Genomic DNA, 275,760 nt, shown 5'->3' with positions numbered 1-275,760 from the left:
GTGAAGGACAGGAAAGAGGAAAAGAACACTTCACATTGCGGGCTAAAAGTGTTCATAATACCATATTAACCAATTACACCAAATGCATTTATTTTAGATGATCATTTTCAGAGCAATTTAGTGAAATGTTACTGATTAACCTTTCACCCACCGGAAGGCCTGGTCTGGACACACCATGTCCACAACACGACGACTGTGCCCTCCCACAGTGCATAAAATGAGCAGAGCAAATATTCAAAGACAACAATGGACCTCTAAAGCACTTTTGAATGAAAGCGGCCACTGCCAGATGAGACACAAAGGCAGCGTTTCATGCAGACACAACACTCTGGAGAATTCTCATTGGTGTGCATAAAGTGTGTATGTGTGTTAGTGCACAAAATGTGACGTCACGAATGCCCTAACGTGGACCTACGCTGCCGGGCATCTCCCACAAGATGCGTAAGCGCATCCATTGACTGACAGTTGGACTCATGGATGCTATACACTATTACTGACATTGTAAAATATGGGACTTTTAGATCCATATTCTGCTTTTAAGTGGGATCACTGGGGCCAGATTTCCCATTTCTGGATTATTCCCCATACGAGTTTTAGTGTCACTTCAATTCCTTCCTTTCCCATGTTCACACTTGAGATTGGGCTCAGTTTCCTGCCATTGTTTTTGCACATACAAGAACACATATGAGGAAGCTGTCATGCAGAATCAGCAAAAACTGCATTCAGCCTTTCACATCTCAAATAAATGACAATGTACTCTAATGAGTTGGGTGCTTGAGTATATTTGTGTAGTAGAGATAATTACGAGATCAGTTTTCTTTTTATAATTAAAAGATATTCCATGAAAAAATATTCGAAATTCCAGGACAAAATACATTTCAACAGTTTAGTGTAAATGAGGCAGTCATTGCAGGGTTGCAACATAGCATGAAGGAAATGAATGAGCTCGTCAAAAGGATTTAGTTGCAGTACTTCCTAACTTGGCATGAACAGGAAGATGCAAAATGCAGAAATATAATATAGCCATTGGCCTAAAAGCTCGCGTTTGTTCATTAAACAACTAGAACCGAAGTACACTGTGTACAACAACATATAATGCACATTTTTATTATTTTTTTCGAGTATTTCAAACTAAATATGAAATCATCAACAGGCTTATGTATTAGCTGTTATTAGCATTAGCATATCATGGACAAAAACACATAGCGAACATAAGCGAACAATGCCTTCAATGAACACAATGATAATTGCTGAAGAATTAAAACATAATAGACACATAAATAAAAGTTTAATTTGTGTTTGTGTTGCAAATTAGCGAATATTACACATTTGGAAGTTGGAACTACAAAACAGTAGTTTTTTTGTTTGTTTGTTTTCCATCAGGCATCATATAAGGCAACTACAACAGTTGCTGGAAAGCTTTGCGTTCTTTAAACACAAACGGTGAACTCTTTGGACTTATACATATTGCAACAAATTATTTTATTTTTTGTTGAAAATAAATAAACCACCCATCAAAATTAAAGCAATATTCTCGTTAATGTCTTTGTGGGAGGGTGACAGGCCGATGTCACGTGTGTACCCACTGTATGTAAACTGCAATACGGAAATATTAAACATAACTGTTCAATCTAAAGTTTATCATAATACTGTTTGATAGATTTATTGAACATATAAACACAATTCAAAGGGAAATGAAAATAGAATAAAGAAACTAAAAACAAAATAATTAATATAAACGTTCTGTAATTTATATGTTCAAAAGATGTAGGAAATTCCTTGTTTTTGCAAGATTAATGATATTCAGACACTAGGTAAATTATATACAGTAATATAATGTAATACATCATAAATAAAACTTAACAGAAATACAAATATCACTTAATTCACAAATTTCTACGGAATATCAAGTTTCATTCATTCAGGAAGGGCAGAAGCCTGCAGTGTCTTCCATGCACATACATAGGCGTTTCGTTAATAAGGCGCAGACATAACTTTAAAGCAACATTTCGTCATGAAAAGAATAAAATGCATTTGTCACTACGTAATATAAACGGTACGCACTACGTTTTTGGTCAGGCATTACGTGAGACAGCTACAAAACTTGTAAGGAAAACGCGCACTTTCCCTTTCTTTTCATTCAGGCATCAAGGTGGGGCACCTAACGGGAGCTATTTGGAAAAAGTGGGTGGTCTGTTAGTGTGAGTGAAGGCATGGAGGGCAGACCCGCAAAAAGACAAGTCTGCTTCCAACACCTCTGACCGCCTGATCGGATGACAGCTTCATCGGCCGCGACACATGACCGACTGCGCCGATATGTTTTTACCCCAAAAGAACAGCGTCTTTCCATCTTTACAATGATTGTTTCCAATCTGCAGTTTTGTCGCTAAAGCTGCTTCAGGAGTGCCAACACATCATCAGCAGGCTGACGAAAAGTTGCCTCGTTTGACTTCTTGGATCATCAAAGTCGTTGTTTCAATCATCCGAATAGGTGAGATTTGATTTCACGCCTTTTACTTAAAATATAAAGAATATTCATGCGTTTTGGAGATGTGTAAGTTCCTAATAACATGAACCTTCTGCCACCTAGTGGAGGAGCAGTTACTCGTTTTGCCTGTCACTGTAAATATGTGGCATAGATAGGAAAAAAAAAACAATGATGCATTTCCACTGATTGGCAGTCTCTACTATAAATGAGTGATGGCCTGGAAAAGAAGTGCTCAAGACCCAATAATCCGTCTGCTGTCTCTCACCTGTCACTTGTTGATACTGTTTGTGGTTCTGCTTAGCTGCACTCAGAGATCTTGAGCTTCTCAAATTTGGCACATAAAAGACTCGCTTTTGACTGAGAATTTGCCTGAATAATACCTAAGAAATACCTGGCAACCCCTGCTCTGTTGTCTGTGTGTTTTGCTCTTGTCACTGCAATTGTCAAGTGAGGTGAGGGATGTCATGCTGCAATATTCAGTGCCAGCTTTAAATTATTCACCACCGCCAATGGGGTATTATAACGAGTCCTTATTGACAGTTGAACGGAAGATCCTTGGCTTTGAAGTGCTCGGCTTTGTCTTTAATAGAGCCCAAATTATTTTAGTGCCTGAGCAGATGAAACTACAGTGCATAACATCCAGGTAGAAAGAAAAGCTCTGTTCCAGTATTGTTTTGTGTTTTGAAGCATCATTTCTCCATCACTATTTTACACGTTACAACAAATTCTGTGTGAATGTTTAATTCCATTCATTTTGTTGCTGTAATTAAAGCTTATCCAGGTGTCAAGTTAAGATTGTGAGGAAGGAACACAGAACATGATGTAAGACAGTTATGCTGCGGTTATATAAAGAGTTCCCATTTAGGCATGTGCATTCCTTAATATGATTCATGCGGTGGGAAAAAGTCCTCTTCCTCCCCCGTTTTTTGACCAGCTAATGTTTTTCAAGACCTAAGGGGGGCTCGATTCTCCTGTGATAATTTAGCTTGAACTGCATTTTACTTGGAAGGTAGTCAAACCTCTGATTACATTATTCCCATTCTACTCCACTAAGTCATCAAGTTGGGGGTGATTTTGTTTTTTTCAGATGAGAGTTTTAGTACTCATTTAAACTGTTTGCCGATAATTCATATTTTTTTTTACAGCTTTCAATTGTGATAAATGTGTTAGGTGCCATTGACAGCTATTGACCTCAAATATCCATTTTAACTGGGCTAGCAATGGATGAGTTTGTCAAATATTCTTCAGAAACACAAGCTTAAACATGACACATGGTTCAAATAGAGTGAAAATGGTAACTAAAATGTAAATGGAGAATAAAAAACAAATAAAATATACAAACCAATTTATCAACTTACTCACCACATCAACTGACAGATCATTCATTCATCCCCGTCACTGCCCGAAAAGTTCATCATGCATTTTCAATACAATTTTACAATTATATGTTCTATGTGCCTGCACAGGTGAGGTCAACCCAAAAGTGTAATGTACAATATGTGCCCCCGCTAGTCTTAACACAGCATTCTGATTAACTTTTGAATTATACAGTAAAACGTTTTGCACATCTTGCTCATATAACAACAGCTTTGCACATCTCGCCCAGAGAACAGTTTTGCACATGTTGGTCCAGTAATTTCTCAGTAAACATTATGATGCGGATGATGCTTTATGACTTGGAATAGCTTTCACTTCACAGATAATAGTTTTGCACATCTTGCCTAGGTATCAGTTTAGCACATTTTGGTATTTTCTCAGTCAACTTCATGAAGTGGATAATGCTACTGACTTGGAATGGCTTTCACTTCACATTTAATAGTTTTGCACATCTTTCACATATACCAGATTTGTACATGTTGGTATTTTGTCATTTAGCTTTATGAACTGGAACGATTATAATTTCACAGATAGCATTTTTGCACATATTGTCCAGATAGTTTTTCACATCTTGCCCAAATAAAGGTTTTGCTCATCTGGGTATTTTCTCAATCAACTTTATGATGTGGATAACATTTTATGATCTGAATCTTTAACTTCACAGATAATAGTTTTGCATATCTTTCCCATCTAACAGCTTTGTAAATCTTTTCCAGTTAACGGTTTTGCACATCTTCTCCAAATAACAGTTTTGGAAGTTTAGATGTTTTTCTCAGTCAACTATATGATGTGGATCATGCCTTGTGACCTCAAATGACTTTCTTCTCACAGAAAATAATTTTGCTTTTCTTGCCAAGCATTATGATGTGGATGATGCTTTATGACCTGGAATGACTTTCAGTTCAGAGCTGTGCTTTTTCAAGAGCTTAAATTTCTTGACCTCTTACTGTTTTTGAGAACATGTGAATTTGAAGATGTTCCCAAACTCTTTCTCTTTGTGATAGCAGGGCCTGAAAACCTTGTTTCTGTCCAATAAGACAAATGGCCCCTAAATCCAAACAAAACCTCTACCTAGCAATCCCCAATCTACTTGTTTGCACATTTTCTCCTCCTGGATCGATCACGCTTCCGCAATCTTGTTACGAGTACACCCCCCGAGGAGGAGATGAGTTACATAACGGCTCATATGTAAGCTATTAGGGCCTCCGCCGTCTTTTATGGGTGCGGCCAATCCCCGGGCATCCTAGTCGGTCCTCTTAGGGAAAACCCTCTTAGCCGTTTCCCAGGCGACGTGAGCGCAGACATCTGAGCTGTCCTCATGTTTATGCAAAGGAGCAGTCCCCCTCGGTATGTGTGTCTGACATTTATATTCAACACGTGCTTGGGAAAGGACATGGAAAAGAGGAGGAGGAGGACTGTGCGAGGTTCTGGCATTCTCCTGTGGAATGCCCTGACGTTTGCTCACCAAATATGAAAAGTGTGTGCTGTATACAAAACCTTTTTTTTTTCCAATGGACGCACCCTGAGTTTCCTCCTACGTCCTGACACATCCTTTAGCCGTTATTTCCAGCTAGACACCCAACAGAATGATTCATCGTTAACTGAAGACATGTTGTCTTCATCCGCCAGCATTTTCCGCTAAACTTCAAATTTTATCAAATAACAAGAAATTATCAATACCAATTTTTCAGATTGAGACCAGTACCGAGTATTTTTGAGCACTGACGGATAACAAGCACTGATAACAATTTTGGTAAACTTTTTGACAAAAGGAAACTCAATTGAGGAGCACCATCGACGTCATTTGACGGCGATCATAAAAATTGATCAAAGCGGAAATGATTAATCCAATTTTTTTCTCAGACCGAGACCACGATGAGTACTCGAGTTGAGTAGTCATTGATAACAAGTACTGATACCAATAGTACTGTTCACAAACAAAATTACCCCAAACCAATGACGGCTCATCTTTAACGATTTGAACGCCATTGACGAGAAATTACGTCACAGGAAATCTTATTGAGGAGCTTTTGATCAAATTATTGATAGAATTTTTTTTCAGACCACTACAATTACACAATGCCTAAATAGTCACAGGTAAGTCATTTTAATAAATAAAATCTCCCACCACCCCAAAAAAATGTCAGCTCATTTTTAACACTTTGAAGTCCATTGACGTGAAAGGACGTCAAATGAAACCCTACTGAGGAGCACCATTAGTGCCAACTACTTTTTTTTTTTTTTTTTCTGTGGGAATGGGTGATTTTTTTTTTTTTTTTTTGGGGGGGGGGCACAAAATAAGGTCACTCCAAATGCATGAATTCGGTTCGCAGGTTCTTTTTTTTTTTTTATAAATAGCTGCCATTAAAAGAATTAAATAAAGATCTTTTCCAATATCACACTTTCCTTAAATTTTAATGAATTAAATTAATGGAATACTCAACTGTTTTCTGGGTGTGGTCATGTGGTGCTTGTAAACTGAGCTGGGATTGGTTGTTATCTGAGCCGTAAACACGTGATGTCATTTTCAGTCAGCAGGAAGTGGGAAAATGTGTTTTTAAACGTAATAATTATAACAAAATTAAGATTTTGAGAGGAAATTAGGTAAAGATAGTACCGTCTTATAAAAACGTTTTTTTCTTTTTAATTATAGTTTTCCAGCTTATGACAACACATCACAACTACACCCTCATTTAATTTTATTGATTGCAGGCATTTTACTTAGTGATCCAAATGCATTGTCCAATTGGCGGAAGTCACGAAGTGCTACATCACATCGGACCTCACATTTCATTCTCTGTCTCAGAACTCATATGTGTTGCCTTGGCTGTTTTGCTTCTGATGCTAAATCTCAGCTAGCTAACAATTAGTCAAGTAGTTTAGCCTTTCACATTGATGACGTTGCTTTTACAAGAAGCAGTCATTTTCCCTGCTTTTAAGAGAAGACTGTTGCCTTTGTTGGGCATTCGAAGAGCTTAAAATAGATTTGTTTCATCAAAGTTTTGAAGCATGGCCTCTGTATTGCAGCTGTGTTTGGTTAAAACTGGGAAGAAATGGTGAGAAAACCACATGGCCTGCTTGACAGCTGTCAGGAAGGAAGCAAAACCCCTCAAATGACCCCCTCCCCCACCACCTTACAAAGCACGTGCTAAGAACCTTTCTTTTTCATTTCTAGATCTCTCCTCTGGCGCTTTTGGGGTATTGTTTACAATTCCAGCTGACTCAGCAGTCTGAGCAAGCCACGGAGTCAACAAATAGTATCAAAACATATCCAGCCCTCTCCAGAGGCTTCTGCCAGCTTGCGTGTGTGTGTGTGTGCGTGTGTGTGTGCCAGTTTGCCACTGCGGCGCACTGGATCGGGGATGAATGGGACAGGGCTTGTGCGTCCTCATGGATGGCATTGACTCAAAGGATACAGATTGTCAGCAGCTGCCGACTGCACGCATGCATTTACGCGAGGGATGGGAATTTGGCTGTTACCGTGACAGGTGACAAAACTTTCCAGAACAAAATATTTTCCGCATCAAAATAACCCCCAAAATGTAACCCTTGCACAGAATTTTGTCTACATGTTGTTGCAAAGAAGACACATGGGAGCTGAAATTTCACCCAGAAGGTGATAACATATCAAAATTCAACTTGGCATGACCACTTAGTTATCACACGACAAGGAGTGTGCCATCCCTTGGATAAACTATTGCATGAATGATGTGGAGGAACATAATCCAAAATTTTTCAAAATACTGCACAAAGGTTAACTGCTTCAGTGCCAAGCGTTATCAGAAAAGGCAACCTCTTGAGGGCCAGTATATTTATCATTTTCACTTATCTTTCAAGCCCCACAGAATTTTGTGTGCTATGTCTATGTCAACATGGGTGGTATCATATCAAATATTGATTTGCATTCCTTACGTAGATATACAAGTATGTAATACGTGTTTTTTATGTATAGAAACACTGCCATCCAATGGTCACAGTTATCACTATAGTGCTCAATTGGCTTAATATTAGAGAAGCACTAGTCAAGGGTGTCCGCTACCTTCCATAAAGAAATCTATTTGATCAGAATCTTATCACTTAATATTTTTATTACTATTTTAACAGACAAGTATTCTGGTCCATGGCACTGAAAAAGTTAAAAAAAAAAATAATGCTTTATGGATTTTCTCAGATTTCTCTCCATTTTTTTTGGACCCATTCAAGCATTTTAACTTTAAGCAGATCAACTTTCTGCAATGTGTGTCGAAACTTTCCACTTAACAAGAATTCAACAAACCCCAAATAAAGAAATATGACAAATTCACCCTTGACAACTTTATATAGATTCTCATAAAAGATGGCCCCCAAAATTTGTAACCAATACCAGAAAGTCACACTTAAATATATTTCTTTCAGCACCGAAATACCCCCCCAAATTTCACTAAAAGTCAAACATTCCAACTTTACACAGTTCAGCTTACCATAACAGATGCCAAAAATTCCCACTAATCAAATATTTAATATTATCAACATCAAAATTCTTTATCTGTAATTCTATAATTTCTATCTTTTTTGACTAATTCATTTTTCAACTATAAGCTGTTCACTTTACCTGACCTTAACAAATGCCAAAAATTTCCACTTACTAACAATTTAACATTTTCACTATTAAAATACCAATGCATTTTTTAAAATTGTTTTTTTCCTATTATGATATTTTGACCTATTTAAAGCATTCCAGGTTCTCAGGCTCTATTTAAAAAAAAAATGATAAGGACGACTGTCCTAGGAACATGAGACAGCTGGGGTTTTGTCCCACTGTCAGCTGTCGTACAGTAGAAGTGTGTGTCAGCCGTAATACGTAATGTCACTTAGCGGCTCACGTACACTGCCCCTTTCACTGCTGTGGTCCATTTGGGAAGATTGGCAGTACGAGATCTCAAATATTTCCTGCAAGACAAGAGTAACCAGAATACTTTACGTTAGAATGTGCAAAGTTCATCCCGTTATCAAGACTTCGAGGAGACACGCCTGTTTTGGTCTTCCCGTGGAGATGTCGAGCTTGAAGGTTCATAACAAAGTTTGCAGAGTTGTTTTGTCTTTGAACAAGGATCTCGTTTCACTTTTTTTTTCCATTTTCAAACCTAAACAAAACCGGCCTCCCTCTGATACTTTGGGTGGGTCAGAAACATCTGACACATTCAACAAGTTTCCTTCTGTATTTAAGTCCTGTAGAAGAACCCTCAGAATCTTTTCATAATCTCTGCGTGGGGTTGAATGTATTGGCAGTTCTATTCAAAAGTATTTGCGTTAATTGCAAGTATATTCAAACATTTGCAAGTACAATAGACAAGCGTTGCGTGTGCGTATACGTGCTTGTAGGCTAAAAGCTAAAAGCATAGCATTTTGCTACAGGTACATTTGAACATATTTTCATGTACTTTTGAATGTATTTGTATTAGGCATACATATAAGTAGCCTATTCATATGTTATAGGTACTTAAAAATTCATTCAAATGCAAGTACATGATACAAGTTTTATGTACCGTATTTTTTAATACCTTTGATTGTACTTTCAAACACGCTGCGCATTGGCAGCTCCATGCTTCTGAAACTCTGAAATTTCTTTGTGCCCTTTCTGTTAGACTCCAAGATTTCCTTATATTGTCCCGGGGACAGAGTATTGTTTACATCGTGAAAGCAAAATGGAAACTGTTAGCTTGATGAGCGAAAAAACATTATCTGTAGTAAATAACCATTTTCGGACCAATGAGTAAAATTGTGTAATTTTCCTTGTTTGTGGTACTTGGGAATGAAACCAGTGCGCAACCATTGAACTGGATCCATGAGATACAGCTCTCCGCATGGCTGGCAATAAAAAAGCGTTGCCATCACGCCTGGCCCCCGCTGTCGCGGTTTTGTTGGGCCTGGCGTAAAAGTCACCAGGCAACGCTGCGACACACTCACCCAGACCCATAAATAACAATAAGTAGCTTGTCTGGCTGCATGCAGATCTGGATTAGCCGGCAGAAAGCGGCTGCAGCAGCCCAGCGGCTCTTTGCAAGCCCAGGTGAAACACAAGCAGTTTGTCCTTTTGGCAAAAGCAGCTAAAGGCGCCGCCCAAATACCCATTTTGTTCACGTGACAGTTTTTCGACAAACATTCTGCATGTCAAGTCAAAATGTTACAACTTGTAGTCCCCTCCCTTCTACAAGGCTTGTTCGTAATATGCTTTGCTTTTGTGCATGTCAGGACATACACAGCTTCTGGCATGGAACTCTTGTAGTGTGAATTTTAAGCTGTCTCGGAATCTGTTTGACCAGCTTTTATGAGCCCTGTAGCACTGACCTGGTCACATCTGGTTCCATCTTTGTTATTTCGTATGCACTTCCAGGATAAGATGAGCCCCGCAAACTGCCCTATTGAGGTTAGCACTTAATGGGTCCTGAGTTCTTTTTCTCCTTACTCCGTCATTCCTAACACAGAGACCTCATTGATTCTCTGTGAAATTGCACCCGTCTTCTCTTATTTCTGATTTTAAGGCCTCACCATCCCCACCTGGAATTAGTTAAGTGAGTCTCATGGCATTTGTATGGAAAGGGATTCGGGTCAGTGAAGGAAAATCACAGTTGACACTACTCTTATTCTTATCTCTGAATTATGGTTGTAAAGTGAGAATTTTCATTTTAAAGTAATTTAACTTCAAAGTGAGAGTTGAGTAAAGTCAGAATTTAGAAAATTGTCCCTCCAAATTAAGAATTGTGATGAGAATTCTCACAATTTTGAGAATAACGATAAAAAAAATCCACACTTTAAAAGTTAAATTATTCAGACTATAATTCTGAGTCAGAATTCTGAGAACATTTAGAATTCTGAGCTAAAATGTCAGTTCAGGAATTTGACTTTTAAGTGAGAATTTCTAGTGAGTACTTATAAATTCTCAAAATTCTCAGAATAGTCAGGATTCTGTGATTCTTTTTATTTTTTTCAGAATTTTATGACAGAATCATCTCAAAAGTGAGATTTCTCAGATTGCTCCATCAATCACTTAAAAATGAGAATCCTCATTAAATTCAGACTTTTTTTTTCTTGGGATTCTCCCTAAAAGTCCGAATTCAGACTTCAAAATGTGAATTCTCATAGCATTCAGTCAGAATCTTGACTTCTCGTATTTCTGATGGACGTCTGATCGAATAAAGTTGGACTTTAAAGTCAGAATTCTGAGACATTCAGAAGCACGCACACACACACACACACACACACACACACACACACACTTGCTTTTCATTCTTATTTTGATGACTTGTATGCATGTGGGCGTTTTTCTATTAGCGACACAACTTTGTGACTTTGTGTTTTGCAGGTGATGAGTAATGGAAGCGGGTTCGCTGGTGCGCGCCGTCTTCGAGTTCCTCCCCAGCGTCTCAGAAGAGCTGCCTCTCTTCACCGGCGATGTCATTGAGGTGCTCAGCGTGGTGGATGACTTCTGGTTGCTCGGCAACAAAGATGGCGTCACCGGTAAAGTGTCCAGAAAACAAATCTCGACACAAGCTTGCAACTATGAAACCTAGATGTCACAAAGGGGATTTTTATACGTTAGTTGTTGCGCCGCCGACATCGAGTTGCTGAAAATATGACAGGGATGACTAAAGATCATGAAGGAAGTTGGGTTTTCCCCCATATGTGCTGTCTTGTCTTCAGGTCAGTTTCCCAGCACCTTTGTGGAAGAGGTTACCATTCCCAGCTCCAAGCCTGGCGACCCGCTCTACGTGTGCATCAATGATTTCTGCTCCACGGAACCGGGGACTCTTTCCCTAACGAGAGGTACGCCATCATTTTTTTTTCCAATGTCAATATCTCACATTGAAACTGTGTATTGCAAGTCTATTGATTGATTAGTGAAATGATATCTAATTAATGGTGTTTTCTGACTTAGCAAAGCACTACTAATTGATGCCACTGCAACCAGGTAAACTGCTTTAGTTTTATTGTGGTCCTGCAAATGTAGTTTGAAAGGGATTCCTGAAGTGGGTTACACGTACCGATTTGGAATATCGTAGTCAGCTCACTCGGCACAACTTGTTGTCGTCGCTAAGGATTTGCCAGTGGAAACATCCAACAAGTTTATTGTTTAATGATTGCTCCCTCAATCATTTTATGGGCATATCAGATAAGAAAATGACTCATCAGTAAGGATGTTCCAATCCAGATCATTAATGATGGGCAAGCGAAGCTTCATGAAGCAACTATGTGTGTGTGTGTAAGTGTGTTTACTATTCTAGATGGCACTCTTGGTCAAAGAGCCAAGGGAAACAGAAAGCATTTCCACTGCACTAGTGTTTATCTTTTTTAACCAAGAGCCCCCATCTAGAGGAGTAAAGAAAAAACAAAACAGCTGCTTCATGAAGCTTCATTGTCCCCTCACCACTGATTACAAATTTAATTCATTTTCACTGCACACATGCTTTGTGAAGCTTCCCCATCAATACCAATCACACATTTAATGCAACTACTACTTTAGTGTTTATCTTTAAACAAAGCACACCATAAAAAAGAAGTAACAAAAAAATACACGTCCTTTGCGAAGCTACATTTTCGTTTCACATCCAATCACATGTTCAGAAATATGTTATTATCAGCTGATTGGAATCAGAGGAATCAAAAGGTTAAAAAAGAACACGTTAATTGATTGATTTTTGTTTTTATAAGCGTTTATGGGCCAGGAAGCAACAAAATAATCAAATCTCGAGGTGCACAGATATTGCTAGAAGAAATAACTACAGTATTACATTTTGTATTACACAGTATCGTAACACAACCGGAAACAGCTGAAGAACACACACCACTTTACCACTCATATATATGAAAGATGTCATGTGAGGATAGTTTGGAAAAAAAAAAGAAAAATAAACACATTGCTGAGATATCCGACTCAGGTGACCATCCCTATTCATCACGTCTCACACCACAGAGAAGTCACTCATGATAATCATTGAGGGACATCCAAGAAAGGATGAAAGAAATGCCACATTTTGGCCTGATTGTTGTGTACCCACTCTGTAGAATCCCTCTAGTTCCCTAAAATCCCCACTAGATGTCCTCAGATGCTTAGATGAAACTAGTAAACGGATTTTAATTTATAGTTTCCCTGAGTTGTTTTAACATAATTACTTCTGTGTTATTTAAGTCTTTTTATGTCTATTTTTTTATCGACATGCTCAGGACTAAAGACAAAGTCTGTGCAAAGATGCTTCACACGGGTAAAACTGCTGTCATTTATTTAACATTTGATGTTAGCAGTGGTTCTAGTTGTGGCAAAAATAATATGCATTGAAAACCGAATTATCATATTTTATTATTTTTAAATAGATACAGCAAGTGACATTTCCTGCAAAATAGGAAATTGTCTGCCCTGCGCCGTGTTCATTTCCAATAGGGACTTCCATGCACCTACTTGTTTTTTGCCAGGTTTTGCTCCCAGACACAATGGGAGGTGGAGCTGCAGGATCTTTGGAATGTGACCCTATAACTTCTCGCTGGCCAGTCGTTCCCCTGAGCCTAGATGCACTTTGAAAATAAGCAGAACAAAATAGTAGCATGACAAGTGTTATTTTGATTACATTCAGTCTCTATTGATGGTGAGTGCGTTTCGGACATTAAAGAGTAGGTGGTTTTCTTTTCGATTTAAGAGGAAATTAATTGGAACATGAAGCAACTTGTTAAATTGTTTTAGTGACTCTTCTTCAAATGGTTGTATGATTTATTCGTTTGCTTACCATTTAGTTGCTAATAAATACCTTTCTAATGAGTTATACAAAGTGTTTTAGAACAGCAGGGGTACATGAAGGAACCGGGAGTATGTGAGATTTTGACAGGGTTTCTGCTAGCAGCAAACCATGGTCAATATTTTTTGCCGCCTGGATAGGAACAGTAGCTCTTTCTAATACATTTCTTTAATATATATTTCAAAAGAAGTGCTTTAGAATAACATTTCTCAAATCGGGTGCAATGAAGGCAATTTTGGTAAATATGAGCTTTGATCAGGGGTTCTGATATCAGCAAATCCAATTGAATGTTTTTAATTTCCTGGACTGGAACAGTGCTGTTTTCTTTTCGAATTAAAAACAAATGAATTAGAACAAAAAGTGTCTTATTGCTATATTGTTTGATTGTGACTCTTTTGCAAAATGTACTATTCCTCTATTTGTTAAAGGAATAGTAGATTACAGATGTAGTTGAAAAATCCCAGTTGTAGATATGGAAAGTAAGTCATCGTTATTCTTTGTTTCCACAGGTGATTTGGTGGTTGGCGAGACCGGGGAATCCATGGACCCTGGGAAAACCTGGCTTCGTGGCTATAATGCTTGGGGGGCCAGAGGTGTGTTCCCCACATCCTGCGTGAAGGAACTGCATCTCTCATGCCGCTCCAGGCAGCTATCGGAGCGTTCGGCCCAGGCTCAGGCTTCAGACCTCCCTGCGTACGCCCTTGGCCAAGCCCGGGCTCTCATGAGTCTCCACGCGCAGCTCAACGAGGAACTGGACTTTCGCGAGGGGGACTTGATAGTCATCACCGGGTTACCCGAGCCGGGCTGGTTCCAGGGCGAGCTGGACGGCCGCAGGGGGATCTTCCCCGAGGGGTTTGTGGAGCTCCTGAGTCCTCTTCGGTCACCTCAGGAGCATGCACACTGCCAGTATTTCAGCAATGCTGATGCTGAAAAAAACACTGAAGAAGACGCCTTAGAAGATGTGGAAATTGAGGAACAGAAAGAGCCGGTCCAGGAAGAAGACGATGTGGAAGGTGCTGTCTATGGAGTGGCGCTGTACGAATTTCGAGCCATGGAGCCCGGTGAGTTGGACTTTGATGTGGGCGACCGCATACGGGTTATCAACACCATGGAAGATGGCTGGCTGGAAGGGGAACTGAGAGGGCGGCGTGGTATCTTTCCACATCGTTTCGTCAAAATGGAAGATTCTGGCCTAGCAACAAATCATGATGAACCAGAAGAAGAGAAGGACAGTTTTGAATACGCCAATGGTAATGACCTTAAATTGACCTCATATGAAGATCATACAATTTGGGACCTGGACTACTTTGAGAGGAGTGACAAGCAGCCATGGCAAGCTAAAACGATGAATGCGGCTCAAAATGAAAGCCGGCAGAGCGATCCGGGCATCGGGATTGGCTCTCAGACAAAAAAACTTGTTGCCCCACAAAATGAAAGACCTCAAAGACCTAAATCGATGCCACCGCCGCGGCCGAGACTCCCACCGCCGCGGCCTAGCTTACCCGCGCGTAGTCAAATGAACCGCGTCGCTAACGGAAGAAGCCCACCTCAAAAGAAAGTGTCTCATAGCCTCACACTTCCCAGCAACACCCAAAACTACCACAGGCCGAGCGGGAACGCCGTCGCCGCCTGTAGCCGAAGCGCAACGCTCGGCCAAGCGTTATTAAGCCTCGTGGAAAACCATAAACAAAAGAAGTCAAGTTTCAGTGATACGGAAAGCCAATCGTGTCGTCCCCAGCAAAAGGTGCGCTCCAGCTCCAACGGCTTCACGCCATCTTCCCTCACCTTGGATGCTTTTTTGACATCGGCCAGCGATTTGGAAGCCAAACTTTCCCAGCAGCTTTTCGAATTTGAGAAAAGCCTAGCATGTAGCGACGCTAGCATACGCGCCGGCTCTTCTGCGGGGTCTAACCAGCAAGCTCCCATCTCCAGACACTTCTCCATTTTGGGCTACAGCGACGAGAGCGACATCATCCGGGGGTCCGGCTCTGTTTCATCCTCGTTGGAGAGACGCAGGACCCTCCGCCCACCGCCTCCTCGTCCTCAAGTCGTTCGTCCCCAAGCGCCACCTGCCAGCAGACCTGCTCGCCCGGCTCTGCGTCCACCTCCACCTACCCCGAGACCCGCCGCTTCCCACAACAACACCCCTACCTTCTTTGCCCCCGATGAGCCTCCTGTAGACCTACTTGACCAAGCCGATTTCACTCAGGAAGATGAGGTCCAATTCCAGCCGGAACCCGAGAAAGATCAGGAAGCAGAGATGGAGCAGGAGGAGAATTACCATCTGTTGCTACGGTTACAAGAAGTAGAGAACGACATGGAAGCGTACGCGCGCACCGCGGAGGAACTCCGAGCCATGCTGGAGGAGGAAGAGGAAGAGGCGGACCGTGTGCAGATCATGGAGAACCTGGAGTTCTGCAACTACACCCTGGAGACACTGGCCTTGGAGCAACAGCAGTTGCAAGGTGAGTTGCTGTGATTAGCTGCTTTATTACCAAAACAAATGGAGACATAACCAAATAGCTGTCTTCAAATATGCTTTTGTTTAATTGTGTTTGCTGCCTCCAAGTGGCCAGAAAAAACACTTTTTTTTCTATTATGCACTGTGATTTTTTGTTTTATTTTATTTATTTATTCAAGGATTGGCATCATTTTGTTGTTCATTTCAGGCACTAATGCATTTTTTTCAGTTTTAGACTAACCTGTAACCTGCATAAAAAAGTAAAAATAAAAATAGTAAGATCATTTTCTATCTTAATTATTGTCGGAGCAGCGATTAGAGGGGCGCAAAAGGTTTTCGCTTCACTGCTCTAAGTCATGTTCTTAATTCACCAGCCGTTTTAGATGCTCCCTGAGCCAAACACTTAAAAAAAGTGTCAACATTGAATCTCTCAACTTAAAAAAAGGAAAAAATGTCTGTGATTGAATTGAGTTGTTTTACATAGTGCTATTAGTAAATAATTCAAAATGTATTTATTTGATTATTATTTATTTTTATTTTTGTCACTCATTACTGCCTTGGGAGTAATTGAATTACCTTGATATATGTCACGTGTGCATTTCGGCACAAGAATGATTTATATCGTTATATTTGTAAACTGTATGCGTAGCTATACCTACATTATGGCTAGTATTATCTTAGCTTTAGCGGCTACCTTACTTGGTGACTGGCTCCCAACGCGTGTATTCGAATGGCCAGCGTTGTGATGAGGCAGGTCCACGTGTTGTCACATAGGTACCAGATGCAGTCCCGCACATTCTGCGAATCCGGGCCTCTTTCCCCCTTCTCGCCTTTCTCACTACTGACAGTATAAATGGAATAAAAAGAGAGAAGACTCAACACTCGGGCCGCTACGAGTTGAGCATGACCCGTTATAGAAAAGGATCCAAAGTGTGGTTGTGGAGAACCATAACGCGGCCTCTGGCTTTTCTCTTTGGACTCTCTGAGGGAAATACATCCAACGGAGTGGCAGGTAGGGTGAAAAATTTTGGACTGTCAGTGTAGTTATAAATTGATGTGGTACTACTGAAGCAATTATATAACGTTTAGCCAACTTTTACTGAGAAATGGTTCATATTTTGTAGTAGGAAATGTCACTCCATCTCAACTAAGTCAAATCGGATCGCTATGATCTGTCGTATCACACTGGTTGGAAATCACATGTTAATTAAAAGTATAGTTGTGTAAAATTTCTTAAGGCACGTTTAGTTCTTGGGTTGGGCATTGAAAGTGTGTATCTAACTTCCAATAAAATGTATACACGAAAGAGCTTAGCAATAATTTCAATTATTTGTCATTTTATGATCGGAAAATTAGATCACGCTGTGGCAGAATGCAAGTGGTTTACTAATTAGCATTTAAGCAAATTATGCATAAGCTATGTATAGCTTTTTTTTTAACGGCACACGGAATGTATGTTTACATCAAAACAGATTCAAAATCACTTTTTCTTCCTTCAATTTAAATCTGAATTTGCCAGAATCATTGAATAAAGAAATAATTAGATGAAACTAGTTGATTTTTGGGCCATATCGCCCAGTTCTGCTGCCAGCCTTTAATTAACTTTACTTTGATTAACTTAAGAAGCCCCGGGTGCCCAATTTTTCCCAAGGTTCCCATAATTTTGATATACAGTATGTGATTTTTGGGCCATTTTTACATTCAGGCAATATTGTTAGAACGCTTGATACCTGCACAAGACCTTTATTTTGACTGCATATTTAAAGTTATACACTATAATAAAAATGAATTATTTTATTTCAGCCTGATACTTGGCTACCCCACAGGGAAAAAATTCTGGCTAACGCTCCTGCTTTAATGACCAAATTGTTTATATAAATAAAGGATCCCAGATGGAATATCTATGACTTTTTGTTGACAGATTGTCTTGCTTTTGATGCCCGCACATGCACATGTTTCCTGTTCTCAGGCATGTTTACAATCTATTCACGTCATGACTGCTTCACTCAGATTGAGGCAACTCATATGTCGTTGATTGCATGTCACATTGATTAGCAATCCATTTGAGACTTTCTGACTTTATAACACGAACATGTATTACCATATACACCAGATATTTTGTTCCAACTCAGTGTGATCGGATGAGTCAGTTTTACATGATTGCCAATGTATGATGACAGGAATGTGCTCAAGTAATTCGTCACTGTGCAGGAATTCTCACACCTTCCTGTAAAATAATATCAAACAATACCTCCCCACATCCGCTTTCATTTTACTATTTACTATAATGGTTGCTTTGTTAAAATGGTCATATTAGGTTTCCCATTTAGTGCGCAGCAAGGCGTGTTCTCATCAAGTTAAGTGGCAGCAAAGGTTTTTGTCATTCATACAAACACACACTCCTCCAGGAGTGTTTTTCCACGCTTCAGTAGGGCGTGGAGCAAAACATGACGTTTGGGTGAACAATGGCAGCTTAGCCTAAGTAACACAGCCAGCGATTTAGGTTCTGTTTCTCAAAATCTATGTATTTGTTTGGGCTTTCTAAAACCTCTTGTTGCTGGCTAACTTGCTAAAACTACTGTACAGTTTATTTATAGTTAAGCCTTTTTTTTCCTCAACAAGTCAGGGTTTTTTTTTTCTGGGGACTAATTATATATATATATATATATATATATATATATATATATAATATATATATATATATATATAATATATATATATATATATATATAATATATATATATATATATATATATATATATATATATATATATATATATATATATATATATATATATATATATGTATAATATATGAGAGAGAGAGACTTTGAAAAACGACCATGCATAGTAAGTTTTTGTTTGCGCACCCCCCCCAAAAAAAAAAAACAAATTTTGAGTTCAAAAAAGAAAAAAAACAACCACGTAAATCAGGGCTTTCGTTTTCTTGTTTTGGCAAAAAAAAAAAAAAGTATAGAAAAGCAAACAATCGAGTGCGACTTTTTTTGCTTGAAAAACTTCAAAAATGTATACAGTGGTAAGGTTTTTTGGTGAAAAATTATGTAAAAAATGACAATTCACTGTAAAAGTGTAGGCTACGGTTCCATGGTACCAGCATTCCTAAACAGTCTTTGTTCTCTTTTTTTTTTTTTGTGTGTTTAAGCTCTTTGACCTTCAGCCTGCTTTAATTCTTTGAACCCCGCTATTAAAACGCCCCCGTCTCGGCTTCCATGACACCGTCGCCCAATGTATTTAACGCTGTTCTCAAGGTCTTTTGGCAAGTCTCTCTAGGAAAACAAAATGGGACACTTTAAGACGGCGGGCAGTTTGATACATGATCTTATTACATGGGCATCGCTACCCCTTTTACTCTATGGGAGCCCACGACAACTTGATTTGCATAAGCTAACACCCCCAGAGGAATGCTGTAGTACACACACAAACACTGTTTCGGTCGTGATTTGGATCTGAAAGCTGAGATGCGGAAGACTGATGATTAGAATTGTTTTATGTAAGAAGTGGGAGGACATTTAAGGTTTTTTTTTTTTTGCACTCTAAAAACAGATCCAGTTGGTTAAGATGATATCGATTACATTAAACAGTAGATTGTAAACAACCAATAAAATTGGTTACAGAAAAAAAAAACTGGTGTGAGCTTAGTTGTAACATTGTGTATATGTCGTCAAATTCCATCTGGTATGAATTCCACTTCTTTGTGTAGCCCCCTCCCAATTCCAAGACCCAGGGATCAAATTTGGTCAATTTGATTTTATTTCCTCCCACATTCCAGTAGCAATGCCCGTTATTTTGACCGGTATTTTGGGCACTCTAAAGTGACCCTGTGGTTAGCTTTTTTACGGCTGGGCAATAAATCAAAATAATTTGATGAATTCCGTATTTTAAAAATCAAAGCTTCGAAAATCAGGATTTTTACAAAAGTGTCGGAATGCCGAATGGGTGGTTTATAAGATATGTTTACAATAGCTACTAACTTAATTGTGTCATCTAAAGGTATGTTTCTCTTATTTAGCCAATTCGACCCATAAAAAGTTTATAATTTTTCTGTAATTAACTTTTTTATTACCAGCTATTTTTAGACACACATTTAGCCCAGCACTTGAAAATATTTGAAAGATTAATAAATACTCGGGATTGAATGTCTGGACTCATTAAAAAATGTGAAATTACATCTTTTGGATTGAATAAATTAATTTGAATTCTCAATTATTTTTCATCTTCAATTAATAACATTTGAAAACACATTTCTTTACTTACCGGTGACTGAAAATGGTGTCATGTGCTGAAGGCTCTTGGAAAGACCAACCAATCACAATTGAGCCTATATTAACGTCATACAACCAACAGGTGAGCCATGATTGAATGTTACCTTAAGTAAAGGTGATGTCATTTTCATTCGATAGCAAGTAGAAAGATTTGTTTTTAAAGATGTTATTTGAACATGAACTATATATATATATATATATATATATATATATATATATATATATATATATATATATATATATATATTACTATTACTATTTATTTATTTATTTATTTTTATCCTTAGTTGAAGCCCTGCCTTTGTAGTTTGATTGGTTTACCCAAAGGATTCATGGGACACAATCTAGTTTAGAGTGTACCTCCCATAATTAGCCTTTCAGATGTTTATATTTTTGTAAGGCAATTTGTACTCATGGAAAAAAACTCAAATGCCAGTTTCTTATCACTGTTCAGATATTTTAAATTGCTGGTAAAATGACACTGTCCCACGGGTACGCCTCAGAGTTTCCCATCTATTTGTGTTGTTTAAACTAGTCTTTGTAGTATAGAGATGAGATTGGGAGCAAGGGGGGGGGGGTGTATAATACCCGAGCTTTATGAATAGCCCTCAGTTTTTTCTCACATGAAAGTTTGAGGTTGTCTTTGAGAGTGAGGACAGTGTTAAACAATAGCTCATTGTCCACTTCAGTTTCTACTATTTCTGCCTAATGGTCTATTTTTTCTCTTTAACTATCTTTGTGTTTAAATGATTACTTTCAAGACAAGTCCAAACTGTCCAACTAAGAATTAATGTTACTGTGTTCATACTACTGTTGAGGATCATCAGCATACTCTAGTTACTACAAGGTACTACAGCCAAGTGACCAGGAAATTGCACAACAAAGCAAACAGGATAGAGTGGGGGTCATGCCACTGTCTGTGGTTTTACTCAGTAATATTGTGGAATTTGTCTCTATCTCCCATCAAAGACTTGTCCCCAAGGACAGTGTTTTCCTGCAAGCTGTGGTAGTAGCCAGTTGAAACGATGGGAGTGGCTACTGGGCTAATCCACCACTCATGTGACTCCACTGAATCATTAACTCAAGGATGCCCCTCCTTCAGTCACCCCCCCCCCCCCCTCCCTTTCTGCCTTCAACAATTCGCTGAGATGACAGCAGGGAGGTTATGATTCAGTTACGCTGAGAGCTGGGAGGCGCTTGAGCCAGGCAGTCCTACGGAGGCCACGCAGAGGAGAGCGAGAAAACAAGTTGGAGACACTTGTTCAACAAAATGCCTGACAGGTGGACTCATCCGCGGCGCTTTGTAAAGGAATGCCTGAATCTGGAGCAAAGGAATAAACCTCTTTGAAGACCAAACCGCTCCAGCTCTGAGAGGCTGCTTTGAACAACAAAGAGCATGAAGAGCCCAGTGGTTTATGGCAATCCTGTCATGTTTGCGCCTGTGGATTGGAACTTCGCTCCCGAGGCTCCGGTAAGAAGGGGGAAGAGTGTGGAAGAGCTAGGGGATGCCGGATGGGCTAAGGAAAGAGAGAGAGTGGCTCATCTTCAACATTTACAGCAACTCCACCAACTTCAGCTTCAGCAGCAACAGGTTGTTTATCCCGGCTATGGAGCTGCTCTTTCCGGGCACCCGCAGCAAGCCATGATGGCAGCAGTGCCCGGTAACCCAGTTCCAATCCCAATGCATGCCGGAATGGTACCTGTGCAGAGAAGCCCGGTAGCTCTACGGGGGGCAGTGCCATCTCCTGTGCATGTGGCCGCTCCGTGGCCAGTGCAATGGGATAACCAAGGCCAGGTCAACCAAACAAGCTGGGAATATGACGAACATCAGAAGTCACCTTACAAAGAAAAGAGGTCCCATGAACAGAATGTTTACTACCATCCAGGTTCACAGGACGGTCATCTAGATGTGAGAATATCAGAATGGAAAGGCAAACATTGCTTCTACCAAGGCCCAGAGGATTACAACCAGGACTACGACCAAGTGCCACAAGAAAAGGACAGCAGGAGCCATGAAGGCTATGCCAAATTGGATGAGGAAAGAAGACGGGACAATAGAGACAGAGACAGCCAACGTAGCTCTAACAGTTATGGCCACAGGACTCGCAGAGAATTTGAGGACTATGATTATAAGGAAAAATACAAGTACATGGATACCTATGACCGGAGAAACCGTGATCGCTATGATGACAGAGATTATTACGAAGAACGGAGACACCGCAGACATGACAGGTACAACGATGAATTTGAAGACTATTATGACGATCCTCGCAGAGAAGATACTCGCAGAGACGATACTCGCAGAGACAACGCTCGGCGAGACGATGCTCGCAGAGATTATTCTCATAGAGATGATGCTCGGCGAGACGATCATCGTAGAAACGACCCTCGCAGAGATGATGCTCGGCGGGACGACGCTCGGCGAGACGACGCTCGGCGGGATGACGCTCGGCGAGACGATCCCCGTGATCGTTATTATGCTCAAGACAGGGACTATTACGCTTCTATAGACAGTAAACGCTATAGAGAAAAAGACCAATATCGAGATGAGGACTGTTACAGGGAGCAAAAATACAAGGATAATTACTATGATCGGCGTTTGGCAGATGATTATGACCGCAGAGAAGATCGTTACAAAGACAAGGAAGTTTACAACCGAAGAAGTGAAGAAAACTACTCAAGTAGACAACGGGACCGGTATGACTCTCAATTGGATGAATGCAACAGTGATAAACAGAGGGACCGCTACTCGAGGTACAAGGATGATGACAGGACAGATGAGAAGTACGACCACAGACGGGGCGACGACCCCAGAACAAATGAACGCTATCAGCGTCAGAACTCGTACAGTTACGAGAATGAACGCCGCCACGACCGGACAGAAACAGAACCCTACGACTATAGAGATGAAGAACATTCCCACCACAAACCTAGAGACAAATACCGAGATTTAAGGTCTTTATCTGTGGATTCGCGCCACGAGGAATATCCCAAAAACCAACGCAAAACCCATTGTGAGGAATGGGTTGAACAACAAAACAAAAAGCTAGCGCTCAGGCATATGCGCTCCTTTGAGGATCCAGTCACATACAGACACAACGAGGAGGAAAAAGGATACGAGTCAAGCACCGGGAACGCCGGTCCGAAACGTGGCCGGAAGCCTGTTTATGTGGGCTCTCTAGATCGCAATAGCTTCTACAGGAAGACGGCTCCCAGTGCCCTGAGAAAGTCGCCCTTCGCCACTAACAGGAAGACAAACCAAGGTAAATATCTGGATGTTGTCATGTGACACAATGTTCATTGAGTGTTTGTAAAATCTCTTCTGAACTAATCACGAAACAAAAAAACGAGGACTGATTAAAGGCTACACGGATAACTTCACACACAAACTCAGTCGATAAAACTAGGTCAAGACGTCACGTGACCTCGTCAATGCCTGAGGTTTCAAACTAAGTGGCCAGACTTATCATTCTTCACATCAAGATGTCTTTTCATGAACCAGTCTGAGTTAATATGCGTATAAGCCTGAGCCATCCCACAGGAAGAGAGCATTTACTTCAGTCTATAGACTTGTGGAACTTGTTTTGCAGCCTCTTGGTTTTTGTTGTCCTTGCCACTCAAGGTAGTTCTCAAGTTTACGAAAGATGTCTTCATACGTAACAAGTCTGGTTAGTTTTAGCATCTTTTTCTTACAAAATTGAACCTTAGTATCCTGACCATCTTCGGTCTGAGTTCGTTCAAAAAACTCCTGACCATCTTCGGTCTGAGTTTATCCGAAAGAAAACAGTCTTGGACAAAATACCCGAAAGTTTTAGGGTATCGTGTTAGTTGATGTTTTCTCAGTGGAAATAAGTTCTGATTTGGGTCTATCTGTGACAAATTGCTAACCAAGACCAAGTCCTGTTTTTGAGAGCCAAACTAGCTTTGAATGTATTGTGTCTGAGAAGAAGCAGGTGGCGCCCCTCACGACCCCTCCCCCAGTCACCTAGACACACATGCACGGCCGCACACACAGTCCGCGGCGGCCCCCTTTCAGGAGCCCGGGTATTAATCCCTAGCGTCAGCATGGCGAGTGGATGGCGGGGGTCTGTCTGGTGCCAAGCAGTGGCTAGCTCCTGACTCCTATGCTTAAAGACTGATACTCGATGTGCGTGCGTGTGTGTGTATGTGGGTGTGTGTGCGCAAAGGGGACTTGTTTGAGAGGTGACGCCATTTTTCAAAACACTCACATGCACGCTTACCGGCTTGTCATCCTTTAATCCTGTTAAAGTGTTTCAGCCCTGTCAGGAGTTTGTATTTGATTGCACGGCTAAAAACATTAGACCATCCCGTTCCAACCCTTTGTGGATTTGAAGGGCATTTTGGTGACATTGAGATGAGGAGTGATGGGACATATTAGCTGTTTTTTAAACAAGTTGACCATTGACCAATCAAAACACTGAAAATAAAAAGTCTACACACTCCTGTTAGAATGCAATGTTTTTGCAATAGAAGAAAATTAAGACTTGGATAAACCATTTCAAGGCATTTTCTACAATTATTGTGCCCTGAACTCGGTACAAATAACAGAAATAATGTGTTTGCAAAAGTGTGCATACCCTCCTGTAGCTGATGCTGCAATGGCCAGAATTTATCCACACTATGTCCCTTATGTGGTTTGTAGATTTTGTTATGGTCCGGGCAAACCAAGATTGATCATTCCAAAAGATATGTTGGGGTTAAAACCAAAAGAGCACCATCCTTACAGTAAATCGCAGTGTTTTGAAATCACAGTATCATGCCTTGGTGCTGTAGGAAGGAGTTTTAAAGAGAGTTCTAAGTATAGTGGTCATTGTGAGCACAAAACCTTCAGGAATTACATTTAAAGGAAACACATAAAGGGATAGTATGTAAGATTTCAACCGTTTTTCATTACGGACAGCAGGCGGTGCTGCTGGTGCTGCATTTACTATTGTCCGTAGCTATAGCAAACATGGCTGCCTCCAGAGACGTGTCGCCACCCATGTAATATAATTTATTGATAACTAGACCTATGATTATATAAAACATACTGTTGGTCAATGAGAACACATTCATTTGCAAGTCTTTGAAATTTACAATCATTTATTTCTTTTTTTTAATGAAAAACGGTCTAAATCTTGCACATTGTCCCTTTAAAGGAAAATCTCAAATGTATGTGTTTTGGATCAAAGGCACATTTGATTTAACATGAGTTTGAATGTAATGGGCTAATACTGAACACAGCTTGATCCTAGTTATAAGAGAGTTATTTCCACTTTTGCAACATCATTATATCAGTTTTATATTTTACTAATTTTCTATAAAATATTTGTAATTAATGCTGAGTTTCTAGTTATGAGGGTGTGTACATTCGTATAACTTCCATTATTGCAGTTGTTTACTAATCCTAAAATATTTTTAATTTAATTTAGCTGTTCTGGTTATAATAATAAGACTAATCGAGCTTGCAAAAGTATTCGCACCCTTGAACTTTTGGACTTTTTGTCACATTTCTGGCATTCAGATATACATTTGCAATAATAACACTTTCATAGGGTATTTTATCAATTATCTTTGAAATTTAACCTGCACAGGAGGATGTCGACTCAAACAAGGCATACAACTATGTTTGGACTCTGAAAACAGTCACTCAGACTTTTTAGTGTCTTTTTAGTGTCTGGCGCCATTGTGTCATGCTGGTTGTCCTGGCTAATCCGTTAACAATCATCACCATTACTCGGGGGGTGGTGGGGTTAATTAAGCAAGCACATCTCGCGACCATATTTCAAATCGGAGCACAACATTGTACCAAAGTCTTATCACACCCGCTGGTTAGCATGTTGATAGTCCAAAAGTCAGCGTGAGTCAGTGCACATGTGATGCCACAATGAAAGCTTACGACATCTTTCAAGCAATAATAACTGTATCGGTTAAGAATTAAAGGTGAAATACCAGCTTTGCTTTGCTTCGCTGTGAAAATGTTATTGAGGAAATGAATGTGCAAATACTGGAGGTATTTCAAGTTGGCCCCTTGGTAGTCGTGGCGGTTCCATAATATTTAACCTTTTTTGCACACTTTACATTTGACTCCTCCTGCTTTCATAGTTTTCGAAACCTGCCTCCAGGCGTCCACATCACACGTGTCTCACGTGGCCGGTTTTTCATTCTGCCTCACAGTCTACATGTGAAAACAAAAAAGTCAGGCTATGGATTTGAAGTATAAATCCATCATAATGCAGTGCCAGTAGAAACACTGATAAACCTGTTGAAAAAAAAGTGTGTGTGTTTGGGGGGGGGTAAGCAGTACAGTACATTCACTTGAATGTACTGTGAATGTAAGCAGTACAGTACATTCACTTGATATGTTGTATACAATCAAACTTGCTTGCTGAAATTTGTTCAAAACATACAAGAGACTCGTATGTAAATGAAGTATTTTGTAAAAGCTTGGAGACGCCTTCAAATTCATCATTGATAATGCACAGCTGTGACTTTAAATTTCAGGTCATAAAGCATTATCCATATCATATTAGAAAAGTCAAAATATGCAAAGTAGTAATCTAAGCAGGTGTCTACTTTGAACAATCTAAATTACAAAACAAGTGATTAACTCTTGATTATGCACAGCTGTGAATTGAAAATTAATGTCATAAAGCATCATCCACATCATATGAGATCATTCCAAGATGTTCAAAGTGTGTATCTGGGCAGAAGATGCCTACTTTAAAGAATCAAAATTAAAAAACAAGTGATTTACTCTTGATTATGAACAGCTGGGAACTGAGAGTCATTAAATGACAAAGCATCCTCCACATCATATGAGATCATTCCAAGATGTGCAAAGTGATTATCTGGGCAGAAGATGCCGACTTTGAAGAACCTAAATTACAAAACAAGCAATCAACTTTGTGATAATGCACAGCTGTGAACGGAAAGTCTTTCCAAGTCATAAAGCATCAGCCACATCATATGATGATTCCAGGATGTGCAACGTGTTAATCTGGGAAGATGTGGGTGCCTATTTTGACGAATCTATATTTCAAAACAAGCGATTATCACTTGATAATGCACATCTGTCATTAAAAGCATCATCCACATCATTCAAGATCATTTGAAGATGTGCAAAGTTTTGATCAAAAAGTGGCTACTTTGACAAGTCTAAATTACAAAATAAGCAATTAACTTTTGATAATGCACAGCTGTAAATCGAAACTCATTGCAGGTCTTAAAGAATAATCCACATCATATGAGACAATTCCTGGATGTGTAAAGCTGTAATCGGGATCAAACGTTACTTAATGATCCGAATCATCGTGAGGCTTCTGCAGGGCTTTCTGATGAGCTCAGTATTAGCTGAAATTCTGTTTTATTTTATTTATTTATTTATTTATTTGAGGGGGGGGTGCTAACTGATTAGTAGTCGATTAATCGTTGCACCTCTATTTAAATACACAGTAAACGCTGTATTGCAGGGTGTTTCCAAACTTATGCCCGGCACTGCCTTTGGCGCTGGAAGAAATGTCGGCTTTTTGGTGCCGTGTAAAAGGAGCCTTTGTCGCCAACAATTATCATGACAACAGATTTGGCAAATCTCTCCACACACATGGGCCGTGTACAAGTAGTACTTTACTATTCAGGCAACGTCTTCATAGCATGAAAACTAGCTGTAGTAAAAAGCCCCAGTAGATGAGTTTGCTTTCTCCTCATATGCAAAACTGATGGTCTCTTCAATCAATTGTGCATGAAGCGGTGCAGCCAAATGAGAAAATTCCTTCGTTTTACCCATGAGCACTTTATTTAGTCAACCTATTGCAGCCGCTCACAAAAAACAAAAACCTGAGCTCAATAAGCTGCTGCGTTTGTTTGCTTGAACATAGCGCTTACTGTGAGATTTGATCGCTAGCTGGAATGTGACCCTTTAACATTTGACCCGAGAGATAAGCAGGATGTGGTCTGTCACATTGGAACTACATTTTGGTGGTAATTCTAGGCGTATTTTATTCAGCAACTCCACAATATAGATTGTGTAACAGAGTATGTTTTGCTGGGAAAAAAAGTATCTCAAATGACAGTGTGCATCCGTATAAAAGTGAGCAAAAATAAAGGCATGCAATATTTTGCAAAGCAAAATTTGCTAGCTTCATGTTTCAAGTGATTTGCTCTTAATTTGAAAAGTAGAACTTCCCATCGTGTAACCCCGTTCGAGAACACATGAGGACAGTTTGACGGGTAAATTGAAGGGCTGCAACGAATGCATTTTTTCACAATCATTTAATCTGCTGATTAGTCGAATAAAAACAAGTTTTAAATTCACATTATATAAAAACAACACATTATTTCAAATAGACGACACAATAATAAAAGTAAACTAAGAGCAAATTGCTGTTTGGTCTGTTACATGTTAGAAAAAATAGCAAGAATGTTGGCAGTTTTATTGTGAAAATATTAAATTGCTTGATTTGGACAGTTTTAAATTGAACTAGACCTCAAAACCATGAAACAATGATCAAAATGGTTATTGTATGTGATTCGTAGTCAATTAAATGCTGCAGCTCGGGCAAAATTGACCTTTTTGATTTAGCAATAAGTTGCGTAATTTTCCAATTCATTTACTCTTTATTTGAAAACAAACTAACTGTTCTTACCATTGAATTAAAAAGCTTTAGATTTGCTACTTCCTGCAAAAACTCTTAAAATCTTATCAAACACCAGAATTGCCTTCGTCTTACCCCTTTTTGAGAACCACTGTTTGGTGGGATGTCATCTTGTGGAATCTCCAGTGCCAATTTCTCAAGTTTCCCTAATGCGTTTACTTAAAAACTGAAACAGTTTATATTTGTTAACAGAATCACAGTTTGTTCTGGTACATTCAGGACTAATTGCAAGTTCGAACTCGCTTAAGTTTCCATGAAGCTTCTCTCATGTAATATCATGTCCTAACAAAAACAAAATGTGATTGCTGGAAGTCACTCCCTCACTGCTCTCCCAAAAACTTTGGCCTGATATGAGAAAGGGTCCTCACTTCCCCCCTGCTGGCTTGGTTGCCATGGCGACTGTGCATTGTCTCGTGGACACGCTTGCATGCTTTGATTTAGCCTGACCTCAACTTTGACTTTTGATCGGCTGCTTTTTTGTTGTTAGTTTTAAAGTTTCCCATGTTTGTTTTAAAGTTTCCCATTCGGAAGTAACTTTGTAGCATTTTGGCTTTCTTGTGATGTTTTGGCATTTCAAGCTGAGGTGGAGTTGGGTCAGGTGTCTGTAAAAACATGAATTGGTTCCAGCTAAGACCTGGACTGGAACTTGCCCATGGATTCTGTCACTAGCTAAACCACATTGCATTACATTACAATATATTATGCGAGGTTTATCTGTTCCCTTTTTTAAAAATGTGGCCTAAAAAACAAAAACTAAACAAATGAAAGCAAACCCTGTTATAACCTTACTCCACTTACAGCTTTTATGAAACACCGCAGAGGTCATCTTCACTGGTGTGTGCAATCATGGTGGCTTCCCATTCTTTCTCATGGTAATTAGAGCTGTGGAATGGCGATTGCACATATTGGGCGAGCGGCCGTGGGAGCCGGACTCTAATCTTGACAATGGACTATCTTAAAATGGCTAGTGTGCTTTGAGCTACTGTAGTGTGCATGACAAAGAAAAGTTGGGGTAAGAGGGCTTGAGGAAAGTGGCTTGCAGCAGGTGGGTGAAGATCTAATTTTGTCTGAAATGAGTCTTAGAAGTTCCAGATGCAGCTCAAATTTGCATGACACCACTTTTTTTTTGTTATAGAATTGTACTTTCAAAACCCTTCTTTGCAAAATTTGTGCAACAAATGCCCGTGAGTGTGATGATGTGATGTTTGCGGTTTGCGTGCCGCCGGTTCTCTCAAAGAAAACCTCTGAATCACTTTCACAAGTTGGCGTTTTGTGACACTGGCGCAATCTTGCAAAATATTGTGCTGGCAATTTTGTATGAAATGTTGGAGTGGTGCAGCAACTAGTCCATTATCAAAGTAATTGACAACTATTTAATAATTGATTAATCATTAAGAGATTTTAATTGTTCAACTGTTCTAAATTTCACCCTCATGATTTCCAGATTTCTTTAACAAACATCCGCTTTTACTTTTGGGAAACTCACTGGTTTATAACAAAGGCTTAAAAAAATGTCAAAAAAATTCTTGTGGAACTCTCCATATTCATTTTGCGTGTGGAAGTATTTTTGGAAGTTGTCCCATTTATAGTGTAAATAATTGCATTGTGCAAATGCAAATGTGTGTGTCAGACCCTTTTGATTCCACATGGCGGAGCAAATAAAAGTGTCACTTGATAAAAGTGGGTCACCTCAAAACGTGATGCGGCTGATCAAACGTGGGAACGGGCCCTATTGATTCCAATTATACGCGCGAGTCTTTGTTTGGCCCACTCTTTTGTGCCTTGTCGTCCGACTCGCGCCGATCCATGAGCCAACTGCTCGCTCGTTGGGCGCGCTTGGCTCGGCTCGGCAGTGGACGGATGGCGGGGCTGGAGAAAAGCTCCCTTGAGCTGAGCTTTAGCTAAATCACGTGAAGGTGGAGCGACAGAGATGAGGTCAAGCTGGAAAGGAGACAAAAAGCAGGTGGACTATCCAAAATTGACCTGTTGGCACATTTGGGATTCCCAATATCGATTGATATTTTTTTAATTCATTATTAGAACTGTGTAATGTGTCTATTTTGCACCTTTTTTGTTGTTAATCCTTTTTGTGTAATTTAAGGATATTTAGTCATAGACGGTCAGATTGTGTGGGAGCTTACAATTATAATTTCCTGTGTTAGCACGGCTTTGCGTTGAGGATAAGTGGCGTTAACGATATTAGCGTCCAGCGGCATCTGTTAAGAACCGCAATGGTGACGTCACCCTCATCTGTCAAATGCAGCGCTGTTCAATTAAGGGTTCTCAGTTTTTATTTTTGATTCAGAGATCTTTTACGTGGGAAGAATTAGAAACAAATAACTGGTATTTTGAAGCCAACAGTGGCACAACATATACAAAAAATGCAAACTACAACTTTGTTGAAATCTTCTTAGGAATTTGTTTATTTCGCATATCGCAGCAGAAATTTTCAAACTGCTTCTAGACTCAATTTTCTTTTAAAATTCTAACAAGAAAAATGTAGGGACTTCCTACTCCCGGAATCTTCACCATGTCTTAAAAAGTTCATTTAAAACTTAAACTGGTAAATAGCTCCCTGTCGTAGTCTACATTAAATAAAGCGCTTCAAAAATTTCAAATTAACAGAAATGTTAGCTTTTCACTAATCTTGTTTTTGATTTTTCACAAAAAACGAAAGCGTGAAAAAGTGAGGGGAAAAACGGTGCAGTCTTTTTTCCGGGTCAGAAGAGTATGTATAAAAAAATCTAATATGAAAATTCAAGTAAAATTCAAGTTCCCTGAAGTTAACACCATTTTTTTTTCGTTAAATGGACAGATTTTTTTGTAAAAGCCAATGTCGATATTCATCAATGTCGAGTATCCGCAACAATAATCATCATGTATAAAAATGTGCCCATAATCAACAGAAAAACATATTTGTGCCCGTAATTGACAAATTGCCAAATATCAGCATTTATAATCATCAAAATGCAGAATCTCTGCACCATAATGGTCAAAACACAGAATGTCTGCGCCCGTAATGATCAAAATCACAAATCAAGGTACCAATTATCAGCAAAATGCCAAATTCGGCACCAATTATCATCAAATATCCAGATATCCTCACTTGTAATCATAAAAATGGCAAAGGTTTGGCACCTGTAATCGTCAAAGTGCTCATTTCTGTATCCCTAATTATCAAAGTTTTGGACGTTGGTCCCTAAAATCATTGCAAATAATCATCAAAATGCCCAATATTGGCGCTGATTATCAGCCAGGTTGGACTTGTCTATTTCAGTCCCATCATTAGAGTTCTACTATCCCACCCTCCCTTCTGGCGTCTTAGGCTCCCTGCAAGCCACCAAATCTCCGCTCGCTGTCACAGGACATTGTACACACACAAAGAACCAGAGTCCACTCGCTTTTAGATCCATTCATGAAAAGCAGTGGCGCGTGAACGGGGCTCTCTCTGTGGACCTTGGTACCCTGAGAAATGCGGCTCGGTTAGATTGATATCACTCGTTGATCAAACAGGCAGATGTGGGGAAGAGTTTTTTGCGTTTGATGGTTGGTAAGGTGGTTTGTGTGTGTGTGTGTGTGTGTGTGTGTGTGTGTGTGTGTGTGTGTGTGTGTGGGAGGGGGGGCGCTTTGGCCCTCCTTTACACGTATACAGTGGACCCCCGTGTTACGAGATTAATCTGTTCCGCGGTTGGGCTCGTAAGGTGAAGTCGCCGTATAGCAGGCAATCCAAAGTTATGTTCAATAGCTAATGCGTTTAGAACCCCAGGTAAAAACATCAAAATTGTACATACATATTAAAAATTGGTATCAATATAGTATAGTAAGTGCTACTTATATATCATATACATGTATACAATCAGAAAACATCATAAATAAAAAATATAGAAAGGATTTATTTACCTTTGAGTGGCGCTTGTTATGCCCATATTCTTTCATAAAGGTAATAGGCTACTTTCATATTTCTTGATTATCTCCAGGTTTGTTTCCATATAAATCATCATCTTACTTCTCTCTTTAACATCACAAGCAATCTTGAGAGCCATGGCTAACCCATTCAAGTTTGAATTAAGCAGTAAAATGCACTTTAAATACGTTTTTGTAACCACTCACAATCGCACAAAGCTTTACCGTTCCGCCATTTTGAAACGAGTGAGGTCGACCAAAAGCAGACCAGCATTGTAGTGACTGGTTGCATGGAGGCATTGACCGCAACAGGAAATGCCTGCAGATGGAAACAAAACAACACAAATACAGCCAAGCCCCTAGGGTCATGACAGTTGTTTTTGTCACAAAACGAGGAAAATACCGTAAAGAGGGGACAAAAAAAACTAAGTATTCCACATCACAAAACGAGGAAAATACCCTAAAGAGGGGACGAAAAAACTCAGTATTCCACGTCACAAAACGAGGAAGATACCGTAAAAAGGGGACGAAAAAACTCTGTATTCCACATCGCAACATGAGAAAAATGTAAGCCAGGGACGCTGTAACTCGGGGATCCATGGTATTTGGGTGAAAATAAAAACTCAGCATTAAATAGCTGAGACTGTCTATGGGGTTCAATTACCATAATCTACATGAAACTCTACAAATGCCATCTCACGCCCGCAACCCAAGTTGGCGCCCTTCACATAATCCATATTCAATGTCGTTAAAGCTATCTTCCTTTTGATCTTCTCAGAGATGACACAGCTGTCATCGCAACCCAAACCCTCTAAAGCCACTCCAGCCGACGACGCCACGCCCAGCGCCGACGCCGAGGACCCCGAGCTGAGGATGCTTGAAAAGCGGTCCAAGGTGATCGAGGAGCTACTGCAGACGGAGAAAGACTACATCAAGGACCTCCAAATGTGCGTGGTGGAGATTGTTGAGCCTCTGCAGAAGAAGCAGGTCAGGACCAGTTGTAATTTAGAATGTGCCAAAAGGTAATTGGCACAAACGAAGTAATAAGATGTCATTTTTGTTTGAAGGTGAAGAACGTGGATTTTGACGGACTTTTTGGGAACATCAACGCTGTCATCGATCTGTCGCAGCGGCTCTTTGAAACGCTGGAGGAAACGGATTCTATTGGTAAGCTTTAAAAGAGAGCTTAATATTGTTTTCAGTTTTTATAAACTCAACTCTTTTGACCTCGTGACTCTCCAGGGAAGGTCTTCCTGGACTTTAAAGCCGAGCTGGAGGCCGTGTACAACGTGTATTGCCAGAACCACGACGAAGCCATCTCGCTTCTGGAAAGCTACGAGAAAGACGAAAGCATACAGCGCCATGTGTTGGAGTGTCTGGAGAGGCTGAGGTAAGAAAAAAAATAAAAAATAGAAGTCTGTCGCTTAGACTGGACCCTGGATGTGTTTATTTTTCACTCTGTGTGGGTGTGGTCAGAAAGTGACAAGGCGTGGCCATGGACAGTCTTGGCCACCACGTAGCGCCGCCCCTGCATGACGCAACATTGGTCACTGAAATATGTGTGTCTGGATTAATAATACTAGAACAGATATTTCCTGATGTTGACTAGTGTTGGAATGCATGGTGGGGTTGGGTGGGTGAAACGGCAGTCAAATAGTCCCAAAATTAGCTAATATTTTTTTTTCAACCCAGATTTTATTAGAAGATAGTTCTCAATAAGTCAAACAAGATTTGATAGCTCTTTAGCTATTAATTGACAAGTAAACAATTATCAGATGAATTGATAACCATTTTTGTAAACTCCATGTAACCAGTCTTTATAAATCAAAGCAGTAATGGAATCATAGTTTTTTATTATTGCATTGCCAGTTTCAAATAATGTCTTATTTTTGGATAGTGGGATGGAAATTCAACTTTTTTTTTAATATCTGCAGATTATTATTGAAATAATTGTTAGATGCAGCCTTATAATAATTTTCTGTTCAATCTGACCTTATGAGTGACTTAAGTCTCCCAAGAATCTCACTCCAGGTACCAAAAATAGACCTTTTTTGAAGTTTTTTTTTTTTGTTGCAGTGGTTCTCAATCAGGAGTATGTGAAGGCACTTCAGGACAAACATACAATAATCTATTATTAAAGTAATTGTAAGACGCAGCCTTAAAATTTTCTGGTCAAACCATCTTCATGTGTGACTAAAATCTCACAAGAATAGAAAGATGATAGCAGTGGTACATGAGGAGGGGTACATGAAGGCACTTCCGCTATTAGCAAGTCTAATTTAATGCTTTTTAATTTTTGTGACAGGAACAGTTTCGTTTTCAAATGAAGAAAAAAATAATTGGAACAAGGAACAACTTACTGTTGCCTTTTAGTGATTCTTTTGCATAAAAACAAAGATTTATAGGGTGCATTATCAAAAATAATGCAATATTCAAGCATTGTTTTAATATCTTGAACTTTGACTTGAGGCAAGTGGAAATAAACTTCCTGTAAAGACGCCTTCCTTCTTTTCCATTTGTCTTCGGGTTGACAATGCTAGCCAAAGCTCAAAGTAGAGCAGCCAAGGAATGTGCCCCACCTTGTTGCACCTGTTTGGCCCGCAGATACTTGAGTTGACTAGTTGATAGATACACAGCAGAGTTGGTTTCGAAACAGAGGGCGCCGCTTCTACTGAGAAAAGGGATCAACAATAAAATATGCAATGGCATCAAGTATGTGCACTGTAGCTAGCTTATTTTGCTAAGAAAATATCTTCCATCAACCAACCTGGGGCTTTCGCTCAGCTCTGAATGTATCCAAATGTAAGCATTCATAGGCTGACGAATCCTGTTATCTCTTCTCGCCCCCCCTCAATCCACAGAGCCATATATCGAGAGTGGTAAGTCTCCACAAAGAGTGTTGCAATGAGCATGTCAATCATCCTGATCGCTAACACCCTTTGATTGACCCGTGTGTGTGTTTGTGTGTTTTTCGCCTGTGTGTGTGTGTCATTCCCCTCCTCGGATTGAGATGGCTGTTATTTTTTGCATGTGGATGTTGGAATGAGATGGCTGGTCCTGCTTATATGTGGCATAATCTGGGAAATGGGGAACTAACGCCATCATGTGGACTAAAAACGGCAAAACAATAACAAGACGCAGCTTCGGTGCTTTTTTTTTTTTAAGTTATTTTGTAGCGATGAGAATATGAGGCTTTGTGAAGCCCCTGTGTGTGTGTGTTTTTTTTTTTATTCCTCTAGGTGGTGCTGTTGGTCTTAAAAAAAACAAAAAAAACACTGGCACAGCGGAAAATTATTAAATATCCCCTTGGTCATTGACCCAGAGTGCCATCTAGAGATGTTCAAAAAATATCACAAGTGCTTCATGAAGCTTTGTTTTTCCATCGCTACTATTTTGTCCTGTTGATGGTGTTGGACAAGTTAATGTTTTCCTTATTGTGTTTGTTCTATGATGCTTCCGTGAATTGTCTTTTTTTTTTTCTTCTTCATTTGGTCAATTTAGCTTCAGCTCTTCAGTTTGTTTCTTGTTGATTTATTCAGGGGCAAAACAAACTACATCAACCTTGGCTCGTTCCTCATCAAGCCGGTGCAGCGGGTCATGCGCTACCCGCTACTGCTTATGGAGCTTCTAGGGGCCACGCCCGAGAGCCACCATGACAGGCTCCAGCTCACTCAGGCCCTACAGGCTGTCAAGGAAATCAACACCAACATTAATGAGTACAAGCGCCGGAAAGACCTTGGTGAGAACTGACAAGACAACGGCAAAACAATTTTGGGGGGGTTACAATGGGGAAATGAAAATTAGAATTGAAAATTGCCCTTATTTTGATGTAATTTTAGGGAAAATGCCATTTTGGGATGTATCAATCGAATGTTATGTTTTAAAAGTGCTAGTGGTATCGGTACTTGATACCAGTATGGGGGACTACTTGATTACTCTTACTGATATCAGTCGAAAAAAGTGTTGTTAATCGTGTTTTAAAATAGCAATAAAATAAAGAATATAATTCTCGTCACATTAGTATGTTTTTTTTTAATGGAGGGTAGCTGATACCCTTTAATAGTGCTTACTTGATACTAAGCCAATTGAGCACTGTAGTGACAACTGTGACCATTGGATGGCAGCGTTTTCATACATACAACACATACATTACATACTTGTAATTCTAAGTAAGGAATGGAAATCAATCTTTCATACGAGACCACCCGTGTTTACATGGACATAGCATGTATTCTGCCGGCCTTGAATATGAGTGAAAATGGTAAATATAGTCGGCACTCCGATAACGTTTGGCACTGAAAGAATTAAACATCCCTAGTTTTTCGCATTTAGCCTATGTTCCAAGAATACTTGCAAATATGATCGAACCTATTTGCAAGTACATTGAAACCTGTTTGAAGTTAGGTTATGCATACCTCGTGTATGTATTTGTACCTTTGCAAATATGTATGAATCTATCTGATATTTTTTCACAAGCTTACGTTTGAATGAGTTTCTGTTACACTGACAGGATTTTGTGCTAAAAATGGGAACTATTTGATCGGTTTGAAAAAAAGGGGGATCGAACATCCCCACTTCTAAACAGAGCACAATTTGATTGGCTGTTTGCGGAGTTGAGTCAGTGAGTTGCCTCTTTGAAGGGAAAAAAGTGATACTGCACTATTTTTACTCACCGTTATCAGTGTCAGAAATAATAAAGTATCAACCCATGCCCAATCAGCATAATCGGCTTGACATCCACTGCCAATCCTGTTCAAATGGATCTATGACGTCCATAGCGGTCATTGGCAGTGACCGATGTGTCGAAGCAAACTCATGTCTTCTCCTTGTCCCCTTTTTTGTCCACAGTGGTGAAATACAGAAAGGGCGACGAAGACACATTCATTGACAAAATCTCCAAACTGAGCATGCATTCCATCATCAAAAAATCCAACCGTGTCAGCAGTCACCTCAAGCACCTGACGGGAATTTCACCCCAGGTACAAACGAGGTTTCCCACGGGTGCTCGAGAGCCTTAACGCCGCTTGAGTTCCGGAGTCAAGTGTGGGAAATCGGCGGCGCTGAACTTCCCGTCTCTGCGCAGATCAAAGACGAGGCGTTTGACGAGGCTGAGAAGAAGTTCCGGCTGCAAGAGCGACTCATTAAATCTTTCATCAGGGATATTTCTCTCTATCTGCAACATATCAGGGTATTTACATTTTGACATGGATCTCATCAGAACTACAAGTTAGAAGGTTGTGATGGTATTGAATCGTCCGCAGGAATCGGCCTCGGTGAAAGTGCTGGCGGCCATCAGCTTCTGCGACATCTACACGGAGCGAAGTATTCCCGACACGGAGCGCTTCCAGAGAGCCCATCGCTGCATCAGCGACAAACAGTTTACCGAATTTGTAAGTGAAGTCCAAGTCCAAAGTTAAAAAAAAAAAATAAATGTAAAAGTAGCAGTCATGATTAGTCGCTTGTACTTATATACAAAATTACAGACTCTGAAATGTACTTTTAAATTCAAAAGTAAAAATAAATCTATTATGTATGATTAGCACAAGCTAGTGTTCTACTTTTCTGCTACATCTTCCCATAGCTTTGCGAACATTGTGGAGTAATAGGAAAAAAAAGTTAAATTATATGAATTCTACATGAAAAATAATTAATTGTTAAATTATTCAGTTAATTATAGGAAACTATTTTTTTCCAGCAGAAAACGGTTAATAAGTAAGGTATCCTTTAGCATTGCTTCATGTGTATGCTATGTCTTCCCACATGCTACATGTTTCCATAGCTTTGCTAACGTTGTCAAGTGAGTAAAAAAAAAAAAAGAAAAAGCTAAATCGGCTTTTCGCAATTTAAATAATTTAAATAATTCTGCATCCCTCACAACTTGGATTCTTTTTTTTGTTGTTATTTTGTGCCTCATTTGAATTTCATAGCTTTAAAATAGAAGAAGCTAGCATGAAAAAAGGAGCCCTTAAAGCGGGTGTCAAACTCATTTTCATCGTGGGCAATATCATAGTTCTTTCAGGGGTGCCGCTATGATTGTGATGTCAAATTCTCAGTGTGTTCGTCACACATCTAGTTTTGAAATCAGTCAGCAAAAACTGTTCAAAAGAGAGATATTACCGTATTTTCCGCACTATAAGGCGCACCGGATTATAAGGCGCACCATCAATTAATGACTATTATTAAAACTTTTTCCATATATAAGGCGCACCAGATTACAAGGTGCAGCCTCAATTAATGACATATTTTAAAACCTTTTCAATCACAATATAGTAATAACAATATACAATACAATATAATATACTTATAATATATAAGTAATAACAATAATAATTCATATAATAACTCAAATAATAACTTTCTTCAACTGTAAACACACAAAAGAAACGGGTAAAGCTTACTTTATCAGTTCATTCCCCATCTATGAATCCCAATCTCAATATTGATCCATATATAAGGCGCATTTGATTATAAGGCACAGCATCAGCTTTTTCAAAAAATTAGGACTTTAAGGTGCGCCTTATAATGCGGAAAATATGGTAATTAAAAAAAGAAAGCTTGTTTGTTTTTTTTCCCTCAAATTTGTACAAGTTGAAGACAACTTGAAATTTAGTATTTTAGCTAGAAACTTGAAGTCAAACCAGCATTTTGCTGGCCACATAAAATGATACGGCGGGCCAGATTGGGCCCCCGGGCCTTGAGTTTGACATCTGTGCTTCAAAGGGCTACTATAACTGAATATACTAATGGCTAAATAAGTTGTTTTTTTTTAACTAATAAACATGGCTAAATAAAGTAAGAACAAGCTGTTATTGATGCTACTTTGATACATTTTATCATAGCTTTGCTAACATGAAGTGAGTAATTAAAAAAAAAAAAACCTAATAAAGTCTGAAGAAAAAAAAAAAATAATTACCTGTACAGTGGTTCCTACTTGGTCTATTGTTTTTTGTGGTGTAAGTCAGGGAAGAATTTTTGACTTGTGGTTTTAGCGTATAATCTGTATTCAAAGCTGAATTGCCTTCCCGCCATCTTGACTCGTTCTCTTTTTGTCGAGCAGAAGGAGCGCACAGAGACTTTGGTCATCAACCCGCTTACCCAGCTGCTCCTCATGTTCGCCGGGCCTCACAAGCTGGTCCAGAAACGTTTCGACAAGCTGCTGGACTACGACAACTGCAAGGAGCGCGCCGAGCGCCTGAAGGATCGACGGGTTCAAGACGAGCTCCATGTGGCGCGCAGCAACTACGAGGCTCTCAACGCCCAGCTCTTGGACGAGCTCCCCAAGTTCCACAGCGCCGCCGAGGAGCTCTTCACCGGCTGCGTGAAGGCCTTCGCTCAATCGCAGAAGGACTTCATGAAGACCACCCTCGGAGAGCTGAAACCTCTCCTTCAAGTTGTGAGTACAATTTGGAAGGGTTGGTTTCACCATTTCTGAAGCGGCTTCAAAACAACTTTCTCTGGATTTTTTTTTTTCTAGTTTACTTGCAAGATGGGCACTGAGGGCAACTTGGTCGCTCAGTTTCAAGAAGAGCACAGTCGCGTTCTTCAGCTTCTGCAGAGCTTCAGCTTCTGCCCTGAAAACCTGCCCCAAGCTAGCACCACCACAAACACCACAAGCATCACCCCCAACAAGAAAACCCTGGAGAAGCAGAGCTCGAAAAAGCAAATCCAAGGACCTGTGAGTCATTTTTCAGTCAAGAACAAATAGCTTCATGTTCCAATTAATTTGCTCGTAATTTGAAAATGTACTGTTTCCGTCATAGTATTAAAAATCCTTAAGTTCGATTTGCTGATAACTTGCAGAGTGCCTGTTAAAATCAAATGTGCCGCATGCCGCAGGTGCCTCATGAAGCTTCATTTCCGCATCACTGTTGACTGGTGGTTGTTTCACGGTCTTACTCCTTATTTCTATGTCCAGCCCAACTGCATCTTACAGACTGATGAGCATCGAGCCGGCCTGATGTCACGCTACGGCCCTGGGAAGCTCTTCCAGGCTGAGAGGAACTTCAATGCGGCCCAGGATCTGGATGTTTCCATCCTGGAGGGGGACCTGGTGGGCATCATCAAACAACAAGACCCAATGGGGAGCAACAATCGCTGGCTGATTGATAACGGCGGTAGGTTGGACTTTTAGGTGAGATTCTCAGTCGTCCAGCTGATCGGCAAAATTTAAACGGAGGAAAATGGATTCTTCTGGATTGTTGAGAAGATTTCACCTCTGTTAATTCAAATACATTTTAGACATTGATCTTGAAAAAGTCTCATGGCTTAGTGAGTTCCCAGTCTCATCTACATGTCTTAAAAAGTACATTTTAAGTCAAGTTTTCTTAAATTTCAAAATAACAACATATCAAAACTTCCTGAATATTTTCTTTCCAGGTAAATTTCAAACAAAAGCAAAGGTGCAGCGTTTTCATCAAATTGCCAAATACCAGAGCAGATAATCAGCCCAGCCCACAATTGGTCTATCCCTAGTGGAGTTGTCCTCTTTATGTCTTTGCTGGACATGTCCACAGGAATAAACATTTGTCATTGCAAATGACAACAGTCATTAGAAAAATGGTGGGCAAATTGTTTAACCAGTAATCTGAAAATGAAACTTCATGAAGCACCTTTTTTTTTTTTTACTCTTCTAGCTGGCACTTGGTTTCAAAATAAACACTAGTGCAGTGGAAAAGTATTAAATTTCCTCTCTTCAAACCAAGAACGGCATCTAGAGGAATAAAAAATATCAAGTGCTTCATGAAGCTTCATTTGTTGATCACACTTTTAACTTTTTTTTTTTTGATCCGCAGTTACCAAAGGCTTCGTGTACAGCTCCTTCCTCAAGCCCTACAACCCCCGCAGGAGTCAGTCGGACGTGTCCATCGAGAGCCAATCGTCCAACGAATCGGGCTACGGCGGCTCCTCGCCCGTCTTCTCGCGCCAGAACAGCAACAGCACGCTAACCTTCAACCAAGAAACGGCCATGGTCAGCTTCTCCACCACGCAACCCCAAAACCACCCGTCCCTGGACTCCACCCCGTCTCGCGGGCCTCACCCCGACTCGGCCGTCCAGAGCGACTCCTCGCCGCGGAACGCCTCCGACCGCAAGGAGGTCGCTGACCGCCGCGCCGCCCCCGCTCGCAGGAAAGCCGAGTCCTCCTATCAGCAGCACTCGGGCCGCCACAGGGACTCGTATGACGCCGGTCAAGCCAGCCCGAGCGAGCAGTCGGAGACGGACTCTTATTCCTCGAACCGAAACGGCTCGCAACAGAGACGCGGCGACAAAGCTTACAATTCTTGCCAGTGGAAGAACGGCGCACGCAATAAGGCGGAGTACTCTGTGGACGATTTCAGCGAGCCCGAGTCGGAGCAGGATGTCGACTCGGACGGACATCAGGTGAGCTTTATCTTTCGATGCTTTTGTGTTTAGGGCGGTGATGGGAACGTGCTTGTCTGCTTGAATAGTTCAGCTGTCGCTTATTGCTATTTCAGTTAAATGTTTTTTTTTCCATTAATACAAATGTATTTTTTAGAAAATATTAGTACTAAATCGACGTATGTATGTGTATGTGTATGTATATATATATATATATATATATATATATATATATATATATATATATATATATAGATATATAGATATATATATATATATATATATATATATATATATATATATATATATATATATATATATATACAGTATATATGTGGGTGAACAATATTTAAATTTTACATCCACATTCTGCTGATTTTGGCATCCATTTAGCTCAAGGAGGGACTAAAAGACTTTTTTTGTTTTGTTTTGTTTTTTAAAGATGGTAAAAACATAACCTAAGGCCGTACTTGTGCTTTTCAGATCTACTTTGCCCTGTACTCCTTCAGCGCTCGTTGCGCCAACGAACTGAGCATTTCCGCCAACCAGCGTCTGCGCATCCTGGAGTTCCAGGACATGAACGGCAACGAGGAGTGGTGGCTCGGCGAGGCCGACGGACGCCGAGGCTACGTGCCTTCCAATTACATCCGCAAATCCGAATACACCTGAGAGCTTATGACTGGCGGCGAGACCACAAACGAGCGGCGTGGTTTTGGCGTCACTGACTTTTCCTCCGAGCATCGTATGCCTATATATTGAGTATTAAAGAGAATAGCACATCAGGGAGGCTTAAAAGAAGAAAACGTTTTTTTTTTTTTTCACTGTTCATTGCACTTTCTCCATTTGGCTTCATATGAATGGTGTGGCTGTGACAAATTTACGCTACGATCAAAGTGTGAGGCACTTACAAGTGAGGTTGCAGTTTTGATGACAGTTGTGATTTTAAAACCGCACTCTTTGACTTTTTTTTAAGTGGCCTATTTTTTTTAACTTGGAGTGACTGTGAAATGATGTGCAAAAAGAGGTTAAAAAAACGTTTATCAATAGGGAGAGCGTATTTGCTCCCTGTGTACATAGTGTATGTAATGATATATATGAAATGTTTGCGTTCAATTTACACCTTTTTGATTAAAACAACAATGTGAAAAATACCATTTTGAGCTGGTGTGTTTTTGTGTGTTTTCCCCGGGCTGGAGTTTAGACACCACTGAGTTCAGTAGTAGAGGTATCCCTTGGCGTGTGTGATCAATCGTGTAACGTGTTTCGTTTCTGGTTCGTCTGTTGGAAAATTGTGTCACGGCTGCGACTAAATAAAAGACAATCATTGTACGAAAGAGTTACAATTGCACAATTATAATTAAGTTAGCTTCACGTTCGAATTTTTCTGCTCCTAATTTAAAAAAAAAAAAAAAACAGTCCTGCTCCTGTCATGGCGTTAAAAGGCATCATCAAAGTGGATTTCATCCCTGTAGAAACCCTGTTAAAATTTCACATTCTCTCTTGAAGCTCTTTCACGTGCACTCTTTTGATGAGCGCTGGTTTAGCTTTATGTCTTATACTGCCCCCAAGCGGCCAAGGCAGATTGAGCATCACAACGGAAAGTGGTTGCTTTTTAGCTATTGTTTTATTACGTTGGGGAAAATGATTTGCAATACAAGGTTGTACCATACTTTAGTCCTTATTTGTTCTTTCACTTTGGTTGTTATTTTGACGGACCCGCTGTATGTAAATAAAGCAAAGATTAAGTAAGCACCATGTTGTTTAAACACAAATTGTTGATTATAGTGGGGGGGGGCAAAACTATTTTAATATTTTGTTTGGGACGTATCCTCAGGTTAAGTGTACAAAATTGAACGTTTTCGTCTTCTTTTTTCTTCCTTTAGAACGCGATCCTTGTCACCCAAACCCGTGTTTTAACGGTGGCCACTGCCACGTCCATTCTGACAGCAATGTTACATGTTCTTGTCTCGAGACTTTCATCGGAAAAAGGTGTAAACAAGGTCAGTTCATTTCTAATTTCACTATTCGAAAAGTACTCTTGTTTGTTTGTCGTGTGCATTGGTACCTTGATTCGCGAGTTTGATTGGAAATGCATTTATCTGTGTCATCCCTAAATAAGACCAACAAATTTGAACATGTTTTAAATACGAAAATATATACGTATATATATTTCTTTGTGTTTTGTTTGTGTTTGTTCGTCCTGACACTAAAAGAGCGTGATGCTGCCCATTAAGGTGTGTCCGTTTTGGCCACTAGAAGGCAGTGGATTACCAACAATAAACGTAGTTGAGGACCCGCAGCTTCAACTGAACTAAACAACTGTCTTTTTTTTTTTTTTTTAAGATAAGGGGATAATACACTGGATAAATCACTGTGATTGTTGTTCCACGCTTTGCCCGCATGCGTTGTGGCACAAATTGTGTTCAAATATGACTTGTTCAAGATCTGTGACGTCACTTGGGTTGGTGAAAAAAAAAAAGCAAAAACCAAGAAAAAATTGATAGTTATACAAAATACGCATCATATTGGAAACTGAACACCGTAATGTGATTTTTTTCAACCATCCATTCATCCATTTTCCCAAGCAGCTTATACTGACATGGGTCGCAGGCCTGCTGGTGCCTATCCCAGCTGACGTCGAGCAGAAGGCGGGGGACACTCTGACCTGGTTGTCAGCTAATTGCAAAGCACAGAGGAACAAACAACCGTTCACCTACACAGTCAAACCCAAGGACAATTTAGTATGTCCAATTCACCTGCCGTGCATGTTTTTGGAGTGCGGGTGGAAGTCGGAGTGCCCGGAGAGAACCCACGCAGGTTCGGGGAGAACATGCAAACTCGAATTCCTGAACTGTGAGGCAGACACGCTAACCATTGCTCCTCCGAGCCGGCCTATGCATATTTTGTCACTTCAAATTGCATATATATCAAAATTATCGCCATCGTTCAGGGTCCAACAAACCCCACCTGTACTATTTTGAGGTTCCACTCGGCACAACTTCATGTCACCTTGTTTTTTGTTTAGTTTTTTTCGGGGTGGTGAATGACATTTGGTTTATTGCACAGGGAGACTCTGGCGGGCCTCTAGTGTGCAAACGCAACGGAATCCAATACCTGACTGGAGTGGTGAGTTGGGGAGATGACTGCGGAAGCCCCAATAAGCCCGGTGTCTACGTTGGTGTCTACAAGTTTGTGGACTGGATTCAACGCACGATCAGCTGAGCCTTGGTCAGGTGAACCAGGACGTGATAAGCTTGCAATTATGCTTTGCTCCAAAGAATAATAAGCAATGTGTAAATCCTGAGCCATGAAACAAATCGAAAGAAATGTAAACGTCTTGAAACCTGGAGACCTGAAACGTATGTCAGATGCCAGCGACGACGACAAGAAAATACCCCACCAAATTTAGAGGATGCTTTTATTTTGAAAGCAGTAAAATGAAACATTTACTCCGAGTCCAGCTTTGAGTTTTCGCGTCACAAAAGCTGAACCTGCCAGTCTTAGATGTCTCGCTCCAAGTGTACGACATCATCAAGCCGAAGAGGATAAAATATCGTCATCAAACAAAAAGCAGTTTACATGAAAAATATTCTTCTGTGATTAAATGGCCACTTCCTAAATGCAACCATGAACTCAAGTCACATGTCTGTTCCACTCAATCCCTCCATTTTTGGATTCATTTTCATTTACAAAGCTCCATGGAGCACTTATGATACTTTTTAACTCCCCTATGTCACTGTTGGTTCAAAGAGGCTGGGAGAAGACCTTTCCACTGCACTAGTGTTTACAAAAGCACCATCTAGAGGTGTAAAAAAATTCTTCATTTCACTTCACAAAGCTTCATTTTCACAATATCATCAGTTATGAGACAGTGGCGGTTTTAGCAGCTGGGCAAGTGGTTGATGCAGCATTTGATGCAGCATTCAAATCAAATTTTATAAATAATACAGAACAGCGGTGGAATGAACTCATTCACTGCCATTGACGACTATCGAAGTCATTTTGCACTGGCATTGAACAAGTAAAATCATTCACTGCCACTGATAACTGTAGACTTCAAATCCATTTCATTTGAGCTAACAGTAAATGAATTCATGCAAATGAACACACTCATAATCCTTCCAATGCCTTGTGGATTTAAATGAGTTTGCAATTTGAAAGTAATTTTTTGTCACATTGGTAATACTGTGAGGACTGTGAGTAAAATTTCAAATCAATAACAATTAGATTTATTAAGATGCCACTATTTATTTGTTGTGCTTATCTGTGGCTAATGATGGCTTGTGTACATTGCTAAAGCTAGCATAACATTGCTATATCACGTATCACATGCTATCGTGTACGAAGATGTTTTAATTGTGCTAATTAGCATCTGAGGGTGAGGCTGTATTCAAATTTTAATTCCAATTGCCAGCTCTCCTTTAACTTATTCAATCTCAAAGATTTATATTTCCTAGGTACTTTTTTTTTTTAATTCTTCAGAAGTTTGGCTGAAGGAAGGTCCAGCAATCAATTAATTTGAACTTTAATCAATTACTTCATTTAATATATATATATATCTAAATCTATATCTATATCTATATCTATATCTATATCTATATCTATATATATATATATATATATATATATATATATATATATATATATATATATATATATATTATAGTTTTTATAGTTGTAGCCGAAGCAGTTCGCACAATATTGTTTTCCATTTACTGTAAAGCCGCCACTGTATTCGGGTTTTTTTTTTTTGCTCAACTTAACAAGTCCCATCTTGCTAAAACATACTTGCATCCTCCATCGATCATTCTTCTAGTGTCAATTTAGTTCAGTGTGGCCATACTCTCCGAAACCTCTAAGCATCTTTGATGGCTTTGGCCTGACTTGACGTCTTGAGCGTGCTGTGGCGCGCGGCCGACGAGGTGCTGCTGGATTTTTTCTCCATTGATTTGAAGGTGGCGCTGCTGCTACTTGTGGTGGTGGTGGTTGTCGTCTTTTTCTGCACGGTTTGGTAGGTCTTTGTCCTGTTGACGTGAAGCACTTCTGTCGCGTCCATGTTGACTCCTTGCCGGATCTCCTCGCTGGTCTCCACCTTCTCAGACGTATGTTGTTGCTGTTGCTGTCGTTGTTGCTCTTCCATTTGCTGCTGGTAGTGGAGCTGCAACATGGAAAGGATTTTTAGAAAGCAGTTTAGTGAAAATGAAGCTTCATGAAGCACCTGTGACTCTGAAAGTGTGGTACATGGATTACCTCTAGTCACTAGTATGGATGTACTATAAAAGTTCTAGAATTAACGAGGAGATTAATTTAAATCAATTTAATATAAAATGGTGAAAAAAAATACTGTTAGCTGATTTCGATTTGCTTCCTGTGGCAGCTGGACTTTGCTAATTCCAATCAAACATGGAGGAGTCACTGGCCCAAAGACAAACAAAGATGGACGTTTTAGTGTAAAGATTTACTTGACAGTTCCTTGGAAAAAAAAAAAAAAAATCGCACTCTTTACAAAACCAAGTTCAAACACCGTATTATTTATGCATCTAGTTAGAAAAAAAATGAATAGTTAGATTTAGTCGTTTTGTTCACCAGTTGATTTTACAGAAACATGAAGGTATTACAAGATCAAAGAAAGCTATTACAATAAATATTTTAATTTAATTGTTCTGTTTTAATTCCAAGATTTTATTATAGTAATTCAGTGAAAAGCTTTGTAGAAAGTAGTTGTTAGAAAATGCAAGTAATCACAATAAATTACAGAAAATTTGGTGATGAATTAATTTAAAAAAAAGTAATCTTTTGACAGCACTAATATACGTTCACTTTTCTGTGACATGGATGCACTCACAACCCACACCGGGGCACTCTAAAAAGGCCTATAGTCGTCTATAGTCGTCAATGGCACTGAATGAGTTAATAAGTGAACAGCGTTTGCCAATATTAAGGAACAGACTGAAGACCAAATTTGATCTCACCATTATCATGTGCTGATACTTGGCGATAGCTTCATCTGTGGTCACCCCGTCAGCCAGGCCCAGCTCGGCAGCCCGGCGGGCCAGCTCCACCTTGTGGGAGCCGGGAGGGGTCCAGCCCGCTCCCCTCATCCGGTTCAGGTCTGACTTGTAATTAACCTGTGACACCCATCACAACAAGAAGCTCAAATTTCAACCAAATTCTGCAGTTGTGAGAAGATACTGGACTTTGACAGAATGTCCAGAAACTCACGTCACTCTGCAGCTTGTAAGCCTGCTTGGCGTGCTTGACGTGGAGCTGCTCCGAGTCACACGTGTAGTCGTGGAGCTTGCTTCGGTACGCCAGGTCGCTGGCCTGGGCCTGACTCTTCTTGGCCAGCAAGAACTCAGGCTGGTCGGCGTGGATCTTGTAGTTGGAGCGCTCCTCCTTGGACTGCCGCTTGTACTCCAGGTTGCTCTGGAGCTTGCTAGCCGCCAACGAGTGCATCATTTTCGGATCGTCCTCCACGCAGCGTAGCCCCACCTGCTGGCCTTTCTCGCGCAAGTGAGAGTCCTTGTAGAGCACCTAGTCAAGGGAAAAATTACCTTTAGTGATGCTCGACCACTGTGTGCATGGAAAAACGATCTGATTACCAGTACTTAATAGAACTGTTAACGATTGTGTATTAACATAACTAATGTATCTTTTTTATGGCAAGCTCTCTGATAAATGCTTTAATAGTTCTTCAATGACTGAATGGGTCTAGTGTAAACCAATTTTAGCTCCCCCTGGAGGAGAATTCTTATTTTTGAGATGAGAGTTGTTGTCAAGCCTAGACAGTATTGAGACAGAGACAAGACCAAGACTTTGGAAGTCAAGATTGAGTCAAGACCCAGACTTTTGGAGGTTGAGACCGAGACAAGACCAAGCTTCATGGAGGTTGAAATCTTGACAAGACCGAGAATTTTGGACATTGAGACAGAACCAATGCCAAGATTTTTGGAGGTCGAGACTGAGACTAGACTAATATCTTTGGAGGCTAAAACAGACAAGACAAGACTTCTGGAGATTAAGACTGACACAAAGAACAAGACCTTTGGAGGTCGAGACTAAGACAAAACCAAGATTTTTTGGGGTGTAGAACAAAACAAGATTGAGATTTTTAGAGGACGAGACCAAAACAAAACAAACACAAGCTCAAGACCTCCGGAGGTTGAGGCTGAGACAAAGGCCAAGATCTTTGGAGGTCGAGACTAACATAAGACCAAGATTTTTGGAGGTGTAGAACAAAACAAGATCAAGACTTTTGGAGGTCGAGACCAAAACAAGACCAAGGATTTTGGAGGTCGGGACTCAGACAAGACCAAATTTTTTTGAAGTCGACACCCAGACAAGAGCTAGATTTTTAAAGTTTGAGACTAGACAAAACCAAGACTGCATATATCAGAGGGGAAAAAAAGAACTTTTTTTCATTAGCTTTGCCACAAAACCAAATCCTGCGATGTTGTTTTTGCAATATAATGTTACAATTAATCTCAAAACGAAGCAATATTTTTTCTCTTCTACAAATTATGCAGTTTGTCATGTAGTACAACGAACCCAACCAGTTTTGATCAGAAATCCTGAGACCTTCCTGTCCGAGACTGAGACAAGGCCCAGAAAAAAGACAGAGACCTTTAAAAAGTGGTCTTCCAACCAAGGACCATCTCGAACTGTAACACTATGAGAAAATTAAATTCTTCCAATTTTGTGTGAACATTTTATTGGAAGGCCCTTTTCTGTTAATTTCCAAGAAGTGCAAAGTACACTCACATCACTGGCGATTTCCCTGGAGGCCTTTGCCGTTTGGAAGGGGATGGCGTCCAGCCTCAGGTCGTAGCCCAGCATCTTCAGCTGCTCTCCAGACGCCTTATACACTTTCTGCACCACGAAGATGAAAATATAGTCATGTACATGTTCTTAAAAAAAACTGTCAGGTAAACCTTCATGAATCAGACCAACTGAAAATACACTAAAGAACATAGTTTGACCTTTTGTTTGTGACCAAATTACAGGTATTTAACATCTCTTACACACGTCTTTAAAGATTGTCTGTTTCAGGTTTGTGATCAAGCTTACATCGCTAATGTGCTGGGCGTTCATCCTGGCTCGGACAAAGTCGGGATCATCTGGATGTAAGGTGTACTTGTTCATATCATCATTCCTGCCAGATTTGTACAGCCTCTGCAAAGGCAACCAGAAACGTGTTGAGAGACATGGAAAAAATATGCAATCAACAGTTCCTTTTTCATGCAATTACCTCACTGCACTGCTGATAGCTGGCCTTGGCGTGAACCATATCTGGGGAGTCTGTCACTGAGGTGAATTTGAAGCTGCCAGGCAGTTGGCGGTATCGCTTCTGCGTAGTAAAATAATACAAAATAATAATAAAAATTGACTGTACAGTGAAGTTAGCTATCTATCAAAGGTCATTCCTTTTACTGTAAACACGAGGGGGTTCCCTACCAATCTGCAGTAATTGTTCTTACCAGAGAAAAAATATACATTACTGTAGCCTATATTTGAGAATATGAAGTGTTTGTATGTATTGTTGCACTGTGTGTTTTGAGCTAGCTTTGAAGGCGCCTTAACATCTATGCTAAGTTGGCATTACATTGAGATAGCAGACATTTGCTAGCTGAATAATAATCTTGATAGTATATAATTAGTTTTGCTTGAACATTTTGGGTGTTAAAAATGCAGTGTAGCGAGGTATATAGAAAGCTAGCTAGCTGAATACCTAGCTTGCAACGTATACATAGTATGTCGGAGGGCCACTCCTAAGTCCTGTTCGTTACAGTGGAATTGCCTAGACTGCCTTTGTAAGATCTGGTCTTTAACGTCTAATTACATCATTCAGATGAGTGTTGCGCTAAGGCTAATGCTACGTTGGCTAAACTATTCCTAATCCTCCAACTTTTTGCAATCCACTGTTTTTTTCAGAGGGAAGTTCTTTCTCTTCACAAAAGTATATCACTTTGTTTAACCTTCTTTCAACACTATCGCAAACTTACATCACTGACAAGCTTCCCAGCTTTCTTGGCCGACTCCAGCTGTGGTGCCCCCACGCCATCCCACGCCACACCCTTCATGAAGTTCAGGTCCGACTTGTACAGCGTCTAGACAGAAAGTGGTCAAATCACTCAGTTGTCATGTTCTTTGGCCCTCAGACGGTTTGCCTCACCTCACTCTGTAGGTTATAGGCCTTCTTGGCCCACTTGACCTTCATGTCGTCCGGAAGCACTGTGTACTCATGAAGTCTCTTCCTGTAGTCCTGCTCGCTGGCCAGGGCCTGAGCGTTCTTGGCTGTGACTAAATGAATCATGTCGGGTGTCAGGTGGTAACGCCCGCTGGCCGTCAGGGCATCCTTGCGATACTCTTGGTCACTAGCCAACCGATTTGCCTGCATGTAGTGCAGTAGGTGCGTGTCGTCCAAAACGCTTTGGGCGCCAATGTGCTTGCCTTTTTCCATCAGGTGGTTATGTTTGTATTTGTACTGCAGAGGGAGATACAAAAGACCTTTATTTTAATCTGAGTGACGTGTGTCAACTTTTCTTATTTTTTGTTGCAAATTGCTGCTTGGTTTATGTTTTTTGTCTTGTGTTGCAAGAACATTTAGCCTAGTCTTAAGTCTTTAATGTTGGTGACTGGAATGATAATAAGTCGAGTAGTGTCTGTATTTGTAAGCTTACATCACTGGCAATGCCTGTTGAGCTCTTGGCTGCCTGGAATGGGATGTCCTGCATGGTCAGTTTGTAGCCCTGAGCCCTCAGATTGTGCCAGGAGTCCCTGTATCGGATCTGAAGAAACAACCACCTCTCTTAAAATGTCCACTGGTTAAAACAAGTCATTGGCCACAGAAGCCAATCTTACCTCACTAAAATTAGCCGCGTTGATCTTTGCTTGAGTGATCTCTGGTCTCTCGGCCGTGATGGTGTAGCTGTGCTGGTCACTCACGCCTTTTTCTTTGTACAGACGCTAGAAAAGAGGCAATTTTAATGAATATCAGTACAGTATTACCGCATTGAGCGGAAAATGATACTTACCTCATTCGTGATCAGTCCACTGAATTTAGCGTGGACCATGTCAGGGGAGTCTGCCACAGATGTGTGCTTGAAGTTGTATGGCTGCTGGCGATACTTTTTCTGAAGCAGGACAAATATTAAATCATCAGCTATGATGTACGGTCTAATTATGCCTGTTAGTAGCTTGTTGGGTAAACCGGTCTTACATCACTGATAAGGTCAGTGGCTTTCCTGGAGCCTTCAATTTGCAGAGCCCCAGTTGCGATCCATGCAGCACCCCGCAGGTAATTGAGGTCTGAGCGATATATCCTCTGCAACATTGACAAAAGTGTTAGAACGATGTTGTGTGTGGGATGGATTCCTAATGCCTTGGTAGTGTTGGGTGTGATTTACCTCGCTTTGTAGCGCATATGCTTTCTTAGCAGCCTGCAACTTCATGTCATCTGGCAGAGAGGTGTAGTCATGCAAGGTCAACCTGTAGTCCTGATCACTGACCAATGATTGGGCCTTCTTGGCATGGGTCAACTCCATCATATCCATCGGCAGGTGGTGCTTGGAGAGCTGGCTGGCCGACTCCTTCTTGTACTTAATCTAGATTGTGGGAGGAGAAGACGTGCTCTTTAATAAGTTAGGAATCGTACAAAAAAGAGAAACTACCCACATCGCTTTGCAGCTGGTTGGCGTAAACCGAGTGAGCTATGTTTATGTCGTCCTGCAGTCCTTTCAGTCCAATCATCTTCCCTTTGGTTTTCTCAAACTCCTCTTTGTATTTTTGCTGAAATGACACAAATTTTGAGGACTTTGGCATCATATGTTACATTCCTCGTCATTTGACCAGAGCGGTTGTCACTCACATCACTGAGTATGTCAGCAGAAGCTTTGGCCGACTGGAATGGAATAGCATCCAAGCGAAGTTTATACCCTCCATCGCGTAGTTTAGTCCAAGATTCCTTGTAACGACTCTAAAATGGAACAGTTTAAACTTGTAAAATTCAAGACAAAGATCAAATGGATCGGTTGAGGTATTTACCTCACTCAAGTTCAAGGCGTTAATCTTGGCCTGCACAAATTCAGGCAGCTCCTCATTGAGAGTGTAGTTGTGCTTCATGTTTTCTCCCTTCTCTCTGTATAACCTCTGTAAAAACATATCAACCACCATTCTAACTTCTCTTACAAAGAAATCTCATTCCTTACATCTGAGATCAGAAGTACTCACGTCAATGGCCAGTTTGTTGCTGAGTTTAGCTTGAACCATCTCAGGTGTGTCTTCAACACTCGTAAACTTCAGGGCGCTCACATTCTGGCGATACTTTTTCTACAGTAAGAGAGGTTTAAATCATGAATTTCCTTGGTTAAATGAAACCGTTATTCTATATATGTCTGGTCTGTGTCTTTGTCTCGGTTGTTTTGTTGGTCTTACTGTCAGGCCATAATAGAGATTGTACAACTTTCAGCAAGTAGCCTACGAAATTGTTAATAGAATCTGACACTCAGGGCTGATACCGTTCTCGGAAAAGAACACTAATAAAACAAGACAAGGAGGAAGAGGGTATCACGTAATCTGTGATACAAACCCTTGCCATAATTGTATGTCCAAAAATCATAAACCACGGAAGTTAAAATGCAGCATTTGAGAAAGTCTTTTAGACAACCAGACACCAGACTTTGCCATGTCCCTAGGCATGGTACGTAACCTCATTTCAAGAGTTTATGAGCTGTCCCCCAGCTCTTTAAATAAATTCTGACCTACAGTGAGTCATAAATTTTGCTAGTTTATAGTGTCACACATGCTAATCGTACTTATAACTTTCTCCTCGCCATATTTGCTTAACAGTACGCTGCATGGATTTCTTCCAGTGGTCCTAGGTTTTGCAAATGTGGGTTTTCTAATAGCCAAAGGAATCATATGGGTTACATAGTCGGACTTTACCTCACTGACAAGCTCTCCAGCTTTTTTGGCCTGCTGGACATCCAAAGACTTGGAGGCCTCCCAGCCAACACCCTTCATCCAGTTCAGATCAGATCGGTACAGTTTCTAAAAAAACACACACACATAATTGTCCTAAACTGTTTCAAAATTAACAATAATCATTTGAATTTCTGTCAATTGGGACTCACATCGCTCTGCAGTCCATAGGCTTTCTTTGCCCAGGCAACCTTCATATCAGTTGGCAATGTGGTGTATTCATGCAGGTATGTTCTGTAGTTGTAGTCAGCTGCCAGGTCTTGGGCCTTCTTGGCCTGACTGATGTTCAGCATGTCGAGAGAAACACTGGAGGGAAAATGCATTTAGATTAATGGAATTCGTGTCAGAAAATGAAAAGTGTAATCCTGTTTGAGGTGATAGTGCATTTTGAAGTGCCAGTTAGTCTATCAGACACTGTGTTCCCCCTTTGAGGTATTTTTGATCAAGAACATTTGGTGCAGGAACAGAACACATGAAAAAACCATAGCACTTTGGAAATACTTGGCTAATGATCACTGATTTCCAAGCATCTTATTATTTTAGTAAATACAGTAGAGAGGCTCACTTGAATTGTGTCTTAGTGTCCTCATAGTGCTTCTTGTAGTCACGACCACTCTGGAGTTTGGTGGCCAGGGCCGAGTGGGCCATCTGGGAGTCATCGCTGACCGACTTGATTCCGATCACCTTCCCTTTGTTTTTCTCGTATTGCTCTTTGTATTTGACCTGCCAGGGATAAAGAGTTTTTTTTTTTTTTGGTTGTTAGTTACACTTAACTAACATTACGTCAGTGAATCATTCTCAATGGGACTATGTTCAGTTTATAGTAGACACACACGTAGTATGATATTTTGGTTTGGACAACAAGCAACTCAAACAAGGTCCTAGGCTTAGGTTCCAGGCATGTCTACTGATCTTGAGAAAAAAAATGGAACCTACATCACTGGCCAGGTCTCTCTTAGCTCTGGCGGTCAGAATCGAAAGTGCGTCCAATCGTAGCTCAAAACCTTTTTCCCGTTGTTTCTCCCACTGACTTTTGTAGATTTTCTGGAAGGAAAAAGATGTCAAAGTAAAGAGATGAGGGTTTCCATTTGAACACATGATGAAAACCATCCCTGAATGACCATCTTTGTCTTGAAGAAGAATGTATGTCTAATGACATTAGGTCCCTTAAACAACTGAATTCTGCAGATTTTCAATCCTAATTCAATTTCTTCTACTTTCAATCAGTGAGGTCACTCTTTGGTTTAGGTAAACATGTTCTTCAACATTACCATCTTAAATTGGTGGTCAGCAAACACTTAAGTGAGAGGGAATGCCAACAGAAAACAAATTTTGCGGTGCACTAAGGACCATAATTTACCAATTTACAGTCGGTCATAAAAAGTTCAACTTTCAGGTCATCACTGTTCTCATTTCCAGGACGGTCACCTCACTCACCCCACTGAGAAGCTCAGCGTTTGCCTTTGCTTGCCTAAACAGCGGCTCGTCCTTGGTCATGGTGTACTGGTGGATCATCTGCTCCGTGTTTGCTTTGTATGCCAGCTAAAACACACAATTTGATCAACCAATGAATGATGGTGAGCCGCAAAAACACAAATATGCCTTCATCGCTATGACTTACATCGCTCTGTAGTTCCTGGCTCTTCTTGGCGTGCGTGAGGGACAGATTGTCAGCCACTTGGGTGAACTTAATGCGATCCACCTTCTGCCGATATTTATTCTGTAAATGGGTTACAAATGCCAGTAACACAATGTGTCACTTAATCCACAGCTCATTCGGTGATTAAGCGAATAACAAAGAACGAACATCACTGAGAAGATCTCCGGCTTTCTTGGCTTGCGTGATGTTGAGACAACCATCAGTATCCCAGCTCACTCCTTTCATCCAGTTCAAGTCTGAACGATACTGGTTCTGATGAGCAGCAAAGGAAAGAAGGTAACTAGAAAATTATAGTTTCAAAGGTATGTTGGGTTTAGGGTGAAGCTGAATCTGTTCGGTATGTTTAGTAATTGGTTGGACGTAAATTTGAAGATTGACTGATAGTAGAAGAGTTAAAAAACAGTATGCTCATGTCAGGAATGTCTAGGAACCCTTACCCAAACCTCCGATTTAATTAGTTCAACCCTCATTTTAATCATGTGGCTTATTTCTCACCTCACTCTGCAAGGAATATGCCTTCTTGGCCTGCTGGACCTTGATGTCATCGGCCATGACCGTGTAGTCGTGCAGTCTTGTACGATATTCCAGATCGCTGGCCAGAGCTTGGGCCTTTTTCGCATGACTTAGATTGACCATGTCCATAGATAAGCTGTACTGGCCCTGGTTCTCCTTGGACCCCTTCTTGTATGCAATCTGCAGGGGAAGCACAGCAGCGTCAGGGAATTCATAGATTACCAGGTTAGGGGATTCTCTCAGAATGACTTACGTCGCTGAACATCTTGGCCACTTGAAGCGAATGTAAAGTCTTGGAGTCACTCACGTTGACGCCCACAGCCAGTTCTTTGTTCTTCAGATAGTTTTCTTTATATTTGAGCTAGAACATATCACATATATTGTGGATTGCTTTGCGGTTTACGAATAACTTGAGGTATGTTGGTTTTCTCACATCGCTGGCGAGGTCTCGTGAAGCCTTCGCCGCCTTGACAGTGAGATCATCCACACCTATGTCACACGCTTTCGATTTGGTCTTCTCCCATGCCTCTTTATATTTAATCTGGAATGAGAATTGTGTGAAGTGTCATTGGGTGACTGTATAGACCTAAAACTTGAGAAAATGGCTGCCTACTTACGTCACTACACAAGACTGCATTGTCTTTAGCCTTTTTGATTTGGGGCAGATCCTCGTGGAGTGTGTACAGATGCTTCGTCTTCTCATAGTCTGCTTTGTAGTTTAGCTGAATGATTGCGAAAAGGTTTTTTTAAACGGAAGAATTGCTCACAACCTAAAGGATTGTGCGAATACACTCCAGAGGTTCACCAAAATAAAAGAGACTCACATTGCTGATAAGATGAGCGTTTTTCTTCGCCAAGAGGATCTCTGGCGTGTCCGTCACCGGGCTGTATTTGACTTGGTCGATGTGCTGCCTGTAGTTCTTCTGCAGAGGTGGAAGCAAAACTGAGCTAATCTCTCAATTCAGTGTTTACTCAGTAATCAGAAAAGAGAACTCACGTCTTTAAGTGGGTCCAGCTTCCTCTGGCTGCGGTAGCCTGGTGTCAGCGTGGCTTGGTAGGTGTACTCGCCTTGATCTTGATCGTGACCTTGTTTGTATGAAATCTGAATCACATAAAAGAGACCATAGCTTCTTAAACATTAAAGACGAAAGTGTCAACACAGTCAAATAAATATAGTCGTACACATGGTATATGGTATAGTTGTATAGTATACAGTGACTTGTTTGACTAGTCAGTAAAAGACGAGGCTTACGTCACTGGCCAGCGTCCGAGCTTTCATGGCGTGCATGGTCTTCGTGTCCATTCCTGAGCCTTCATAGTGGCCTTTCATATCAATGTACTTCTCTTTGTATTTGTTCTTGTAAACCACACGGACAAAAACAGCATGTTATCCCAACTGTCGATATAGTGTATAATTGTAACTGCATGATACATAATTCTCTAGACTTACATCACTGGTGAACTTGGCTACTTTGGCAGCATTTTGAAACTGGGGCGTCTCACAGAAATTGATGCTGTGGCCTTTGCTGTTCTCCAAGTCTTTCTTGTATTCTACCTGTTTGTCATTGTAGGGAATACACTTTTAAACACTTAAATACACTTAAGCACCACCTAAAAATATTCTTAGCACTCCAATATGACGATGACATGAGGTCTTGGCCGGGTAAAATCTTAATTATGGCTTTAAAAATTTAATTGTGAACATTTCGCACTGAAAGTAAAGTGAAGGTGAAATGAACGCAAAAAATGTTTTTGCCTGATTTGAAAACTTGTTTTAGCCACTATAACATTACACGCACGTTCAGTAATTTTCCACATTCAACTCTCGAAGAATCACTGATCTAGAACCTAAAATATAACATTACCATCCCCTTGTAATGGATACCAAAATGTTCACTGTTCAGAATAGAGCCACAAGCGCATGTCGTGACATCATCGGACAGATGCGCCGTGTGGCCTTAGAGGTAAAGCTGCGGAATGCAAGAGATGCGAAACACCCCTTTCGCTGGTGTCGCGTCAACGTGGAGGCATAAAACTAAGTGACTGTCTCACCTCACTGACAAGCTTGTTGATCTTCCGGGCGTTCATCAAGGTCAGGTTTTCCTCGGAGGTCAGGCTGTGGAAATGGGATGTACCCTTCATCTTATTTAGATCTTTTCTGTATTTCAGCTGCAAGAAAAACAGATGAAGGCAAGTTGATTTTTAGCCGTCTCTACCAACATCGGCCTATTATCTTCATTTCATAGTGTATCCTTTGGCAGTACTATTTCCTGTGGATTTTTTTTTCTTTTTATCCAAACAGATTGTCCTCTCTTTGGACAATAAATGTCCAAAAAATGGACAAAACAGAACCAATGTTTGCCCTTTATGAAATCATTTATTTTGGGTCTTTTGATTGGTTGATCAGAGCAAAACTTGATGCCTGGCAATAATGATGAACAGCACAAGTTAATTTTTAACTGATCCTAGCTCTGTACAACTTGTGAGAACCTAAATTCGCACGACAAGCAAAACACCAAATGAACTTTATACTCACATCACTTGCATTTTCCTGAGCTTTCTTGGCCAAGTGATATCCAGGCGTTATCATGGCGGGGAAGCTTCCCTTGCCCCGCTGCTGCTCATATTCTTCGGTGTAGGCGATCTACAGAAAGTAAATCGCATGATAAAACTTGGAACAAATTCTCAATAGAAAAAAAACTATAGCGACACAAATGTGGTTTTACTAGTTTACTCATTCTACCAGTGTGCTGAATTATTAATTACTCTTATTAGTACACGAAATAGAGCATTATTACTGGGACCTTAAGCACATTTAGCAAGCTTACGTAGTAACTATTAATTACTAGAGCATTGTAAAATGCTTAAGAGTAACATATTGCTCTACTTGGAATACCTTCAGCACCAATGCGCAGATGACTAGTATACAAAATTGTCACTCGTAACATAAACTGTAATTTTCTTTCCTATTACTATTCCAACAATGGCCTCCTTGTATGCAAAATTGACATACAGTCAAATGACTTTCCATACACCCCGTTGACTTAACGTTCTTCCTTGTACAACTGTTCCACTTAAATTCTTAAGGACCAAAAAAAAAAAAAAAAAAAAAAAAAAGACCTGGCTGAAGTTCTCTGCATTCTCTCTGGCGTGGACCATTTCAGCCGCGGCAGCTTCAGCACTGGCTTTGCCTTTTATCTCCTGTTCGTATACGTGACGGTACTTTATCTGCCGTAAACCACAGACAATTCTGTTAAAAGTACTCACACTATGTTTTAAGGTAGCAGTACAGATACTTATATGTGTGTGTGGTGGGAGGAGCTCTGTAAATGTAGAATTACTGTATCAACTCCTTTTAAGTGAATGACTTTGTAGTTTGTAACATTGTAGCGTTGCCATTTACAGATATTCAAAAAAGCTGATTTTGACAAAGTAAAGAAAAGAACATAATACACACAATATCAATTTCAAATATTGGGAGTAAAATTAAAAACTAAATTCAAAAGTAAATTAAACTAAAAATCTACTTAAATATACTGTACTAACAAAATATATGTAATTTGTCACTTCCCACCACAATGAGTGTTTTTAATCTTACGTTGCTGGCCTGTTCGGAGGCCTTTTTAGAAATCTTGTATCCAGGTGTGAGATGTGCGGGGAAGCTGCCTTTGCCTTTGTGCTGCTCGTACTGTTCTGTGTAGGCATACTGCAAAAAAATAGGATATCGGTTCACAAAAATTCTGCCGTGATGAATTTGTATAAAATTTCAATTTCCCGACTGAAATAATGGGAAATGCCAATGATGACAAAGACTCACATCGCTGAGAATCTGTCCTTGTTTCTTGGCCAGGAGCACCTCAGGGGGGTCCACAAAGGCGGTATACTTTGAAACTCTCTCCTCGTGTCCTTTTTTATATTCAAGCTTTTTTTGAAACAGAACACAAAAAGCTCAATATGGCCACATAATGGCGCACCAATTTGGGCATTTGTTCCCTTACGTTGCTTGCCAAGGTGTTGGCGTTTTTGGCGGCCTGGTATCCTGGTGTGATCAGGGCCGGGAAGCTGCCTTTCCCTTTGGACTGCTCGTATTCTTCCAAGTACTTTACCTGTCATCAGAAGTAGCAAAGGTATTCACATTCTGTACGATACTTGTGTTAAAAAAAGGCCGGCAAAAGTAGAAGAACTGATTAATTTCTTGTACTCAATGAATAATCCTATATAAATGTATACACAGTTGAAAAACTAAGTATTAATACTTTGTTACTTCATACAGTACATGAAATAGTCAACTTACATCACTGATGTTTGTCTGAGCTTGTGAAATGGTCACCATCTCCTGGTTGTACCAAGTTTGTTGCTGGGAAAACTCAGACTGAGATTTGATGGACTGTTTGGATGAAAAAGACATTTGAGACAAAAGCTGAGAAAAGTAATGCGATTTAGTGGACAAATGCCTCATTGTCACTTTTTCAGAGTGCTGAGGTCAAAAAAAAATCAAAAGATAGCCAATGAAATGCTGACTGAAACTCCCTTTTTTGGCCGGATGCTCTACTTGGGAGCTCACCTGGCCGGCCATCTGACTGGCTAGACGAGCCCTCTCCAGCTCCATGGACTTCATATCATAGTGGAAGGTGGACATAAAACGATCGCCATCCTCGCGATACTTCAGCTACAAATGCACATAGACCACAAAACGTTAAAGCCAAGACCAGCACACGTTTGCACAAGCGCAACACTGGGCATGTGCCTACTCATACGAAATATGTTGCTGTTTAAGGCCGTGCAAGATTATCTGTGGAGTCACGACGGAGTCTTAATTAAGGCCTTGTAATGTGTATTATAATGCAGGACGTCCGAGGCTGACGAACTGTCTATCGGTCCGCCATTGACAGACACTTGTTTTGCCAACGAAAGAGGAGAAACCTACAAAAAGACGAACTAAACAGTGACTTAAAGTAGGTTTTCATCTGTCAATGATTCGTAAGTCACCGGCAGGGGTGAGGACTGAGATGGACACTCCGTCAGTCCATCACTAACAGAGACTCATTTTGCCGACGAATGATAGACCAACAAAAACGTTTAAAAAGCCCACATTGTGGTGAAAAAGTAATGACGGAGGCTTAGGTAAAACAAAATGACAAACTGATGATTGCAGTTTGGTTTGGGTTGAATAAAATGGTAGATTGATGATGGCAGTTTTTTTTTGATGGACAAGGTTTTTGTGGACAAGCAAAAATCGATAAAATTCCCACCTTGTGGTAACAAAGTGATGACAGAACCGCAGATGTAATAAAAGGTTGAGTGCATTTTGGTTTGTCTTGAATAAAAATGATGGCAAAAGGCGAGAATGAATGACGGACAAGCAAAAATTTGATGAAAAGCCCACTTCTGCTATTGCTATCACCTTTTAAAAGACTGTCGAATTTTTGGCGGGAGATAATTCATTCATTAAAAAAACCTATCTACAGTTGTAAAACTGACAAAATTAAGTAAAGTTTAATATTTCAAAGAGATTATAAAAATTTAATAGCTAACTGCAAAATCTGAAACCTTGTGTCATTACTTGTGGAGCTCCACAGGGTTCTGTGCTAGGGCCCCATCTTTTTGTATTGTATTATATAATATGCATTTACAAAATTGCTTTCCCTTTATAGTCTTTTAAAAGTGAAGCTCAGCGATAAAGGTTTTTATTCAGACAAGAATCACTGAAAGCATACTACTCTAAATGTTACAGACTATGGAAAATAAGCTAGGACATGCAAGCAAAAGCGAGATTTGATCACAAGTCAACGCTGGGATCAAATATCAAAATGTGAAGACCTCAGTCTCTCTGGGTGCATCTATCAGTAGCGGATGAGCTTGCTAGCCTGCTACTAATATAAGCTGTGAGCCTTGCGCGGACTTTGAGACGCAGACGAAATCCAACAGACGGCAACAGGTGAAAGAGAGGAAGCGATGCCGGGAGCCTTTTTGCGGAGTTTAATTTTAGCCGGCTGAAGCGTAAAGCTGGTCGGCGACGAGGGCGAAACACCGAAATAACCCGAGGCGCACTCTCCATTCCATAAGGCTACCGTCACTAGATACCCAACCCCCTTTCTGGGAAAAGATGGAATGGAGTGCTTTTTAAAAGAAAAAAAAATGAATGGAAGTAATCTGACCAGCTAATTCCTACTTTTTTAATGATTTTTTTATTAAACCTGGAATCAACCGATCTTCTGCCTGAGGAAAGCATAACAGCCATCTGTTTCATGTTCCAAATGCTTTGTAAAGACAGTAGCTTGTTTCCTAAAGCCACCGTGACATCATCTCACCTCACTGCTGGCTTTGCTCTGCTTTTTCGCCGTGATGTTAATGGGCGCCTCATAGACGCTGGTGAAGGTGTTGTTCCTCGGGTTGTGCCTGAAGGTGGCAAATAGACACCTTTAGAATTTGCTTTGTGAAGAAATAGAAAATCTAGATAATGGTTGAATGTACTCACACTGAGCAGTAAGGCCTCTTCTTGTGGCTGACGAAGTTATTGGCCGTCAGCACCATTTTACAGATGTCGCAGTGAAAACATGCTTTGTGCCAGTTCTGACAAATAAAAATCATTTGATGATTTCTGACAGGATACGGTGTTGATCACATAGTTTTATATGAGCCAGCGCATAAATTTAGCATTAGCATACAGGTTAAATCTGACCAACATCCAGTTCTGATTTATCCAAGATTATGTTTTTAGTTTGTTTTGTTTTGTTGTTGTTTTTTTTAGAACAGCGTCTGATATTTTATTTATATTTTAGATTTGGATATAAAATATTATCATAACCCTTTTTTCAGGCAAATACCCCCTTACCAGCTTTCTAATCCTACAAATATTGATTATCATTACTAGCAATTTTTAGGGTTAAGGTAGGTTAGGTGTTTTATAGGTAGATTCTCAAACGTGAGTTTTCATACACTATACCAGTGATTCAAAACTTTTTTTTGAAAAATGTATCACCTGTGTTTTTTTTTTTCAGTCAGGACACCCTGAATCAGACAAACTTCATTTGTAAATAAATAAAAATGCTGTGCCATTTGTGTCTGAATTTTTCAACTTTGGAACTACAATTGTAGCGGTATCTTTAGGCGTATTTTATTCATCAAGTCCCAAAGATGCCAATTTAACATCATCTGTTATATTTCTGGCTCATCTCCCAAAAACTTGTGTCACTCATGACAATGCGCATTTGTAACAAATCTAATAAAATAAAGGCATACAACATACAAAGGAGTCACTATCACAAAATTTTGCTATAGGTTGCTTCATGTTCAAATCAATTTGCTCCTAATTTGAAAAGAAAACTGTACTGTTCCTGTCACGGCATTCAAAATTATTAAATTAGATTTTGCTGATACCCAGTTAATCTCTCACGTACACCCTGATCTCACATTTCTCAATTTGAGAACCACTGTTTGAAAACAGTGCCAACGTTGCCACACCTTTACCATTTTCATCGACTTTCATTAGTTCCAACAAATAAAAATAAAACAGAATACAATAACATTGTAAATACGGAAAGTATGAAACAAAATATGGAGACAAGTTCTAAAAAAAAAAAAAACAAATAAGCTTGTAATACCTGATCAATGCAGTTGATCTTCTCCGCTGGGTAAACCACAAACCCACACCTTGCACAAGACTGCATTTTGAATCCTTTGTCCTCCCCTCGTAAAAATCTTCAGACAAACTTCAGGAAACGGTCAACTAACAGGCAGCCCCCTCTTGAGTGTTTCTCTGCTGGTGGTAAACTTAGCTCTGAGACTGTGTCACTGCTGTCTCTTACTTGACACGGTGTCCCAAGATGGACCTGCCCCTTGTCACAAAGCATGCTCGACCACTGGTGGCCACAGTTGTCTGTCTGCTGGACATGTCAATGTATGTGTGTAATGATCCCTTGCTGGGCAATTAGGTCAACCTTGTTATGACACATAGTGAGTGACACAGCGTTACGGTACACGTTGAACAATAAAAAGCTATAGATAGAAAAAAGATCAACGATGGAAATAGTTTTAAATGCTGTATGGCATGCGTGATTTATACTGTATAGCTATGAATTTACATGTTGATTATTCTTTCAAAGCATTTGTTTGCAATATATATATATATATATATATATATATATATATATATATATATATATATATATATATATATATATATATATATATATATATATATATATATATATATATATATATATATATATATATAATTTTCCTTTCTTTACCAATGTTTGGTGTATTTTACGACATAGACATTTTGTCTATTGTATAGGTTTCAAGTACAAACCTTCACTGCAATAACATGTTCTGACATTTCTTGGTTTTAACAACAACCACTTGTATTCTGTTTGGTAATTCATACAAAGATAATACAAAGACATAATTCTCATAGAACTCTATATTATCAAAATGTTTATGGTATGCAATCTTATGAATACAAATATAGTTTAAATATATTATGAATATAATTAAAATTAATATTTATAATATAACAAAGATCTTTATTGGCAACACAGGCTTTAAGGTTTTTCTGTTATCAACCCTTTACAATTTTTCCATAAGCCAATATTGTTTGTTGTATACTGAAAACTTTAACAACAACCACTAAAAAGAAAATGACATTCATGAAGAAAAATTTATTTATGTATTTATTTATTTTTTAACGTGATATCTATTTGTATGGTGAACGTACTACAGTATTATGCCCTTTCGTGAAAGACTGTACCATTCCAATATGGCTGCTTTACACACGCATTTTGACAAGGAAGTGCTCCAGGTGACGATTACGTTCTGCCGTGACGTAAGACGCAGCGACGCTCCTTGGAGATTCCCCAGTCAAACTTGACTGAAGAACTTTCAGCTGTTGTTTTTAAGGAAGTGAAAGCGTGTCGCTGGTGAACAAACGAAATTTTTTTAAACAACTTGGCTGACGTGGCGTAATCCTTCTATAACAACACAACGTGAGTTTATGATAACACTCCTATGTAAAAAAGTTTTTTAAACTACATTGGAAGTAAACAGCTAGCAAGGTGGAGTCAAACTCATCATTACGTTTGCGCATTAAAAGTCAATTTACTGTATCGTTACTGAAATAACTTCCAGTGTGAATGAGTACTCTTGATAAAATAACCCTTATTTTTAACTGTGCGGTTATTGTTTTTTTAATGCAAGCACAATGAAAATTTGATGAAATGTAGCTAACAGAGTGCTAACAACAGATGGCTGAAGAACCTGAGAAGACCCAACTTGGAGATTTAGAAGATGAAGAGATAGCGATGGATGATACAGACGCCAAACCTGACCGCAGGGGGAGGTTTTTACTCTTTGGGTGAGCACTTTCACTTCCATTTTCTTAATATGGAGGCCTCGAAAACAGTGGGTTGAACAGGGGATATGAATTTGCTAAAAAAAAAAAAAAAACTCACTGTAAGGCACAAACGTTAAAAAAGAGTTATTTAACTTGGAGTCCCTTATAAAATTCATCCACTCATTTTGCATTCACACATAAATATATTGCACATACAAATACAAAAATATCCATACAATATCTAGCACGGTCAAAATATACACACAAGATATTTGATAGACCCTATACTGTATTATTAGGCACACCGACTATGTTATTAGATACAACCCAACAGATGCTTATTAGGTACAAACAATATTGAGTGTCGCAGCACCCCCCCACTAAAGTTGACACTTTTACCAATCATTTTCTTTCTTGTTCCTTGAGCGTCTTTGTACATACAATTTAACCCAAATGTGCAAACTCAAAAGTTCCTAAGCAAACAAAAATTAAACTACTTTAAGTCCACATCATGACACCAGAAGTGCAAAGAAAAAATAAAAGCGTGTTACACAAAACCGGTTCTAAGTTATAATGAATGCTTCAAATATCATAATAAAATACATGTTACCTTTTGAAAATATGGTTATTTACATTGGGCAGACCTTTGGTCATATTATGAGGTACAACTAAAATATTAGGGACAACAAAAAACACAAAGAGCAAACTACCAGAATCGAAGGTGTAGTGTACTCCCAAATATAATGTTCATGTTTTTATTAGTTATACGGTGTCCCCTCATTTAATGCTGATGTCATGTTCCTCCAAAAAATATATTCAGGAAAGGAAATAGTTGTGGTGAATTCTTTTTGTTTTGTTTATGTTTTTCAGTTCATTGTGTATGTTTTTTTGTGATGTTTTTTCATTCGTTTTGTTCATTATATTCTGTCATTTCATTTCTTATTTGTTTATTGTACATGTTTCATTGGTTTTTATTTAATAGGAGTTTTTGTTTGTTTTTTATTGTGGTTTTGTTTGTTTTTATCACTACACTGCGTGTGTTTTAATTTTTTATTTATTATATTGTCTTAATTTGTCCATTTACTGCTTTTGTTTTTTTTCTATATAATTGTTTATATTTATAACTATACTGTATGTCTTCATTTATGTTTTTCATTTTACTTTTTTTTGTTTTGTGTATAAGTTTTAAGACTGTAAAACCCTTCACCACAAACTTAATATGCTGTATGTGCGTTAATATTTTCTCACATTTCTCAGTTTAAACAGACTCAAAGTTCAAACCTACATAAAACGTGGGCAAGAAAATACTAATTGAAAATCTGAAATAACAAGCTCGTGAAGCGCCATAGCGAAGGGATACTCTACACAAAATTTTAAACCAACAAAATATTAGCTACGGCATGTATCTGTAGTAATCTGCACACATGAATGAATTAGGGGATCTCTTCTGAGTAAAATGTAATATTAATATCTTTTGTCACATGAATAGATTACGTAAATATTGATTTTAAGACGCTCCGGATTCATGGCATGTATGCTGTATATTGCTGCTAGAGAGTGAAATGTGCCACCGTTCCTGTGGTAATTGCTTATATAGAACATTTATATGAGATTTAGTGCCACCACAATAATATGTGTTGAATTAATACAACTCCAAATTGATCTGTAGCCCCGTTGACCCCGCGTGTGGTCACGGCGGCGTGAGGTTCGGGGGGCCCTGGGCTTGAATAGGCCTTTAGAAAGCACTGGTGCAATGACGAGGTTGCTGACTCAGGGAGGAAGAGGGCGGGGTGAGGGAGCTCACAACGTGCCACCCCCCTCCCCTCCTGGAGGCAGCCCCCCCTCGCCCCGTGGGCACGCGGCGACCCAGTCAGGTTCTTCACCCGGCGCAGAGAGCATGTCAACATCCTAGCACCCAGCCCCCCTAAAAATCAGCTGGAGAAACAAACTCTTTTGCAGATGCAGAGTGGCGTAGCACTTAATGACCAACCCGGGTAAGTCAAATCCACGTCATCCTGCCGCCCTCCTCTTCAGCGCCGCGCCCTGCCCACCGACTGCTCTTTGCTGCCCACCCTCAATTGTTTGGTATGGCCCGGTGGCACAATTTGTAGGTGGGAGGGGTGTATGGCGTCAAATCACACCTTTAATAGAATATGAGTGTGCTATACAGCGAGGCCTTTGTTGACCCTGTGGCCAGGCCCTTCTGGAACACGCAGCTCATCTGGATGAATCGGCTACAGAATGCCAACATGGCAGCCGTGCCTGAATAGCCACAAGGACATTTCCTCTCGCTCTAGCTCTAGTTAATCTTCAAATTCTTCATACGCTACCTTCTACCTCCGTTTTGCCGTTTACGCTTTGAAATGTGTGAGGATTGGATTCAGATTTAGGCTGGAGTACCGCGACCATATTTGGCCGTCACGTTAATGCCTTATTGGAAAGCATATGTACTTTTTGGTCTCTGAGTAAGTACTTGGTCTCGTTTGTGATGTGTGCTTATGTATTAGGGCAGTTAAGGGATTCGACTTGGAGGTGAATTTTATTAAGATTATAAAATTAAATGGCAGACTAAGGCAGACATTTTTGTAGTTTTACTTGAAAAGGCTGCTTGACAGCTCATTAGAAAACAAATAAATTACTTCATTCAAGTAAATATGTCACAAAAATCGTACAAAACAGATGCTGAAAAATGTGATTAATCGTGGTTAATTATGTAAGATAACTCACAAAATACTTATTTGTTATGTAGAATATCCTTTGTTACAAATCCATTGACAATTTTATCAAGTGCCATCATGCTGTCGTGATAATAATTGTAGATATGTTCATTTATTTGCTTTTGTAATAAGTCAAAATTGAAAAAAGTCGTAATGGACACCATTTTCCAATAACAGTCAAAAATGTGGAAAATGATTTCAAACGCATAACGGGTCAACAAATTCAAGATAGTAATGCTTGATATTGCACAGCTGTAAGATGAAAGTCATTTCAGGTCATAAAGCATCATTCACAGCATAAAGCTGATTAGGAAAATACCAAGATGCACAAAATATGCCTATTTTGAAGACAAAATTATCAAGGTTATTCTGTTTTAATTAACATCATTTTTATTTACCTTCACAAGGGAGAAGAAAATCTTGCGGGTGTTTCCAAACGCTTGACTCCTGTTGTATTCTGCAAATTTGAATGCAGCCACTCCTTAAAAGTGTTTTCCTAGTCAGGTTAAAATATTTGTTTTGTGTCCAGCAAGAAGAATAAGGATGGCCAGACGCGGGAGCAAGACTACTCTTCTGAAAGCCATTACAGAATTGTCTCACCAACATTCCAGTATAAGATGAGCCACGGGCGAGTGGGCAAGTGCATCATCATCAACAACAAAAACTTTGATGAAAAGACAGGTAAAAAAAAAAACTAAACTAACGGCATTTGGTTCAAAAGTGATGCTTCCGAGCACGCGCGTGTCTCCCGACAGGGATGAATGTACGCAACGGGACTGATCGTGACGCTGGCGAGCTGTACAAGTGCTTCAAGAGTCTGGGCTTCAACGTCTTCATCTATAATGATCAAACCTGTGAGAAGATGGAGCGGCTCCTCAAAGAGGGTGAGGGCTGTTTTGCACTCAAGTTTAAATGTGCCAGTCATCGTCTTGGAAACACCTTTAGAACAAACGTAACATTGAAGTCAACAAATTCAAGTTAATGACTTTTGAAAATATACAGCTGAGAGTTGAAAGTCATTCCACGTCATAAAGTATCATCCGCACCATACAGCCACTTTATCTCTTTTCATTTCAGCCATTTTGAAAAGCAAACCTGCCAGCCAATTTGAAGTGATTGATTTGACTGAACATGTTTTTTTTCCCAATTCCCAAACCTTTTCTTGCCCATTCCCATAATAATAATGAAGAAAAAGACACAGTTTGTCCCTCCTTGGTAAGTTTTTCCTTGACGTCAAAGACACGCAGTGTTAAAAAATCTTAAATTTTAAAACATTCTGTTTTGTGGAGGTACAACAATTGATCAACAATTAATTTATCAATTATTATAATCGATTAATCATTTGGAGACCATGATTGTCCAAATCCTCAGAATTTTTACCTTTCGACAGTTCATATTATTAGATTTGTGTAGAATTTCACGTACCAGGCTGGTTGTGATGTATCAAAATGAAACATTTTGAAAAAACAGTTTTTTTTTTAATTGCAATAGAAAGCAAAATATTTTGTTAATTTTTCATCATTACGGACTAAACCACAAAAATAAAAGCAGCCCAATTTTTCAATAAAGAGATCATCAAAGTAGTCAACACAGTTGATTATAGCAAATTTTCTTTTGCAGCCCTACTGTTTTGATTCACGTTTATTTGTTGACCATCGTTATTTCCTCATAATATCGACGACTTACGTATTAATTTACAATTCTGAAAATTTCCTTCCATCCCCAAAAAAATGACTGAATTAGAAACTGTTTCAAAACTTTCAACTGGCAAAACATAGTGTAGTCTAGTCGTCTTCCGACCGAGAGAGGCTGTGGGCTCAATCCCCCAACCATCGTGACCCTGTCGAAGTCTTCTAGACTAAGATACTTGTTGCTATAAAGCTAAGCGCAGCGAGTCTCTATCAAAAAAAAAAGGTACAAAAGATCATTGCTAAGTGATTCTCACAATATCAATACTCTCCTACACTCTGCTACTTTTTGCCATTTTCACTTGTTTTTGTGACCAGCTGTTTGACAATCGCGCCATGTTTTTATGGTTCAGTCAGTATGAATATACCGTATATTGTATATCTGGCCTCAAATAGCGACACAGGGATTGGAGTGACATGTATCTGTGTGTGTTAGCTTCAGAGGAAGACCACAGTGACAGCTCATGTTTCGCCTGCATCCTACTCAGCCACGGCGAAGAAGGCATGATCTACGGCACGGACGGCGCCATGCCCATCAAGACCATGACCTCGCTCTTCAGGGGCGACATGTGCAAAAGCCTGGTGGGGAAGCCTAAGCTCTTCTTCATCCAGGTAGGAGCCCACGTCATCATAAGACATCCGGAAGACTTCCCAAGTTCTGGGTTTATGTCACCAGGCCTGTCGGGGTTCTGAGTTCGATGACGGCATACAGACGGATTCGGGGCCGCCCAACGACACCCTGGAGACCGACGCCAATCCGAGACATAAGATCCCGGTGGAGGCCGATTTCCTCTTCGCCTACTCCACTGTGCCGGGTGAGTCGTTAGTTCCGATACCGGCGCCGTCCCCGCAACGCTACAAGTTATTTGTGTTCGACATCCATGAAAGGCCGTTTTCAAATCCAGACAAATTGGACTTTATTCTCAGAATCCTCCCTTTAAAGTTAGAATTCTGTTTTTAAGAAGTAGTTACAACTTTATTATCAAATTTCTCACTAAATTATTTTTCTCAGAATTCTGAGTCATATCAGCATTATCGGAATTTTGACTACTTTGGAAATTCCAACTTTATTCACACGATTCTGACTGTATTTCATGAATTCTCATTTTAAAGTTAGAATTTTGACTTTAACATCATGAGTCTGACTTTTATTATCAGATTTCTCCATTTATTCTCAGGATTATGACTCAGCTCAGAATTCTCAGCATTTTGGCTGGTTGAAATGCTGACGTTATGCTCGGGATTCCGACTATTGTCAAAATTCTGACAAGAGTGATTTTTTACATTAAAGTCAGGATTGTTAGTTTGATTTCAGAGAGGAGTCTCACTATTATCACAATTCTGACTTTATAATTTTGACAGTTCTGAATTCTGACTTTAGTTTCAGATTTCTCATTTTATTCTCAGGATTTGGGCTATTCTAAGAATTCTCTCTTTATGGAGTATTCCGAGAGTAAAATTCTGATTTTAATGTCAAAATTCTCACTTTAAAGTGTGAATTCTGGGAATAAAGTCAGAATGAGACACTGTAAATGGCAGAATCCTGCCAACCATTTGCCAACCAATCCTCTTCCATAATTCAAAATATCTGTTAGTGGCATATCTGGTGTGATTCGAATCGCAATTTGAGATGAGTGTAAAATGCAGCCAATCTGACCCCCGCTGGCGTCCACCCGGGCAGGCTACTACTCGTGGCGGAACCCCGGGCGCGGCTCCTGGTTCGTGCAGGCGCTGTGCAATGTCCTCAACGAGTTCGGCAAGCAGCTGGAGATCATGCAGATCCTGACCCGCGTCAACTACATGGTGGCCACCAGCTTCGAGTCCTGGTCCGAGGACCCGCGCTTCAGCGAAAAGAAACAGATCCCTTGCGTGGTCTCCATGCTGACCAAGGAGCTTTATTTCAACTGAGCGCCGCCGCCGTTGCCGCCACCACCTCTTCAGGGACGGATGGAGCAGTCCGAGAAGCATTCAGGGATAATTCCGGCCCAGCGGGAACAAGCGCTGCACTTTTTTTTTTTTTTTTTTTACAGCACATGTTGATTGGGCCCGAAAAGGATTTTTGTTTTTTTTAAAGTGGCACTCAGCATTCACGTGTTGATAGTGAAACCTCTTTTTTCCCCCCTCCCCTTTTCTTCAGGTTTTTCTTCACAACAGTGGCGTCACGTTTGATCGGATCTTTGTCGACAGGCATTGTGAGATATGCATGTTCTTCTACTACCACTTCACTTTTCTTCACGCACTTGTCGCTGCCATTTTCTTGTCCAAAATACTCTGCGTGGTTTCATTTTCACAAATGGCCACAAGAAGATTGCGCTTTTCAGTCGTTTAGCTAAAACTTGAAGGCAAAACAGTAGTGATGGGAAAGCGATGCTTCAAGAAGCACCTCTGGTATTTTTTTACTCCTCTAGATGGTGCTTGGTTTAAAGACAACCACTAATGCTGTGGAAATATATTAAATTTCCCCTGACTCTTTGAACCAGGAGTGCCATCAAGAGGAGTCAAAAAATAGCACGTGTGCTTCGCGAAGCTTCGTTTGCAAATCACAACTAAACTGCAACTTCAAGTTGAAACTGAACATCCTCAGGTTCATTCATGTCCCGTAAAATGGCTGAATGTAACGTCTCTCAAATATATTCTTACTGTGTGTAAATGGCAAGAAAAAGGTCAGCTTTGTGCATCATATTCACATCACAGACACTAGTTGGGTCAAAAATAAACCAATTATGGGTCAAAAAAGGACCAACCCAACATTTGGATATGTTTTCTGAGTTGTTTTGTGCAAAACAACACAATTTTGAGGTGGTCTTTTATTAAACAACCTATTCCGGGTCAAACTGACACAAATATTACGTCGGTCCTTTTTTGTTCAAATTATTTGTCTTGTTTTTGACCGAACTGTGTTTAGAGTGTAATGATCACAATGCCGCTCCAGTTTTAATACTGATGTTGACATATTGTGTGTGATCGGAAATGGCACATACAAGGGTTGCATGAAAAGTTTTAAGCATTAAAAAAATGTTGTTTAAGATAGTCTCTTTGCTTAAAACCTTTCATAACACCCAGTGCACATGCGGGTCTACACACGTAGACCAAAAAATAAGGGCAAAATAAATTATTTCAAAATTTTGTCCACCATTGTGACCTATAGCCAAAGTGGCATGACTCAGTTTAAAAAGATAAAAGAATGTATCTTCAAAGGGGGAACAAAAAAAAACCCTACTGAGCTTGTGATTGCAAAAGTGTAAACACCCTCTTAGAACAGGGCAATAATAAGCAATAACCTCCAAATTTGTGTCTAATGACATTTTACCTTTATTCTGCAGCCTGGATTAATGACATTTCAATAAATTGATACGTTCAAATATACACTGATGATCTGCTAGAAAAATTTTTCACTAAATGAGTTGTAGGGGTAACGGGTCACACTAATGTTAGAATATGTTTGCATTTGCAATGATTCTATCCCACAGTAAAATACTTGTGGATTTTCTCTATAACCCTCCAAAAAAGCCCTTCAACAGATTAAATACAACATTATGTTAAAAAAAACGTGTTGAAACAAGGTTTCATATCATTTTTGCAGTTTACGCTTAACTACCTCCCTTTGTGTAGCCATTTTGAAACTTGCATTTTTAAGGGCGATTAATTTCTTGTCTATAAAATAATAATATAAATATATAACAATGTAAAAAACAAAATCATTTTTTAAAAATTGTTTACATGAATACATTTGTGGTTCAATTTGGTCCAATAATTGTGAATGAATGAAACAATTATTAATCTTATTAATCTATTTAAACCCAGTTTGGCATTTTAACTAAACAAAAAAAGCAACACTTCATTAAAAAAAATCCTAATAATACAGTCAATTAAAATCTGAGGCCATATTTACCTATAAATTTAATTATAATAAATTGAAATAAAACAATTAAAATAGTTTTTCTAACAATTATGACTTTTAAATAGATTGGTTTGACAAAGTTTCAATTATTTTCATTGATTATATTGAACGTAACCGAATGTGATTTTATTTCTTTCAGAAAGATTCAAGAACTTACTCACAAAAATAATTACCGTTTTAATAATTATGATTTTAACAGGATACATAAACAAAAAATGGTAGTCTATGATTTAGCCACATTAAGTGTCAATGAGATTACTTTTAAATGAATTACATATTTGAGTTTTCTCATCTGGTCGATGCTCATTTTCCACGAATGAGAACCTCACACTTAAAACACTGCTAAACTTGTTCTTAACGCCTAAAAATCGTGCCTTCAAAAACACACACAAAATTCCCGTTTAAATGTAGAAAAATAACCATTATATATCCAAGACAGTTGTTTGTTTATGTCGCGGTGTCAATCACAGAGGCAGCTATTGACGATGGCAAGTGTGTACCACACAATATCCTTTCTCCCTGTTGCCGCACTCATTCTCACATGTTCTTTGTTTTTTTGTTTTTTTTTTAACTCAGTCTTTTAAGAATCAACACACAAATGCAACTTGCCATTTTCAAATCCAAGTACTGATCCGTCTCGACACATGGATCTCTGATCAGTGACGTGGTGCCCAAACTGTGCAGAAAAGAGTGTTTGTGCCACTGTTTTTTTTTGTTTTTTTCCATGATTATTATTAAGGGGTTCAGTTTTAGATGCTTTATGGTGTTAAATGCTGTTGTCCTCATTAATTTATTGGAACGGATTTGGATGCATGCATGGATTAAAAAGAAATATAATCTGAACCAGTGTTTAAATTGTAAAGATTGTTAAAAAAATCGAAGGAAAAAAAATGCTTAAGTAAAAATTTCTTGTATTAAACATGGATTTATGGTGTTATGAGCCGAGTAGTTTGTACTCAAGCAGGCACATACCACGCACATAATTAAAATGTTTATATTTTTAAATAATTGTTTCTTGTAAATAAAACGTTTGTGAGAAAAGCAGTTGTGCATATACATCTACTACATTTGATATCAAATGACTGGTCAATTTATTGTAAATAAAAGCAGACATTTTTTACAGATCTTATCTTACATACAGGATAAGATTGTCCCCAAGAAAACACAATTGAAAAGGAACAATAAGAAATTAAAAAATCAAAAAGCAAACATGGAGCTGTTTAAAAAAAAAACATTTATTGTTTGACAGAACATGAAAACACAAGTGCAAAACAATTAAAAACTGCAGCAACATAATACATTTGCAGTGTTGTCACACACATCTGCTTCCTGACTCGTTTTATTCCATGACAGTCTAATTGGATAAATTTTTTATTGACATATTTTTAGTTTCCGCTCAGCCACTCGCTAAAGTGCTTCTCCATGGCCTTTCTGGCGGCCCAGCTGCCATTGTTCACCGTGGGGATGATCTTGAGCGGTCGCAGCCACTGAACGAAACGCTTCAGCTCCACAAAGCTGCTGTGTTCGCTGTATGGAATCCCTGGAGATAACGAAAATAAAAACGCTGCGATCATTCAACCAAATTGTGACTATTGAAGAGAAGAAAAAGAATTCAAACTGCAGACCATAGATTGAGACGTTGCCACTGACAACCGGTTGAATGTCTGCCACCGTCGCCATCTGCTGGCTGAAAGTCCAGCCAGTGGGCTTGAAGGCCACCAGATGATCATACTGGCTGGAAAACCTCCCAAGATGCTCCCGGAGCTTCTGTGAAGACGTAATTGCCATTTCAATGCTGGGAAAACATGCTAAATAATCATTTGTAAGCATGTGTTCTCCTACTGTGACGTTGAGTTGCATCATGGGAAGCACATGAACCTGCGCCGCCTTCCAGTCGGTGGTTAAATGCCGCTTGATGTTCTCCGACTCAAGACAGCACATGGTGTTGTATTTGTCCCGGGAGAGGCATACTTTGGAGCCCAAAACCTCCGCCAAGGCTATCAAAACAAAAAACTATTTATTTCCTGCTCCTGTGAGAAAACAACTGCATAAAAACCCCATCAAAGGCTTACCCAAGAAAACTTTCTCCTTCCCCACAGAGTAGGATCCACACACCACGAGAGTGCCAGGGTGCAGCGTCACCAACTCAAAGGCGGTACTAGCGGCGAAGTTGATGACTTCCTGTTGCCTGGGGAAGGTGTACTCGGGGCTGCAATACCTAAATGGACCATGTGGTTAACAATCTGATTATTCATTCGAGGATGCGCATTGAGAGTGTTGCATACGTCGTGTCAAGGTAGAGCGTGTGCACCCGACATCCAAGTAGCTCCGGATATGTCTCCATGGAGGGGTCGGCTCGGAAATCGCCCGTGTGGAGGATGGTTTGTCCGTTTGGAAGGAAGAAGAGCAACATGGCCGCTCCTGGACAACTGAAAAAGTCAAGTCGTTAGGCCCGCAAAAAAAGTTTAAATAAAAAACCTGCCAAATACCATCTGCCCTGAGAAAAGTTAGTTAGAATGACGTAAAATCAATAGAAGAAGAAACTATGCTGATGAAGTCAAGAATGATGAAGTGTAGCAAAAAAGAAGCAAAGCTTGTTTAGGAAAAGGTGGTGAACATTAGAAGAATAAATCAGCTATGCTGGCGAAGAAAGTAGAAAAGAAAAATGAAGTTGAACATACTGGTTGGCATCGAGAAGGATGACTTGCGTTCCCTCCACGTTCACTTTAGTGTTCATAGGGAGGACGTGCACGTGCTCCTCGGACACCTTCAACTTGCTCTTCACCAGGTTTCCTGTAATCTGAAAACTCCCAAGTATTAACACACAACTCAGCCATTTCATCTGATCTCCAAAAAAAACATCCCATCTTGGCTTACTTTGTTACAGTAGATGGGAAATGTGAACTTCCTGGTGAGCCCTCCGTAGTGGTCCGAGTGGAAATGGGTCAGGAAGTAGGCGGTGATGCCTTCGATGGCACCGTACCGAAAAGCGTCAATGGCGAACGTGGTACCTGTGTAAAGTTATGTTTTTTTTTATTACTGAAACTAGGCACAGAAGAAGTTAACATACCTGGAATCTTTTTATAAAATGGACACCGTCGTTGTTCATCTCCATTGTCGTTTTCTCTATTCCACCATTTGTTTCTCCTCTCTTTAGTCTGCCTCTTTTTCACCTCCACCTTGTTGCCACGTTCACTAACATCCTCTCCGCCTTGGTCTGCATCTCCAGCCAGGTTCCTCTTCCAGTTCCTCCTGGAAGAACCCCCGCTGGCCGCACTTCCGGAAGCCTCCACTTTCTTCTCCGCCTTTAACGCCTTGAGGCCAAAAAACACACCGATGTCTGTTTGCTTGAGTCCAGAACCTTGACTTGCCCCGCTCTGACCTTTGGGAGGAGGCATCATGCAGGACTGGGACGGTCGAAAAGGTGACGCTGGAAGACTTTCCTTCAAGCGTTCCAAAACCATCCTCTGGGGGGAATGAAGATTTTCGGCAGCAACTGGCGAGACTTTCCCAGTGCTTTCAAGGTGATCCGTCAAATCCGGAAGCGGCTCATCATCACTGAAGAGAATCATGGAGTCTTCAGATGATTCTTTATGAATTGTGTCTATCTCAGCAGGGAGCTCCGAAAGAGGCGAGTAGGATATCAGATCCTCAAAGTCTTGAGAAGCTTGGTTTTCAGTTAAAATGTCACAAGGCGCTGGCGTCTCCGTCCTGCTTCCCTGCGAGGAGCTAACAGATGAACGGCCACTGGAGGACCAGCCTTTCTTCTTCTTCATGTCGTCCGGCCTAGGTGAGCGCAGCAGGAGGAGGCCATTTGTGGCTTGGGATGGTGGGAGCGAGGGCGGTTCCTCAGTGTGGTCTCCAGAGGCATTATAGTTAGGAATATGTAGCTCGCTGTCTTGTGAGCGGATCGGTGCGACGTAGCCGTTGGCTCGAGCGTGAGCCAACTCCGTGTGGTTGAACTTTTTGTAGTGGGTGGGAATGGACGACGAGCACAGGGGACCATCAGGACATTCTAGAAGATTGACAACACAACCACAACAAAGCTATTTATTTCAGTTAAAAAAGGCTGTGGTCTTCTCAAATGAAGGTCCTCATCACTTCAACATAATACGACAAGATGATGGGATCAAACCAAAGCTTTTTTTATATCAGTTTTTTGGCCGTAATATTGCCACTTCACCCCATCCCTAGAATGCATCCATACCTTTGCAAGTGTCCCTTGACGTATCCAGGCATTCGGCAACATGCCATCTTTGCGACTGTCCCAACAAAATATAGAATGGCATCTGGCAAATGGGACAAAAGTCCTCTTTGGATTCAATGGCTGCATGTTTGTTCTCCTTTAGAAATGATGACGAGCAGGCATCAAATTGTCCATTGTTTACATTAGCAGGGACGTCACTTGGAGTGTTTGTACCATACTGGGTTTTTCGTGACTTTCTCTCCGTCGTGCATCTTCTCTTGGCCACTTTTTCACAAGCAGGCGATTCGGGTTTCTTCTTCTTTTTCACGAGAGGTTTATAATCCCACACGTCGCTTTCAGACTCGGACATTTACGGCAAAAGGGAAGCCTTCCGGGCGTCACAAAACACGACGTCCCTCAAGCCCTTGTAATAACAAGATAATTAACTTTTTTACCATTACAAATTATCTGAAGGTAGTAAAGCATAATACGGGTAGCTAATTGTGGGTCGTAAAAATCAATTTACTTAAACGGCGTATCATTAGCACCCGTAGAAAATAGAATCGGGTTGACGTAAGACACTTACCGCCACAGTACCAGGTTGAATTTGAGTAAACGCGGTATTTCACACGCAGGCGCACTTTCCAACAATTTACTCCGTAATATAATATTTATGCAAGATTAGCAACCTGGAGATTAGAACATTTATGTTTTATAATAAAAATATCTAAGTAGTGATATTTCAAATTTTAATTCATATTTTTACGTTTTGTCGAAAGCAGCGGCGCGAATCTACATGACGAGTTTACCCAACAGGCGTAGCTGGAGTTCCAAACATGGCGTCTGGGTGCAGTTTGTCAACTCTGTTTCCTCTTCAAAGTGTGCTCGACGGCGCCTTAAATGACGCCTCGACACAGGAATCGATGGAATCGCTTGTCTATGAGTATCTGAAAGACCTGGATGAGAGGGAAGACCTCAAAATGCCCGAATTTGAGACTGGTAAGCTGTTAATGTTGGTACACACTCACACCAGCGTTTGGTTTAACTTACAGCTCTCCGTGCGTAAAGTTTGACTATGCGGACAAAACGGGACATGTTTGTCGCTTCACTTCCAGGATTCATGAGAGAAGTCGATTGTCTCCTATCGAGATTCGAGTGGATACATTCTAACCCCAATTAACAGATAATGTTCACTAGTTGACGTTCAACGCTTTGTCAAGTTTCAAAAAAGGTTTAAAGGTAATTGTTACGATCCCATGGAAGGATATGTAGGATGTGAAGACATGAATAAGGTTGTAAATTAAACATTTGAAGTGCGATTATGAGTATGTATATTTGTTGACCTAATGAAGTGTTACAGTACCCCAACTCACCAATAGATGGCGTATTAGAGCCGACCGTGTAACTACTAACCAGAATAAAACAATCTGCGTGGGACTCAGCAGATGTCCTCGTTGCATTATGAATGATGATTTTATTCCTTTGTAATTAATTGGCGGCAGGTCTGGAATGGCTGAACACGGAGGGCCCGCTGTCTTTTAGCGGGGAGCTGACAGGAAAAGTGGTGTTGCTAGACTTCTTTACATATTGCTGCATCAACTGCATGCACATCCTGCCGGATCTTCACCATCTTGAACAGAGGCACTCAGTCCAAGGTACTGTAATGCTTGTGCAGTATTTTCCAGTGCAAACATATTAATATTAAAATATGATGCGTTATCTTAGAAACAACTAGCTAGTCTGTAAAATGGCAGATACCTCAACAACATGAAACATCACAGTAGTAGGCTTTTATTTGTCCAAAATGCATGTCTGGATATCATCACGGCAAAGAGGGAGCCACTTATTTGAGGTCTGGTGTTTATTTTTCCAAGTTGATCACACACCTGAGATGTAATTGTGAAAGTATTTCCAGCAACATGAAAAAGATTACATTTAAATTCAAAAGAAGTGCTGTTCTTCCCCAAGTGGATGATGCACTTGTGAGGCCAAAGCAAATATTGATGCAACCACTTTAACCACCACTTGGGATGCCAAACTTAAAGCAACTGCAACCACTAAAACAGCTGGCCATCTATTTGAGATGTTAGTCACTTTTTTAAGGAGACCAGGTACCAGGAATCTCATAGTTAAGGTAAATTTAGGTTTCTGTAGAAAAAGCATATTGATGCATATTGATGAAAAAAAAGGGGGGGGGTGGGGCTTTTCTTTGAGGTGTGGTACCATGCACCTGGGATACCTTTGCAAAGGTACCCATAATCACCTAAAAATCCGAGGTGTTTACTTTCCAATGGGCTACATACATGGTATTTCAAAAATGAAGGCAAGTATAGCCACTTATAGCCAAAATATGTTTATCGAGGTCGGACATTTATTTTTTTTTCCCATGAGAACAAAGTAGGAGTATTATTAGTAAATGTATGTAATGGTAGAAATAAGGTGTTTATTGAGGCACAATTTTATTTTTTAAGCGAATGATGCACTTGGGTGCCATTTTAAAGTTTGTTTTTTATTTGAGATCGAACATTTACTATCTCACATTAATGAAACAATGTAAAACCAGCAACAGCAAGTATTTATTGTGGTAATTTGTTTGTTGTTGCTAGGAGACTAAAGACCTGTCATAATACAATATTTACATCAACCTAAATTGACTTTTATGGACAGTGCACATGGGATGCCATAGTAAAGGTAATTGCAACCACCATAAAAAGGAGATGCCAAGTAAAGGAGAGTTTTGTTTATTGCCCCTATTTGGAAAAATAAAGAGTATATTGCTCCAAACATCATGGTCATTAGATCACCGAGTGTTATTTAATCAAGTAGGCTTTACCCTACGTGACACTATGCCACCATCACGTCCGCTGTCGTCTGCACAGCGCGTGGATGAGTACCTAAAAATATGTCTCATCTTGAAATTCAGCTACCAGCCAAACCGGACATTGGTTGCAGCGCACGCACGCACGCACACACTGGAATAAAGTCGGCACCCACTATCAGACAAGCCTTATCTTTGGCACGGCTTCGGGTACATTCTGTCTGCCTCTGTGCTCCATGAGGTGTGGGAGCCACCCACTTCAGTCACTCCCACAGTAAGCGCCCCCACTTACCCGTCATCACTGCAATATGTCTTTAGCAGAGGATGAACACAGGCAACATATGTTGCATAACATATTTGGCTTCTCTTAAATCCTTGCCTGGCACACCAAAAATGATCCAATTTGCTTCAAAAGGCAACAAAGCAATTAAATATCAATGGCGGGCATGTAAATGGTGGTAAAAGCGTTTGGCAAGATAAAGTTGGCCCTATCAAGGGATCTGCTGGCTAAGGCTTCTCTCGCTCAAAGCAGCGCGCTGAGCCGAACACGAGGCCGGGAAACATGTTGTTTTCGACAGCAATTAGCTTGCGTAACATCGGGACCATCAGCTGATTTCAGGGAAATCGTTTTGCGGAATTTCTAACCAGGGTAGAGATGCTTTCTTTGACAACAACCAAGTTGTTGCAAGAAGTGCTTAAGGGCGGGCCGTTGAAGACATGAAAGCAAAACTTGTCTTCTCAGAGTTATGCAATTTGTTGTCGCTCGGGTGAAAAACGGAAGGCTTAGATCCGTTTCCTCATTCAATCTCAAAGACATAATTTTATGTGTATATTAGACCAGACATTAAATTTCTAGCACAGGTACTTAATTATTATTATTATTATTATTATTGTTATTATTATTATTCATGTAACACCAGTAAACAGCAACTATAAATAATCCTTATTGGCACTTTATTGAATAATTTGCTCAAGTAATCAATGACTTTGGGTAATTACTGAAATAATCACTTTAATTAATTAAGGACTAAAGTCATCAATTACATACTGAAGTACAGTACTAAAGTGATAACTCTAGATATTGACGTAATTCATTACCGTAGTTACCTTACTTTATTGTCTTTTTCAAGTGTTTTGCTAAAGAAGGGTCTAAAAATGACTTGTACTAAATGGGTAAAGCACTCAATCAATTTATTTTGGTAAATCCTGAAATAAGTTATTTTAGGTAATTAAATGCTAAAGTCATTGACTGAATTACTAAAGTAATAGATTACCCTTGGTTTTAAAGTAATGCACTACATAATAGTACATGATAATAGTACTTTATTCAATACTATTATTTATTTTTTTCAAGTGTCTGGCTAAATAATGGTCTAAAATTGGCAGGTACCAAATGGAAGTACTCAACTAATTAATTATTATAGAAATTTACTAAAATAATTAATTCCTTCGGGTAATTAAGGGCTAAAGTCATCATCTAGCACTGATTTACTACTCTACTAGGTAGGTAATTTATCACTTAAGTACTTTATTGACTTTAGCACTTTTATTTTTTCATATTTAAACCCTTCCTTTTGTCACACTCTTGAATAAAACTGAAAAAAAAATACTTTGAATTAAATGTCTGGACTCTGAAAAAATGTAATATGCATTTGTTATTATATGCATGGGCTGGGAGTTCATTGCTGTTTGTAATGCACTTAAAAATCCCTACACTTTAACAGTATTATGGTTTTTGTATTTTATTTATTTATATATTTGTCTTTGCAGAGGGACTGGTTATTGTTGGCGTACATTCAGCCAAATTCCCCAATGAAAAGGTACCTTAACTTGCAAAATGCACAGATTTTTAGAGGTGATTATATTCCTGATTGTATTAGGTTTACAGACATATACCCTGGGCTTGTTGTCAGCCAGTCAGCGGGCATGTATTCAAATGATTGTTAATAAAAAATACACAAGAAGAGGACCTTGGAAAAAAAAAACACATATTACATTGCAAAACTGAGGGGGGGAAAAAGCAAAACACACACTTTCTCACAATTATGTTGCACTGATGAACAGCAAATTTTAATCAAAGTTCCTCTGTGTCCCAAAGCTTATTTTTAATCTTTTTTTTTTTTGCTTAAATTTGATCAATCTAAGGTTTTACAATGTTATAATTTATTTCTTGAACTGTGGTTCTCAATTTTTTTTCAGTGATGTTCCCTTGTGAAATATTTTTTTCAGCCTCGTACACACAAACTAGCGCAAGGCATTTTTGCTTAAAAAAAAAAAAATCAACATTCAGTAAAGTTTACCCAGGACTATATCTGTTCGAAAAAAGTCGTTAACTTAAGTGATTGACAGGTGACGCTACTCTGACAGTTTGACTAGCTCACCGACTGTAAAATTGTTTTTATGAATTTACATCACATTTTCTTGAAACATTTTCATCAATACATTTTTTTAAATGATTTTTGAATTCTTTAATACATTTTAAGATCTCACATACCCCCTGAAATGCCGTCACGTTCATCTATTTCAAAACCTCCAAAATATGGGCAGGTTTTGAATGAGTGCAAATAAAACCAAAACATAACAGAAGTTAAGTTGCAATCTCATTAAAAAAAAAACTCAAAATTGTTGACCAATGTTACACTACTCAGCACTGTGTGTCGTTCCAAGGTTCTGGACAACGTTCGCAGCGCCGTACTGCGCTACGACATCCGCCACCCGGTGGTGAACGATGGCGAGGCGAGTCTCTGGCACCAGCTGGAGGTTTCCTGCTGGCCTACCCTGGTGCTTGTGGGCCCGCGTGGCAACCTGCTTTTTTCATTGGTGGGCGAGGGCCACCGCGACAGGTTGACACTTTTCGCCGATGTCAGCCTTCGTTACTACCGGGAGAAGAACCTGCTGCGGGAGCACCCGGTGGGCGTCAAGCTCTACCGAGACTCCCTCCCTCCAAGCATTCTGTCTTTTCCCGGGAAGATCTGTGCGGACCACGTTAGCGACAGGCTGGCTATCGCCGACACGGGACATCACAGGATTCTAGTGGTGTCCTCTACTGGTCAACTGTTGCACACCGTCGGCGGTAACGTACCTTACTTCCTTTCGTAATACATGTGATAAATTAATCAGAAATACAATTAAGATTTTGTTGAAATTCATTCACTGCCTTTGATGGCTATAGAGGTCAAAGGTTTTTTTTTCTGGGCCTGCCAGGAATTACTGAATGCTTTTTATTCCCACAAAGTAATAAAGGTAATATTTAATTTATACCCAGGTGTTACATTTGTTTCTCTGGATTAGTAGTAACATCATACGTCAATCTGACCTGGACTCGTGTGATATCCAAAAGTTTAAGAATTTTTTTCTTGTGTAATCCTGCTAACTATAATAATAATAATTTCATAATAATAAATAATAATTTAAATCATAATAATTTAAAAAAGAAGACACACACAAATGCCATTTTAGGATTAGATTGACCCGCAGGAGGGTTAAAAAAAATTAAGCAATCCAAAACTTTTGAATGGTAGTGAATTGTGTATTATCCAACAATAATCCGGAGTCACACCTAAATGTAATGCGGTTTTGCTTAGCTCTACTAGTGATGAACAAACGAAGCTTCATGATGCACTTGTGATATTTTTGGACTCCTCAAGATGGCACTCTTTGTTCAAAGAAGCACATGACTTCAACACATTTGCACTGTGCTTGTAGTCTAGTAGTCAAGAAGAGTATAAAATAACACAGGTGCCTCACGAAGCTTCATTTTCCCATGACCAGCTCATACCTTTCTATAAAGTGCCATTATTTAACACCCTCAACTGTGACCATTAGGGGAGGAAACAGCACTTTGGGATATTTTTAGCTCATTCCCATGCTTCAAAAAAAGCCTCTGAGGAGCCACATGGCGGCCACTGCTGTTCCCAGGCCAACGTAAAAGTTGGCAGCGTCCAGGACGATGCGCACACTGGGAACTGGCACCGACCTCCATCATGGGGACAAAAATGCCCAGTGGGACTTTTATTTCTGTCAGCTGATCTCATTTGGTGGCTGCTGTTTGCTTTGGGCTCTCCAAATACATGCTGGAGTTCTACTTTTTGGCCTTTGGCGAGCAAGTTATTTGGACATGAACTCACATGTGTTCCACTTCATGCCTTCCGCTGCCTCACCGAGCGTTTAGGTTCTCAAGAGTCCTCTAATGGTGCTTGTGTTAATTTTTGTGTTTAATTTTTTCCCAATTTCCCATTTTCCAATTAATTCCTGAACATCTGCATGTATTTTCAGAATCAAGACATTCATTGCCTGGTACTTATTTAATAAATAAATAAATATATATATATATATATATATATATATATATATATATATATATATATATATATATATATATATATATATATATATATATATATATATATATATATGCGCAGTGAACTGAAATTAGAATTCATGTATATTGTTACTATATTTTTAATACATATGTGTGGAGTATAAGTATTATACTTATACTTAGTGGCACATGTATGCATATGTAATTTTTTTTAAGTTAGTAATATATTAACATTGGTAAATAAAATATGTTTTATTTATTTTCTTGTTAATATTTGTGTACTTTGAGCACAGATTTTGTTTCCTGATATTGCAGAACTAATAATTAAAAAGTGAGCACAGATTCTGTTTACTGATATTGCAGAACTAATAATTAAAAAGTGACTTTTTATTTATTTATTTATTTTTTGTCTGCAGGTCCTGAAAGTGGAAGACGGGATGGCTCCTTCTCAGAAGCCTCCTTCAACTCCCCTCAAGGCGTGGCCATGAAGGGGGACGTGGTCTACGTTGCGGACACAGAGAACCACCTGATCCGAAAGGTTAAATTTTCTTTTTTCTAAAGAATCCGCTCTCTCGCCCAATTGACACGGGCACGTCCCTTAACGCAGATCGAGCTTTTGGAAGGGCGGGTGAGCACACTTGCCGGCCTTGGCATCCAAGGTACGGACAAATCCGGCGGCGCCATGGGAGCTCAGCAGGCGATCAGCTCTCCCTGGGATGTGGCGCTTGGCTCAGCCGGTGAGTTTTGGCACCCAAATTTGAGCGTCGGCTATTAAAACCTAATTGCCTTGAACTTCAGTGCCTATTTATACTGGCAAAACCCAAAATAATCCAAAGGGAATTGTGTGAGATTGCTCTTTAATATAGGGCAGCCTTGTAGGTCAAAGTAGAGCAGATGGGATACTGGATATTAAGATCAGAACCGCATATAGGCCCACGTCCTCCTTGGCTGACAGAACAATATGAACATCAAGGAGCAATCTTTATTTTAAATTGTCCTAACAACATGAAATTGGGGCTATTTAATTTAGATTTAGTTTCACCATTTTTTTACTAACATTTTTCAAACCGATTTCTTTTCCTTAGTTCATTCTAAAGACAATTTTAAGAGTCCAGACTTTCAATACCAAGTGCTTATATTCTGTTTTGTTTGGCTCAAAGGATGTTCTAAAAATGGCTGGTGACTTAGGAAGAACTGAGAAATAAATTAATTACTAAAGTACTCAATTACCAAGGTATTTGATTACCTGAGGGACTAAAAGTACTAAAATAGTTCATTACTTTAGGTCATGTTCAACTAAAGTAATCAATTACTTAAGGTTAGTTAAAATACATTTACTTCTGATTTTGGACTAAGTGTCATTAATGCTCTGAGGCAAGTTTTTTTTTTTTTTTTTTTAAAGATTCCAGACAGTGACCTGTGTGTCCTTGTCTTACATGTGTGTCTGTGTGTAGGAGGCGTGGAGGACAATGTGCTGTGGGTGGCCATGGCGGGAACCCATCAGATTTGGGCTTTGTTCCTCGCAGATGGCAAACTGCCCAAAGGAAGGTGAGCCATGCTTTTCCTAAACAATTGAAATTGCAAAATTGCAACCCCCCCCCCTTAAAAAAAAATGTCCACAGTGAGTCCAAGGCAGGTACATGCGTGCGATGGGCTGGCAGCGGCAACGAGGAGAACCGCAACAACTCTTACCCGCACAAGGCGGCCTTCGCCCAGCCCTCGGGCCTGGCGGCAGCCCCCGAGAAACCGTGGAACTGCCTTTTCGTGGCTGACAGCGAAAGCAGCACCGTGCGCACGCTGGCGCTGAAGGACGGCGCTGTCAAGCTCCTGGTTGGTGGCGAAAGAGACCCCATGGTTAGTGAATTCAATTTTTTGTGTCCCCCCCCACCTTTTTGGCATCACAAGACATTCAAAAATTTCAAAATAGGTGTGCATCCATTTTTCTTGTTCTGAAATCTTCATGGATTTCCCAGTAATCCATATTTTTCACCTAAAATCTCGATATACATTTCCAGTGGCACATTCAATATTACACATTTACATCATTCCAATTTGAAATCCAAAATTTACTACTCATTCATTTCATCTTGGGATGGACTGTCAGCATCACAAAAATTCCCACTCACCAAGTAAACATTTTCTTCATTAAAATAGCCAGAAAATTATGAAAAAAAAAAAAAACTTTGATTTTGGCATTTTTGGCCAATTCAATCCATTCCAAACTGCAGTTTATTCTTAACAATAACAGAAATTCCTACAACCCAAAAATGTAACATTACCACAATTCCACAAAAAATACTATTTGTTTCTCTTTTTGTCTTATTTAGACATTTTTTTCACCATTTTCAACCATTCCAACTTCCTGCTGTTCAGGTCCCTCTAATGCCAAAAATTTTAACTTACCAAAAATGTACCATATTGACAATTAAAATACCCTCAAAAAATATTATTTTGTTTCTTTTTATCCCTAAACTTTCTTTATTCGCTTTATATTTAGATCCAAAACTTGAAACTTTCTACATATTCTTGACTAATTTCCACATTTTTGGTGATTACTTCAAATCATTCCAAATGCAACAAGTTTAACTCATTGTGTGATTCCTCATGTTTTGATTTGATTCCAAATCCTTCCACGATTTTTAACACTGCCTCTCAGCCTTCGCATGCTATTGTTCCCAAAATTGCTTTTTCGAGTTATGTAATAATCCCCAAGGAGAGATATGGTATCTATTTAACACTCTGATGGCTTGGGGTGTCTTCCGTGTTTTTTTTGTTTTTGTTTTGTTTTTTTTGTTTGTTTTTTTACCCTTTTGACCCTTTAATATAACTTTTCTACGAATCTGGGAATCGTAATTGGAAAACGATCACTTCACATCCGTTCAGCAAACTGTAGTGCTTTGTGCAAGTTTATCTGCTGTTGACAAGCCTGTTGAATTATTTTTTTATTTGTGAAATGCAATGAATGGCTTCTTTTTTTTTTTTTAAGCTGTTATTGTTTATTGTATTTACTGAAAGGGAAATTTATTCTGCCTTCAAATGTGGAAGAGCATTTAATAGTTAAGCCTGTTGGTAAGTCTGTGGGCATAGATAGATTGATGAACAAAGATATATTATTTGTAGTATTATTTTTTATTATATTTATATTTTTTATAGTATTATTATAATATGAAATTATATAATTTCCGGCAGAGCACATGATGAGGCTGAGTGGTTGTGAATGATTATTTTACGTGTATTCGTTTTACAATAACTCTGCTGTTCAATTGAGCTGAGTAAGACCTCGATGAATGGAAATGTCACATTTTGTCACCCGACACTCTTTTTACCTCATTTGAACCAGAACCTCTTTGCTTTTGGGGACGTGGACGGAAAAGGCGTGGACGCCAAACTGCAGCATCCGCTCGGAGTGGCATGGTCCCCGCAGCAAAACTTGCTCTACGTGGCCGACTCCTACAATCACAAGGTCATGCTGTTTATATGATGAAACCTTTTTTTGATTTTCCTCTTGGGCCTTTTACATAATGTCCCGTAGGTGAGATTGAAAACGAAAGGTTATACACTGCAATGGTTATAAGACTCATTTTAAAGGGGTAGTCCACTCATGCAGCAGTAAAATGAATATTTTGTCTATAAATCAACCACGTAAGCCGAGTTTTCTCGGATACTTACTTGCAATAATTACCGTGGGCAATTTGGTCCTCGAGGGCTGGTGTCCTGCATGTTTTCCAGTTTTTTCTCTCACACACCTGATTCAAATGATTAGGATCCAGCAGAGCCTGTTGATGAGCTAATGGGTTATACATATAAATACTGTATATGTGTGTGTGTCTGCGTGTGTGTATGTATGTATGTATGTATGTATGTATGTATGTATGTGTGTGTGTGTGTGTGTGTGTGTGTGTGTGTGTGTGTGTGTGTATATATATATATATATATATATATATATATATATATATATATATATATATATATATATATATATATATATATATATACACACACAAACACACACCTGTATTTGGGAAAAGAATTAAAGTTGTGATGGCACGCAAATATAATAATAAAATATATAAATTAATAATAAAATACAAATGAAGTTTTTGCTGCTGTAAAATCGCTAAATGAGTATTTTATCTATGTCTACAGATTAAAGTGGTGGACCCCAAGTCAAAACAATGTAGCACTCTGGCGGGCACAGGAGAAGCGGGCGACATTGCGGGTCCTGATTTCGCCGCGTCCCGTTTCAACGAGCCCGGCGGAATCTGCGCGGGCGCCAGTGGCAAGCTCCTCTATGTAGCCGACACAAACAACCACCAAGTCAAAGTACTGGACCTCCACTCGAAAACCGTTTCACTGGTAAGAAGCTTTGCAATGTTTCAACGGGCATCGCCTGCCATAAGTGACTTTAACATTTTCCATCCTCCTCTAGTTTGTTATTTCCTCAGACTGTACAGACTTGACTGATGCCAAAGCGAAGGCTCCCACCAAAACCCCCAAGATGCCTCGAGGGGCCGTCAGGATGGACATGCCGCCTGTGTCTGTTTGTGCCGGACAGACCGTAGTCCTGTCTCTCGCATTGTCACTTCCAGACGGAGCCAAACTCACTGACGAGGCGCCGAGCTGCTGGACCCTCTCGGCCGAAGGTGAGAAGCGTTTTGCCTCCATTCTGAGGATTATTCAGAATATTAATTTACACTCTGCGTGCCTTGTTAAAATGAAGTAGTGATTTTCACCTCTCAGAGCGGTGAATAAATCAACTCATTCACTGCCTGTCCAGTAAAACTACATCTTTGACGTCTCTAACTGTCAATGGTGGCGAACGAGTTAGTTAGTGAACTGATTTTCAAGCCATCGCAAAGCCATCGCAAAGCATTTTGGGATTAAAAAAAAAAAGGACATAAAACTGTGCCCTCTGTAAGTGATGTACAAACGACGCTTCATGTCACGCAACAGTTATTTTTTACTTCACTTGACAGCAGGCTTGCTTCAAAGAGGCTAGAGAAATGTATTTCATTTCCACTGCACAAGTATACCAAGATGTACTATATATATATATATATATATATATATATATATATATATATATATAAACTATTATGAGGGGCATTTTTTTTGGCTCACTTCCCAGAACATTGCCTCCGACCTTAAAAAAATAATAACATTTGTAAACTGTATAGCTATGTGTTGCTTTATGTTCCAATTTATTTGCTCTTAATTTCTCAAGAAAAAGGAACTCTTCCGGTCACGCGCCTCCTCAAATGCTTTTATCTATCCAATTTGAGAAACACCGTTAGGGTAATCTTTTTTTTTTTTTCCTCCTCAAGTGTATTAAGCAAACAAAAAACAAAAAAGAATTTGTCTTTTACAAGCTTTTTTAATTCATGGTTGTCTTTTTTTAATTGAAGTTAACCTTGCCCATCTCAAAATAATTTTTTGAAATAATTTACCCAAATATGTCTATATTTCATTGGTTGATGTGCAACAAAGTAAATTTAAAACTTTCTCCATTATTCCAAGTCAAGCAGCTCCCTCGCTCGTCGGCAGTATCAGCAGCACGCCGCTATTCTTCAACTCGATAAGAGCGCAGCCACTTGCTACACATAATTAGCAACCAGGCTATGTTACATGATCCCTGAGTCGGTCTAGACTAAAGCTGATCCAATCAGCCAGTAGCGACTATTTCAATGTGTGCAGTTTGGAGTCCATACCAGGAATAAATGGTGGCGTTTTAGTCGCATCTCTCCTGGGATCCCTGTCCGAGAAATCGGAGTCATTAATCAACGGAAGAATTAGCGCCTCTCAATCTACTAGTCACTTCCTGATTCAATGAGGCCAATCAGATTCTTTTTTTTTTTTGTGTCATGTTATCTCTCCAAATTAGGTCTTTTTTTTTTTTCACCCTGTAGGTGACGAGTGGCTACTAGATGCTCAGGTGCTCACCGGCCCAATCACGGATCTGTCAAAGCCGCTGCGCGTCTCAGCCAAACTCCCAGAGGTACTGAAAAAACAACGTGCAGGCCTCACACTGAGCATCTGGCTATACTTCTGCATGGCGGCGGGGGCGGCCTGCACCATGAGGGCGGCGGCTTTCTACCAGCCTCTCCAGCTAAGTGACATTCCAGCCACGGGGGAGGTCAATGTGACTTTGACACATTCCCTATAAAAGAAAAAAATAATTCTGAGAGCCATAAATTAACTATACCAGTGTTTGAATAAGTAACCGCAGTCTTGTTATTGTTAAGACATAAAAGGAATGGTCTTTTGAAATGTACCATTTTATACTGTCGAGCGTGGAGAAAATTAACTCATTCACTACCATTGATGTCTATAGGCATCAAAAGTTGTTGGCTGTCATGAAAATCCTGCTCGAAAATCTGAACATATTTGGGGGGTTAATAATCGGTCCCTTAAATGGTGGCATCTGTTTGCTGACTCACATTTTACATGAGACTGAATTTGGTTAAATCTGAACAACACATCTCACAATATTTTAGTTTTCATTTGGGTTGTATGGAAATTGTATGATGGAAAAATGAAGCTTCATGAAGCATCTTTGATTTTTTTTTTCTACTCCTCTAGAAGGCACTCTTAGTTTGAAAATAAACACGAGGTCAGTGGAAATATTGTATAAAATCTCCTTGCCTCTTTGAATCAAGAATGTCATCTTGATTAGACAAAAAAATAAACGTGCTTACTGAAGCTTCATTTGTCCATAACTCGTTAAGGTAAAGGTTACTTTAATGGTGGAATTTTTTTTTTTTTTTTTTTTGTATATCATAAATCATAGCATTTAAAAAGGGTATGTAGACTTTTCATTGCCACTGCTTTAATGAGGCTTAGCTCATCTGGGTGGTATTTATTTTGTTATTATGGTATTGTTAAACAACGCATCAAAAGTTGACCGGATTTTTGCACTTGACTGTTTTCTATATTTACATAATTCAAATGCAAATGAAAATCTCACTGAATGATATAAGCTTTTAGTTCTGAGCTTCAGAACTAAAACGTCTGCTCGGGTTTTCGTCGGTCATCTGACGGATGAGATGAAGATGCTTTTTGACCGCGTGGTCCATTTGAGTAAAAAGTGGGACTCTTTTAAATCAGATTTTCATATGCTGCAGAGACCACTCTAAAAGCACTCTGTTACATCACTGTTGTAATGGACGTTTATGGTTACAAATCAAAGCGCTAACACTCCTTGAACCAGAGCTGCCACTTGAAATATGAACACAAGGTTTTATTTATGCAAGGGCATTTTGCAAGAATTAAGTGAAATGAAACCTGAAACTGCCAAAATTGAACAGGGAAAAACAATTTCAAAATCATGGTTATGTCACACTGGCTTCTAATAGAACAAATCGAATACTCCATGTTTAGCATCCACAGCCAATGCTACTGTTCATGGTTGTTAACTTGTTTAGAACTGTGTCCAAATACTGTAAATTGGTTTGAAGTAGCATCAGCGCTAACTTTACTGTTCAAATTTGTGTACAAACCAGTTCGTGTTAGCATTTGAGCTAATATTACATGTCGCAATAATGTAGAAATCCCAGCTAACGTTACTCTTCAGAAGTGTGGATAAACCGATTAGTTTGTGTTAGCTTTCATCACGAACATTACAGTTTGGAATGTTTTACATATCGACTGTTCTTGAGTCAGCACCAAAACTAACATTTTTTTTTTCCAAAGTGCTGATACCAAAGAGCAGGCATGAATAAACGTGTAAAAAGATAAACAAAAAAGCAAAGGGAACAAAATGTCACAAGCCACCTGGCCTTAAAGTGCCTCAAAAATTCTTGGCAATAAATATGCAAAGGAATTTTCGCGATTGAATTTTGCATTTCTTTCTTTCTTTTTTTTCGGAAGGGAGGGGGATCCTCTCAGTTAACTTTGTCAAGTTGTCTACATCTCAATGCTGCACTTTAAAGATGGAAAAGAAATAAAGTATTTTTATCCATTCTTCTCACGAAGCTCTTGTTTGTTTCTTATTTGTCAATGCTGGCCAGTTAGGGACCTGTTGCTCGTCTAATATTGTGAGACATGGGTAGTAACATCATTCCTGGGTGGGGTTAGATCACTGAGATGGGCTTACAATGGGTTTCTGGGCTGGAACCCCTCCGCCCCCTCCCCCAAAAACAAGCACAAACTCAGTGAAATTTTCATGCTATTCAATTTGTCCTAATCACAGTGATGGTCTCATGGGGGACAACACGCCCTCTGACCGAAGCATTTATCTTTTGTGTGACGCAAGCACACAGGCAGCCGGAACGGTGGTGCCTTTGCCTCCTGAGAGATTCGATATGGAAGAACTCTGTCTCGCAAAACAACTTAAAGGGACAATGTGTAAGATTTAGACAGTTTTTCATTACGGACAGCAGGAGGTGCTGCATTTACCTTTGTCCGTAGCTATAACAAACATGGCAGCCTCTGGAGGAGTGCCACCCCCCCATGTAATATTATTTAAGAATAACTAGACCTACGATTATATTGGAAACATACATTGGTCATTATGAACACATTCATTTGCAAGTTTTTGACATTTATAATCATCTAATTTATTCCTTTTTAACGAAAAACTTGTCTAAATCTTACACATTGTCCCTTTAAAGAAAATAGATTACATGCCTAAAACTTTTCTTTCAATAGCTACATTTATCTATATAGACACATTAAACTAATTGCAACATTTTCCAAAATAAATTACATTTTACAACAATTTTCAAAGTAGCTTTTAACAGATATTTTACTTGAGCGGAATCTTGGAATTTATGCAAAGTCACCAAATCTTTTTTTTTGTCTCAAAGGCTGTTGTCATAGCTCTGATTATTCAAGATGGTTCTTTTCCTGTAGAATACAAATGTTGATATATTTATTAACATATATAACATATATATATATATATATATATATATATATATATATATATATATATATATATATATATATATATATATATATATATATTATACACATATGCATTCCTATATATTTATACAAGTTATGTTTATATGTATGTATTTTGATTTAATCCTTTGGATAATGCTGACTTTTTTTTTTTTCTGCATCGCTTCCCTGCTCAGAATAAGAGCAGCAGTGTGTTGAAAGGTCAGGCAGGCTTTTAAAATTTGCCTCAAAGCTATTATTTTAAGAAAAAACGTACATGCACAAACCTTTGCCTACCCTTGTAGTATTACATTAGATGACATAGAATTTGTTTATAGTTCAAGACAAGGATAAAAAAAAATAACATTTTTATGTACAATATATAAAAAATATACAGTATTTCTTCATTACTTATTTGTATGCAAACTTTATATTTGTCTGACTATGCTTTACGTTTTGTATTTGATCATATTTATTTTATTTGGCTTGGATTGGCGCGGGTCTTGAATTAAAGTTGTATACAATAATATTGTTCAGTATATTCATTTTTTTCTAGAAGAATCGTAAGCTGTAATTCCCTTTGTTTAAATAAAGTTATTTTTCATAAAGAGGAGGAGTTAGCCTTCGATTTTTTATATACGTCACAACAAGCTTTGTTTTGATTGGTTCACGCATCCCGTCCTTTACCCCCAGTAGAGGCCATATTTGTTGATGTGTCATACCAAAAGGACTTGTTGGGCCGATCAGCTGGTAAAGACCTACAGAGTCACGGCTCAAAGTCCATTATTAAATTAATCCAAGCTGCCTGAAAATTGTTCCCCTCATGGATTTACCATACTCGGTGGGTGAATATAAACGAATTCCTCTCCAAAACGCTCGTTTCCTTCACGGAAGTAGCTTAGCTTGCCCAGCTGTATGCTAGCTAAATGCTTTCATTATCGCCAGAAGCTTAACTATAAACAGCTTAGCGATACAAATATATCATCGTCCGGCATTGCGATATAGAAACGCGTTGTATTTACATAAAACAACGGCAGTGTCGGAGCTCAACATGCTACGAGCAAGCTATCAACCTTGCGTGTTAACATCTGCACTATAGGCTTGATCCGACTTAAAAAAAAAAGGCTACAAATTGAAACAAAATGCCAGTTCGCAAGCGTATTTTGCTTAGCGATCTTCCTGTTGATTTAGCGAAGACTAAAGTCTTCTTTAATAGTGACTATAAACCCGACGTTATGTTGTCTTGTTTCTTACTAGTGACAGCTGACATCTGTCAAAAGAAGCGTCCACTACTCTTGCTGCTGGAAGGCATTTTTTAAACTGAATCCAAACGATATAGATAAATGATCTATTTTCACAGCGAATTTACCACTTTCAACATGTGTGACAAGATTAGCGGTTTCCTGATGTTTTGTGACACATATCGGTAGGTGAAGTAATTCTAGATGTCCACACCTGCCTTCGAGGTGTTTTGGATGTCCATTCAGTGATTTATAATTTAACAAATGTATTGCCAAAGCAAATCAATTGACATATCTATGGAAATTATTAAAAATATTGAATAGAGGTATCCTTAGGAGACCCAGCCTATTCACCCGTGTGTGGACATTAGTTTTTGGTTTGTGTCTTGACTCATTGGAGCTACTCTACTAAGTCTTACTTAATGTGCTCAGTACAGGACATTCTGGCTTTTCCAATGATCTCATGTGTTTGTGCGGGACGCGATTATCTTTGTTGTATTGCTGAGACAAAATGGATGCAATATTCAATATTGAATAGGCTGTGTTTAGGAGGATCTAAGGACACCAAATTGTTCCGCGTTTCAAAATCTTATTTTTTTGGTTGAGTACTGTATGTTAACTAGGAATTTGTTTTTGGTAGCTGGAGCCATATATAAGGTATGTAAGGCGTGCTATTATTCATGCCGTCACAATGACAGTATTGACTATTGCTGGGATTTTATTCACAACCAGGCCAAGCAGGTATTATGAGTTTATTCTAGGTATTATGTATTGAAAAAATAGCCTCAAACAATATCTTACACTCTTTCCTTCCCCGTTGTGTTGTTCCTCTCTCAGTTTGTCAGATTTGATGCATAGAAGGCACAATGGAGCAACCTGATCCCGCCTCAGATGGAATCATGGTGGAAGGGTCTGACTTGGGGTTGATAGAAGAATCCCCACCATTGAAGCAGGTCCAGAACTGCTCAATGAAAGTGGAAAAACAAGAACTCACGTCTGATTGTAGAGCAGAGGAATGTGAGCAGACAAAAGGTGACTTTATCAAAACAAATGCAGATGTTTTTGCAAAGACTAAGATAGAAGAAAGGGGTGAGCCGGTCTCTGATGACAACTGTGATAGTGTGACATGTTCAGCAGAAAATGAAAAGCCACCACTACCTTTCAATGACGGGTCTTTGGTGGCCCCAGGTGAAGTCCCTTTTGTAGAAGCTGTACTGGCATTTGACAAAGATTCTACAAACAGCATTGAGCCGTCACCGCAGAGCCACGACAGATTAGTCGAAAGTCCGTCATCCCCTTCAGACCACAGCACTTCTAAAAACATACCCCCTGACTCCTCCAGCACCACATCGGGGATCTCCAACGGCTCCTCCAGCCCCACGTCGGACACCGCCATCAGCTCCTCGCTCGGCTCCAGCCCACAATGCGGCGCCAATGTGTCGGCGCCCTCCGATTCCACGTCCAGCCCGTACGACACGGACTGCAGCCGCAAGCTGATTTCGCAGATCCAGCGGTCCTTGTCGCAAGAATCTCTGTTGGACGAGCTGGAGTCGGAATTGATGGCATGTCAGCTTCCTGAAGCTGAGAGAGACGGGGGGAGGAAAGGGAGCCCACCCGTCAATGGAGTCCCTTCGGAGCAGGAGGACTGCATGTTGGTCTTTGAGAAGTGTGTCCAGTACAAGTATACGCAGCAGGAAAAGGTCATACAGAGGTAAACATTTTTCAAAAAAAAATAGTTTTATTATGTTTATTAGCATTGCTCCAAACTCCCATCTTTCAACTTCATATGGTTCAGTTAAGTCATTTATTTGTCACATTTGTAGGTTACTGGGGGAAAACAAGAGGCATCAGGATCTAATCTTGGGCATTTGTTCAGAAAAGGACAACATGAAGGAAGAGCTGAAAAAGAGAGCTGAGATGGAAATGCAGCACATGGGCACCATCAGAAACGTTAGTCCTGTTTTCTCATGTTTCCCTTATTTATTCTAGTTTGACAAAGTTGATATGATTTTCCTTTACCACAGCGCGTGAGATTTGCGTACTCTTATTTGAGAACCACCGTTTTACAGGAAGAAAGCTATGACTATTTGAATATACAATTTTGACCTGGACTAACAACAAGGAAAAGAAAAAAATGTTTTTAAAGGCTTGATGAAAAATTAGGGTTTAAAATTGCATGTTTAGTCCAAAATGTGTTAGCCATGTGTAGGTTGAAATTTACACTGTTTACAAGAAAAAAAACATTGCTGTTTGATAGTGTCTCAAATGGGTGAAAATTTAACAAAAAAATTACAGTGAGAAACCTTTCACATACATCCGTTGGGGCATAACGATCAATAATTTAGAGATTTATTGTTACACTACATATTTTAAACAAAGCCTTCCTGGTTGTATGTGTCACTTTTAAAGCCCGGCAAGGCATATCCTTCACCTGTTCTCCTGTTTGGTACACAAAACTGTGAGTGGCTCTGTTCAATGTGGACACAAGGTCAAGATTTTATCAGACACAAAGAGACTGATGGTAATCATAGCCCAGACCAAAAAGGGAGCAATTAAGGCACACACAGTCCTGCCTTGAAAATAAAAGACAGCTTAATTCCCTGCATAGAGCGGCCCTTTTGTTGCGGGTTACGTGTGCCCGATAACACGTTCACGCTGTTTACCATCCACTCTGTGTTTGTGTCGACAGCTGGAGGGCAGAGTTCAGGAGCTCCAGAAGGAACTGAAGGAGACCAGAGACAAACTCATTCAACAGGACCAGGCGGCTAAGGCTGGCTTGATGCAAATGCAGAAGGAGATGACCTATCGCCTGGAGCAGGTAAAACAGGACCTCAATGCTAAATGGCGATTTGATAAATGAGTCATATTGTTATGGTAAGCCTTTTTTGACTCACTGGTCGGGCTGGTGTGCATGTCTACGGTGCTACTAGCTTCAAGTAATGTACTGATTTAAAAGTGCTTTTAGGATTTCATTTCTTTGCTGAGTTAGTTGATAGCAGCGGTTCTCAAAATGGCGTACATGAAGGCATTACATGTATGTCGTAGTTTAACAGAGTTGGAGTATCAGCAAATCTAATTTGAGGGTTTTTATTGTCATCACAGGAATAGAAGAGTTTTCTTTTCAAATTAAGAGTAAATTAATTGAAACTTGAAACCACTTATTGCTACATTCTGTTAGTGACTCCACTACAAAATTTGGCATTCTTTTATTTCTTTTTTTTTTCCTTACTGCTACATTCTGTTAGAGTGACTCCACTACAAAATATTGCATTATTTTATTTTCATTTATTAATTTATTTTTTTACAGATGCACGTCATCTTAAGAGACAATTATCTATCAGAAACAAAACAAAACCATTTTTTGCACCGCCTATCTTCTGGAGTTTTTCTACAACTATAGTTCCAAAGTTCCCTAAAAAGAATTATTTATTTCTTGTGAGGATATGTGATGAAGAAAATCGATTTTTTTTAATATTTGCTCTGTGTTAAACGATAGTAACAGTAACGGTGAGATGTTAACACATCAAAGTTGTTGTTATTGGAAATAATCACCTGTAAGGCAAATTGGCACTTTTCAACCAGAACCGTGCACACTGGGTTACCACGTTTTTTTTTTCTTCACACCTGACGAGTTTTAATTTCAACGTCCATTGAACAACAAGAGCTCAAGTAGCACCCGTTTTTGTCACGTATTGCCGCCGAGGGCTTTAAAAAGTTGGCCATCTTTGGGGATGAACGCTTCGTCTCACCTAGTGTACTCTTCCTCTGCTGGATAACAAGCAAACACGGAAAATGTGAGGAATGGACACGCCTGTGTGAGACGAATGCGGGATGGCAGTGAGCCAAATGTTCAGCAGAGTTGAAGTCAAGCGCAATTGGCAACAAGGCTAGTTATTTTTAATGAAGGTCTGGGCAATAAATCTAATTTGATTGATTAATCATTTGAAAAGGAAAAGACTTAATAAATTTTGAATAATTACGACCTAATTGTGGCATATAAGCAAGTTATGCACGTTGAACAGCTATTTTTTGCACAAACTATGAATAAAATGACATTAAAACATTTAAAATGAGTACATATTATTGTCTACAATTTTTAGATAGAATAATTTTTTTTAATACATCAAATTTAAATGTTTGGATATGTTCAATTAAAATCATAATAGTCCAGAATGGAGATTTGATTTTTGGGCCATATTGCCCATCCCTTGATGTAATAATTTACATCAGATTTATGTGCTTTTCAGAAATTTAATTACTGTATTTTCCGCACTATAAAGCGCACCCTCAATTAACGACATATTTTGAAACCTTTTCCATATATAAGGCGCACCGGATTATAAGGCGCACCCTTAATTAATGACATATTTTAAACTTATTCAATCACAATATAGTAATACTCAAAGTAATAACTATAATAACTCAAATAATAACTCTAAATTCAGTCAATATGAGCAACCATGTTCAACTGTAAACACACAAAAGAAACAGTTAAAGCTTTCTTTATCAGTTCATTCCCAATCTATGAATCCCAATCTCAATATTGATCCATATATAAGGTGCACCTGATTATAAGGCGCACCATCAGCTTTTTCAAAAAATTAAGGCTTTTAGGTGTGCCTTATAGTGCGGAAAATACGGTAATTACAACATACATATAAGACGTTGGGAGTTATTCCTGACGTATATAGTAGTCAATGGCAATGAATGAGTTAATTATAGCAAGCACATTTTAATGCGGGTATTTATTATTGACATCTATAGTCATCATTGGCACCGAATAAGTTAATTTCCGCAGAAATATGCGATGTGATTTTATTATTGACGTCTATAGTCAACAATGGCACTGAATGAGGTGCTGAATGAGTCAATTACATGACGGGGTATTTATTTTTCAAGTCTTTTTGTCAGCGGCACTGAATGAGGGAGCGGTAACTTCGACTGGCGTTGAATGAGTTAAGAAATATCGGCCGAGCAATAGGTTGTATCTCAAAAACCTGTACGTCAAGGTGCTGTTTTTAATTAAATTAACCGCCCTGACTCTCCTTTCAGGCGAACAAGAAGTGTGAAGAAGCACGACAAGAGAAGGAGACCATGGTGATGAAATATGTCCGGGGGGAAAAAGAAGGTCTGGACCTGAGGCGGGACAAGGAGAGTTTGGAGAAGAAGCTACGTGAGGCCACCAAGGAAGTTGACCGGCAAGCCCTCAGAGGGAACCAGTTAGCTCAGGAGAGAGGCCGCCTGCAGCAGCTCTGCGACGCCAAGGTTTTTTTTTTCTCTCTTTGGGAAATTATCATTTTAATAAGTCAAAGATGTTGCATTGTTAGCTCCCGCAATTATGATGTTCTCAGGAAGGCGAGGTGAGTCGGCTGACTCGCGAGGTGGAAAAGTTGAAGGAGGAAAACAACTCTCATCTTATCAAGGTCAAATGGGCCCAGAACAAACTCAAGAGTGAGGCTGATGCACACAAGGCAAGTGTTTGTTTTGTTTGAACAAAGACTTTACCTCATTCAGTACCAGCTATTTTTAGACTACTTTCGTTTGGGAAAAAAAAATACTAAAAAAGTGTCCGGGACTGAACGTTTTGGACTGTGAAGTCATATAAATAGGTCTTTGGCGTCAGATTAGTTATTTTGTCGACCTGTTTTATAGTGACCCTGTTGCTGACCTAAACAGAAGCTTAATTTTAAAAATATTAATAGAAATACCTTATTTTTCAGGTCTATCAAGTTTGCAGCCCCCCCCCCCCAAAAAAAAAAAAAAAAAGAAAAAAAAATCCCCTTTAATCAGGTGAATCAGCTGACTAAAGTTTGAATTCATTTGGTGTACAAGTTTGTTGTCTTAAAGGGAGTATGTGTAATTTTTCGCATGCACCCATTGGAGTTTTAGGGGCATTACGGTAAATGCGGCAATACACACTCCTCCTCCAGCTGTCCATGGCTATAACAGACATGGCGACCTCCGGAGGAGTGCCAATCCCCATGTAATAAAATTGAATGATAACTAGACCTACGATTATATTTAAAACATACTGTTGATCGTTTGTCATTTTGACATTTGCAAGTTTTTGAAATTTCTAATCATTTAATATTTTTTTAATTAAAAAACGGTCTGAATCTTTCATATTGTCACTTTAATGTGCATTGTTGTACCCTGTTGTACAGTGTACTCGAAAGCTATTTCCCCAAAATATGATTGGTTCATTGCTTTAATGTCTGAAAAATGCAGTATTTGATTGTAGGGCTACAACAAATGATTATTTTGATAATTAATAAATCTGTCAATTTATTTTGTTGATTAATCTGTAATTCGTTTTTTAAATGTTTTAATTTCTATATCTTTATTAATAAATAATACTTTTTTTCACATTCAAAACTATGTGATGTGGTCTGTAATGTCGGAAAATAAGCAAAAATATGAATCAAAGCAAACGATTTATTTTGATTCAACACAATGAGTTTGCTTTCATAGACGAATCGTCATTTGAGAATATTACCACTCAGAATATGAAAATTCTAAGCATTGGAACGTTTCCAGGACATTTTTTATCTACGTAAACGCTTAATCTATTACATTTAATAATTACTGATTAATGTGATACTTCGTTATTTGGCGATTAAATGGTAAATGCCGCATTTTTTCATGTAAACGCTTAATCTATTACATTTAATAATTTAATTTCTCCCAACCTTCTGTGATTTCTTTGCACAAAACAACCTCCAAAAATGGGTTGTTTTGTATAAAATCGGACCCAATTTTTGAGATTGTTTTGTCCAGAATATTTGTGCCAAACGACCCTGAAATTTGGATATAATTGACCCAATTAATGTTTTTTTGCACAGTCGTTTAAATACTTTTGTCAGAATTATGCAACACACCAATGAGTAAACAGCATCCTCAATTCTATTTATCACCTATGGCAATTTATGGTCACAAAACGTTATTTTGAATTGCAATCAGGAATCACAAGCGTTCTCATCAAACGTTAATTAAATTGACTCCACTTTCATTTTCTGACAGCCATCTCAAATGTTATTTTAATGTCGTGTTGTCTTCATTTCGATTCAGCCGCCTTGTTTTTAAGAAGCGGAGGGGTCATTTCAAATTGCTGGAGCTGCTGACAAACAACATGATTAGTTGTGGGTATTTTAGATGTGATTGACAATGAAATGGGATGAAAATTATACAGTAATGAACCTGGGGGAAACGCGTCATTTAGGCTGCAGCTATTTCTTGATAATGACTGTTTGAGGGAAAAAAAGGTTTATTTTCAGCCCCCCCCCAAAAAAAAAGAAAGAAAGGCTCAATAAGCCATCATATTATGAGATGCTCACTTAAAAATTCAAATCCGCAGTCCATTTTGTACTAATTGAATGATAGTCCTATAAAAGTCAAATGAGAATCGAAGTTTGGCAGAATCTGTCGCCGAATGAATGAATCATCTTTCCATCTGTGTGTGCAGGAGTCGAAAGACAAGCTGAGGGACATCACGTCCAAGTTGACGCAAGCCAAAGAAGAGACCGAGCAGATCCGCAAGAACTGCCAGGACATGATCCGAACATACCAGGTCGGAAACATTTTCTATTCTATTCATTAGATAAAAGGGCCAAACGCAATCTGTTCTGTTGCTGGGCGACCTTGCAACAGAAAGAAATTCCCTATTGAGCTCAATTATCCTTGGAATATTTTGTTCCAGAAACCAAGAGCTTAAAACCCTCTCTGAGCTGTGCACTTTCGAGTAAACAGTTGAAATAATTGTAAACTGGCATTTTATTTGCACCTATATTTGATAGTATCGGTCAAAAGTTTAAAAACACCTTTGTGTTTTGTTTAGCAGATAGAGATCCTACAGTGTGCATCAATATAAAACTAAACAAAATGATTGCATATTAGATTTTGCAAAAGAGTCCCTATCAAGTAAGGGAGCAATACATTGCTTCATGTTTTGATTAATTTGCTCTTAATTTGAGAAGAATAATATACTGTTATAACTGGTATTATAACTGGTATAATTTAATATTTATATGATATTAATTTCAATATTTCTCAAAGTCCACTTCTTCCAATCCTCTTCCTAGTCCAGGTGTCTAATTCATTATATCGGGAGCCGCACCGCATTGTAGTTATAATTTTTGTCAGAGGGCTGGTATGATTGTGAAATCAAATCAATTTTAGGTGTGTTTGTCACACTTCTAACTAGTTTTGAAATAAGAGCCTGCTAAACACTGTTCAAAAGAGATATTGGGAACACAAAATGCATGTTATTTTTACCCCCAAATTTTTAAATGTTGAGGACAACTTGCAAATTTAGTATTTTAACCAGAAACTTGAAGTTTGATCAGGATTTCGCGGGCCACATAAATTGATCTGGCGGGCCAGATATGGCCTCCGGGCCTTGAGTTTGACACCTATTTCCTAGTCAGATAATTTTCTGAGTTAAAAATATCCACCAATTTTGGGGGTCAAAATGAATCTCTTTTTTTTTTTTTAAACAATGCCCCCCCCCCCCCCCCCCCCCCCCCCCACACACACACACACACACACACACACACACACTCACAAATAAACAACTCAACTCAGCTAGCACAGATGTAAAATCATTGGTGATGTTGATGAAGTGATGTTGCCAAAATTTGAAAGCAATATTCTTATTCTGTGAATTTATCTGTTATGGGTTGCATTTAAAGAGCTCATTCCACGTTTTGTGGAAAATTCCACAAAGATGGTCGCCCCTTTGAATGTTGATAAATATTGTTTAATCAAATAAATGAGCAATTTATTTTTTTAGAACATATACAATTTTCCTTGATTCTTTTTTTTGTTTATTAAAGGGGAAGTCAAGCCCCACTAATGTAAATACGATTAATATTGTGTTTGTGGAATTACGAGGGTGTCCATTTTGCCACTTGTCGGCAGCTGAAAATTACTCAGAACAGGTAATAACCAATCACAGCTCAGCTTATGAACGTCACATTTCCTAACTCAGAAAAGAGATGAGCTGGTATTGGTTGACAAGTAAATTTTTCTGCTTTATTTATAAATACACAAACATAATATTAATCTGAATACCATGTTTAGAATGCTGGACCACCTACTGTATAACAATTTTAAAAAAAAAGGGGTTTGACTTCTTTAAATAGTATTGCATTTTGGGGTTCAAATCTAGCCAGAGGTTAATTGAATAATAAAAAATATTCTTTGGTGTGAAAGTGATATGAAGGCAAGACAATGAATGACACAATCTTTAATTATTATTTGTCCCGCAGGAATCAGAGGAGATTAAATCCAATGAGCTGGATGCGAAACTGAGGGAGACCAAAGGAGAACTAGCCAAACACAAGCAGGAACAAACGGACCAGTTAGAGGTGACACCGTTTTGTATGCATAGAAAACGACTTTGATGTGTGTGTTTTTCACCCAAGTAGCACATTTATATGACCTGATAGTTGAAGCACCAAATTGTTTGTTGCATCACTTTTATTTCATCACTTTGAAAGGCTTAATTGCCTCAGCAAGGAACAAGTGATACGCATGTGCACAAGCATGGACTTAATCCAAACACAATGGCCTGTATTTTTTCCTTTTTTTTTTCCCCCCCTCATCCTCTTTTCTAAGAGGAAGGACACTTTAAAAATAAATGGCCTAGAAATAATCAATATGAAGCAGAGCATTGGTACAACAAGCCCAGAAGACATCACCCACTTCCTGTCTTGCCGCCGCCTCGCTCATTTACCCCAAAAGCCTCAAATTGAAATGCATAAATAGAAAGCACTTAAAGCTGCCGTTGTTTTGACTTAGATGTCAACATTTCAATTTAAATGTCGCAATATTTTGCGTAACCAACCTTCACATTTAATACACTTGCTAGTGCCTCCATTTTGAAAAATATTGCTGCCTCCTAATGAAGAAGTCATTCAAAAAAAAAACGTTTTTGATTTCCTTCCTTTATGATAGTTTGCTATCCTCAAGAGACAGCTCATAAATTATACAAAACAAAACTCCCATTAGCATCAAAATAAGCGGGCAAGTCATGAATTAACGGAGCAAATATAAAATGCATTTTCCTCCATCTCATTTAGTGGCAGGTTGTCGTGGATACGGCGGCCCACTAATAGCTTCTTGGAAAAGTTGACTCGCGACAGTCCTGTTAATGGCTTTGTTTAAAAGATGAGACAAAAACATTACACGTCGCTTTCATGTTCATAATGGGCGCGCTGCGCAAACAATTTTACATAAAGGCAACACTGATTTCAAAGATGCGGCTATAAAATTAAAATAAAATAGAAGGCGCTTTATATTTAGCGCGGGCCACAGCCACCTACTCATTATTATATTATAATAATTTAATACATGTATGTATGTATGTATATATATATATATATATATATATATATATATATATATATATATATATATATATATATATATATATATATATATATATATATATATATATATATATAAAATCAACAATTTGCCTCATGGAGATAACGGATTTTTACATGTATTAACTATCGAAACTCGTCTGAGAGATGTAGATATAAAATATAATGCAAACACGCAAATATCCCAAAGTATCATTGTAAAAGATTTTCAAACTTAATATTTTGTAAAAATTCAAAACATGGATACTGTATAAGAATAAAAGGCTGATTTATTTGCAAGCAAAATGTGCCAGTAAAAGAATCCACACGTTGTGATAAATACACGTTATTAATATGGGGTGACAAAAAAAAGGCATAATGATTTTCCGTCGTGAGGTGCACAATATCACCTTAGATTATTTGAATCTAATATCAAAGTCCAAACATGGCACTCACTCACTGCCAGCCCAGTTAAAATGGATTTATGACTTAGCTGTTAATGGCAGCCAAGTAAAAATGAGTCTTTGACATCGGTAGCCGTCTTTGGCAGTGAATGACTGAATATTGTTTGAGGAATATGAATTAATCATCAAAAAATCACATTTTCATCCATCGCAGGGGAGCGGCCATTCTGCCACTTGCTGTCGACCAATCACAATTCAGCTTGCAAATGTCACATGACCAAACTTAGAAAACAACTGAGCCATGATTGGTCCAGCAATATTATTCAGATGCCGTGATTTGACTACCAGAACACATTTAAGAAAATGTAATACTTGACTTCCTTTTAAAAAAGGAAATAAAAATTTGACAATAATCCACTCATTGATGATATCAATAATCAAGACATTACAATGAAATTTCACCTTATTGGAAATTGACTTAATATGAAATACATAGTTCACATCAAATGCTATTATTTGTGTCTTTTAGCGGTTAGGCTCTCAAGTGCCCTTCTTTGTGGGAGATTTTGAGGTTGAGAGATTTGCGTTTTTTTTTCCAGGTGCATCGCGTGAAAGCCAAAGAGCTGGACGACCTGAAGAGGAGTTACAAGGAGAGCATGGACGAGCTGGACACATTACGCACCAAGGTTTGTGTCATTGCACGGCTGCATGATGCCGCCAGCCACCGCCACGCCTCCTTCAACGGGCTTGTCACGCTCCGCAGTTGAAGTGCCTGGAGGACGAACGCCCGCGCTGGGAGGACGAGCTGAGCAAGTACCGGGAGATAATCAACAGGCAGAAGGCAGAGATTGGACGCCAGAGGGACGAGCTGAACAAGATGGCCGCCCTGGAGGAGCAGCATCAACGGTATTCTCGCACGACACCCCGGATGGCTTTCGGCAGCCCGCTCTGTTTTTTTCTATTTCAAATCAAACATGAAACATGACTCACATTTGAGGTTTATGTTAAAAGGTAGCACACAATATTTTTGTGAGGGACAAAAGAAGCTTCATGAAGCACTTCTGGTGGCAGGGGAATACAAAATGGTAACAGGAAAAATGTAAATGAAAATTTGATACAGGATTTTTTTTTCAATTTTAAAATGACTAACAATTTAATAATTGTGTTGATTATTAAGTGAATTAATTTCTGAATCAGCTTCATAAATAAACATTTCCATCCCATTTAAAAACAGGAAAACTTCTCAATAGTGGTGAGAAAACCTAGCTTTTTTTTTATTATTATTTTCTTTTTTGGTCTGTAAGATTAGAAAATAGCAATCATTGTTGTCCATCATCAAGGCAGATTTTTAGTAGTCTTACTTGGTTTTTACACAATGATAGTCTGCTTTCACAAAGGACTAAATAAATCACATATTTACTGATGAGTGGCTGAAACTAAAAAAAACTGAAACAATTTTGTCTTGAAATGATTAGTCATTAATAAAACAAAAATAACATTCATTTGACTCTCAATTAGCTGTCGGTAATTAATTGTTCCACCTCTTAAAGGTTACATTACTAAAAAAAAAAAGGCTGATGTCAAATAACAAAAGTTGAATGTGACAAGATTTAGTTTAGTTTAGATTTATTTAAACAAGAAAAGTTTAATGATTATTTTTACAGGATGTAAAAGCAACGTTTAGAGTAGAAGAAGAAAGTTATAATTCACTTTTTCACAGAATATGCTGAATATATGAAGTTTTATGTTACCTATGTTTATGTTTTCCTATCGTGTTAATATTTTTTAAATAAAATGTCTTATTTGAAGGAATAACACCCTCTGGTATCGTTGCAAATTTTCTGTGAGCATGTCACTGCCATTTTACATTGACCGTAGCATTAGCATGAACTTTTCTTTGATTATAATTCTTTTCTAAAATGGTGATCACTATTAAATTTTGATTAATAGCCCAGCTCTACTTCGGATCCGTGTCATAGGCTTTCTTGGCTTTGCCCGTATTCCCCGGATGCTTTTCAGCCTTCTGCCCTACTTCTTGGCTCATTTGACTAATCAGTCTATTAAATTCCGAGCACACCTCTCTCCAGTTGATGGATTGTTTTAATGGGGCGTATTGCAGGGATCGAGAGGAGCTCACGTCGCGATGTGACGAGGTGGACTCGTTGAACAACCAGATGGCCGACCTCCAGCGGGACGTTGAGGGAAGCAGGGAGCGCGAGGCCGAGCTGCTGGGCTTCACCGAAAAGCTCAGCAGCAAGAACGCCCATTTGCAGTCGGAGAGTAACGCCCTTCAGGCCCAGGTGGATCAGCTTGCCGGCCGCTTCGCCGAGCTGCAAGCCAAGCTGGAGGAGACCAACAGTGCCCTGGACGACAAGGTGGGGGAGCGCTCGCTGATGGATGACCGCGCCGGTCGCGCCTGAGCGCAACTGGTTAAGCCTTTAGCCTCGGCTAAATGGTTTTGTGATGCTCAAGTGTTTTTTTTGTTGTGTTACTACATAAAAAAAGAAAAAAAAACAACCTCTGAACAGGTATATGGTGTAATGCCATGAAATCCGATGACAAAGGCATTTTTCCTCAAATGAAATGACCTAATCTTACCCAATTAAAAAATAAATATAAATAAAATGTGTATATATATTCTTGTATAATAATAATAAAATTGGAAATGTTAGCCTTTACCGTGATTTTAAAAAACTAAAAATCTATTTTTAAAAATATTATAGTTATCAAAATTATAATTCTAAAAATTAAATGTAAATATTTAATTTTTTGAAAACATAATGGATATAAATTGATATGTTTTTTACAATTTTTCCATTTGGAATAATAATTGCATTATTTCATAAAAAATAAAAATTGACATTTTATGAATGCCTGGGTTAAAATATTCAATAACAAAAAATAATGTATCTTTAAAAAGTATTGTCATAACATATTGTTCTTATACTGTATTATTTTGTAAAAATAAAACTTGATGTATGTTTACTGGTACTGTACCTTAATTTTGTTTCTTTAAAAAGTCATACCGTACTTTCCTTCCTATATTATATTGAAGTCAATATATAATGCAAAACAAAATACAAACAGTTAGTTTAATGTCATATAAAGTAAACGGAAAAAAAATTGCTCGCTCACCAAGGCAGCAAATTTTCACGCTATTTAGGACAGAACATTTAGCCAACGTGGTGAGGCCTTTTATAAAATGTCATATTTTCAACTAAAATAATAGACAAACATACGCAATACGCCGAGTCGACTCATTTTTCGAGTTGCTATAGTTGTACACAAGTACGAAGAAAAAATTTCATTTTAGGTGAAATTTCATCCCTTTTTTTATACTTTTTTATACGCTGGATTGCTCCGCCTTTTAAATTAGCTCTTAGTTACTCATTCTATTATGAATGTTGATTTTTGTCCCCTGTCCTCCATTTTGCAGTCACGACGGCTCAAGCAGGAGGAGGTGCTGAGGCTGCAGGAGGTTCGGGGCCTGCAGGAGGAGAGGACGGCGTTGCAAGGCGAACTGAGCCAGCTCAAGACGCGAGTGGACGAGCTGAGGGACGAGCTGGTCACTCAGAAGAGGAAACAGGCGGCCAATATCAAGGACCTAACAAAGCAGCTAACGCAAGGTCAGGAAACAACCATCAAATTCTGACCGATAAGGACATAATTAACGTGTCCTTTTCATGCATAGGTTATCAAACTTTTTCCATCAGGGAATCCTTTCCAAATTTTCACAAGGGCTGCCTCATTATCCCGATGCTGAGTGCGTGGGACAACAACGGTGGGCTGACGGCTACAGACGTTAAAACTAACATCTGTTTTAGGCGGGACGTCAGTGAATAACTTAATTTACAGAGATGCTGAGAGCAATGGCATATCTTAGGTTATAAAAGGTTGCCTATTTTTGAGGATCTGAATTGAGATTTGATTTACTAGCTTTTTTAGCGTTTTGACAAAGCTTATATTTAGTTTTACATTCATATGGGGCATTTATCCTACCTACTGGTGATTATGCATCAGTAAAGTTGTTTCCAAGATTTAAATTTCTAGTGGCTTATCCTCATAAAAAAAAAGCGGCATTGATGAAAGTATGTGTCAATGGCAGCGAATGAGTTAGTAGAAAAATGTAATTTTATATATATATATATAGATATATAGATATATATATATATATAAGCTAAGTATAATTAATTTTCCTCGGGCAAGTTCAGCGTTACGATTGCACATGCTTGAAAGGTAGTTCAGGTTTCCTTAAGTCAGCTTGTGATCATTCCTCGAAGTTGGTTAGGCTTGATGACAGCTTTTCTGAAGTCTTTTTTTTTTTTTTTTTTCTTGAGCTTAGCATGCACTTTCTCCACCCACGTTACTTTTATTAGCCCGGACGTGAGGGACATAATAAGATTGGCGTCAATAAAAATTTGAGGATTTGAAACGTGTGCGATAGAAGTGTGTTATGAATAATGAATACAAGGGATGTGAAGGTTAAGGTAATTAGGTGCGAAATGAAAATGTTCAGTTTGAGACAGAAATAGATTGAGGCCTAGAATGGTAATCAGTAGAGTGCAGACCTCTGCTGAGGCTGAACAATACTATTTTGATTAGGACAAAATTGTTACACTGTTGCACCCCCCCAATATCGTGAGTGTTTTTGTTGGAATTATACAGTGGTGATTTGAGTTAAGACTATTTCGCTCTATGATCATGGTTGTGACTCAAATTATCTCAACAGTCCTATTGAAATGAATCAAAATGCTGTTAAATTTTTACATCGACCGCCATGATTTTCCATCATCAATGCAAAATATCACAGAAGCTTTGTTTGTCTATCACTAATATTTGTGCTAATTGTTGGCTACCTTCAACTGAATCATTACAACCAAGTGTTTCATGAAACTTTGCTTTTCTTTTCTTTTTTTTGTCTCTGTGTCTCAAATTGAAAATGTTTTTTTTTTTTTTCTCTTCTGTCTGCTCAGCTCGAAAGCGACTGGACCAAGTTGAGAACGGAAGCTGCGATCGCGACGGTGGCAGCATGGGCAGCCGATCGAGTTCCTCAGGTGCTTCATTGGGTTTGTCCCCAGTCCTTCATCATACTAGTGCCATGATCTTCTTTGACACATGACAAGTACCGATAATGATGATCACAAAGTGTTAGCCAACAACTTAGAAGACCTGTAACTCCTCCAAGGCTCCCTGAACACGCGTCACGGAGGAGCAGGCGAGGAGCGCTCGCCGGAGAGCCATTTGGGTCCCTCGGTGGTGGTGGCAGACAGCTTCCCAGAAGTGGACAAGGCCGTGCTGGTGGAGCGCATCGTGCGTCTGCAGAAGGCCCTGGCCCGCAAGCAGGAGAAAATTGAGTTCATGGAGGATCACATCAAGCAGCTGGTGGAGGAGATCCGCAAAAAGACCAAGTGAGTGCACCAATGCATGACTTTACAGCCACATTGCTTTTATTTATTTATTTATTCATTTAGCTAGAAATATTACTAAAACCGAGAGGAAAAAGTTATGAGATCTCCATCTGGTTCAATTAAGTGTTGCAAGGTATGCAGCCGAGTGCTCCGGTTAGAGAACACAGAAATGTTTTGCATTTGACTCGTTTATTAATTGCGGCCTTTTGGCATATGCTCACAAGCATAAACTTGGTGAAACACGAATGCTGCGTAATTTCAAATATTTATGGGAAAGTGAACTCGAGCCGGAAAAACAACTGCTTCGAGCACATTCAAAGTTACACTCACGAGGCATTCACCGACCACTCACAATGTGAGAAATCTGAAACACATTTTACAGGCAACAAATATATAATTTACGGATGTGAACACAAGAAAATGTGATTAGTTTACAAAAGATGAGATTTATTCTGTTTTGCTTTAGTTTTTACATTGTTGCCAAATTATTTGTGCATCTTAAGCTGTAACATAGAAAATACCAGAATTTGACCCCAAAATTAAGGGTGCATCGTATGTGCTGGTGTGTCTTATATTTTGGGGAGTTATGATAATTGGTCAGAGCCATTGTTTAACAAAGTTATAAAAATCCTCAAATTTCAGCCTCTCATAATTTGCATGAAAATGATAATTTTACTGGGCCGTGAAAACAGGATGAAAAAAACAAGAAGTGATGTCGTCAGTGAAGCAGTGCAGGGTAATTTTCACCCTATTTTGCATAGAATTCTCAGTTTTTGAAGCGTACAGACTAAAACTGAATATTACGCTGCTAAAGTTTTGCTTCTTTCTTAAAACTGGGATTTCTGATCAGTTGAAAAATTTGTAGAAAAAAATACTAAATAAGATGTTGACTTTGGGTTTTTAGCGCATTGTTTATTTATTCTACAAAGAAAAAAAAATGTTCACTGTTTTCTTGATTCGAAAACGGTCTTGGCAATAAAACATACGTTGCTTTTTGCCCCGCCATAGTGTAAATGATTAAGGCTGCATTTGTAGAGTATGAAATAAGCAGCATAATCCACCTGCCACAACATTTCCGAACATAATATATAGAATCAATAAATCATAATTATTTTACGAGTTATTAAATACGATCAAAAGTATATATGCAAATTTTCCTTTCATTAATACTGTTTAAAAAATGATTAGGCGTGTTTTAATTAACCACTATTGGAAATATGTCATGTCTCTCGCGATCCTCATTAGCACTGGAATGACCTTGAAGGACAGCATATGCTTGGACACATTAATGACAAGTGGCCCCCCCCTCCCAACACGCTAACACAGACGCTTACAAATTCTTACCTACGCGTCATCTGCGCGCCAACATTCATTAAAATCTATTTATAGCGCCGTCGCGGGAAGCCTCAGAATGAATTAGCATGCATCTTCGATGATTCACATTCACGGCCGTGGCCTCGGAAAATAAAAAAGTGCGTGAAGGACGTCGGCGCAATAGCGCCCAAGTGGACCGCTGCCAAGATGCAGAAAAGTGGGTAGTCCCCCGCCTTTCCCCAAATCGTCTCTCATAGCTGCTGCCACCAAATTCATTTTAGTCTAATGAGCAAATCCATCCAGTTAAATCCATTGATTAGCAAATGGTCTATGAAAAGAGTCCACCGGGGTGCGTTATCAGATTGCTCGCAGCAAATATTCGTCAATTTCCATTTTGGCTCAACCTACATTACAATTCAGGACAGATCCCACGGTCGGCTAGCTAAAAATAGCTTTGTGAAATTGGCGTTTGAGTGGCAAGGAGGATGAGGGAGCGGCGTGGAGAAGAACGTTGCCATTTTCTTTCCGCTTCACACCAATTTGGTCAACACCTGCTGGTTTAAATGAGAGGTGCGTGGGCTTTAATAACGGACGTTGGATTTCGATTAACACGTTTAAGGTGTTGATGGCTGAAATTAAGGCCTGGGAGTGCTGAAATTTTCAGCATATTGTTGACGTCACCAAGTGGTGCCATTCTATTGGCCAGTACCATGAACATTTTCTGCTGAAAAACAAAGCTTCATGAAGCACGTCTGATATTTTTTGACTCCTAGATTCAAAGAAGCAGGGGTAATTTCATACATCTCCACTGCGCTCGTTCATTTTTAACCATCTAGAACAGTGGTTCTCAACCTTTTTTCAGCAATTTACCCCCTGGGAAATATCTTTTCAGCCATGGACCCCTTAACCAATTCAAAGTGTTTTGGTGTTAAAAAAAAAAAAGACTTAAAACATGCCATCACTGCCTGATTTATTAAACTGTACACCCTTTCAAACTTCATTTTTATTGGTCCTCAAAAATCAACAACAAAAATCCACAATAATCAACCTAAAGTGTCCTCTTTTGGATCACAGAAGAAATATGTTATAAAAAAGAAATAACTAAATTATTTATTTTTCCAGAGAAAATAATCACTATAAAGTGTCAGACCTGTTCTAAAAATATATATAAATAAATATTTGTCCACAGAAAAATATTAAACAGAAAGTGTCCTGTTTGGGGATTTATTTTTCACAAAAATAAATAATTAACTTAATTATTGATAGATATTTATCCACAGAAAATAATCAATATAAAGTGTCAGACCTGTTCTCAAAAAGAAATAATTACGGTATTTGTTCACAGAAAAATATCAAACATTCAGCATCCTGTTTTTGGATTACAGTAGAGATGTATTCACAAATATAAATCATGAACTTAATCATTAATAAATATTTGTCCCCCAAAAAATAATCAACATGGTCAGACCTGTTCTCGAGAAGAAATAATCATGAATAAAAATTTGTCCACAGAAAAATATTCAACTTAAGCTGTCCTATTTTTGGCTCATTGTAGAGATGTGTTCACAAAAATAAATAATTAACTTGACAGGTAACGAGAGGTGGAACAAGAACAAGTTGGGTTGAACCATCTAGTATGGGAGATAATCTGAGTTTTTACAATAATGAAATTGAATAACCTACTGAACATAAAATGTGTTTTATAAAGTTATTTATTTTTAAAGGATTTTTGCATAATTGTTTGTTTTATTTAAAATCTTGAATACCCCCCTCAAGTTCCTTCAAGTACCCCCCAGGGGTAATAGTCTACCCATTTGCGAACCACTGATCTCGAAGGAGTGAAAAAATTCCAGGGACAAAATTCAACATTCATAATAGAATAAGAATTTCATTGTGTGGTATAATAATACGATACATAAGACAATAAAACTCTTGAGTCTGGCTTAGTGGTTTCTTCCTTGTGATCCGCGCAGAATCATCCAGAGCTACGTGCTAAGGGAAGAGTCGGGCGCCCTCTCGTCGGAGGCGTCGGACTTCAACAAGGCCCACCTGAGTCGACGGGGGGGCATCATGGCCTCGCTGTACACCTCCCACCCGGCCGACAGCGGGCTCACGCTGGACCTGTCCCTGGAGATCAACAGGAAACTCCAGGCCGTGCTGGAAGACACGTTGTTGAAGAACATCACGCTCAAGGTCCGCTCACGAAAGATGGACTTCACTAATGGAGCCTTCTGGGGTCATCAAATTTTTAAACCATCATAACATTACGTGCGCTTTAATATTGTGCTTTGAGCGCACTGGGTCTCAAATGTGAGTTTTTAAAATTTAAAAACTCACTCTCATGCTAATCTTTAAAATAATCCTTCAAAAAAATAATGATTAGATTATGTAAATATCTCAGAAAATTATACAATAAATTAGTTAAAAGAATTGTATACTCAGTAGGCAATTCAATTTCTTAAAAAGTTAGCATCCCTTATACCAGAATGGTATGACCCAAACTGTCATTTTCTCCCTGGCAAAACTTTTTTTATTTACTATGATCCCAAAGGAGGACTTTTTATGTCAATTCTACTTTTTATGTGCATGAATCTTTTATTTATTCCTTCATATATTATCTTTATCTTATAATCTTTAAAGCTGCAGCTACCGATTATTTTATCTATCATTTCATTAATAATTTTTAGCAGACATGATTCTGTTTGATGAAAATAAGACAGTATATAAATAATAGTCATAGGAATGATAATAAAACATTCATTTTATTTTGCGGTATTACTGACCGACCGAATCAAGTAAACAAATCTTAGAAAAAAAAAATTAAGGCATTTTTTGCACCGTCAATTTGAAAATAAATATTGTGGATTTGAAATGAGGGATGGAAATGAACACGTTTTTATTTTCCAGGAGAATCTGCAGACATTGGGCGCAGAGATTGAGAAGCTGATAAAACAGCAACGAGACCCCGGAGATGGAACGGGAAGGAAGTAAGTGAAGGATTGGGGACTACTAGAAGGATGGTCTTAGGAAAATGGGGACGCTTTGACTCATTTTACATCCGACACATGAAGGACACACGCAAATGTTTCCAGTAGCATCCTTTGGTGGACCGCCTCTTTTTGGTCTTCTTCTGGTCACGTTCCGACTTACTTGAATCGTTCTGTCAACTTTGCACCTGTTTGGGTACAGCGGCATGAGCCATGTCGTGATTTCTCAGCGGATCTATTTTGGCGGCCATCTTTCTGAATGTAGATTCACTTTTGTGGAAGTCCTCGCAAAATGGACCAAATGCTTGCGTGTGTGGAGGTCATTTTGTCTCCAGGTTCTCTTTTCAACAGCAGCGTCCGCCAAATAAAACCTCAACGCCAAAATATTTTTGGAAAGTCAAAAAACTGCTTGCCGTACCCCGTCAAAACATAGCACTCCATTATGTCAAGCAGCAGCCATTTTGTGGCGTGTTGCTAAGACATTTGCAAGCTCTTTAAAATGGAAGTACATGTACATAATGCCAGTCTGAATGTTTTTTTTTATGTATTTTTCTGTTTCACTATGATTTTAATTCCCCGTCCGCTCATTCCTGGTTTTTGTTTTGTTTTTTACGTATTTTGTGAATCTTTTATAAATTGTTAATTTAACTCAACTTTGAAAGAATGACCTCAAATATTTTTGCTTTTTCCTCTGTCGTCGCAACAAATTGTTTTCCATCGCTTGAACGTAATGATTTGACAAAAATACTAGTGATACACAAGCGAAGCTTCATGAAGCACCTGTAATATTGTGTGACTCCTCTAGATGGCACTCTTAATTTAAAGAGACAGGGGATAGCCTATACTTTTCCACTGCACTCTAGTGAAGTCCAAATATAACACAGGTGCTTTATGAAACTTCATGTTCCCATCACTACATATCTTTTTTAAAATCAAAAGCAACATTTTTCAACATTTTTTTTTTCTGTGTGCGCAATAAAATCAAAACACCATGTTCTTCCCCCCACAAAAAAGCAACTGGTTTATACGAGTTAGTTGCTGGTTAACTCGTTCAATACTGTATTCAGGATTAAACATAAAATATAATTTTTTTATTTGGCTGGCACAAAATAAATTGATAATTTACTGCCATTGACGGCTATACACGTCAAAAACCCATTTTAGCTTGGCAGTGGATGTTAACAAATTTCTGTGACACCCCTTTTTCATTTCCTGTTTTTTCTGTTTTGATCACATTAAAATTAGATTACTATTAGAATACATTCACAGACTGCAGTCAGTTTTACGCACGTTTTTTTTTTGGGGGGGGCACAGGGTTTTGCTTCTCGAAGCTTTTTCTTCACTCACAATTAATTCAAGGAAAAATATTGAAATACTTATTTGTATTTTTTCATGCGGCCGCATCACTACAAGGGACGTTGTTTTGAATGTAAATTAATACTCATCTTTTTTCTTTTTGCTTTGCGAGGAAATGGCTGAAATGTTGAGGTGTTTTTTTTTGTCATTGTCTTTCTTTGAAGTGTCACTAAGACGCCGGATCTCCTGCCTAGTAGTTGCAAACCGTACAAATGAATCTGTCCAGGGACAAAGTGCAATGCGTGTTTTCTCTTTTAGTTTTGGATTTGTTTCTCATTGTATTTGTCTTTCCGGGTCCGACCTATGTTTGCTCACCTTTATGTTTGATTTCCGCCGGCGTTTGGTTTACACCTCACGTCGGCGCCGGACTTAGCCCGTCTTATTGGCTCGGACCGCGTTGACTTTGATGATTGTTCCATTGGGCGGCGTAATCGCTCTTTGCTTTTAGGTCACACGCGCGCATACGAGATGAAGGGAAGGACGGTCAGTCGATACAAAAGGTCTTTATTTGATCCCGTCTCACGCGGCGTCACGGAAAACGGGCCGGCCCCCGAGTTAGATTGCGTTTGGAGGAAATCGGATGAAAATGTAAACATAATACACTCTCCCATGCGGATATCTCGCAAAATGGCCGCGTCGGAAGAGCGGAATTGATGTGCCAGTGCCTTTCGTACAGAACCCAGCGAAGCGGGTTATTGCCACTTTCACGCGCTGAAATTGGATAATTCCATGTGTGACGACGACGTCTGCACCACCAACAATTGATTTCAACATGACAGTGCTGGGTGAGTGAGTGAGTGAGTATTTGTGACTCGGTGAGTGAGTGAATTCATGAGTAAGCAAGAAATTCAGTGACTTTTGTCTTTTTAAGTGAGTGAGAATTAATGACCGACTATTGGTGTGAGTGAGTGAGTGAGTGAGTAAGTGAGTGAGTGAGTGAGTAAAGGAGGGTTTGATTTAGTCTTTGTGATTGAGTAAAATACTGAGAACTCGTGGTGAGTGAGTGAGTGAGTGAGTGAGTGAGTGAGTGAGTGAGTGAGTGAGTGAGTGAGTGAGAATTATGACTGACTGAAGATTTAATTGACTTCGAATTGGTGACTCAGTGAGTGAGTGAACTCATGAGTAAGCAAGGATTTGAGTGACTTAGTCTTGGTGGGTGAGTGAGTGAGTGAGTGAGTGAGTGAGTGAGTGAGTGAGTGAGTGAGTGAGTGAGTGAGTGAGAGAATTATGATTGATTGAGGATTTAACTGACTGAATTGGTGACTCAGTGAGTGAGTGAACTCATGAGTAAGCAAGGATTTGAGTGACTTAGTCTTGGTGGGTGAGTGAGTGAGTGAGTGAGTGAGTGAGTGAGTGAGTGAGTGAGTGAGTGAGTGTGTGAGTGAGTGAGAATTATGATTGAGGATTTAATTGACTGAATTGGTGACTCAGTGAGTGAATGAACTCATGAGTAAGCAAGGATTTGAGTGACTTAGTCTTGGTGGGTGAGTGAGTGAGTGAGCGAGTGAGTGAGTGAGTGAGAATTATGATTGATTGAGGATTTAATTGACTGAATTGGTGACTCAGTGAGTGAATGAAATCATGAGTAAGCAAGGATTTGAGTGACTTCTTGTCTTGGTGAGTGAGTGAGTGAGTGAGTGAGTGAGTGAGTGAGTGAGTGAGTGAGTGAGTGAGTGAGTGAGTGAGTGAGGATTTGCAGGTATGAATGAATGAGGATTTGTCAGTGAAGATTTGTATGAGCGTTTGAACGTGTGCGCTAACGGTTGGAAAATGCCAGCTTTTAACACGGAACCCAGCCAAGTGCAACACCTGCATCCACTTTCACACAGCATCCTGATCGTGCATATCATTTACATCAGCGTCTGGTGCGAAGTGGCAAACGAAATCATCTATTACAATCAGCGTGAAAAGGGCTTCGATGGGATTGCCACTCCTTTGATGAAACGTGATGAGGGTCGCTTTGAACTGACGCCTGCAAAATGTGATTTCTTATTGCTTTTGTCTATTTTTTAATTTGAATCAATTTTCTGGTTCTGTGCAATGATTTAAATGGGCTTTGTCGGTGTGGAATATTCAAACTGTGATTCTAATATACAATTGTAGATACTTTTGTAAATACTGGATGATGTGTATATATGCTGTATATATACAGTATGTGCGTGTCTAAAATTAGTGGCTCCAGGGAATAAAATGACATATGTCTTAACCTTCTGGTATGTTGTTGTTGATTTTGCTATTTTCTACCTCGAGTGAATGACATCAAATTGAACAACTCTGTGCGCCCCGGGCAGATTGATTCCTTTTTGTGGACGAAGCAGATTTATAGTCCTTTACCCACCAAAAGGAGCGCAGTCGGCAAAGCTGGAGGTCACACAGCACGGCGTACGGGAGGATTTTAAGTGCGGCGAGAATTCCTGTGTAACGTTGGAACAAGAAGAGTCAACACGCACGGTGTGGCCCAGTGAGCATTAACATTATCAAGCGTCCTGTGTTAAACTTATTGCATGCCATTTTTAGAGACGATTGGATACTTAAACCTTAGAAATGAAATAAATGATTTAACATATCGTCAGTTCACATTTTGAACTTGTGCAAAAAAAAAAAAACAGGTCCATCTGGCCCCTTCTTTTTTTTAAGTCAGCTCCCACAGGTTTCCTCATCGCTGCCCTCTTCACTGTTGAAAAGCATCTGTGTTGCATCACAAACCCTTCCTAATAGTGGACGAGGCTGCTAATGGCTGTCAATCAGAAGGTAAAATACGCCCTTTAATCTTACTTTCAGCAGATGTCATTTGAGACCCCCCCCCCCCCCCCTTCGTCTGCTGCAGGCACGGTGACACACAGCAGGTTGATACTGTGTAACCGTTTCAAGTTGCCACGAGGCTATTTTTAGCTCGCTGATAACATGCCTGCTCTCCCCTCAGCTTTGGATGACTACACTTGAAAATGGCCAAAGTCGTCTTTTCTGATGGGAGCTCTGGGGAAATAGATAAGTGGCCTGACTCGCGAAAACTACAACAGGTGCCTTTCAGAAATTTCACACCATGGACCACCCCCATGAAAGTAGCCTTCAAGTCTTAATAAATAATGTTAGTTAATAACTAACATGAATTCCAATTAATGTATCGAATTCATCATGGAATTTATCACAGAAAGATAAAATGTATCTCAGTATAATGTCGAAATTTGTTGATAGGAAATTCAAATTTATCACAGTGTGTGTGAAAATAAAACATGAAACTTGGCGCGTTATAATGTACTTTATTGACACAACGTAAAGATTGATCAAGTTGAAAATGTTACATTTTTATCAATGAAATTTATTCCAGTATAACGTGAAATTTATGACATTAGAACTTGAAATGTATGTATGTTATAATGTTAAATTCATCATTATAATGTGAAATTTGTCACGCAATGTAAGGTGAAATTTGTCCCATTATAATGTAATCAATCCTTAAGACATCTCATTAAAACCATGAAATTTTATCAAAGGAATGTTATCACTTTGAAAGGGGAAAATTATCTCTGTATAATGTGAAATTGAATACACTAAAGAACGGTTTATCAGTTTGACATGTGAAATCTATCTGTTATAATGTTACATTTTGTCACATTCTAACGTGAAATTTACCATGTGATTAATCGTGAAATTTATAAAACATGAAATTTATCATGCAATGTAAGATGAAATTTGTCCCATCATAATTTAATCCATCATTATGACTTGAAATCTATCTAATTAAAACCATGAAATTTGATCACATTTCGGGAAAGTTAGTACAATGAAACGTAAAATTTCTCCCAATGTAACATGAAATTTAATACACTGAAGCAAAGTTAATTGTTGAAACGTGTTTTTTTTTTTTGTGTTGTAATGTGAGTCAATGTTAAAAGAATATGTTAAAATTTTGTTTCTATAATACTAGTTGTTTTCTTGACACATTTAGCCTAAACTAAGAATTTACCTTCCATTTGCCTTGCGTTCATTTTCAAGTGCCAAAAGTCATGTGAAAGAATATCAGTCACACTGAATTATTTTCCCATTTATACACCGAGCTTCCTTCCACTTTGGGCTCCCTCTCAGATGGAATTTGGCAAGAATCCCGAGCGTTGCGACAGACAGCAGCCGCCGCCGGGACCTCCCCCCCCAAAAAAACCTGCCGTTTGGCTAATGAGCTATGAAATTGCAGCAAACATTTGCGTTAATAGTTCATATGTTGCGGCGCTCACGTCGGGGATACAATTGATGAATGAGCGGCGCCGCTCATGTGGGGGAGCCAGATAAGCGCGAGAAGTCAAAGCCCGTGGCGCGCTGGCACGTTTCATCCGGTCAAGAGACTTCCCCCGTATTCTCTTGCCATCATGTGCTGCCTCTTATGCAAATTAGTGACAGAAAAGCTGCAGCATGTGCAGCCTGTTCAAAGAGAACGAATTCAAACAACTCACTGATTTTTTTTTTTTGTTTGTTTGGATTTCAAAAAGTCTACACACCCCTGTCAGATAGATACTGTCAGTAATTTATTCCATTAATGTGACCTACAACCGGAAAAAATGTTGCTTTCAAGAGGAGGAATAAAATGAAAGCGGGATTGAAGTTGCACAAGTGTGCACACCCTTCCGAAATTGGGTCTAGGGTATTGTTTTTTTTTTTTTTTTTTTTTTTTGGAATGAGCCGATCACATTCCAACTGGTGAAACTGAGGGGCGGAAATTTTAAGTGTCTCTTAGCCTGTGATAACATGCAGCTGTTTGATAGGTTCAAGGTCATTGACTCATTCACTGCCATTGACGACTATAGACGTCAATGATCCATTTTAACTGGGCTGGCACTGAATGAGTATTCACTGCATGTCCAGTCAAATGCATCTTTGAATTGCAAAAAAACAGGCATTTTAACTCCTTCCTTGCCAGCGACAAGAATTCCCATCGTGTAAAATACATTGTATGTATGTACATTTTTTTGTTTTTTTGGTCTTATTTTTCTTGTGGCTTTTCTGTTTGTTTTGTATGCTTTTATTCCCATGTCTGTTTTTACAAGGTATTTGATATTTTTTTTGCAATTTTTCTTTCCTTTTCATGCTTTTCATTCATTTTTCTTTCTTTTCTACCTGTTTTCCATTTTTGTTTATTGTTTTGCAGTGTTTTTAATTCCCTTCTTTTTTTCTCACTTTGTCCCAACTTTTGTAAGCAATAGACAAATCAAAGCTTCATGGAAGATTGTGATATTTTGGCACTCTTGTAAAGAGGCAGGGGAAATTTAGTACAATGCATGTACACTGTTCATTTTTAATCCCAAGAGCACCATCTAGAGGAGAAAACAAAATATCATGTGCTTCATGAAGCTTCGTTATCCTATACATGTTTTCTTTTTCCTTTTTGTTGTTAACTTTAAACTTTTCTTTTTGCTTTAATTTTACATTCCAATTTATTTGATCTTTTTCTATCTCTTACCTTTTTTGCCCAAGTTTCTTTTCTATTTCACTCTTTTTTTCCATAAAGGTAAACTAACCTTCAAGGGACAAAAAAATAGACCAGTTCTAAATGCAACACAATGTATGATTTCTTAAAAACATTTTACTGTCAGAATGGAAATTATAAAGTGGAAATGTGTTGCTTTTCATTCAACAATTTGGCTTTGTAGATTTGTTGCTGCGTGCTGTCTCATGATGAAATGTGTTATCCTTTAATATGCAAATGAGCCACTCCATCTGTGAGTGCGCTCTGTTAATCTCAGCGCAGACAACCTGCCAAGAAAACAGCGTTAATAATAATCAAGCGCTCCTTCCGTTGCCAAGAATTCATCAATGACGTAAGCCCAGTCCATTCACAAAGTTACATTTCCCAAACCTGCCTCTGGTCCATTCACATTTTTTTTTCTCCTGATCGAAACCCCATTGAGCATTTGTGGTGCAAATTTACACTTGGAGCCCAATTTGGGTATTTTCTCTTGAAGGTGTAATCACTTTTGTCGCCATTATTTTTAAACAACCCAGATGTGTTGTTTCTTACAATTTGTCATTAAATATTCTGAATGTCCAATCGGATTTCCTGATACCCCTTGGGGGACTTATTACGTGTGGCTTCTATTCGGTTTGATGGTTTATTTTTTTAAAAATATATTCAACACATAGAAACAAAAAACAATAAAAATAAAATATTAACTTTTGTTTTTATTCCACAGGACACTCACATACATTATATCAAGCCACATTTGGGAATTGAACCTGCAGCCTCATGGGCATAAACAAATGTGTCTCATTTTCCTATGAGCCAATCTGACTGCAGTTGTACTTGTCAAGGTAAAATACAAGATGAGCCGAAGTAACTGATGGACAAACGAAGCTCCATGAAGCACTTGTGATATTTTTTGACTCCTCTAGATGGCAGTCTTGCGTCGGAGAATTGGGGAAATTTCCTCAGCACTCGTGTTTATATTTAAACCAAAATCACCATCTTGAAGTGTAAAAAAAAAAAAAAAAAAAAAATCAGGTGCTTCATGAAGCTTCATCTATTCATCACTAGCTTAAATACAACACTTATGTACAAATGATACAACAACACATCCTCACTTTCCGGTTCGTGAAAGTCAATTTACATATTATATCTTCAATTATTTGAAGGAAACATGCCAAGCAAAAGCACCCTTTTTGGTCATTTCAGAACCTTTTGGTAACACCTAAGTGGATGTTAAGGAAAAAATATCAAGACACCTTTTGTCATTTGTAAGGTCGGTATAAGTCAGTGCTTCTCAATTATATTTAGCCAAGCCCCGCCCCCAAGAAAAAGAAAACTTTATGCGCCCCCACTCGACACGCTGACTATAAATATTATCTATAAAAATTGTAGAAGGATACCTAAGCTTGTATACTTTTTAACATTAACAAAATAAAAAAGCAATATGAATCAACTTTCAGCAACTGTTAATTATTCATAGTGTTTATGCAGATTACAGCTTAGTCTAAAATTGAAAAAAATGGCTGAAACTTAAAAAAAAAAATCATAAATTATTTTATTGCAATTACTTTTGACCCTCTATGAGTTAAAAAATAAACAGGCGGTTCATGGAGCTTCATTTTCCCATTTCCGTTGTTCAGTTGTATTTAACATAAGTAGGTAAAATGTTTACCTTTTCTAATGTAAAATGTGCCTTGACTCAAAGGTTTGGAAAGCCTTTCAGGTCATTTCACTAAATTGGTCCCTCAAAAATTACTTGTGAAATAATAGTTAATTTATCAAAGTCAGCAAAGTCTGCAGAAGTGTTGTACTCCCTCCAGTGGTACGTGAAAGAATCACAGCCTAAGAAAAGTTCAGTTGTTTTTAACGTTGAAGTTCAAAACATGCTTTTAAAGAACGGTTTCTTTCAAAAGGTGTTTGAGATCAATATCAGTGTTTTTTGTTTGATATATACATTTTTTTTCTTTGGCAGCGTAAAATGCGTGGTTTCAAGAAAGAGGAAAGTCAACCTTCAATATGTTCCCCCACTGGACTCAACATGGCATTTTGGTTAATGTTGTGTTTGTGAACTATCCATTAAGCAGCAAAATCTATCTCTGGGACGGCCATTTTGGCCTTTGCCGTCGACTAAACATGACAGGGACACATGTTTTCTGTGTTTAATCATATTTGCAAGCTGAGCCTGGATTGGTGATTGAGCCTCAAATAGTTATGCAGTTTTCACAGCTTCCCGCTGAGATGGACAAAAGTGGGTAGATTTTGCTGCATAATTCACTCAAATGGCCATTTTATGACGAATGGGGGCGCATAGAACATAGTTTTGTGAAATAATGTTCAAAGGGGTTGATCTACCCTTTAAAAAAGTGGTCTTCATCACTTAAGAGTTTTAAATATCGGCTCCTTCAAGCGTCCACACTTACTTACAAAAGAAGAAAAAAAATTGGGGTCGACTTCAGAATCAGAACCGGGACTCAGAGTGACCCAGCTTCCCGGTTCCGGCCAGGCTGCTGTCGCTGTTGTCCATGCCGGCGCAGTCGGTCCACAGCCCGAGCGTCCCCCCGCCCACGCCGGGCTCCAGCGACGAGACGGCCACCAAGCCGGCCGAATAGCGGCTCAGGTCGCAGGAGCTGACGTGCAACATGCGCTCCCTCCTCGGCCGCGGCCGTCCGCACAGCAGCAGCCTCTTGAAGGCCCTACGGAAGTCCGGACTCCGGCAGTAGATGACCGGGTTGAAAGCCGAGTTGGCGTAACCCAGCCAGTTGAGGAAGACGAACAAGTCGTCGTCCACCAGCTCGGCGCCGAACACCCGCACCACGTTGACCACGAAGAAGGGCAGCCAGCAGAGGGTGAAAGTCCCCATGATGATCCCCAGAGTCTTGAGCGCCTTGTGCTCGCGGAGCGCGGCCATGCGCGGCGGCTTCCTCTTGCAGCGAGCCCCGCCGGCGTGGATGTGGAAGCGGCCCTGGCAGCGGTCGATCTTGCGCAGCTGCTGCTTGGCTTCCCGGTAGACGCGCGCGTACACGAAGACCATGACCACCAGGGGCAGGTAGAAGGACACCACGGAGGACGAGACCGCGTACGCGCGGTTGGTGACGAAGTCGCAGCAAGTCGGGTCCTCGTAGCACGCCGCGTGCGCGCTGTCCCGGGACCAGTGCATGAGGATGGGCAGGAAGGAGACTAGCCCCGAGACCCCCCAGACGGCGCACACCGCCCCCTTGGCCCGGGCTCGGGTGAGCAGGCTCTGGTAGCGGAACGGCGCCGTGATGGCCACGTAGCGGTCCACGGCGATGACGCACAGCGTCTCGATGCTGGCCGTGACGCACAGCACGTCCACGGAGATCCAGAACTCGCAGAAAAACGAGCCGTAGTCCCAGGCGCCGCGCAGCTGCAGCGCGGCCCCGAACGGCACCACCAGGACGCCCATGATGAGATCGGCGCACGCCAGGGACACCACAAACACGTTGGTTCGGGTTTGGAGACGCTGCGTCCGCGCGATGGCCACGATCACCAGCGCGTTGCCCAGCACGATGGCCAGCACGATCAGCGCCATCAGGAGGCTGATGACCGCAACCCACTCCTCGGACGCGGACGACCGGACGCCGTCGGCGCCGGGCTCCGTGTCGTTGCGGGGGTCCGCGGCCCCCATGACGGGCTCCCGTCGCGCGCCAACTCCATCTGGAGCTTCGCGAACGAGCTACGGAATCGACCCGGGATGTCGATCGGCGGGGACGGTTGCGTCACCGGCGCGCTGGCCAATCGGAAGGCTCTAGATACAACAGTGCATGGTTTCCCGTGGAGCCAGGGGCGTGCAGAGATCGGGGACCCAATGCACTGAAGTGGCCCCAAACTAGGCGAAAATAAAAAGTAGGCGTAAATTACACCGAAAGTTGGCTCAAATTTACCCAAATATTGCAGTCCTTTTTGACCCATAATTTTTTTGAACCAGGGAAGAAGCATTTACATCTTGTGTCCTGGAAAAAATGAATTACAGAAAAGACGTAAACATGAAGATCAAAGTTCACAAAATGATAGAAATAATGAATAATTCCTGATAAAATGATTAATAATAATAGCCATTATCCTTACTCAATGTTTTTGAAATGCAATTTACTCGAAAACCAATGTAGTAAAAATTAACCAAGACGGTTGGGTAAAAAATAAGCCAATTATGGGTCAAAAAAAGATAGACCGAATATTTGGGTAATTTTGATGCAACTTTTTGGGTTGTATTCAATTTTTTCTAGTTTTAAGAGTGCGGGCTAAAATTTGAGACAGTGTTTCAAAGTACACACACTCTAAAAACAGTTGTGTTACAAACAACCCAATTATGGGTCAAAACAGGATCAACCCTATATGTGGGTGATTTTGACCCAACTTCCTGGGTTTTTATACTTAAACAACCCAATTTCTGAGCTTGTTTTTGTACAAAACAATCAAATATGTTCGGTTGTTGTGTGCAAACTGACCCAAAAATTTGATTGGTCCTTTTTGGGCCATAATTGTGTTGTTTTTTACCCAGCTGGTTTTAGCGTGCAAGTTAAACCTTGAGTTGGGTTTTCAAAGTACACATTTTTGTCGAGAATACCTTTAGTACATTTTACTCCAAAAAGACTGCATTTTATTATAGTCCAAACATTAAAATTAAAAAGTAACATTTATGCGTGGACTAGAGTAAGCTATTCAGAGCAAATCCAACTTTAAATCCTAATATTTAAACTATTACGAAATATAGTCTTGTTATAATAAAAATGTACCGTAGAAATTTACTTGATTGTAACCCATAGCGCCAACGTTTTAAATTCGACTTTTCATCAAGGCTTAGTGTTTTAAAGTAGCAGGAAGATCCAAGCGCTCACCAGAATACGAATGACGTAATGTGATGTTCCGAAAATAAATTTGTACTGTCACAAGACCAAACTTGTATTGCTTCAGATGTTGCAACGTTGCAAGAATAAAATCAACAGCGGAAAGGTCAAACCGTTCATGAACGATCCAAATGTTATAAGACAAAAGTCTGAACGTTACTAGAAAAAAAGATTCTAAGGTTAGAATACAAATCTAGCAATATGCCCTTTCATTCATTTCTTCCTTTGTCATTCGGGCATCTGAATAAAATTCTCAAATTGAACTTGTGAGATGCGATTTCCATAAATGACAATCAAGCATGTAGCCTTATGATGACTTATGTAAACGCTTATGACAAAGACACTCCTGGTTGGATGGCTGCGGCGTCTGAACTGATCAGTGTTCTCTCGACCGTGAACTCCTCGATGCTGCGGCGCCTGGGGGGGCGGGGGGGACACCACCTGACCCAAAAATAGCACGAGGTAGACTATACACAGTGCAGCTTTGTTTGGCGCCCATTATTCCCAAGGTTCCTGAAGGCAGCCCCGGGCTAATGTACCAAATAGGACGATTTAATGGAATATCTGTAAAATCTGAAGCTCAACCTTAAAAACCAAAGTACCACATGATAAAAATGAAATCAAAGGATGACTGACCATAAGTGTGATGTATACATATCTGGTCATATCATGGCTCGTGAATTTACTGCTCAGGGGCAAGGCAGCAATAAGTCTTTTTTTTTACTTCGATTTAGCAGTCTTAGTCATGTTCTTAAAATGCATGTACTAATGATTTTTTTAAGAACGTTTTTATTTAAGAAAATTTTATTTAAAAACGTTTTTTTTTACACTACAGCATTGGCTAACCAATCAAAATTAAGCTTTTCTGGCAACTTTTCGGCCAATCAGCCGATATGTCATTGCGCATGCGTTTGTTGTTGTTGTGCGTCTTCGCTCAACACGTGCACGCAGGTAAAATCAATAATTTGTCAATAAAAATGCTGGGCCGTTAATGTTAGCTAAATATAATTTTAATTTTTGCGCATTCTTTTTTTATCGTCAAATTGTATTTTAATGCCCTTTGTCCACCAAATGAAGGTTGTCAAATAGTAACAAGTGGCTAATCTTCAAGCTAACTACTAATTACTGTATACGTCGTCGTGGCTAGCATAGCCATACAACTAATTCGCCAATGCTAATTTTACTAGCGTATTTCCAGTCATTTAAATCGTTAATGTCGTATTTACTGCATATATTTGTTTAATAATTGTAGAACGTCAACTGCCATGAACAACCAAATTTCCCATAACTTGGTGAGGCCTAACCAGCCCTTGCGGAAGCCGTCATCTAGCCCGGTGGTGTGTCTGTTTCCTGGACTCGCTCTGAAGGCTGGTAGCCCAGTGAGGCCGGACTTGTTATCTCAAGGAGCCGGTAAACTGGTTCACCTCGTTCAATTGACTCTGGACACTTTTCACCGCGTATACAAGACATTCAGTACAAATTTCCATTTTTTTTTGTAGGGCCAATATTGCCACCAGTTATTAGTAACACACCAGCCGTAAGTATTCAATTTAATAATCCCCCACCCCCCTATTATTTCCTCAAAAAAACATCTGATTTTCTCCATGTAGGTTCCTGCGTCCTTGCAAACACCTGCCTTCCTCTGCAACTTTTGTGGTCAACAAGGTAATGTTTTCAAGTAAATACATGACTTTTTCTTTTTAATTTTGGCTGGTCTGAAAAACATGTCTGAGGAGAAAGAAGTATATAAAAGGAAATGACTGTGTACACCTCATGCGATGTCACTCACCTGCCAGGAAATCTTTGTTGTACGCGTTGCAAGAAGGCAACTTACTGCTCTACAGTATGCCAGAAGCAAGACTGGAAGGGGCACAGACAGATTTGCATGCCTGTTGACCTAGTCCCTGCAAAGTAAGCCAGCTATAATCAGAAACTCAATACAGTATTTGATCATACCAAATCTTCAATTGATTTTGAATTATAAGGGAGAAGCTGAATCAGACTCCTACTTTGCCGACCGTGGCAAGCAACACCAACCTTGTGGAATCAAAGGTAATTAAAAGTCTGGCGTCATACATTTATGCAAAACAAATACTTGCTTTTATTTACTTACTGATTGCTCTCCCTCTGGGAAATGAAGCAGGCGGTTGCAACAGAACCTCGCAGGGTGTATTTGAAGGACTTGCATACCATTAAGATTAATAAGGAAACAGATATTCAGGTACTTACACTTAAAATTCCCAAAATTAAGAATGGGTGTGCAGGTTAAGTATGGTCTAAATGGTGAATTTAGGCATCCGTTATGGAGTTCTACAACCCTGGGAGATTTTTTCTCCTCATCCAAAACCCTGAGTTGTTGGAGACTCTGAAGAGCATCGGGATTCAACTCCAGAAGATCGGCGGCCATTCCACTTATGTCCCCTGTGTAGGAGAGATTTGCGCTGCACAGTTTTCTGGTGATCTGGTAAGAAGTGACAAGTCTCATAGTAACACCGCTGTTTGATAGCGCACATCCTTTTGCTTCTATTTTGTTGTACATAGATTTGGTACCGAGGCCTGGTCCAGAAGTTGGCGGCTAATAAAAACTCTGCTCACATGCTTTATATCGACTATGGCAATGAGGAAGATGTCTCCATGGACAGAATTAGGCCTCTGCCTGCTGAAATTAAGCTGTTCCATCCTTGTGTTAGTACTCAATTATTTTATGTTTCTCACCAATTTTTTTACCTTTATCTTTTAAGCACTTGGTGATATATATCTGATTATCCCCCTGAGACCAAGACTGTTTGTGTCCACTGTCGTGGACATAAGTTTTTAATTGATATTCTTTGACCCATTGGCGTTACTGTACCGGTGGTGTGCTCAGTTGAGGACATCCTAAGACAAAAATTCAATTTTAATTATGAACAAAATACATGCATATGCGCAAGTTGTCTGCTCATATTTCCTTTTTCATAATGCATTTCTCAATAATGAATGAGTGAATGTTTTTTTTTTTTTAACTTTGGTTTCAAAAAAGATTAACGACATTCAGTCAAGGGACTACTCAACATAGATTTCAATTTCTAATATATAGATGGCTCTTCATTATTCATTTAAGGGAAATGTTCATATTTCTTAGGATTCTCTACTTTTATAAGAAAATGTACTCCTGATGGGAAATAATGTCAGTGTATCAATATCTTTGTATGGACAGATTTTTGTTAGGCAGCTCGTCTGTGTGTGTAGCGAACGGTACACAGTAAAGCTTATAATAGCTTTCTAATTGTTTCTCCTCAGGCAATGGAGTGTTGCGTTGCCGGTGTAGAACCGCTGGATGGCAACTGGTCCACTGAGTGCTGCTCAGCCGTGAAACAGCTTCTGGCTGGCAGGGTGGTGACAGTAAGGGTGATGGAAACGTTGGAGAATGTTCACAAATATGGCGTGGATGTTGAGCTTCCCATGGGTATAGCATAGCTTAAAGGGATGGTACACTTATTTAGCTATGTTCAGCAATCAGAATGTATTGTTTATTATTCATTTGATAACTTTTTATCATTTATAATGAATACCTAAAAAAACACTTATGCATTTGCTGACAACTGAAAATGATTGTGCTCAAAGCTCAGTTAACAACCAATCACGGCGAACCCGTTTTCCGGATTGGGTCATTTGACGTTCTCAAGTCGAGTTCAGAATGTTTGTTACCTGAGTATCGAGCACAGGCTATCATTTTCACTCAATTGCATGTGGCAAAATGTTTTTACATGCATTAGTTGCATCTGAAAAACAGTTGTCTTCAAATTCATCACAGTCAAACTAATAACGCTTTACTCCTGAAAATGGCTAAATATCTGTACAATCACGTTAAGTGTACATTTTTCTGTGCAGCAGAAAGAACTGACATGTCTTCTTGCAGGAAAAGGCTTGAGCTCATTTCTCGTCGATGGTGGTTTTGGGAAGAAAACCTTCGATTCATCAAGGGTGCAAGATATAAGTAAGCCTGCTTCATTCATATTTTCTACTTTCGTCAGTGTTTCGACTACATTCATTTTTAGGAGTGGCACATTAGAGGGCCACATTGCACAAAAATAGCTGTCCCATCTGGGTTGAACAAACTAATGTTCACACACAATGTAAACCTTTTTTTTTGACATATGAAATCGACTTGTTTCGTCAGCCACTTCTTGATGCAGACACTTTTTACAGTAATATTTTGCAAATATTTCTTAGTCTGTTTTTGTTAAATATGAGATGCCTATAGATCTGCAAATATGGTCATGCTCCTCGAGAAGGTATGTGACCAGATCCTGTGCAGTGCTACTAAGTGGAAATATTTGTAGCACCAGTGAAAGTTTGTATAGAACCCTGACATAAATAGTTTGTTCATTCTGGAAATATACTTGCGTGTTTTCATCTGCAGGACGCTAGCGAGTAAATGTCTTCTCGGTGGAGGTCGCGGTCGTCAAGCTGCTGACCCTGCAGCTTGAAAAAAGTCCTAGAGGAAACACTACCTTCCGTTGCAGTAGTAAAGCTCTATCTCTAATGCTTTTGGCTTTTTCCTCAGATGCCATTTTGAACGCTTCCTTGGAAAACTTCAAGCGTCAATCTCAGGGTAAGGATGACAACAGCTGGGCTCAGCTACCCGAGCCCCTCACGCAAGCTTTTGGGGACTCCATCTCTGTCGTGATCACACACTTACATTCGCCTGATAACATGATTGTGCAGAAGGTGGACAATGCTGGTCAGTTTTTACACGACGCACCACTGAAGGAAAGAGTTGAAGCATTTTGTGACTGAGAGCTTTTACTCTGCAGGTGTCATTCAGGAGCTGCAGCTGGGTTTGAGGCAGCATTGCATTCGGGTGTCTGTGCCCCAAAACTTTCGACCGGCACCTGGCACTGTGTGCTGCGCCCAGTTCTCAGGTACCAAATTCTTAAAAGCATGAAACGTAATGTCACGGTTGTATATCGGCTGAGACCTTCTTGTGGCCTTCCAGAGGACAAGCTGTGGTACCGGGCCAAAGTTCTGGCATATTCTTCTGAGGAGCGCGTCTGTGTGGGCTACATTGATTTTGGCAATTCTGAGGATGTGAATATAGGCCACCTGAGACCCATAAGCTCTTCATTGCTCACCTTGCCAATGCAGGCCATTCCTTGCGGGCTCGCAGGTAAGCTTTGGAATCTATTATAAGGGGTACAGAAAATGGATGGAAGTGTTTTTTTTTGTCTTTCTTTTTTAAGCAAATGGCTCACTAATAGCTTCATTTTTATTATTTCCAATTGAGTCAAAGTTTCCTCTGTGTGTATGTTGCCCTCTGCTGGTCATTCAGGTGTCGTATTTTTGCAACTGTGCAACTTGCGGTCACTTTGACTCAATCTGTATTGGGGATCCTTCTAGGGATTCAGCCTGTGGGAGAGGGCTGGTCTAAGGAGTCCCTGATGGCCCTGCGGCGTAGGGTGTGCAACAGAATCCTTCGTATGGACATTAAAGGGGCGCAAGAGGGCAAAGCGCTGGTGGTGATGATTGATGAGAACAGCGACCCTCAGGACAACATCGCTGAGCTGCTGGTCTCTGCTGGGTACGCGTCACCTTCTCCTCCAGCTGCTGGATGCGTTAAGGACACTTATGTGCCACAGGCTGGGCAGACCGCACCCAAACCTCTTGGTAAGACAAATGAGGTAGACAGTCCACAACTGTCTGACGTCTTTTGTTTTCTTTTTTTTTCTTTTTTTAATTTGGCTTTATTCTATTTTTACAAATCATAACCATAGAACCAGAAACTGCAGTTCGCTGAGATATAGTGTCCAGTGGCTACATACATTAAAATGAATTACTATTTAATATATATTTGATACATATTTATTATCTTTTATTTTTTTTTACCAGGCCCTAAGTACTTTTTATGCACTACAACAGTAATTTCCAACTATTGTGGCAAATGATAACATTTTAAGTAACTTACTCAACTGTTATTTTAATAAAACTTTTGATTTTTTAAAATTTCAAATTGGAATAAAAAAAGTTTTGATTACTTTCCTTTTATCTCATAACATTAAAAAAAATCACTGCGCAGATACTAACGGAATAAGTATTTTATTTTTTTTCCTGTAATGTCAGAAATAGGGCAAAATGTTAATGTTTTCTCAAATTAAAAGCATTTTTTTTTAATGTACCATAAAGATAACAATCAACATTACATAAATCAGAAAATAATTGCTGGTGAGAGGCACAACTAAGCTTTTGAACAATTTAAAATTACACTAGGTTTCAAAACGATTAATCGATGATCAAAAATGGTAATATAATTAATTGATAATCGATAAGTTATCGAGTGTTTTATTAATCCTTGCAGCTCTAGTTATTTTGACAGGTTTAACGAGTAATGCCCTTTTTGATGGAGGCACAATTACAGGGCCTATATCATGAAAATCCTCCTTTATGGAGATTTTAACCATGGTGCAAGTCTTAATTTCACACTTTAAATACCCCTATAATGTTGTTTTCCTCCATTAATGCATTTCAAAGACTTCCCTGCTTATTCTGCTCACTTAGCACTGGCCCCGCCAGACCATATTAAGGGTCGATTCCACTTGGTACGTCACTGGTAGGAGGAACAACCTTGCACCGCCTCTACACCACTCTCATACTGCCGTCGCAAAAGTAAATAAACGCCCACCTTGTCCGAGGAGACATTCACGTTTTTTACTTTCGGTTTCACTCCTGGCCTGGCGGTAGGAAATACTTTGCACAGTCTTCCAAGGAAACAGTAACGTCTCATTCATTAGTTCCAAAATTTTATTGTAGAAAATGTCCAAGTGTCGAAAATGTGTGTTTTGGACTAAACGGCCGGACAATCAACTTGCTGTAGTACATAATTGACCCGCAGAACTGTTGTTATGAGTTGTGATTTCATGAAGGGGACCGATTTGATAAGAGGAACATGTGTTACTGTTTGTGTTCTCTTGACACGTCTTTTGACCTATCTTCATGGAATATTATTTAAATCCTTACCTTTGCATCTTGCCTTTGTCAAAATGCAACATTTAGTCTGGGAGGAATGAACTTATTATACATTTTATTTTGGAACAGTTGGAAGGTCTCAAATCTCATGATAACATTATCTTTATTAGGTTTTGTGTGTCTCTTTTTAGGAACTTTGATATGATATTATAAAATATGTAATGAATAATTACTGTCATCCTTAGCACCCGTCTGCAAGCCTCTGTCATGGTCCTCTGCTGAGCTTCCCACTGACGGCCAATCAGTAACGCTCTTCACTGTTCTCGTCAACAGCCCTGGAGAATTTTTCTGCCATATTGACAATCCTGAGGGTATGCGCTCTTCTGCTAATGTATCAAAGATTTTTTTTTTACTGCAAATGTAACTTTTAGTTTTTTTTCTTTTTAAAGTCAATCAGCAATTGGTGGATCTCAAAGCTGAGCTCAAACAGCATTGTGAGGCGGAAGCGACGGCTTTCAAACCAAAAGTGGGGGAGCCCTGCTGTGCCATGTTTCCAGGTGTTTCCACCAAAACAAATTTTTTATGTTGCAGTGTGTTCTTTGGGAATGTTTGTGTTGACCATTTTGCTCCTCAGGTGATGGCGCCTGGTACCGTGTGATGGTCAACAGCCTTTTTGAAGACATGGCGGCTGTTAATTTTGTGGACTTTGGTTACAGCATGCAATTGAAACAGAAAAACCTTCGGTCCATCACGCAGCCGCTCCTCCAGCTGCCCTTCCAGGCCATTCGCTGCTTCCTCTCAGGTACATTCACAAAAAATAAATAAAACATAAATAACAAAACCCATGAACCTCGGTTAGACACAGCAGGTTGGGAGAAGTGAGTGACAAACATCAAACCCGTGTTTTTCCCTTATGAACCCTTTGTACTTCTGTTTCAGATTATTCGAAAATTGTCACCTTGACTTTTTCCCTGCTTTCTGTATTGGTGGCGTTTATACAGAAAATTTGGGCAGGAGTGGTCTTTTTGTGTTCATACGTTTTGAAAATCTCTTAACTCCTTCAATTTACTTCTTTAAAAATGCCTGACACAGACATTTGAGGATTGGTAATTGAAATGCATCATTGGTCATTAAACCAAAATATTTTCACATCTCGCGCTGTTTTTTTTTTTTAACATCTTCAATCAGCCAGCTCTGTTATGAAAGCTGATGGATGAGAAGATTGAGAATGAGAAGTCACAGTGTAAAAAAAACAACGCGGTTTAGTACTGTGTTGCTTCATGTTCCAATTAATTTGCTTTTATTTTTTAATTGAAGGTGTATTGTTTCTGTCACAGCATTAAAAATCATTGTTATCATAAATTTGCTGGTACCTGTAGAAATACTGTTAAAATTTCATGTTCTCTCTGAAGTGCTTACACCTACCCTCCTCCCATTTGAGAACCACTGTTATAAACTTCTACAAAAAATGTTTCTTGATTGTATTTTCTTCCAGGAGTGGAGCCCATTTGTTCCGATTGGAACAGCGAAGCCATCATCTGGTTTCAGTCGCAAGTAGAAAGCGAAAAGCTGTCTGCATGTGGCCTTTCACTCACAAAACAAGGTTATGGCGTAGAGCTGGAGTGCAAAGGTTGCAGCATGGCAGCCAGTCTTGTCTCAAATCACCTTGCCAGATTTCCTGGAGAAATTCCCCAAAAGGTGGACTTAGACTCGTCGCCCGTGGCTGAGCAGCGAGTGAACGCACGACAGCCTGAGCCCTCCAAACAGATTACCACAGAGTTGCCGCTGCCATCAGGTCAGCAAGCGTCTCGGCATTTTCCAAATCAGTACTTCGCTTTTGATTGTTAAGTCACTATTTTTATAGGTACAACCTATTGTCATATTTATTAACATTACTTGACATGCTTAAATGTTAAAAGTTCCTTAAAAAAACACTACTGTAAACATGCCTCTGAATAATATTGCACTGAATATGAATTGACCAGCAAAATACACCCATTTTTAGCCATTTCAGGGAATGGCCATTTTATCACTTGCTGTCAGCTGAAAATGACATAAGTTGCTCAGGGCTCAGGAACCATCAATCACAGCACAGCTGTTTTGTCTGGTCAGGCAGCATTCGCAAGATGAATCATGATTGGTTGATAACTGAGCCCTAAGCAAATGTAATGTCATTTAGGGTCGACAGTAAGTGGCAAAGTGGCCACACCAAGTGTTTTGCTGCCTAATTCATACATCATAAAAGCAGTATTAATCAGAATACTTTGTTTAGGCGACTAAATGGAATTTATTGTCAAGATTGTTTTGGGGGGTGCCTTCCCCTTGAGAATCGGATCCCATAAAGGGACTACGTGTAAGATTTAGATTGTTTTTCCTTAAAACGGAATAAATGATTATAAATTTCTAAAACTTGCAAGTGTTCATAACAATCAACAGTGTGTTTTAAATGTTTTAAATATACTATGTAGATTAATTTGTGTGGTAGTAAAGTCAAAAATAGTAATTCAAATATACTTTGAAACAGAAAATTCTATGAAATGAAATACTGTACTAGTGTCTTCTTGTAACACATTTTAGCCATTTTGGACCTCAAGATGTTTTTTTTTTCTTTTAAACTACCTGTCCGTGACCCAGCAGTTCACCTTATCTTAAATAAAAACAACAATCAGGAACATGGCTGGAATGTGACCCTTCTCCTGTAGGGCCAACCTTCCTAACAGACTGGAAGACAGTGGAGTTGCCCATCAACGGCTCCTTTAAGCCTGGCATCGTGGCTGTCACAAGCCCATCCCTCTTCTACCTGCTCAGCTCCAGCTTGGGTCAGAGCATTTTTTTCAATGCTTTTCTGACCACAATGTGCTCAACCCTGGTTTGATATGCTGCCCCCCATTGTTGTTGCAGTGGATCAGCAAAAGCTCCAGGAGATGATGCTGGATCTAGCCACCTTCTGCAGTAGTAACCAGGCCACGTTGTCTTCAAGCATTGACAAGAACAAACTGGTCCCTGGGGCTGCCTGCTGTGCTCAGTTTACTGGTGAATAACACACATTATATATATCTGTTTAAGCTGCTTAACAAAATGACATTTGATAGGCATTCCTTTTTTTGTTTTGTTTACTAATTTGAGACTCCACCTGCAGTTGCTAAGTCCTCAAAGCTGATAATTTGCTGTCTACTAGCTAGCGCATATAATTACACAGCGTGTGCGCAGGGGAGCATAGGAAGAGCCCTCCTTTAGACACGACATGCAATCACCCTTGCATGCATTCCGAAGGCCTACTAACAACAGGGTCCGCTCTAATGGAATTTTAAGGGAACTGCCTTGAAGGACAGGTAACAATGTGTCTAAGTGAAGTTTATCTTGTCTGGCTTTTACAAATAAGCTTGTTTTAGGATGAAAATGCCGGTTATCCATGATTTGTTTCAGTACGTACCCTTTGATCACCCACACTCATAAATCAAATGGGTCTTATGGAGACAACAGATACAATTTTTTGGGGCATTGAATTGATGATGAGTGTAGCTGAAAAAAAAAACTAATGAATTTTCCACATTCATATTCACCAAATTGTCTTTTTTTTCTCTCTCTCTCAAATTAGCCGATAACATCTGGTACCGTGCTGTGGTAGTGGAAGTGGGCGATGGCGAAGTCGCGGTCGTCTATGCCGACTATGGCAACACTGAAAATTTGCCCGTCTCCCGCATTTTGCCCATCCCTGAGCACCTGCTGCAGATCCCCTTCAAGATAGCCCGCTGTGCTCTGGCTGGTGAGTCGAGTCAGGCATTACTCTTTATTTTTTATTTTTCTAACCATGACCATCTCTTCTTATTCTGCAGGCAATGAGCATTTCCCTGCCCAGTGGCCACAAGAAGTGCTGCAGATGTTCCTCAGCTTGTTACTGGAGGGCACCCTTGCCACCATGCTGTCTTTTGACGGCTTCTCCAACATCCTTACCATCAGCCTGCCTCCCGAGAAGGGCGGGGTCCACCTCAGCGCCCTGATCCTAGATGCACTGGAGAACCAAAAAATCCACAGTGCACCCACAAAGGCAAAGCAGACGGAGGAAAGTGGAGCTGTTCAGCGTGAAATAACATCTGATGTACAGAAAATAGTGGAAAATACAGCGGAAGATACAACTACACCCACTGTAAACCTTGACCAGACCGCTCAAAGCCCACAAAACGCTAAAAGCACAGCAGCAGAGCTCCATAAGAGTGAGTTCAGTTTGGATTTTACTTCTAGTTCTTACTAAAGCTCTTATTTTCGCCAGAGAAAAATACTGATTACAGATTAATTGACCCAGAATACGTATAAAAATTTATAATGAACGAAATAGCAATGAAACGCTTTTCAGTAGGTCTCAATCATATGCAGATTTTCATGATTCATGGACTGCCTTGGTACATATTCTCCACAAATAGCGAAGGTCAAATGTAATACTATTTTCTAAAACTTTCCTTTGTGTTATTATTGCCGATTATTTTGTTTGGCCTTATAGGTAACAATAATGGAACAAGTGTGTGTTTTATTTTGATGTCACATGGCGTTTGAATAGGGTTGTGTAGACCTTTTTCTATTCACTACATCTGTTTGAGCTTATTTTATCTTCATTAAATTTTATCAGTGCTGTTTGTGACTTGCCGCCAAAAGCTAAATATGGGTCCATGGTAACAGAGTTGAGAACGATCAGTGATTGTTTCCAGATAACACAGGAAAAAACATCCATTTCAGTTATGAATCCTAAAACATAGAATTGCACTTTATTTTTTTCCCCACATTTTTCTCTTTCAGACGCCCAAACTCCTGCTGCATGTAGCTGCTCCAGCCAGGAGCCACAGGTTTGAGCTTTTTTTAAAAAAAAAAAAAATAATATCTGCAGAATCTTAAGTTTTTGTTTTTTGTGTGTGTGTGTTTTTCTTCCCCTGCAGATGGAGCGTTTGGAACGGATGATAGCACGTTTTGAGCACCTGATGGATCAGCTTCTCTCCTCATTAACAAAATTGCCTGAATGCTGAAACACTGTTCACCTCTTTTTCTGGTAGTTTAGTCATGTTAAAATACTGTGCGTTATGTTTTATATATACATGTCTTAAGAGCTCTATGCTGCCATATGTTACATTCCGTTTGGTCCTCATTACCCGTTCAGGTGGTTCCTTTGTGTTTTACATTAAAAGTTCAAGTCCGTACTGTTGTGTGATCTTTCAAAGTACATCACTTCAGCAAAATTAGAAAGAGAAGTAGTGTGTGGGATGGGAGGATCACCGGTGGAGGTGGAATGAATGGTGGGCACAGTGAAGAGGTGTGGTAACTGCTCTCTTGGGTGGATGGGATCACTTTGGAAGCAAAGAGGTGTGTGTGAGACAGCAGGGGGGGAAGACTTGAAGAGGTCATGGAAAGTGGATTTTGACAAGCCTTTGGTAAGTAGAGACAAATTAATGATGTGCTTTTTAAAGTAAATGCAGTAAATAAGCCTGTTTTGTGTTTTGATAAATATGTTAGCTTCTATTTGAAGTCACTGAAAATTTGAGTACCAGGTGTAAAATGGCATGGTCTTTAAGCTGTTTGTGATCATTATTTTTTGTATTTCTTGCCATTTTCCAGATAACTGAACAATCTAGTTGTATTTTCCTTTTTCTGTAATGTCAACAGTCAATCTTTTTTTCCTTATACGTATAGTTCTTGCAGTGTATCAACATGCTCCCCAATAGCTTCCATCATGGCTTCCTTCAAACGGTGCTGCTGCTGCTTCAAGGTCGGTTGACTTTTTATTTTATTTTTTTTTAATATTGACTGTTTTGCATTCCATTTCACTCCCTTTTAGCAAGCAAGTTTTAATGATATTGAGTAATTTGTCAGCTTTCGCACTTTTGATATTTACAAAAACGACAAACATTTAATGTAGGTGTGGCAGATGTGGCAGATCATTTGTAGATTAGGTGAGGAAAGAAAGATATAGTTCCAAAATGATAACATAACTTGTCATATTTTACATTCACTGCCAGCCCAGTTGAAACAGATTTTTAAAATTTGTATATCTGTTAATAACTAGTTAAATTGATCTTTGATGATTTACCTAGCGATGGGAAAGTGAAGCTTCATTAAGCACCTGTGGCACCTGTGGTTTTCATCCTCTAGCTTCTAGAACCCAATGCACTGAAAATGCACACTTTTTTTTCTTCTTTGGAAATATCTCTATAGCAAAAATTAAAAAAATGGAAATGCTATTGCCTTTATTAACACTATAAAGCTTATCAAAGTGAGTTCAATATGAACCGAACACTGTTTAACACCCCTTAGGGTCTTGTCTCAAAGTACTGTGCTGCCGCCTATTGATGAAGACCAAATTGGATAATTTCTCACAACACACTTGACAATATCTGGTTTGGAAAAATGAGTCTAGAGGAGTCAAAAAAATATTGTTTCATGATGCTTCCTTTGTCCAAGCTTTCTACAGCCATCAATTGTAGCAAAAGTGTTAATTGTGCAGTATTTAACCCCCGTGAGCTATTTTGTCTAATCCTTTGAGCTTTAAATCTAAGGCACTTCATATCAAATAGATAGTAGGGGGATGAAATTTCATCCACTCTGTGACAACATGTCAAAGTTCAACATGGAACACTGCTTAGTTATCACACTGTGTGCCATCTCTTGTCTAAGAGGCTGTGAGAATGAGGTGGAAAAAAAATGGCCAAACATGATGAAAATGCTGCACAAGGGTTAAAGTGTCTAACAAAGCAACCCATTATTTTATAAAGTAAAAATTCTAAATATGTTTGTACAATTGTTTTGCATTATATTTTACTGACAAATTAATAAATTCATGTCTTTGATTTAAAAAAAAAAGTATTTATTTTTCAGCGTACGTTTTGTTGTTTTCTCAGACTTTCATTGGTATTTGCCTGAAGCCAGAGGTGTCAGTTACAGGGCAATATAATCTTTTGAGTTCTTTTCAACAATGACAGCTTTAGCACCTACTGCAGTATTTCTGACACACCATGTTATTGAGCAGACCAGACTCTGGCATCTCTTCAGAATGCCCTTCTATCCATGAGGAGAAAAAAAATTCAATGCTTACTCCCATCGGCAGGCATCATTATACTTTATTTCATAACTAGATTCAAGGCGATATATACATTTGCGGCAAATAGTGATGTTCTAGCAATATCAGACGTGAATAAAGTCTTCATTTTTGCCTTGAGGCAGTTGACTTTTTTCATAACTTTGTTTTGGAGCAAGATGACCCATCTGGTCATGAGAACGCAGCTCAGGTCAGGTTGACTTGCTGTGATCTTGGAATCAGGATAGATGAGATCCAACTACGTGAAAACATTTATTTGTGGACTAAAATGAACCCTAAAAAGTCTCAGTGCGACTGCTTATTTGTGGATTTGAACACCATATTGGGACAGGTGGTGTTGAGCATAAAATAAGACATCCACATTGAATTTATTACTTTTGTACTTCTTAACATAATTTATAACTTGAGTACTTAATTACCTATGATGTATGATTACTTTAGTACTCAATTATCTTAAATTACTAGATTACTTATCTTAAGTTACTAGATTACTTAGTACCGGGCCCATTTTGACCCTCCTTTAGCCATCTATCTATCTCTATCTCTATATATCTATACATATAGTGTATACTGTATATCTCTTTTTCTGTCGTAATTTTTTTAAACAATCTTTTTTGACCTGTATTCTCTCCTAGTTCAGCAGTGTGTTTTGGTGCTGGAAATCCAGACTAGCCACGAGAACATCCTAAAAATCAACTCTGCAGGCGAGAGTGAGTCAACACAATTAATTAAATACATATAAAAAGGCAATCTCTTGTCGCATTAACTGTGTTCTGCAACACAAGCAGAACACCGGCAGTCTGGTTTCTTTCAGGCATGCGCCAACATGTTTTTCCTCCATTATGGTTTTCCACTAAGGTGAAATTTGTGTAATTGTATCTTTCTACTGGAAGTGATGCAGTGCTCTGCAGTCATGGACATCCTCTTCCTCTTGGATGGCTCCTACAGTGTGGGGAAGGGCAGCTTTGAGCGGGCCAAACATTTCGCAATCAAACTATGTCAGTCTCTCGACATTGGATCAAATAAGGTTTGATCCGCCCTTTCATTTTGCTGTCTCCTCTCAATGGACAGCATTCATTTGAGTACATTGCTACTCCATTCAGGTGCGTGTAGGATTAATTCAGTTTAGTTCTGTCCCTTGGTTGGAGTTTGCCCTGGATTCATACACCATCAAACAAGAGGTGAAGAAACAGCTGAAGAAGGTTGCTTACAGGTGTGTGTTTCATGGCAAGAAATAGCACAGTTAATTGCATGCAGTCACCCTGCAACACAATGCTTTTTAAACGCTTTGTTGAAGATGCTAAATGGCTATTAATTATTAATAAATATATTCTAATTGCACGGTGGCGGAGTGGTTAAAGCACATTCTCCACTCAGTTCTGATGTCCCGAGTTTGGTTTGGTTCCGGCCTTCCTGTGTGGAGTTTGCATATTCTCTCCCTGCCCGCGTGGGTTTTCTTTGGGTACTCCGGTTTCCTACTGAATTTTGGCTGTCAATCATTCAGTCCCTTGCACATCACATTTACAGTTTGTATTTTGGCATACAGAGGTGGCAGCACAAAGACAGGCCTGGCTCTAAAGTATGCACTTTGGAAAGGTTTCTCGGGTGGGCGCAACTCCTCGCGCATCGTCATCCTCTTATCGGATGGGAAGTCGCAGGGAAACGCCCTACAGGTGGCGACGGAGCTCAAAGAGAAAGGCGTAATCTTGTTCGCTGTTGGCCTGCGCTATCCGAGGTATGCTTGCCGCTCGAAACCGCTTAAGCGTGATTCATTCAAGAATCTTTTTGTTATCCAGGTGGGAGGAGCTTCATGCTCTGGCCAGTGAGCCAGTGGAGAGCCATGTTTTCTTTGCTGAGCATTTGTATGATGCTGTCAATGGCTTGTACACGACACTCACCACCGCCACCTTGTGCAGTGCCACGCCTACAGGTACAGTGCACCTTAATATAAATAAATAAATACATAAAATCGCCTCTTGTCCTCATTCCAAAGGCTGCCAGGTGGAGGCATTCTCCTGTAAAAGTAAAACACTGGATACAGTGAAGGAGCTGCAGGGGAATTTCGTGTGCTGGAAGGGCTCGGAGGGGTTTTTCCCAAGCATGTCTCTTTGCCCGTATTACAGGCAAGTAAATATGGACACAAAGCAGTTAGGACATGTTTATCTGTTGAACAACTTTGTGTGTGGCAGGTACACGAAGGCCTACAGGAGCCATGAGAGCATCTGCCATCGGACCATCTGTCCTGGTACAGTTGATATGATTTCTCACTTTTCGGTGTAAAAGTCATTCACTGCCATTGAATGTTTTAAACATCAAAGGTCTGTTTTTACTAGGCTGACATTTAATGAGTTTGTGATTTGAATTTTTCATTCCTGTATCTTCCTCCAGACCATTGCGACTCACAGCCATGTTTGAATGGAGGAACGTGTGTGTCAGAAGGTCCAGAGGAGTATACTTGTTTGTGTCCGCCAGGCTATGGAGGAGACCCTCATTGCGGTGTGTATTTTCAGGCTTATTATAAAAATGACAAGTGCTTCTTGAAGCTTTAGTTGACCATCACTGGTGTTAAAATGTAATTATGAGGATTTAGACGAAAAAAAAAAGGATTCTAACAAGTCGTCATTGATTAGTGCCTGATTTATCATCGTACCTCAAATAAGTATGTTTATACTTATACGAGTGTCATCTCCTCAGCTCCAGCATTCTCGCTGGATTGTTCAGTGGACCTTCTTTTTCTGTTGGAGGGTTCTGCTGCCCTCACGTTGGAAGGCTTCCTGCACCTCAAGTCCTTCCTAAAGCGTTTTCTGCAGACAGTAATCAGCTCCAACACACCCAGCAATGTAGGCCTGGCAATCTATGGCGGAGAAGCTCGCATAGAGGCTCAGGTGGGGAAGTTCAAAGGTGACTTGAAGGGTCTGCTGACTGCTGTGGATGCGCTGGAACCCATTGGTGGCCCGACCAAAACGGGCCAAGCACTGCGATATGTGACGCACAATGGCTTTGTGAACAAGCCAGTGTTTGCCGATGTCAGTGATGATTTGCCGCGCGTGGTGGTGCTGCTGACCGGCACGCCCTCAGCAGACCATGTGCTGGAGCCATCCAAGTCCGCGCGGGACATGGAGCTTTTCCTCATTGGCGTGGGACCTGACAGCTTGAAAGGGCAACTGGATATCATCACAGGAAACCCTCAAAGGACACTCACTCACTCATCTCCTGAAAGGCTCGCTGCCAAGATTCCTGAACTCAAGGTCAAGATTTGTGGTGTGGATACACAAGGTAGGGCTCTCTTTGATTAGATGCGCATGTTATCCAGTTGCGTAATTGTGGCGATAGGGGCACATCGAGGAAAAAAAAAGTGCGTTATTGTCACAAACAGCAGTGAAATAGACTTGATTTGATCCTTAAATGTTGGGCTGCTTCACTGAAGGCACACACTTTAAAACGTAGTCCTGCTTGTACATTGTAAAAATTTATCAACAATAGCTTACAAATCTTTGGCAGTGCAAATAATAAACGGAATAACAGCATGGCACCGTAGTAAATCTTCAAACCCCCCCCCCCCCCCCCCCCCCCCCCCCCCCCCCCTAAGGTTGTCTCGGTCAAGCAGTGGACCTGGTGTTGGTGCTGGATGCCTCCGACGGCGTTGGCCGCGACAACTTTGCCACCTTGCGCGACTTTGCACGTAGCCTTACTGTCCAGTTCGACATCAACCGCGACCTGGCCCAAGTGGCGCTGGTGACTTACGGCCGCAAAACCGCCACAGTCTTCACCCTGGACGCTCACGAGACGGGCTACGCCGTCCTCGAGGCGGCGGCCCAGGCCGGCTACATCGGCGGCCTGGGGTCGGCGGGCACCGCCCTGCTCCACGTCCACTCTGACGTCTTCACTGTGGCCAAGGGAGCGCGTCCCGGCGTCAACAAGGCTGTGGTGCTGGTGACCGACAGTTCAGGCGGCGTCGACGCTCTGGTTCCGGCTCGGAGGTTACGCGAGGACGGAGTTTTGCTGTTTGTGGTCGGCGTCGGGGATGTGCAGAAAGACAACCTGCTGCGGATTGCTGACTCGGAGGAGCGCTTGATCTCGGTGCCGTTCTACGAGGACCTCAAGTACTTTGAGGATGTGGTTGTACAGATGTTATGCGCAGGTAAGAAGAAAAATACGCTGTCGATAACATCTCTTTACAATTCTTTTTTTTTTTTTTTTTTTTAGAAAAGGAAGTGAATTGACATTTAAGGAAATTAATCAATATAAAGCAGGAGTGTAAGCAAGGGCACCCCCCCCCATACCCCCCCAGGACATTTCATTAGGTATCAAATATATGCGGATTTTCACTATTCATGGGCCGGCCTGGTACTCATTCCCGTGTATAGCAAGGGCCAACAGTAAATATATTGTTTCAATATCAAGAATGAAGAATACATCATGTCGTGCAATTAATAAAGTTATAAGGGCATTAGTTCTTGTCATACGGTATGTACTTCTCTTGGAATAGGTGTCAAAATTTACCCCTTCCATGCTTAATTTTTGCAGCACCGTATACTTTAGAATGTTATTTTTTATTAAACTCACTAGGTTGTGTGTTTATTTCCGTTTAAAAGTTTATGGTGTGTACAGTAGTTATCTGTAATACATCGACACCAGTGTTACTTGATGCTGTAAATGGTTAGAGTACATAAAATTTGTCATGGAAAATGAAGCTTCTTGAAGCTTTTCTGGTCTTCTAGATGGTGGTCTTGTTTTGATGATAAACACTACTGCAGTAGAAATGCATTAAATTTCCACTGTCTCTTAAACAGCCCTATCGAGGGGTTGTCAGAAAGTATCACTAGTGCTTTATGAAGCTTAATTTGTCCGTCACCACATAAACATTAAAATAGGCAAATGTAAGCCATTTTATAACAATAAGCGCTTTAATGTTCCAATTATTTTGCTCTAATTTGAAAAGAAATGTTTTTGTGATGGCATTGTATTAAATCTGCTAATACCTGCAAAAACTGCATTAAAAAAAAAGCGCACCCCTGAAGTGCCTGCACATATTCCCCCATTTTAGAAACATTGATGGAAACAATGTCCTAATGGAACAATTACTAACTTTTGTTGTCATTTTGTTTACATTGCAAAGAGGGTACCTTTTGTCATTCTGACATTTTTGAAATTGTGTTTTTGACAGAGGTGAAAAAGCCAGTAGACCTTTGCAGGCCCAACCCTTGCATGAATGACGGCGTTTGCGTTATTTTGGGAGGTAGTTTTGGGTGCCAGTGCCGAGGCTTCGAAGGACCTCACTGTGAACTAAGTCAGTTGACTTGATTCAGCAAAATACATTGAAAGAAATGTGTTTTTTATTTATTTTTTTTTCCGTAATATGTGCCTTCTTAGAAGTTTTTCTGTGCTTGTAGGAATCACAGGGTCTTCACCTCGAGGAGATTTTTGGAGACCTGCTGGTCTGAGAAAAAACAAAAGGCATAAGAATAGCTACCAGTATTCCCTTCAGCACTCCAAATTACACCGCAGGAGAAAGGCTGCCTGATGTACACACACTCCAAATACAAATTCACTCAGTATGGACTCTGAATTCGCACCATTGAGTTACGGTTTATTACTGTTTTCTGTCATTCATGAGTCGCAAATAATTATGTAACCATTTTAATTCCAGTTTATCACACTAAAGTCAAAATATGCCACTAAATTTGTATTAATAATTCCAATATTATGGCTTCCTATGGGTAATGGGAAATATACACTGAGCACTGTAATGCTTTACTCTTTGTATTTATTTTCTTTTAAAGATTGTGTACCTACCGTTGTGAAATCCCTTTATTTGTTTACCGAAACATTTGCTAGTAAAGGGAGCTAAATCTGAAGGATAGGCCATTGTTTTCTAAAGTCAATTTCTCACCAGTGTAATTGCTTTTTCACATTTATTACATCCAGAAAAATGTTGAGCTCTAATATTAGACAAAAGCAAGACTGTGAACATTGTTGTCAGTACGTATTTATTTGAATAAAAAGTGCGTTTTTAGCTAGCAATACAGACCCCAAAAAGGCTGAATAAATTGCGTGTATCTATTTACATCTCGGCTACCAGCATAAATGTTGATCCAAGCTACAATCTCCAGGATGACTCGTAGCCAATTAAAGACAGTTTCAAACTTTAGACGCTTTTCAGTGTACAAGAGCAATTAGTCAACTGGCCGGAATGTTATAATGTTTAAATCCCTCCCCTCGCAGCACACCAAGTCTTTGCAATGAATCCAGTGGTTTCGGACAGGACGCTCTTGCGCGGAGGATGACCCGTTCATGGGGGCTGATTTGATTGTCTGGTCCAACAAATAAACTGTTTCCACCAAGCAGCACAGTTTGCTCCAGTCCGGGGGGGGGGGGGTTTGACAAGGAAGGTAATCGGTACAGAGACATTTTTTGGCACCCCTCTGCTTTCGTACCAATTATTTTTTTTTTTTTTTGGGGGGTGGGCTTGACAGTGAATGGCTTATTCTTTGCAGCAACAAGAAGAACACAGGTGTGTCGACCTTGACGATTAATGGACTGTACCACTTGGTGGAGCCACACAGGCTTAAACAGGTTGAACCTCCTCAAAGACATTCGACTCTTCCTTAGGTTGTGGATTTCCTTTCCCACTCCTGTAATGACAAGGATGGAATTATAATTTGGAGTAAAACCTGAAAATACATTATATACTTTGAGTCTAACAAAAAATTGTATTCAGACTATTACAGGTTTACAAACGAATAAAACACAGGAAAAAAAAAAGCCAATCGGGAACTGTAATGTCATAAGCACCGTCATGCATAGGTCCCTAAATATTTCTTGAAAATGAAACTGCTGTATGGCTATAAGTAAATATTTAAAGGGGACTCACTTTGGCTTTCTGCAGAACTTTGCCTTTGGTGGCCATGATGGATGCAGGTCTGTTCTTAAGTGCAGAGGCTGAATTGACAGGTGATGCTGGGGCGGCGCCAGTGGGACTGCAGGATGCTTGGCAGGAGGATGATGCCGATGCATTTTGGGAAGCAGGTGGGGTCACTGTCTTTGTCTAAGAGTGACCAAAAAAAATGTTACTTCATGTTTTTCTACTTGGACCTGGTCAGGTTGACGGTGGCTGACCGTGGATGAGTCCAGGAGGTTGCTGTCCAGTGTGGTCCCCAGTGTGAAGGGCCCGGCCTCCACCTTCTTCAGGCTCTCCTTCACTTCCACCAGCTGAAGCTCCACCTCCACACGCCGCTGCTCCGCTTCCCGACTGGCCTCCTCGATCTGCTTCAGCCGAGCTTCCAGTGAGCTCTGCTGTTTGGCATCTGAAACGGACACACAGAAGACGACTCGGGTATGCAATTCTGTCATCTGATTGTCTTCAAAATTTTGGTTCACGTGGGAAAATTCTACTAGGAACCTTTCATAAAGCCAATTAGACATACTATTACTGCATGAGTGTGACAAAAACTTTGTGTCAAATTCATAATTTTTCGTGGAAATTGTAATCTTTACAGGAACAAAGACTTACTTTTTTCCGGGAAAAATTGTAAAATATTCAGGCTCAAAATGAGTTTTTTTTGTTTTGTTTTTTTAATTTGGACAAATCATTCACTTGCACCACAGATAGAATAACATCTATAGTTGTCAGTGGCAGTGAATGACTGAAAGTTATAATCTTAGCCAAAAAAAAAGTGTTTTTTTTTTTTTAGAGTAATCCTAAGGGAATAGTTTAACAGAAACTCATTATGGCATTAATTCAAAAGTTTACCAATGGAAAGTGTGTATTTAACTCTTTAAAAGCCATTGGTGTCTAAGGGTATAATACCAAGGAGCGTCGTTGACGTTAATTGACGTCGAGTGAGGTTTTTTTTTTTTTTTTTTAATTGTAATGGGTGTGAAAAGCTTTGGGGCAAAAATCTGTCAGAATGCTTGAAATTGGCTGCTAGCTTTTCTTTTTTTTTTTAAATGGCTATCATTAAAAAAAGTGACGTTATCTAAATTTATCCTCACACTCTTATTCCTTTTCTCCACTAATATTTGACGACCAAGTCCCATAAACACATTAAGTTTTTATTTAAGGTGAGGCTTAAATTCGATCAGACTGAATTGCAAAAATCTAATTTTCATCCAATTTTAAATTCTAACATATCAAATATTACTAACAAAAAAATGTTACCATGACATAACTTATTTACATTACATTTGATTTCCATTTTTGCTTCTCAGTGGAAAAAGTTGAAGTCCTGCTGTAAGAGGTTGTAATTTACCTTGACAGGCATTGAGCTCCTCTTTGGTTTCCCTCCGTTCCTTTTTCAGACTGGCCAGGCTGCTCCTGACCTCCTCGCGCTCTTTCTCCAGTCGCTCGCGCTCGTCGCTGTAGCGCAACAAGTCTGCCTCTGTGCGTTTTTTACCCAGCTTTCCCTCAACTGAACCGGTGCAGCCTGAAAATCAATATCCCATCAAAGTCAACCTGGATCACAAGGTCTACCCAATCTGCCAAATTCAACTTTTTTGTAATGCCACTTAACTCATTCCTTGCCATTTACGGCTGTAGATGTCAAAGATCCATCTACTTAAGAATTTTTTTGCCATGGTCTTTAAAGGACTAAATTACTTATGTAATTATTAGAGTAATTGTTTACCTTTGTAATTAAGTATTGAAGTAATCAATTACTTCAGATAGGGCTTAAATAATTTATTACCAGCTATTTAGACCCTCCTTTAGCCAAACACTTGAATAAAAAAAATAGGAAAATGGAAGAATTTAACAGGTGTTCCTAATACCTATTCGTGAATTTCCCATTGTAGGAAATGCTGCCCACCACTAGAGGGAACCAAACACATGCCTTTTCGATATTTTTATTTATTTATTTCCCCCTGGACGCCTTCCTTGCAGTTGTGAGTGGTATTTTACCGGCATTTGATAGCCCTCACCTGTGCTAAACGCTTTAGGTCGAAGCGATTGAGGGCTGAGAGGAAAGCCAGAGCTTGCTTGAAGGGTCAACGCTGCAGGGACCCCCGGCGAGCTTATGGTCCTCTTGGGGGGCTCCTGGCTTTGCGGTAAGGTTTTGGAATTTGGTGGATTTTGCCGCTGTGTCTGAGTGATGGGACATATGGAGTGCTCTTCCTCTGCTTTAGTGGAACCGGAGTCTTTTAGAGTAGATACTGCATTGAGTTCCGCTGGGTTATTTGGACTGACCTGAAATACCAGTTAATACTTTGAGCATCAAATAAAAATGAAAAATATAACCAAAACAAATTAGTATGCGGTCTACCTCTTTGTTTGGACTTGATCGGTCCTCCTGTTGCTCTAAGGGTTCAGGGGATTCTCCTAATGTTACTTGTGAAGAGGATTCCTTTCCAGCACCTGCGACTGTGTGCAAGAAAGAGCGCACTGGTACCAGGTCTAAGTATACTCTGTTTTCAGGGTTCTCATCTTGTGCAGATGTTTCAATATTTTCTTCAATGTCCTTTTCTTCACTCTGTGGAAGACAGCCAGGAACAATATCCTGAAAAAAACAGGAAGAAAGCAGTAACAATGAAACTGAAAGGAAAATGTTGGACCACAATTCAGTGTTGAGCTGAGAATTATTTGTAATGGCAAAGACTTGTTCCGATTTTGGAAAAAGTTTTCAGTACCTCTGGATCAGCTATCGATGCTACATCGTCGTACAGCTCATCTGGGTTCTGAATGGCCGCGGGCAGGGCGTCTATGTAGGTGTTTGGCTCGGAGTAGCGCCTCTGCATCAAGCTGCAGCCACAATTAAACAGTTGAGTGAGTCTCAGACATTTGGCTCCATACACTTGTTACAGATAAAGTTTTTTTTGATAGTTTTCTTACTATAGTGACGTCTTTGCTGCGTTGACTATGCTGGTGATCCTCTCGGCGTTGACGTAGTCGTAGGTTAACTCCTCTGGGTCTGTCTTGCTCCCTGTCTGGGACAGCAAGAGGCCTAGCCAGTGGCCCATGACCGCCGATGTTTTGGCCTAGATAAAGCAAAACATTTCAGAATCTGGATCAATTTATTTATGCCCACTCAGTGTTGGTCTAGACTTGTTCTAATGTCTTGAGCTTCACAGATCCTGAATTTTCTTGATTTAGTCTAATCAATATGCCTTCACATACTCTGCCTTTCATAGAGTCTTAACTCTGGACTCCTCAAAGTCCTGCTCTTGATTTTGAATGGGCTTGTCAACATTTGGTCTTAAAGTTTGAGTATTGTCGCAGAAAAGTCTTCATCTTGACACACTTCAGACTCCAGAGATTTGAATTGGACTTGGTATGTCTTAAGCTTTGTGACTTTGTTTGGACTCTTCAAAGCCTGGATTTGGCTGACACAGTCCCTTGTTCAGGACTCCACTTAGTCTTTGTTTTGCCTTGGTCTTTCTCAGTCTTAACTCTATTTGGATTCTTCAAAGCCTTGCTTTTGATTTTAACTGGTCTTTTCAAAATCTGGTTTTAGCGTTTCAGTCTTGATGCCACCAATTCTCAATCATGATGTGATTTATATATATGTATGTATGTATGTATGTATGTGTGTATATATATATATATATATATATATATATATATATATATATATATATATATATTGCATTTCTTCATCAGGTTTTAACTTGTCATTCCACAAGATGTCTTTAGGTGTGGTCCACCAAACCCATAAACATTTTGCAAAAGAACTCTTCCACGTCTGTATGGTCCAGTGGGAGTTATGGTGAATACTTTGAGAAATATGTCTTGAAGAAGCTTACAGATGAGACATTAAATACCCTTGTTGATGCTCAAATATGCAATAGGGAGAAACTGTAGTGCTTTTTTCCATGACCAAATCCCAGGACATCCCCACCCTTCACCCAGATACACAACACATGTGGACCACCCTGGCTCCAGTCAGGACAGTGTTTACTTCATGTAACCGTGCACCCGTTGCATTTAAAAAAAATGCTGACTTTTTCATTTTTCTACTCCACACATTTTTCTTTCTCTTGGACCTGAACTTGCAAGCCCACCTCTCATACGTGCTCATCTGGGTCACATATACATCCAAGAGCTACGTCAGCGTGTATATCATCAGCACCCAACGCGACCCAGCTTAAAAATCTGTCACTTCGGCTTGTTGTGCATGACACCTTAATGAAAACTGTCAGAGGACTTGGTGTTGGGTGTTCTGTTCTTGTCTGTTGGGATTTCATGAAGGCATTTGCCTTATATATTATTGAGTTGCTTAAAGATGCTGTGTTTTTACATTGTCCAACCACTCCTTTGCCAAAGTGGTATGCGGGTGCAAATTACCTCCAGAGTTGCCAGCTGGGTGCCACTCATGTCGATCCGGAAGGAGTAGAGGTGTTCAGGGCTGGGATCGGGCGAAATTTGGCAGCCTTCCAGCTTGACAGCAGGTTGGCTCACTTTGCTCTTGTTCTTGTCCTGGTAGAACCACAGCTGGCCGTTCTTGATGAGGCACCAGCACGTTCGCCACTGGCTGTTCACCAGCACGTTGAGGTAGCCTGACCGAGGACCGTAGCAATTTGCTTCATGAAAATAACCTTAGTTGAAATATGACTAAGGTAATCGAACTGAAATGAGTAGAATTATATGATTAAAGTTGTTTACAAATGGTCTGTTTAGCACCATTTTAATTTGCTTTGATTAATAACCTTAATTAAAAACCTCCTCCAAACTCACGCAAACTCACCCGAAGTTTCCACACACTTCTCCGCACTCTCCAACATTGACGTCTTTTTCTTTCCGATGTTCATCAGGTTGCTGAACTTCAAACCTGTGCTGTATTTTCTCTTCACTGGGAAAAACAAAAAACAAACTCAATGGTGATACAAGGCAGTAGCACATGATTCCATTTAAATTTTAATGCCGGAAAGTCACCATCTTTCTCGGGAGTCTCGACATGACTGTCGGTGCTGCTGCCGCTTTCCGAAGCGGCCGAATGTCGCTCGCCTACCTCGCCCTGACAGAAACAACCGCATTGAAGAGTTATGATCATATTTGTCTGGAATCAATCTCCCATCTTCACATTTTATTCAGACCTTTGTGCAAATAAGCCTGGGTGAGTCTGTGATAGTATGCTGCAAGTCGCCGTTTTCAGTCGGCTTGGGACTGATTTCCTGGATCACCTATTGAGCAGCAAATTCAACTTTTATCAGAATGATCAAACTTTAAGTTGGTAATGTTAATTGAAATTCCAGCATTCCCATGTTAGGCAGTCTGATAGAATGTAGCAATGCTGTGACCTTGAGCCACTGCTCAGTCTGCTCTTTGCTCTGCAGCCCCAGCACGATGGCCTCCCCCCCAACAGGGACGATCTTCAGCTTGTGCTCCTTCCGCTTCAACTGCTTCTCCTTGTAGGTGACGCTGCAGCCCAACAGGCTCACATCCAGAAGAGGCGTCTGCTCCTTGGAGCTCTTGTAGCACTGAAAGCAGCAAAATAAGAATTTCTATTGCTACAGTATTAGCTCATTTATTTTGCACGCAGTTTCCTTGTTTAGATCAAATTTAAACATCGCATCTTACTAATCAGTTTTGTTCCACATCTCATTTTGCTGTTGAAAATAATTTGTAGTCGTTACCAAACGGATTAAAAAAAAAACAAAAATGACCCGGTTGAACATTGCCTTGCAACAAGCAATTGATCCAATTAAAAAAAAAAGAGAGAAAGAATTCTGCAGTTTTATATTGTTTCTTCCGGATTGCTAAAATTTCAGTGTAAAAATTACTGACTGACAGGTGTCATTAGCTCTATGTATTCTGCTTAGGAACCGCCGGCCAATCAAAATTGTTCAGAAAAAGAACTAGTTAGTTCTGAGTCGCCTAAGTATTAGGATCTGCCGATATACTCCCTATTGGATGCCTTGGCAATGTTTTACGGACAGTGAATATTATTAGACAGTGTTATACGGTTAGTGAAGCAATAGTTTAAACCACTCAGCCTAAAACATTTAAATGTTCCCCCACTGGCTGGGTTTACTTCTGATGTTTCCCACCATGCTGCTCATAGCACACAAACATTTATTTTTCTTGTGGCAATATGTGTTATTTTAATTTTAATAAATACCATTAGCCGATGCTCTTTGATGACACACAGTTGCTTGGCCCACTGGCCGAGCCACTTCTTCCTCCACAGGAAGGCGCAAATGCGAGCATCTTTCATCAGCTCGATGGACGCCTCGGCCGACGGCCACTGGTGCTGCGCCGATAGCGACTTTCCCCTGGTCGCCACTTCCTCCTCGTCGTAGGACTCGTACGAGCTGCTGACAGCCTCGCCGTCATCTAACAAGTAAGCGTGTCATCGCGATCGATCACGTGGCCGTGGCAATTGCAAGTCGGAAAGACAGACAGGTAGCTACCGCGGCTGATAACGGCATAGACAACGCTGTCAGAGCTGGCCACTCGCAGCCAGCGCCTCAAGAGGAGGCTTTGAACGTCTTCAAGAGCCACAGGCAGCACAAGAGAAGAAGAAAAATAGTGACATACACTGGGAACAACACTCAAATAGTTGCCCTTGGATTTTTGCTCAAGAGTCTATGAGGAAAGTAAAAACATTGACATGCAGTGACAGTGGAAAGAATCAGACCACACAGTAATATTGAAGGCCGATTCTTACCATTGACGGCTTCCTCATAAGGCTGAGCCTCCTCGTAGTAACTCTCTGAGGCTTCCGAGCAGCTCGGCGCCTGGACGGGGGGTAGGGGAAACGGCTCCCGGGTCACAGTGCCCTAATGGATTGGAAGAAAAAACACTTGTAGGTCCACTAGTAATTATAGAGGCCTGCAACTGATTCATCTTTTCTAATATTTTAATACAGATTAACAACAAACACGACACGACAAACATAGTTTTACTGTTTTTTTGTTAAAAAGATCTTTTTTGTCATTTGCAGTCAACAGTAGAGAATGAGTTAAAATAAAACTCATGCTGATTGTGCTGTTGGTTCAACAGTTCAAAATTCATCATGTATTGATTATTCTTCCAGCTGCGTTGAACATGCAGCTTTTCTGGAATCGATCAGAAGTCTGGATTCACTTGTGTGTATTACCAGAAAGCAACAAACTTTATCGTAATGACTGGATACTCTATGCAATTTCAATGGCATTTCAGTGAGTATGATGTCATATTCAAAGCTTTCAATAAATCTGAACTTGTTGATCTACAAATATCAAGAAAACATGTTTAAAATAATTAACTATAGTTGCCTGTGGATAAGATCTGTAGTTAAAGAGCTTTAAGTATTTTTTTTTGTATTAAAATCAACCAAAAGAACATTTTCCTGCACTTGTGGTTTAACTTCTTTATGGAACTGATGGTGGTTCAAAGAGTAGTTGGAATGTAATCCATTTCCACTGAACAGAATAACATAAACTTCCCTTATTCATTACATTTTTGCAGTTTAAAACTCCCTTGTAATATTGTGTTTTTCAATCATTTATGCCCCTTCGTTATTTTTTGCTGCCACCAGTGATGTGGAAAATTAAGCATCATGAATCAGCTGTCATATATATATATATATATATATATATATATATATATATATATATATATATATTTATCTTCTTGATGACTTGATGATTTTTTTTTATCTCCCCATGACTTGCTTCAGGTTCCACTTAATTTGCTCTTAATTTGAAAGTCAAAATCTACTGTTCCTGCCATGGCATTAAAAGCATTCAATTGTATTTGCTGCTAACATGCAGAATCCATTTTAAAATTGAAGGCCTTCACAATCTCCCATTTGAGTGTATTACTACACTCTTTGTCATCCTTCTTAGTCTGTATTGACGGTACTTCAAAAATATCTCTTGGTAAACTGAGTACAGGTGATAGATTTTTTGGCTCACGTTAAGCTCTCACGCCCTGCACCAAAGACGCAAAATGTGTCAAAACACCTCGATTAATGCGAATAAGTCCACGGTGTCCCTTCGGTGGTATGCACTGACATCACCGAAAAGGCTCCAGATGAAAGTGAAGTGCTTTCATGTGGGATTACTTAGATGATCTATACACCAAAAGGTATTTCAACTATTCCGCCGAGCACTGAAACAAATCAGGTCATTTCAGCCCGACTGCAGCAAAAGTGAACTCCGCACAATTCTGTGAGCTGAATTAAGAAAACATTTTCTTTCCGCTTCTGATCTTAAATCTTGCACTTTCTCAGGATGGCTCCCAAGGCACATACATCCATTCCCCAGCAAGATCACAGAAATTCGTGATGGAGCAGATGAGCAAAGGCGGTGCCAATTACATACAAAGCAAGCCCTGGGGGAGGTTAGTGGAAAAGTAGGAAGGTTTTGCAAAGTTGATGATCCAAATGCATTTTAATGTGAAAAATTCATTAAGCGTTCAATGTTTTAATTATTTTCTTATCAAGATGTTGAAACAGTTTTAGGCTATCAATGTACTTTATAATGGTACATTGATTTACCACTTTATTAAAATTGCTTGAGTGTGGCTTGATGTTTTCAATTCGTACCATGACATTTGCCATCTTTTTTTCCTAATCTCGACAAGAGCTGTCAAAATTAATTGATTAATCGCCAAAGTAATAAATTAACAACTATTTTAGTAATTGTTCTGAGCTATTGTTTTACTTGCAACTGTCCGACTTTTCTGATTTCAGCTGCTCAGTAGTTATGCTCTGATTTGTGTAATGGACACTCTCCAGAAAATTAGAAAATTCAAAACAAATATATACCCCCCAAAAAAAAAAAAAAATATATATATATACCAAATAACACATGACCAACTTTTATACTTTTTTGATCAACGTTTTCAACATTTGAATTTCAACTGTACTGAGCAACAATACTTTCCTTCTCCTTTTCCAAATCCCTCCCCATAAATTGTTGTCTAAGATGCAAATTTGTTGCCTGAAACATCACGTTTGAATCACCATAGTTTATTCAAAGTGATCAATACAGTAGGAACAGCTGTGTCAGGCTGTCAGCATCAAAGTGCGCAGTCATTTAAGTCTATTATGCTAGCCTTTACAAAGCAGAGTAACCCTGATAGCTAGCGGCTAATTCATACTAAACACTGTAAAATTAAGTTGTTTGGTGGTTGAACGCAACTTCAGGAATTTGATTTTTTTTGTGTGTGTGTGTCCTAAGTGTGCCAAGGCATTCCGGTCCAAATATTATTTGGTAGAATAATTTATATTTAAAGTTGGCCTCCTCACCCGTTTCCAGCGTTCACTATCATGCAGGGGTTTAACAGCTGCTTCTATGTTTGGCTTGACGTATTTGTACACGAATATACCGGTATCCAGAAAAAGAAAAAAGTAAACTTCAAATTTTTTGAAGGAAGGTGCTCGAATTAACCGAGGTCTTGTTTCAGTCGCAATACTTACTCCATAATGTCATAATGTCACATATACATTTTCTATTCAAGAACTATTGGATGCCTAATCTTGTCCAATGTGCGCGTCAGCAATTCTATTCCATTCAAGTATGAATTCAAACCCTAATCTTTTTCTTCAACTCAAAAGCTGTGCTTATCGCATATCCAAAGTGATGCAATGCTGCAATGGACTGGCATCTGTTCTTGTAGAAGCTGGCTGAGACCTTCCATGCCTGCTAGTTGAAAAACAGATAGTTCAATCTTGCAGGAGCTCTTGCCCTATATTCAATGCCAAAAGAATTTGTTGACGAAGCACAAATGCTCTGTTTTACTCTAACTTCAAGTTGGAGCTTTTAACATTGGAAGTATTTGACCTAACAGGAACTTAAGCTATCTGCTGGGGTTTGTTTCTACTGTAAATCAGACAGGAGTAGAAGCATCTGCTATTAATTTAAACAAGGCATTCCAAGGCAGCAGCAGCCTCCTTTCACGCCCACCTTATCGCTCTGTTCCCAAAAGTCGGCTTACGGTCAGTGATTCAGCGCGCATACAGACACAAATGAGAAAATGTAAAGGTGTGTTTTGCACTAAGATGCTTTACTTTCACTTCAGCCCTGTCCTCTTTTTTCCTTTCACTTGACAGCAACTAGATCCAGCCAAAGTAACAAAAGCAAGCAATGGGGAGAGTAGGGGAGTAATCGGGGTGTGGTGGTGGTGGTGGGGGGGCTGGGGGAAAACAACGAACAGGCAGAGGAACATGGAAAATCCCTGGTTCCCAAGCCAAAAATCTACTGCAGCAAAAAAGGTCTGAAACTGAGAGTGGGTTAGTGGAAGATGTCTTTTTTTTTTTTTGTGACTCCATTTTTTTTTTGATCAAGTAACTAAAATTAAATATTCTTACTTACTCTTACAGGTTTGCTTAAAAAGTCCAAATGAAATAACAGGTCACAAGTGCAGTTCATGCGTGTCAATCTGTCTGTACAATTCTGTGGTTGTACCTTGGCTTATAAGATTATTTCATTCCGTGACTGAGCTTGTGATTCAATTTTCTCGTTTTTCAAATTGTGGGTCCGACACACAATCCTGGGTTAATGTTGTTCTTCACTGCTGTCATCTAGCAGTGGTGTTTGTGTGTAAACTCACTATGAACTCAAATTTTTTGGCTCAAAACACAGACAAAATATAAGAAACTGTCTCTTTTCTTCTCCAGTCATTCTAATTGATTACAATTTGAAGTAATAAACCCCAAAAACATTAATTCCAAGGTTTGACCACCCCTCCCTCCGAAAATAACGTTTTGCAAAATGTTCAGACAACTTTATATACAAATTTTAAATAGTTATTCAGAGCTTGTGAATAACTTGCTTAAACGCCATAATTAAGTAGTTACTATTGTCAACATGTCTTGTAAACCACCCATCCAGCAAATTTGCCACATATACAAAAACTTCACTTTTTATGATTGAGCTCATTTTCAAATCATCCATTTTTAAAATGACAAATGAAGAAAATATGAAATCAGAAAGGGGGGGAAAAACAGAATATTGAATGAGCTACAGCTCATAACATTAATCTCTGGAATTGGGCTACCATTGGATTTGGAAAAAGGAACCTTAAAATCGTCCTGGTCTAGAGATTCTTGGCACTTAAGTGTCTCTGAATGTGATCTAAGATTTGGGTTAAAACAATTCTGACTCATTTGTTATGCCACATGCTAACCGTTGTTAACCTTGCTGATTTTTTTGGGGGGAAGAAGCTATCTTCTAATATTCATTTGGCTTATTTCCAGATTTGGAACTAGTTACGCGTTTAGGTGGAGCAATTCCATTTTGTGGTCAGATAATGTTACAGTGAAACTTTGAGTTAAACCTCGCTGCCAGCCAATGAAGATTCTGTTGCCAGCAGCTCACTTTGCATGTCTGCTCTCATTTCCTTTGCTTGTTGCTTCCAAAGCGGCGCGTTGCTATCTATAGAACAACTATTTTCAGACAGTGCAAAGTGCTTGCACTGAAAGTCTTGCAAACGTTTGCTTCCCAGTCACATGTTGTGGAGAATTGGATCAATATCAACTGCAGTGACACTTTTTCCGTTGTGTTAAACAAAGACCCGGATTTGAGAGACCATGGATATGCCTGAAGACTTGGGATCCATTCGGGGGAAGAATGCGAAGTTTGATCTGGCGGAACGAGAGATGGGTCGGGTGAGGGTGAAGGTGGAAGAGAGCTGGTTCGTTGTTGAGAGGGCCTTCCTAGCTAGGCACAGCAACTACTTCCGGGCTCTCTTTCAGTCCGGCATGCTCGAAAGTAAGCAGCAGGAGCTCCATCTTAAAGGCGGGGTTCATGCCAGAGGCTTTCACATTGCTCTTGCTGTCTGTAAGGGGGAGTGTCTGACACTCAGTGACCCGGATGAGCTTTTAGACGCTGTGGAGTGCGCCGCTTTCCTGCAGGTGCCATTTTTGAGTCGGCATCTTTGCGATATTATCGATTCCGACAACTGTCTCTTGCTTTACCATGCCGCCTACATCTTTGGAGTGGAGACACTGCTTCAGAACGCGGCGCTTTTCCTTTGCGATGCCTTCGAAGACTTGAGGGACGTGGCAGAGGCAACCCTCCCGGAAAATCTGCTGCGATATTCCCGGTCGTTATCCCCTACGTCTTACGTCGCAATCGGTACCCATTCTCCTTCAACGGAGCTGCTCAATGACGCGTACCGGGTTGTGTGCCACCTCGACGAGAGAGAAGGACAATGGAAGCATCTTACACACCTCCCGACCAGTTGCAGTACTTCCATGTGCGGCGTCGCCGTGCTGGACAACCGTCTGTACATCGTCGGAGGTGTTTACGGTTACGGAAAAGACACCGTCGATGGTGCCTTTTGCTTCGATCCTGAATCAGGCGTTTGGACCACTCATCTAGGACCGCAGAGACCCAGATATGACTTCACCTTGCTGGGTCACGAAAGCCGACTCTATGCCATCGGAGGCGAGTTCCAGAAAAGGTACATCGCCACAGCCGAGTGTTATGACCCCCAGGAGGGAAAATGGACTTTTATACAACAAGCCCCAAGGCCAGTAGCGTCGGCCGCCTGCGCCGTTGCGAGGCGTCGGATGTTCGTTTGTTTCTGGAAGCCTCCTGACACCACGGACATTTACGAGTATATCCCGCTTGATGACGAGTGGAAACTTACCACCACTCTGATCAGGTCTCAGAGTTACGGACACTGCATGGTAGCTCACAGGGACAATTTGTACGTCATGCGCAATGGACCCAGCGACGACTTTCTGCGCTGCCTCATGGACTGCTACAATATCACCACGGCTCAATGGTCAGCCATGCCGGGACACTATATCAACAGCAAGGGGGCGCTGTTCACCGCCATGATCAGGGGCGACTCCGCGCTCACGGTGAAACACATGCTAACACTCGAGTACTCCGTCAGCGCAGATGAATGGAAGCCCCGAAGGCAGATGAAGGGTTTTCCAAAGAGCGGATCGCTGTGGACCTGTTTACTTAGGCTTCCCAAGACAGGACCAATAATACCCCAGGTGGATGCACAGGGGAAAGAAAAGGAAATGCCTTTGAAAGACGGAGCGGAGCGATTGGTAGATGATATTCTGGAAGTCTAACAATTTTTTTTCCCCCCTCAAACCTTTTGACATGGCGGTGGAGTCACTTACTGTCCTGGGGGGCGGCAGATTCGGAAGACTCTTCTGTGGGACGGGGGCATGTTTGGATGCTTTTCCATTGACCTGGACATTTGTTCTGTCATCTAGAAAGTAAAAGTAGGATGTCAATGAACAGTAATAAGAGATGGCTTTCCATTTCAGAATGAACCCATCGCAAATGAACTCATTTGAGTTCTGCCTTTTTGGTATGTACAGATGTCCCACACCAGAGGGTGGATACCCTGACTCAAATCCGATGAGATCTGATCGGGGCGGTTTCTCATCATTTGACTTTTGGGCGTACTTGACCTGTTTTTTGGGTTGTTTTTTTTCCCCAAGCTTGTTTTTGTGAGTGGTACTTTGTTAGTCACAAAAGCCTGCTTACTAAAATTGAGCTGCAAAAATAGGAATCATAGTTCCTCACAGAGCATTATTGTATTATTTATCCTTGTATTGTTTTACTGTATGTGTTACACATGAAATTGTGACTCAATAGTATTCATTACCTTGATGATGGCATTTTGCATTGTGCAAGCCTCAAACTTGCGAAGTTTCTGAACAGACGTGTGGTTGTTTCAAATATTCAAACATTGGATTATCTTGAGTTTGAAGAACTTCGACTAGCATCATAGGGCTTTTAGCCTTTCTAATAATTGTTCAATGTGCCAAACTACTGCTTTTTTAATTGTTTTGAGTTTGTTGCTAATATTTAGCCAACAAGCGTTTGACCTACTTTTTTTCTTTGTCATTCAGCAAAAAGAAAATCAGTTGAGGCTTAAATAACAACTACCAGAAACTAGAAGTAGTATTAATAAACTTGTCCATCACATTTTGCATAGTTTGCTAGCATATAATTGGCAGAGATTTTGAAGACACAGTTTTGTGGTCATTCCCAATACTCAAGCATTGATTGTGTTTAGTTTTACGAAAAAGTTCAACTAGGAATAGCATTAAACATGTTTTTTTTTTTTTTAAGAACTGTTCAATCTGTGTCATCTATGGCAAATGTATAATAAATGAATAAATATAAGATAAATTGTGATGGAAAAAAAAAACCCCAAAAAACATAAAACACAGTTAACATCTCCATGGATTTCAAACCCATTAAAAATGACCACAAAAAAAAAATCTATGAAATGGTGGGCGTGAGATCATGATATAAAGGGTGAACTCCATCGTCCGGTGTCTCCTCAGTCTCTGCTGCGTAGATGTTGTCCAAGTGGGTCAAACGTTACAGTGGACATGAGTTATTGCACCTCGTGCTCGTCGGGTCGGAATTCAAGTGAAAAGCAGACGCAAGCTCCAGTCACAGACAACCCAAATCCCCCCTTCACCCCACCGCCATTTCCTGTCTATTTCTTCATAGCTCCTTGCCATCTGTGACTGTCTTGTTTTGTTTGGATGACAAGAAAGAATTTAGTTTTTTCTCCCCTTCTGTTGTTCTTGAGTTGACTTTCTGTGCAATGGAGTTGGGAGATTTTAAGATGCTGAATAATTGATCAAGCCCGTTCATTTATTGGGTTGTTTTTGTTATTTGAACTGGTTTTACATAATGCTGCGCCACACGCATGAGCATAAATACAGATAATAGGTGTCCATAACATATTAATCTATACTAATGAACTATAAGGAGGGGAAATTGATTGATTTATCATGATTTTATCATATATTGTATTTTTTTCCCCTATTTCAGTTACTTTTGACACATGGATTTCTACCAATGAGGTGAAAAAAATACCTGATCCCCCCAAAAAAAAGGCTAAAAGTGTTTACCTTTTTCCTGCTTTTCCTTTCCACCAACGACGACTTTGTTCATGTAGATGTACTCCTCATCTGCTCCTGTGTGAAGACCATTAACACTCAATAAACTACAAAGTTAGAATACATGGGCCGGTGGTATCCAAACAAAGAAAAATCCCAATTTAACACATCACTTTCAACAGAAAGCCTTGATGTAGCAGTTTTTTAGGTACATTATATAGATTGTGTACAGTAGTTAGTTTTTTTTTTTTTGTATGTGTTCCTCAATGGAAAAAAGTTTGGATATACAATAAAGTAAAAAAAAAAAAGCACTGGAATGAAAATGTTTGGCCAAAACCAATAAAATGAGAAAAAAAAAATGGGGAAAAAAAAAATCTTCCCACATTACCTAAAGACAGCCAATTGATTTAGGAACAAACTGTATACTCTCTATGCATTTTTTTGCCATTTTTGGCAGAAAATTTGCCAGCTGTGCATGCTGTTATAATGGCACAAGTCTTGCGATGAAAACAAAAGGCGCTGCTGTCATATTTTGGGTTGAAAATGACCAAAAATGCATTACCGTTTTTTGGCCAAAAATTACCTGGCAGTAAGTTTTGTCATCACAACATCCATTTTTGGACATACTGTTTCAAATTTAGTTGTCTTTTGGCTGTAAACAAACAAAGAAAAAAGCCTTTTTTTTTTTGCCTTTTTCAGCTGAACATTTGCTGGTAGCGGGTTTTGCGTCATCAGCACATCCTTTTTTGGACGCATTGTTTTCATTGCCGTTGAAAAACGAACTTGCGTTGTTTTGCAATATTCGGATGAAAATTTGCTGGCGGTGGGATTTGCGTCATCACAACATCTGTTTTCAGATGGATTGTTAAACTGACTTTTGGCTGAAAATCAGAAATGCATTGTTTGCCATTTTTGGCTGAAAATTTGCATAAGCGGGTTATGCGTTATGATCAATATTCGTATTATGACATATTGTTTCAGGCTTTCTTTGTCTTTTGGCCGAAAAACAAAAACACATTTTTTTTTTACCAAGTTCTGACTAATTTTCTGTGGCCAAAATTCAGCGCATATCTAGTTATCGCTGTAGTTCAAAATCTATGACCAAAGAGAAAGTGCTTATCCAAATCCTGATCCCAAAATATTAACATGTTATAAATTGGCTTTTTCATAGAAGAGTAATTACAGGTTGGGCAGATGTTGCTTTGACAATGTCCGGTAAACATTTCTTAGAAAAAAAAAAACAACACAAAGTGTGGTTTTAGTATCTGGTCAGCATAACCTTACTGAAGAAACGTTTTCCTGATTGAATTAATTCTCACTGGCCAAGATGGCACGATCAAAGACAGCTTTGGCCCGTTCGACTCCTTTGAAATCGATATCTTGGGCGGAAAGTAAACAAAAAAAGAAAGAAAGAAAATAGAAAGTTTCTGCCTGTGTTTTGAGAGATGACAGGCTATTTATAAAGTGGTGCTCAAAGGAAGTGAGCGTCCCCAGTGGATGAATGCGGCTTTGGAATAATCACACAGCGAGGAGCCAGGAGAGGAAGTGCAGAGGAACTAATCCAAGACCTGAACATGGAAAGGCAAAGCTGTCTCAGTGTCACACAAGAGGCGACCTTCTGTGACTTTTTCAACCCGAAATTCATGCTCGTACGAGAAAGCAAACAAGTCGTATTTGCGAAAAGAATTTGCTGACAAAGGTAGCGGCTTTCTCGATCTCGTCAGGTTTCGTTCAAGGTCGCAGTGGTTCTTAAGATGTTCTGAAGATAATCTCAAACAGAGTTCTGAAACAGATTTTCGTGTCGCAAGGAAAGCATGCTGAACCTGTTCAAAATTTCCTTGCAAACATTGAACAAGACTGCTTCAGAATGCTTATAGAACACCTTAAAAACAATTGCAGTTTGGAGCAGATCTTGAAGAATCCCTGATGAAAAAAAATCGATAACTTTGGCAACACATGTAAGTGCTCGCATCGCAATTGGATAGGGGCTTTATATAATATATATCAGAGAGACAAAAATGATGAGTAAAGCCAATTTGTGCCAAAATGTGATCATTTGTTAGCTTATTTAAATCATTTAAACCATTTATACCATTTATTCAATTCTATTTTGTATATTTTTTTATCGGAAATTACAAACTGATTTGGGTGAGCGCCTTTTTTTTTTTCCTGACAATCTTTGAAAGGTTTGACCTGGCCTGATGACTCACAGGCTACCCTGTTAACACTTGCTTTTGAGACTGAAGCATTTAATTATTCGCCTTTTTTGTGTGTGTGTGTGTGCTTGTTTTAAAAAGTTTAAGAACCCTGTTCTCAATATAAAAAAAAAAAAATGCAAGTTAGCCAATGTTAGTTAGCAGAGGTGGCCAGTTAGAAGGAAAACTCCAAATGTCTGTCACTGACGAAGAAGACTCCATCAAATATAAACAAACTAAACAGTGACGGAAAGAAGGTTTTTGTTTGTCATTGCATTGGTCATTCATTAGGGGTTTTACACCATGATCTCAAACAAGATCTCAGACTAATATACTTCCCAATTTTGCATTCAGTCATGTTATGATATTTGTCATCGAGCAAATCTCCGCCGTTCGGTTAGCCGCAAGCCGCTCAAACTTGCTTCATCGGTTCTCCGTCTTATGTAACGTGCGGTCGCCGTCTTTATTTCCCACAAGATGACTGAACGTCATGAATCAGCACTTGGCTATCTGACAACCCTCCGCAGTTATTTTGCTATCTGCCTAACCACCATGTCATTATTACAACTCTCACAGGCCCTCACCATCAGATACACTTGAGCTAACTGAAGCGTTGTTGGCAAAATGACCCGGCGTTTAATTGGAGAACATTTGCGATCGCTTTTTACACCAACGCCAGCCAAAATGAACGTATTTCACTCCATCACAGGGTAACACTTGTTTGTTTTCCTTCTTCAGGGCTCTGACACTTTAAACATGAAACTGCTGGTGGGCTGATGTTATTTATGGTTGCTGGAAAACCATTTCCATGCGAATTTTTGGGGTGTATTGTTTAAACGTGTTCTCACGAGAGTTGAGGGGGGAAATTGGACTAGTGAAGCCAGAGGCTTGAATTATGCGCAGTCTTGGCAACTTAAAAAAAGAAGAGGTATCGGTTTACATTTTTCAATAACCAAGACCTCAACTCAAAACACTTGTGCCTGAATCTGTCTTAATTTTTTTCAGCAATAAAGATTTAATATTTTGATAACTGATATTTTTCATGTTCAATTAATACCTTTTAAAACATGTTTTTTTCACTTGCGGTTGACTGAAAATGACATCATCATGTTCTCAGGGTTCAGGTAATGACCATTCGCGGTTTAGCTTGCGAAGGTCACATGACCAAACCCAGAAAACAGGTGAGCCTTTAACTTTTTGCTGTTGGAAATGATGAAACAACTTAAGTATCCCTTTGACCCATTACAATGAATGAAAATACCCCTAATCTAGTCGTTAATAAAATCTGTTTTGATTGAAGTAGTGACAAGTGAACTTTGCTTAGCAGAATCCCCAACCCCCCCACTTTTTTTTTTTTTTTTTTTAAACAGTATTTTCTGCACTAGAAGACATACTGGGTTATAAGGGGCACCTTCAAAGCACAGCCCTCTGGTTTCACATACGAGGCGCACTACATTATAAGGCGCATAGAATAGAAGCTACAATAGTGCCACAGCTTGCATTATGCATCCACCAGATCACTAATTAGGCGAACGATTCAATTGAATATTAAACTTAAATTGACACCAAAAACTTAAAAATATATTGTTTTGTTGGTTGAAAAGTTTCTGGATTTATTTAATACAATCTTGTTTTTTTTTTTTTTTTTTTTTTACAAAAAAATTGTGTATTTTCCACCTTGTCCCAATTTAAATTGCTTCAAAATTGGAGCATGTATAACATATCAACATTTCAAACAGGGTTTTATCACAATTTTAATTAATTAAAATATATTTACAACTGAAATGCAGAGGTGAAAATTGAAGAATTTATATGCCAATTAGATTTTATTTTTTCATTCCCCAAAAATGAAAACCCGTGGTTTTTGCGCTGTATATGGTGCACTGGATTATAAGGCACACTTTTAGTTTATGAGAATATTGAAAGATTTTAGGTGCGCTTTATAGTGTGGAAATTGCAAAGTCTTGCAAAGTTTGCTTAGCAAGAAATAACAGTGCCATGGCAATGGAAAATCTTCATAAAAGCTACTACTTGGGGAATTTATCATTATTATTTTTAATGAAGTTTACTGTTTAAATTCTGCCTAGCAACAAGCCACAGCTGCATTGGTCATAGACCAATGGAAAACTTCCTAAAATGTTCTCCTTTTGCATGGCATGTTTTTATTGGACTTTCTTTGCAAAACCTGCCTGGCAACAAGCATCTGCCCTAATCATAACTATGGAAAATCTGTATAAAACTTGACTGGCCTATATTAATATTTTCTTTGTTATTCGACTTGCTCAGGAAATTCTGCCTAGCAACAAGCCTCAGGCCAACCACAACCATGGTTTAAAGCCTTGTAAAAATGCCCAAAGTGTCCTCGAGCTGGTTAGGTACCGTTGGATGCCGTGTAGGACCGGAGCAGGTCGGAGAGCAATCCCTTGTGGATGGTGGCGTTCCCACTCAGGGTCTCTTTGTCTAGGATGAGCAGGAAGTGATGGAGCTCCATGAGGAGCTGGTCCAGCACTGCAAGCACAGACAGAACAAAGATGCTCAACAAGAATGAAAATAAACCAGTAAGGGAGGATTTGTCTGTTAGCGCTGGGACTTCCCGCCAGCATTTTGCATGGGAGAGACCAACTTTTCAGAGCTGACGGGCCTCCCACGCTCGTTCTTCGGGGTCAGGCCTTGTGGGGAGCTCTTTGTTTGTCTGTGGGCCTCGTCAAAAGCATCCAGAGGCCCTCTAGAGTGGGAGCGAGGATGAAAGACGTTCTTAAAGGAGAAGGTGGAAGAGATACTTGTGCTCTTCTTTTTCGGCCGCTCTGTCAACGTTTGCTCCAGTGTCGCGCAAGCTTAGCTGTTTAAATGTTCAACTAATTGAGTATTTTTAGTTTCACTGAAATAAATCAAGAGTATTAAATACTGTATTCAATCAACAGAATCGTCACCAAAACCATTTAATTTAAAAAAAAACAAAAAAACGCTAGCTTAAAGCTAACATTGTAAAACGCCCTCGATGGACTAGCAACAATTAGCATAGTTGGGGTACTGAAACGTTAAACAACAAAGTTAACACTAGTAAGAACAACGAATATCAAAATGAGCTCAATTTTGAACAAATTCCCCACAATCTAATCTGCCTCATCACCAATCACTTTACCGCACGCACACATGCGCCTTACAAACCCTGCACAGTGCAAGAAAGCTGCTAAACACACAATATTTTGCACTACATGATATTTTGCACTGTCATCCTCATGTATACAGTTTCTTCCACTTCATCTACTCCATAATATGCTCAAGTCTTATTCATTTATTACTTCTTCATTATTACTGCCCTTATTGCTCTATTACTGTTTTTTTTCTGGTTTATTGCCTACTTATTTAAAGTGGAATAAGAATATTATTGTGTAGTTTTCTATGCATATGACAATAAAACTCTTGAATCTTGAATAAATACATAGAGTAATGACACAGTTAAATAGAATGGTAAAAGAAAAAAAACATTTTTTGTCACCACTGTACTTAGACTAGCGATGTCCAATTTATTTTAGCCCAGGGGCCACATGGGGAAAAAATCTATTCTCAAGTGGGCCTGACTGGTAAAATTACAGTACTGTATGTTACTTCAAAACAATTAGTAGCACTTACAGTATATGTAGATTTTTGCTATGCGCGCCAGCCTAGTCCCAATTCCCAGCGAATAAATATAAATATATAAATAAATATAACTGTAAATATGTTGGGGGGGGGGGGGGTCAATGTGTATGTCTTAGCCACTTGTGGGCAGTATAATGTAAACATCCATAGAGACAATAAAAACTTCAGCAGTAGTAGTAGGCTTGGAACAAAAAAAATATATGCCTCAGAATAATAAGTACTGTATATTTTTGCAGAAAGACTCAAAACAGAGAGATTAATTTATTTGGACCTATATTTGTATTATATATTTGGGGTATCTGTGTGAATCTGACTCAGCAACTCCAGAAATAACGTGTTTGTTTTTTTCTGTGGCTCATCTGCTTGAAAATTGTGTGATTAATGAAAATGTGCAATTCTATTAAAAGCAAAAAGAGATTAAACATTTTGCAAAGGTATCCATATAACACAATGTAGCAATAGTTAGCTTCATGTTCCAATCAATTTGCTCTCAATTTGAAAATAAATTGCTCCACCTGTCACAGCAGTAAAAAGCAGTAAATTAGGCTTTCTGATACCTTTGGAAGCCTTGTTATAATCTCATAGACCCCCTAAAGTGTCTTCCCTAACCCCTAGGGATACTTGTATCTCCATTTGACAAAAATGTTAAAATTTTGTGTATTTTGAACTAAACTAGACTGTCCCTCTGTAATATATATATTGCATGTCTTCTGGCCATTAAGTCTTTCGAGCAACTACCGTACTTAAAAGCCCCAAATAAAGACAAAAACCGAAGAGCGAGAGAGACAGAGACATCTTTAAATAAACCAAGTGTGCGGTCAGCCGAAAACGCCTCTTCCAAAGAACCTCAAAGCTCTCTCTTCAAAGTGTCACTCTGCTCTAACGGCGCTTCCGCCTCACACTGACCGCAAGCGAGCCTTCAAAGTGAGATGGCTAGAGGATTCTTTTGCAAAACAAGGGGTCAAATGCTGAAAAGCAGATTATGACAGCACCCCCACTCAGCATCTGGGCTGTTTTTAATGACTTCTGCTCACGCTGGGTCAACTTCTGCTGAGGGGCCCCGTGTGAGGAGCAAAACGGTGGGAAAAGCACCCCACTAAGCCCCGCCTCTTAAAGGCACACTAGACTGAACTACACAGAAAATTTCTATTTACCACTAAAATTACAAGACAAAATGACGCCCAATGTAAAATTCTCGGTTTTTAAAGTCTTATTTCAATTGAGCAGACCGCAAGAAAAGTTACAATCTAGTGAGCAAATGTAAATACAGAGTCAATAATATGGAGTCACTTTTGTTTGAACCTACATTTTGGGCTTCAGCTGAGCTACTATAACAAAATGGTTGCAGCTTGTTTTTGCTTTGGTGGTCTAATTTCTATTCATTTATTCTTTGCAAACGGTCTGTATTTTTCTCGGGCTGTTTCGATTAAATATTTTGGTATTTGGATATATATATAAAAAAAAATACACTTCTGTTTGATGAAAAACAATTATGAACATGGAAAACTAATAACACATTTATGTTTTTTTAACCTATATAAACAGATTTTAGATGGCTTGCTCCTCAAAAAATTTCTTCATGGAGTCAAAGTGGCATCAGACTCACACAAGACACATTTGACTCAGCGACCATGTCAGAATGTCAGAATCTTCGGCAATTTACCCAGGGGCACTCAAGTTTCTCATTTCTGCTCGATTCTGTGCTCAACTATAACAGGTGGCATACGTTAAGATATTTGTAAATCAGTCAATTTTTTTAGAGCGATTCAACACTTTTTCGGAACAACGCCGTGTTTACATTGTGACTCCTGACTCACTCTCTTAGTTTATTTTGAAGCGTTGGCTGGTATATATAAGTAATAAGATAGGCATTGGGCAATTGTCAACATTTTTAGAGTCTTCTTTACAGACTGGCATCAGGGCTTGGTTTCCAACCGCTTCTGGTACGATTGAATAACTCATGCGGCGAGTAAATCTGACTTTTGCTTTCACATTGCTCTGCTTCCACTTGTTTGTTTGCAGAGGTTGACTCGGGTGAACCTCTGGGTGCGGGGGGCCCTGGGAAATTGAGTCAGCTGACGGGGCACGGCAGACGCCAACCCCGCTCGTCCTCGGCGGCTCCGTGCGCGCATGTAAGTTTGACTCTGGTCGGCTGTGTGAAACGCGGTAAACAGGAAGTGGAATAATGCAATCAAGTTGAGGCGTCCAAACAGCTTAAGCATGGACCACGGGGGGATTTATCGTACTTGAGCCTGAGGTCGTACTTCCTGTTTTGATTCATTAACAACATTCAATAAACAACTTCATTTATGTTGATTTGACTGCCTATTTGGATGGCCGGAATAATTATATCAAATACACACAAAAAAAAAATCCACTTCCTCCTCAAATTGGGAAATAAAAATACCAAAATACAATTAGTACTTTCATGTCAAAAGAAAGTTTCCACAATACTCTCTTTGTTGCCATTTTAATTTAAATCACAATAAGAAAAATATGAAAATTGTAGACAACAAAAATATTGCTTAAATTATTCAGTATTCAAAATAAAACTGCTGCTCGCAAAGACAAAATTCCTTTTTTTTTTTTTTTTTTTTTTTAATGTTTTGCTAACGAGGATTCATTGAGCCAAACCCTCCTCGCCTATAGGCCAATAAAGTTGTTTTTGAAGTTGATTGAAAAGTAAATCTCACATCTGGCCTTCATCACTTAACATGAATATTTCACAAAGGTTTTGTCATCTGTTGTTTTGTGCTCTTATTTTCCATTGTGTGCATGTATTTTGCAAGCCCCCTGCTTCCCAGTGCCTTTGTTTGCCTTGGGATGGGGCTTGTGTATTCTTGGTGGATGCACAGATTTTGTTGCGGTTGTTTTAGTTGTACACTTTTATTTTACATTTCCAGTGAGCTAGGTATCATTTACAAGTCCACAGGAGCAATAGTATTTACTTTGGGATAATTAGAAGCGTGTAAGTTTAATTTAAGGTCATGCGAAGTACTTCCTTTGTGTTACGCCAATGATACGTTCACGTCGCTAACGTCAGACTCGACAACATGCTAGTTAACTAGCGATGCAAGAGGAAGCGTTCAACGGTTCGTTTGCAGGAGCCCAAGGGGCTATGTACGTGTTTTATGAGAATTTGTACAATGCTAGCTGTAGCTAACGTCAGTTGCTGGAAAGTGCAAGACCACAGTAAACATCGGTGCAAAGAAGTCATGTCTAGTCATTTGTGGACAAGCCTGCATATCAATAAATTATAAAATTGGATCAAAAACAAATACATATTTGGAGGGGAGACATCGCAGGTTGTGATGTATTACAGTCTTATTCGTGTCTCATTATTATACACCAACTATCTCACATTTTATATCCTCAAATTTCTTTCATAACTAGAGAGAATATTTTTCCCGAGAAGGCGTTTCTTAATCTGAATTTTTCATAGCGAGACGTTTGTAAGTACAGGTACCGCTGTATTTGGATGAAATTGAATACATTTTTTTGCTTGGTTAAAAACATTTATGAATACAGAGACTTGTCCACTTAATGACTTGACCTTAAATTTTTAGGTAATTGTTTATTGGGGCAGCAGATTATTTTACTCTCTCGAAACGGTTAGATTTTAAAGAAGTATCGTCCCATTTGAGTTATGAAATAGTAATGTCAAAACCAGTGATTTTTGAGTGATTTTTGCTGGTTAAAACAGCACATTTCAAAAAAAACTTTTGTTAAAAAGTTATCAGTAGGAATGGCAAGATAAAGATTATTTTGGAATTGAGGGTGTGTCTTGCATGGCATGAACACTTGTTGCTGCGGTTAGCTTGACTTGTTCCTGACCTTACACACCAAATAAAAAGGGCAACCGAGACAGAAAATAACATACAGAGCATTTTTTTTTTTTTTAAATGAGATCACTCAAATTCCTCAGCTCGACTGATCTGTATCATAAAATTTGTACTGTACCGCAAAAGAAGCTCAGTTAATATTCCTATAAGGTCTTGAAAGTTCTTGATTTGATGTCGTCAGTCTCCATGGTTAAAAGTAAATCACAGTCGGTGTAATTTCGGGGGAACACCGCTTTGTAACTGATGCAATGTTTTTGTGGTTTGTCAACATGTATACCATGTGAATTGAGTAGCAAAACGCAAAATGGGAGGAGGGCGTGGGGTAGGGGGTGTTAAGCCGGTGTCGTGATGCAATACAATCCGCCGACATGTAAGATGTTTCGGCGTGAAGCCGAGCCGCTTTTCGGACACTTCCAAAATGTCCTCCCGGGATGAATCACGTTAGTATTTTGGGATGCGGCTCGCGCCTGTGGAAAATAGCAGATGTGCTCACACGGCTCTTTTCACATCTGGCCTTGCCACACTGCCTCTTTTTTTTTTTTTTTTTTTAATGCTGTCCTCACACCATGTCTGTTTTCATTTATCACTTTGGCCTTTCACTAGAAATTGTAGGAAATTGTCCTAAATTAACCATACAAAAGAAAGTTGCGCTATAAGACTTTTCCAATATAATTCCTGTCATAATGTGTTTAGCTAGATTTTGCAGTCACGATTTTGGTCAATAAACTGAGAAATGGCTTTAAAAGTATTTTATTTGTAATATTTCACGGAATTTTTTTTTGTTTTTTTTGGGGGGGGCAAAATTCCTCTTCTCATCAGCCCTGTTCTTTGTCCAGCCATTCATGTCTTGTCTGTGGGCGCCTCATTGTCACGTCACTTTGTTAGTGTATACAGAAGATTCATTGTTATTTCAAGTCACGGTTCCTTAATCATGTCATGTTTCCTCTTATGGTGAATTTTTTTTGGCTTTGTTAAAGGGGAAGTCAACATTTTTCATATTAAATTAATATAACTAACCCTATTAATTTAACCCTTGTAAACACATTTTGCAAACTGTAAACATAGCATTTTTTCCTTTTTTTTTTAAATGGTTTTAAAGGTGTAATAATTAAAGTTATGATTTTTTTTTCTTTCAACCACCTAAATTGTTCAGTGGCATCAGTTCTATCCATACATATGTAGGTTAAATTTATTAACACCCACAAAAAAAATGAAAATGTCTTTGTAGCCTACGAAGTAATGACTCTGGTCTCTGCCGCCACCTACTGTCTTGAGGTGAAACACAAGTAAACAAAGAATTTTCTGTTTGCTGACATAGTTTTGACGGAATGTTGCAAAAATTGCAATATGTAATATATCCTGTTAAAATACATCAAGAATTGTGATAATGGTTTTGTATAGTCCAAAATTTGGACAATGATTTTTTTTTGTGCACAAAAAAAATCTGAAATCTCATAGAAATGTCAGAATTGTTGCATTTTTAAATTTGACGTTTTAATTTTAAAATTTCAGCTCCCTTGTGTTTTTTTTCCTATTGATTCTTTACTGGTATATTAAAAAAAAAAAAATCAAAGGAATTTCCACAATTTGTAACATAATACCACAAGGGCTACTCACTGTTGCCTCAATATGACATCACAAATGTGCAGGGTTCAAGTAACGACCTATCATGGCTTACCAGTTTTCTGATTTGGTCATGTGACAAAATGGCTGCCCCCTTGAAATAGCATAAAACAGATTTTTAAATGTATGCTCCACAAATACCATATTAATCAGAATGCCATGTTTACACTAGAGAATCTGCATTGGAAAATATTCAAAAAAATTTGAGGATTTATTTCGCCGTTAATATTTGAACCATCTCTTAATACCTTCAAATATCAATGATTTATACAGTACGTGGAATGAAAGTAACCCCAAAAGACGGCCACATTTGACAAAATTGCATTGCATGACTTTCTGTTCAAAATCCTCTTGAAAATGTCCTTTCTTTCGCCCCATGAGTAATCAGTGGATTAGACGTTTTGATTTCATGTTATAAAGATTAATATTCTAATTATTTGCATACGGGCACATGGTCAAGTAAATATCTTTTAATGGTTCAAATTGGACTTGGAAGTGACTTGGAAGATTCCCTTTTTTTTTTTTTTGAGTCTAGACATCCCATAGACATGCAGAGTCTGCCAGTGAAACTGCAAAGTAACAACTAAAAAGGGAAGTAGACACAAGAAGTCAAAGTGAAACATGACACTTGCATCATATAAGTTGTTCCATTAATGTATTTCTTTTTGACAAAGTCCCAGAAGAAGATGTTTCTAGTTGATATTTGAGTCCTGCTGGTGACCCGAAAAGCGCCTTGCGTTTTGTTTGTTCCTGTCTGGCTTGAAAAACTGGCTTGATGGCGGTGGCCTTTGCTGGAAAGTTAAACACTTTTGACCTCCATTGTTTGTTGGCAAAAGACAGCGCTCTGTCCTTGTGGAACACCCCGGACATTTTGAAATGTAGCCATTGTTGAGTCCTTTGTGTGTCATTCATTGATGTTTTGAAGGAACGGATACAAAATGGAGTCCACTTGTCCGCCCCAGTAAATAACAATTATTCTGAAAAAAATATTCTTGTTTGGACGAAGGGGGAAAGGCAGAGCAAATTATTCGTTAAGCCACCCCCTCGTTCTCCAATTTACATTTTGAACTCGTTTGTTATCACTTGTGCAAAATCCTCATGTAAATACTCCGCCCATTCATATAAAGGTCAAGATTTCTCCATGGAAACATTGTCTAACGTTCCTCTGTATTTTGCGCCTGGAGAAAAAAAAACCTGTGTGTTTTGAGTTGTAACACTTATGAGTCATCTCTCACATCAACTTTCAATTGATTTTTTTATTTAGTTTTTTTGCTCTTAAAGTCCATACTACTGTATAATGCAACAATTCTCAAATTGGGGTAGTAATTTTCATGGTTTCTGTAGGTATATCAGCAGCTCTCTGAATGCTTTGTAATTGTGAGTATAAAAGGTTTCTTTTCAAATTAAGAGCAAACGAGTTGGAACATGAAGCAACTCAATACTATATTGTGTTATACTTGTAGTAACTCCATGGCAAAAATGTCTTTATTTTGGGTTCATATGGATACCCATTATTATTAGTGGCACAATTTTCTGGCAGATGAACCACAAATCAAACAAATGTTGTTATATCGTATTATGCCTTTCAAAAATATGCCAAAATAGTTCTACCACCACGAAATGCTTTATCTACTGTATGTTTTGTCTGTCTGTCTTTGTCTGTCTGTCATCTCTCATTTCACTTCTCATATTTCACATATCTCATATACATCTCATAGTTCATCTCATATCTCATCTCATACCTCCATAGCCCCTACATCGTAATTTCCTCTTATCTCAATCTCATTGCTAGCTTCAGCTCTGTCTAGCTAGCTAGAGTGAGCAGTCAGTTGAAACTGTTTAGCACTGGTTAATAGGTAATTGACTGAAAAAAAAATCACGGTTTTTGGAGAGAGCATATATATATATATATATATATATATATATATATATATATATATATGTGTGTATGCTCTCTCCAAAAACCGTGATTTTCACAGTCACATTTGCGAAACAACCTTCAACACACCAAACCTAATCCTAACAAATGCTGATAATAGACAATAACAATAATCAAGATTTGTCCAGGAGTTTGGCATCATCATGGAACCGAAAAATAGCTGTTTGCAAACGCCACCCGTGTAAAAAGAACATCTGCAGCGAAAGACAGTGATTACAATAAGCCACAATTCAAAAGCAACATATAAATCTTCTCGCATGAGCAAATAATAGTAACATTGTAATTTCAGTGTAGTTCTTCCAAATTGTGTCGCTCCAACTCTGCTTCTATCCCGCAGTTTTTTTTTCTCTCTGTCACTATAAAAACATCATCCAAAATGTGTCAGTAGATGCAAGACACTTAAAAAGTAGTACATTAGGAGTAATGGCGCTGTTTTCTTTTGTCGTTTGCCAATAATTTGAAATTAACATTAAGATAAAATCTCGTCCATCCTGCCTGTCCCGGACTTACTCAAACGCGGGGTCTTCGCAAGTTTAGTTTGGAAGAGAGCTTTGCTATGACTCACTACATTATCATTTTTGTTGCTATCGTTAAATGTGGCTGCAGTTGTGGCTGGGTGCTTGCTATTTATGTGGTAGGCTAAACTTGAACTGCTTCTGTGGTAAGCAAGCTCCTTCTATCGCTCTACCGTCATCAAAGGTGCCACTGGATTTTGAAGTTTTATTTATTTATTTCACTTAAATTTATCGTACATCGGACCAACAGCTCTCTTATGCTCTTCCATTTTCACGTCTTCCTTCTGCCCTCCCACTCACAACATGAGCCTATCAGGATATGCCAAACACGATGACAGACACGATGAAGTCTGATGAAGAAAACTGGATCTAATCAGCAAATAGAAATCATGATATTAGACTAAAGCAATTGATTGATCACAATTAAGTACTGTAATTCCCCAAATATAACCCCCCCACTAAAAAAAAAAAAAAAATAAGGCCAAAAGTATTGGGGCGTCCTGTGGATCAGTCGTTCTCAACTTTTTTTTAATAATGTACACCCTGTAAAATATCCTTTCAGCCAAGTACCCCTTAATGAATACAAAAACAATACAACAACAAAAACATTAAAACATGCCATCAGTGTCTGATTTATTAAACTCGAGACCCTTTCAAACTTAATTTGTATCAGTCTACAAAAAAATAATCAACCTAAAGTCCTCAGTCCTGCCCTCTTTTGGATCATAGAAGAAATCTGTTATCAAAAAGAAATAACTTAATTATTAATAAATATTTTTTCCACAAAAAATAATATAAAGTGTCAGACCTGTTCTCAGAAAGAAAAAAATATATAATATTTGTGTGTGTGTGTATATATATATATATATATATATATATATATATATATATATATATATATATATATATATATATATATATATATATATATATATATATATACACAGAAAAACAAACTCAAACTGTTTTGGGGTTATATTCAACCTCTGTTCACAAAAAATAAATCATTAACTTAATTGTTAAGTATTTGTCCACCAAAAAAAAAAAAAAATCAACAAACGGTCAGACCTTTTCTAAAGCAAAATAATTATGAATAAATATTTTTCCACAGAAAAATATTGAACATAGAGTGAGAGTGTCTTGTTTGGGGGTTACAGTAAAGATCCATTCACAAAAATAAATCATCAACTTAATTATTGATAAATATTTGTCCACAGAAAATAATCAATATAAAGTGTCAGACCTGTTCTCAAAAAGAAATAATTATAAATTTTAGTTTGCAGAAAAATATCAAACATTTAGCATCCTGTTTTGGCATTACAGTTGAGATCTATTCACAAAAATAAATCATTATCTTAATCATGAATCAATATTATATATGACCAGCAATAGCAAAACAAAACGTTGAAATGATTGATGCGGGTAGTAAAAGGGTTAATGCTATCCACCTATGTGGTATTTTGACTGCAGGCAGGCAGGCGCTGCCAAATAAAAACTAACTAGCAATGCCCCCCCCCCCCCCCCCCCCCCCCCCTACATAAAAGCTCTTTGAATGGCTTATTATCAGATTGACGAGTGGCCGCTCTTCTCATGTGAACGCCTTCAAAAGACGACCCCATGAGAAACAACAGGACGCACGTCGGAGGCCGGGGCTTCTGCGGCTAGTAAACTGGCAGGAGTGCGTCCTCCGGGGCCCGAGGAGCCCCCCGTCCCACCCCACCCCACCCCACCCGCTGCCAGGTAGCGGGAAGACCGTCCTCTTTTTCCTCATTTTTACAGGCCGCTCCAGCTTCTTTAAATTACCTGTGAGGCGTTGACTTACTTTCAAGTGAGGCTTAATTCTCTGGCCTACTTTGTGAGCTTACTTAGGGCCGCATATAAGTTTAAAGTCTTAACTGTAACATTTCAAGAAAGTTACTCTGGCTGAAATTAAGCAAGTCGTATTGAGTTGGCGCTACATTTCACGCAAATGGGGTTAAATTGTTACTAAGGGTCAGCAAGATGGAAGTCATGTGCAACATTCATATCTCATGTTTGGGTGACTAAACATGCTCAGGGTCAGTGACCCAAAGACATTGTTGCTGTTGTTTGCTCACAAGCATAATGAACGGGCTAACAAGGAAACTAGCACGCTGTAAATGTTTACACCATGAACGCATATCATCAGCCACACCCCATAACTGCCTCAGTCAGTGGATCTGAACACTTTTTCAATGATTGTGAAATATTCTTTCAGCCAGGTACCCACTAACAGGTGCAGGATAGGAGTTGCTTCATGTTCCAATTAATTTGCTCTCAAATTGAAAAGAAAACTACTTTTTCTGTCACCAGCATCCATTATATGGATATGCACATGGGAATTTGTTTTAAGTTGCATTAAAAACTCTAACCCTACTTAACCCTAACCCTAGCCTGAATAAGCATTAAATGAGGTTTTCTGACTCCCTTTTAAGTCTCACATCCCCCCTTTGAGAATCCTAAATCATATCTCAATGTTTTTGGAAAACATGGATTATTTTTAAGTGTGTATATATGTATATGTATACATATATAGTAACAGATACTTAAACTAGATGTCTGAATAAGTTATTTAAACCAGTAGAATGCTTTTTGTTAGCCCACCTATGGCATTTTGCATTGTTAGCAACCAAACACACTTAAGACTAAGCTTGGATGTATTTTGAATACACAATTTGAAATTCTCCTGTTTTACATTTAATTGGGCTATTGTCTATTGATGCTAACGGTTAGCATTTCCGTGCCACTTTGTATTGTTTGTATATATATATATATATATATATATATATATATATATATATATATATATATATATATATATACAGTATATATATACAGTATATGTGTTTGTGTGTCCATGCATGCATACCGCTCTGTCAGTTTCGTGCCATACATGTGACAATAATTAGCTTCCTTCTACAATTCAACGTAAATTACTTATTTTAAAATGGCCATGGAAACAGTGCCATCTGTTGGATGTGGTGAGATGCATTATAGCCTTTTGGCCCAAAATAACAGTCATTTTTCCCACACATTGAGATAAGTATGCTGAGCTAATTCCCCGCTGGGAAAAAGTGCTGATCCTCTCAAAAAACAACATCCGTGTTACAGGTGCGATCAGATGAGCCCCCTTCTCGTCATCGGCAGTGAAACCAGCAGGTTTCGAGCAGCAACACACGATCCGTCGTCCCAAACAATACCCGGCCTTGTCATCCCACCACCTGCCGCTCCCTCCCTTCCTCCCTCCCCTCGGAATGTTTCCCAGGTTTTCTCGAGCGTCCAATCCTCCCCGCTGTGCTCCCTGAGATCTGATTAGGCATCCTGCTCCACGCTGCCAAAAAAGCTCCCGTCTTCAGTTTCATCCGTTATTTCGTGACACAACTCAAATTGTGCTTTCGTTTTCTTGCCCTTAACATGACCTCGCCCGTTTTGCGCTCCGATGCCACAGGAACAAGTGATGCTCTTTCAAGATACTTTTTCCTGTGTAGAAAACTGAAGGATGGGTTTTGCAAAGGTGGTTGAGTGCTGGACGAGTGATTCACAAAATGTGTTTACAATCGGTGCCAATTGTGTCATTTGAAGGGATAGTCCACCGATTTAGTCATTTTTTAGCAATGAAAAGCTTTACACTTCCTTTAGCCTCAATTATATTTTGCCAAGCCCCCCCTTAGGAAGGAGAAAAATTTTCACCCCCCCCCCCACCCCTTACACACACGGCGTACTGACTGTAAAAAAAATATATAATTGTATCATTACACCTAAACCTGTGTCCTTTTTAATATTATCAAAAGAAAAAGCAATATGAATCAACTTTCATATTTAAAAGCAAAATACATGTTTAAAAAAAAAAAAAAAAAGGATCTGGGATTGAATGTCTGGATTCTCCAAAACTTAAAAACACATCTTTGCGATTTAGTTGGTTAGTATAATATCTAGATTATTTCAGAAGTACAATTCAGACTTTAAAAAACACATTTTTTTTTCTTTTCTGTGGTCCAAAAATGATGTCATGTGCTGAAGGCTCAGGGAACGTCTAATCGCGGTTCAGCATATCAACGTCACGTGACCAACAAGTGACCTGTGCTTGCCTTGAGCAAAGTCACTGTCATTTTTCAATCGACACCGAAGAGAAAAATGTGTGTTAAAGGTCTTAATTGCGCATAAGAATAAAATGAGTTAAATAAAATAATATAAGAAGAAATGTATTTAATTACTAAATTAATTACAGACAAAATATTAACTTTTTACTGCTAAAAATGCTAAATTAAACATCCCCTTAAGTTATGCATGGGCTATAAATGTTAAATTCAAAGCTGATTTTAAATAAATATTGATTATGTCAGCTTTTTTTCCACCTTTAAATGTTAGGTTAATTCTTCCATTGAAGTCAATTAAAATCGTAATCATCCAGAATGATTAAAAAAAAAAAAAATGCCCATCACTTTTACCAAGTAATCATTATAAAACGCCCATGAACGCTCGTATTAGACATTTCCCCGGGAGTACTGAATCCCCCCATGAATGAAATGACATGAAAGACGTGAAAAAACACGAAGAATTTACCATCTCCCAACACTGCCCCATTGACACACTCACACAGCCAGTGGGAGTCAACACAGTGGAAGCCACACTTGTTTCTTTCAAAGACGCCCGCTTCTAGTCCGCTTCAACTGCAGGACATTGTTCTCCACTCAAAAAGGAAACCAGTGCGACCCCAAAAATTTCTCTCCTCAAGTCCCTTGTGTACAATGACATTTTCCATCGCTTTGACAATCCTGAGAGAGTTGCGATCAGGTCAACAGGGAAGTAAAGCGCAGCCTAAAAAGCGACGGCCTTGCTCATCCTAAACGGACAAATAATAACCATAGGAATGTGAGGAATGCTTTGAGAACAATGTTAGCGTTATTGGCATTGATCAGTGGCCACAGTGCAAACAACTTGACGGAACATTCACTTTAAGAATGGAAAAAGTTTCACTGCCTCTGTAAACGTGTGGAAGTGAAAAGTGCTCAGTCAAGCAGAATTGAGCAGACGCGGCCAGTTGTTTTCTACGTGCAGTTGCGGTTGTTTCTGATCAGTACATGATAGAATATTTTATTGCAATTATGTCGTACTCATAGCCCAGGGGCAGCTCTAGCTCAACCATGTCATTTTTTTGTCGGCTACAAAAGTCAATAAAAATGTAGCACAAATGAATACTCTTGTTTAGGATATGTCCTTTTTCTTATTTCAAAATTATTGACCAATCTTAACTGTTGTGCATTCATAACAACCAAACAAATGCTTTAAGAAAGGACATATGCCTAATGCTAACATACCATCAAAAGCACCTTTGACATGCTCATCTTTATCAATAGCTGCATTCTTGTTTTGATATGGAACACAATTGCTGCAGTAACACATGTCGACAGACAAAAGAACGCTCAGGTAGTGATGGTCAAAAAGAGCTTCCTGATATTTTTTGACCACTAGATGGCACACTTCATTCAACGGAACAGAAAATTTAGCACTTGTGTTTACCTTTAAAATAAGAGCACCATCTAGAAGAGCTTCATTTTTGCCATCACTCCTCACAGGTATAATTTGCCGACGTTAGTCCTAAAAACCTTCTCGCGTTTAGTCAATTTAATTATTTTTTCACAAATGTATACTGTTGGCCAATCTCTGTGTTGCTTATTACAAAGTATTGACTGCTGCAATGTTGATGTAGTGACTAAACAAGAAAGCAAAATAGAAAAACAAGCACATTTTAGCATTGTTCTGATATTTTGTGAAAAAAAAAAAGACTTCTATTAGTGCCGTACTGAGAGTTCAAGAAAGGAGCTGAGGCTGGATTTACTATTTACTGCATCAATATGTGTTATACTGTCCCCTAGTGTCCAAGTTGTGAAAGTAGCAAAAAAGAATGAATTACATTTATATACATCACAGTGTGGCTTGTGCTAAAAATTAGTGATGGGAAAATGAAATTTCATGAAGCACCTGTTTTATTTATTTATCCTTTAACTCGCAGGTGTCGAACTCCAGTCTTCAAAGGCCGGTATCCTACATGTTTTCAAAACCTTTCCCTCAAAAACACCTGATTCAAATGATTGGGCTCATTTTGAAGCTCCTGCAGAGCTTGCTAACAAGCTATTCATTTCAATCAGGTGTGTTGGGGAGAGAAAACCGGAAAACATGCAGGATGCCGGCCCTCGAGGACTGGAGTTTGACACCTATGCTTCAACTCTTCTAGCTGGTGCTCTTCATTTAAAAAAAAAAAAAAAAAAAAGACAATAAATTTCCCGTGGCTCTTTGAACCAACCGACTCAAGGAGTCAAAAAAATACCACAAGTGCTTCATGAAGCTTCGGTTGTGCATCGCTACTTAAAATGGGTTGGACATCCCAGACTTGAAAACTTGATGTGAAACTTCCACAACTTTGCTCACCTTTGTGCTTGTCCATTCCCGCGTGTCCCGTGGCGTCCCGCTCCACTCATACAAGCCGACAATCCCGACAACAAGTTTCCCGACAAGATAGTCTTCTCGCCCTCCCCCGGCGCTGGCTTCTTTCGGACCCCTGGATACTCTACGCTGGAAGGGCTCGGCTAAGCGTCCTCCACGTCCTCTCGCACTCTGTGCAATGTGATGAGTGGTGTCCCCCCCCCTTTTCCCCTCCCTCTCTGCCTTACTCCTCCCTCTCCTTGCCTGCAGCATCTACACACACGCAAACACACGCACACGTTCCCAAAAAAACACTCGGAAACTCCCCTTTAGTGTAAAAGTCCAAATACGTCTCATGAGGAGAAAAAAAAAAAGAAGATGAGCTTGACTTCGTACTGGAGCTTGCATGCATGCATATGTTTCCATCTTCAAGCACCCAAAGAGCCCCTGTATGAAAAGCAAGCAAAACTTGTATTTTTCCTGCTAATAATGTGAACAGTATAAGTCAATGAAAAAAACCCAACTTGAAATCATTTTCTGGGCTTTATGTTACAGTGCATTCCTTTCATTCCTCCTCCAGCTCGCTGCTCTCCCATGGGCTGTCTTTAGGTGCACAACTTTGTTCTTTGCACATGTAAAAAGGTTGGAGTTTTGTGTTTTTGATATTTAACATACTCTATTTTAGTGAGGCAGTTATGTTATTACTTGATTAATCCGGCGATTGTTTTCTCGATCGAACATAATTAAAAATGAACAATTTCCATCCCTTTTTCCAAAAACAGGACAGTTTCAGATTTTGAGAGCAGAAAAAAAAATAATTACAGCGTTTCCTCGCTTGGCATTTGTTTTGTTCATTGAAAACAAAAATATATATATTGCGGATAGATGGGCTGTTTCCTGCATGCCAAACAGGCGAGTTGACTGACTGCAAACGCACATGCCATGGGTACTCCTACAAGACACGTGAATGGCTGCAAGTGCAACATCAACCAATGAGGGCAGGAATTGGAGATGTGTGTGTGTGTGTATGTGTGTGTGTGTGTGTATATACCTGCATCTTTGTGGGAACAAAAGGAAATATGTGAGACAAACCTAAGGTGACAAACTATCAAAATTATTACCATTATTTGGCCTATTGACATCTAAACATATATATATATATATATATATATATATATATATATTTTTTTTTTTTTTTTTTTTTAGATGTCAATAGGCACCTTAGTTTGTCACCTTAGGTTTGTCTGACATATTTCCTTTTGTTCCCACAAAGATGCAGGTCACTGCCAAGCCTTTAAGGCTATTAGCAAGGTTATTGTGTCTGCACATGCAAATGGGGACTCCCTGGATGTTTTCCTGCTAATATTTCCCTTTCAAGTGGCCAAATCCTTGCGAAAAAGGTGCTTATAATAAAAAGCTTAGTTTCAGTGTTTTCCAAATATAATGTATTGTTTGGATGGATTTGAATGCCTTGATTTAATATGGAAAGTAAACATTTATGTAGGTCACAGAAATGGCAAAATAAGTAAGAAATGCATTGTTGCAAGAAATGCATTGTCTTAACTTTTATCAAAATGCAATTACAGGTGCTGGTTGCACTAGAACATTTACACACACACATATATATATATATATATATATATATATATATATATATATATATATATATATATACTGTATAAAATTACGCTTCACAAACCTTTATCCAAGATCTTAATTATTTTTCATAGTGATTATCTTTTTTTTTTTTTTACTATATTGTAAAACTCTTTTTCCACAAATGACAGATACATTTGTTTTACTGGTGGATTGCCTCCTGTTGGCTAGCAAAAAAAAAAAAAAAAAAAACTGCACATAAATTGCACTGGACTCTTAGCCGCAGGGCTCAAATCATGAGAAAAAAGTTGCGGCTCACAGTCCGAAAAATATGATCATTTCATGTCTCCTGATGATGTCACCTAATGGCAACACGTACAAAATGAAAAGTTAGGGACCTGAACTTGAACCCTGGGGAACAGGAAGAAGAAGAGGAGCGCTCATACTCACTCATACACGCTACAGGTTTTGCCCTTGTGCATGATTTTGACCATTTTTGGGTCGTTTTCTTCCACATAATTCTCAAAAGTATTTAAGCCAAAAGATGGCACAATTCTAGTAGCGTGATGAATAACTGTTGAAATTGTAACACGTCGTCACCATCTGGGTGAAATTTCAGCTCCTTAAAGTCTTCTTTCCATGCTTTCCCTTTTAACGTGAAATGCCTTTGACAAAATGGTTGAGGAATGTGAAGGCATGACTATGTCGCTCGAAAAAAGGCACATACAGTTTGTACTTTGCTCTCGCAGCCTGCAACGACGACGATAATGACGTCTCTGCGTGAGCCCCAAACGGAGGGTGGTCTCGGCCCCACTCGCCCGCTCGCGCCGTGTCCACGGCAGACAAAGTGTCTTGCTAATAAGCCAGCAAGGGGAATTCCTGGAGTGCAGCAGACCTTTGGAAGAGCTCAGGCAGCATGGGTGGCGTTGAGTCTTTAGGATTTTTCAAATACAGTCTGTGATTTACGTTCGCTGGTGTTGGTCCACGAGAAGAGAAAAGGGGACGCTTCGTTGGATGCTTTGAATCGAACAGTGTGTCACTTTTCGGCCTTTTTCTCGCCGTTGGCGCATTCCTCGCTGGTGAATCACAGGTCAAAGGTCAATGAATCAACTCCAAATTGAACCCTCGTCAATTCTTGGGACTCAGCCAAGTCGCTACGTCTGAAAAGAAAAAAAAAAAGCCTCCCGAACCCGGCCGCCTCCCCCTGCCTTTCATTTGAACATTTTCATCTAATCTGGTGCCTGGGCTGACTGTTCCGTCTGGGAATTTCCAAAGAAAACCAAGCCCAGTGTCTCTTTTGGCTGCCTCCCCGTTGTTTGGGGAACGTCGAGAGCGAGGCAAACACCTTGCGGAGATGAGAAGAGTCACGCTGCAATAATATTGGTTTTACTTTATAGTTAACCCCGCTGCGAAAAAGGGAGGGGTACTTAAGTGTGTCAAAATGTTCGTTCCGGCTCATAATGTTCTTAATATGACGGGCAGTTATTTAAAATAAGTCATAAACAGGCTCTGACTTGGATGAAATGGCTCAAATACATCTGTCCGTTTTTTTTCAGTGTTGCAGATGAGCTGTAAATTTGTGGATTTTTTTAAAAGCATAAATAACTAACTCAATTCATTATTTTCTGCAGTATTTTATTAATACTTAAATTGTGAATATAATGGATCATTATTTTGATTATTTTGTGTTTCATGTAATTTGTATTTATTCTCAAGCTTTTTTTTAAGTGCTGCACACCCTGTTTTATTCCTGACTCATCTGCCAGACAATTGGATCACTGACACAGTGCGTATCCATGTAAAGTAACAAAATCGTTTGGCAAAGGAGTCGCTCTAACACAATTTAGCAATAAATAGCTTCATGTTCCAATTACTTTGCTCTTAATTTGAAAAGAAGACAACTGCAACCGCCAATAAGTATTCAATTACATTTGCTGAACCCTGCAAAAAAAATTACACTCTCAGAATCGCTGATTTAAATTTTTCAAGATTTACATTTTTTTTCTTGCGTGAAGTAGACCATTACCACTGCTTAACTTTAATACGTCAGCCCTCTTCCCCCTATTATTATCGTGTTTAAAATGTACATTCCTTACCCTCCTTCCTTTTTATCTTTCAGTTTTTATCTTTAAAATTGCTCTTGTAAATATATATATATATATATATATATATATATATATATATATATATATATATATATATATATATATATATATATATATATATATTTACAAATGGAGACTAGCAAAGAAAGAATGTTATTAGTACTATCCTTTTTTTTGTACATATAGAACAAATAAGCACCTTAAAAATACATCACAACTCTCTTTACATTGCCTCTTCTTATACATTGTTTTTTTTTTAATTTAAATAAACTAGTAAAACAAAATGTTCATATATGATTCGTGCTTTGTAGCTGGTTTAAACTACTGTTTGGCACTGCCATCTTTTGGTGAGAATACAGGAATCTATTGTGGAGTTTATGCGCATGCGCATACTTTTTAGGAGACGTTTAGGTGTTTTTGGAAACGATTGTTAATATGACTTATTGTAGTTCATTTCAAGTCTGCATGCTGTAGGCAAAGATACGATTACATAATAAAGACATAACCGTTATATGGGTTTAAAAAGGTCAGTGTTTTGACAGATATGTTTTCCTTAAAGGGGTCCTTTGCAAAAAATGATTACATGTCCCTTTAAATGGCAGTCGGTCTCCCCTGCGCATGCGCACCTTCTGTTTAGTTTTCTCCAACCTGAGGAGCTGTCTAGAGACGCGTTCGCTGCCAATTTTTGTCATGTTTATTCAGCAACATCGCCGATTTTCTTCGCCTCCTTCCCATTTCGGAATAAAATAAACCACCGCGGGAGTCTTGTCGCCGTTCTGAGCGGCGAACCAACGTCGAGCGGCGCCAGCGGGCTCCCAACAAGCGCTCCAAGTGCCCCCCGAGTCGGCGAGAGTACGAACCGCCTCATCCTCCTCCTCCTCCCCGGACCTCCACATCCATGTTGGCGGCCGCAGCCCTCGCAAGGGGTACCGGGGGGCTTCGAGCCTTTGTTCTCACCGCGGATGACATCCGGCTCGGTGGACGCGGCTCGTGGAAGGACTCGCGGCGTGGCACGACTCCCCGTGGCTTGTCTTGAGGATTGTTGACGCGTTAAAAATGGCTGCGATTTGAAAGGGAGAGAGAAAGAGAGAGAGAGAGAAGGATAGAGGGGAAAAAAGACAGCGGTCATGAATCAATGCTGGGACGCTGCGGATAATCTAAGCAGGCTAACAGATGATGCGCTAGCTCTCGGGTAAATGAACATTTAAACCCACGTCCATGTGTGACTCGTTTGCCTGCTTTTCCCAACAAGGTGACTCCAGAATCTTGCATTTAAATATGCAGAACTTTTCTAGTCCCACTTGAAGTACGATTCCAAAGCTGCTGCTTCCCCTTCTCGTTTTTTTTTTTTTTTTTTTTGCCCCCCGAAATGGATCCAGCCGGGAGATGTTTGGCTAAACAGCCCTACGGACGATACTTGGTGGCGGTGTGGGTTCTGGTCCACTTGGTGGTGTTCGCCCACTCGTCGCCGCCCAAAGCCTGTGACAAGTCGTGCTTGTCCGGAAAATGTGTCAACGGGTCGTGCGTGTGCGAGCCTGGATGGGTGGGAGACCAGTGCCAGCATTGCCAGGGAAGATTCAAGTAAGTTTGCTATTAATCGTGGCATGAAATGTCTCAATATGCTTGTCAAAATTACACCATTAATGTCATAACTCTGCAGCATCAATAATACGTGAAAACCACAACGTCTAAATATAAATGAACAGTTTTTAATTCAATAGTAGGAAGAGTACATTTCCCTTTTCAAATTAAGAGCTATTTAATTGGAACATGAAGCAACATCTTGATTTTGGGGTAGTGACTGCATGGTAAAACTTTGTACGCCATCATTTTGTTGAGTGTTTTTGCTGATGTGTATTTTTGTAGTGATTGTGGTTTTCCACCAGACTAGCCAAATCTTAGTGACAATGTGAGGCCGGCCAATAGTAGACCCGCATCTTAGTGACACGTTGCAGCGCAGGCAGTTTGACGCGAACAGAAAATAAGAGCAATTACCTAAAAGCACCTGAAGAGGGAGGCAAAACACCATAATCAAAGGTCATGAGAATTGTTGATGCCGTAAAGATAGGACGACAAAACTTAGTAATTCACTTGAAAAAAAACATAAACCAGGAACGCTGTAGCCCAGGAGGGGGGCACTTGACCACTACAAATGTAGTTGCAGAGTCAAATAAATGACACAATTGACGCATAACTCAATTTTAATTTTTGTTTTGTTTTCATTCAAAATAGCTGTGGCCTGGTTAGGGGGGTACGCTAGAAAAATAACAACCGTTAACAGTGTTCGGTCATGTGACATTCACAAGCTGCGCCATGATTTGTTACCTGAGCTCTGAACAAATGTCATGTCATTTTCAGTTGACAGCAAGTGGAAAATGGCCGCTCGAGATGAATAAAAATGTTTGGGTTTGATAATTAATTCATGTTACACAAACACAATATTAATCAGAGTACCATGGCTACAAAAATGAGGCTACATAAAAAAAAAAAAAAATATATATATATATATATATATATATATATATATATATATATATATATATATATATATATATATAGTTGATTTTTTTTTTTATTTACTTGACGTCCCCTTTAAGATATTATTGTGGTTTCCTGCTTGTCCCAGGTGTTGTCACAATTTTTTTGTCAGTTTACTTTTATTTGTAAATCCAGGCTATTATTCTCCAATTGGAATCCCTCATGAGGCTTTACAAATTGTATAGGCCGCTTCACCATTTTTAACAATAAACAATAAACCATAACGTCACACGTACTTGCGGGTGGCAAGAGCTCAGATGGCACCATTCCTAAACAAACCCTTCTATGTCATTTTACCCAGGCAGAGTGTGAGAGAAAACTGTTGGATGATGATTTTAGCATTCTCCTCTCCCACCACGTCAGCCCAAAAAAAAAAATGTTACGTGAGGTAAATTGCTTTCAAGGGAGATGGGATGCCAGTTGTAATTTATATTACAATAGGTAAGTCGATTAAAAAAAAGAAATCAAGCTGATGGAAATTCTGACTTGTAGTTAACATTGAGGGCTTGGCTAACTAATTGAGTTTGCGATTGCGCATTACAATATCCTTGAGGTGCTCTCTTGAAAGTGAAATATATAATATTATAGATATTGTACTGTGGAGATGATATTAAATTGGAAGTCATTTCAAGTTTGTTTTTTTTTGCATTACTATCTGAACACAGAATTCTGATTATCATTGTGTTTGGAGAATATGAACTATGCAGCAAAATGAATACACACTGTTGTATTTTGCTAGTAATGATGGGAAAATTAAACTTCATGAAGCACCTGTGTTATTTTTTTTACTTCTCTAGATTGTGCTCTTGGTTTTAAAATCAACACCAATTCAGTGGGAGTGTATGAAATTTCTCTATGAACAAAGACTACCATCAAGATGAGTCAAAGAATATCTCATTTGCTTCATGAAGCTTCGTTTGACCATCACTGTTATTCAGTATCCTGTTGACGTTGGAGAGGAAGTAGGGTGACATTGGTAAACAGGAAGTAGTGAACGGTCCTGGCATCAGTAAGAATTTTCATTGGATGTGGCCTCAAGACACTTGGGGGGCCGACACGGTTGGTCATATTTTCGACTCAATTTGAGGAAACCACAAGCATGCAACTTCTTGGGAAAATAGTCTTCTTTTGGAAACTCGTTTGACATTTTCACCGGCCGTGGTCTCGGGTTTATTTTGTGTCGACGAAGCACCATCAATGAGTTAATGAGCAGATGTTCAACTCGCCGCTGGTGTTCAATTGGTCAGCCTTTTTTTAAGGGTCCCACGCTCCCGCAAGACAAACAAAAGCTTTGCACAATGTAAGTTGTCGGCAGTTTTTATGCTGGATGCCGATTGTGTAGCAACGTGACAAGATTAAAAAAAAGAAAAGAAAAGAAAGAAAATCTATCAAAATGCTGGGAAGCATTTTTTTGGAGGACTTGAGCTTTTTGTATGGTGGGGAAAATGGCTCTTTTGTTGGAATGCTTTGGTATTATTTCCTATCGAAACTTACTGTATTTTCCGCACTATAAGGCACAGCTAAAAGTCTTCAATTTTCTCAAGTTTAATATTCAATCGAATCATAATTATATCCTTTTAATCTCTTGATTTATCTTGAGATTAATCTAAACAGTTTTTTTAATGTAATCAAGATGTATTTTTTTCCCCATTCTTTAGATTGTACTTTCCACAAATCATCTTTATTTTTAATTTCTAATTGTCTATTAATAAAGTTTGACTGACATTCCCTTTAGCGCAGCTCCATCGAGTGGATGAATAACGCAACCTCAGCCACGACTGTAGCTTCTATTCTATGTGCCTTATAATGTGCTGCGCCTTATATATAAAAACAACTTAAACTTGGTCATTTATTGAAGGTGTGCCTTATAATCCGGTGCGTTTTATAGTGCACAAAATACGGCAGTGATGGATAAACGAAGCTTCACGAAGCACCTCTTCCATTTGGTCTTTATTCTTCTCAGATTAGCTGACGGGCTTCTGTTAAAAATATCCACCAATTCTATGGGGCACGACAAAATTCCGAGATGTCATCATCAAAAGTAGCATTATGTTTTATATGCAGTCAAAAAATTTACAAAAGCAGTGCAGGTGGAAAATTATTGGTGAGAAAAACAGTGTGGGCCTCAGAGTACAAAATCTTTTTTTGGATGTGTGTTTGTGTGTGTGAATTTATTTGTTATGGGGTCCTATAGCATTATTTTCAAACACTCATTCTTTTTATTTTTAATTCCACAAAGATTGAAAACAATGTTGCTAGTTTATGATGCAAACAACCATTTTTTTGTAAATTGTGTAACCACCATTTCCCATTTAGCTGAGATGAAAAAATGACACATTTCCTCTCAAACAGATGATAAATCTAACAAAATGCAATTTAATTTTATAACTTAAGCCAAGACAATATGGTACTTTATTTCTATAACAAAACAGGCATTTTTGGTGGGGTTTATTGTTTTCTTTTTGACTTAGAGCTGGACCTATAAATGAAATAAATTCAGACAACCATTTCAGGTAGTAAAACGACATAGTCAATATGAAGGCATCATTTTCTTTTGTCTTTTTATAAATCTCGTTTTAAATGAGTTTAACTTAAAAGTGCCGCAGCCATAATGTAATTTAGTGAAAGAAGTTTTTTTTCAAAGCGTATTGTCCTGTTACTGAGTGGGTGGAAGATTGTGCTTATCTCTGGGACATTTTGTCGCTGAATGGTACTGATAAGCAACATTTACTGCATTTGTGTTTTATATGGCGTCGCTGTGGATAATAACTGCTGCTGCATACAAGTATACGCAGGGCTTGACTTTTTCAACCTTTTCTTCTCCTTCATCCGAATTTGAAAATGGATAAAAAAAAACACATTTTCCCCTGAAAATTCTGTACATAACATTTGTATGACATGTAAGTGTCTCAGGAAAAAAAGAATCCTTTTCAGTCACAAAATTTGGAAAATGTGAAGCATTGAATATTTTCCAGGCGCGCCGTATAGGATGGTGACGTCACCCACGACCTCTAATTACCGAGTTGCGCCCGGAGCGACTAATCTGCCCTCCTTCCGCGTTTCATTTTCAGGTTGACCGAGCCCTCGGGATTCCTGACGGACGGTCCCATCAACTACAAGTACAAAACAAAGTGCACCTGGCTTATCGAGAGCTAGTAAGTACTTATTGATGTTCAGAAGCCCAGCAGAACAGAATGTATCCATTTTGAACCGCTGGCTTTTAATTGGCGGTGATTCAGAGAGAGACGCGGGGGGCGACATGGCTGAACCTGCACATCCGCTGAGTTGCCACGGCAACCGCGGTCTGCGAGGACAAGGCTGTTGCTGTCAAGAACATTGCCTTTGCTATGTACTGCTGTACAATGGATGAAATATCTTGCCGATTATAACTAGCGTTCAAGAAATTCATTTTTGCCGCAAAATGCTTAATTTGTATTGTTTCCCGTTTTCTACACAGCCCGAATGCAGTGCTTCGCTTACGCTTCAACCACTTTGCTACCGAATGTAACTGGGACCACATGTACATTTATGATGGAGACTCCGTATACGCGCCCCTAGTTGCCGTTTTCAGGTGAGAACCTGTGGGGAAAAATAAGGAAAAAGAATCCTCCAATCCAAGCATATTGTGTTTTGCTTTCCCTTAAATTTACTGTTGTTATTGTTCAAGGTGAAAATGTGCCGATACTATGCTATCGATACCAGCCATTTTGTACTTCAAAATAGTCTTAGGGGTTGCACATTTACTGTACAAAACAACAGTATTGACTTTTGTGGCCATTAGGAAAATTTATTAGCAATTTTCTCATTAGAAACGTGCATTTTTCACACGTGTTAAAAATAAAGGTGGTTTTGTGCCTTTGTTCACAGCGGCCTTGTCGTACCGGAGGTGCGAGGGAACGAGACCGTCCCTGAGGTGGAGACCACGTCGGGTTATGCATTGCTACACTTCTTCAGCGACGCTGCCTACAACCTGACAGGATTTGAAATATTCTACTCGTAAGTGCACGGCTCGACTTTTCCATCCTTTACAACAATGGCAGGAAAGCTTCAAGTGTAATCCAGGGATCGGCCCAACCACACTCTGAGTGGCCCCTTGCTTCATTTAAAATATGTAAATTATTATGAGGGCTGTTCAATGTCCGCCTTTTTTTTTTTCAGACCAAAACCAGCACAAGTACTCAACTCCTGAATAGTCAATACAGAGGATTGATGCTACTATTACTTACCCCCACCCAAAAAAAACCCCAAAATAATAATAAATACCTTATTTTCCGCACTATAAGGCGCACCTAAAAGCCTTAATTTTTTAAAAAGGCTGAAGGTGCGCCTTATAATCAGGTGCGCCTTATATATGGATCAATATTGAGATTGGGTTTCATAGACGGGGAACGAAATGATAAAGTAAGCTTTTCCTGTTTCGTTTGTGTGTTTACAGTTGAACAAGGTTGGTCATATTGACATTGACTTATTATGCTATTGAGAGTTTAGAGTTATTATTTGAGTTATTATTGTTATTACTTTGAGTATTACTATATTGTGATTGAAAAAGTTTTAAAATATGTCATTAATTGAGGGTGCGCCTTATACTCCGGTGCGCCTTATATGTGGAAAATGTTTTAAAATATGCCATTAATTGAGGGTGCGCCTTATAATCCGGTGCACCTTATAGTGCGGGAAATATGGTAATCTTAATATAGCACTTTCCTGAAAATTAAATCAATGGCATTTTTTAAATGATTTCTAAATTTAAATTTCTAGTTCATTATTGTAAAACAGCCTCAAGAGTGTCCAGTACTTATATCTCTTGCCATTGCGGTTACCAAAACCTTGAAATACGGCCAGGTATAGGCCCAGTGCTCCTATTATTATGATTCCGATTTTTCCTTTTGGGTTATTTGCTTATTTTTTTCAAACTTTTTGTGATTGTCTGGCTGTAGATGTGTTCATTTGTTATTCTATGAAATGAAATGCCGTAAGACTTATTTTTGCAAATACATTTCTCAGAGGGGACAAATAAATGTTTTTGCGAACACCAAGAATTATTTACAAGAAAATGATGGATGGGGAGAAATCCTGGGAAAAAAAAGATCACCCTCCCACCCCAAAAAAAACAAAGAATAAATAACTGTAAATATGTGAACCTGCGGGTGCTTAACCATGAACATGGCGTGAACTGTTGCAATATCAATATTCACCATTAGATGGCAGACTTGGCTAAGTTGTAAAAACTACCTGTAGGTTTTATAGCGCCCTTTGCGAAAGAAAATTGCGATAGGCCAAATAATCGTTTTGCAGATTTGGAACGATATGATGTGAACTTTTTGAGTGAGTTGATTTTTTTGAAACTCGATAACAAAAAAAAAACCATACAAATCTAAACGTTATAAAAGGAACATTTTTGCATGAAACTATTACCAGTTTACACCTTGCTGAAAAAAAAGTAATGTATTACGATTAAATTTGGTCAAAATGGATTTTAACAATGTGGTTTATGTATCCAGGATCAACTCCTGTCCCAGCAACTGCTCGGGCCACGGGAAGTGCACGCCGGGCAACTCGGCCGCCAGCCGCGTGTACTGCGAGTGCGACAAGTACTGGAAGGGCGAGGCCTGCGACATACCGTACTGCCGCAACAACTGCGGCAGCCCCGACCACGGCTACTGCGACCTCACCGGCGAGAAGTTGTGCGTGTGCAACGACAGCTGGCAAGGTCACAACAGTCAGGAATTCCACCTTTGACATCACAATACTAAATGTGTGCTAATAAACTTTGAAATTGCGACTTTGTTCACCCTCAGGGCCGGACTGCTCCCTCACGGTGCCGTCCACCGAGTCGTTCTGGGTGCTGCCCGGCGTCAAGCCCTTCGGCACTTCGCTGGGCCGAGCGTCCCACGGGGCCGTGGTGCTGGATAAGGTCATGTGGGTGGTGGGCGGATACACCTTTAACGTCACCTCCTTCCAGATGATCCTCAAGTAAGCCACATTGCTGACACTCAGTCAGCGCTTTGTTTGATACACTGATGAGATCCAATGCAAAAAAATGGTTCTGTTGCAAAAACTATCATGGAAAGACAAAGCAGCTCTATTTGTATTTTGCAATTTATACGCAATGTGCCTCACATAGTGCCACATAATCTCTTTCACCACGCCTTTTATTTTATTTTAATTCTCTTATTTTTTTATTTTATTTTTTATTTCACGTTATTGTATATTATTTATACATTTATTTTTATTTATAAGGCTTGTGGGTCTAAGTAAAGCTGCTGTAAAAAAATGGTCATTTTAAACGAAACGCAAAAGCACATAACAAAAGAGAAAATACAACCTCAAATCAAGGAAATCACAGACAAAAAACAAACGCATATTAAACAACGCAACATCAAATAAAAAATGATGAACAAAAAATAAATTAATCACAAGCGAAAAAACAGTGATGCATTACAAGACAAAACAAGAGAAAAATAAAAATCCAACAAAATAAAAGAAATCACAAACAAAAAACAAACAGTGCATGACAAAAAAAGAGTAAAACAGAAACCTCAAACAAAAAACAAAAACACATTATAAAAGGCAAAATACCACATTGAAAGGCCAAACATTTAAATGTATTTAAAAGAATAACTTATCATTTTTAAAACATTCACACAACAATTTCAAAACATTCAATGCATTTTCCAGTAGAGAAATCAAAATGGGTTTCTAAATTTACTAAAAGACTATTATGAATTTGATACAAAGGTTTTGGAAAAACACTTTTAAACATGTTTTACCTGCAGTTATAAACATGCAGCATAACAGCCAATTACTGCTTCAACATGTTTGTTTTGTTTTATTAATAGACATTTCTGACACTTTTTAACTTCCTCTTTTTTATGCATTTATGTTATTGCTCAGCGCAGTTTTTGTTGGGGGGGAATATATATACAGGATATATATTTGAAACTTGTTAGTGTATTAAAATTGTTTTTATTGACAAAACATTATTCCCCCCCAAAAATATTTTATTAAAAAAAATCTTTCAGACAGTTTTTGTGGATTATGAATGTAAGAAGTAAAGAGAACTACACACAATTGCTGTAAATTTCATAATTTCCACAAATCTATACTATTAGTCAGTCTACACTTATAGTTGTTATTTTTATGAACTACCGGACTCGGGCCCTTAATACTTTTAAGTATCCCCAAAACTGCCTGTTGCTCAAAATAGATGAATAATTTCATTGCAGGAACAGATGAATAATCCCATTATTTCCTCCTTGAAAAATTCTCATCCAGCATTGCAGGTTGTGTTTATTTGTACGGGAACTTTTCAGTGAGCGATAGATAAACGAAGCTTCATGAAGCACTTGTGATATTTTTCGACTCCTCTAGATGGCACTCTTGGATCCTAGAGGCAGGGGAAATTGATGACATTTCCACCGCTTTTGTGATTATTTTTAACCCAAAACAACCATTTAGAGGAGACCAAATCTAAAGTTGCTTCACGAAGCTTCATTTTCCCATCTTGTTTTGATTCCATTTTCGATTAGCTAATCATGGTATGTCTTTCCAGCTACAACCTGGAGAGCGGCATTTGGAACACAGTGCTAGTCAACAGCGGCCCCACGCCAAGATACAGTCATTCCCTCGCCTCCTACCAAGTAAAATCTGACCCGTATTGCGTAACCAAAAGCTAGCATCTGCATCACGCGTCTTCTCCTATGCTCAGGATGACATCTTCATGTTCGGTGGGAAGCTGGAATCCGGCTGGGCCAACGTGACGGATGAACTGTGGGTATTCAACGTTCCCACTCGCACGTGGCAGCGGAAGAACCCCGTGGTGGCCACGTCGGCTCAGGTGCAGCTGTACGCGGTGGAGGGCCACACGGCGCACTGCGTGGTCCTGAACAACGGCGAGGTGGTCATGTTCGTCGTCTTCGGCTACTCGCCGTTCTACAGCTATATCAGCAGCGTTCAGGAGTATAATCTGAGTAAGTCCTCCTGGGGAATTATGGTCATCCCCTATTTATTCACAAATTCATCAATTCATTGTGTTTATTTCAACTTTATTTCTTGAGTAGTTCAAAACAACCACTCAGCTGGATGCAAAGTGCACAAAAGCGCCTTTACATACAAACATTCGGCTTACAAACTTTCAGAGGTATGAGCAGAGTTGGCTATGAGTCAGATTTTGAATTTTACGCGTTTTCTGTGACTGACGTCCAGTACGTTATTCCCCTACTGGTAGTTTATTGCAGGTGCGCCCAATAAAACTGATCTTTTGCACTGATATCGCTCAATAAAGAGTAAAAGGATCCAAGCAGAATAGATACATTTACCCGGCAGTAACTCATAGCGATGGGTCTGAAGTGCTCTGAAATACTGCACTGGGAGAACATGCTGCCTGCTCATCCTCTCCATTTGAGTTCAGCAGGAAATGTTCTTCAAAATAAGCTGCAACATACCAAGAAGTATGTGATGCGATTGGCTTCGTTATGCTTTTATTTTGAAGTTCCTCTCAGAAGCAATGATAGAGTGTTAACGGTCAACTTGACAAGCTCTCAATGCACTAAATAACAGTTTATTTTTTTGTTTTGTTTGTTTTTTATGAATGATGTTCTTTTCTCGGTTGATTTTTATTACAATTTTCAAACAAATTCATTTAATGAACAGGCTTCAGGAACTTAACTCATTCACATGTAGAGGAGCGTCTGTACATTTTTTCTGCCAAAAACCGGTACCGATACACAGTTAGGTTCCAATAAAAACAAAGACAGCTGAAAAAAATATAATGACATAAATCAAGTTTAAAATGTTATTCTTTTTTCATCCATCAGGAACCAACACTTGGATTGTACCTGAGACAAAAGGTGCCATTCCACAGGGCGGTTACGGCCACACCAGCACATATTATCAAGCTAGCGGCAGCATTTACATCCACGGAGGATACAAAGCGCTGCCGGCTAGCAAGTTTGGCCTGGTGGACGACCTTTATCGCTATGATGTCAACACACGCACGTGGTAGGTTTGTCCACCACGGGCTGGGTATAAATCAGTTTGGTCTCTTAATTGAAATGTGTTTTTCAGGATGTTTTTTTTTTTTTTTTAACCGCTCAACTATTAGAAAGGAGCTAGCTTACCAAGGCAACCATTGTTGCTGAACTTAACCTCTATTCCCACTCCTCAAGGGAGTATTTGTTTTTTATATATTTCAACTAACGACTTTGATCTGGATGAAGAAACAGGCAACTAACAGAATCGTTTTGACTTTTTTTCCTGCATGACAATAAAACGGGCTGTTGGAAGGCAAATGACTGAGTCAACGAAGCTGAACATTTCCAAAGACATGGTTCCTATTTTTATGTTGCAAAAGCGGTGATTCATCCAATCAAAGGTTACTTGCCTCATTTGGATAACTGAACATGAGAACAGACCGGTACAGAGCTAGAGTTGTTTTTTTAAGGATTACCATTAGCATTTATTACTATTGCAATTGTTTTATTAATACCTATTCATTGTATTTATTTAACCCTTTTAAGATTACTGCGTCTAGCTTAAACTCGAACCTAAATCTAAGCAAAATATTACATTTAGGAATCATTTTGTCCAAGCAAGCCCACTTACTTAAAGTAGAGGTGCCCAACTTAATCGATACATAATCAATGACCAAATTAATGGACATTTCTATGATCTAGTATTCCTCAAGTACCATTTTTTAACTTGAAATTGTCCACATCCACTTTGTAACCAATAATTACTTTTCGTGATTTCTATAGTTACTGATTTATTTTTTATTTATCAGTGATAAACAAAAGAAGATTCATGAAGTAATAGTGTAATTTTTTTGACCCCTCGAGATGGTATTCTTGGTTCAAAGATGGGGCAAATTTCATACATTTACACTGCACTAGTGTTTATTTTCAAACCAAGATCATCTAGAGGAGCAAAACAAATAACAGGTGTTCCTTGATTCTTCATTTTCCCATCACGAGTCAAAACAAGCCTCACACACATTTGCTTTTACTTAGATATATCAAATTAACAAGTTTGGTGAGTGTATTAATCCCTTTTGGTAATTAAAAATAGCAACAGGTTAATAAACAATGGTTTAAAAAAACTGTTTCATAATACATTCTAAGGCAAAGTGTAATTTTATGGTTGAATAATAGCTAGAATAATAAGGTGATGGGAAAATGAAGCTTCATGAAGCACCTGTGCTTTTTTCTCCTATAGATAGTGCGGTTGGTTTTAAAATAAACCCATCATACAGCCCTAAATAAAAGCCTCCCATAGTCTGTGAATTTACAGAATTTTAAAATGGCGGCATAGCTAAAAAGGCCACTTCTTCTAGGTTCATCCTGCGAGAAAGCGGCTCCCCGCGCTACCTCCACTCGGCCGTGCTCCTCAGCGGCACCGTGCTGTTCTTCGGCGGCAACACACACAACGACACGTCGCTAAGCAGCGGTGCTAAGTGCTTCTCGGCGGACTTCATCGCGTATGACATCGGTAAGGCCCGAGGAGGCTTCCAAAGATCATGATATTTCTTTGGTATTTGTATAATATTTTGGATTCCCTCCCTCATTCCTCATTGCATTCTTATCGTTTTAAGCATTAGCGTTAATCACTTCTAATCTGAGAGAAACAGATGACTCATCATTCCAGTCATTAGCCAAATCCTCCCTTATGTCTGATTCCTTCCAGCGTGTGACGAGTGGAGGACCCTGCCCAAGCCCGACCTGCACAGGGATGTCAACCGCTTTGGACACTCCGCTGTAGTCAGCAACGGGTGAGTCGCATGACCTCAAGAGAGACTCTGTCCGTTTTTACGCCATTTCCTCCCCAGGTCCATGTTCGTGTTCGGCGGCTTCGCCGGCGTCCTGCTCAACGACGTACTGGTGTATCGGCCACCCAGTTGCCAGGCTTTCTCCACGGAGGAAGGCTGCACCAAGGCTGGCCCAGGGTTGCGCTGTATCTGGGGCAGAGGTCGCTGCCAGGCCTGGGAAGCCAGAATGAGCACAGGACAGGTCACTCCTGCCCCTTTTTGCCCACCAAAACCGGGTAAGACCCAAATCTATACTCACAGTGGAATATTCTGGTCATATTTTCGATAATTGCCTAAGTGACTCGCTGTACCGCCGCAAGTAGGACCCTTCTCTGAATTTTAACTTAACACACAAGCTTATTATTTTATCTTCAACTCATTTATGTAGAAACTGTCGACGAGCTCTGTTACCGCTTCTCGGACTGCGCCAGCTGCACAGCGAACACTAACGGGTGCCAGTGGTGCGACGACAAGAAGTGCATCTCAATGTACAGCAACTGCACCCTTGTAAGTTAACCAACAGGGGACGCCATAGCGCCATTTTCACTTGTGCCCATGCTCCTACACCACGAAAATGATAATAGTTGTCTGTCACTTAATTGTCTGCTGAAACTATTCACAGATGTTATTCTACTTTTATTTCCATTAGTATTATTATATCTTTTTTACTCTCCAATATTTTGTCATTCGATTTCTTCAACATTTTGTTGCTGAGTCAAACCATTCCAACATTACACCACTTGCGTTCCTTGCTTTTCTCCCCACATCAGAACGTGAGAAACTTCACCGCCTGCCCTGTGCGCAATGAGCGGCTCTGCAACAAGCTGGCCAACTGCAAGAGCTGCTCGCTGAATATCAACTGCCACTGGGACCTGAACCAATCCGAGTGCCACGCCCAAGCTGGTAAGATGCGTACAGTCCATGATCAAAGGTTTAGTTAAAATAGCCGTCACTGGTATTAAATGAGGTATTTTTTCAACTTCAAACGGGGAAAGGCCTTAATTTGTGTTTGGGAACTTGCAAAATCTCACTCTAAATAAAATTTTAGCTGTGCATCTTCCACCTTTTGAGTAGCATAGTACGAGTGGCGCAAACAAACAGTTTTGATCCTTTGGCAGCCCAGCAATGCAGCGAGGGCTGGAGTCAGGTGGGCGAGGCCTGCCTACGGATCAACTCCAGCCGCGAGAGCTACGACAACGCCAAGCACTACTGTAAGAATCTCCACGGCAACATCGCCTCGCTCACCACCGCCAAGCAAGTGGACTTTGTTCTGGACGAGCTGAAGAAGCTGCAGAAGCAGGACAAGGTAGACACTAGACACATTTTGGTGATGCTGAGCATTCTGCTTGAGGTATTTTTTTTCTTTTTCACTTTTCTGCCTGTTCGCACTGTGTTTTTTTTCTTATTGCTTTGATCACCTCGTCTTCCTCGTACTGACAAAAGCAGCTTTTGATATGATTTGCTATCAGAGGTTCTCTTGCATCAGCCACACACTGTATATAAAAAACTAAATCCCTGTTTTGAAAATGTACTTTGAGAGGTTGATGAATAAATCCTTTGTTATAAACACATCCCACTTTTAAATGTCCGCGCACAAATGTTCTTGTAATTTAAAGAGACAGCGTGTGAAATGAAGCTCCATGAAGCACCAGTATTATTTGTTTTACAATCAAGATTAGTCCAGTGGTATAAAAGTACAAAAGGATAACGTTTCTCATCTCTTTGAAACAAAAGTGCCCTCTGGAGGAGGCAGAACATATCACAAGTACGTCACGAAGCTTCATTTGTCCATCATCACTGTATAGACAAATATAATGATACGGGGGAAAAATAATTAATTCCTAATTAAGAAGTACAAATTTTCCATGACCATTTTGTATGCCGCATTTGCAGCATGCCAAGTCTGTATTATCATTTAAACAGAGAGACACTATCCCAGATAAACACTCATAAATCTGGTTTTGTCCTTGGGGAAAAGTTGTATTCCGCACAAACAACCCTCCCAATTCTCCTGATTAATCCTCTCCCCCTGCTGATTTAAACGTGGTTATGCTTGTTGCAAGTCCTCCGGATGTTGTTTGTTGTCAATCTGCAATCCTGACATTCCCCCATTATACATTTGAGATTCATGCCCCGAAGGCAAGTGGAGAAATCATCTGTGAAATTATTTCCTCTGCCCCCTTTTTTTTAATGCATTCTCCGTACTCTGAATAAAATGCAATGTATTTTTAAACAGTGCAACCGAGCAGCGCAGTCATGGCGATTGTCCGCCTTATAAATACGCTGCGGTCGGAGGCGTCTGTGTTAAATATCTTGTGTGCCCTCAGCGGTTGTCGCCCTGGGTGGGCCTGAGGAAGATCAACGTGTCGTACTGGGGCTGGGAGGACATGTCGCCTTTCACCAACAGCAGCCTGCGCTGGCTTCCCGGCGAGCCCAGCGACTCGGGGTTCTGCGCCTACCTGGAGGAGCCGCAGGTGTCGGGCCTCAGGGCCAACCCGTGCACCGCCACCGCGCACGGCCTCATCTGTGAAAAAGCCACGGGTGAGTGACACGGACTCGCTCGGTGCATCTCGAAGCTCCTAATAACGATTGGAGGTGTCTCTATTCATCGACAAGTATTTTGATAATCATCGATGAATCGACTCATTATGGAGATTAGAATTGTGTAAATCCTATTATTTCAGTCTCTATATGCATTTTTTTCAGTTTTTTGACAGTTTACAGACAAACTAGTAATTGAATCATAATAGTTATAGCATTTGTAACCTGCAATAAGCATGTACATTTTTCCACTTAATACCCATCAAGAGCTGAACACTTGCTCCAACAGTGCTGAAGCATTTTTATCCCCGTGTAGAAGAACTCTTTTGTTTGCATTAACACTTCTTATACACGAGTTCTAAAACTTTTCACGCACTTTAACTCATTTAGCGCCATTGACCATTATAGTCATCAAGTATCAATTGTTCCTTGGCTGGTGGTGAATAAGTGAATCTGAAACAGACTCAGAAGTGTATATCATAAATCCAATTCAATCCAACTTTATTTGTTAAGCACCAAAGGGGTGTACAAAAAAATAAAAACATTTTGAAAACAGACACAATAGCTCAACTAAATGAATGAAACAATGAAGCTTCATGAAGCACGTGTGTTTGTTTTTTGTTTTTTTACTCCTCTGGATGGTGCTCTTGGTTTAAAAAATACTATCCGTTTTGGAGTGGAAATGTATTAAATTTCTCCTGCCTCCTTGAACCAAGACCGCTATCCAGAGGTGTCAACAAATTGTCTCAAGTGCTTTAAGAAGCTTGTTTTTCCCATCACTAGTATGTCAAACTAGTAGTCAATTCATTGACTGCCAAGGACGACGATGCATGTCAAAAATTCATTTTAATTTATCCGGCAGTGAAAGAGTTAATCTGTACCCATCATAACTGGAAAAACTTTGTCATTTCTTTTTTTTTTCATCATTTAACAATTCTTATTAATCAACAATAACTGCCAAATAAATAAGAAATTAAAAAGCAGCAGATAAAAAAATGGAATAATTGATAGTATAATTGAAAATGTATCTAAAACTATTTAAGAGTGACTGCACTAACTGTTGTCGCCATAATATGGAGGATCTTAATTTTTATTGTGTTCTTCTCATCTCCTCATTGGGATCTCGGCTGAGAAGAGATAAATATAAACAGACCGAGGAGGGAAGTTGTAGCAAATAAAGGAACGAGTTGTACCTAATGTGAGGAAGCGCTCCACAATCACGTCAGGAAATAAACACCCTGCTGTCTTTTGTTCCACACAGGAAACCCCAATCAGAGCTCCCGCCTCCCGTGCAAGAAACCGTGCTCGCTGCACACCACCTGCGCCAACTGCACCAACCAAGCCATGGAGTGCATGTGGTGCGGCAGTGCGCAGCGTTGCGTGGATTCCACCGCCTACGTCATCTCCTTCCCTTACGGCCAGTGCCTGGAGTGGCAGACGGGAGACTGCCTGGGTGAGCCACATCCCAATAAGCGAAATAGCAGAATGACCATTTTTGGATGGGACGCTGCAGGGCTCCATCCCCAACCCCTGTAAATAGTGGGAGTTAAATGGAAATGGTGGTAATCACAGTGTTTGTTATGACCACGGTTTTCATTTAACCCTTTTGCATTATTTGGGACATTTTTGGGTCATTTTCTTCCACATCATTCAACCACATCAGCAGTAATTTAGCCAAGGGATGGCGCACTCTTTGTCATGTGATAACTAAATGGTCATGACATTTTAAACTTTGTCATGTTGTCACCATCTTGATGATTTTTCAGCTCCATGGTGGCTTCTTTCAATGCTTTACCTTTAATATGATATAAATATAAAAGGATTAGACAAAATCCTGCGCTAGGGTTAATAGCACATTGGCGTTAAATGGAGGGCAGTGCGGTGCAGGTTTTCTCCGGCGCCACTCTGAGGCTCGTTTTTAGCGCTTTTGATTCCTCAGCTTTGGCAGTCAGCACTCATGACAGTGGACAAGGAAGGGGAATCTAACCTCAAGTGTTAGTCTTTTGTGATTGGATTTGAGAGGTGTTTTGGGGGCTCTGTTATGCCCAATTAGCCGCACGCAGCATCCCTTTCACTGTTTGATTTCCCTGGCGACCCAGCTGCAAATTGACTTGCCACCGTTTGCGGCCTTTGAGAAGTTTATTCTAGGCAGTGAGAAGCGCATAAATAGAACCAAGATTAAAATGTGAGTAAAACAGTAAGGTGTAGCACATTCCAAAAATGCGGTTTGTGACCCAGTGATGAAGAAGGAATACAGCTAAAATAACTAAGAAACTTAACTAGTAAATGCCTAGTTAAGTTTGTAAAAGAAAAAAAAAATAGTTCGTAGTGATGGAAAAATGAAGCTCCGTGAAGCACCTGCACTACTTTTTGCTCCTCTAGATGGTGCTATTGGTTTAAAAATAAACATGAGTGGAAAAATGCATTAAATATCCCGTCTCTGAACCAAGAGTGGTCTCTAATGGAGACAAAAAATATCAAAAATGCTTCATGAAGCATTTTTTAATACACTTCTTTATGCTTGTATGACAATAAAGAGTGTCACTACAGTGCAACCTCTGTTTTCACATCCATTCTAGAAATAAAAAAATACCCCCAAAGATATTTTTTATATAAATTATTTTCTAATATAAATAATATATTTTCTAGAAAATAAGTTCCGGTATTGTGAAAATGGATACATGAACGTTTGACATCCTTTTTTTTGAAGTTAACTTTTGATGGCAGCGATTTTCTAAGTTTTTTCTTCAATGTTATACTGTTTCTCACCTTTATCGAATGGTTTGCACTCAGAACTTGCTGTTGTATTGTGTAAAAAGGGTTCAACACACGACCTGTCAAAAATCAATTCAAAATAAAAGCGCACCAGTAAAATCACAGTTTCACTCCACTTATTAGGCCCAGTGTTGTGTGTGTGTGTGTTTTAGCTATCTCACTAAAATTGTTCTGTAAGTGGTCCAGGGGAGTGTAGCATGCTGTTGTTTTGAAATTTGGATTTTTGACAGTATGTGGATGTTGCAGAGCAAACCTGGTGCGCTTTGAGTTGTCAGTAAAAAATTGGCATTATGGAATATAATTTGAACCTTTTAAATAAGGAGTCAACCAAAGCTTCATGAAGCACTTGTTGTATGTTTTGACTCCTGTAGATGGCACTCTTTCGTCAAAGAGACAGGGGAAATGTAACAATTTCCACTGCACAAGTGTTCTCTTAACAAGTTTACGTGACGTTTCTTTTGGATTATGCGCTTGCATTTGGTTCTTGTTTGCGTTTTAGTTCGGTGTCAGTGCCGTGATCATACGTCTGGGTCATACAAGATTGATTTTTACAGTCTTGTCTAACTTGCAATCCAATTTATGGAGCAACTCTAAACATTGGATTTAGTTGTTTGCTGGGATTGATTGACCTGTCAAAATCCATGCTGAAGTCGTGTGTGTTTTTGTGTCCTATTGATTTGGGCATGCTTTCCTTTGTGTGTGTGTGTGTGTGTGTGTGTGTGTGTGTGTGTGTGCCTGTGTGGGTGGCAAGAAAAAAACCCCCTCCTCATCCGACCGCCTCGTTCCTGCACCGTCTGCCACTTACAGCCCTCCACTCCTCCCGTCACAACGCAATTAAATGGCCTTACTTTGGACTGATTGCCGGCGTGTTGTCATGGCTACAAATCCATTAGCAGACTAGCTTGAGATTTGTTTGACAAAAAGAGAGGTTAAAAGAAAAAAAAAAAACCAAAGCACTCAGTGTTTCTCTTGAAGATGGTGGCGACATTCTCTGCCCAGAAGTGCTTCATCTGGCGGCCAAAGTGGCAACACGTGGCTCCGTCTGGCAATTTCGCGTCTGCCAAAGTTGCCTCTGCGAGTGGATCGAAACCCTTTTGGATCTCGGAGCAAGGGTGCGACTTGGTGCCCTGTTTTTTTTTTTTTTTTTCCCCATCATTGTCTACATTGACTCTTTAAAACCAAAAGACTTATCCTTGTATCTGCTCTCACATCTGTTGTTCTGACAGCTTAGCAGATAACGCCTTAATGCCTAGGCGTAAAGCACTTTAAAGCACCTTAATCTGTCGAGGGCTGAGAAATCCTACAAAATGGAATCCTCTCACACTGTCATTGCCGCACGGGTTCACAATGCAGATGTTGGCGTCAAGGTGACTCCTGAATTGAATGTGCAAAATGACCGAAGACTCAAGGCTAGATTTCGCTAATGATTTTAGAATAGAGTCAAACTAAATTCGCCTTTAAAATCATCTTGTTTTTTTTTTTTTTGTCCTCTACAGCTCAGAACTGCTCAGGTCTGCGCACGTGCGGTCAGTGCCTGGAGCAACCGGAGTGCGGCTGGTGCGGCGACCCCAGCAGCACGGGCAAAGGCCTGTGCACGGAGGGCTCCTACAGGGGGCCCATGAAGAGGCCGGCCAAGCAGGGCCTGTCCCACGACGGGAGCCTGGACCCGGCCATCTGCCCCAAAGACAAAGGCTACGAGTGGTCTTTCGTTCACTGCCCCGGTGAGAAAGCCACTTCCTGTTCGGGCTCCGTATTGACGCATGCGTCTCGTGTTAAAAAACTCGCTTTTTAATCAGGGAACTGATCCCTCCCTGAAGACTATTGGAACCTTATGCTTAGATGGTCATGTAAACTAACCCGATAAGAAACTCACTGCTGGTCGTAATGTGAGAACGTCATGGGCAGCTTGACAAATTATTACACAAATATTTTTGAAATTAGTGCTTTAAAAATACATCTTGAAGGATTGATGTGTGTTTTATGGTGGGACAAAATGAACTTCACAACATTACAATTTTAACACTACTATTTAACAGTTATATCAATTATCATTTAATCTGTCAGATGTTTTTATTTAGAAAAAAAACAAAACAAAAAAAAGCTAGCATAAAATGGAAATTGGAAATGTATGAAATCACCCCTGCTGTGAGAGGAGTCACAAAAAAAAATCTCAAGTGCTTCATGAAGCTTTGTTTGTCCATCACCAATCCCCCAGAAGATACTTGTATAATAATTATTTTTTTACGTCATAATGTAATGGGGCAAAAAATGGCTGGCAGTGAATGAATGAAAAAAAAATCATATTGACAATGCAAAACAAATTTCACAATTGGTTTCCTGGTTAAATCCATAAAATTTCGTTTGGCAATTTTGTTATTATTTTCCAGAGTAAAAGCAGATGTTTGCTGGTATCCTGGATTGAAAGATGTGAAAATATTTCTGACCCATGATTGTATCCCTCTCACCCCCACCCCTCACACGCAGCATGCCAATGTAACGGCCACAGCGCGTGCGTGAACGGCAGCGTGTGCGAGCAGTGCCGAAATCTGACTACTGGTCTTCACTGTCAGACCTGCATGGCTGGTTACCATGGTGACCCCACCAATGGCGGCAAATGCCAAGGTGAGTACTTCTCAAAAGTCTTACTGTAAGTCTTACATGAATTTCCTGCAACAATGTAGTTTATCTGATCTGTTATTTCTTTAAAAGTAAACATCGCACTTGTTATGGCATACCTCATCCAACAGAGGGCACTGTTGGGCATCGCTTAGCAGGATGGCCCGTTTATCTTGGCACTCTAAAAGCATACAGCTTCAGGCGAAATGTTCCAAACAAGTAGAGGCTTTTTTTTTTTTTTTTTTTTCAGTCGCTGTGAGTTAAAACACGATTTTCATCAAAAGACAAGCAAATATCAAGGATCAGAGTGTTTGGCTGACATTTTGGCAAGCGGCCATGTGAGAGGGAAGGTCAAACGTTCTCATTCTAGAGCTTTTGCTTGCATCTCTTAAAAATAATCATGCATATATGGAATTGATGCATAAAGCGTAGCATTCCGTGTTCGCATGGAATGATTCAAACTCGACACATGGTGATCTGTCATAGGAAACGTAATTGCAGCTGACTAGTGCTACCATCTGTATATTAGTCTATTTTAAGCTTTGAAGTTGACAATGTAAATAAGTGATTAATATACATTCGAAGCTATCTCTTTGCTGTGCTTTCAGCATGCTTAGAAAGTGGATGTTGCCGGGAATTTATAAGAAATGACACACACAGCTGGGGAGTATCGCGGTGTGAGATAGCATCTGTTCATGCATAGGCAAATCACCACAACCTGTAATGTTTACACAGGTGCTCATCAATGAGCGGAATATTTCTTACCTATCAACCCATGCAGAAATATCAAGCAAATATTCTATGCTACTTTCTCCAGGTCGTTATTCGAAAAGGCCTGCTTTCAATCAAGATTTGAAGTCTTGTTGCAATTAAAACTCATTCAATCCCAAAGACGTATATTTACGTATTTTTAAGAGACAAACCGTTCAGTCCCGGGTATTTAGTTTTGTATTCATGGTATTATTTTTCTAAGGTGTGCGTCATACTGGTTGAAAAACAGCACTTCTCGCCTGAAAAATTAATACGTGCCTTGTTAGGGAGGGGAGGGGGAGAGTGTGCAAAAGATTTGTTTGCAGCGCTGAGACACTGTGCCCACTGACCCTCACCATAATACACCTCCTTGGTGTTTTAAAGCTTAGCGAGGCACACGTAATGTGCTCCCCACCCAAAAGGACGCTGCGGCACTCAAGGAGCCATCCACTCGTCTTTCACACTTTCGACAACGCCGCTGTGTTTATGGTCAATTCACACATGTGCGCACACACTTATCTTTGGAGCTCAAAATCTTAACGTTGACATTTTAGGCTAAAACTTATGTATAACAACTTCTCACTGCTGTACTGTAGTTTCATATATATATATATATATATATATATATATAAAATATTGGCATCAAGTTTAGTCCAAATACATGCATGTTTATAACATTTACGTCAATTTACAAATTTTGACCTTAAACCAATGGTAGTAAACCTGTTTTCAGTGAGAATACCTCCTAAAGAGTAATGCGAAAATTTCTCTGTAAGGGGAGAAAAAATTATTGAACCCCCCCCTCCCCGTCACCAAAAATATAGTATAAATTATTCATCAACTCCAGAAGGTTAGACTTGTCTGATTAAAAAAAACAAAAACAAAAAAAAACTAGCACTACTGACAATGTTCATGCATAAAAATCCTTTACAAAATAGAGGCATACATTTTAACTGTTATTTGAAGTTCAAATTAATTTGCTCTTTATTTGAAAATAAATATATACTGCAGAAACTCAGTTAGAATCTACATACCCACTAAATACCTCCAGGTACCTCCAGGGATACACATACCACCATTTGAAAACCACTGTCTTAGACAATAAATATCTTTATTCTGGAAGAATTCACAGATATCACTTAATCGTAAAGAGTTAAAAGAAAACTGAACAAGTATGTACTGTAGCTTCCATAATTTTCTACAGTCAATATTTTTCATTCTATACTCGGACCCACAGTGTCTTTGTTTCAACTCCAAACAAAAACAAAATAAAATTCCCTGAAAATTTGAATACGGGTAAGTTTCTGGGGTTAACCAGAAATGAATTTTTAACGAACAGGCAGGTATTGATATTCACAAAATTGCCAAATATCGGCGCAGATAATTGGCCTTTCCCCACTGCAGTGAATTGTAATGCATTAAAAAAAAAAAAAAAAATCCAGAATATGACCCTACTTTTCTCCGTCTGTTTCAAGTCAATATATTGACTTGGGGGCTAGGAGTAATAGGACACTATTAGCCTTGGACTTTGGTGGACTTGTGGGAAATGTAGGCTCAATTGCCCCCTTAGGACATCCACCTCTGTCCATGATGGTCCTCAACCATGATTATTGAGGAAGAAAAGAATGGGAAGCTCCTCCCCCTCACCTTTTAATCTACAAAGAAAACCAAGTATCTGTAAATGAACTAAAAAAAATGGGGACGTTTTTTGTTATTGTTCATTTCCGTCTCTCATCTCCTCTTTTCCATATTGTCACCATCTGTCCCCATCCAGCCTGTAAGTGCAACGGCCATGCGAGTATGTGCCAGGTGCTAACTGGCAAGTGCTTCTGCACCACCAAGGGCATCAAAGGGGACCAGTGCCAGCTGTGAGTACGACACACGCACGCACACACACACTTAACCGCGGAATAATGGCTCAGCTCAGCTCTTCCAATGATTGTCCCTGATTGTCATTCAGCTTTTGGAAGCATCGACAGAAATGGAAAATACACTCTCAGTGTCCATACAGGAGATCAGAAAATTCCGACAAATTCCACAGCAAATTTTCCCCCAGCCATTTTTATTATTAATTATGTTATCTTTCAAGTATTTCAAGTATTTCTCTCATTTCTCCAAACTCTAGCAATCCAGAATGAAAATTGGCAATTTGAAAACCTGCTTTTGGCTTTTTCTCATAATCAAATCAGACGTCGTGATTAATAGAGGGACATGAAAACAAATCATAAATGGAAGGCGGCGCAGATGAGTTCAGGTGTTTAACCCCAACTTTCAAACAATCTGTGTAACTGTCTGCCGACGATTCAGTGAGTCATTATTGCTGTCAAGGAGAAGTCAGAAGGACACTACAGATAAGCATATACACATTAGGGGGAAATTAATGGGATTTGGATCACATTAGGGCCACGCTGACTTTCACTCACCTTTTTTTCCTAATTGCACAATCAAAGTTGAAAGCTGCAAGAGCACCACTCGTATTGGAAGTAGAACCCCTGAGGTACATTTGCATCTAATTCTGACTCGTGACTTTTTTTTATGGCGCAGTCATAAGCGGTGATTGTCTGACCTTAAGAGATCAGCTGACCTTCTAAAAATGAGCCTTAAAAGTGGATTCTTGCTCCTTTTCTTTTTTTTTTTTTTTTTTTACACCATTATTGCTAGAAGAGAGAAAACGGTTGTGTGGCGTCGGTCAGAAAGTGCACCTCCAGCATGATTACTGCTGACAGGGTCAATTTGCTCCCCCTTGTGTAGGAGGACCATCCCCACTTAGCTGCCCGTTTTCCCAGTTGTAAGCAAAATGGGCGCCAAGGTATTTTTGTTTAAATGTAGTCAGAGCAAGGGAGGCAGGTCACTGCTCATGCAAATTCATATATTGTGATCGAAATTGTGGCTAAATTGGCTTGTTTGGGGAAAAACATGCTGATACAGGGGTTTTCAAAGTGCTATAGTAAAGCTTTTGTTGCTGTAATCTCTTGGTTCCTTGTATTTTTAACCAATAGGTGAGCTAGCTAGTCATTGACAGGCTAATTGGCTAGCTTGTAGCCTTTTGGCTTGTACTTTTAAGTAGCATGCTGGCTAGCTAGCCAACAAAAGGCGAACTAGCCTAAGCTGGTCCATCAGAAAATGTGAAACTGATAGTGGTGCTGTATGGGCTGCGGATTGCTACATTGTGATGAAAAACACCAATTAATCAGTAATTGACTGCATTAGCGTTTCAAAAAAAAAACACATTGCCGCTCAAAACTCAACTTTTTGTTCGGGCTGTAACACTCTGTGGAACAACAAAATGTCTGCCCATGCAGTCTAAACATATTCATAAGGTTAGCTCGCTAGCAAACCTGCGGGTGGCTTGTATTTTGTACCAACAAGCTAAGCTAGCTAGCTAGTCTGTAGGGCATTTCAACCAAAAGGCTAGCTAGGAGGCTACCAACAGGCTAACTAGCCATCTTTTAATTTTAATCAGGTTTTTTTTCCTGACTCATCAACCAGGCTAGCTAGCTACTCACCAGCAGGGTTTACTAAACAAATATCAATCTAAAATATTGATATAAAAATATCTCAAATATAAATTGCATTTAAAAAATTAAACATGCAATTTTACATGACGGTTTTGTCACTGTTGCAACTTTACTTAACATAAAGGAAACGTAAAAACATGCCAAACTCTTATTAGCCTGTATTTTTTTTAATGTATCATTGAATAATGAAAATAATAAATGAATCATTGAGCACTGTGTACACTGCTGATATTTTTCATAGTATTATACCCACAGATCTTGTTAGCCAATTTAAACATAAACCTTTTTAGCAGATCTTTTGCAGAAATTTATGTCCAGAATTTCTAAACGGTGCGTAACCCATTGCCAGGTTTTTCAATCTTTTTTTTTTTTTTTCTTTAGTTTAACCTGAACAAAATCTTTCATTTTATCTACCAATTGTGTTACAACGCAGAACGACACTGGAGTAGCAGGTGGCTACCAGTTGCTACAAATGACTGACTGGAACATTAAAGCGGACCAGACACCAGCCGGCCAATCACACGTCATTTAGTGGAGGGATCTGCCCTCGCACCAGATTTGGGATGCTTCCTGGTGCCCATTACTGATTATCAAATTAAAATTAAGCCAGGAACATAGAACACACAAATGCAGTTTTTTTTCCCTCCTCATTTCTGATCTGATTAACGTGCTTATTATCAAGCAGCGTCATTTCATCGCAAAAGTGATGTTAAGGTATCTAATCTTGAAAATCAAAATGCATTTTCACCTTCAAACATTAGCGCGCTCAAATAATTACCAGTGTCCAGTGTAATCAAATTGCTTTATTGATTAACAGTGGGGTTGGTGGGCTGTTTGGTGATGTAATTCCTGGTATCTCATTACCTGTAATCAGTCCCCCCCTCCCTCATTCGCCCCCCCGCCCGCCCGCCCTTGGCAGCCCTTCTTCAGCAGTGGCCCTAAAACAAAGACCTCTGCACAAGGGTGCTGCGTCTTTTGCACATGTGCGTTCACACATGCATGCGTCTCCGCCACGAATGCCATTAGGTTCTCGCTATAATGGACGTTCTAATGAAGTGAGGGTACATTAGCACAGGATGGAATTGTTTTGATAAACAATAGACGCTGGTCCTGTGCTGTGATGAGTACAAAGAGGTAGGGGGGAGGGGGTTCATATTTTGCACATGTGATGTGTTTATTAGTCATCGGTTGTGCAAACAAGGGTTGGGAGTAAGGTATTGCTCATGGTATATGATACTGTCAGATACTGAAGATGCTCGTGATGACAAACGAACCTTCATGTAGAGCTTAGGATATTTTTGACTCGTCTAGGTTGCGTTCTTGGTTCAAAGAGGCAGTGGAAATGTTATGTATTTCGACTAAACAAGAGACCATCCAGAGGCGTAAAGGAAATCATCTTCTTACTTCTCTCTTTAACATCACCAGCAATCTTGGGACCAATAGCTAACCATATTAAAGTTTGAATTCAGCACTAAAATGCGCAATAAAAACCTCATTGAAAGCACTCTCAACGAGATCAAGTCTTTAGGCGGCCATCTTTGTGACCCCGTCCGCCGACCAATAGCAGACCGGCATCTTCGTGACCCCCGTGACGTGAACAAAACAAAACAAACGCTGTTTTCACGTGGCACCAAAGTTCATCTTGAACCTTTGCGCTCCAGCGCAGCGGTGCAAGTTTGTGTTGATTAAATTAAGATACAGCGTAACAAACGGCAGAGCGCAATCAAGATGCGTGTGTGCGTGCGTGTGTGCATTCATGCAGGTGCAGATTAAATTAAGATACAGTGGGGAGGAGTTGCATTATCCACTCCCCCTTGGACGACATGCATGCGTATTTGTCTGTTCTACAAATGCGAGCGTTTGTCTCCTATCTTTAATGTACGGGCATGAAAGCTCACTCTTCTCCGTCCTTGCCCGTTAAAAAGCCAGGCAGCCGCAATCGCTCGCATCCACTCACTGACGCTTGCTTGACCTTTTAGATTTGACGCTCAGATATTATGTCCAAGTGATACTTGATCATGTCACTTAATACTCTGAAAGCATGCATTTATTTCCACAGCGTGCATCCGTTCAAATCTATTTGTCATTCTGCCGCTAAAAGCTACCGGAGGGACGTTGGGACTCGTCAGGTGGTCTAGACTGGAAGCATAACAAATTAAAAGCTACTGTGTGGAACTCAAACGTATGCCTCAAATAATTGCTGGGTACTTCTTAAAGAAACGCCTAACTTGTTACTATATTTTATAAAATGCTGTAGATTGGTTGCTAAATGGTGCTCTTCTTAGTTATTAACTCATCCAATCACATTTTTTTTAAGAGTCCAGACATCCAATCCTAGGCACATTTTAGAGGGTCTAAAAATGGCTGGTACTAAATGAAAGAAGTACACAAATAAGCCAGTACTTTGGGGAATAAAGTACAGAAGTAATTGGTTACTTTAGACAAAATGGTACTTTTGTACTTGAGTAATTAGTCCCATAGACAAATCTTTAGGCTATTTTTAAGAGTCCAGACATTCAATTGTATGGAATTATCTAAATTATTACACTTTTTTTTCCAAGCAATAGATTTTTTTTGTGATTAAATACATTAGGTAACAAATACTGAAGAGGTTGATTACCTTAAGTAACAAAATGATAAAGTACTACCTTAAGGTAATCAAGTTCTAATCTGATTTACTTTAGGTACTCAAGTAATAAAGTAATTAAATACATTAGATAGTAAATACTAAAGTGATTACTTCAGGTTAAAAAAGTATTTTAGTAATCTGCTGTTTTAAGATCAGTATTAAATTACATTAGTCACTAAAGTACTAAAAGCAATCAATTATATTTGGTCAAAAAGTACTAAAGAAACCAAGTACTTTAAAACTTATGTACATAATCTTTTACTTGATTCTCTAAGTAATCAAAGTATTTACAGTAGATGCTTAAGTCACTTATAGTTACTTAAATCACTTAAATACTACAGTAATTATTCACTTCATTGCGTAATTCAATTAATGCCAGACGTTTTTGGATATTCTTTTGGCCAAATACTTGAAAAAAAAAAAGTAACTGGGATGGAATGGCTGGACTTGAAAAAAAATATATATATATTTGGGATTGAATGAGTTGATATGCTTTCTAGAAATTATATGAGAAGCACAGAACAGGTTGCCCTTAATGTTTCATATCTGTCACCTTCAATGTAATATTGGAGTCACGTTTTTAGCTTGGTGGCCTGCCCTCCTACACACAATCTCCTCTACGACCGTTTGATTGCACGTTATTGTCCTAACAACGCATAAAATATGACAAGCGTGACACAAATGCCTTGTGATAATGGATATTCATGAGCTTAAATGCTCTCTTTTAACACATTGTTGCACACATCTATAGTAGATGATAATAATAGGCCATCTACCAGGTTAAAGTGCAGCAATGTTATGGTCATGACTTCGGCGTGTACCGCGGACCATTAAATGCGTAAAAGCTTCCGTGGAAGGAAGGGGTGATGCATGGAGGGCTAGGTAAAGTACACATCACAATGAACATTGCCATATGCTCCTGCTCATGATTGGGGATTTGCATAAAAGGATGCGCATCTCCATCTGTGAAGGTGATCATGATGTGGTGAATAGGGTCATGCTCTGGATAGACTTGGATAGGCTCGATAGGTAGGAATGACTGCTGTCATGATAGGGATTCACAGGAATAAATAACAAAATAAATAAAATCAATAATACATAAATATTCAGTGGAAGTAAAATACCCAAATGTTATTTTTATAGTCCTTTCATTTGTTTTGTGCTCAATATAGGTGTATTTTCTTTATATAAATTTTGTTTCCCATATACATATACAGTATACATATATACCGTATTTTCCACATTATAATTTGCACCTTCAATTAATGACATATTTTAAAACTTTTACCATATATAAGGCGCACTGGATTATAAGACGCACCCTCAGGTAATGACATATTTTAAAACTTTTTCAATCACAATATAGTAATACTCAAAGTAATAACAATATTAACACAAATAATAACGCTAAACTCTCAATAGCATAATAAATCTACGAATCCCAATCTCAATATTGATCCATATATAAGGCGCACCATCAGCTTTTTAAAAAAAATTAAGGCTTTTAGTCTTATAGTCTTTTAGTCTTATAGTGCGGAAAATACGGTGTATATATATATATATATATATATATATATATATATATATATATATACAATATATAATATATGTGTGTGTGTGTATTTGTGTCAAATTCATGTCATTTTTGAATTTATGAAGGTCTTTGAGGCTATATTATAGCTTAAAGTTTTAGTTCAATTCATTTCCTGAACCGCAATGCAAGTTTATCCCAAAAAAGGCTGATATATGCCGGTGATTCATAGCGTGACAAAAATGATCTGACACTCTCTCTCTGATAGCAATCAAACCTCGCAAGTACCGCTGTCATCGTTCGCGTCCTCGTCTCACTCGCATTCAGACTGTTTGCTGGACGCCGTTTAGTCATGCCACTTTCCATCTTTGCCGTTCAGATGGTTTGTGCGTTTTTCTTTTTTTTTCCTTTTTTTTTTTGTGAGATGCCACAGACGCCGCGGGCTTGAAACCAGGACGTCTGTCAAATAACAACAATGGCTCAGAGGCAAACGCAATGGAGTAATTGCCCATCCAGCACCTTCTTTTTCCGCCCCCCCACACTCCATTTTTAGCCCCCAGAGTTAGGACCCTCATTAGTGGCGTTCATAGATTAATTGGCCCTCAGTTTACAGTCTTTTCACACAGGCCATATGTTAATCACAGGCTTATTATTGCCTCATTGTGTTTGGAGGGGAACTTGAATTTAAAGTTTGAGAATGCACTGATAAATGGAATATTTTTTGTTTCAATGCAAGAAGGCTAATTTATTTTCTGGAGAATGATGTTTGGCCAATGTCCTTGAATTTTTCATTATCTTTTTAGTTAGAATGCCCGCCACGCCCATTAATACTGACTGAATGACTTCATGCCAAAAGTCTGGGTCGATCGTAACTTTAAATGAAGAAAAGATGGTAAAAATCACTTTGGTAATAATGCAATTAAAGGTTCGGTATTTAATTGACAAACTGTTGCCAAATAATCACTAATCATTTTTGGTTATCTATTCATGGTTTAGAGAGCTAAAATTTGTCCAAGTGCTCTGAACTTTTTTCAGATTACTTTTGTCCTCTATGGCACGAGACTTATTTTCATTGTGTTAAATCTGCCTTTATACTTGAAAACATTTTTGCCAATTTTCTTATGTTATTCTATTGTACCAAACCGGAAATCAAAGCGTAAAAAAGAAAAGTGTTTTTGCTTCTCAAATTAAAAAGAAAAAAACAGTTTTTAAGTAAAGTAATTGGAATGAGCATAGTTTTATTTTCAATCCCATTCATTAATTTATTAACAAAACAATTGACAGACTAACCCTGTGGTTCTCAAAAGGGGGGGTATGAGGGTACATAAAATTACTCAGGGGCGTACAAGACATTTTAACAGGGTTTCTGAAGGTACTGTACTAGCAATTATAATTGAATGCCATGACCGGAATTTTCATATTAAGACCAAATCAATTGGAACATGAATCACTTTATTGCTAAAGAGTTTTCTAATGACTCCTTTGAAAAATGACATTTTTAGATTTTTTTTTTAATATAAATTAACGTGTCTCAAAAGCAAAGGAACATATTTGTATCAACTTATGTTTATTATAAAAAAAAAAACATATTTTCTCTGCTTTATGGTAAAGAACCTGTATTTTTGGTGAACCCGACCCAAGAACAAACCATCGATAGCGCTTGTATTTGACACCCAGTTTGTTTCCTTTGTAGGCTTTGTTTAAAATACACGTTCAGGCGCATCTAGCAAGATCTCCCCTGCCGCTCAACTTATTTTTGAGGCGATTCCAAAACGGCAGATGAAAGCTAGTTTCCTCTGAACCCCGCAAAGGTGTTCGCCCCCCGGTTCTGATTTCCAAATCCCAACATACCGAGTTATTAAACCTGATACAAAACAAAGCTAAAGCCTTTGGCGCATTGCTCACTTGGTTCATCTCCCAAATATGAACATTTTTATATTTTACATAAAGAATTCACCTGGATTGGCACACAGCTTTGACATTGTAGGATTACGTTTACATAAGTTTTCCGTTGAAGGGCTTTAAAGGGATTTAACTGTGCGTTGACGTTTGAAGCCGCCTCTGTAATCACAGCATATGTTAAGTTTCACATCACTGTGTTGATTTTGATGAAGCAATTAAGTGCGTCAAATGAGCAAAATGATCAAGCAGAGGCTACGTAAATGTTCATCTGGCGCTCTCTTCTCTTTTCGTCTCTGCAGGTGTGACTCGGAAAACCGTTACCTTGGCAATCCGCTCAGGGGAACTTGTTATTGTGAGTACATTCCACGGCGCTTCCACGCGCTACCCATACACGACTTAATTATTCCCGGCCGTTTGGTCTTGGCTCATCCCGGCCTTTTTACTTGAAGCCTCCCGCTCGGCGGCAGATGGGCCGTCTTAGCACTTTGCCACCCGCCGCGCTTGTTCGCTGACAGAATGACTTGTCGTGAAAATGTCAAGCGCATCACGAGGAGTGAGTGATCTGAGCTAATCAAGGGGACGGAGGAGGAGGACTTCTCCACAGGGCTGTGCGCGCACTCAATCACCCACCTACTCCTTGGTTGGTTTCGAGATGAGGTGTCAAACTCGGTTTCATCATCTTGTTATGCCCCCAAAAGGATGACAGTCGCAGTGAAACCACATGTGGAAAATCCTCAGGGGTGTTAAACGGTATGCCGAAAATTGACCTTGGTGGTCTCGGCTCGGTTCGCGTTCGGTACAGTCGAGCGGGGGTGTCCCAACTCTTTCCTCTCAGAGGCGCATACGGATAAATAGAAAGAGACACATTTTTTTCCTTAGCTTATCAAAACGAGGTGAAACTATATCATGCAAGCGATTACGCAGTCTCAAAGTACAGTGGACCCCCGCCATACGAAATTAATCCCCCCCCCGGTTCGCAATATAAATTTAAAGTGTTGACCGGTCCGTGGTGATAAAAAGGTTGGGGACTAATACTCTAGATCACAGGTGTCAAACTCAAGGCCCGGGGGCCAGATCCGGCCCACCGCATCATTTTATGTGGCCCGCGAAATGATGATTCGAATCAAAGTTTCTGGTTAAAATTGTCTTCAGCTTTTAAAAAATATTTTGGGACAAAAAAACAACATTTTTTGCTGATTTCAAAACTAGTTAAAAGTGTGACAAACACACCTAGAATTAATTTTTTTCACAGACATACCAGCCCTCTGACAGAAACTATAACTGCAAAGTGGCCCTCGATAAAAATGAGTTTGACACCCCTGCTCTAGATGGTATTCTCCGTTTGAAAATAACCACTAGTGCAGTGTACATGTTTTTATGATCCCTTTGTCTTTTTTTAACCATCTAGAGCAGTGGTCCCCAACCCCCCCAACCGGGCCGCGTGGGGTGCACCCGAAATAATGTTTTGGAGATGATTTATTTTAACAGTTCATACGTTTGTGCTTGATCTTTGTTTTTTGGCGCCACCTCTGGCCGCTGTTGATATTACATACATAGTGAGAAGGGTGATGTGGCTTTTAGAGCAGCCCCCCCCCCCCCCTCCAAGCGTTGACCATTCTGTGGTGATCAAAAGGTTGGGGAACTCTGATCTAGAGGATTGAAAAAATAGAAGTGAGTCATGAAGCTTCGTTTGTCCATCACTATTCCCCATTTAAAATTCAAAACGTTTAGCTCATTGAATCAGCATGCAAAATATTCAGAATTCTCCCCCTCCCTCCAAAAAAATCCCAGTTCATGCTCCATGAAACATTCAATTAACCTGATTTGTGTTGGTAATTCTAAAAGTCACCCTGGAAATGACTTTCAACGTACTAAAATTTCTGCGCTTGAAGAAAAACTCCACATTCACTTGCAATGAGACTTTCAAGTAAACGTCGTACATTCTATCATTTCACATCCTTCTTTATCTTTATATATGATTCCATATCATTCAGAATTCTTCCACTTCATTAATTTTTCATTCGGCATTTTGGCCTTCACGCACAATTTCTCCAGAAATTGCAAATGTCTAATGTTATGTCGTAATATTCCGGGCAATCGATGATCATCATCACTTGTTTTGAACAGAACTCATGGAGCAATAGAATTCTCATGGGCCGCATCAAATGACGCCAGATTTGGGCTTTCAGTTTGACTGTGAAAAGTGTACAGTATATTTGCATGTCTTTGATATATATGTGCTTAAGCCACTGCCCTTCACACTGAATCATATATATATATATTTTCCCCATGTCACACTCGGCCCCAGACAACAGCGCTTGGGCCAAGCTTTTGTCCCCTTTTGAAATGCCATCGCGTGACGCCAAGCTCAATGAGAAGCCGGAAAGTTCGGGCCCTGAGCTTGTTTTAACCTCTCCGCATCACAAACACTTGCTTCTTGAGCTCTCCGTTACCCACTGAAAACACTGGAAAGGCTCTTCGTGGCGATACTCAAACGCAAGCTGTCATTCTCTTGGACGATTTTCCTTCTTTTACACTCCGAATCCTAAAAATGCACAGTCAAATGCTGTTTTGTGAACACGGAATTTATGGCCTGGAGGAAATTGGACTCAACATGTATTAAGTATAAAACAGCAGTGGTTAAAAAGAAATGAACCCCCCCACTCTTAATGTAACTTAATGCATTATTTTTTTCTTCTCTTCCTTTTTTTTTTTTGCCAAATACACTAAATGCCAGTGCTGTAAATATTTACATAAATATTTACATGTAGGTGACGTCACTGAATGGGCGGGATGGTGAGACGGTGAAGCGGAAGAAAACAGACTAAAAAAAATTCTTTGTTGAAGACAAAATTACAAAAATACAATAATAGGTAGCAATAGCGACGAATAATGGTTCTAAAATGGCGGTACGCAGTGATAGACAAACGAAACCGGAGGTACAAGGAGGCACTCCATTCAAACAGGTATCAGCAAATATAATGTAAGTTCTCTTTTCAAATTTAGAGCAAATTACTTGGAACATGACACAGCTAATTGCTAAATTCTAGTATAGTGGCTCCTCTGCAAAATGCTTTTATTTTGATGAATTTTATGCGTTTTTGAATCATCGTTAGTGACATTTTTACCATAAAAGCAGTGATGTTATACAGTATAGCCCATTTTCTGGATTTTGCTAAAAAAAAAAAAATGTCTAGAAATAGCTCTAGAAATGTAGTTCCAAAGTTTAATAAATGAGATACAGATAACATAGGACTTCATTCATTCATTTATTTATTTTACTTGCGCCAATTAGGGACTACCTGGCTAAATTATGAAAAATATTTCCATCGAGAACCACTGACTTATATTTCTGCTTCACCACAAAAATCACAGTGGTGTGTTTTCACATTTATAGGCCCTAAATGGACAAACAAATTTAACATGACAAAATATATTTAAAAAGTTTGGACAGTGCGTGGAATAATAGCCGTCAATAATTGTGTTGCACAAAAAGTAGAAGTGGCAGCAACACGTCGCAAATGGTTATAAAATGACACGGTTCTTTTTGAGTCTTTGTTGTGAGTTTTGGAGGCCGCTGTAAAAGTTGTTTTTTTTCTTTTTTTTTGCACTCAGCTTGATGAGAAAATTGGACACCCTGATTGCAGCTAATGGATTTGATTACGATCCTGTTTGAATTTTACTCCTTCATCAGTCAGACTTGTTCGGACCATAGTTTTGATATTTGCGGGTTGCATTTGCCTAGAAATAGGTTGTCGCTCAAAGACTTCTTTGTGTATTTTCCGTGACATTGAGGCTGTAAGACTTTAACCCATGCACTACCATTGAATACTATAGATGTCAAAGATCCATTTTTGCTTGGTTGCTGATGGAGTAGTGAACTAATTTACTGCCATACTGTAGTTATGGTCAAACGAAGCTCCATGAAGCACTTGCAATATATTGTGACTCCCTGAGATGGAATGCTTGGGCCAAAGAGGCAAAGAGAAGTTTAATATTAACAATGCACTTTTATTTTTCAAACCCGGTACAACATCTAGAGCAGGGGTGTCCATACTTGGTCCTTGAAGGTCAGTATGCATTTTTTTCCCCCTAAACACCTGATCCCAATGATCAGGTTTGTTATCAGGCTTCTGCTAAACTTGTTGATGAGATGATCATTTGAATCAGGTGTGTTGGGGAAGAAACCTGGAAAAAATGCTCGATACTGGCCCTCAAGGATCGAGTTCGGTCACCCCTGATGTAGAGGAGTAAATAAAATAACATGTGCTTCGTGAAGGTTCATTTTCCCATCAGCCCTAACAGCAACTAAATCATCAAGGTCTTTGATGGTGACGTGGATTACTTGGGTCTATTTGACAATTTTATTTTTTTAAATAAATAATTAACAAACTAAATAAATAAAAAAGTAAATACATACATAAATAAAAAATATTTTTTTTAATATTTTAAATTGGTTGATTTGATTGCTTTATTGAAGAGTCATAAATACATTCACTATTTAATATCAAATAAAATGAAATTAACACAAATATTTTTTATTAATAACCCAAAATATCTCACGGACCGCCTGCAGCCAGGCCACGCCCCCCCCTTGTAGGTGGCAGCCTTGGCTGAAAGAGTTGAAGTTTGATACACTGTCACTGCACAAGTGTTTATTTTCAAACTAAGAGCGCAATCTGAAGGATTAAAAAAAAATACCAAGTGCTTCATGAAGCTTCATTTTCCCATCACAGCGTAAGTCAAAATTCATTTTAACTGCGGTTGCGGCGAGTCAGTTAATGTCTCTTGTCTACTTCTCAACAGACAATCTGCTGATCGACTACCAGTTCACCTTCAGTCTCATCCAAGAAGATGATAACCACTACACGGCCATCAACTTTATGGCCTCACCTGAACAGGTAAAATCAAGTATTTCTCTTGGCTAGCTTTTAAAGAAACGACTTGGGGGGTCATGGTCAACTCTGATGCGACTTTGCACCGCGCCCGGTTGCCACTCGGCTCGCTTCGGGCCGGGTGACACGAGTGCAGCAATCACGAGTCAATTATCGCCCCATTTAACGCCGCCGATGACGACTCCGTGACTCGGTCGCTGTTTTCCAGGAGAACAGCTCCGAATGTATTCTAGGCTCGCTGACACATGACGCAGTTTCATAAGTCAATCATGTACATTATGCAAGCTTCTTTTTTATCTTTTGCCTGATGTCTCATCTTCTTTGTTTCTCATCCAAAGGCCAACAAGAACTTGGAGATGTCTATTAACGCCTCCAACAACTTCAACCTCAACGTTACCTGGTCCGTGGGATCAACAGGTACTTTTGTCATCGTTTGAATTCCAAATATTCACGCCGTTCGTTGCCAGTATACACAGAAGTTAGCCAGTTCAATATTAATACCTTGAAAACGATAAAACAGCCTCTTAACTTTAATGATCGTCAAGGAAGGGTTGTAAATGTTCTCAGTGGCACCGATGCATCTCATTCCTCAATATTAACTGCCATGCAAATATAAAATGAAATTAGCCGTGGTTTACATGTCATGTAAAACATTTCCGGTCAGCAGTTAGCGAGACAAGGCGAGGGAATGTAGCTTAATTTATAAAGGACATTTATTGCGCAAATAAGGCAATGTTTTCCACATTATGAAATGAGCAACTTTTAAAGGGAAAATCAGCCATTTTTTTTCAATGGCATGACGTAAACACAGTGTTATCAATATTGTGTTTTTGGAACACGAATTGAGCTGTAAAATCTACGTTTTATTTTAAAGTCGTCCATTTTATCATTTGCTGTCAACTGAAAATGACGTCACAGTTGCTCAGCTCAAGTTAAGGCCAATCATTACTCAGTTTGCAAATGTCACATGACCAAACTCAGAAAGAAGATGAGCCATGATTGGTCGACCGCAATAGAAATCAATCAAAACTGGTAAGGCGCACTTATAAGGCGCACAGTCAGCTTTTTAAAACAAAATTAAGGCTTTTAGGTGCGCCTAAAAAATACGGTAAATCGTTTTCCCATCGCTATAAATAGTAGCTGTCATCGAGGGGCAAATATAGGTAAATAAAAATGTGAGTTAGGGGTTTTATTTTGAAATGTAGCGGATACAGTAAAGACACGCAAGGACACTGCAGCTGTTGTGTGTTTATCCCCTGCCCTTCTTTCCTCCTCCACCCAAGCCCATCGCCACCTTCTCTGTCCACATAACACCTGACATTTTCCCCCACCGCAAAAAAGAAGAAGAAAAAAAAACACATCAACGGGCGATGCTCCTCCGCAGCCACCTTAACCTTTTTTAGAGGGCTGTCATTATTTGAAGTTAGGTACCCCCCCACACCACCACCACCACCACCACCACACGAAAGATATTTTGTCTCTGAAGTCACGCTGGAGCCTCTTCACAATTGACAAGAGCCTTAAGCGCCTTTGGGTGGAGGTGGCGGTTGCGGCGGCGGTGGCGATGGTGGTGCAGGAGGGCGATTTCAATTAAGATAAACACGCTCACGTCGCCACACTCAAGCTGTCATTTTCTCTTCTTTTGTTTCCCAGCGGTGGCTTGGAATGTCAATGACTCGAGGCCACTGACATGAACGTGCATATGAAATCGGCGGAAACATTTAAATATATGTAAAGTGGACTTTTCGCTAGAGCTCATGCTTGGAAATTGATTTGCGTTCACGTTGTCATGATGGACACGGCTATTAGCACATTCTCGCACAATGCCGATCGTTCATGCCAAATGAGAACGACGGTAAACGGCAACGCCCGCAAAAGACTTCTACAAATAAAGAAATGACCTCAAATGAATGCATTTATCTTCATTGTATTTTTCTCCAACTGTCTAACTGTTGCGCAACAGCTGGCACCATCTCAGGCGAGGAGGTGCCCATCGTGTCCAAAAGCAACATCAAGGAATACAAAGACAGCTTCTCCTGTGAGAAGTTTACCTTCAGGAGCAACCCTAACATCACCTTTTATGTCTACGTCAGTAACTTCTCATGGCCCATCAAGATTCAGGTAAGGCGTGGCGACCTTGGAGCGATCCAATTTAGCCAGATAGCACATTTATGCTGCGCTTGCGTTTGGAACTCTGTTTGTTTAATCTTGTATAGCTCAGGCTAATTTAGAGTCCACTATTTCAAAGCTGGATTCATCACAAGCTGGTACTATGACTTCCAAAGGAAACTGGTCAACAATTCAATTTGTCATTTGCTCATCGGAATGCATTCGAACACAATAGCCGCGATAAATCGAAATAATTCATTCCGGGGTCAAAACCGGGATGTTTGTGTAAGAACCGAGGGCTTTATAGGCATTTAAAAATGATGTTACCTAGGACCCGATTGGTCATGGATTTTTTGTTTGTTTGTTTTGTTGGAGGCCGATGCTGATTTTTGAAAGTCTAAAATATCGATTAATAAGAAGCTTTATAGTGAATGAAATAACATTTTTTCTGCCTAATATGTTTCATTGGACGTCAATTATACGCCTATTCTTACCTTTTGTTACTAGTAACTAATCCTAGAGATTGGTAACCGAATCTTCATGATGTAATATTTTTTGACAGCTCTAGATGGCACTTCGGTTCCTAGAAGCAGGGGATATTAAATATATTTCCACGCTTTTTTTTTTTTTTTTTGGACGTGTGACGTTAACCGATCATTTTCCATAAGTTATAAAACGACACAACAGTCTCTTTTTGCAAATCATTTTGGCATCCTATTGTATCGATTTTCATATTTGTTGTTGCCCTCTCCTCTCTCACGGTAGATTGGTGGACCGTAGTGGGGTAGTATGTTTAAGGTCACCTCATCTACAGAGGTGCTCCAAGAATAGTTTTCCATTAAATTCCTTGGCAAACAATAGTTTATTTATGGACCAGCTTGAGCCTTTAAAGCCGCTTCAAGAATCGGATAAGGTCTCTCTTTTTTTTTTTTCTCACATGTCCAGGCTGCCGTTGAGATGAAATCCAATTTAAAACATTTGAAAGGGCCAAACCTGCTAATTGCTGTAAAAAGTGGAAACACACACAACATACTTTCCAGACACTTTAAGCTTTAGTGGAATTGTTACGGGAGCACTCAATTTAAAGAAAGTCACGCTAACGCCGAATGTTTTCAGTGTTTCTCAAACGATTTCATTGATCCGCCATGGATGTCTTGAAACTGAATTAACCCCAAACATATTACTTTGACCTCCACATTATGTGAAAATCCAGGAGCGCCCAGACAATATGACTCCCACTTATTAGAAAGTCAACAACATGACTGCGCGCTGTTGTCGTGTTAGCCATGTCACCGCACATCTCATTTCGCATCATTGCCTCTTTTTTTTTTTTTTTTACTTAGAAACAAAAAGATGAAAAGTGGCAAACTTTTTGGAAAGGTTTTGAAGTTAGTTTTTTTTTTTTGTCAGGATATTGCCCTTTACAAGAGAGATGTGAATCACAAACTTGCTATAGTAATAGGTTAAAACCTAAATAAACATTTGTCTTTTCCCCATATCCGCATTCAAAGCTGCAAACGAGTGACAACAAATCAATCTCTTAACACAACTGGCGCTCCGTCGCACAACCACAACATGTTGCCCCGAAGGGATTTTGGCCTGCTGTTGACATTGTGTGTCTGTGTCTAAATGCTTTCGGGGCAGAATGCCTCCAAAGAGTCTACAGTAGATAATGATGTGTCATTGTGATGTGGCCTGTCACACAGCTGCCCTTGCACATCCGCGAAAGCAAGAATGTTATCAGGGCTGATTATTCTGAAAGAGCTAAAATACCGGATTTTCCGCACTAGACGGCGCACCTAAAAGCCTTAATTTTTTGTAAAAAAGCTGATGGTGCGCCTTATAATCAGGTGCACCTTATATATGGATCAATATTGAGATTGGGATTCAGAGACGGGGAATGAACCAATAAAGTAAGCTTTACCTGTTTCTTTTGTGTGTTTACAGTTGAACAAAGTTGGTCATATTGACATTGAGTTGTTATACTATTGAGAGTTTAGAGTTATTATTTGAGTTATTTTTGTTATGACTTTGAGTATTACTATATTGCAATTGAAAAAGTTTTAAAATGTCATTAATTGAGAGTGCGCCTTATAATCCAGTGCGCCTTATGTATGGAAAAAAGTTTTAAAATATGTCATTAATTCAGGGTGCGCCTTACAATCCGATGTGCCTTATAGTGCGGAAAATACGGTACATAATTACCATATTTCTCCGAGTACAAGTTGTTTTTTTTCCCCTCATTTTCAACTCCCATATTAGGGGGGTCGACTTATAACCGCATTAGTCAAAACAGTCCAATTTTTTACCACATTTTTCATCATGTATTGACTAAAATCAATTCAAATGCGAAATAAGTATTATCACATCATTTACAAGGCTTAAAATCATTATATGTATCTCTAATTCCATATAACGTACATCCTTTTGAATGTGTTTGCACAGGACATTGCAAAAAAATGCAATTGTCAAGCACCACCTCATTGCCACTTTGTTGTCTACAACATGGCTGCGTGGCTCATTTTTCAAAAATGGACTTTGACACATTATGAAAAGACGACTTAACTCGTCTCCTTCAGCCTATGAACGTGTGCTTGAAGACGGCATGATATCGGCAGGTGCGGGGAGAAACAGCAAAGGGCAACCTTCCATGCTGTGATCTCACAACAGTTGTCACACAGGTAAAGAAAGCCTGGGATAATATCCCAAGTAAGATGATCAGCAAATAATTTCTGAAGACCTCCAATTCAAATAAATTGGACGACTCCGAAGATGACTACCCATGGAAGAGTAATGACGCTGTTTGAACAAATCACGAGGAGGAAGATAAGAACGTCCGAGAGTTACATGGAAGGAACTATTTGTTGTGTCAGTGATGACTTATAATCGCGTTTTTGTAAAATTCACCCAAATTGACGTTAAAAAAAGGGGCGGGTCCAACTTGTACTCATAGAAATACAGTACTACTGTAGTAGTGTTTAGTATTAGGGCTAATAGCAGCTTTTTTGTAAGTATTGTAATTATACAAGACACACTTTTTTTCCCCAAAAGAGAAGGCCAAAGTATGGGTGCGTCCGACAAACTTTTTTTTTTTTTTTTTTAATTCGACACCTTTGACTGATCTGTTAGCCACATGAGCCAAGATTTGATGCACAGATGTGAATTTTTATGTTTGTTTCAGCTGAGGCTGTTACTCTTATTCTCAATAAGAGAAGCTAGCAGACTGAACCATCGTCCGAGTCCATCCTTGTTCACAAGCAAAAATTTTACTAAAACCGACCTTATCGACCTTCATTACTTCTAATCAGCGTTGGCCCTGATTTGCATACAAGTTTGAACATACTCAAGTATCGCATTAAGGAAACATTTTAAAGATGTAGCTTTATTTACTTAGTTGTCTCATGATTTTTTATTTTTTTTTCCCTTTCGTGTCTCCCACCAGATTGCCTTTTCTCAACACAACACCATCATGGACCTTGTGCAGTTCTTTGTGACCTTTTTCAGGTAATTCTAAAATGTCTTTGATTCATGAGCGGTAATCATCTCAGTGCTGAATCCAAGAAGCCATGCTCATCTTTCTTTGATTAGCTAATCTAGTTTTTTCCCTCAGCCTGTTTGACGGTCAACTAAATGCGTCTCACGGACGTCTTGTCTCACCCAGCGGTAAATTTCAAGGACCTGACAGTAATCATGCAATTAGGTCTTTATTGCCTGTAAAACAGTCGTAAATCAGGACACATTTGTTGCTGGCTTTGTCCAAGGAAGCCAAACGGGGGTGAGAAAAAATACCAGCCTATGTGTAATGTGATCCCCGCCGACCTGTTGTTTCGGTTTTCGGTGCTAGTTTTGTGGCATATTATGTGTGTAGCTGTCAGGATTGCGAATAGAAGGCCGCCATTGCCCGAGGCACCTGCCCATCACTGCCCCAGCCACAAAAACCATCCTGCTAAACTCTTAGCCGGTTATCAGCCGCATCCGTCAGATCAAATTACAGCTATATTCAGGGATTCCTGCGGAGAGCTTGCAGAAAAATCCAGATTGATTTGCTCCAATATTACGTAACAAAAATGAGTTAATCTGCAATTAGTATCATTGTTTAAACGGGTGAGCAATGGATATTCATCAGTCTTGAATGGTCACAGTCTCATCTCTTTATAGATCTAAGACCCTGATTCATAGTATGATGATGATATAATATTACTCGATTACTTTTTGAGAGTGTTTAATTGGTTTATCGCCATTTGATTTAGAATTGCTGCCGAATTGTAACCGACATGCACAAAACAAATCTTATAGGAATATTTGTGTTGTGGTGAACGTCTAAACCCTAAATGATCATAAATGGTCCCTAATATAAGTGTTAAAACGAATGATACAATAATATATATTTTCTTGCTTTCAACACATTTCCGGTCTAACTAAAGATATTAATTTTATACGCTTTTTTTTCCGTTGCTGTTTTTGTCAAAAAATTTCAAGGCATAAACACAAAAGACATGTATTAACTCCCCTAAAAAAATTTCCAAGTGGAAAATTGAGATGATTGTATTAGGCTTTGCGAGGTCAATAATGCATAACATCACCGATTTTAATGCATTTTAATATTTGAAGCAATGACAATGTTTAAAAATCACACACACGCACACACTATCACCCACAGGTGTCAAACTCAAGGCCCGGGGCCCAGATCCGTCCCGCCACATCAATTTATGTGGCCCGCGAGATCCTAATCAAATTTCATATTTCTGGTTAAATTACTCAATTTGCAAGTTGTCCACAAAATTTAAAAATTTGGGGGTAAAAATAACAAGCATTTTGTGTTCCCAATATCTTGTTTGAACAGTTTTTACCGGGCTCTTATTTCAAAACTAGTTAAAAGTGTGACAAACACACCGAACATTGATTTGATTTCACAATCATACCGGCCTTCTGACAAAAATTATAACTACAATGCGGCCCCCGAAAAATATGAGTTAGACACCCCTGCTATAACCCCTAGGGACCATAAATGGTCCTCATTTGAAAGGTGGTTCATTAATTCATGAAGTAACTTTTTTTTTTTTTGCTTTCAAAACAAAATATCTTTTCAGTAACATCACCTTTAACCATGGATCGAAAGTTTACAATAGATGTTATGTTTTATGCTATTTTCGTCAGAACAATCACTGTATAAAATGTTTTTTACCCAAAAAGTTTCAAAGTGAAATAATCGAGATAATTCCAACATGGCCTTTGCTAGGCCCATAATTATTGTTTTGGTGCGATGACAGTTTTTAAAAAACACACACTATAAGTGTTCTTTGGATTGATAGTTGATTAATTTGATTAATTGAGTGCACTAGTCTTCAAATTTTGATATGGACCCGATGCACTTTGTTGAGCCTGTGTGAGAATTTCAATGGAAACCTAATCAGCCTGATGTCATCAACATCAAATCACCCCGCAGGGTTTCCCACCTGGCCACACAATGTGAGGAAAGCACTGCTGTTCTCTCCTTTTCTCACTTCTTTCAAATTTGTTTTTATGCTTTTTCACAACAAGTCATTTAGACTCCCACATGATGTGCTTCACATTTATAATATTTTCCACTTTGCGGCGAATCCCCCATAATGATTTGAGTCTGTTTAACAATAAACAACACTAAACAAGCAAATTATTTAGTTAATATAGTTTTTTTTAAAACTCCCATGTGCCAAATTGAGAGTTTAGTTTGCATAAAAGGAAAGTACAAATAGACACACGATAAAGTTGCAACTGACATTTTTTTCAAATTATTATCGATACTAAGTATCAGTATCGGTTCGATACCTAGACTTACTTGAAGGTATCGTTACTCGCAGTGGTAACCGAGACCGGTATCTCTTTGAGCAGTTTTCCGTTCATGAACTCGAAAGTACAAATTAAAAGACTAGAAAATTCAATAAATTTGAGGTAAAATACTATATTAGATTATGTCGTTCTTTCTTTAAAATTATCAGGGTTTTTTGGGACATTTTTGTTGCATCAAATGCACTAGTGGTAGGGTACTTTTTTTGGTTGGTGTGGACACTTTAAAATAAAAAGTGGCTATAAAACATTCTTAATTTTAAAAAATGATCAATGTCTTAGTTTTTGTTATGGTTTTTATTATTATTGTATTGTATTATTTTGCTATTTTAAAAATTATCAAATCTAACAAAAAAGGAAACATTTTTCATGTCAACAATACAATTTTTTTTTTTTTAGGATTTGTTGCTGGTTTGGTCAGAAAATCAGCAAAAATGTTGATCATTGTTGATCAAAATGATAATCAGTCTGCTTTCACTGCAGACTAAAGAAATCTGCGAATATTTCCATCTGAGAAATTCTGAGCATTTGGACGGTTTGAATGATCTAAACAGTTAAACAATTATTGAAAAAAAATCTGAGCTATTTCGGTAATCGATTAGTTCGATATCTGATATTGGTTTGCGATTAATGGACAGTAAACAGACTTCCAGAGTACTAAAGAAATTATTTATGAAGTCACATGATTTTTTTTTGCACCTCTGGTTGCTCATTTTTTTAAAATGGCGCAAAGGCATCGGCGGCACCTTTTCTGAAGCGAAGGAAAGCGTTCCCACGCCGCAAAGTGCCGCGGCACGTCGTTTGATGTTTCCCGACGCGTCACCTTTTCTCTTTGCCCCCGTGGCTTCCCGCCCTTGCCAGCGCGATCACGTTTCACGCGGCCATCGGCTCCGCCGTGGCCGGGCTCGCTGCGTCACGCCCATCTCGGCCGCGTATCTAACCGAAGGGCCGCTCGGGTTTAAATATCAAACAAATGGCGGGTTCATCAGGTCCGAGTCGGTAATGCGTCCCCGCTGAAAGGAGATTAGTGCTGCCGGCCCCCGAAGACGAGGGCTTGTTGCTCCAATTACAGGATGTAGTTCGCATGGCGGCGTGATTATCTTTGTCCCTGCACTTCAGGAGCAGGCTCATGTTCCCGGCTAACTTGGAAATGAATGTCGACGCGTGATTTAGAGACCCACCAATTACCCTCTTACCATCCTATTTTTATGAACGTCAGACATGGAGCAGAACATCTGAGATGAGCTCAATCAGCGTTGATTCAGCAAATCGGTGTGCGAAAAAAAAAAAAATCTAAAATCTGCTGTTGGTTGGTTACTGTTGGTTATTCATTTAAAGTAGTTTTCAGTGGTTTACTACTTACACAGCGCCAAGTGGATAAAGCGTTGTAAACAAAAATGGTGGTTTCATTACAAACATGAACATACTAGTCAAAAGTTTGGAAACAATTTCAAATTTCACGATTGACATTTGCACTGTTACCTGAGCATTCCAAAACATAAATCAGCAACCGCTACACAACTACCAATACAGTATGTGCAAAAATGGTATCTGGGCACTTTGAAGAATCTAAATTATAAACCATGATCTGTGCTTAACATTTTTTTGTAAGTTTTTGAATTAGTCCATCAGGGAAAAAAAATATATGTGAGAGTACTTAGAGCGTGTTTCCAAAATTTTGACCGGTAGTATAGATGTTGTAAGCCACGGCAACATTATCCACTGCTTGAATTTTAGCACCATGCTGTTGTTGTTGTTTAAAACAACAACAAAAAATGGCTGTTTTTATGGTAAAATACAGACACCTTGGTTACCAGAAAAATCATGTTAAATTACGGTGACATTTTCTATATTTACACTAGTCAATTGTATCAATACATTTTTTTTACCGTAAATGTAAAATATGTGTTACCATTATTTACTGGTCGTTTTCCAAGTTGCTGGTATTTTACTGTAAATTTTTTTTTTTTTACATAAATATATATATATAGATAGATATATATAGATATATAGATATTTTTTTTTTTTTTTACAGTATAGAGGGAAGTTAACTAACACTGAGCGCCGCTGGCAAGATAAGGTTAGGGTTATCAACGGAAACCCTACCGAGGAGCGTCGTTGACACGTTTTTTTAAATGGGAAAAGCTAAAATTTGAAAAGAACATTTGAAATTGGCCTGCAGGTTCTCTTTTTTTAATGGCTGTTAGTTAAAAAATAAACTACACCTAAATAATGATTGTTAAAATGTATAATACTATGCTATATAAAAAGAGTCCCTAAACAAATGTTTAAAATGATGTCGCCATCAAGATGAAACACAAACGTATTTAACTTAAAAGTTAAATACAACTGAGCTGTACTCAGTATTTCTTTCACGTACCTCTAGAGGGAGCTCACATATCATTAAGCCTTAACTACATTTCGAGAATCACTGCTGGTAAAACAAATAGTTTTTTGTTAAATTGAACTGTAAAAAAAGATTATTTTCTGCCTGATGATTTATTTCATTTCATATTTCCCACTTTTAATTTTTGTCTTTTACCTTTTAGTTGTTTTCTGTCGCTTCTCCTGGTGGCAGCGGTGGTGTGGAAAATCAAGCAGACTTGCTGGGCATCACGGCGGCGAGAAGTAAGTGCCTTAAAATCCGAATTTAATGATTATTTTTTTATTTTTAATCCGTTGGAATTACGGCGTTTTGGTCCCGTCTAGTCGACTGACTTTGATAGCAGGAACTGGGTTTACGTTAATTGATATATGAATATAAATATTATAATTACCATCCCGACTGAGAATCGTGCCAGTCTAAAGAATTAAAATCAGTCAAATAATGAATCCACGCAGATGGTCTCCCTTCATTAATATGCTGCTGACTTTTTTTGTTTTTTTTGGACCTCTGTTTGGTGTTTATGATATCAAGTTTGTCAGCGCCCTTCAGCTCCCACATCAAAATCAACAATGAGAAGATTACCATACAGCTAATCGTAAGGTTTTGTCGGTATTGATGCGGAAACCCGATGTGGAAGGCCAGATTTTCTTACACGCAAGTAGAAGGGCTATCTCGCATAAATATCTGATTTGCATTGAGGTCATGTGGTCGGTCTTGGATCACGAGCAGGGACGAAGGTAAGGAAGACACAACAGCTGTAAATGCCACGCCGCAGGATGTAAGCGTTGACCTCGGCGCCACCGGCGCTGACATTTCGCTTCACGGGACGACAGCATACGTTGGGAGATGTTTTACGCAACACGTTTGCACTTCCCACTGCAGCGATTCAGCGCTCATCTTGTCTTTCCTGTGTCCGACTCAGGAGTGGGGAAATGGTGGTGCTCAAGGGACGTTTTTTTTTTTTTTTCCTTGAGCGGATGAATGGGACAGGCTAATCAAAGCAAAAGGCTAAGAACATACAGTGTTTATTCATTGTAGGACTGGGCAATATGGCCGGAGAATCAAATGAAATTTTCTTCAATTATTCTAGAAACAGAGACTAGTGGTCACTTCGATACGTTACTTTCAAAATTTGATATATTTTGTGATGAGTTATAAGTCGCTTAGTTAGCAAGCAGTCGTTGACAAATTTCTAAATTGTTACATTTTTAAAAATATATGAAACTGGTTGAATTGATTTCTTTATTGACGAGTCGTGAATGCTTTCACAATTTAATATAAAATAAAATGAAATCAACACAAACGTATATTTTTAGTATTTGTAAGCCAAATTATTTCTCGGACCCCACTTCGATGACCACTGTTTAAGATGACTAAGTTTTTAATTAAATTTTAATTGAATAAATAAACCCAACAAACATGTATTCAAAGGTTTGATTTTTTATAAACTCCTGTGGAAAATATTCAGGCAAAAATAATGAATACTGAATTAAAATCAGTTTTAACATAAACTTAACATCCATAGCAAAAAAAAATGCCATTCCTAATTCGGGTGTAATTTTCTTAAAGGGATAGTCCTCTTAGTTTGCCATTTTAAGCCTAAAAAGTTAATATTTTCTCTATTTTGATAAGTAAATTATTTTTCATGTATAATTAGTACCTTTAAAATCACATTCTCTCCTTGCTGTTGACTAAAAATCACATCAGCCGATTAACGACCAATCATGGCTCACCTCTTTGGTTATGTGGTGTTCACAAGCTGATTCATGATTGGTCGTTACCTGACTCCTCAGCACATGATGTCAATGTTACCAAATTCATTCAATCTCAAATCTGTGATTTTATTTTATTTATTTATTTTTTTTTTTACGGCTTTTAAAAGTTTCACACAAATATCGTATTTTCCACACTATAAGGCGCACCGGATTATAAGGTGCACTCTCAATTAAAGACGTATTTTAAAACTTTTTCCATATATAAGGTGCACCGGATTATAAAACGCACCCTCAATTAATGACATATTTTAAAACGTTTTCAATCACAATATAGTAATACTCCAAGTAATAACAATAATAACTCAAATAATAACTCTAAACTCTCAATAGCATAATAACTCAACGTCAATATGAGCAACCTCGTTCAACTGTAAACACACAAAAGAAACAGGTAAAGCTTACTTTATCACTTCATTCCCCATCTACCAATCCCAATCTCAATATTGATCCATATATCAGACGCACCTGATTATAAGGCGCACCATCAGCTTTTTAAAAAAATGAAGGCTTTTAGGTGCGCCTTATAGTACGGAAACTACGGTACTTTTTTTGAATACTTTAGTGTTAGGCTAAAGGAGTGAAAATGGCTGGTACTGATCATCTATTTAATTATAGACAACATTTGAACATTTTGCAGCTAAAAATGGCTAAATTAGTGGACTATCCCTGCAAATTAGACAATTAGGTAAATAATATAGCATAGCATAGCAATGTTTGTGTATTGGTGTGTCTGTCGGTCTGTCACTGATAGATGCCCGTTTTGTCGCCAATTTACGGAAATAATGCTGTGCTGTAAATAAGCGCAGGATTGAATGTACGAACTCTGAACAAAATGACATCATTGGGATCGAATGAGTTAATATCCAAGTCTGCATGAATATTTTTTGCAAGGATGCAGGTCGAAAATCAAAAGTGCCGACAAGTATACGCGTAAGTATCAATTATGTAAATTCTTCCTTTGAACGCACTTGATTTTAATGAAGCCTGTTCAATGGGATAATGAGCTTTTATACTTGTGCTGACTCGACTTTTTGACCAGTTTATTCTCTCCTTACTGGTAAAACGGCTCCCTCCCTTGTTTTAATAAGATTATCCTTCTCCTGGAAATCGCCTTACCGAAGAAACATTGCTAATTCCCCAAGTTGGAAAAAAGACTCGTGAGCTTGAAGGATTTGAGTTTGAACTCCAGTCATTCCCTCTAAAGTTTCTCGATAAGGATTTCACCTTTCGGTTCTTACCTCAAAGCAGGTAATAACGGGAATTGTCTGGCGTCGGTCTTATCGACGCGGAACGCCGACGACGTTTTTATCCGACGCGATCGTCTCGCATCTTTGCAAAAGTCTGCGTCAGTCAGAATTTCAATTGGCAATTTCAGACCAAATTGACGCACGATGCTTTTGTGTGTAAGGCAGCGCCGGTGGGATCTCACCGTGACGCAAGCGGGAAAAAAAAGTAAAAAAAACAAAAAAGCAAAGTGACCTGCTAAGGTGCTGAAAAGGCTCAGAGGCGGGATGACACTTTATATAGCGGCAAGGGCTGTATTCACCGCACAGATAATTCTTTCGCTCACTTGCCAAATTAATCAAGGCGCATATTAATGCGGCTCGTGCGCAAGCTTATCACAACGGTGAAAAGCTCCAGCTTGTGTTTTTGACAAAATCGCTTGTTAATTGGTTTTACCGACATCACTTTGGCCTTTTGTCGTTCACTTAAGTTATTCATTCGCGGAATCTTTCGCGTTATTGTGATGATTGTATCCCCCGCCGCTTTACGGCCGTGCCGGACACTGGCGCTTGGCTGACTTTGTTTCCCCCTCCCCCCGGCGCTTTGTCGCTTTAAATTAACCCTGCGGCGTGATAAATAACGTTGCGGCTATCTGACATTTAGGATGGATGTTGTAGGATTTGAAGCTTTGCTGTTGGAAATTACTACAACAACAAGAAGAAAAAAAACCCCACATTGCTACAATAGCCCTTGCAGGCACCTATGTCTGGCTTTATCTCTCAGAGAAGGGCAAATTTCCTCATTGTTGACCTTCGGCTGGGCCCGGCAGCTTATATTTATAGATGCCATGTCTCTATAAGATGTTTCATTGCAGAGATGTGCAACAGTCTGCTGGCTTAAAGTTGAGTCTAATCAATCTCAATTTCCTGAGGCAGATGTCCTTGTTTCGCTCATCTCACTTTTTTATCAACTCTTTACATAGATGGCGCTCTCCAAAACAATGATTTATTTTTATTTGTATGTCTCATGGATAAACTACAGCCAGATTGATGCTCAGTACAGAATAACGTAACATTTTATGAATAACAGCTGTATTGTAGTGTATTGTAGACAAAATCCCACATTCGAACCATTTTGTTTTTTCATATATTCCCACCTACATTCTTCATTCTCAACAGGGGTAGTCAAAACTCATTTTAGCCGCATGGAGGAAAATTATTCTCAAGTGGGTCGGACCGATAAAATCACGTTATATAACGTAAAAACAATGTCAGTTATATGTCTAGTTTTGTTATGCGTGCCGACCTTTTCCCCGTTCCCCACAAATAGCAATAATCAACAGTAAATATTTTGTTAAAAAATGTAATATTATAATATATAAATAAATAAATAAAGATGAATTAAGTAAAACAACTTCCCCCATAAATCCCAATGTAATACTTTTCCTGAAAATGCATGAAATGAATGGAGATTTTCTGTGAGCTTTCTTCCGTTTGTTCGTAAAATATGTATTTTGTTTGGATAGACACATAAGAATAAATACATAACAAAATAAATAAAATAAAATACTAAATAATAAAATAAAAATACATAAAATAAATAAAATGAACAGTGCAGGAAAAATGCCCAAATTTCATATTTACAGTGTTTTCATTTGAGGTATATTTTCTTCACATATTTTTTTTCTCATATATATATATATATATATATATATATATATATATATATGCTTTTATAATTTTATTTATTGTGTTTTAAAGCATAGAACCACTCTACACATGCTTTGTAAATTTTACATTAATATTTAAAATTATTGTATATGTATCTTTTTTGAATACACTCCAAATTAAGATCTTCATAGATTGGAAAACAATGACTTATGGAATTGAACTGAATGCCATAACATTTGTTTGAGAACAAAAATAAATAGCCATGCCAGTATTTTTTTCAGCTGATTGCTTTATCTTACATTTTTGTGGCATCATGTGATTCCATTAAGCATATCTTTGTTTGTTTTGTTTTTAATGATGATGAATGATATCATGCTAAATAATAATTATTCAAACAAGATACAATTTTTCTTTTTATGTTTTCTATTTCGATACAGATGTTTTTTCAACACATTGGATTGGATTTCCACTCATTTGTACAAGATCTTTATTGAGCTGATGGAACATCTGGTTATGGCAACTAATTGTCATTTGGTCCTCAACACGGCAAACTTAAGCTCATCACAAATCCAATAATCAATCAGCGCTGTCCTCGTTGCTAATACGCTGGCCTGTTTTACTATTGATCAACCACAGCGTTGTGGATGTGAAAAGTGTGCTTGTGTATTACAGTATTGATTGGTAATGGGGAAAAGAAAAGCTATTTTCTGCACAAAACTTCACGTTTTTGTGCGATTACAAATATTTTTATTCACCTTCTCACTTGAAATGGCTTCAAAGTTGATGGCATATTTTGTGTGTCACGAGTGGGTACACAGAAATAACCTCCAGGTTATTACCGCATGGATGTTGTTTCAGTGTTTCCCTATCAATATCCCCAATTTAATTTTTTTTTTTTTTTTTTGCTTCATGCCACAGGGTTGAGGACCATCGTAAAAGCCCCACTTCCTCATTTTATACTTCTCTTGTATTCCCTGTATTTTGATTTCAGGTGCTCTAGTTCAATGATTTTTGTCACATCTCGCAAAGATAATTCAAAAAATATACCTAATACACATATGTTAGCCTTGTAAAACAATTGTTGTTTTTTTTCCTTATGTATCATCGTTAGCTCCCTGTGAAAAATAAAATTGCTAAATCAAGCTTCTAGCATTATTTTTGGTGATTGGTTGTATTCATTGTTTTGCTGTGCTTTACTTATCAGCAACTGATGAGGGAGCGTCAACAAATGGCCAGTCGTCCTTTTGCGTCCGCTGCCGTTGTGCTGGATGCCCGAGGAGGAGAACAAAGTGAGCTGCTGCAAGCGATGGCCGACGTAAGTCTTGCATTTTAATATGTGACATTTTTCACAAGCTTGCAGATCGGGGGGTGGGGGGGTGGGGGTGGGGTGGGGGGGTTGTTTATTGTTTACCAAGAGCCCTGTTTGAATTTGCTTCACCAAGAATTTAAAATTGCCTCACCCGGCATTCAGATTATCAAGATTTGTGTTTGCATTAATTGCTTTACATTCGATACCAGAGATGTATTTTTACGTCTTTGCAAAGTCCAGGCATTCAATATCAAGTACTAATTTACAGTTTTTTTGTTCTTTCAAATATTAGGGTAAAGGAGTGTCTCAAAATAAATTTCCACAATAAAGAAATAAATGAATAAAGTACCTGTAATTGACGAAGACTCTCAAAATTGTCTTTGGAATTGTATATATTTAATTTATTTAAAAAATTAAATAATTGATGTTTAAAGTTTAATTTAATTTAATTATTGTTACTATTATAGTTCATTTGATCAAATAATGGGTCAATTTTTACTATCCTTTTGGTCACTTTTTTTTTTTTTTTTGATTCACAGTCCACCTGTGAATAGCAGGGGTTCCACTTTTATTTATTTATGTTAAATATTTAATGATAAATTGACCAGTCAATAAAAAATAACAATAATAGAATAAAAATCAGTTCCAGAAATAAATATTTTATTTATTTTTTTTATTTTAATGTATTTGTTATATTTGTAAATACAGCACAAGATATATGGAATATGTTTGATTAATTATTTAAGAAATTATTAATATTTATTTGACTAATTTTACTACCTAAAATTAAGATTTAAAAAATAAATAAATAAATTATTTATATATATATATATATAATCTATCATACCATATGTTCTATGACCCATCGACCTGATCCTTGGGTGTCCTTCCTCTGCTTTCACCGATTTGTATGATTTATCCTGTGCAAATACTTTACCGATATGATGATGTCATCATGACATTGTTTTTTAATAACTTAAAAAAAAATGGAGACAGTGTCTGTACTTTCAGGAGAAAAAAAAGAGTGCAATGAAGGTCATATTTGAACTTCTTTTGTAAATTAAAATAAAAAAAAAAAACACCCGACCTTGCTAGCAATCATTTAAATATATCGGGCACATAATCGAAAACAGAAAAGAAATGCTGAAGGAAGTACAGCGGCGGGCTCAATGTCACCGGGGATAAAAGCGTAGCTGGAAGCAATAAAAAGGAGCTCCATGCTCAAATTGACATCAGAGGAGCAACAGTGTTTCCTCAGCCAAGGCCGCCCGCCTCTGTGTCACCTGCCGCCGAGAGAAATAAAATCACTGTGGCAACCAGCGAGGAGGCACTACATTAGCCATTAGTGTATTGCTGAGCGCTGCTCGCCGCCCATTACGCCGTCTTTGAAGGGCAGCGCAAAGAACGGCGCAGGAGAACAACAATGCTTCGCGGCTCTCCCAGCGCCATTCGTGGCTGCCGTCCCAATCCCCAACCCTTCCGGAAAAAAAACAACTCAACGTAAGTTATTTGGGAGTGTGAAATTAATTATGGCCAAATTAGGCACGCGACTTTGTGTCCGTCCCTTTTTGGACTCCTGGCAAAGCTGTTTGTTTGTCAGAGCGCATTAAGAAAAAAGGTTTGCACCCACTGGAGACAATTGCGGTAAACATTGTCCCAAGCTGTTGTGGAAATGATAACCGCCGGAAAAAAAGAAAAAAATCCTCTGTTTGTTGACCCGCACAAGATGCGGTGTGAACCAATCGTCGGCTGACTGTCTTTCGCTTAGATGTTTGTGCCGTGTTTTCAGGGAATTTGCCAACACAACTTAAGGACAACTATCAACAGCTTTGTTTCTGGAGCTTCGCGATTGTATGTTAGAAAACAAAATCACACAGTATGGGCAAAACCTCAAACTTCCCTAGTCCCTCTAACCAGACACACAAGTTAGTTTTCACTTGTTTTCACAAAATATTTTCGCAATTGCGTTTTCTGGTGAGGAAGCGGGAAAAAAAGCGCTTACCTCATTTTCCGCACCGTACGTATTATAAAGCACGGTTGCGATGATGGGGCCTGTTTTCGTACTTAACTCATATCATACTAAACGGGGCAAATTCAAACAGTCAAAGGAAGTGTACTTAATGTTCTTTGATTCGTTAAGCGCTCCTAGAATATGTAAATTACATCATGCGTAATGTTCTCTGACTGGTTAATCGCTGCCAGCGTTTATACTGTTCGTATTCTGTCCCTGCGTCAACGAGAAATGGTCCGAAAGTCGGTCAAGCGGGGAGCTTAGCAAAACATTTACAGATTTTTGGACTCCCACAAGGACAAGACACACGGAATTGTAGGGCACACCATCCATTTTCTTTAAAAAAAAAACAACTTAAAATGCTTTTATTTCCACTTCATGGGTTTGCCCTTTAAACATCTCCCAATGTGCTCCAGAGGAAAACTCTTCCCAGCTCCGATTTTGAGTTTGTTTTTTTTTAAACCACAAAAACATGGTATGATTGACACCTGGCCATAATCCTAAGAGAAATTTGGGATATTTTGAGGGACCGCTGGCTGAGTCTTAACTTACTAAATCCTCCTTAGACCCAAACTAGTCATTTGTGTGTGACATCAAGACATCATTGGAAAGGCCAGGATGTTTTCTACAAAAAAAAAAAAAGCCAAAAACAATTGTCCACCACTGTGGACACATGGACTCAGTTTTGAGAGGATATGATCCCGAGACTAGCTCCACATAATTAAGCACAGCGTTTCAAAAGTTTGGGGTCATTTGTGTCCACTGTTTTGTATAAATGGCAAACATTAGCTTCATGAAGCGCCTTGGATATTTTTTTTTTTTACTCCTCTAGATGGTGCTCTTAGATTAAAAATGTCCACTAATATAAGGGAAATGTATTCACTCTTTGAACCAAATGCCATCTAGAGGAGTCAAAAAAATATGACAAGTGCTTCATGAAGCTTCGTTTGAAACGTAAATTGCATCCCAATATATAAGACATCATTGCAAAGGCTAGCATGTCCTCTACAGAGCTCACTTGGACTTAATTGGGAAGCTCCAGTATTTCAAAAGATAAAGACTAAAATCAAATGTCCACTACAGTGGACAGAAACGAATCGGTTAAATGTCAGGTGGATGTCGTTGCCATGGCAACGACAGAGCTCCAAGTCTCATCACAGGCTATTGTAACATTCAAAGCATACTTTTAGTCAAATCTGCCGCATTATTATTATTTTCTTAATGGTATGCATATACATAATATCAACTAATTTCAAACCCTGCTGAGTCAATTGAAAGGGGTAATTCTGTTATTTTATAGCATTGTTTGGCAGCAGCTGAAGGTGAACCGTATAAACATAAAGCTCCCTTTTTTTTTTTTTTAATAAGCCTAATTGCTCAACATCTGGCGTCACTTAACTATTCGAAAATACTTGTTGATGTCAAAGGGGACACCGACAACACATTTTACTGACCGCCCGTTTTTAGTTGAATGCTTATTGCCACGTAGGGTACAATTTAGAACTTTTTTTTTTTTTACCCTGAAATCAATGTTTGTTTCTTGATTGCTACTATTTGTACCACCAAGCTAAGAAATGGCGAGCTACATTTCTACGCTTTTGTAATCCATGCCAACGTTTAGAGTTTTGTTTGGAACAGTCGTAATGTCGTCTCATCAAGCGATCCATGTAAGCAACGTAATGCGGTGGATTCTGATTTATCGTTAGATTAGCACGAGACAATTTAGGCCCATTTTTTTTTTCTTTCTGCCGGAATGTAGCTACTCATTAGCGGCAATCACCTGAGTTTTTCGTGAAGCCGACTGACAAGCTGATTGCCCTTGGATGCCAGTGCAAGACGGCGCACGTTAACCCCCCCACCCCCCCCCCACCCCCCCATCCGTCACCGCTGCGCCCGAGCAGATGCACGCTAATGTTTTCCTCTCGTCACGTGACCTAAATTGGCTCGCGTGAATTGCACATCAATACTCATATTCCGTGACGGAAACATATTTTCTATCTTGCATAAACAGCGGAATTTAATTGTGGCTCCCTTGTGTTTACATCCATTTTGACTTATTCATCACAGTGTATTTATGAATATTGTTCATAACGAGGATGTGGAGCCATGTTGCTATCGGCCGTTTAGTCCTCCAAGGGCCAAACAAACTTTATGAAAAATGTGATGCAATTAAGCTAGCTCGTCGAAAGGGGATCAACAGAGTCCTAATTACTGGTCGATCCATTAATTGATTATCATGCACATCTCTAATTGCAACTAGTCAGGCTCATATAGATAGATAGATAGATAGATAGATAGATAGATAGATAGATAGATAGATAGATAGATAGATAGATAGATAGATAGATAGATACTTTATTCATCCCTGTAGGGAAATTCACATATGTATACATTCCTGAAAATTCACCACTTTCGCTAATTCTCATCGGGTCGCGCCTTGGAAGATGATGTCCAAAATACTTTTCCGGTCAAAAGTTTGGAAACACCATCATTCCAGCTAATAAAACATCATGCGCATGAAGGACTTTTTTCTAGACCGATACCAATGCAAGTATCCAAAAATTTTTGTAGTCCCCGATACCAAATACAGATACCACTAATGCTTTCAATACCCAAGAATGAAAGAAGAACATTTTCTATTGTTCTAATTTGTCAATCTTGGTTCTTGATTGTCAAACTGCGCAAAGAATTTAGCTGATACTAATTTAGGCTTGATATCAAGACTTGGTATCAGTAATCGCTCATCCTTAATTCACATCGTAACGCTAAGAAGATATTAAGATGTGCAAAGCTATTAAGATTTTGATGAATATAACAAGTAACATCTAGTCTGGAAAATATGAATCAGTTCCTGAAAAGTTTCATACGGCCGCATCGGGAAAAATAATGTTATCATCAGCTTCGTTTCGCGGGAGTCCACTGGACTTGGTATCCGTATTCGTCCATCCCTATTCCGCATAAAGACGAATGAGAAAATAACAAGATGTGCAGATCTCTTGTCTGGGCAAATTAACTTGATTTAAACAAAATAATTATCAATATTGACTTCTAACGTCAATGACGGGTATAAATTGAAATTCAGGAAGGTTTAAAATAATAGATAAACACTATTAGAGGATGTTTCCAAAGTTTTATGAGGATACATGTTTAAAACCCATAAATCTACATTATATATGTCTGTACTGCATTTGTATTTTGTATTTTGAACATTGAAAGGATGAAACAGTGATTTGACAGCTAAAAACACTTTAGTAAGCTAATAACGTCTTTCAAAAACACAGAGTAACTCAAATTAAAAGTCTCCTTCGGTACACCCAAATGAATAAACGTTGTATATAAACAGAAACTAATCAGTCCCTCAGCACACATCCTTGTTTTCGGAGAGTCCGCCTCTCGAGTCCTCTATCATCACAATTTGGAGGCTGGCAGACACAAAGAAGTCAATTGTGGTCAGACGTGTTATTATTCCCCAATTTCTCCCAAACACGCCGCAAAAACCCTCCTGACTTTCATTGTATGGATGACATGTTTTTCACGCTTGAGACACGACCACTTTTGTGGCTATCAAGTCTAAGTGTTGCTTTTCTCGACACGCCGACTGTCAGGCGGAGGGGACACGCGAGCGTTCTCGCCGTCTTCGTGGTCGTCGTTGTTATTGTCGTGTGTCTAATTAAAGCGTTTGTCCCGGGAGGAGGGCGGCTCGTCTCCGCCGACGTAGATTTGGCGGTCTCGTTGTCCGAGGGGTTCATTCAGCAGTTCTTTTACACTTAAATTCAAACATTATGAAGATGAATTTTTCAATTCATATTTGAGGTGAGGTCAACTTAAAAAAAAACATTGATTTATCATCGAGTGTATCACACCTATTTATTTTATTTGATTATAGGGAGAGAACAAAACATTGTTGTTTTTTTTGGGCTGTTAATGACCCCAAAAGGGGCAATTGTGTTGTCTAATGAACTCATTTGAACCCACAGTCGAGAGCGAGGTCATTTTGTCCTTCATCGTGTAAAGTGCACAATTCATTTTTACACCGGTGAATCCTTTAAAGAGAACATCGTGCAGTGGTTCTCAAATAGTGGTATGGAAAGGCAACTTATTGCTAAATTGTAGTTAAGTAGATTTTTCCAGTGTTTCGGCATGTATCAGCAAATGTCGCTCAGTGCTTTTTAATTCCTGGACAGGAACAATATGTCTTCCCAAATTAAGAGCAAATGAATTGAAATATGAAGCATCTTATTGATAAATTGTATTTCTGTAGATTTTTCCAGTGTTTCGGCATGTATCAGCAAATGTAGCTCAGTGCTTTTTAATTCTGGGACAGGAACAGTATATCTTCTCAAATTAAGAGCAAATGAATTGAAATATGAAGCAGCTTATTGCTAAATTGTATTTGAGTAGATTTTTCCAGTGTTTCGGCATGTATTCGCAGATGTAACTCAGTGCTTTTTAATTCTGGGACAGGAACAGTAGATATTCTCAAATTAAGAACAAATAAAGCAGCTTATTACTGAAATGTATTAGACACTTTGCAAAATGCCTTTATTTTGTTAAATTTTATACAAACGCACATTGCCATTAGAGATTCAGTCCCAAAGGACCGCAGCTTGACACCTGAGGTCATATGCTGCTACTTATGTCTTGTCTTGGGGTACTCTTGCCATACCTGTTTTTTTGTATTTAGTTTTTTAGTTTTAGTTGTTAGTTTAGCAACACTAGGCAAAGTAGATCAAACATACTGCACTTTACATTACTATAGATAAGTATCTAGCTTTTAGGTTTGTCTCGTCTTGCGCACCTGCACTTTGTTATTGTACATTTAAAACGCAGAGGATAGTGAGAAACGCAATTTCAATTCCTTTGTATGTTCAGTACATGGGAAGAAATTGACAATAAACTTGACTTTGACTTTGACTTTGACACCTGAGGTCTTGCACGAATCAGCCGCTAGCGAGTAGCGCTCAAATGCTCCATATAGGCTGGCGTGATAGACGTACTGTAACTGTCCCAGCACACTTTAATGCTGACAGCTTGACACAGATGCCGTTCCTACTGATCACTTTTTAACAAATGTTGCTCTTTTATCCGATTTTTATTGATGTTAATGACATTTCAAAATATGAAATGACACCATGATTTTTCATTTACCTCCTCCAGGGCGCACCAAAACCCGTGGCCATGGAGCCGTGTTCCGGAGGCAAAGCCGCCGTGCTGACAGTCCTCATGCGGCTGCCGTCGGGACCCACCAATCTGCCTCCGCCCGGCCAGTCAGGTATCAAACATTTTTTCATTTGGATCGAACGAATTTGCAACGCCTTGCTATTATATGGAGTAATTCACGTAGAAATGACCCTTTTTACGTTTTAACGCCCGTGCTTGGTTTGTGCCGCCCCGCCGACAGGCCTGATCGTCGCCAGCGCACTGATCGACATTTCCCAGCAGAAAGCGTCCGATTTTAAGGAGAAATCTCTGGCGTTAAAGAACCGAAAGGCCCTGGCGCCAACGCACCAGGGCACCTGCGTCTGAGCCCCGCCTCAAGCGCTCTCCAACCACGTTCCCGGCGGACGGCGTCCCCATGCCGTCCCCATAACGCGGAGGTAATCCGTTTCCCCCCCCCCCCACGAGCGTAACTGTACTTGACTCTCCCTGCCACGAAGGACTTTGGGAATCCGCAGGCCCGCAAAACTGGAAAGGGAGGATCTCCGTTTAACGCTCGGATGGTTTGTGTCGGGACGCCTCCACGTTCCTTTTCGCTCGGCATGAAAAAACAAAGCTAATCGCTATGCAGTTCATTTGAAGCTCAAGCTAGCCGATGTCTGTTACATGCTGCCTATTGTTTAGTATTCCTTTTTGTTTTGTTTTTTTTGCACGTACGCGAGTGTTTCACGGTGCTAAATGCCGCCTGAAGGAAATCCGCGCACCGCCATCGCACCGATAGCGTCTCGTTTAGCATTTAAGGCAAAACTGGAAAATCTTGGCTCGGTATTCCGTTTGGTTGCTTTTGCGCAGCTTTTTTGGGGGGCGCGGCGCACTCGAAGCAAGGACGTTCCGCTTCTGCCTGACTTTGTTTTCTATGACTTGGTCCCACCGCTGCTACGTTTTGTACTGCCGGACACTGAGACGGCAGGCAGAATTTTCCAAGCTTGTACAGTGTTAGCTTTTGAACAAAAGTGAGTCTTTGTCACTCCCCTCTCTTGATATTTTCCCGTCGTTTGTCGGCTTTCTAAGACAGAAATGGGCCAGATATTTTTCATTTATTCCCTTATTATATTTACCACACGATTGTGAAGAAGAGCGTTTTCGTTGATGTTTTTTGATATTTAATACGATTCCTGTGTAATAGCACATTGAAATCAATTTTGATAGTAGGTTGTTGATTCAATGTTTGTTTTTTAAACCCCTCGGGCATTGTCGTTGCATCTCGTACGTGAGCTAACATGTTCCTTACTATGTGTGTGTTTGTACAGTGCTCCAATGACCGTGTCATTACACAGGAATCAGGGTCTCGCTGGAAACTAAAAAGAAAAAAAAAAACGAGATGGGAGAGACTGCCTGTCAGTAAATATCAATGTGTTTAAAGGATGAATGACATGATGGAATATTAAAAACAAGAAAGAACAATGTCAAGTTGTTTTTTCATCGCTTATATCGCAGAGTGCATGTTTTTTTTTTAAGAACCCTGTCAAATTAAAGTATAAGCAGGTACGGATGTCAACACTTAAGGGGGTGTGCAATTTCCATTTTTGCGTCAAGATGTTTAGTCGTTTAAGAAAATGTATTGCTGGAAAAATGAAGCTTCATGAAACACCGACTTTTTTTATGCATCTAGATACAAAGATGCACACTAGCGCAGTGGAAATGAATTACTTTTCCCCTAAATCTTTGAAAGGAGTACCATCTAGAAGAGCCAGAAAAAAAATCACAAGTGCTTCATGAAGCTTCGTTTGTCCATCACTGGTAATGTGTATACTATTTTCTTTGTAAACGCCAACAGTTTTGAGCCAAGCATGTATGTATACATTTTTTTTTTTTAATCCAGATTTCATACCTTAGGTTGTTCCCATGATCGTCGCTCTCCAAAAGTGTGCGACGTGCTTGTAATTCTACTAAAAGTAGCGAGAGACGGGACCACCTTGGTAGCGCTAACAAAGGTTTGCCGTTTAAATCAAGGTGAATTACAGTGGACATGAAGGTCGGCCGATTGCTTCTCCTTATTCATGTGCTGCGTCCTTTTTAAATGTTATGGCCAAACACCGGCGCTGCTCAGTAGGAAGCAATGAAGGGTAAGTAATCTCCTCTTTTGAACTCTGCTTAATAGTCAGAAACGAGAAAGAAACATGGCGCTCTTTCTTTGTCCTGCATGATTGGTAACCCTAGAGAGAGAGTTTAAAGTGATGATAAATTGCAGCAAGTTTGCACTTTAACTGGAGGCCGTTTTATGTGTCTGGACCATGGCTGTTTCTAGGCTGTTTTTGAAGGTGCTCAAGCACCCCTAAATTCAAACTCGCCCACTTTGCTAAAATTTGATTTGTTTTTTGACTTTTTAATGTGTCCTTTCTGAACAATATTTTTGAAGCTGGTGGTCCTCAAGCCTTTTTCAATGATGTCATGTATGATATGACCCCAAAAACTATATTTTTGTGGTGTCTATAGGCATATTTATTTAACAACCAGCAGGTGTATAGTCTATGATAACAGAGAATTACATAACGATAATGCACATCCGTATAGAACTAAACAACATAAAGGCATACGGAGTTTTGCAAAGGAGTCAGAATTAGGCAAAAAGTTGCCACATGTTCCAATTCATTTGCTCCTAATTTGAAAAGAAAGGCCACCATTCCTATCACAGCATTAAAAATAGTACCACTGTCTTCCGTTTGAATTGGAATGGGAGAAACTTGTTCTTATGTCCTCCTAAAGGTTAAAGTCAAGATTATTCTGGCAAGCAAACTGATTGAATGTCCATAGCTGCTGATTTACAAACAAAGCTTCATGAAGCTCTTGTGCGCAAGGCAGACAATCAGTTTTCAGAACGTAAAACAGAAAACGTAAATATTGAGTGTTCTTCTAGATTAAAAGCACACATTTCAGAATAAGATATAAGTGAAAATTAAAAACTAAAGCGCTTGAAGAATTTTTTACAGAATAAATGTCATCTTAATGGCCCTGCCCCTGCGTGTGAACAAAGATGGACTCAAACACTGGGTCAGTCAGCTCAATCTTTTATTGAAAACAGCTAAGAGCTGAGTGACGGAGAACATACACAGGAATTGGAAATACGGCACGGTCTTCCTGGTTTAAAAGCAAAAAACTTAAAGCAAAATATACAGGTAAGTAAACAGTACAAACTGAAGTGCTTGAAGAATTCTTACCACTGTTTTTGAGCTTAGATGGACTCAGACGTTGGTTCGGTCTGCTTGCTTCTTTTACTGAAAATAATGCTGTAAACCTTAGTTAACACAAGCTTCTGCAAGTAACTCTTCTGACTGCTAATACTCAACTGATGCCATCCGCTTCCACCCTCCAACTCCGTAATTATCGTAAGAATACGCCTGTTAAAGGATACCGGTTTAGGTTAGCTGATGCAATTTTTAGAGCTAATAATCTTTTAGTCAGCATGTCAGGTGGGGGGGGTCAAAAAGTTTTTTTCTTTCCTAGGGGGGGCTTGGCAAAATATAATTGAGAAGCACTGCTTTAAAAAAAAAAAAAAACATTTAAAAATACAGTACATACAATACAAGTAAATGGACTGAATGTCTAGACGTAAAAATACGTCTTTGGGGTGGAACAAGTAAATATCGTTTGTAATACATATACTTCACTTCGAGGAAGTTGTCAACCATAGTTTGAGTAAAACCTAGGTTTTAATGATGCCCTCGGAATGTTTCCAAACTTACTGACCCTGGAGGCATCTTAAGGGTTACTCCATCCACCGCTAGGGCTACCAAAAATTAATTTCATAACGGCTACAAAGCATGCAAGCCATACTAGACAATTGGCGAGAAACGTTTTTGAATTTGAGGGGAAATGCGCAAAGGTAGCAAAGAGTCTGGTGGATGGTACTTTGCTACATTGGATAAATTGTGTTTCATAACGCAAGATCTCAAAAGAGGGAAGCCAAAGCGTATCCAATTTATTTGTGTACGTACTGTAAAAAGTGACCTCATGTTGTCCTTCATTTGCAAAATGAAGGCGCGCCGCTTGCCAGAATGTTCCTGAAAATGACATCATGGGCCAATTTGGGAAGAAGCAACACCACTTGCAATGCGGAACAGCTAAAAGTAGAAATAAGGTGAGTCACTACGGATGAGGAGAGAGCTTCAATCTGTCAATTGGACTCCTCCAAATCCCATCAGGACACAAACGGAGCAAACTATTGGAGTTCCTCTCGCGCCTTTCAAACGATATTATACGTCTGCCGCCGTTTGTCATTTAATTCCTTGGCTCCGGTGTCGGGTACACTGGAAATCAAACTGTCACTAAGGTGACCCCGCCTTGTATTTCTTCCACAAGTATATTGGGATTTACATGCAACAGTTATGAGCCAAAGAAATGACTTGACAAAAGCTGTAAATTTTCAACTGGGGGCGCCTGTCCTCACGTTACCCTCGTGTACGGTGCGCCCGCCTCGCCTTTATTCGCGTTTCGTATAATCGCGCACGTAAGCGCCGTATTGTAAAAACTGCATTTATAACAAGAACAAAGCCAGAAATTCAGTCAGGGTTGCATGAAATAGTTCATTCACTTTACTACATTAATTCAAACGTAAATATGCAGTTAATGTTATTCCTCGGGTGTCAATGCAAAAATGGCAGAAAAATTAAAGATAAGGGGTAGTCGTTCCACCATGTAACCCCGCCCCTAATTGATACCCTTCTGAGACCAAATATCCATCACAGTGGACACAAATGAACAGACTGGTTCTCGGGACAATATAATAAAGTAAATCAATACATAACGTCTTCAATCCAAAAGACATATTTTTATGTCCTTTTTGAGTAAAAGTAGTTGATTGCTAGGTAATTAAGTGCTAAAGTAACCCATTACCTGATACAAAAAAGTAATCGATATTGATTACTTTTTTTACTCTGGTATGTAAAGTAACTGATTAGTACTGTGGTATCTAAAGTAAAGATTACTTTAGTGCTTATTTCGTAATGGGATTGATTACTTTAGTACCTTATTTGTTTTAGTACTTAAGTATTTATTTTTATACATTAACGTATTTAATATAAATTATTTTGACACCTAAAATAATCAATTACTTTAGTGGTGATCAATTACTTAAGTACATTAGGTACTTTAGTACCTAACATAATCAATTACTTAGTACTGATTACTTTAACTAATTAATTACTTTTGTACTTTAGTCCCTAAACAATTGCTTTAATACTTATTACCAAAAGTAACAGTTTTCCTAAGTGCTTTTTACTTAAGTATTGAATGACTTTATACATAAAAGTGTTCAATATCATTTACTGTAGCACTAAAATACCTAAAGTAATCGATTACTTTAGTACATTAATTATTTTAGTACCTGACATCAAACGTGCCTAATGTAATCAATTACTTAGTACTTGTTACATAAAATAATCACTTACTTTTGTACTTATTAACGAAAATATTTTATTACTTTATTACTTTTAGTACCTAGTGTAATCAATTACTTCAGTACTTGATTCATTCACTAAATAATTCTTCTTAATTTACAGGTCAGTTTGCGCCCGCACTGATACTGAATGTCTACTTGATTTGAAATAATAATAAAAATGAAACTGTCTTCGATATTGAATGACTTAATGAGGGGGGAAATTGGTGCAAAAAAAAAACAATGAAAAAAAATTCCCATCATGCTTTGGTGTAATGCTTTCTTCATTTCTACTGCAGGAATTTATCATGGTTGACGCTCCCAAAACTTATGTATCCTCTCCAGCTGACAAGCCCAATACAAAGGCAACTTTTATGTGACAGTTCGCGCGAGTACATTTTCCATATCATAATTACATCTGCACTGTTTTAGTTTTGTTTTTTTGTTTTTTTTGCCGCTGTCACGGGCATTGTTGCAGCCGCCCTCGGGCTTCCATCTGCGCCGTGATTGGCATCTGCTGCTTATCGCCGACTGTTTGCCTGCGCTGAAAAAGATCCGTTTTAGGTCATATTAGGAGGTGTCAAGCTGGTGGTTGTTTGGCGCCGATTCTCGAGGACATGCCACGGATGACTGTTAAAATATTTAGCTAAGGTTAATTTTGTAAAATGAATGGTAGTTAATCCAGCTGGTTTTGCTAAAGTGTTTGCAAAAGTACACATTGGGAAATTTGATAGAAGTCTATTTTTACTATGCTTTGCTGTGTACTTTTGTTTTGTCCAAAATTATCCACATCCACCATTATTGTGACCATATAGCGTGCAAAAAAGGAAATGCAAACAAAAAAAACAACAACAACAATGATATTTGTTGATTAGTTTTACCTTTCTTTGATTACAGTTAATTGTACTTAATTGTACTTAGGGACATAGGGATCAAGCCAAATCTCTCGTGATGGACAAACGAAGCTTCATGAAGCACTTGTCATGACTTGACAGGTAACGAGAGGTGGCACAGGACAAGTTGGGTTAAGCCTCAATTATTTTTTGCCAAGCCCCCCGCTCAAGAAAGAGAAAACTTTTCGTGCCCCTCCCACTCAACGCGCTGACTATAAATAAGATTATCATCTATAAAAATTGTATGAGTATACCTAATTTATACGTAAGTATACCTATGAATCAACTTTCAACAACTGTTAATTATTTTTTAGTGTATTAATGTGTTACAGCTTAGTCAAAAACAGAAAAAAGTACCCAGGTGCATCATAGAGCCTGAAAAGAAAAATGATGAAAATTCTTATTTTATTTTACTTACACTTCACATGACCCTGGGGTCATGTCATTCCCCCCCCCGCATCATTAGGACATAATAGGAAGATGACAACCTTTTTCCCCATATAAGTGGTTATTGGTGATAATGGACAAACAAAACTTCATGGATCAAAAAAGTGGGTAGAAATTCATACATTTCCACTGCACCGGTGTTTCTTTTTAACCAAAAATTCTGCTACTCTTTTTGAACAGGGGTGTGTGGACGTTTTCTATCCACTGAATGTGCTCACAGCCCTTGTTGATGTACCTTTTCCGCAACTATGGCCTCAAGGCCATAGATTGAGTGGTCATTGGTTTCTTGGTCCCAAAGACCTTCTCCCCCCCAAAAGTTTTGATTGGCAAGCGTTCAAAAGTAAAAGCAAGGAAAGTTGTAGCCGCTCTCTTAAAGGTCACCATTTTCGTCTTATCGGCTTATTTGAGGGGTTTATAAAGTTTTTTTTTTTTTTTATGTAGACTGAAGTTATTACTTATCTGCGCTCCTGAATGCCACTGAAGAGATCCAAATGTGCGATTCCATGCTTCAGAGGCAGCTGCATCACTTCACTCCCAAAAAAAAAAAGAAATCAAGTGCTCTCCTCAAGAGAAGAGTTGCTATGGTCAAAGTTTCAGTAATTAGCATCGATGAAAAAACGAAGCTTCATGAAGCACCTGTGATATATTCTTACTAGAAGGTGCTCTTGGTTTAAAAGCAAAAGTATAAAGTATCCAATTTCCTCAGTCTCTTTGAACCAAGAATCTCAAAATATATGATAAGTGTTTCATGAAGCTTCGTTCGTTCACTCGTAATTAGATGGGATCTGTGTGTAGCAGCTAATGTGGAAGCGTATGCCTCTCGAGTAATGGAAGCATAAAATGTTGCCAGCAATAATATTGGACTAGCTCAGGTGTGCCCATTTTGTTGATCGCTCATGAAAAAAAATGAAAAAAAAAAAATTACGATCTCGCATTTTATTTTGAAGTCTTGTCTAGCTTTCTCACAACGTTTGGCTGTTTGATGAAAAAACAGCGGCTTGACAGGTCGCGGATTCCCCGCACGTCTCATTGCACTTCTGTGAAGAGCATGCAAACTTCACACAGGGAGGCCAGAGTGAGCTGGACTTGAACTTGGGACTCTGAACTGCGAGGCGGGCGTGCTAACCACTCTTCCACCGTGCCGCCCTGGTATTTACTAAACCGTGATCTGCGAGATGAAATCAACAATAGCTCCTTACAATATTAGATTTCAAATACATTATACAGCTTGTGTCTCATCCAAAGCGTGTCCATCCATAGTGACCATCTTGTCATCATGCCTGACACGTAGAGGACATTTTGTGTCTTTTTGGAGCTGCTGGCACGTCTAATAAATCTTATGTGGTCTCTCCTGGTCCAGTAGTCCATCACTGTGTTAAAACAGGTGGGCCATATTCTTGACCAGACAGCCCCCCCCCCCCCACGCACACACACACCTCCTCCATCCTGTCTTCTCTATAGTCTGTCCTCTAGCGTCCTTGTCCGCCCGCTTCGCTCTGATGTGAGGTGACTGACAATAATGGAAATTATGATGTAACAGTGGATAGAGAAGGAACATGGAAAAAAAAAAAAAAAAACATTAGTATGTCTGTAAGTAAAACAACTGCCAACCTATTCATTTGTGTCCACGGGTGTGGACATTTCGTCTCAGTAAGATAGCAAAGCGAATTGGATCAAATCCAAATACGAGACATAATCGTAAGGCTGTCCTCTATTGAGCACAATTCGAGAAGTAGGGTGGCTACAGTAAGTCAAAAGATATAGAGCAAAAACTAATGTCCAAAACAGTGGACACAAATGAATAGGCTGGGTCTCTGGAGGATATGATCCGTAAAATAGCTCAATATAATCGCAGAGGTTCATGGGTTTGGGGTCACTTTTATACATATCCTCCTGAGACCCAGTTGATTCAATGGTGTCCACTGTTGCGTCCATTTTGTCTCGATAGGACAGAAAGTGAATTGCATCCCACCCAAACACATGAAAGATCATCAAATAAATGACTTTACAGGGAAACTCAACTGGGACAAACAGCTTGAAGCAAGCACACTGTGCCTCTTTTTTTTTTTTTTTTGAGAAAAACATCTTACCTTAAAATGCGTTTTTATATGTGTCAATGCATTTGGTGGAAATGATCTGAGTTCACTGTATTTACACTGGTGACCGCTCAAAAGATGAAAAAGAAAAGCAAGTTCAACCTTAAATGCTCACTGGACTGAAGTCTTATCAGTTGTCTGACGATAGATTTAACTGCAAGTATTATTTACTTAAGGCATTTGTTTTTTTCTATTGGTGTTTCACTCGCGTTTTTTAAGCCCTGCCTCCAAGCCCCGCCCTTCGCACTCTGATTGGACCACCTGGTTCTTAATTTCCAATCACGCCCAGCTGAGTGCATGTCTAGTTTGATGTTACAACAAGAATCGCAGTCAGAAAGTCGCCGAAGAAATCATCAAGCCCCTTCAACAATAATACGAAGGTAAGAACTAAAAAGTAAACACTTATGCAAAAACATCGTTTTTTATTGACATTGTACACATTATTTGGAGTCTGGGTTTTACAATGAAGTGTTTTCCACACATTTTCATCAAATACAGTAATGTTTTTTTTCCATCTGTAAGGTCGTATTGGGATGTACAAATTAGAATTAAATATCTGTTACTGTAGTCCTTTTTTGATACTTTTGTTGATGACTATTACTTATTAATAATAATGATAATAATAATTAAATCTAGTCTTCATCAGTGAAAATTCCTTGTCATGTTACAAAAAAATCATTTTCACTTGAGATAGGGGACATATTTAAATTAAAATCGCACGTATAACGCAATTGTTTGCATTGTGGAGGTCTGCACAAAAAATGGTCTTTATTTTTGTTGCAATATTAAATTCCATAAGGGCACATTCATTTCATTCTCATGGAAATGTCACTCCAAATGTTTTAACATTAATGTTACCACTGATGTCACCTTGTTCAGTGGGAAGTAAGAGCCAATGAAAACATGAAAAGCTGATCTTTGAAACTCTTCTTTCACTTATAAATTAACGATTGCTCCCTTTGAAGAAGCCACAATGATGTTCCAAGGTTTGATATTTACAAAATAATATTTTCTAACCCACGCACAGTTTTGACGACAAAGCTGACCTAATACTGAATACATAGCCGATTTGCGGCCCTCAGGTCATTTATTTATTTCTTTTTGGACAGCAAAACTCAACTTGTCTTCTTTGCAGTTTTAATTAACGGGACACATCACAGCACAACCTATGCAGAGTTTTCAAAGAGATCCACATTTTTTCACTGGGCTCCCGTTAAATGTTCGAAATGAGCCCTCTCAGTAGTCCGTAAACACCCCTCATCTATGTACTTTTTTTTTGTTTGTTCTAGTCCTTGGAAAATGAAGAGGAAGGTCCTGATGAATTCGGATCCTTGGCGTTTCAAGCCCTACAAGAGTGGAACTCCTTGAAGCTGGAATTTTGTCATTGGCGTCAAAGCCAAGAACAGGAGCAGGAGCCACGCACGCAAACCGATGAGTTCAGCCGCTGAGCCTCTCGCGATGGCGTTTGAGTCGCCCGTCTGAAGGGGGAAACAATAAGGGTTGGTAAAAGACTAATTAAGGAATAGTAGGGATACTTGCTGAAGAAAAAGTCATAACATTGTCAAATATAAATATATCAGCATCAGCCCTATCCATACATATACGGTATATTTTTTCGGGTGGGTGTACAAAAAATGTAAAAATGTGATCATAGCAAAAGTAACCGCGCTGTATACTTATATATTTATGAAATTGAATTGGTATCTTTATTATGTCATATTGTAAGTAGAATATTATTACTTTTGAAACGTTTGCATTATGGGAGACCAGGCTAAGCCAATCATCAAAGTCATTGAAAAGCTTGTCAACGCCAAAGTCAACGCCACCCAATTTCTATTGCACCTCGCTCACGAGCTGCCGTTAAAAGGACTGATGCAAAAATGCATGATAAAACATCAGGTTTTCAATATGTCCAAAATTGACCATATTTCCAATTTTGAATGGCAGTAAATGAGCCCAACATGGGCTAAATTTGACACCTATAGGGTATACCTCTCCGAGTCCTGTTTGCAAACATTTAGAAGGGATGGCAGCGTGCCATATTGAAAGTCGTCATGTTTTGACAGTCCATGCAATATTTCAGCCTCCTAGTGTTTTTTTTGTATGCTTTTCCTTTGATATCACATATCAAAAACATTAAAAAGCCCGAGTTGGGTCCAAATTTCCCCGAGGAATTAATTCCTGCATACAGTGTGCCCTCGCTGTTTTGCTTTCACGTAATTTGGTGTAACTTTTTACCTGCTTTCTACTATAGTAATTTTACTGTTTGAATCAAGAACAAATGTTTGGAAATTGTAAAGGCGCAATATAAGGGAAGTATTATATACCATAAACAGAAAAAAAGGTAAATGAACAGACATACAGTGTAAAAAATGGAAAAACATAATGATCTTAAAAAAAATCTAAAATGAGCACAAAACTTAAATAGAAAACTTACAAAAGACCAACGTAATTAATGAAAACAATGAAAAAAAAACAGTAAAGTAAATAAATGTAATACCCAAATGGAACTCCTAAATGAAAAACAAAAAAATGAGAAAACAAAAGAAAAGACAACAAAAACAAATGAAAAATACTTGTAATCAATCAATATAATCAGTACGATCAATACACTCAATCAGTATAGTAAATGACTAAACCAATGAAAGAAGCAAACATGGAAGTAGAAAACAAAAAGAGATTATATAAACAAACATACTAAATAAATGCATGATAAATGAAAAGGTAAAATAATTGAAAAACTACCAAAAAGATACGATAATAAATAAATAATAAACAAAAGACAGAGAGTATAATAACTGAAACAAAATCAATAACATGACAAGAAAAAAAACCAGAAGAAAACACAAAATTAACAAAATAAAACACAATAAACAAATTAAAGACTTTACTTATCACAGTATTTTTTAATGTTTAATAAGTTTCTGCCTGATAAGTTAGCTATAGCTTAAAGTAACGGAGCTTTCCTGGCTGGGTCACCAATTTTACAGACCACTGAATATAGGTGACCCAATTGTTGTCATGGCAACTCAAAACATTATTGACCTTATTGCGACTGGCCAATGCATTTTAGATGATGCTAGGCTAAGCACAAGACTCATACATACATAAAAACATACATACATCTTACGTTAACTCATTCAGTGCCATTGACGACTATAGACGTTAAAGATCCTTTTTAACTGGGCTGGTAGTGAATGAACTAGACGTAAAAACATGAAAACAAGCTGTTCTTACCGCGCACATTGTGGAATCCTCTGTGTGATTGGACAAAAACTTTTGGGCCTGGAAACACAAAACGATCAACTTTTGTTAGGAGAGACCCTGTGAAGTCAGACCATGCGATTCAGCCGCAATAATTAATCACTAAGAAATAAATTTGAACATTTCCAAGCCTCTTACGGTTACTAAAAACTAGCACAAGCCCGCACAAAAGCGATGCGGTGGTGATGAAGCAACTGTGGCTCCTCAGCTTCCACAACGACTCCACAAGCAGATTTCTATGAGGATGATGCATCGCTCTTCTCGGAAATAGTTTCAGCTGCCATCAATCACGGCATTCCTATTAAAAAACAATTTGATAGATTGCCATGTTTAAATTCTCCTTGCCTCTTGGAACCGAGCGTGTCGTCTAGTGTTTCATGAAGCTTTATTTCAATCAATCCCAAAGTCAAATTTTTCTTTGCGGAGTCCGGCCATATGCAGTGGTACCTCCTACTTACGAAATTAATTTGTCCCAGAGATGCTTTTTACATGTAAGCCTACAAAAAAAGAAAATCTTCTAAACCCTTTAAATGAATACTATTAATACATTATTAAAATGCATCAAAAATGGTAGCAAATATTAGAATTACATTAGTACATAATAATCAAAATATATAATGTAAAGAAGAATAAAAAATGCTCCGAAACCCTTTAAATTAATCATACCGATATTAATTGTAGCATTTGACAACATGAATGCTGCTCACTGGTTTGCCTTTAGATAGTGCTGGTGTTTTGGTGATGAGTCCAGAGTGACACAGACCTTTTTTAGGTCATTTAATTTGTACGTTTCTATTTTGCATTTGTAGTGATCCAGGAATCATCAACAAGTTCACAGGAGCAATAATATTTATTTTCTGAGTATTTTGAGCATGTAAGTTTATTTAAGTTTAGTTGGGGGCCATGCAACATGTTTCCTGTGTGGTGTCATTCACCCCACTCCCTAAAGTGCTAATGACGCGCTAACAACGCTAACATTAGACGCGGCAGACCAAAGTGGTATGTTACATATGTGTTTTGATGCGATTATGTACAATGTTAGCCGCAGATAATGTGGAAGATTGTTCCTAATAAATTGGGCTCTCGCTTTGACAAAGACGAAACGAGACCGGTGGGATGTGTGCATCGGGGCCAAATGCTACATTGTCCTCTAAAATGCACATTTAGTGTTCCCGCACACACATACTCACTCACTCACTAATGGGGCCTCAGACATCCCTGCGGCCCATTCCTGTCGTTGCCATGGCAACCAATTAGCTTTGACATGACAGCTCAGGAAAGTCTGACGTCTCATCTTCCTGCCCAGGGGGCGGGATTGTGAACGCAGTGACCACAAAAAAAAAAAGTCCTGATGCATCACTGTGGCTCAAATTTTGGGTTAGAACCAATTGGAGTCCATTGAAAGCAGGGGTTCCCAAACTTTTGGGAGTCAGGGACCCTTTTTAGGAAAGCAAATTTCCAACAAATGACAAACTGGGTCAATTTTCTCCAAACAGGTTCTGCCAATTATTTAGTCAAAAACAGAATTATAAAATACACCATGGTGGGGTATTTACATTGACACAACTTGATTTGGATTACATGGCTTTATTTGACAAATTTCAAAACGATGACATTTTTAAAAATATATTCAACTAGCTGAATTGATTGCTTTATTGAGGAATCATGAATACATTCACAATTTAATATGAAAGTTGATCATAAAAAATGAAATTAACACAAATACATGTTATGTTATTAATAACCCAAATTGTTTTACGGACCCCCTGCAGCCAGGCCACGGACCAGCGTTGGTCCGTGGACCCCACTTTGAGAAACCCTGATCTAAACCACTTTGCCATGAAAAAATGTTAGTGATGGACAAACGAAGCTTCATGAAGCACTTGTGATACTTTTTGCCTCCTTCTCATGACACATTTGGTTCAAACAGACAGAGTAATTGTAATATGTACATTTGCATTGCATTGTTTATCTTTAAACCAACAGCACCACCTAGAGGAGTGAAAAAAATAACACTGCTGCTTCATGAAGCTTCATTTTTCTATCAGGAATCTTACTTGTGTATCTCGTCGATTGATGGTATTGTTGCGGACACAATGACTTAAATTACCACTTAGATGGCGATATATATTTTTACCTGTAAGGTTCCACAAATGTGATAGGAGAGATCGTTGTCCAGGTCCATTTTGCTGAGGCCGGTGAGCGCGTCGGCCGCGTCGCCGCTTCCGTATTTCCTTCGCCGCGTGGCGCCGGGCAACGCCGATGTGGGCTCGATTGGCGGCTGAGGCTGCCACACGCCCACGTCGGTACCATTTCCGAACGCCTGGATGGCGTTCCCTGCAGGACCGTACAAAATGTCAACCTAAACTCTCAAATTTCCTCAGTTCTTGAGTTCTTTAGTTGGTGACATCCGTGGTGAGCCGCCGCACTTACGTAGGCATCGGTTGCTGGTGAAGAACTCCACGAACTTCTCGCACTCAGGCTTGTTGTTGCCGCTGCTGCTGCAGTCGCACCACGGCGACAGGCTAATGCCGAGGGAGCGCTCGTAGTTGGGGGTGATGACGGTACCTGCAAAACAAAAGACACATTTTTGGAGGCCATGATTAATGCTGCTATAAATGGGAACATTTTCGAGAAGGGCCAGTCATTCAATCCTAGGTACTTAGTATTTTTATTTTTTACAGTTTTTCCCCAAGTTCCCCCATATTGCTAGCACTAGCGTAAGCACTGAAGTAATCATTGATGTAATTAAGTTCTAAAGTAGGTAAGAAGTACTAAAATGATTGCTATAAATGCTAAGGTGATTACTAATGTGCTGTAGTAATGAATGCCTTTACTAGGTACTAAAAGTACTTAATTTACTTATTTCGACGTTCGATCCCAGGTACTTAGTTTTTAGTTTTTATAATTTTTTCCTGTTTGGATACAGGATGGTTTAAAATTGAATGTACAACTAGAGTAATCAATTTATGTAATGAAGTACTAAAATAATTGATTACTTTAGGGAAGTACTAAATTGATGAAGTAATAAAGTAGCAGATTACGTTAGCTAATCAAGTACTAATGTGACTACAGATAAAATACTGAAGGATTCAATTACGTTAGCGTCAGTAATTAGTAGTAAAAACAATCAGAATAGTTACTATAGGACTAAAGTAATTGATTTCTTTAGCATTTAAGTACATACAATAATTATTCCGGACAGAACCAAGACTTTAAAATCAGGGTAAGTTTACCACTGTGATTGTTTTGCATCCCTAATATACGGTCGTGTAAATTACTGTTGATGCTACCATTCATTTCACGTTCATAAAAAAAAAAAAATATGATGCTCTGTTGAGGTTAACAGTCCCCAAAACATCTTATATCAGGAATGCCTTATGTTATTTTTCCTCATAAATAATCAATTTGTTCGGTAAGCCCTCCCTTTCGTTCGTCTTATCTGAGCCAAACACATGTGAGATTACAAGGCAACACCTTGCAGGGAGACTTTTTTTTTTTTTTCCCACACTAAATTCCACCGCAAATATCGCATGAGCGTTTCATGCATTTTCAAGTGCACTTGCAGCATTTTGGGGCTGTGACCACGAGGCTCACCGATGAGGCCGGAGTAGGCCAGCAGACAGTCGGCGTAGTTCTCCCGCAGACAGCCCGAAACCGAGTGAGCTTCTGGCTGACAGCTGCTAATAAAATCGGCCAGTCGAGACCTGGAAAAAGGCATTAAAAAAAAAAAAACAGCGGATTACGCTACGTCTTACGTCTGTTTTTGACTAAATTCAAACACAACAATTGAATTGTCATGGTAATTTACGATTGCGCCAGTATGCATAAACCAAGCTTGCAAGTGGCTCTGGATGGATGGAGGGATGAAATGTGAGGAATGGTGTGTTGTTTTCTAACCAGGAAGTGAAACAGCTTGTTCACGAAAACCCCGCCTCTCACCCTGTGGCTTGCCGCGCCGCCTTCATGAAGGCGTTTACAAGCGGACCTCCGCGACAAAACAAGAAAAAAGCTAACATTATAGTGATCATTAATGGGGGTCAGAGGCAGGGTGACTGAAGCCAAAACCAGGTGTTTTACAGACAAGGAAATGAATTGGAGTTGCCCACAAATCAAACGACAAGTCTGATGGGTCCCCGGGGAAAACCACTACTAATAACATTACTTCTGGCTGAATTGTGTACTACAATCTTGAATGTCCGGCCATGTGATCCCAAATACACATTTTCACCACTTGGATATTTTTTACAGTAAACTTTGTAACTAATAAATGAGATGTCGCTGGTTACTTTGCCGCCCCTATGCAAAAATGTCCTCCCAATTCTTGAATGAAACCGAAAGTAAAAAAATCATCTCGGATCAGGTGGGTGTGTATTTACTCTTGTACTGGCAGTGCGGTGGTGGTACCAGGACCGTCCTCCTACCCGTGACGTACCAAGTAGACCCAAAACGTATTTTATCTGCTTGGGCAGCGTAGACTAAGCAAGGCTTTTTTTGAAAAGTATCACCAGAGGAACACTTGGGGGTGTTTAGATAGATTGGAGCTCCCTGTCACAAGGCAGTTTTTTTTTTTTTTTTTTTTTTTTTAAGAACAACGCTCATTTTGGCATAATGTGTTGATCTTTACCACAATTCCAAGTGTCTGACGTGTTTTTCTTCTGATGCCTCGTTCCTTTCCGTTGTACCTATAATTTAGCAGTACATTATAGGTCTATCTTTGATCAAGTCCAATTTGCTGACCTGCAGTAAAGACAACAATCCGAGTTTTCCGTCACAATGCACTCTTCTTAAGAACGGTGCGTAGTCTGGCATAATTTGTCGACCTTTCCGACAATTCCAAGCATCTGACGCGTTTTCCTTTTGACATATAATTTGTCGGTACGTTATCGGTCTGTTTTTGACAAAGTCCAATTTGCCTACTTGAAATAAAGACAACGATTGAGTTTTCTTTCACAGAGCACTTTTCTTAAGAACCGCGCACAGTTTTGGCACAATTTGTCAACCTTTACGACAAAGCAACTGAGGCGACTTCCTTTTGATGCCTCGTTCTCTCTTGTTTCCGTCGTACATATAATTTGGATTGATTGCTTTCAAAGTTCAGAACGGAGACCTCCTCTATTCGCATAAACATGACTGATCGGGATCGCACTGAAACACGGCGGCCGTAACCAACCTAGCAATTTTCTTCCCATTAACATGACCAATGTTCCGCTTTCACCTTTATCTCCTCTTAAAATAGACAGTCCGAATTACCACATAGATGCTTTTTCAACATAATGACTGCCTTGTTTGGGAGCGTATCAAAAGTGACAGAAAAAAAACGGCAACAGGCGTTGCCGGGAGCGAATACTCACCTGCAGATGTAATTGGTCTTGCAGGTGTTCTGCAGGGACAAACAGTTGGCTTTGTCCTTGTCCTCGTACGAGCACGCCGGCACAATGGTCTGGCGGCGGCGCTCGGCGCACGCCGTCTGGTCGCCCGCCGGGCACGAGCAGAAAAGCATGCCGTAGCTGTATTTGGTCGGGACCTGTGTTAGAAAGCGTTCTTTGGTGTCAATTCGGACAATTTGAGGAGAAATACGTCACTTTTTTGTGGGGGACTGGCTAAATGGAACCAAAGAACCCAGCGTGATTCAAACTACATAAGAACTTTAGTACTTCCACTCACATCAGTGGTAGTGAAGGACAAACGAAGCTTCATGAAGCATTGATGATATTATTCTCCAGACGGTGCTCTCATTTTAAATATAAACACCAATACAGTGGAATAGTATTACATTTCATTAGTATTACATTAGTATTACATTTTTTACAGCGTGGAAAAATAATCAAGTGCTTCTGCTACGCATGTGTGCTGTCTCATTACGAGCGATGGACAAACAATGCTTCATGAAGCTTTTGTGATCGTTTTGCACACTTGGCTCAAAGAGGCGGCGGAGATTTAAAACATTTCCACTAGTTTCTTCTTTTTTTTTTTTTTTAAATCAAAAGCACAATCTTGAGAAGGTGAAAAGAAATGACACTGGTGACTCATGAAGCTTCATTTTCACATCATTATTGTATATGTATGTATACATGTTTGTAGTACTAAAAATACAAATACAGGGTCCACTTGGTGGAATTTTCAATTTTCATGCTTTTTTTTCAAATTTAGTTTGCTATATATAGACAAACAAAGTGTAGAAAAGCGGAGGTTTGTTTTTCTTTCTTTTTTTTTTTGTTTATTTTGGGCAAATTTTGCCGGGAACCCCTATTGTTACAAAAACTCCAAGCAAACGACCAGTGCTTTTAGAAATGGATCACAGGGTAAAATTTCCCAGTTTTTTTTTTTTTTTTTTGCTGTATATAGTGAAACTATGGCAGAAATCCAGAGGCTAAAACCTGTTTTTTTTTTTTTTTTTTTTTACAAAATATTGCAGAGAACCCCTATTTTTACCAACATGCCAAACAAACCCTTAGAGACAGACCACTGGGTAAACTTTTTCATTTTCATTCATTCATTCATTCTTTTTTTTTTCTTTTTTCTGTATTTAGAGAAACAGCGAGAAACAAAACAAAAAAAAATAGAGGACAAAACCTTTTTATTTGGACAAAATTTTGCTGGGAACCCTTACTTTGACAAGAAAGCCAAATATTTGCAGCGTAGAATTCATCGTTTTGATTTCTGTATTTCACTCTTCAAAACAGTGAATTTCATCAAAAATCGCGCAAAAAATGAGCTTCCACCGCTTCACTCTGGTTCATCTCTCTTCATCTGGTTTTTCGTCCTTTTCTCGCTCCCTTGTGAAATTTTCATTTTCACCAAGCCTTCTTATTGACCCGTACCGATAATAGACACGCTGATGCATCTCCGTTACCTTGTCGAAGAAGTGTCGCAGGGCCTTGTGACATTTGCGCTTGTTGCACACCTCGGAGGCGGACACCCTGCTGGTGCACGGGTTGATGTAGGCCGAGCGGTACTTCTTGCACGTGTCGTTGAGATTGCACGCCTTGGCCGCGTTGAGGCAGTTGTTCTCCTTGGTGGACGCCGGCTCGGCTGGAGAAAAAATAAAACGCTTCACTGATTGCTTGCACTTTGGACTCATTTAGTTACTAGTCAATCAAGTGATAAGAGTTCAAGTCGATTCCATGGAAGTATTTCACTTTTTGACATTTTTCACTTCCTTGAGAGAAAATGGCTGTGTGGGTGCATTTTGCCAAGGGCTTGGACTGCGTGTGTGTGTGCGGGTATGTGTGTGTGTGTGTGGCTAAGACATTGAAGCTGGAGGTTACAGTGACTCTTCCCATAAAGCAAACCGCCCTCAGCAGGAGAAAACCTTTCCCGTTTTCAGTTTTTAATAAGTCAACTGGGCGGTCATCTTGTCTTCCTCGTGACTAATTCCATTTGACCGTCTTGACTGAGTTCAAATCACATCACAATATTCCACAAATTGTCGGATTTTTGCACTCACAATTTCATTTGTCTGTAAAAGAGCAAACGCAAATCTCACGTTTCTGCCCTTGAGCAAGCCCAACGTGGCGCCATTGATGTGTACAAACTGGAATATGACCTTTAACCCTGAGTAAACATCGTCCGTGCTGTTGTGCCACATCACCAGACAAAATGTCTCCTTATACTCGAAAAAACAGTTAGGGTAAAAACACCCCAATTATGGGTCCAAAAAGGGCCAACTCAATATTTGGGTCAATTTAACCCCAACTGGTTGTCTTGTACAAAACGAACCATTTTTTGGGGGGGTTGTTTTGTGCAAAACAACACAGAAGTATGGTGGAATTGACCTCAAGTATTGAGTTGGTCAAAACCCAGGAAGTTGGGTCATATCCATCAAAATTTGAGCTAGCCATTTTTTTTTTATAACTAACCTTGCATTGGGGTCAATTTGACCCCACTTTATGTTTAGTTTTATGTAACACAATCATTCAAAATGGGTCATTTATACAAGAGAATCTCAAAAATAGGCAAATTTTGGGGTAAAGTTTGGTCAAATGGACCCAAATGTTTGGTCAATTTTTTTTTGACTCATAATTGGGTTGTTTTTAACCTCACTGTTTTCGAGTATACTACACAGACAAAATGATTCACACTCTAAAAATAGTGGAATTAAAATGAGCCCAAGTATGGTTCAAAATACAAGAACCCAATACTTGGGTTAATTTGCCCCATTTCTCTTTTTCTTTTTTAACCGAATGTTTTGGTCAACTTGACCCAGAAAAAAAACCCAAAAGTTGCACTTTTTTGATGAATAATTGGGTTCTTTTTTACTTAGCTTTTTTATGTTTGGTTAAAATTAACCCAATTGTGAGGTAATTTTTATATTTTATCTTTCTGGGTTATAATTTATTTATTTTTTTCACTTTTTACAACAGCAATGAATACATATGTATATTCATGAGATAATATGGGCATTATTGCAAAGTAAATTGTTTAAACCTAAATGAACTAAACCAACAAACCTTATTCGGCAAAAACATTCATCCATTCATTTAGCTGGAGCTCAAGAAGCAATACAATGAGAAAGCAGTATTTATGAGGATTATTGGTGGGTGTGTCAGCCATCTTGGTGGGGTCACGCTGAGCTTCCGCAAAAGATTTCCAAGTCGCTCGATGTCAAAGAACATTGACACAAGGTTAGTCAGCATGTGAAACGCACAGTGTGGTGCGCGCGTCTTGCTTACTGACATTTTTTGTCGTGAGTCATGATGCAATAAAGTGTGACATTGACGCGTGACTCACTCAAGGTGTCCCGACCGCAACATGCTCCTCTTGATTTCAAGTACACAAAGTACATCATCTGTGCGTCTTAGCAATAATAGTTAAAATCCGTACATGATTGACCCCGGTTGAAAATATATTGGGAGGAAAAAAAAACTATTCTTTTTCACAGAGGATAAAACATTATTTGCCTGTGAATATTGATAGTCGTCTGTGTTGCACCACCGTTTGTGTTCCGGATTATTACAGTATGATGCTTATGCAATTTGTGTGCGCATCTATGGTGTTTTGCATTCTGTTAGCATCGAGCTAATTGGAAGTAGAGTCTGGGGTGACTGCATCAATCGGTGAGGGACAGACAAAGCTTCATGAAGCACTTGTGGTAATTGTTTGATTCCTCTAGATGGTACTCTTGCTCCAAAAGAGAAATTAGTACATTACAATGCTCATGTTTATCTTTAAATAAAAAAACAGCATCTAGATAATCAAAAAACAAAACTCCATGAAGCTGCTTCATGAAGCTGCTTCATGAAGCTTCATTTTCCCATCACTAAGTGTATGTCACCAGCATGGATCGCTGATACTTAATTCATCAAAAATCATTAGATGCGGAAACTGGATACACTGCATTGTGAAGTTGTAATCTACTCAGGTATGCTTGGCCACACCTCAGTTGGTCTTATCTCAACGGCATCCAGCACACCACGTTGGACTTTGCAAAAATTTTGACCCGTTTTTCTCCTTTTGTGTTAAAACCAGTCTTTGTTTTGATTCATGGTCAGCCTTATTCCTTATCTGCTAAACCTCCCAACCATTTGTTTCCAATTCCATTTATTTTCCTGGGCTCCCTCCCCACCGATTGCCCCTCATGAAGAAAAACAGTAAACAATAAAAATATGTTCTGGAAGCCCCAACTCAGATTTAAATGTTCCGTGTTGTTTATGATAAATCAGGGCAACAATCAGTCTCATTGCAGGCTCAAAGCTTTTTCGTGGGAGATAAATACTTGATTTTGGGGATATTTTCGGTTTCCCTTGAAAACTGTCACGTGCCGCAAATACTGATGACAGTAGCGCAAAAAAAAAAAGAAAAAAAGAAGCAGTACTTTAGAAAGAGTTGATTGTTTCCCATATATACAGTATACGTATATATGTAAGTACATATGTACGTGCATGTATATATGTACTCTAAGTGTGTGTATATATATATATATATATATATATATATATACATATTTACATACAATATACATGTAAATATGTATGTGTCAGTATGTATTCATTTATATATATATATATATATATATATATATATATATATATATATATATATGCAGTTGAAGTACGGTATGTATATGTATCATGTATGTAAGTGTATATATAAAGATGTATATAGATGTTTTTTTACTGACATAATCTGCAGCAGATGTCCTCAAATCAAACACACATGTGCATGTGCGCGCGCACGCACACACACACACGTGCACACATGCACACACACACTTTAATGGCACAGACAGATGGTTAATAGGTTTTTTGTTTGTGTGTTTTTGTTGTAGCTCAACATGCTTAGCAGCACACTCATGTGCCGTACAAACATCTAACAACATTCCTGATGGCATCCCGCTTCAAATCCACCATTAGCGCCCACACGCACACGAATGATGATAAATGCTGCAAATAGGAACAAAACTGATGTGCGCTGAGCCACAGTGTCAGATGGCTGCTTTGAATGGCAGCTAATAGGCATCCTGAGGGCAACTGTCTAGTACAGTAGATGCTAGCACAAGGGAAGGGGAGGGCAATATACGGTTAGCGGGCCATATCTGGCCAGAGAAACTACAAAAAGCACCCACCCCCCAAAAAAAAAAAACAAAACAAACCCTTACCTGCAATGATGGGAGCCAAGCGAAAGATATCCGAAAGGCGGCTGTTGACTGGCTCATATGGAGAATATTCCAGTAAATCATTACCTGTGAGGACCATGATGGCATGTCATGAAATCGCATCTGCAAGCATGACAACTGCTAATTATTATAACTAATAGCAACAATGATACTAATCTTTTAAGCCATATTGGGGAATAGAAGAAAAAACGTCAACCATAACTTAGCAGAAAATGTAATTCAAGGAAAGTAAAGTAGGAAACTATGTATATATTATATAAGTATATTTATTTATATATTAGGGTGGTTACTTTTGAAATTATAAGTGCATCAAATTGTCCCGTTTTAAAATCAAGTATTGAATGACCTTTTGTTGAAGAGGTTAAATATTTGGACATTCAACATTTACAATACAGGCAAGTTCCTTCATATGCATGAAATCTGATAAAGTCATGTCGTCATATCTTCTCGAACTGGACCGTTACATATAAACTCGAATCTTAGGAACTTGTGCATAGCCTACAGATACTTTTTTTATGTTGTTGTTATGTTTTCTTGAAAAGACTTCGTACCCTGCAAACTCTGGTAAATGCTCCAGAAGATGCGCAGGCAGTTCTTCTCCTTCTTCATCCCCCTCCTGCACCTGCAGCGGTTGAGGGGGTTCTGCTTCATGGCCTCCATGGCGCTGCGGCATTCGCCCTGCGCCTCCGGAGCGGTCAGAGCCGCCGTGCTCATACCGCTCTGCCTGCCCGCCACACACTGCCTCATGGTGCGGTACTTGGTGCTGCAGGTGGCCTCTTTTAAGCACTGCTCGCTGGCCTTGACGCAGTCCAAACGCGTGGCCCCAGAGGGGACCCCTTTCAAGGTGGACGCCGCGTCTGGGAGTTGCGGGAGGATCTCGCTATTACGCGCACTTTTTAAAGCTTCTTACGAGACTAGAACGAACAACAATTAAAAAAAAAAAAAACCCACTTACCTTGGAGTGACAAGAGGATGGCGAAAGTTGTTAAAATCATCGTGGGGTTTTATTTTGTTCTCTTTCAAAGTGGTGCTCCGGCGATCAGACAGGAGTCGTCATCATGCGTGCGCATCCTGTTGGCTCACCAGCTGCACAAAAGCATCCGTTCCACGCCTTTTGGACCACGCCGAATCATCCCCCGCGTCACTTTGTAGTCTCACGATTGCACCGCGGCGAGCTTACACGCCGCGCAAGTATTCAAAAATGACGTTTTGTCTTGAAACGAATCTTTTCCGAAGCTAGTTCCGCATCTCCTGGCGCGTAAAGTTTAACGTTCCATCATCGCTCTTCTCCGCTGCTCCGGTGAAAGTTTAAATCCCCCAAAGAGATCAAAACATGATTATAGGGATGATGATATTAAATCCTGTTCGGTTGAGGAGGGGAGACGAGTGCGTCCGGACTCTCAGGGCTGAAAAAGACCAAATGGGTCTGGTTCGGGATGAGGCGAGAGAGAAGAGGGGCGTGACGTTGCACGCTCCCCGCCACCATCAGCAAGTTCATTAAGTGCACCCCCCCAGCACAAAATGGGTCACCTACTTGCAGACACTATATTAGTTGCAATTTACGGAAAATCATGTCCAAATGGTAAAAAAAAAAGGGATTTATGCATACACATGCCATTAAAATTTGACTGTCGTTATTTCTTGTACCTTCGAGTTTGTCGCATTTTTCAAAACTTTTGACAGCAGTAAAAATTCACTGTTAGACTTTCAAATATACTATATTCGTTTATTGCAACAAAGCAAACATGTTATGTCCTCCAAAACAATTTTCTGGGTTGTTTTTTTACAACACATTCTATGCAGCCATAATAGTCTAAACTTTGTGGTAGTGATTGCCAAATGAAACTTCATGAAGCACTTGTGATAATTGTTGATTTCTTTTTTTGAAAATGGATCTTTAACATCTTTAGCAGCCAATGGTAGTTGATGACTTCATCTTTTTCAAGTTCTCGTTTACCCTTATGACCTGGGATTGAATGTCTAAACTCAAGGCAAAGGCGAAGCTTCATGAAGCAGTTGTAATATTTTTTCACTCCTCTAGATGGCACTCTTGGTACAAAGAGGTAAGGAAAATGTTATACTTTAGCACCGCACCAGTGTGTCTTTTTAAACACCATCTAGAAATCACAGAAGCTTCATGAAGCTTCATTTTCACATCATCTATTTATGGAATTTAGCGTTTTTTTAAATCGTTCTCAGGGTGCGGCCATTTTGCCATTTGATTTTGACTTAAACTGACATCAGAGTTTCTCAGGTAACAACTCATCATGGCTCACCTGCTTCCAGAGTCGGCTCATGTGACCTTTGCAAACTGAGCTGTGATTGTTCCTTACTTCTACTTCTTTTGACACTGTGAAATTTTGGTCACCAAACTTTTCATTGTTATAATTATTATCTTTTTTTTCAGTGAAACTAAAGTAGGCTAATACTTAATGTGTGCCAGTCATAAAAAAATGCATACATGCCTTCATGCGAGCGGACTTCTAATGAGTGAGGCATCGATTGCGTGAGTGCATGCGAGCACTAAACAAATTGACTGCTCAATTTATTGCTGCTTTTCCCTAAGTTGCTTTAAATTCTCCCCTTACGCTTTCCATATGATTGGCGTTTGGCAGATGTCAATGAAGTGTTTCTGAGATGATTGCGCCGGCCTCGTAAACGCACCCCGAGTCAATATTTGTGCGGCTCTCAGCGCTGATCATTGGATATGAATTTGTTACACTTCAACAGGCCGAGTGTTTGAAGATTTATGGATTGATGGAAACAATTTGTTTGTTTATGTGTTTTACTTATGTAAGCAGCATGGAGCGCTCCATAGCAGTGATTAACTAATGTGTTGTTTGACTTGTGATTAAAAAAGAAATACTAAATACACTTGGTAATTCGCCTGCTTAGTCATTCTCATTGAACTGTTTTAAATCTGTGGCCTGTAAGTATTTATTATTCAAATATTGACTGTGATTGGGCAAGGGAAAACAAAGCTTCATGAAACACCTGTGATATTTTTTCATTCCTCTAAAACGGTGCTCTTGGTTTAAAAGTAAAAAGTGTAGGGGAAATGCATACAATTTACCTTTGAACCAAATAACTCAAGTGCTTCATGAAGCTTCGCCTTAAGAGTCTAGACTTTCAATCCCAGATACTAATTTACAGTTTTTAATTTTTTTAAAATTTATTTAGGTAGAAGAGGGCTTGAAAACAGAATGGGTTAGAACGTTTTGAAATGCTTCATGAAGCTTCGTCTGTCGTTCACCAGCTGTGATTGCTGTAGCTTTAGCTTAACTTTAAACAGCAGCGTCCAATTTTTTTTCATCAATTTGTTTTGACAGGCAACTTACTCTGGATACAACACCATTTGTAGGGTGAACCTCCACAGTTTGAGAAACTTCACAGTATATTGTGAAGCCCAGTTACTTTGATGTAAGCATGTGTAGTTTAAACTTGATCTAGTGATGGACAAACGAAGCGTCATGAAGTACTTGTGATATATATTTTTTGACTCCTACAAATAGCACCCCTGTCACAGAGACAGGGGAAATTTCATTTCCACTGCATTAGTGTTTATCTCTAGGCCACCTAGAAGGGTAAAAAAGTATCACAGGTGCTTCATGAAGCTTCATTTTCCCATCTTTAATACTTACTGTACATCTGGAGATTTTTTTTTTCTTTGAGATTCGATATTTGAAAGATTCAAGAGTTTATTGTCATATGCGTACAAATACCCCACAATGAAATTCTTATCTGTTCACTTCCCTGAGCAGACCGCATTCCATAATCGAGCAAATAATAAGGCAGGCAATAAAACCAAAAAAAAAAAAAACAGTAATAGAGCAATAAGGGCAGTAATAGTGAATCACTAAAAATGAATAGACTTACTTAGCAGCCTGAAAATCCAATAATGATTCATCAAATGATTAATTAGAAAAATATATAATTACTAAAGTAATTTCTCTTTTAGGTATTGCTAACAGATAGCATAATCTCTCTTTTAGTGGACTTTTATTTTTCAAATGTTTTACTATTTTTTTTTTTAATCCATTTATGAGGTGTTGCATTTATTGACATTTTTGACAAAGCATAGGCCTGTCATTTTATCCCATGTTTACAACTGCTTTTAGCCTGAAGTGAATGATGGCATCCTGCTACTAATCTTCGGGGCGCATACATAGTATCCGCAACTATTGATTGGACCTATCTTCATCCTGCCACTGTTTACTAGCGACACATTAAAGGAATGAATGGCGGCGGTTAACACAGATAACGCTGACAATGGAGCTTTTTATCCACTTTGCACTTGTGTTTAGTTTTCAATATAGATTTGCTTAAGTGGGACGAGCACGTTTCCCTTCCTCGAAGAGTCAATCAATGGCCTGGCGGGGAGCGGTCATTCATAATTGTCGTCCAGGGTTTCTTTTTGGCATTTATACAGAAGAATAAAGAAAGTGCATTGCTTGAAGATAACTTTAGGAAAGCTTGCTGCATGAGCTTAGGCCTGGATGATTTCATCAGCTGATATTAGCTATTATATACTGATGGCAATATGAAGCTTCATGAAGCACCTGTGATGTTTACTGTATATATTTTTCTCGTTTACATGGTACTCTTAGTTTGACAAGAACAGTGGAAATGTATTCACTTTACCCTGACTCTTTGGAGAAGGAGGAGTCCAAAAATATCACAATTGCTTCATGAAGGTCCGGCTTCCTCTTAAAAGTCCACACATTTGATCCTAGGAACTGATTCAGTTTTTTCTTTGTGTTCCCTATATTGTGTCCACTTTGTCTCAGCCAAACAGCAAAGTTAATAGAAGCCAACATATGAGACATCATCGGAAAGGCCAGGACGCCCTCTACTGGCCACATTGGGACCTAGAAGAGTAACTCCTGTGAGTAATTAAAAAAAAGAAGACACCAAAAATTAATGTCCACTATAGTGGACACAAATAACTTGGCTTTTTCTCAGGAGGGTTTAATACTGGACATTGCAAGTTTGCAGTGTTCCCTCACTTCATTGCGGTTTGGTTGTTCCGCAGTTTGATTTGTTACCATGTTTATGTTGAAAATTTATGTTGCTATTCTCTTGCATCATTTTCTTCCTTTTAAAGTCAGACCAGTCAAAATAGCAATTTTAACTATGAAAAAAAGATCAACCTTATTACATGGATTTTCATTAATTGTCTTTTGCAGATTTACCTCACTATGTTTCCTGCAATTTCTCTTCCTTCTTAATCGTAGCGGACAGAAAGAAAATCTATTTTTTAGAAGGTTCGGAAGAAACAAACAAAAAAGAGAACAAAAGCCAATAACAAAAAAAATAGCTTTTATTTGTGGATTTTGGTAACTGCGGTTTTTTGGGCACTTTAACCCCCGCGATAAACGAGGGAACACCGCACCCAATTGTGTGCCGTAGTGTGGTCCTTCTTTGAGCGAAATCTGCTTACGCAACATTGCCATCACGTGGACAATACGATCACGTACAAGGTAGACTCAAAATGAATCACACTATTTTATTTACTTTTTTGCAATCATGATATGGACATTTATGACTCCCATATGCAAGTCGTAAAAAATATGCAAGCCGTATTCAGTACTATAGCAATAGTTTAAATATAATAAAGTGACCTTCTTTTTACATTCGCTGTCACGTCTGTTGCGCTCAGTCATAATTTATTTTTATGATCATCAGCAGACG

At 39.2% G+C, this 275,760-nt stretch overlaps 13 protein-coding genes across 18 annotated transcripts; 8 read left to right on the top strand and 5 right to left on the bottom strand.

The window, feature by feature from the left end:
• The first annotated feature begins 2,211 nt into the window (after positions 1-2,211).
• On the top strand, positions 2,212-43,438 carry dnmbp (dynamin binding protein). Of its 4 annotated transcripts, XM_088439439.1 has the most exons (17): positions 2,212-2,491; positions 11,208-11,362; positions 11,546-11,668; positions 14,139-16,094; positions 33,708-33,916; positions 33,997-34,096; positions 34,172-34,319; positions 35,791-35,808; positions 36,469-36,668; positions 37,778-37,908; positions 38,013-38,117; positions 38,191-38,319; positions 39,987-40,322; positions 40,404-40,604; positions 40,845-41,043; positions 41,722-42,308; positions 42,771-43,438. In XM_088439439.1, the coding sequence occupies exons 2-17, from the start codon at positions 11,218-11,220 to the stop codon at positions 42,954-42,956; spliced, it is 4,773 nt and encodes a 1,590-aa protein (XP_088295565.1). In that variant the 5' UTR covers positions 2,212-2,491; positions 11,208-11,217; the 3' UTR covers positions 42,957-43,438. The 4 variants fall into 4 exon arrangements, with proteins under 4 accessions (XP_088295565.1, XP_088295566.1, XP_088295567.1 ...); XM_088439440.1 differs by lacking the exon at positions 35,791-35,808; XM_088439441.1 differs by lacking the exons at positions 2,212-2,491; positions 11,208-11,362; positions 11,546-11,668 and adding an exon at positions 13,077-13,104.
• Positions 43,439-46,959: 3,521 nt separating this feature from the next.
• On the bottom strand, positions 46,960-64,292 carry nrap (nebulin-related anchoring protein). Its single transcript, XM_088439627.1, is given in 45 exon segments — positions 46,960-47,445; positions 48,260-48,415; positions 48,510-48,821; positions 50,049-50,156; positions 50,355-50,459; positions 50,536-50,634; positions 51,290-51,394; positions 51,460-51,771; positions 51,968-52,075; positions 52,149-52,253; positions 52,322-52,420; positions 52,507-52,611; positions 52,694-52,891; positions 52,962-53,075; positions 53,155-53,262; positions 53,331-53,435; positions 53,517-53,615; positions 54,231-54,335; positions 54,419-54,572; positions 54,832-54,989; positions 55,203-55,310; positions 55,704-55,808; positions 55,888-55,986; positions 56,074-56,178; positions 56,422-56,619; positions 56,693-56,800; positions 56,873-56,980; positions 57,057-57,161; positions 57,264-57,362; positions 57,437-57,541; positions 57,692-57,796; positions 57,890-57,994; positions 58,492-58,608; positions 58,976-59,083; positions 59,560-59,667; positions 60,038-60,145; positions 60,257-60,361; positions 60,438-60,545; positions 60,734-60,826; positions 61,004-61,108; positions 62,751-62,838; positions 62,918-63,012; positions 64,044-64,073; positions 64,075-64,140; positions 64,248-64,292. Coding segments are annotated over 45 exon segments (5,484 nt in total). The 3' UTR covers positions 46,960-47,142.
• A 1,003-nt stretch (positions 64,293-65,295) lies between these two features.
• casp7 (caspase 7, apoptosis-related cysteine peptidase) lies at positions 65,296-75,123 on the top strand. Its single transcript, XM_088439106.1, has 7 exons — positions 65,296-65,426; positions 65,685-65,794; positions 69,020-69,171; positions 69,246-69,374; positions 70,615-70,790; positions 70,855-70,993; positions 71,860-75,123. The coding sequence occupies exons 2-7, from the start codon at positions 65,685-65,687 to the stop codon at positions 72,084-72,086; spliced, it is 933 nt and encodes a 310-aa protein (XP_088295232.1). The 5' UTR covers positions 65,296-65,426; the 3' UTR covers positions 72,087-75,123.
• A 169-nt stretch (positions 75,124-75,292) lies between these two features.
• Positions 75,293-78,847, bottom strand: dclre1a (DNA cross-link repair 1A (PSO2 homolog, S. cerevisiae)). The gene is made up of 9 exons (XM_088439242.1): positions 78,287-78,847; positions 77,150-78,094; positions 76,957-77,090; positions 76,761-76,879; positions 76,365-76,508; positions 76,152-76,297; positions 75,922-76,076; positions 75,705-75,846; positions 75,293-75,619 (listed from the first exon to the last, which is right to left on the bottom strand). The coding sequence occupies exons 1-9, from the start codon at positions 78,633-78,635 to the stop codon at positions 75,465-75,467; spliced, it is 2,289 nt and encodes a 762-aa protein (XP_088295368.1). The 5' UTR covers positions 78,636-78,847; the 3' UTR covers positions 75,293-75,464.
• Positions 78,848-79,094: 247 nt separating this feature from the next.
• On the top strand, positions 79,095-93,374 carry nhlrc2 (NHL repeat containing 2). The gene is made up of 12 exons (XM_088439950.1): positions 79,095-79,264; positions 79,768-79,920; positions 82,854-82,903; positions 83,751-84,156; positions 85,821-85,942; positions 86,012-86,141; positions 86,859-86,952; positions 87,027-87,258; positions 88,745-88,867; positions 89,551-89,760; positions 89,834-90,047; positions 91,311-93,374. The coding sequence occupies exons 1-12, from the start codon at positions 79,102-79,104 to the stop codon at positions 91,565-91,567; spliced, it is 2,154 nt and encodes a 717-aa protein (XP_088296076.1). The 5' UTR covers positions 79,095-79,101; the 3' UTR covers positions 91,568-93,374.
• A 1,626-nt stretch (positions 93,375-95,000) lies between these two features.
• ccdc186 (coiled-coil domain-containing protein 186) lies at positions 95,001-119,567 on the top strand. Its single transcript, XM_088438502.1, has 16 exons — positions 95,001-95,128; positions 96,366-97,239; positions 97,352-97,478; positions 98,218-98,346; positions 100,581-100,793; positions 100,880-100,999; positions 102,991-103,095; positions 104,795-104,893; positions 106,896-106,982; positions 107,060-107,202; positions 108,416-108,671; positions 109,733-109,922; positions 111,270-111,350; positions 111,482-111,704; positions 114,992-115,211; positions 115,926-119,567. The coding sequence occupies exons 2-16, from the start codon at positions 96,395-96,397 to the stop codon at positions 116,007-116,009; spliced, it is 2,922 nt and encodes a 973-aa protein (XP_088294628.1). The 5' UTR covers positions 95,001-95,128; positions 96,366-96,394; the 3' UTR covers positions 116,010-119,567.
• A 3,945-nt stretch (positions 119,568-123,512) lies between these two features.
• adrb1 (adrenoceptor beta 1) lies at positions 123,513-126,533 on the bottom strand. Its single transcript, XM_088438503.1, has one exon. It carries the CDS (start codon positions 126,460-126,462, stop codon positions 125,275-125,277), a length of 1,188 nt encoding a protein of 395 aa, XP_088294629.1. The 5' UTR covers positions 126,463-126,533; the 3' UTR covers positions 123,513-125,274.
• A 2,413-nt stretch (positions 126,534-128,946) lies between these two features.
• tdrd1 (tudor domain containing 1) lies at positions 128,947-139,809 on the top strand. The gene is made up of 24 exons (XM_088439626.1): positions 128,947-129,060; positions 129,114-129,218; positions 129,292-129,346; positions 129,478-129,592; positions 129,667-129,733; positions 129,822-129,902; positions 129,975-130,145; positions 130,223-130,366; positions 130,961-131,126; positions 131,580-131,657; positions 132,228-132,404; positions 132,478-132,585; positions 132,660-132,830; positions 133,061-133,327; positions 134,869-134,994; positions 135,073-135,180; positions 135,258-135,425; positions 136,119-136,418; positions 137,326-137,442; positions 137,525-137,656; positions 138,222-138,389; positions 138,460-138,837; positions 139,415-139,461; positions 139,552-139,809. Exons 1-24 carry the CDS (start codon positions 128,947-128,949, stop codon positions 139,636-139,638), a joined length of 3,450 nt encoding a protein of 1,149 aa, XP_088295752.1. The 3' UTR covers positions 139,639-139,809.
• Positions 139,810-140,317: 508 nt separating this feature from the next.
• vwa2 (von Willebrand factor A domain containing 2) lies at positions 140,318-147,378 on the top strand. Its single transcript, XM_088439390.1, has 13 exons — positions 140,318-140,375; positions 142,337-142,411; positions 142,595-142,728; positions 142,805-142,914; positions 143,248-143,436; positions 143,498-143,631; positions 143,695-143,824; positions 143,891-143,946; positions 144,090-144,197; positions 144,396-144,977; positions 145,291-145,842; positions 146,869-146,991; positions 147,095-147,378. The coding sequence occupies exons 1-13, from the start codon at positions 140,318-140,320 to the stop codon at positions 147,223-147,225; spliced, it is 2,382 nt and encodes a 793-aa protein (XP_088295516.1). The 3' UTR covers positions 147,226-147,378.
• Positions 147,379-147,670: 292 nt separating this feature from the next.
• Positions 147,671-183,845, bottom strand: afap1l2 (actin filament associated protein 1 like 2). 3 transcript variants are annotated; one of them, XM_088439700.1, is made up of 20 exons: positions 183,660-183,845; positions 168,031-168,159; positions 163,469-163,534; positions 161,708-161,799; positions 155,303-155,414; positions 155,046-155,123; positions 154,754-154,968; positions 153,933-154,112; positions 153,729-153,815; positions 153,568-153,649; positions 153,380-153,484; positions 152,980-153,191; positions 151,528-151,673; positions 151,326-151,437; positions 150,962-151,195; positions 150,621-150,885; positions 149,954-150,127; positions 148,821-149,008; positions 148,576-148,749; positions 147,671-148,336 (listed from the first exon to the last, which is right to left on the bottom strand). In XM_088439700.1, the coding sequence occupies exons 1-20, from the start codon at positions 183,673-183,675 to the stop codon at positions 148,310-148,312; spliced, it is 2,694 nt and encodes an 897-aa protein (XP_088295826.1). In that variant the 5' UTR covers positions 183,676-183,845; the 3' UTR covers positions 147,671-148,309. The 3 variants fall into 3 exon arrangements, with proteins under 3 accessions (XP_088295826.1, XP_088295827.1, XP_088295828.1); XM_088439701.1 differs by having other exon boundaries at positions 150,962-151,168; XM_088439702.1 differs by lacking the exon at positions 155,046-155,123.
• Positions 160,154-162,076, top strand: LOC148409396 (kelch repeat and BTB domain-containing protein 13). Its single transcript, XM_088439703.1, has one exon. The coding sequence runs from the start codon at positions 160,154-160,156 to the stop codon at positions 161,654-161,656; it is 1,503 nt and encodes a 500-aa protein (XP_088295829.1). The 3' UTR covers positions 161,657-162,076.
• Positions 183,846-188,009: 4,164 nt separating the features above from the next.
• atrnl1b (attractin like 1b) lies at positions 188,010-249,345 on the top strand. The gene is made up of 29 exons (XM_088439491.1): positions 188,010-188,935; positions 192,964-193,047; positions 193,350-193,463; positions 193,760-193,888; positions 195,394-195,602; positions 195,691-195,865; positions 197,445-197,532; positions 197,601-197,862; positions 198,709-198,892; positions 200,223-200,377; positions 200,573-200,657; positions 200,715-200,929; positions 201,082-201,200; positions 201,464-201,596; positions 201,812-201,999; positions 203,021-203,234; positions 204,496-204,687; positions 207,506-207,730; positions 208,494-208,631; positions 211,150-211,243; positions 219,255-219,307; positions 223,762-223,856; positions 224,189-224,267; positions 225,814-225,971; positions 229,402-229,463; positions 234,335-234,413; positions 240,045-240,155; positions 247,318-247,432; positions 247,562-249,345. The coding sequence occupies exons 1-29, from the start codon at positions 188,724-188,726 to the stop codon at positions 247,684-247,686; spliced, it is 4,092 nt and encodes a 1,363-aa protein (XP_088295617.1). The 5' UTR covers positions 188,010-188,723; the 3' UTR covers positions 247,687-249,345.
• A 7,268-nt stretch (positions 249,346-256,613) lies between these two features.
• On the bottom strand, positions 256,614-271,460 carry gfra1b (gdnf family receptor alpha 1b). The gene is made up of 10 exons (XM_088439087.1): positions 271,025-271,460; positions 270,621-270,926; positions 270,052-270,135; positions 266,308-266,486; positions 264,806-264,978; positions 263,049-263,158; positions 261,885-262,019; positions 261,589-261,788; positions 259,425-259,472; positions 256,614-257,665 (listed from the first exon to the last, which is right to left on the bottom strand). The coding sequence occupies exons 1-10, from the start codon at positions 271,062-271,064 to the stop codon at positions 257,534-257,536; spliced, it is 1,407 nt and encodes a 468-aa protein (XP_088295213.1). The 5' UTR covers positions 271,065-271,460; the 3' UTR covers positions 256,614-257,533.
• Positions 271,461-275,760: the final 4,300 nt, after the last annotated feature.

Source organism: Hippichthys cyanospilos, chromosome 17, assembly GCF_059441005.1.
Source record: "Hippichthys cyanospilos isolate Australia breed blue-spotted pipefish chromosome 17, RoL_Hcya_1.0, whole genome shotgun sequence".
NCBI lineage: Eukaryota > Metazoa > Chordata > Actinopteri > Syngnathiformes > Syngnathidae > Hippichthys > Hippichthys cyanospilos.
The sequence above is the reverse complement of the archived record's forward strand: the minus strand, read 5'-3'. Positions and strand labels throughout refer to the sequence as shown.

Coding starts and splice junctions, on each gene's coding strand:
- dclre1a (XM_088439242.1), bottom strand. CDS start 78,635: ATGTCCGAGTCTGAAAGCGACGTGTGGGATTATAAACCTCTCGTGAAA. Junction 76,509..76,760: donor ATCCTTCTCGATGCCAACCA/GTATGTTCAACT, acceptor TGACTTTTTCAG/TTGTCCAGGAGCGGCCATGT. Junction 75,620..75,704: donor TGGCAACGTCTCAATCTATG/GTCTGCAGTTTG, acceptor CGTTATCTCCAG/GGATTCCATACAGCGAACAC.
- afap1l2 (XM_088439700.1), bottom strand. Junction 151,674..152,979: donor CCCAGCTGGCAACTCTGGAG/GTAATTTGCACC, acceptor TGCTTTATCTAG/GCCAAAACATCGGCGGTCAT. Junction 151,438..151,527: donor GCAGCAAAGACGTCACTATA/GTAAGAAAACTA, acceptor TTGTGGCTGCAG/CTTGATGCAGAGGCGCTACT.
- vwa2 (XM_088439390.1), top strand. CDS start 140,318: ATGCTCCCCAATAGCTTCCATCATGGCTTCCTTCAAACGGTGCTGCTG. Junction 143,947..144,089: donor CCATCGGACCATCTGTCCTG/GTACAGTTGATA, acceptor ATCTTCCTCCAG/ACCATTGCGACTCACAGCCA. Junction 146,992..147,094: donor AGGACCTCACTGTGAACTAA/GTCAGTTGACTT, acceptor CTGTGCTTGTAG/GAATCACAGGGTCTTCACCT.
- adrb1 (XM_088438503.1), bottom strand. CDS start 126,462: ATGGGGGCCGCGGACCCCCGCAACGACACGGAGCCCGGCGCCGACGGC.
- tdrd1 (XM_088439626.1), top strand. CDS start 128,947: ATGAACAACCAAATTTCCCATAACTTGGTGAGGCCTAACCAGCCCTTG. Junction 130,146..130,222: donor CACAGTTTTCTGGTGATCTG/GTAAGAAGTGAC, acceptor TGTTGTACATAG/ATTTGGTACCGAGGCCTGGT. Junction 138,838..139,414: donor AGCAGCAGAGCTCCATAAGA/GTGAGTTCAGTT, acceptor TTTCTCTTTCAG/ACGCCCAAACTCCTGCTGCA.
- LOC148409396 (XM_088439703.1), top strand. CDS start 160,154: ATGGATATGCCTGAAGACTTGGGATCCATTCGGGGGAAGAATGCGAAG.
- gfra1b (XM_088439087.1), bottom strand. CDS start 271,064: ATGATTTTAACAACTTTCGCCATCCTCTTGTCACTCCAAG. Junction 261,789..261,884: donor CACCAGCAACCGATGCCTAC/GTAAGTGCGGCG, acceptor ACGGTCCTGCAG/GGAACGCCATCCAGGCGTTC. Junction 259,473..261,588: donor ACATTTGTGGAACCTTACAG/GTAAAAATATAT, acceptor TTGTGTTTCCAG/GCCCAAAAGTTTTTGTCCAA.
- dnmbp (XM_088439439.1), top strand. CDS start 11,218: ATGGAAGCGGGTTCGCTGGTGCGCGCCGTCTTCGAGTTCCTCCCCAGC. Junction 11,669..14,138: donor GACTCTTTCCCTAACGAGAG/GTACGCCATCAT, acceptor TTGTTTCCACAG/GTGATTTGGTGGTTGGCGAG. Junction 34,097..34,171: donor GGAGGAAACGGATTCTATTG/GTAAGCTTTAAA, acceptor GTGACTCTCCAG/GGAAGGTCTTCCTGGACTTT.
- ccdc186 (XM_088438502.1), top strand. CDS start 96,395: ATGGAGCAACCTGATCCCGCCTCAGATGGAATCATGGTGGAAGGGTCT. Junction 104,894..106,895: donor AACAAACGGACCAGTTAGAG/GTGACACCGTTT, acceptor TTTTTTTTCCAG/GTGCATCGCGTGAAAGCCAA. Junction 106,983..107,059: donor TGGACACATTACGCACCAAG/GTTTGTGTCATT, acceptor CACGCTCCGCAG/TTGAAGTGCCTGGAGGACGA.
- atrnl1b (XM_088439491.1), top strand. CDS start 188,724: ATGGATCCAGCCGGGAGATGTTTGGCTAAACAGCCCTACGGACGATAC. Junction 200,378..200,572: donor CTTCATCGCGTATGACATCG/GTAAGGCCCGAG, acceptor GATTCCTTCCAG/CGTGTGACGAGTGGAGGACC. Junction 200,658..200,714: donor TCCGCTGTAGTCAGCAACGG/GTGAGTCGCATG, acceptor TTTCCTCCCCAG/GTCCATGTTCGTGTTCGGCG.
- casp7 (XM_088439106.1), top strand. CDS start 65,685: ATGGCTGAAGAACCTGAGAAGACCCAACTTGGAGATTTAGAAGATGAA. Junction 65,795..69,019: donor GGGAGGTTTTTACTCTTTGG/GTGAGCACTTTC, acceptor TTTTGTGTCCAG/CAAGAAGAATAAGGATGGCC. Junction 70,994..71,859: donor CGCCTACTCCACTGTGCCGG/GTGAGTCGTTAG, acceptor CCACCCGGGCAG/GCTACTACTCGTGGCGGAAC.
- nhlrc2 (XM_088439950.1), top strand. CDS start 79,102: ATGGCGTCTGGGTGCAGTTTGTCAACTCTGTTTCCTCTTCAAAGTGTG. Junction 79,265..79,767: donor AATGCCCGAATTTGAGACTG/GTAAGCTGTTAA, acceptor AATTGGCGGCAG/GTCTGGAATGGCTGAACACG. Junction 82,904..83,750: donor CCAAATTCCCCAATGAAAAG/GTACCTTAACTT, acceptor TGTCGTTCCAAG/GTTCTGGACAACGTTCGCAG.